The sequence below is a fragment of the Gorilla gorilla genome, chromosome 2 (genome assembly GCF_029281585.2).
Source record: "Gorilla gorilla gorilla isolate KB3781 chromosome 2, NHGRI_mGorGor1-v2.1_pri, whole genome shotgun sequence".
In the NCBI taxonomy this organism is placed as follows: Eukaryota; Metazoa; Chordata; class Mammalia; order Primates; family Hominidae; genus Gorilla; species Gorilla gorilla.
In genome coordinates, this window is record NC_086017.1 from 207,699,654 (window position 1) to 207,970,000 (window position 270,347).

The 270,347-nt window shown below is 47.1% G+C and overlaps 6 protein-coding genes, 3 long non-coding RNA genes and 2 other non-coding genes across 28 annotated transcripts in view; 3 read left to right on the forward strand and 8 right to left on the reverse strand.

Moving 5' to 3' along the window:
- The first annotated feature begins 66,357 nt into the window (after positions 1 to 66,357).
- LOC109026245 (uncharacterized) lies at positions 66,358 to 67,417 on the forward strand. Its single transcript, XR_002005205.4, has 3 exons — positions 66,358 to 66,758; positions 67,055 to 67,221; positions 67,321 to 67,417. It is a non-coding gene; the product is annotated as an uncharacterized lncRNA (long non-coding RNA).
- Positions 67,418 to 71,297: 3,880 nt separating this feature from the next.
- Positions 71,298 to 85,268, reverse strand: ZDHHC19 (zDHHC palmitoyltransferase 19). 4 transcript variants are annotated; one of them, XM_019023968.4, is made up of 8 exons: positions 85,002 to 85,268; positions 84,448 to 84,491; positions 83,225 to 83,364; positions 82,239 to 82,411; positions 81,450 to 81,555; positions 72,848 to 72,933; positions 72,176 to 72,350; positions 71,298 to 71,626 (listed from the first exon to the last, which is right to left on the reverse strand). In XM_019023968.4, the coding sequence occupies exons 1-8, from the start codon at positions 85,145 to 85,147 to the stop codon at positions 71,519 to 71,521; spliced, it is 978 nt and encodes a 325-aa protein (XP_018879513.4). In that variant the 5' UTR covers positions 85,148 to 85,268; the 3' UTR covers positions 71,298 to 71,518. The 4 variants fall into 4 exon arrangements, with proteins under 4 accessions (XP_018879513.4, XP_018879512.4, XP_004038309.5 ...); XM_019023967.4 differs by having other exon boundaries at positions 84,448 to 84,563; XM_004038261.5 differs by having other exon boundaries at positions 84,448 to 84,569; positions 85,002 to 85,267.
- Positions 85,269 to 87,630: 2,362 nt separating this feature from the next.
- Positions 87,631 to 107,302, forward strand: SLC51A (solute carrier family 51 member A). 2 transcript variants are annotated; one of them, XM_031009689.3, is made up of 10 exons: positions 87,631 to 88,370; positions 90,471 to 90,601; positions 91,620 to 91,714; positions 100,780 to 100,934; positions 101,491 to 101,564; positions 101,969 to 102,127; positions 102,663 to 102,774; positions 103,788 to 103,934; positions 106,291 to 106,396; positions 106,935 to 107,302. In XM_031009689.3, exons 1-10 carry the CDS (start codon positions 88,329 to 88,331, stop codon positions 107,069 to 107,071), a joined length of 1,158 nt encoding a protein of 385 aa, XP_030865549.2. In that variant the 5' UTR covers positions 87,631 to 88,328; the 3' UTR covers positions 107,072 to 107,302. The 2 variants fall into 2 exon arrangements, with proteins under 2 accessions (XP_030865549.2, XP_055238713.1); XM_055382738.2 differs by lacking the exon at positions 90,471 to 90,601 and having other exon boundaries at positions 87,631 to 87,755.
- On the reverse strand, positions 87,644 to 101,988 carry LOC115934033 (uncharacterized). The gene is made up of 6 exons (XR_004069883.3): positions 101,616 to 101,988; positions 96,943 to 97,030; positions 93,141 to 93,419; positions 92,442 to 92,537; positions 88,044 to 88,232; positions 87,644 to 87,769 (listed from the first exon to the last, which is right to left on the reverse strand). It is a non-coding gene; the product is annotated as an uncharacterized lncRNA (long non-coding RNA).
- A 942-nt stretch (positions 107,303 to 108,244) lies between the features above and the next one.
- PCYT1A (phosphate cytidylyltransferase 1A, choline) lies at positions 108,245 to 160,759 on the reverse strand. 5 transcript variants are annotated; one of them, XM_063704531.1, is made up of 11 exons: positions 160,093 to 160,228; positions 155,943 to 156,006; positions 149,849 to 149,947; positions 143,044 to 143,170; positions 130,324 to 130,423; positions 121,717 to 121,833; positions 120,877 to 121,028; positions 116,443 to 116,521; positions 115,829 to 115,971; positions 113,428 to 113,616; positions 108,245 to 112,775 (listed from the first exon to the last, which is right to left on the reverse strand). In XM_063704531.1, the coding sequence occupies exons 4-11, from the start codon at positions 143,158 to 143,160 to the stop codon at positions 112,569 to 112,571; spliced, it is 1,104 nt and encodes a 367-aa protein (XP_063560601.1). In that variant the 5' UTR covers positions 143,161 to 143,170; positions 149,849 to 149,947; positions 155,943 to 156,006; positions 160,093 to 160,228; the 3' UTR covers positions 108,245 to 112,568. The 5 variants fall into 5 exon arrangements, with proteins under 5 accessions (XP_063560601.1, XP_030865545.1, XP_030865541.1 ...); XM_031009685.3 differs by lacking the exon at positions 149,849 to 149,947; XM_031009681.3 differs by lacking the exons at positions 149,849 to 149,947; positions 155,943 to 156,006 and having other exon boundaries at positions 160,093 to 160,759.
- A 2,911-nt stretch (positions 160,760 to 163,670) lies between these two features.
- DYNLT2B (dynein light chain Tctex-type 2B) lies at positions 163,671 to 189,750 on the reverse strand. 4 transcript variants are annotated; one of them, XM_004038251.4, is made up of 5 exons: positions 189,618 to 189,750; positions 188,364 to 188,497; positions 179,264 to 179,333; positions 168,484 to 168,547; positions 163,671 to 163,825 (listed from the first exon to the last, which is right to left on the reverse strand). In XM_004038251.4, the coding sequence occupies exons 1-5, from the start codon at positions 189,728 to 189,730 to the stop codon at positions 163,778 to 163,780; spliced, it is 429 nt and encodes a 142-aa protein (XP_004038299.1). In that variant the 5' UTR covers positions 189,731 to 189,750; the 3' UTR covers positions 163,671 to 163,777. The 4 variants fall into 4 exon arrangements, with proteins under 4 accessions (XP_004038299.1, XP_018879517.1, XP_018879518.1 ...); XM_019023972.2 differs by lacking the exon at positions 189,618 to 189,750 and adding an exon at positions 189,196 to 189,542; XM_031009688.3 differs by having other exon boundaries at positions 163,755 to 163,820.
- A 139-nt stretch (positions 189,751 to 189,889) lies between these two features.
- On the forward strand, positions 189,890 to 202,385 carry LOC109026311 (uncharacterized). 3 transcript variants are annotated; one of them, XR_008678406.2, is made up of 3 exons: positions 189,890 to 190,015; positions 195,037 to 196,009; positions 198,250 to 202,385. It is a non-coding gene; the product is annotated as an uncharacterized lncRNA (long non-coding RNA). The 3 variants fall into 3 exon arrangements; XR_002005312.3 differs by having other exon boundaries at positions 195,037 to 195,558; positions 195,859 to 202,385; XR_010133053.1 differs by having other exon boundaries at positions 195,037 to 202,385.
- On the reverse strand, positions 195,394 to 210,427 carry TM4SF19 (transmembrane 4 L six family member 19). Of its 3 annotated transcripts, none has more exons than XM_063704533.1 (4): positions 210,303 to 210,427; positions 198,865 to 199,066; positions 195,848 to 196,017; positions 195,394 to 195,574 (listed from the first exon to the last, which is right to left on the reverse strand). In XM_063704533.1, exons 2-4 carry the CDS (start codon positions 199,063 to 199,065, stop codon positions 195,394 to 195,396), a joined length of 552 nt encoding a protein of 183 aa, XP_063560603.1. In that variant the 5' UTR covers position 199,066; positions 210,303 to 210,427. The 3 variants fall into 3 exon arrangements, with proteins under 3 accessions (XP_063560603.1, XP_063560602.1, XP_018879522.1); XM_063704532.1 differs by lacking the exon at positions 210,303 to 210,427 and adding an exon at positions 209,412 to 209,520; XM_019023977.4 differs by lacking the exon at positions 210,303 to 210,427 and adding an exon at positions 198,427 to 198,504 and having other exon boundaries at positions 198,865 to 199,065.
- Positions 210,428 to 213,620: 3,193 nt separating this feature from the next.
- On the reverse strand, positions 213,621 to 213,727 carry LOC115934138 (U6 spliceosomal RNA). Its single transcript, XR_004069980.1, has one exon. It is a non-coding gene; the product is annotated as a U6 spliceosomal RNA (small nuclear RNA).
- A 5,939-nt stretch (positions 213,728 to 219,666) lies between these two features.
- UBXN7 (UBX domain protein 7) overlaps positions 219,667 to 270,347 on the reverse strand; it is a 104,238-nt gene continuing 53,557 nt past the window's right edge. For all 3 annotated transcript variants that reach the window (XM_019024413.3, XM_019024414.3, XM_019024412.3), the window contains exons 4-11: positions 265,739 to 265,804; positions 263,980 to 264,092; positions 243,922 to 244,068; positions 241,467 to 241,557; positions 240,072 to 240,199; positions 234,327 to 234,720; positions 233,872 to 233,951; positions 219,667 to 228,868 (exon numbers count right to left, since the gene is read on the reverse strand). In XM_019024413.3, coding sequence (XP_018879958.1) covers positions 228,707 to 228,868; positions 233,872 to 233,951; positions 234,327 to 234,720; positions 240,072 to 240,199; positions 241,467 to 241,557; positions 243,922 to 244,068; positions 263,980 to 264,092; positions 265,739 to 265,804 — 1,181 coding nt within the window. In that variant the 3' untranslated portion in view covers positions 219,667 to 228,706. The remainder of the gene's footprint in view (positions 228,869 to 233,871; positions 233,952 to 234,326; positions 234,721 to 240,071; positions 240,200 to 241,466; positions 241,558 to 243,921; positions 244,069 to 263,979; positions 264,093 to 265,738; positions 265,805 to 270,347) is intronic.
- Positions 265,897 to 265,999, reverse strand: LOC115934117 (U6 spliceosomal RNA). The gene has a single exon (XR_004069964.1). It is a non-coding gene; the product is annotated as a U6 spliceosomal RNA (small nuclear RNA).

The following is a 270,347-nucleotide window of genomic DNA, read 5'->3' on the forward strand; positions in this document are numbered from 1 at the left end:
TTGGTATCTATCCCTGTACTTCATTGTTTTAATCAACATATTTATTTATTTATTTGTTTTTGAGACGGAATTTCACTCTTGTTGCCCAGGCTGGAATGCAATGGCGCAATCTTGGCTCACCACAACCTCCACCTCCCAGGTTCAAGTGATTCTCCTAAATCAGCCTCCCGAGTAACTGGGATTACAGACACCTGCCACCACACCCGGCTAATTTTTGTATTTGTAGTAGAGATGGGGTTTCTTCATGTTGGTCAGGCTGGTCTCAAACTCCCGACCTCAGGCGATCCACCCACCTCGGCCTCCCAAAGTGCTGGGATTACAGGTGTGAGCCACTGCGCCTAGCCTATTTATTTTATTGTATTTATTTTATTTTATTTTAATTTTGAGATGGGGTCGCACTCTTTCACCCAGGCTGGAGTGCAAGGGAGTGATCACAGCTCACTGCAGCCTCAACCTCCTGGGCTCAAGCGTTCCTCCTACCTCAGCCTCTGGAGTAGCTGGGACCACAGGTGTGAGCAAACCACATCCAGCTAATTATTTATTTTTAAATTCTTTTTATTTTTTTGTAGAGATGGGGTCTCACTTTCTTGCCCAGGCTCGTCTCAAACTCTTGTGCTCAAGTGATTCTCCCACCCAGGCCTCTCAAAGTGCTGGGATTATGGCGTGAGCCACCGCACCCAGCCTGCCCCTGCACTTTATTAGAGGCTCCAATTTTCTTTCTTTCTTCCTTTTTTTTCAGATGGAGTCTCACTCTGTCACCCAGGCTGGAGTGCAGTGGCACGATCTTGGCTCACCACAACCTCCGCCTCCCGGGTTCACACGATTCTCCTGCCTCAGCCTCCTGAGTAGCTGGAACTACAGGCGCATGCCACCATGCTGGGCTAATTTTTGTATTTTTACTAGAGTCGGGGTTTCACTATGTTGGCCAGGCTGGTCTTGAACTCCCGACCTTGTGATCCGCCTGCCACAGCCTCCCAAAGTGCTGGGATTACAGGCATGAGTCACCGCGCCTGGGCTAGATGCTCCAATTTTCACTTCTTGACCTGACCAGGCACCTTTAAATGTCCACACTCAAGACCTGACTCTCTCAAGTGCCTGAAGTCAAAGACATCTTTTGTCCTTAAAAAACAAAATTCCTCCCATAGTCTGCAGTCATGAAAGGTCCTGGCGGTCTGGACATGTACTCACTGTTGACAGTCCTGTTGTATGTGTAGCTTTTGTTGTGAGCTGCCTCAAATGCTTTTTTGGGAGTAGGTGTGGTATAAATAATAAATAAATGAGTGAATATCTGGAAGTGTGGCTGTTTTTATTTAATCATGGGAGAATGTGGTTACCTCTGCGATAAGTCCCTCTGGCTAAGAGTAAACAGGATGGCCCGGCCCCTGTCTAGAATCTAAAAGCTGCAGGCTGATACAGAGGACGGGTGTGGTAGGAGCTGGTTTGAGACTCGACCTTCCTTTTTGGTGCAGCCTGCTGGTTGTGTAGTAGGTGAGTTTCAGAGAGGAAAAGGTCTGAAGCCTCATCACTGCCAGCAGAGCAACTGTCTGTGTGATGAAAGGATCCCTCTGCCTGGGCCTTATTTTCCCCAAGCGAATAACAAGGAATTTGGGTTAGATTGCCTCAAAAGGCCCTTTGAACTTGGCTGATGTGTGTGTTTTGAGGGAGAGGATCTGTGAGGTGCTTCCCAGAGTGAGGGTGGGGCTGACCGTGCAGGGCAGGGGGGACAGGAAATAGCACCCTGACCGCTTTCCTTCTCAACCACCTGAGGCCGTGGCCGTCTCACCGGAGCTGGGAAGGAGCTGATAAGAGGGCTTACTGGCCACCTGCCATAAAAGGATGCAGTTCCCACTCTTGAGGCTGTTCTCTCCCGGGCAGGAGGCTCAGCAACAGAGAGCCCCTGACACCCCTGCTCTGTGCTTTTGGCTTGGGGGACTGTCCCCTCTGTGCTCCAAGTGGATTCAGTGGCCAGCCTCTTCCCCACCCAGCCTCAACCAGGACAGAGCAGCCAGGACAGGGCAGGCAGAGGGAGGAAAAGGTTGCAAAAGTGGGGTGCTTGGGGCACAGACAACCCTCAGGTGCCTGGGGGATCTGAGGGGACTCCTAAGTGATGAGAAAGCAGCAAGGGAGGCCCCCCCAGTGCCTTGGTCGAGGAGAAGAGGGGCTCACATTTGCTGTGCTGCCCAGGCTGTAGTGCAGTTGTATGACCATGGCTCACTGCAGCCTCCATCTCCCAGACTCAAGTGATCCTCCAGCCACAACCTCCTGAGTAGCTGGGACTACAGGCATGTGCCAAGATGCCTGGTTAATTTTTTATTTTAAATGGAGATGGGGTCTTGCTATCTTGCCCAGGCTGGTCTCAAACTCCTGGGCTCAAGCGATTCCCCAACCTCAGCTTCCCAAAGTGCTGGGATTGCCGGCGTGAGCACCACGCTCACAGCATTGCTGGCTTTGAAGATGAAGAAGGGAGCGACAAGCCAAGGAATGCAGGTGATTGACTACCTGTAATTAGCGCGGCGGCTCACGCCTGCCATTGCCTGTTGTCCCCATCCTCTGTGGCCCTCTTGGCTTCTGTATCACTGTCACGCGTAGCAGGGCCAGGCTTGCTGAACTGAACCGAAGCAAGAAGAGAAGGGAAGGGCTGTGGGAAGCGTCCATCATGAGGCTCTGTGTCCTCCTCCCAGGCCTCGCCTGGCCTCGCTTCAATTCACCTCGGGCAGCAGCTCAACATGTGGGATTTCAAGACTAAGCCTGAAGATCAGCCAGAAGCAAGCTCCTCACCCTTGACCTGGCCGTTCCCTTCCCCGAGGCTTTGTGGCCACAGTCCTAGAAGACGGAGACATGCTTTGGACTAGCCTCTAGGAGTCAGGGCCCTTCAACACCTTTTTTTTTTTTTTTTTTGAGAGAGGATCTCACTATGTTGCCCAGGCTGGCCTTGAACTCCTGCGCTCAAGAGATCCTCCCAGACAGTCTCTCGAATAGTTGGGGCAACAGGTGCCCACGACCATACCAGCTCCGTCGCTCTTCTTGAATGTACCTGGAATCCTGGTCTGAACTGAGCGGTTGGCTGAACTTTCCTCTCTTTTTGCCTCTCTCCAGGCTGAGAGATGAGCCCTGCTAAGGAGCAGATTGCTCAGTTATAGAATATTTACAGTCTTGTGTTGTAGAGAACAGTTCACAAAGCCCCTTCTGCTTATTTCATTTTAGTTGCTGCCAGTCAGCAAGATGGATGCCATAATCATCATCTCCATGTCACAGCTGAGAAAACCAAGGCTCCGAGAGATCTGAGAAAACCAAGGCTCCTGGCTGGGCGCGGTGGCTCACACCTGTAATCCCAGCACTTTGGGAGGCCGAGGCGGGTGGATCACGAGGTCAGATCGAGACCATCCTGGCTAACATGGTGGAACCCTGTCTCTACTAAAAAATACAAAAAATTAGCTGGGCATGGTGGTGGGCGCCTGTAGTCCCAGCTACTTGGGAGGTTGAGGCAGGAGAATGGCGTGAACCTGGGAGGTGGAGCTGGCGGTGAGCTGAGATCACGCCACTGCATTCCAGCCTGGGCGACAGAGCAAGACTCCATCTCAAAAAAAAAAAAAACAAAAAAAAAAAAACAAGAAAACCAAGGCTCTGAGAGATCTCAGAAAACCAAGGCTCAGAAAGATCTGAGAAAACCAAGGCTCTGAGAGATCTATTTTCTGTTGTTGCTGTAACAACACAAATCGAGCATCTTAAAACCACACAAATGGGGTGGGCACAGTGGCTCATGCCTGTAATCCCAGCACTTTGGGAGGCCGAGGCTGGTGGATCACTTGAGGTCAGGAGTTCAAGACCAACCTGGCCAACCTGGAAAAACCCCATCTCTACTAAAAATACAAAGATTAGCCAGGCGTGGTGGTGCACACCTGTAGTGTAGTTACTCGGGAGGCTGAGGCAGGAGAATCACTTGAACCCGGGAGGCAGAGGTTGCAGTGAGTTGAGATCACGCCATTGCACTCCAGCCTGGGTGACAAGAGCAAAACTCCATCTCAAACAAACCAAAACAAAAAACCCCACAAATGTATTAGGTCACAGTTCTGTGGGTGAGAGGTCCAGTCACAGCACGGCTCACTGCTTTACAAGACCAAAATCAAGGTATAGGCCAGGCTGCCTGCCTTTCTGGAGGTTCTGGGCATGAATTCGCTTCCAGTCCTGTGCGGGCTACTGGCAGAATTCAGTTGCGTGTGGTGTGAGACGAAGGGCTTGTTTCCTGCTGGCTGCCACCTGGGGGCCCTTCTCAGCTTCTAGAGGCCACCTGCAGCCCTTGGCTTGTGGCTCTGTTCCTTCCTCTCCAAAGCCAGCGATGGTGGCTGCTGCTCATGCTTCCAAGCTGTCTGGCGTCCTTTGTGTCTTACGTCTCTTCTGCCTTTATCCAGAGCGAGTTTTCCACTTTTGAGGGCTCCCGTGATTGGAGCGGGTCCACTGGGATAACCAAGGATAAAACCTCACTCACATTTGCAAAGTCCACTTTGCCGTGTGGTATAACACAGTCACAAGTTCTGGGAATTAGGGCACGGACATCCCTGGGGACCATGATTCCGCCTACCACAGAGCGGCTTCCAAACCTGTCGCTGAGCTCGTAAGTGGCAGAGGTGGAAGCTGAAGATCCTCCGGCTGCTGAACTCTTTCCACCACATCCCTGCTGCTTTGGGCCATCATTTACATCAACCCAGCTGAGCCCAGGAAGAACACCGTCTCGAGAGAGTATTTCTGCAGGCCCTCAGTCACCCAGACTGGCTCCTCACCCCCTGCGACTGTCCCAGAAGTTCTCTGGAAGTCAAAACTAACTGATACAAGATGGGGCTGAGGCAAGTCGAGGCGCCTCTGCCTGTTTCTATCGTAGAAGCCTCCAGGAAGGCCTCACATCGCCGGTAGATGTCCTGGGTACAGCGGAGTGCACTTCCTTTCCCGTCCAGATTGGGCAGGGTGAAAGAATGAGCTGGAGATTCCGAAATAAACCAGCATCCCTGACTGCGGCAGACACGGCCCCTCCAACGTCTGCCTCTGGTCCGCAGTAAAAGTATATTTATTCCTCCCCATCAGGAATTTCCCCCTATAAGCAGATTGGATGCTACATACCTTTCACTCATTCACGATTCATTCACTCATGATCGTACCCCTGCTTTGTGTGGGGCACATTCTAGACACTCCAGATCTATCAGTGAACAGAAGAGACAGGCCTCATGGAGCCTGCATTCTGGTTGTGGCAGGGAGGGGGTTGACAGTTATAAATAAACACAATATATGAGTTAATGATGTCATATGTTAGAATAAGAGCTATTTAAAAAAAAGAGAGGATGACAGGATACGGGGATCAGGAGTGCTGGTGGGAATGCAGACTGCAGTGTTAAACATGGGGGACAGCCGGGCGTGGTGGCTCAAGCCTGTAGTCCCAGCACTTTGGGAGGCCGAGGCAGGCGGATCGCCTGAGGTCAGGAGTTCAAGACCAGCCTGGCCAACATGGTGAAACCCCATCTCTACTAAAAATACAAAAAATTAGCTGGGTGTGGTGGTGGGCACCTGTAATCCCAGCTACTCAGGAGGCTGAGGCAGGAGAATTGCTTGAACCCGGGAGGTGGAGGTTACAGTGAGCCAATATCACACCATTGCACTCCAGCCTGGGTGACAAAAGCGAGACTCTGTCTCAAAAAATATATATACATATATGGGGGATAAGGTGTGTTTCACTGAGAAGATGAGGTTTGAACAAAAACTTGAAGGAGAGATGTAGCGAAATGGATACCTGAGGTGGGAGCATTCCACGTAGAGGGGGCAGCCATGCAAAGTCCCTGAGGCAGGAGCATGCTTGACATATTGGAGGAACAGCCAGGAGCCCAGTGGATTGGAGAGCACAGCCGCTATAAGGACTTGGTTTGAGTGGAACAGGAAACCCGGGTGGGGCTTTGGATGAAGCAATGACTTGTCAAAAGTTCTTGAGTTTCCACGGAATGCTCACGCAGGGGGCAGGTGGAGCATCCTGGTCCTGCGGACTCTGCTGATAAATCAGAGGCAAGACGGATGGCTGGCTGGGCCGGGTGGAGGCTTTCTGGAATGTAGCCTTGGGAGAATTGTGGACGCTGAGGCAGGTGGGCCCTGGCCTCAGGTCAGCTCAGTAGATGAGGGAGCGGTTGCTGGGCCGTGCAGATTGGCCTGATATTGTAAGCCAACTGGATGAGGACAGAGATTGATGCTCTCCAGGGTCTCACAAGCTGAGCCACAGAAACACCCCGGCATCCAAGCCAGGAGATGGGAACGACCGGCTCCCACATCAGAGAATCAGCAACAAGTCAAGCTTCGTGAGGGGGTATCCAGGTGAAACCGTGTAGGTTTCACTATAAGTTACCAGCTACGAAGCCAAGCAAAATCATGATTGTCCCGGTGGAGCTTTAAGTGAGGGAGACCCTGAGGGGTTTGTGTAGATTACTTTGGACATTAACAGGCCCTGCCGGATGGAAGTGGCACAGGGCCAGCTATGTCCAGTATAAGATGTGGTGGAGGCGTTGCCGTTCCCTTTGTCCCAGGTGCTGTCTTGATTATGTTGATCCACAAAAACCATGATTACAGGGGCTTTCAGAGTTTCTTTTTTTTTTTCTTTTGTAGAGACGGGCTCTTGCCATGTTGCCTAGGCTGGTCTCCAACTCTTGGGCTCAAGAGATCCTCCCACCTTGGCCTCTCAAAGTGCTGGGATTCCAGGCGCGAGCCACCATGTCCAGCTCCGAGTTCCAACCCCAGCTTTCTGTCTTGCCCCTCCAAGCGCCCTTCCCCATGGGAAACTCTTTTTGTGCTCCACGGATAAGAAGCTGTTCTTCCTTGAGGGTTTCAGGGCAGAGCACACTGGGGAGAAGATACCTGTGTCTCTACTGGGCAGCTGCTCCAGTCAGTGGTGTCTGGTGGGGCCAAAGCCCTGCCTGGAGAGCAGGGAGCTGGACCCAACAGATGAACCTCCTAGGAAGCTGCATTCTTGATGGTAAATGAAGAGATCAGAACCTCACAGGGAGGAAACAGGCAATGCCAATGACACCTACATCTATGGCTTGAAGTGCAGAGAGAAAAGCACAGAAGAAAATATACTAAAACATGAGCAAGTTATATTTCCAGGGTGGGGGTTTACTGGTAATATTTTTTCCTTCCTTATAATTCATATGTATTCCAAGTATATATTTTTCATATATCTCAAGTGCTCTGTAATGAGAGGAAAACAATGAAATTATTATATTTATAATTATAGTGGCAGAAAACGTAACTTGGTGTAAAGAAGAACTCCCTGAATGGGGACTGACAAAAAAGGGGTCACCGGCCGGGCACAGTGGCTCACACCTGTGATCCCAGCCCTTTGGGAGGCTGAGATGAGAGGATTGCTTGAGGCCAGGAGTTGGAGACCAGCCGGGACAACACAGTAGACTCTGTCTCTCTCTGTCTCTTTTTTTTTTTTTTTTATGGAGTCTCTCTTTATTACCCAGGCTTGAGGGCAGCGGCACAATCTCGGCCCACTGCAACCTCCATCTACCAGGATCAAGTGATTCTCATGCTTCAGCCTCCCGAGTAGCTGGGATTACAGGCGCACATCACCACATCTGGCTGATTTTTGTATTTTTAGTAGAGATGGGGTTTCACCATGTCGGCCAGGATGGTCTTGAACTTTTGACCTCAAGTGATCTGCCTGCCTTGGCCTCCCAAAGTGCTGGGATTACAGGTGTGAGCCACAGTGCCTGGCCCAGACCATGTCTCTCTAATTTTTTTTTAAATGAGTCTTCAGTGAGGAGGCTCTGCCACCTCTCCATCCTTGAGAGGGACACACACCCCAGTGCCTGGGAGGACTGGCACATGCTTAGAGGCCTGAGGTAGAGTGGTTGATCTCTCTTTAAAATTATTTTACTTTATTTTTTTAGAGACAAGGTCTCACTGTGTTGCCAAGGTTGGTCTCGAACTCCTGGGCTCAAGGGATCCACCCACCTCAGCCTCTCAGAGTGCTGGGATTACAGGCATGAGCCACAGTGCCTGGCCCATTTTTATGTATTTATTTATTTATTTATATTATTTATTTATTTATTTATTTATTGAGACAGACTTTTGCTCTTGTCGCCCAGGCTGGAGTGCAATGGCGCCGACCTCAGCTCACTGCAACCTCCACCTCCTGGGTTCATGGATTCTCCTGCCTCAGCCTGCGGAGTAGTTGGGATTACAGGCGTGCGCCCCCACGCCCAGCTAATTTTTATATTTTTAGTAGAGGCAGGGTTTTACCATATTGGTCAGGCTGGTCTCAAACTCCTGACCTCAGGAGATCCACCTGCCTCAGCCTCCCAAAGTGCTGGGATTACAGGCATGAGCCACTGTGCCCGGCCATTTTTTAATGTTTTTATAGAGTCAGGGTCTCACTATGTTGCCCAAGCTGGTCTCAAACTTCTGGGCTCAAGCGATCCTCCTGCCTTGGCCTCCCAAAGTGTTGGGATTAGAGGCGTGAGCCACCGCCCCCGGCCAAGTATGTCTATAACTGGGGAAGCCTAAACCATGAGCCACTGACTGTCTGTTCCTGGCAAAGTCCAGACGCTGAAGCTGTGAAGAGTCGGCTGGAATGAGCTCGGAGGCCCCTCCAGCGTGGATCCTCTCGTTCCGGGTTCCCTGTGGGGTCAGGGCTGTGGCCAAGATCTCTCACTCCAGATCCTCTGACTGTGTCCCAGTGCCCTGGTCACTGCTCTTTTGGGTTTGAAGGGTCTTGAGTGTTTTCATGGCCTCTTGTCAATAGAAGTATATTTTCTGCCCTTTCCCAGACTGTCCCAGGAGAGACTTCTCTGCCCTCTTCTCCTTCTGAAATAGTCCTGTGCGTCCCTACTCTGCTCAGCTTCATCCCAATAACTCAGGAAACAGGAAACACTCAGGGAGGGCTTACTCGGCACTAAGCCCTGGGAAATAGAGGCGAGCAAGACAAGGTCCCCATCCTTATGGAACTTACTCGTAATGAAGAGAATTTCAAACGGTGAAAAACGTATGCGAAGCACCGGAGAGATAGGACAGTGAGTGGACAGTGAGTGGCTGTGCAGAGATACTCTAAATACATGGCCCAGCTCATCCTCTCTGAGCAGGTGACATTGGAATCAAGAATTTCATTTGCTGAGCACGGTGGCCCACACCTATAATCCCAGCACTTTGGGAGGCTGAGGTGGGAGGATCCCTTGAGCCCAGGAGTTCCAGACGAGCCTGGGCAACATGGAGAAACCTTGTCTGTACAAAAGATACAAAAATTAGGCCGGGCACAGTGGCTCATGCCTGTAATCCCAGCACTTTGTGAGGCCAAGGTGGGTGAATCACCTGAAGTCAGGAGTTTGAGACCAGCCTGGACAACATGGTGAAACCCCGTCTCTACTAAAAATACAAACATTAGTCGGGCGTGGTGGTGGGTGCCTGTAATCCCAGCTACTCGGGAGGCTGAGGCAGGAAAATCGCTTGAATCCAGGAGTCGGAGGTTGCAGTGAGCTGAGATCGCGCCACTGCACTCCAGCCTGGGCAAAGAGCGAGACCCCATCTAAAAAAAAAAAAATTAGCCAGGCGTGGTAGTGTGCACCTGTACTCCCACCTACTCCTGAGGCTGAGGTGGGAGGACCCCCTGAGCCCAGGAGGTTGAGGCTGCAGTGAGCTGTGATCACACCACTGCACTCCAACCTGGGTAACAGTGAGACTGTCTCAAATAAAAAGAAAGGATATTTCATGATACTTCTCTGCTGATGTGTGTCCCTCCCTTCGTCTGATGGGGTCTGTGTCTCAGTACACATAACTCAGAGGTCGCATAGTGCCTGGTACATAGACAGAGCTCGCAGATGTGAATTGAATGCATGGATGGACAGTGAGACCGTGGAGGGGATGGTCCAACCATCCTCTGCACTGTTCAGACCCATGAGGAGCTCTGAGTCCAAGTCCAGGGAGGCAGATTCCTCGCCAGAGCCCCTCGACTTATCACCTAAGAGTGCATAGGAGACCAGAGAGGTTGAAGAGCTTGCCCCACTGCACAGCCAGCTGGGCGGCACAGCTCCCTGGTGAGCTCAGCACAGCAGTGGGAGAGAGAGGTGAAGGGCAGAGCCTTGAACTTGGCTGTGTTCTCTACCCACTGTGTGACCTCAGGCAACTCACCCAGCTCTCCAGCTTTGAGAGTTGGGTAACTTGCCCGACTCTCAATGGGCACCTACCTCATTGAGTTCTGTAAGGATTAAATCGAGATAAAATATGTAAAGAACTCAGCAGGGAGGTGGGCTGAGAAAAAGGGAGCAGCCAGCATGTCTGTTTCTGCAGTGCCTCAGGCACCAGGGCCTGCCAGTGGCCACAGAAATGGAGTTGACCTCACCGGCTCCCTCCCAGTCTCCCAGGCTGCGGGGCAGTGACAGCCCCAAGCAGGAGGCTGGAGGCACAGACTTCCAAGAAGGAGGAGACGAGGCATGCTGGTACATTTTCCACCTTACTCCAACCCTTCACCCACATCCTGGCTTCTTCAAAAGAATTATTGTATAAACAATATAAAGGCATTAAAAAAATCTGCAAAGGAAAAACAAACCGCCTATGATCTCAGCATTCGAGCCCAACAAGGTTGTTTTCCTCCTGTCTAGTTCTTCCAGTTTGTCCAGGCATGTACATATTTTATTTTGCTGTAGTCAGAGTCATTATTTATGTTTTGCTTGTGTAATATTTTTATCACAAATGTTCATTCACAGTCCTGTAGTCTTCATAAGTAGAATTTTTTTTTTCCCCTTCAGGACAGAGTGTTGCTCTCGTCGCCCAGGCTGGAGTGCAATGGCGCCATCTCGGCTCACTGCCACCTCCGCCTCCCGGGTTCAAGGGATTCTCCTGCCTCAGCCTCCCAGTCGCTGGAACTACAGGCGTGCACCACCCCATGCCCATCTAATTTTTGTATTTTTAGTACAGACAGCGTTTCGCCATATTGGCCAGGCTGGTCTGAAACTCCTGGCCTCAGGTGATACACCTGCCTCGGCTTTCCAAAGTGCTGGATGACAGGAGTGAGCCACCGCGCCTGGCCCATAAGTAGAATTTTTAATGGCAGCCTGATATGCCACCAAGCTGATGCTCCATCAGTTATTTCTTCATTATTCTCTTGCTGGATATTTTCTTCTTTTTGCTGTTGAAGAACAACATATTTATACATAATTTTAATTTATTTACTTACTTATTTTTGAGATGGAGTCTCAGTGTATTGCCCAGGCTGATGTGCAGTGGAGTGATCTCGGCTCACTGCAACCTCCACCTCCTGGGTTCAAGCGATTCTCATGCTTCAGCCTCCTGAGTAGCTGGGACCACAGGCATGTGCCTTCACACCCAGCTAATTGTTGTATTTTTACCAGATAAACGGTTTCACCATGTTGGTCAGGCTGGTCTCGAACTCCTGGCCTCAAGCGATCCACCTGTGTTGGCCTCCCAAAGTGCTGGGATTACAGGCGTGAGCCACCGCACCCGGCCTCAGATTCTTTATGGCTACATTGCTTCCCAGAGTGGAATAATTTACACTTTTCTAGCAGCACATGAGTACCCTCCAACCAACTCAGCACGGGCTTTTGTGCTGTTGATATGGTTGCATCTTGTCAGTTTCATCTGGTACAGTGTGGTGTTATTCACTGTTGAACTTCCTCTCGAATAAAATTTAGTCCATATTTTTTGCTCATTATCAGTTTTTGTTTTTGTTTGAGACAGGGTCTGGTTCTGTTGCCAGGACGGAGTGCTACGGTGCGATCTCAGCTCACCGCAGCCTTGATCGCTCAGGCTCAAGTAATCCTCCTACCTTAGCCTCCTGGGTAACTAGGACTACAGGCATGTGTCACCAGGCCTAGCTAATTAAAAAAAAAAAAAAATGTGGCCAGGCATGGTGGCTCACGCCTGTAATCCCAGCACTTTGGGAGGCTGAGGCGGGCAGATCATAAGGTCAGGAGATCGAGACCATCCTGGCCAACATGGTGAAAACCTGTTTCTACTAAAAATACAAAAATTAGCTGAGCATGGTGGCACATGCCTGTAGTCCCAGCTACTTGGGAGGCTGAGGCAGGAGAATTGCTTGAACCCAGGAGGCAGAGGTTGCAGTGAGCCAAGATCACACCACTGCACTCCAGCCTGGGCAACAAGAGCAAAACTCCGTCCCCCCCCAAAAAAAAAAAAATGTTTAGTAGAGACGAGGTCTCATTATGTTGCCCAGTCTGGCCTCAAACTCCTGAGCTCAAGTTGATCCTCCCACTTCAGCCTCCCAAAGTGCTGGGATTACAGGTCTGAGCTACCATACCTGGCCTAGCTTATCAGTCTTATTAGCTATTTATGAACCTTGTCTTTTGTCATTATTTGCTGCAAGCTTTTCCTCCAAATCTTTTTCTTTTTCGAAATTATATTTTTAAAAAGTTATAAAAGCAATACATGTTTATGGTAGAAAATCTGAAAAATAGAGAAAAAGTCATAAAATATATGCCACCACTTAAAATTAACCTTTATTATCCTGTTTGTCTGTCTGTTTTTGAGACAGGGCCTGGCTCCGTCCCCCAAGCTGGAGTGGTGTGACTGTGGTTCCCAGCAGCCTTGATCTCCTGGGCTCAGGCGATCCTCTGGCATGAGCCGCTGTGCCTGGTGTTATTATCCTGTTTCAAAACCAGCTGTGAAAAGATAATTTGACCCTATTGGGAAATGAAGATATGGACTGGTTGTTGGATGATACTGAGGAATTTTTGTTAGTTTTGTTGAGGGCGTAATAGCAGGGTAGATGTATGTTTTCAAAATCCCTTATCAGTTTACATGCTTACTGGAATATTTACAGGAAAATTCATGTGACGTCTTGGCTTTGCTTTTAAAAACTCCAGCACACATACAAAAATAAATAAATGATTGGGGAAAATTAGATAAAACCAAATTGGCAGTATTTGTTGATACTAGATCACGGATATATGAGTATTCATTTCATTGTTCTCTCTACTTTTACATACATTTGAAGTTTTCTGTGACGAACGTTTAAAAGTCATCTTCTCAGGAGGACTCCCAGGCTTAGCTTGCCTAAAATTCCAATCCCATCTCCTTGGATGACTTTCATACTCCTCACTCCTGCTTTGTTTTTCCTCCTTAGCATTTCATCACGACCTGCCATGCTAAACGCGCTCTTAGGTATCTGGTCATCTTGGCTTCTTACCTTTCCCCAACTGGAATGTGAACTCCCTCAGGAAGGAATTTTACTGTTTTCTTCCCACCCTTGCTATCAACAGTGCCTGCGTATTCAAATCATTATCACATGAAAAACAAACTCACTGTTAACATCTTTCTTCGGTTTTTTGTTTTTTTCTGAGACAGGCTCTCACTCTGTCACCCAGGCTGGAGTACAATGGCATGATCTCGGCTCACTGCAGCCTCAACCTCACAGGCTCAAGAGATCCTCCCACCTCAGCCTCCTGAATAGCTGGGATTGTAAGCACGCATCGCAATATTCGGCTAATTGTTATTTTTTGTAAAGACAGGGTGTCACTCTGTTGCCCAGGCAGGAGTGCAGTGGTGCCATCACGGCTCACTGCAGCCTCAACCTCCGAGGCTCAAGCGATCCTCCCACCCCAGCCTCCCACCTCAGACTGTAGTCATGAGCCACCATGCCCAGCCAATAAAAACTTTAAAAGACCTTTCTAAACCATCAAGGTTGGAGGCATTAGGGATTTTTGTTGTTGTTACTGCTTATTTCTTTTTTCTCTTTTTTTTTTTTTTTTGAGACAGAGTCTTACCCTGCCCCCCAGGCTGGAATACAGTAGAGCGATCTCAGCTCACTGCAACCTCTGCCTCCTGGGTTCAAGTGATTCTCCTGCCTCAGCCTCCCAAGTAGCTGGGATCACAGGTGCCCACCACCATCCCCGGCTAATTTTTGTATTTTTAGTAGAGACAGGGTTTCACCATGTTTGCCAGGCTGGTCTCGAACTCCTGACGTCAAGTGATCCACCTACCTCGGCCTCCCAGAGTGCTGGGTTTACAGTCCTGAGCCATGGCGCCCGACCGTCATTTCTTAACGAGCACACATTAAAATTTCCAGGCAGTCAAACTTAGTGACTGCTTCACAAACATGAAATATCACACCAATATTTAAAGAAATGAGCAAAACCTGTTTTTAAAAATGTACACACACCAAAAACGACATGGAAAACCTAGGCCCACTTTTAGGATCGCCCTCTAGACAAAACAAATAAGGAAAGGCTAATCTTTGAGGAAAATATCCTGTAAAATATACTGAGGGGAGAAAGCCCCTATCATGAAGAAATGGTTAGAGCTATTATATTTCCCTTGTGGTAATTTTACCACTTTTTAAGAGAATCCATCACAGGCCTTCAATCTCTAGCCAGCCTAGACACAGATGTGCGTGGGCCGACCCAGCAAGGGGCAGGAGGAAAACCCCTCTGCTTCCTGTCCCCGGCTTCTCCCACTTACTCCCCCGCCCCCAACCTCGGCCTGTCTAATGGTTCCCTGGGCCGACTCGGTCGCCCTGCCAGCCTGTCCTCCTTCACTCAGGCACACACTGTTTCCACGCCCGGGAGCCTGGCTCACTTGCAGAGCTATAAAAACAGACATCCACCGGGCACGGTGGCTCACGCCTATAATCCCAGCACTTTGGGAGGCCAAGATGGGTGGATCACCTGAGGTTAGGGGTTCGAGACCAGCCTGGCCAACATGGTGAAACCCCATTTCTACTAAAAATACAAAAAACTAGCCTGGCATCATGTCATGTGTCTGTAATCCCAGCTACTTGGGAGACTGAGGCAGGGGAATCGCTTGAACCCGGGAGGCAGAGGTTGCAGTGAGCTGAGATCACGCCACTGCACTCCAGCCTGGGCAACAAGAGCAAAACTCCATCTCAAACAAAACAAAACAAAACAAAACAAAAACAAAAACACTTAGACATCAGGCTGGCCGCCGTGGCTCATGCCTACAATCCCAGCACTTTGGGAGGCCGAGGCAGGGAGGATCCCTTAAGCCCAGGAGTTCAAGATCAGCCTGGGCAACATGGCGAGGCCCCGTCTCCACTAAAAATACAATAAAATTAGCTCGGTGCGGCGGTGCCTGTGGTGGTCTCAGCTACTTGGGAGGCTGAGGTGGGAGGATCACTTGAGCCCAGAAGGCAGACAGAGGTTGCAGCGAGCTGAGATCACACCACTGCACTCCAGCCTCGGCGACAGAGTGTGACTCCAAGTCACAGGAAAACCCAACAAAACACAGACGCCGCCCCCACCTGCTTTGCCTGACTCTGCAGAGTCCCGCCCAGATGATCTGGGGGAGGGAAGGAGTTTGTCTTTTTCGAAGCCCTCTGTGGTTTTCGGATGAGCGGATTTAGGGACAGTCTGCACATGTCTTTCACTCCTGCTATGGACCCCAGAACCCACCACAGTGCCTGGCTAAATTGCACGTGCTTAAATAAATATGGAACAAATGAACCAACTGACCTCTTTTGATGTTCCCAGCCATTCTGTGAGGCAGAGGATCAAATGGGTATTATTGTCCCCATTTGACAGAGGCCCGGAGAGGTGACGGGAATTCCCCAGGGTCGCAGATGGAGGGGCCCGAGGCTGCCTCCCACTACCAGGCTGATTTCCAGAGGCTTGAGGTGGGGGCTGAGTTTAAGGAGGGGAGAAAGAAAAACACATCCCCTTACCTAGTGGGTAGAGAGGAGTAGGGGCAAGGGAGAGAAAAGAGGAAAAGAAAGAAGAGGGGAAAGAGGAAAGAAGAAGGGGAAGGTTAGAGATGCCTAAAAGCATGGAACTGGAGGAAGACATCAAAATAACAAAGAGCAAGACTAGCCGCGTGGTGGCTCACGCCCGTAATCCCAGCACTTTGGGAGGCCAAGGTGGGCAGATCATTTGAGGTCATGAGTTCAAGACCAGCCTAGCCAACATGGTGAACCCCTGTTTCTACTAACAATACAAAAAAATTAGCTGGGCGTGGTGGTACATGCCTGTTATCCCAGCTACTCGGGAGGCTGAGGCAGGAGATTCACTTGACCCTGGGAGGCAGAGGTTGCAGTGAGCCGAGATCACGCCGCTGTACTCCAGCCTGGGTGACAGAGTGAGAGTCCTTCGAAAGAGAGAGAGAGGAAAGAAGGAAAGAAGGAAGGAAGGAAGGAAGGAAAGAAAAGAGAGAGAGAGAGGGAGGGAGGGAAGGGAGGGAAATGAGGGAGGCTAAGAGGGCGTTGGGCTGCAAATCCTATCTCTGGGCAGCGGGTCTGGGCCCCTCGTCCCTGCAGCAGGTCTGGGCCCCTTGTCCCTGCGGCGGGTCTGGGCCCCTCGTCCCTGCAGCGGGTCTGGGCCACTCTTCCCTGAGTTTGATGCTTGGTTTGGAGTCAGGGCTCTGAGCCCAGAGTCCCTGTGGAAAACACATCCCTCCACTGACTATGGCCTCTGTCCCACAACCTCCCCCCTCCCCAGGCCTGTGTGTGTTTAGACAGCTTGCCCTGCATTTTTACAACAATTTTTAACTTGTAGGCTGTACCTGCGGAACCAGAATGTCTGGCCAAGACCTGTTACCTAACAGCCTCAGACCATTTGGGTGCCAACAGCAACTGCAGCTCTGGCCCAAGGCAGGTGTGGGCTGACCTAGCCAGGGAGGGGGGAAGCGAAAGGAATGGGTCCCTTCCCATTCAGAGGGCGGAGCCCCCACTTCTGGTGAGAGAAAGCTGAGCAGAGTGGATCTAATCTGATTCCTCCACCCAGAAGCCCTTAAAATGCAGCTTTGTTTTAAGCCTTCTTGAAGATTTGGGCTAGATCTAGAAAAGAACCTCACCACGGAGGATGTGCAAAGTACAACACGTGACCCCGGAGACGGAAGCTCTTCTCTACCTCCGTAAAGATGATCTCTGATGAGCAGAAATGATCATGCCTGGAGAACAGGGATGGACAGTCCCGCTTCTGAAAGACCCTGTCTGGCTGATGATTCACGGTGCGCCGGGCTGACCCCAGGCCAAGAGACCCCACCCACAGTACCTGAGTGCTCAGCTGGGAACCAGACCAGACCTCAAAACAGGTTTGCAGAATTAAGATGAGGAGCTGAGCTCAACACAGCCTCCGCAGCTCCCCAGGGCGGGCCTGAGCCGAGGGAGAGCCCATGGCCATCAGGGTGCTGGAATGCATGTCACACTGCATTACGTGCATTACAATCCACCCTGCAATGACAGCCCAGAGCCTGGAGAACCCAGAGAGCGTGGGGAGATGGAATCCCGGCGAGCCAGCATTGGCAGGGACCACGGGGAGCAGCTGGTCCAGCCGCTGGTTTTCCAAGAGAGAAGACTAAGAAGTGAGTCACTTGCCCACAGTCACAGAGAGAAGGAGGGCAACGAGGCCGGCAGGTCAGCAGCGAGCAGTTAGTTCGAGGCCTTGAGGGCTTCCACAAACTTTGAAGGGCGAGGATGGGCGGAGCTTTGGAGGCCGCCGGGGTAGGTTGGAGGGGAGTGTTCAAGAAGCCTCTTTTTTTTTTTTTTGAGACGGAGTCTTGCTCTGTCACCCAGGCTGGAGTACTGTGGCGTGATATCGGCTCACTGCAACCCCCACCTCCCAGGTTCAAGAAATTCTCTTGCATCAGCCTCCCGAGTAGCTGGGATTACAGACACCTGCCACCACACCCGGCTAATTTTTGTATTTTTAGTAGAGACGGGGTTTCACCATGTTGGATAGGCTGGTCTCAAACTCTTGACCTCAGGTGATCCACCCGCCTTGGCCTCTCAAAGTGTTGGGATTACAGGCCTGAGCCACCACAACAAGCCAAGAAGCCCTTTTTGTAGAGTTCTAATCCTGGGTCTGCGGCTGAGCCATGGTTGTGTTCACAAAGCAGAGCAATCAACTGGGCATAGGGATGGACCTCCTGGGGCCAAAATGGCGGCTGACATCTCCACCCTGACCTTTCTCCTCAGGTTCCCAAGGTTACCACCCAACCCTGCCAACTTTCGCACCCCGCCTGCTCACCATCTGCCTGTGCAGCCGACGGGCCTCGCTGAGCTGCCCTGGGCCGCTCCCTCCATTCACACAGTTGGCCCTTCCTCTCCCTGCCTCCCTTCACCTACCCCACGAACTACTTCATCCCTTTGGGCCGGCGCTGTAGAAGCCCCATTGTTCACACTGACCTCCCAGTTATCTCCTCTTTCCCTCTCCCTCTGCTCCTGCCCCAGACCAGCCCCCCAGCATTGACCTGGATGCCTGCCACAGCCTCCTCCCTGGTCTCCGGCCTCCCACCTCTGCTCCTCGGGCTCCTCTACCCAGCCAGTAACTGCAGAGAGCACTAAAGCACAGTCCTGGCATCTCACTCCCTTAACCCTGGCCACGGCTTCCCAGTGCCTCCAAGATAAAGCACCAACATCTGAGGACAGCAGGTGAGTCCTCCCGGAGCTAGCTCTCCCCCACCCTCCTGTCACCCTCTGCCCCAGGCTCTGCCCGTGCTGCTGCCCCCTGAACCCACACTTATGTCTTTTGCTTTCCCTTTCCCTGGGATGCTCTTATACCCCCTGGCCCACTGGGATATCTTCTCATCTGTTAAGTCTCAACCCAGAGCTTCTTCCTCTGGGAAACCCTCATTGGTCTCCTCGGGCAGAGGCTGGTGTTTCTTCTCTCATGCGTCCTCGGGCAGAGGCTGGTGTTTTTCTCTCATGCGTCCTCAGGCAGAGGCTGGTGTTTTTCTCTCATATGCCTGCAACAGCCTGGGATTTCCTCTCTCAGCGCTTTTTTTTTTTTTTTAATTAAAAAAATTTCGACGGGGAGACAGGATCTCACTATGTTACCCAGGCTGGTTGTGAACTCCTAGCCTCAAGTGATCCTCCTGCCTCGGCCTCCCAAAGTGCTGGGACGACAGGCATGAGCCACCGTGTCTGGCCCTCTCAGCACTCACTACCGAGGGTGCTCTAATACTTCATTCGCCTGCTGTGGGAGGCAGCCTCTAAGATGATGCTCAGTGATCCCTGCCTCTTGGTATTTCCTGTGTAAAACCCTCCCCTTGAATGTGGGCTGGGCTAATTGACTCACTTTTTAATTTATTTTTCAGAGACAGTTTTAAATTTATTTTTCATTCTATTGCCTAGGCTGGAGCACAGTGGCATAATCATAGCTCACTGCAGCCTCAAACTCCTGGGCTCAAGTGATTCTCCCACCTTAGCCTCCCTAGTAGCCAGGAATCCAGGCGCACACCACCATGCCTGGCTCTGATTGACAGATGCACACCACCACACCTGGCTCTGATTGACAGGCACACACCACCACACCTGGCTCTGACTGACAGGCGCACACCACCACGCTTGGCTCTGATTGATTCACTTCAAACCAGGAGAATCTGTAACTGCCCATGTGCTCTTCTTGCCCAATGCCCAGTTAGAGCTGATTTATTACAACAGGGGAATTGCAATAGAGAAAGAGTTTAATACACGTAGAGCCAGCGAAATGGGAGACCAGAGTTTTATTATTACTCAAATCAGCCTGCCCCAAAATTCAGAGGCGAAGGTCTCTTAAGGAGAGTTTGGTGGGCAGGGGGCTATGGGATGTGTGCTGCTGATCGGTTGGGGGGGCAATCACAGGGGTGTGGAAATTGGCCCTTGTGCTCTGAGGCAGCCTCTGGGTAGTGGCCACAGAGGAGCTGCTGGTTTGGGTGGGGCCTTCCGGTCATCAGTAACCTGAAACTCTGAAAAGAGATCTCAAAAGGCCAATCTTAGGTCTTACAATAGTGATGTTATTTACAGGAGTAATTGGGGAAGTTGCAAATCTTGTGACTTCTCATGGGAATCATCTCACGGCACCCACATCTTCGCGGAATTCACGCCCCTTTCCTCCTCTTAACCCGGTGGCCTTTGGAATACTGGCTGGGAATCATCTCACAGCACCTACATCTGCGCGGAATTCATGCCCCTGTCATCCCCCTAACCCGGTGGCCTTTCATTAGTTTTACAAAGGCAATTTAGTTTTGGAAAGGGCTATTATCATTTAAACTATAAACTACATTTCTCCCAAACAGCTTGGCCCACACCTGTGGATGACCAAGGGCACCAGCCTGAACAACACAGTGAAACCCCTCATCTACTAATAATACAAAAATTACCCGGGCGCAGTGGCGCACACCTGTAGTCCCAGCTACTCAGGGGGCTGAGGCAGGAGAATAGCGTGAACCCGGGAGGCGGAGCTGGCAGTGAGCCGAGATCGCACCACCGCACTCCAGCCTGGGCGACAGAGCCAGACTCCGTCTCAAAAAAAAAACAAAAAACAAGCAGTGAATGTGGATCTAAACAAAATCGCAACGTAACTCAATCAGGAGGAAGAGGAGGGCAGAGAGTTTCTGTGTGGTGGGGACAGGGAGAGCAAAAATGAGCTACATCCTCATTATTCACAGTGAAAACTCAATAGATTTATCTCAGGCTAGGCACAGTGGCTCACACCTGTAATCCCAGCACTTCGGGAGGTTGAGGCGGGCTGATCACTGGAGTCCAGGAGTTCAAGACCAGCCTGGGCAACATAGGAAGACCCCTGTCTCTACAAATAATTTTAAAAATTAGCCAGGTGTGGTGGTGCATGCCCACGGTCCCAGCTACTCAGAAGACTGAGTTAGGAGGATACCTGAGCCCCTGGAGGTTGAGGCTGCAGTGAGCTAAGATCACACCACTGCACTCCAGCCTGGGTGACAGAGAGAGACCTGTCTGAAAAAAAAAAAAAAAAAAAAAGAATCATCTGAAAAAATTGACAGTGGTTGAAAATCATTGACATGAGGCCAACTAATTAACAGAAAAAAGGCATAAAACTAATTTACATGCACATAGGGAGAGTCAGGGTGCCCGCGCCCCAGTGGGGTTCAGAAGCTCATACAGCATCCTGGCAACACAGTTTATGGGAGGCAGGAAAAGAGGGGTATAAAGGATTACTAGGGAAAGTAAATGGATCTAGGAACAGAGATCAGTTTACATACTATTTTGTGGAAAGTTCTGTTCAAGTTTGGTTACATTCCTGGCTTTACAAATAATTGCTCCTTGTGGGTCTGGATCTTGACCAATTAAAAAACTTCAACTTCTTTGGGGAAAGGTCAGAGAGACCTCGAGGCTTCTTCGGTCCCATATGTCAAAGCACCATATTCTGGGGTATTGGTTTCTGAGCTCCAGCACCTGTAAGGAGTAGAAAAAGGAGTCTGAGTTGCAAAGGATGGGGGTTTTCACACCAAGTAAACTCATAAAACTATGTTCAAGTATAACTCTATTACAAATTAAAATACAAATCTACCACAGCTGGGCACAGTGGCTCACGCCTGTAATCCCAACACTTCGGGAGGCTGAGGCGGGTAGATCACCTGAGGTCAGGAGTTTGAGACCAGCCTGACCAACATGGAGAAACCCCATCTCTACTAAAAATAGAAAAATTAGTCAGGCACGGTGGTGTGCACCTGTAATCCCAGCTACTCAGGAGGCTGAGGCAGAGGAATTGCTCGAACCCAGGAGGCGGAGGTTGAAGTGAGCCGAGATCGCACCACTGCACTCCAGCCTGGGTGACAGAGTGAGACTCTCTCAAAAAAAAAAAAAATCTACCACAATGTCTACATACGGAAGGTGCTCCAACAGTGTGAACCATTAGAATTCCTATGGAATGACGTTTTCATCAAACAGCTTTTGCTATACTTACAGGTGGATGTGATGGACTAGGACATGTGATTGCAAACAACAAAGGCTGAACTCAGATGGGGAAAGAATCAGTGGGGATCATATTGTGTCATGTCCAAGAGGTTCACAGATCAAATTCAGGCATGGCTGGATCCAGGCATTCACAGCGTGCCAACAGAGATCTTGCTGTCTCCATTTCTTGGCTCCATTCACTGTGTTGACTTTGCTCTCAAACAGGCTCCTCTCAGACCTTAGCACACCGGCCTCCAGCGGTTGCAGGATTCTATACTGCTGGCTTAGTGCTCCCAACAGAAAAAGAGTGTCTCTACCTGGTAGTTGCAACCAAATGCCTCAGATAGACACTGACATGGTTTGGCTCTGTGTCCCCACCCAAATCTCCTGTTGAGTCCTAATCCTCAGTGTTGGAGGTGGGGCCTGGTGGGAGGTGGTTGGATCATGGGGTGGATTTCTCATGAATGGTTTGGCACCATCCTCTCGGTGCTGTTCTCCATAGTGAGTTCTCAAGAGATCTGGCCGTTTGAAAGTGTGTGGCACCACCCCCTCGCTCTCTCTCTTGCTTCTGCTCCTGCCGTGTGAATTGCCTGCTCCCCCTTCGCCTTCTGCCATGATTGGAAGTTTCCTGAGGCCTCCCCAAAAGCCAGGAAGAGGCCAGCGTCATGCTTCCTGTGCAGCCTGCAGAACTGTGAGCCAATTAAACTTCTTCTTTCTTTTTTTTTTTGAAACGGAGTTTCACTCTTGTTGCCCAGGCTGGAGTGCAATAGTGCAATGGTTGGGATTACAGGCATGTACCAACACGCCTGGCTAATTTTTGAATTTTTAGTAGAGACGAGGTTTCACCATATTGGTCAGGCTGGTCTCGAACTCCCAACCTCAGGTGATCTGCCTGCCCCAGCCTCCCAAAGTGTTGAGATTACAGGCGTGAGCCACCACATCTGGCCAATTAAAATTATTTCTTCTTTTCTTTATAAATTACACCGTCTCAGGGTTTTTTTTGTTTTGTTTTTTGTTTTTTGTTTTTAGACGGAGTCTCACTCTGTCTCCCAGGCTGGAGTGCAGTGATGTGATCTCAGCTCACTGCAACCTCCGCCTCCTGGATTCAAGCGATTCTCCTGCCTCGGCCTCCCAAGTAGCTGGGACCACAGTCACACGCCACCACGCCTGGCTAATTCTGTATTTTTAATAGAGACAGGGTCTCACCATGTTGGCCAGGACGGTCTCGAACTCCTGACCTCAGGTGATCCACCTGCCTCAGCCTCCCAAAGTGCTGGGATTACAGGCGTGAGCCTCCGCACTCAGCCAGTCTCAGGTATCTTTTTACACCAGTGTGAGAACAGACTAATACAGACACTCATTGATCTGGCTTGGGTCACATACCCACCCTTGAACAGATTGCCGTGACCGAGGGAATAGAGCACTTGGATTGGCTAAATCCCAGTCCTAAACCGACCCCTGGAACCACGGACAAAGTGGGGGCAGAGTGGTCTCACAAAGAAAAATATGGATGCTTTTGTTAGAAAGAGAGAAGATGCTGCAAAACCAACAGGTCTCCCCTGTGTCTGAAGACTGAGACTAGGCCAGGCACGATGACTCACACCTGTAATCCCAGCACTTTGGTGGGGAGAGGCAGGTGAATCACTCGAGGTCAGGAGTTCAAGACCAGCCTGGCCAACATGGCGAAACCCCATCTATACTAAAAATACAAAAATTAGACAGATGTGCTTGTTTGAACCCAGGGAGTGAAGGTTGCAGTTAGCTGAGAGTGCGCCACTGCACTCCAGCCTGGGCAACAGAGTAAGACTCTGTCTCAAAAAAAAAAAAAAAAAAAAGAGTGAGACTGCTGTTTGCCCTCATCAGCACAGGAGCCGCTAGTTAGGAACCATTCTCCTAGAACACCCATTCCTGGTGCTTCACAAAAGCAGGTCAATGTTTACAGACGTCCCCTCTTCCCACGTCTTCTCATCTTCAGGGGAAACTGTTGCGAGGAACAGAGGACTGGAGAGACCAATACGGGAAACAGGAGGATGTTTATTTAAGGTGCACCAGCTCAGAGGATTCGTATCCAAAAAGCTGAGCATTGAACAAAGTCAGGGTTTAGCTTATATAGGCCAGCACAAAGGCTGTCAATCACACAGTGACAGCTTCTGTCATCTACAGCATAACTACTGACTGGGCACAACCTGTGCCCTTGCATAGCGGGTAACCTTGCAGCTGAGGCAAAAGAAAACAGGAACTTACAAATCTGACTAAGTACAAGCATTGGCAAACATAGTCAGAATTATTAGTTCAGAGAAGGAGAGACAGTCAAGGAATTTGGTTTTGGGGATTTTTTGTTTTTTAACCATGCTCGGGGGTGTCTGGAGCCTATTCCTGCAGCTTTTGCTTCTCAGACTAGGTCACCACGACCTTTTTATAGCCTTGCCTGTTACTATCCTTAAAGTAAATAAATGCAGTACGTATGTTTCTTTAAATTTCTGCCTCAAAACAACACTCATTCTCCTGATTGTCTTTCATGACAGTTTCCAGACCTCTCACTTTTCTGGCTGTTTTTCCTGGATGCTGAGTAATGTCAAATGTGAAACTAAAATTCAGCACCCAGGGCTGAATGAAGCTTCAGGTGTGCCCCGATCAGCCCAGAGGCCAGTGGCATGCTCAGCTCAATTCTGCTTGGCAGCAAAGCCACTTACAGATGCACTGGCTTTTCAAACGACTGAATGCATTGTTGACTCATACTCAGCTTGCAGCCAATAACTTTTTTCACGTGAGCCGTCATCAAGCCAGGGATTCCTCATTCTCCATTGGTGCAACCGGCTCTTGAACCTACATCAAGAACTTTGTCCATGTTGCATTTCACATTGTACGTCTTAGTGCATTTTTGCTGTTCTTTGAGGTGTTTTTGAATATAGATCCCGTCTTCAGTACTAACCATCTCTCCGGGTTTTGCACAATCTACCCATTTGAATGGAGACATTCTCAATTTTCATCCAAGAGGATAATAAAATAAATCAGGGTCAAGCTTAAAACTCACAACCAGGCGTGGTGGCTCATGCCTGTAACCCCAGCACTTTTGGGAGTCCAAGGCGGGCAGATCATTTGAGGTCAGGAGTTTGAAACCAGGCTGGCCAACGTGGTGGAACCCACCCTCCATCTCTACTAAAAATACAAAAATTAGCCGGGTGTGCTGGCATGCACCGGTAGTCCCAGCTACTCAGGAGTCCGAGGCAGGAGAATGGCTTGAACCCGGGAGGCGGAGGTTACAGTGAGCCGAGATTGCGCCACTGCACTCCAGCCTGGGCGACAGATCAAGACTCTGTCTCAAAAAAAAAAAAAAAAAAAGAAAAGGATAAAACTCTGTCCCACCACCCAAGCCCACGTGACATGTGGACAATAATTAGCATATTCTGGATGTGACGCCAAATCCCTATGGAACAACCAAACTATATTCGTTTTCCAGTTTTGCCATAACACGTAATCACAAACTAGATGGCTTAAAACAACAGAAATTCATTCTCTCACAGTTCTGCCATCAGAAGTCCTAAGTCAGCAGGGCCGTGCTCCTTCTGAGGCTCTAGGGAAGAGTCCTTCCTAGCCTCCTTCTAGCTTTTCAGGGTTGCTGTGTATCCTTGATATTCTGTGGGCCATAGCTCATCCCTCCATCCCTACCTCTATCTCCACATAGGGGTCCCTCCTCTTACAAGTCATTGAATATAGGGCCCACCCTAATCCATTATGAGTTTATCTTATTTGATTACATCTGCAAAGACCCCTAGTTCCAAACGAGGTCACATGCCCAGGGACTAAGGGTTAGAACTTGAACATAACTTTTTGGAGAGCACAATTCAACCCACAACACAAGTAGGATCAGTTTCCGTCTTTCTGTCTCCTTGACCTCCAGGCTCTGAAGAGCGTCTCCATCAGAAAACTTGCCGCAGCCTCGACTCCTGAGTTCAAGTGATCCTCCCACCTCAGCCTCCCAAGTAGCTGGGACTATAGGTCTAGGCCACCATATTCAGCTAACTTTTTTATTTTTTGTAGAGATGGGGTCTCTGTTGCCCAGACTGGTCTTGAACTCCTTGTCTCAAGTGATCCTCCTCCTCTGGCTGGGATTACAGGTGTGAGCCACTGTGCCCTGCACTTGCTGACATCCAGATGGCCGTAGGATTCCATGCACCCCTGGCCCCCAGCACCAGTCAACCTGACCCACTAACCCAGTCTAGAGTGGTGGTTGTCAGCGGGAACTCTGTGTGGCTGCCCTCTCCCTTTCCAACTCTTTGAGATTCAGACAAAATCTGCCCTGGGGAAGGAGGCTGGAGACTCCTGGTTGTGGAGGATGCAGGCCATGGAGTGACATGGTGAAGAGAATGGCGTGAGACAGACCTCAGTGACTCTGGGCTTACTCAGCCTCCCTTGCAACTCACTTTCTTCAGCTGTAAAATGTAAATAATAAAACCTATCCAGCTGGGCACGGGGGCTCACGCCTGTAATCCCAACACTTTGGGAGGCTGAGGCAGGCAGATCACAAGGCCAGGAGTTCAAGACCAGCCTGGCCAACATAGTGAAACTCTGTCTCTACAAAAATACAAAAATTAGCCAGGCGTAGTGGTGGGAACCTATAGTCTCAGCTACTTGGGAGGCTAAGGCAGGAGAATTGCTTAAACCCAGGAGGTGGAGGTTGCAGTGAGCTGAGATCCGTCTAAAAAAAACCAAAAAGCAAAAAACCTATCACCTTTATGAGGATTAAATGACATCACATTTGTAAAGTGCTTAGCCCAGGCAGCCGTGAGTAGCAGTGGTCGTTGCCAATTGTTGCCGCTGTTAGCTGCTTGGGAGTCAGATAAAGCTAGATTTGAATCAGATCTTTTCTTTTGTTTTTTTTTTTTGAGGGACGGGGTCTTGCTTTGTTACCCAGGCTACAGTGCAGTGGCACCATCATAGCTTATTGTAGCCTCAAACTCCTGGGCTCAAGTGATCCTCCTGCCTCAGCCTCTCAAGTAGCTGGGACTACGGGCGTGTGCCACTGGCCCACCAACTATGAACCCAGATTTTCTTTTTAAAAATTGTTTTTTAATTTTTTTTTTTGAGACGGAGTTTCGCTTTTGTTGCCAGGCTGGAGTGCAATGGCACAATCTCGGCTCACTGCAACCTCCGCCTCCCAGGTTCAAACGATTCTCCTGCTTCAGCCTCCCGAGTAGCTGGGATTACAGGCAGGCGCCACCACACCCGGCTAATTTTGTATTTTTAGTAGAGACGGGGTTTCTCCATGTTGGTCAGGCTGGTCTCAAACTCCCAACCGCAGGTAATCCGCCCTCCTCAGCCTCCCAAAGTGCTGGGATTCCAGGTGTGAGCCACCGCACCCAGCCTAGATGGCTTCTATTATATTGAAATGTGTCCCTTCTATGCCGATTTTACTGAGAGTTTTAATCATAAAGGGATGCTGGATTTTGTCAAATGCTTTTTCTGCATCTATTGAGATGATCGTGTGATTTTTGTTTTTAATTCTGTTTATGTGGTGTATCACATTTATTGACTTACATATGTTAAACCGTCCCTGCATCCCTGGTATGAAACCCACTTGATCATGGTGGATTATCTTTTTGATATGTTGTTGGATTCGGTTGGCTAACATTTTGTGAAGGATTTTAGCATCTATGTTCATCAGGGATATTGGTCTGTAGTTTTCTTTTTAGGTCAGTTTTCTTTTTGGTTTTCCTGGCTTTGGTATTAGGGTGATGCTGGTTTTAGAGAATGATTTAGGGAGCGTTCCGTCTTTATCTTGTGGAATAGTTTCAGTAGGATTGGTACCAATTCTTCTTTGAATGTTGGATAGAATTCTGCTGTGAATCCATCTGGTCCTGGACTTTTTTTTGTTGGTAATTTTTAAATTACCATTTCAATCTTGCTGCTTGCTGTTGTTCTGTTTGGGGTATCTAATTCTTCCTGATTTAAGCTAGGAGGATTGTATTTTTCCACGAATTTACCCATCTCTTCTTGGTTTTCTAGTTTATGCATGCAAAGGTGTTCACAGTAGTCTTGAATCATCTTTGGCATTTCTGTGGTATCAGTTGTAGTATCTCCTGTTCCATTTCTTAGTGAGATTATTTGGATTTTCTCTCCTCTCTCTTTTTCTTTTTCTTTTCTTTTTCTTTCTTTCTTCCTTTCTTTCTTTCTTTATTATTATTATTTTTTTGAGATAGAATCTCACTATTCTTGGCCAGGCTGGAGTACAATGGCACGATCTCAGCTCACTGCAACCTCTGCTTCCTGGGTTCAAGCGATTCTCCCACCTCAGCTTCCCAAGTAGCTGGGATTACAGGCGCCCACCACCACGCTCATCTAATTTTTGTATTTTGAGTAGAGCTGGGGTTTGGCCATGTTGGCCAGGCTGGTCTCAAACTCCTGACCTCAGGCAACCCACCTGCCTCAGCCTCCCAAAGTGCTGGGATTACAGGAGTGAGCAGCTGTGCCCGGCCCTCTTCTTTTCTTGGTTAATCTTGCTAATGGTCTATCAATTTTATTTATCTTTTCAAAGAAACAGCTTTTGGTTTCATTTATCTTTTGTAATTTTTTGTTTGTTTGTTTCAATTTCATTTAGTTCTGCTCTGATCTTGGTTATTTCCTTTCTTCTGCTGGGTTTGGGTTTGGTTTGTTCTTGTTTCTGTAGTTCCTTGAGGTGTGACCTTAGATTGTCTGTGCTCTTTCAGACATTTTTTTTTTAGACAGAGTCTGGCTCTGTCGCCCAGGCTGGAGTGCAGTGGCGCGATGTTGGCTCACTGCAAGCTCCGCCTCCCGGGTTCACGTCATTCTCCTGCCTCAGCCTCCCGAGTAGCTGGGACTACAGATGCCCGCCACCGCGCCTGGCTAATTTTTTGTATTTTTAGTAGAGAAGGGGTTTCACCATGTTAGCCAGGATGGTCTCAATCTCCTGACCTCATGATCTGCCCCTCTCAGCCTTCCAAAGTGCTGGGATTACAGGTGTGAGCCACTGCGCCCAGCCTCAGACTTTTTGACGTAGGTGTTTAGAGCTATGAACTTTCCTCTTAGCACTGCCTTTGCTGTGTCCCAGAAGTTTTGACAGGTTGTGTCACTATTGTTGTTCAGTTTGAAGAATTTTTTAATTTCCATCTTGAATTAATTTTTGACCCAATGATCATCCAGGAGCAGGTTATTTAATTTCCATGTATTTGCATGGTTTTGAAGGTTCCTTTTGGAGTTGATTTCCAGTTTTATTCCACTGTGGCCGTGAGAGAGTGCTTGACAGAATTTCAATTTTCTTATATTTATTGAGGCTCATTTTGTGGCCTATCATATAGTCTATCTTGGAGAAAGTTCCATGTACTGTTGAATAGAATGTGTATTCTGTGGTTGTTGGGTAGAATGTTCTGTATATATGTTAAGTCCGTTTGTTTCAGGGTATAGTTTTAATCCATTGTTTCTTTGTTGACTTTCTGTCTTGATGACCTGTCTAGTGCTGTCAGTGGAGTATTGAAGTTCCCCACTATTACTGTGTTGCTGTCTATCTCATTTCTTAGGTCTATTAGTCATTGCTTTATAAATTTGGGAGCTCCAGTGTTAGGTGCATATGTGTTTAGGATTGTGGTATTTTCCTGTTGGACAAGGCCTTTCACCATTACATAATGTCCCTCTTTGTCTTTTTTAACTGCTGTTGCTTTAAAGTTTGTTTTGTCTGATGAAAGAATAGCTACCCCTGCTCACTTTTGGTGTCCATTTGCCTGAAATGTCTTTTTCCAGCCCTTTACCTTAAGCTTGTGCGTGTCCTTACGTGTTAGGCGAGCATCCTGAAGGCAGCAGATAGTTGGCTGGCGAATTCTGACCCATTCTGCAATTCTGTGTCTTTTAAATGCAGCATTTAGGCCATTGACATTCAATGTTAGTATTGAGATGTGAGGTAGCATTCCATTCATCGTGCTATTTGTTGTCTATATGGCTCGGTTTTTTGTTTTTATTTTTTAAATTGTGTTTTTGTTTTATACGTCCTGTGAGATTTATGCTTTAAAGAGGTTCTGTTTTGATGTGTTTCCAGGATTTGTTTCAAGGTTTAGAGCTCCTTTTAGCAGTTCTTGTAGTGCTGGCTGGGTAGTGGCAAATTCTCTCAGCATTTGTCTGGAAAACACTGTATCTTTCTTTCATATATGAAGCTTAGTTTCACTGGATACAAAATTCTTGGCTGATAATTGTTTTGTTTGAGGAGGCTGAAGATAGGACCTGAATCCCTTCTAGCTTGCAGGGTTTCTGCTGAGAAATCTGCTGTTAATCTGATAGGTTTCCCTTTAGAGGTTACCTGGTGCTTTTGCCTCACAGCTCTTAGGATTATTTCCTTCGTCTTGACTTTAGATAACCTGATGACTATGTGCCCAGGCGATGATCTTTTTGCAATGAATTTCCCAGATGTTCTTTGAGCTTCTTGTATTTGGATGTCTAGGTCTCTAGCAAGGCCGGGCAAGTTTTCCTCGATTATTTCCTCAAGTATGTTTTCCAAACTGTTAGATTTCTCTTCTTCCTCGGGAACACCAATTATTCTTAGGTTTGGGTGTTTAGCATAATCCCAGACTCCTTGGAGGCTTTGTTCATATTTTCTTGTTCTTTTTTCTTTGTCTTTGTTGGATTGGGTTAATTCAAAGACCTTATCTTTAAGCTCTGAATTTCTTTCTTCTGCTTGTTTGAGTCTATTGCTGAGACTTTCCAGAGCATTTTGCATTTCTATTAGGTGTGTCCAATGTTTCCTGAAGTTTTGATTGTTTTTCATTTATGCTGCCTATTTCCTGGAATATTTCTCCCTTCACTTCTTGTATCATTTTTTTCCTTACATTGGGCTTCGCCTTTCTCTGGTGCCTCCCTAGTTAGCTTAATAACTCACCTCCTGAATTCTTTTTCAGGTAAACCAGGGATTTTTTTCTTGGTTTGGGTCCATTGCTGGTGAGCTAGTGTGATTTTTTGGAGGTGTTAAAGAACCTTGTTTTGTCGTATTACCAGAGTTGGTTTTCTGGTTCCTTCTCATTTTGGTAGTCTCTGTCAGAGGGAAGGTCTAGGGCTCAAGGCTGCTGTTCAGATTCTTTTGTCCCACGGGGTGTTCCCTTGATGTAGCACTCTCCCCCTTTTCCTATGGATGTGGCTTCCTGAGGCCAAGCTATAACGATTGTTATCTCTCTTCTGGATTTAGCCACCCAGCACGTCTACCAGGCTCCAGGCTGGTACTGGGGTTGTCTGCACAGAGTCCTGTGATGTGAACTGTCTGTGTGAGTCTCTCAGCCATGGATACCAGCACAGTATTTGGGGTGTCTCCTGGGTCCTGCAGGAGCGATCTGCTTCCTTCATGGGGTCTGTGGGTGCTCTCCGCTTTCCTGCTTTATTCCTGCAGTCATTCCAGAGCAAAAATTCACTATGTGAGCCTCCACAGCTGCTCTGTCCATCTGAGTCACCGCTGCAATCTAGTCCTGCCTCCCGTCCACCATGATCCCTGTAACTCTCTATTTATTATTATTAATTATTATTATTGAGACAGAGTCTCGCTCTGTTGCCCAGGCTGGGGTGCAGTGGCACAGTCTCAGCTCACTGCAACCTCCGCCTCCTGAATTCAAGGGATTCTCCTGCCTCAGCTTCCCAAGTAGCGGGGATTACAGGTGTGTGCCACCACGCCTGGCTAATTTTTCTACTTTTTGTAGAGACAGGACATTGCTTTGTTGGCCAGGCTGGTCTCGAACTCCTGACCTCAGGTGATCTGCCCACCTCAACCTCCCAAAGTGCTGGGATTACAGGCGTGAGACACGGCACCCGACCTGAACCCAGATTTTCAACTGCCCCCTGAAGCAAATTTCTTTTTTTTTTTTCACTTCACTCATTTTATTTTATTCAATCCTCACAACAACCTAAGAGGTGTATTATAATCAGCACTAGTTTAAAAATATGAAAACTGAGGCTTAGAGACATTAAATAATATGTTTAACGTCCTTGAGCTAATAGGCAGACGAGCTGTGATTAAAAACCAGATTTGATGACATAATGTCTACATTCTTAATCTGTGGTCTTGAATTTCCAAACACATTTAAGTAACTAAGTCCTGTAATGTTTCACACACCACACAACTCTGAGAGGAGTTTCTCACATCACTCACTGCAGCCCTTCAGTTTCGGCATCTGTAAAACGAGACACCTGACTAACCCTTAGGCTGCTGTGAGCACTCAGGTCACCCAGCATGGAGCCTGGAGTGAGAAACCTGTTACAGATGTTTGCTTCTTCCCTTCCCTTCTCCTGTCAATAAAAGGGGCTGTTCACCTGACGTGGCCTACCGTTAGGAAACTCAAGGTGCCTCTTTTTTTTTTTCTGAGACAGAGTCTTGCTCTATTGCCCAGGCTGGAGTGCAGTGGGACGATCTTGGCTCACTACAACCTCTGCCTCCCGGATTCAAGCTATTCTCCTGCCTCAGCCTCCCCAGTAGCCGGAACTACAGGCACAGGCCACCACATCTGGCTAATTTTTGTATTTTTAGTAGAGACAGGGTTTCACCATATTGGCCAGGCTGGTCTCGAACTCCTGACCTCATGATCCGCCTGCCTTGGCCTCCCAAAGTACTGGGATTACAGGCATGAACCATGATGTCCAGCCATGACCACTCTCTTTTCTATGTCCCTGGGGAGAGACCTCAAATTTTATTTGGAGCCTGTCTTTATAAAGACTCTAAATTGTGGCTGGGCACAGTGGCTCATGCCTGTAATCTGAGCACTTTAGGAAGCCGAGGCGGGTGGAGGTCAGGAGTTAGAGACCAGCCTGGCCAACACAGTGAAGCCCCATCTCTACTAAAAATACAAAAAATTAGCTGGGTATGGTGCCACACACCTGTAATCCCAGCTACTTGGGAGGCTGAGGCAGGAGAATCACTTGAATCTGGGAGGTGGAGGTTGCAGTGAGCCAAGATGACACCACTGCACTCCAGCCTGGGCAACAGAGTAAGACTCCATCTCAAAAAAAAAAAAAAGACTCTAAATAGTGTTTATATATGGTGCATATATATATATATATATATATATATATATATATATATATATATATGTATCTTTGATGTATATCTTTGTCCATCAGGTCAGCTTGTTCTTTAGAAACCCTCTCCAGTCACTAGTTTTGTTGTCGTTGTTGTTGTCTGAGACGGAGTTTCGCGCTCGTCACCCAGGCTGGACTGCAGTGGCACGATCTCGGCTCACTGCCACCTCCGCCTCCCAGGTTCTAGCAATTCTTCTGCCTCAGCCTCTCAAGTAGCTGGGATTACAGGTGCGGGCCACCACACCCAGCTAATTTTTTGTATTTTGAGTAGAGACGGCGTTTCACTGGTTCAGTGTTTCTACGTGAGTGCGTTCCCACAAATGGCAGTGTGTGCTGTGCGTGGTTTGGTAACCTTCATTGTTTTACTCCACAGCTTGTTTTGAGAGTCCCCTCCACTGAAACACGCACATCTAATTTGTCCTTCAGTTCGCTGGACTCCACGCTGAACGTGCCATCCTCCATTGCCCCGTGGGTAACTCCATGCTCTTGCCGGTTTCACACGGCCTCTCAGAGCTGGAGCCTTTGTTCAGGAGCCCTGGGCAGCTTTCAGGAAGCTCTTGGGCTCATCAGCTTCCTCTGGCTGAAGCGGCCCCAGTGGAATCATGGGGATTTCTTACTTTGAAGGTGGGGCCACCCGCAGACTGTAACCGGCTGGTTCAAGATCAAGGACTTCCCCAGGCCACCTGCCTCAGGGGCAAGAAAGGCTCAGCTGAGTCCCAGACACTCCTCGCTGTGGCCCCTCCTTCCTCCCTGCTGGGCAGGCCCCCCTCAATTCTGTTTGCCAGCAGGGCCTAGTAACACTGAAAGACGAAAAGGGAAATAAAATAAACACAATTAATAGGCTAAAGGTTACTGAATAAAGTGGCAGCAGTAAACAAATTGACTACTGTGCAAATACAAAGACATGAAGACATGAAACCCCTGCTCTAAATGACCACTCACCAAGAGCAAGGCCTGGGCTGGAGGCAGGGAGCACCTCCCTAAGGAGCACTCCCTCTTTCCCGGAGTGAGTCCTCCTTCTAGATGGAATTCAGTCCGGGTTCCTCTTGAGCCACAGTCCCTGTTGGGGCCTATCTCAGTGGACTCAAGATCCTGAACTTCTTCCAGATTGCTGACTACACATTTGAGTCACCCAGAGATTAAAAGAAAAAACAAATAATTTCCCAGTGATCAGAAGTAAATCAGCTGGGGCAGGGTTGGTGCTATGAATGACCACACTGATTTGTACACTTCACTGATTTGTAGTGTTTGCTATTTCCGTCGTGTAAATACTGCCAACATGGACAATCTTAAGTTGCTAATGGTTTACTAACTGGCTTGTAAATGAATTCATTCAGTATTCAAGAAAATGGCACTACATTTAGAAACATTTTGTAGCATTTCTTACTTTCTAAGAATTTCCAATAGACACCATGATCACTAAAAAATCATAACCAGGCTGGGGGCAGTGGCTCATGCCTATAATTCCAATAATTTGGGAGACCAAGGAGGGAAGATCACTTGAGGCCAGGAGTTTGAGACCAGCCTGGGCAACATAGCAAAGACTCCAGCTCTACAAAAAAAAAAAAAAAAAAAAAGTTAGGCAGCTGGTGGCAGGCACCTGTGGTCCCAGCTACTCAGGAGGCTGAAGCAGGAGGATTACTTGAGCCCAGGAGGTTGAAGTTACACTGAGCCGTGATCACACCACTGCATTCCAAATAAAAACTAAATTAAAAAAAAAATATATATATATATATATATATATTTTTTTTTTTTCTGAGACAGAGTCTAGCTCTGTGGCCAGACTGGAGTGCAGTGGCGTGATCTCGGCAACCTCCACCTCCCAGGTTCAAGTGATTCTCCTGCCTCAGCCTCCCGAGTAGCTGGGATTACAGGCGTCTGCCACCATGCCCAGGTAATTTTTGTATTTTTGGTAGAGATGGGGTTTCACCATGTTGGTCAGGATGGTCTCGATCTCCTGACCTCGTGATCCGCTCACCTGGGCCTCCCAAAGTGCTGGGAATACAGGCGTGAGCTACTGCATCTGGCCTAAAATAAACTTCTAAAAAAGAAAAATTGGCCAGGCACAGTGGCTTATGCCTGTAGTCCCAGCACTTTGGGAGGGCGAGGCAGTTGGATCACCTGAGGTCAGGAGTTCAAGACCAGCCTGACCAACATGGTGAAACCCCGTCTCTACTAAAAATACAAAAATTAGCCAGGCATGGTAGTGGGCACCTGTAATCCCAGCTACTCAGGAGGCTCAGGCAGGAGAATTGGTTGCACCTGGGAGGTGGAGGCTGCAGTCAGCCAAGATCACACCATTGCAGTCCAGCCTGGGCGACAGAGCAAGACTTCGTCTCAAAAAAAAAAAAAGGGAAAGAAAAATTATAACCAATCAACATTCAATAAATTATTTATTGGCTGGGCGCAGTGTCTCATGCCTGTAATCCCAGCACTTTGGGAGGCTGAGGTGGGCAGATCATATGAGGTCAGGAGTTCGAGACCATCCTGGCTAACATGAAGAAACCCCGTCTCTACTAAAAATACAAAAATTAGGTGGGCATGGTAGTGCGAGCCTGTAGTCCCAGCTACTTGGGAGGCTGAGGCTGGAGAATCATTTGAACCCGGGAGGCAGAGGTTGAATGAGCCAAGAATGGCATCACTGCTCTCCAGCCGGGACAACAGAGCAAGATTCTGCCTCAAGGAAAAAAAAATTCAATAAGTTATTTATTTGTCAAATAATTTATAAAGCAGCTTTCTCAAAGCCCTTTCAAAAAGTTTACAGCAGCCAAGAGTGGTGACTCATGTCTGTAATCCCAGCACTTTGGGAGGCCAAAGTGGGCGGATCACCTGAGGTCATGGGTTCGAGACCAGCCTGACCAACATGATGAAACCACATTTCTACTAAAAATACCAGAATTAGCCAGGCATGGTGGCATCAGCCTGTAGTTCCAGTTACTTGGGAAGCTGAGGCAGGAGAATCACTTGGACTCAGGAGGCGGAGGCTGCAGTGAGCCAAGATCATGCCATTGCACTCCAGCCTGGGCAATGGAGCGAGACTCTGTCTCAAAAAAAAAAAAATTACAGCAAAAAATACTTGATGTGGGCCACAGGTGTGTTTTAATATGCTTGATCTGATGTGCAAGAGGCCCTGAGAGGGAGTGTTTCCAGGACCTACAGAGGGAATGAGAGAGGAGAGTCCCCGCTGTCGGGAGGTGGGCGAGAAAAGCTCCTACCACTGCAGAAATCCTCCTGTAAGGCTCCTCGGCGGCTCACCAGGCAATTCCTCAGCGAAGGAAGGTGAGGCAGCTTGCCCAGGGTCACCCGGCCAGTCTCAATTGAGGACTGACAACCAAAATGAGTGACTGAGGCAAGTCTTAATCACTGAGGTTTATTAAGCCACGTTAGGGCGCTTCTGGGAAAAACAAGCCACAGGCACGTCTGTGGCTGTTTTTCCCAAGAAGTTCCAGATTTTGTATTTGTACATTTCTTCCTTTTTTTTTTTTTTTCTTTTTGATACAGAGTTTCACTCTTGTTGCCCAGGCTGGAGTGCAGTGGCGCGATCTCAGCTCACTGCAACCTCCACCTCCCGGGTTCAAGCGATTCTCCTGCCTCAGCCTCCCGAGTAGCTGGGATTACAGGCATGAGCCACCACACCCGACTGATTTTTGTATTCTTAGTAGAGACGGGGTTTCTCCATTTGGTCAGGCTGGTCTCAAACTCCTGACCTCAAGTGATCCACCCACCTCAGCCTCCCAAAGTGCTGGGATGACACCTAGGAAGAGGGGCAGGCGGGCAGTCAGGCTTAGGCAAATACTACATTTTATATAAGATAAGGTGAACATCTGAAGGTGGAAATGAGCGCCACTGCACTCAGCCTGGACAACAGAGCAAGACCCTGTCTCAAAGAGAAAGAGAAGTGTGAGTGGTCCTGGTTTTTAAAATTTTCCTTTACAGGACTTTGGACACTAGAACTAGGCCTCTTTCCAAAACATGCTGATACCGAAGGGGTCACGCTGAAGGCTGAGGGCTGGGGCCTTTAAAGGTGGGGCACCCTCTTCCTTCTCCCCGTCCTTGACCCTCAGCAGACTACAGGTTGATCTCCCCTTTGCCATGAGTGCCCGAGGAGGGAACTTGTGATCTAGCAGTTTCTTGATAATCCCCAAAAGGCTTTAATTACTCCATTTCCCTGACACGCCCAGGGCAGGAGGAGGGTGAGCGGGAAAGCTGTCCACCTTCTGCTAAACGGGTCAGGAGGCATCGGGAGCCACGTGGGGTGTGGTTTAGGAGCCTGAGCTGCTGATCCCCAGGCAGGCCTACACAATGGGAGCTGCTCCCTGCAGCCTCGGGGCCGGCCTGGGTTGCATAACCCATGAGGTCAGCCCGGCCTGTGGCAGTTGCTTTCCCACAATGGAGGGGCCGCTCCCCACCTCCTGCAGGACCCACACTCCGGGGTCTCTTTCCAGCTTTCCTCTTTCACTGGCAAAGCTGCAGGCCCCCTAAACTGGGGAAGGGTTGAGGCCCTGCGTCTCCTGCACTGGTCAAGGGTCGAGGACTTCCCCATGGGTCCGGGCCTTCAGCATTACATCAGGAGGTAGCCTGGGGAGGACAGAGCACTGAATCCCTCTGGCATCAGCTCCTCTGGCCAGCCCTGCACCTGCTCTGTGGGGCTAGGGCCTGGGGAGGTGTCCCAAAATAGCCCGCAGGGGCCCGGGAGCCCTGGCCTTCAAGGTCAGACACTAGCACTGAGAATCCTGGCGAGGCTGTCTTCCCAGACCCCGCCTGGCAGGCCGGCTGGGCACGGCTGCGGAGAGAGACAGGGCAGGCTCCCCAGGCGCTGGCCCCCGCGGCAACCTCTCCTGTCTCTAAAATCGGATGTAGATTAAGAACGCTCCATCTGGCAAGACCAAATGGAATTCGGCAGAAGCATAACCAGGACACTGGGTTTTGGATCTGTGACTCTCCACACATGCAGAGGACAAAAATACAAGAGAAAGGGGTCAGGAGAGAGGCGTATGATTGGGGGGGGAGGGGTTGTGATGTGGGTGTTGTGTGTCTTTATGATATGTGTGTGTACACCTGTGTTGTGTTGTATGTGTATTGTATGTGTTCTGTGTGTCTGTTGTGGTGTGTGTTGTGTGTGTGTGATGTGTCTGTTGTGTGGTGTTTGTATTGGTGTTGCATGGTGTGTGGTGTGTGTGTGTCTGTGTGTGATGTGTCTGTTGTGTAGTGTGTATGTATTGGGTAGTGTGTGGTGTGTGTGATGTGTGTGTCTGTTGTGTGGTGTGTGTATGATGTGTGTCTGTTGTGTGGTGTGTGGTGTGTCTGTTGTGTAGTGTGTGTATATGGGGTGGTGTGTGGGGTGTGTGTGGTGTATGTGTGTTTGTTGTGTGGTGTGTCTGTTGCATGATATGTGTATGGGGTGGTTGTGGTGTGTGTCTGTTGTTTGGTGTGTGTGTGTGTGTCTGGGGGGTTGTGTGCTATATGATGTGGGGAATGAACGCTGACTCAGTGTGTGTGGTGTGTGTCTGTTGTGTATTGTGTGTTGTGGTGTGTGTATCTGTTGTGTGTTGTGTGTTGTGTGTGTGTGTCTGGGGGGTTGTGTGCTATATGATGTGGGGACATTGACTCTGTGTGGTGTTGTCTGTTGTGTGTTGTGTGTGTATCTGTTGTGTGTTGTGTGGTGTGTGTGTGTGTCTGGGGGGTTGTGTGCTATATGATGTGGGGAATGGATGTTGACTCTGTGCGTGTGGTGTGTGTGCCTGTTGTGTGTTGTGTGTTGTGGTGTGGTGTGTGTGTGTGTCTGGGGGGTTGTGTGCTATATGATGTGGGGAATGGACGTTGACTCTGTGCGTGTGGTGTGTGTGCCTGTTGTGTGTTGTGTGTTGTGGTGTGGTGTGTGTGTGTGTCTGGGGGGTTGTGTGCTATATGATGTGGGGAATGGACGTTGACTCTGTGCGTGTGGGGTGTGTGCCTGTTGTGTGTTGTGTGTTGTGGTGTGGTGTGTGTGTGTGGGGGGTTGTGTGCTATATGATGTGGGGAATGAACGTTGACTCAGTGTGTGTGGTGTGTGTCTGTTGTGTATTGTGTGTTGTGGTGTGTGTATCTGTTGTGTGTTGCGTGGTGCGTGTGTGTGTCTGGGGGGTTGTGTGCTATATGATGTGGGGAATGGACATTGACTCAGTGTGTGGTGTTGTCTGTTGTGTGTTGTGTGTGTGTGTCTGGGGGGTTGTGTGCTATATGATGTGGGGACATTGACTCTGTGTGGTGTTGTCTGTTGTGTGTTGTGTGTGTATCTGTTGTGTGTTGTGGTGTGGTGTGTGTGTGTGTCTGGGGGGTTGTGTGCTATATGATGTGGGGAATGGACAGTGACTCAGTGTGTGTGGTGTGTGTCTGTTGTGTGATGTGTGTTGTGTGGTGCGTGTGTGTGTCGGGGGTTGTGTGCTATATGATGTGGGGAATGGACATTGACTCTGTGTGGCTGGAAAGTGATCTTTCAAGAAAGGATTAACCAAAGGAAATGGGAAATTGAGGTCAGGATGGATAAGGAAAACATGGGGCAAACTGGGTGGTCAGAGAAAGACGAGGATGGCCTCTAGGCTCCAAGAGCACCCCAGATAAAAGGCTGGAATAGGGGCAGGAGAGAAGCCCCCTGTACAGAGGGTTATTCCAGGGCCTGGGGGCATCCCCTCCACCCCAGAGGAGTGAAGGTGGGAGGAAGTGTTTTCTGCTTACGCATTGGGAATAAACGTGGCTGCCAACAACAGAAAACTTGACTGGCAGGTGTAAAGAAATAGTGGTTTCTTTGTCTCCCAGAATAAAAAATCTGGAAGTGGGCAGGGCTGGTGCTTAGCAGTGTCAGGGCTGGCATCTGTGGGGTTCACTTGGCCTTTCCCCATGGAAATAAGACTGCAGCAGTTTCCGTATCAGGAGTCTTTTCAAAGCAGGAAGAAGGCGGTCTGTCCTAGGCACCCTCCTTCCACACAGGTCCCTTGGCCAGAACAGGTCACGTGGTTTCTCCCAGTTGCAAGGTAGGCCGGGGAAGCACAGGGCAGTTGCCATGATGCGTGGCTCACCCTGGCTGACCACTCTGTTATGCCCCAAACAAAAGCAGTTTCATTAGTAAGAAAGAAAGGGACATGAATATCGGGAAGCCAGTCATGCCACACGAGACCCTGGGGAGCAAACATTTTTCCTTTTGTTGTTGTTTGTAGAGCTGAGGTCTCACAATATCACCCAGGCTGGTCTCAAACTCCTGGCCTCAAGCGATCCCCCTGACTCTCAAAATGCTGAGATTACAGGCATGAGCCACCACACCTGGCTGATAAACATTTCGGTAAAGGCTAAATTCAGGTAATATAATCTCCTGCCCTGCCCACTGCACAGACAAATCAATCTCGAAGGTTCAGAGGTCTTTCAAGAATAGTTTGGTGGCTGGATGCGGTGGCTCACACCTGTAATCCCAGCACTTTGGGAGGCCGAGGCGGGTGGATCACCTGAGGTCAGGAGTTTGAGACCAGCCTGACCAACATGATGAAACCCCGCCTCTACTAAAAATACAAAATTAGCTGGAGGTGGTAGCGGTGGTGGGCGCCTGTAATCCCAGCTACTCAGGAGGGTGACACAGGAGAATCGCTTGAACCCAGGAGGCGGAGGTTGCAATGAGCCGAGATCGTGCACTCCAGCCTCGGTGACGGAGTAAGACTCAGTCTCAAAAAAAAAAAAAAGAATAGTGAATAGTTTGGTGGACAGGGGCTATAGGAAACGGGGAATGTTGGTTGGTTGGGAATGAAATCATACGGGTGTGGAACCCGGTCCTCTGTATGTGTGTGTGTGTGTGTAGACTGCCTCTGTGTGGGGGCCACAGGACCAACTGAGTCATGAGTCTCAGGTTGAGTGGAGTCAGCCAGTCAGAAATGCGAAAAGTCTGAAAAGACATCTCAAAAGACCAGTCTTAGGTTTTACAATGGTGATGTTAGCTACAGGAACAATTGGGGAAATTGAAAATCTCGTGACCTCCACAACAATGGCTGGTTACCCTTTATGGCTACATCTCAGCAGAATCCGGGCTCTTCTCATAATCCTGATCTTGTGTGCTTTCATTCATTTTATAAGGGTGGTTTAGTTTGGGGAAGGGCTATTATCATCCTTGTTTTAAGGTTAAACAATAAACAAAATTCCTCTCAAAGTTACCTTGGCCTAAACCCAGCAGGAATGACCCAGGTTGGAGATTAGAGGTAAGACAGCCAACTATGTCAAATTTCTCTTACTGTCATTATTTTATTTTATTTTATTTATTTATTTTGAGACAGAGTTTTGCTCTTGTTGCCCAGGCTGGAGTGCAATGGTGCAATCTCAGCTCACCGCAACCTCTGCCTCTCGGGTTCAGGTGATTCTCCTGCCTCAGCCTTCCAAGCAGCTGGGATTACAGGCCCGCGCCACCACGCCTGGCTAATTTTGTATTTTTAGTAGAGATGGGGTTTCTCCATGTTGGTCAGGTCGGTCTCCAACTCCCGACCTCAGGTGATCTGCCCACCTCAGCCTCCCAGAATGCTGGGATTACAGGCATGAGCCACTGCGCCTGGCCTTTATTTATTTATTTATTTATTTTTAATTGAAAGAGACGGGGTCTCACTATGTTACCCAGGCTGGTCTCAAACACCTGGGCTTAATCAATCCTCCTGCCTCAGCCTCTCAAAGTGCTGGGATTACAGGCATGAGCCACCATTCAGCCATTGGTTTCAATAATATTCCAAAGTCGATCTGAAAGAGCCTCCAGAAAGCTGTGAGGTCCCACATTGGGAATGCGACCCAAGACCCCAAGGTTGGGGTCCTGACCCATTTGTGCGATCATCTCAGTCATCATTAATTGTCTTGGTCTTCTTAGCAACCTCACGATGACAGAAATGCTATTATTTCCCTTGCTACAGATGAAAAAGGAGGGGCTCAGACAAGTTCAGAAACTAGGTCAATGGCCGGACGCGGTGGCTCACATCTGTAATCCCAGCACTTTGGGAGGCCAAGGCGGGCAGATCACCTGAGGTCAGGAGTTCGAGACCAGCCTGGCCAACATGGTGAAACCCCATCTCTACTAAAAAGACAAAAACTAGCCAGGCGTGGTGGCACGCACCTGTAATCCCAGCTACTCTGGAGGCTGAGGCAGGAGGATCACTTGAACCCAGGAGGCAGTGGTTGCAGTGAGCTGAGATCACACCACTGCACTCCAGCCTGGGCAACAGAGGGAGATTCCATCTCAAAAAAAAAAAAAAAAAGAAAAGAAAAAGAAAAAAGAAACTAGGCCAAGGTCACACTGGCCGTGAGTGGCAGAGCAAGGGGTGCTGTCCGCAGAATCCTCTCTTTTCACCACGTCACCTTTTGCAGGAGGAGCACATATGGGTCAAGATGTTACGGGCTCAACCAGCGTGGTGGCTCACACCTGGAATCCCAGCACTTTGGGAGGCTGAGGCGGGTGGATCACCTGAGGTCAGGAGTTCAAGACCAGCATGGCCAACATGGTGAAACCCTGTCTCTACAAAAAATACAAAAATTAGCCGGGCAATAATAATAATAATAATAATAATAATGAAGTGATGGGCTCTAATCCAGACCCTCCTCGGGTTTTCAGTCCTAAACTCTTTGGCTACTCCTTACAGGAAGTTGTCCAGTTACTCATCTCTGACCCTTCCCCAGGATCAAAACCCAGGAAGGAGGCCTTGAAGCCAGACAGAACCATGTTCAAATTCCCACTCTACTACTTGGCAGTGTGTGGCCTTGGGCAAGTTACTTGGCTCTGAGCCTCCTAAGCAGGGGTAACGCCTTTGAGAGGTTGTAGGATTCAATGGGAGACCATGGATTAGCGCCAAGAAATAGCAGGTGCTCCATAAATATCCGTGCCTTTCTGGAGATACAGCAAAGTGGAAACTCAGCCATGGACGATACCTGGGCTCCTGGGAGCCAACATCACTTTATTTCCCACATTCTCCTAACAAAATCCAATTCGTTATAATCAGGGGTCATATGTTTTGCTTTCCTTTGCCAATAAAAAATTGACTTGGCATGAAGTCTTCAGTAGTTACTTCAGCTAACATTTGTTGAACACCGTCCAGGAGCCAGGCACCCTGCTGCTCAGAGGCTGGCCCTGGCCCTCTGGGAGTTCAGAGTCTCACTGCAGAATGGCACCTGCAGGCAAAGAACTCTAAAACAAGGCAGGGTAGTGAGAGATGTGAGCCATACGTTCAAAATGCTGGGACTTCAGAGACAGCAAAGGCCACCTGGGTGTGGCATGGGCTTGGCATGCAGTCCTCTGGGGCTACTGTGGAAGGGGTGTCACCAGGACCAGCTACAGAACTTATGGGACCCCTTTTTCAAAAAGTTATTAAGAATCTTGGTAATAGGCCAGGCGCGGTGGCTCACGCCTGTAATCCCAGCACTTTGGGAGGCCGAGGCCGGCCGATCACCTGAGGTCACGAGTTCAAGACCAGCCTGACCAACATGGAGAAACCCCATCTCTACTAAAAATACAAAATTAGCTGGGCATGGTGGTGCATGCCTGTAATCCCAGCACTTTGGGAGGCCGAGGCCGGCCGATCACCTGAGGTCACGAGTTCAAGACCAGCCTGACCAACATGGAGAAACCCCATCTCTACTAAAAATACAAAATTAGCTGGGCATGGTGGTGCATGCCTGTAATCCCAGCTACTCGGGAGGCTGAGGCAGGAGAATTGCTTGAACCCGGGAGGCGCAGGTTGCCATGAGCCAAGATTGCGCCACTGCGCTCCAGCCTGGGCAACGAGAGCGAAACTCCGTATCAAAAAAATAATAATAATAATTTCAGTGATAGCAGGGCACTAAGCCAAATGTAGGGCCCTCTGAGCATGGCGCCCTGTACCACCACACAGGCCACTGACCCATGCAGCTGGCCCTGGGTGCCGCTATTCCATGACCCCAGGAGGTCAGGTGCTGTCCTCTGGGAGAGGCGGGCTCAAGGCAGACCCTGTGGGAGTTGGGCCCTCAGGCCTCATCCAAGCTGCTGACCATGCGTCACGGCTCCCCATTTCTGTGTGAGGAGAATTGTTCCTGTCTGGTGACTGTCATCAGGAGGGTGACTGTGGATTTCCACAAGCCAGGATGGACGGCAACTTCCCCAGCATGAGAAAGAGCCACCCAGGATTGGCTTGGGGCTGTTAACAATGGCCTGTCCCTCGCTATGTCATCTGCCTCACCACAAACCACCAGCAGAAGGTTCAGAGGCCAGGGAAAGAGAGGGGAGCCACTGGGCCAGGCCTGATGGTGCACACCTGTCATCCCAGCACTTTGGGAGGCTGAGGCAGGAGGACGGCTTGGACCCAGGAGTTGGAGACCAGCCAGGGCAATACAATGAGACCCTATCTCTCCAAAAAAAAAAAAAAAAAAAATTAAAAACTTAGCCAGACATAGTGGTGCATGCCTGGAGTCCCAGTTACTCCGAAGGCTGAAGTGGGAGGAAGGTTTGGGCCTGAGAGTTTGAGGCTGCAGTGAGCTCTGATCGCACCACCGCACTCCAGCCTGGGCGACAGAGCAAGACCCTGTCGCAAAATAAATAAATTTTTTTTTTTTTTTTTGAGACAGGGTCTCACGCTGTCACCAAGGCTGGAGTGCAGTGGCGCGATCTCGGCTCACTCCAACCTCCCCCTCCTGGGTTCCAGCGATTCTCCTGCCTCAGCCTCCTGAGTAGCTGGGACTACAGGCACCCGCCACCACCCCCGCTCATTTTTTTGTATTTTTAGTAGAGATGGGGTTTTGCCTTGTTGGTCAGGCTAATCTCAAACTCCTGACCTCAAATGATCCACCCGCCTCGGCCTCCCAAAGTGCTGGGATTAAAGGTGTGAGCCACCGCTCCTGGCCATAAAAATTTTTAAATGACATTTTTTGGCTACTGTTAAAACAGCAACAACAAAAACAGGAACTAAGAAGTATTGGGGAGGATGCGGAGAAACTGTGCCCCGTGCATCGCTGGTGCAGAATCAAATGGCGCAGCCGCTGTGGAAACCAGTGTGGTGGGAGGCTCCTCAAAACATTAAACAGACAATTACCAAACAATCTCGCAATCCCGCTTCCGGGTATATGCCCCAAACAACTGAAAGCAGAGTCTCAGAGCAGTATTTGCACGCCCACACTCACACAGCATTACCACAAGAGCAAAAAGATGGAAGCAACTCAAGCTTCACGGACAGACAAACGGATGAACCAAATGGGTTATATGCACAAAATGGAATATTATGCAGCCTTAAAAAGGAAGGATATTCTGACACATGCTGCAGCGTGGATAAGCCTTGAGAACATTATGCTAAGCGAAATAAGCCAGCTACAAAAAAGACAAATATTGTATGATTCCACTTATACGAGTAATCAAATTCCCACAAACAGAAAGAAAAAAGTGGTTGCCAGGGCTGGGAGGAGAGGGAAACAAGCAGTTATTGTTCAATGGGTGTAACATGGCAGTTTTTTTGTTTTTGGGGGGTGGTTTTGAGACAGAGCCTCCCTCTGTCACCCAGGCTGGAGTGCAGTGGTGCGATCTCAGCTTGCTGAAACCTCTGCCTCACAGGTTGGAGCGATTCTCCTGCCTCAGCCTCCCGAGTAGCTGGAATTACAGGCACGCACCACCATGCCTGGCTAATTTTTGTATTTTTACTAGAGATGGGGTTCCACCATGTTGGCCAGGCTGGTCTCGAACTCCCGACCTCAGATGATCCGCCCGCCTCGGCCTCACAAAGTGCTGGGATTACAGGCGTGAGCCACCGCACCTGGCCCACATTGCAGTTTTGCAAGAGCGAGACTTCTGGAGATGGATGGGGCGATGGTTACACAACAATGTGAATGAGCTTAATGCTACTGATCTGTACACTTAGAAATGACTAAGATAGTACATTTTATGTTATGTGTATTTGACCACAGTTAAAAATGTTTTAAGTTTAATGACTTTTGTTTTCTGTATATAAAAAAATATTTATTAAAAATCGTGAGCCCAGGCACAGTGACTCATGCCTGTAATCTCAGCACTTTAGGAGGCCAAGCGGGGAGGATCACCTGAGGCCAGGAGTTTGAGACCAGCCTAGGCAACATAGCAAGACCCTGCCTCTACAAAAAATAAAAAATAAAAATTAGCTGGGCATGGTAGTGCACGCCTGTAGTCCCAGCTACTAGGGAAGCTGAAGTGGAAGGACCGCCTGAGCCCAGGAGGTCAAGGACGCAGTGAGCTGTAATTGCACCACTGCACTCCAGCCTGGGAAAATAAATAAATATAAATAAATGGGCCAGGCGCAGTAGCTAATGCCTGTAATCCCAACACTGGGAGGCCAAGGCAGGCAGATTCCTTGAGGCCAGGAGTTCGAGACCAACCTGGCCAACATGGTAAAACCCTGTCTCTACTAAAAATACAAAAATTAGACAAGCATGGTGGCACATGCCTGTAATCCCAGCTACTCAGGAGGATGAGGCACGAGAATTGCATGAGCCGGGGAGGCAGAAGTTGCAGTGAGCCAAGATCCTGCCACTGCACTCCAGCCTGGGCAACAGTGGGAACCTGTCTCAAAAAATATGTATATATAATAATAAATAAATAAAAATCTTGAATGTATAGAAAAATCGAAAGAGGGCTGGGTGTGATGGCTCACACCTGTAATCCCAGCACTTTGGGAGGCTGAGGCGGGCGGATCACCTGAGGTCGGGAGTTCGAGACCAGCCTGATTGACATGAGAAACCCTGTCTCTACTAAAAACACAAAATTAGCCAGCTGTATCCCAGCTACTCGGGAGGCTGAGGCAGGAGAATCGCTTGAACTTGGGAGGTGGAGGTTGCGGTGAGCTGAGATCGCGCCACTGCACTCCAACCTGGGCAAGAAGAGCGAAACTCCATCTCAAAAGAAAAGAAAAGAAAAGAAAAAAAAAATCCAAAGAGGCAAAGATGTAATATAATATCTCTCTTACATTACACATAAATACTCATAAAGAAATAAAAGTACCTGTAACTCTACTACCCAGAGACAACTGCTACTAAAGACATGATCTACTTCCTCCTGTATTTGGAACACACACAGATGTGTACCTCTCTCTAGCCATCTATAATTCAGATCAGTTCAACAGCTATAGTTATGTATACTCTATTTCCTCCCGTATTTGGAACACACGCAGGTGTGTACCTATCTCCAGCCATCTATAATTCAGATCAGTTCAATAACTACAGTTATGTACACTACTTTCTCACTTCATGTATTATAAGTATTTCTAAAATCTCCTGTAATATGATTTTTAGTGGCTTCCTGGTATTTGATCATATGGACATAATGTTCAACTAATCTTCTATTTCTGAACATTTAGGTCGTTTAAAGTTTTTCAGTGTTTTAAACAATACTGTGATGTACATCCTTATGTATATACTGTTATCCATATTTCTCGAACTCCTGACCTCAGGTGATTCGCCCGCCTTGGCCTCCAAAAGCGCTGGGGTTACAGGTGTGAGCCACCACACCCCGCCCTGTTATCCATATTTCTGATCATTTCCTTAGGGTGGTTTCCCACAAGACATTTCACCGAGTCATAGACTGAGTGTCTTGAGGCCAGGGGCACGTACAGATCGGGCCCTCCTGATGACAGGGCCGCGTCTGGCCCAGTGCTCTGTGCTCTGTGCTCTGTCCCCTCCAGGCTCCTAAGGCCCCAGACTTTCTCTCCTTTGACTTTGGCTAGATTCGACTCCCGTAAGTGCTGGCGAACGAAAAGTTCTGGAATGTAAGCAAAATGGGGCCCCCGTGTCCATATGGGCTAACTCTGTAGGCTCAAATGAAATCTATTTTTTTATTTTTTTGAGACAGAGTTTCGCCCTTATCACTCAGGATGGAGTGCAATGGCGTGATCTCGGCTCACTGCAACCTCCACCTCCCGTGTTCAAGCAATTCTCCCGCCTCAGCCTCCCAAGTAACTGGGATTACAGACATGCACCACCACATCCGCTAATTTTTGTATTTTTAGTAGACATGGGGTTTCACCATGTTGGCCAGGCTGGTCTCGAACTCCTGACCTCAAGTGATCCACCTGCCTTGGCCTCCCAAAGGGCTGGGATTACAGGCTTGAGCCACCTCGCCCGGCCCTCAAATGACATCTTAAGGCCGGGTATAGCAGCTTACACCTATAATCCCAGAACTCTGGGAGGCTGAGGCAGGTGGATCACTTGAGCCCCAGAGTTCAAGACCAGCCTAGGCAACATGGTGAAATCTTGTCTCTACAAAAAATACAAAAATTCACTGGGCATGGTGGCATGCACCTGTAGTACCATCTACTTGGGAGGCTGAGGTGGGAGGATCACCTGAGCCCGTGAGGTTGAGGCTGCAGTGAGCTGTGATTGCACCACTGCACTCTAGCCTAGGTGACAGAGAGAGACTCTGTTGAAAGGAAGAGAGAGAGAGAGAGAGGCAGAGATAGAGAAAGAAAGAACAAAAAGAAAAGAAAGAGAGAGAAAGAAAATTTACAAAAAAAACTCAGAATTTCTGTTGCAGGAAGAGGCTTAGAGATTCCCTCCTCCAACTCTTTCATTTTATGAAGCAGAAAAATGAGGGCCACACATGGCATCAGCTATTCCCTTTTCTTGATGGACAGACTGAGCTGGAACTGGCTTGGTCCGTCACCCCAGGGAGTAATGGCTGGCTTAACAGCCCACAGCAAATTCTCTGGTTCACTGGACCAAGCAGCAGGTTCCAGGACAGCTGTGGGGTCAGTTGGGGCCATCTTTGGACTCAGCCTGAGTGTCAGCTGTCTCATGCCCACATCCTGGCACTCAGAGGAGCCAGTAAAACTCTCTCCAGAGCAGTGGCTGAGACCCTGTCTCCTAGAGTAAACTCAGAAAACCAGGTCCTAACTTTGGGGACTTGCGGGGAAGGCTGGGAGGGGGTCGGGGGATAAAAGACTACAAATAGAGTGCAGCGTATAGTGCTTGGGTGATGGGTGCACCCAAATCTCACAAATCACCACGAAAGAACTTACTCATGTGACCAAATACCACCCGTACCCCAATAACCTATGGGAACATTCAAAAGAAAAAGAAAACCGTGTCCTAGTCTCCTCAGCCAGTGGGGCGGTGTGTGGTGCGTGGTCTGCACTTGGTCCCAGAGAGGTCAATGAGACCCAGACTTGCCTGTGAAAGAAACGGAGTGGTGGCGGGGCCCGGGAAAAATCCCTGCGTTCACTCGTTCACTCGGCGCCTGCTGTATGGCAGGCAGCCCCCCTGCTGGGCTCGCTCAGTCCTCGGTACCATCCTGGGAACAGGCATTAGCCCCCTTTTGCAGATGAGCCTCCGAAAAGGTGAAGAACTTGACCAAGGGTCAAACTGAGCAAATGGCAGAGTCAGGCCCCTACCCCGGCTGACCACCCAATGCCCAGTGGCTGCGGCGTTCCCGTTACACAGCACGATAGCTCTGCAACACACAAAAGCATGCATTAAACCAGAGATGCGCCATCACTCCCACGTCTGGAAGCTGATCTCATAGCACAGCAAGAGACGAGCAAGAAGGATGTTCTAACAAGTGTGTTGAGGGGTCGCAGGGTGGGCCTTTCTCACTCCAAGGCTCTGGGACTCTTGGAGTTCTGGTAGGAGCAGGGGAGACCAACCCTACCTCGGATGCAGGGGCAGCATCCGAGAACCCTGATAATGACCACAAGAAAGAGGCAGCACCTCTAGGGGAGGAAAGTGCTGGGGGTCGGAGGTATGGGTGCCATTCCAGGCTGAGCCAGGCTGGCTGTGTGAGCCTGCGTGAGTCACTTAACCTCTGAACCTAGTGCTTCACGTGCAAAAGAGGGAAGCTTCCCTCATCCTCCTCCAGCCGTCACCCGCTGCCTTCCTTCTCTCTGCAGCAAAACGGCTCCGAAGTGTTGTCTACACTTCTTTTCTCTGATTCTTTATTTCAATTTGCACTTATTAGGCTGAGCGCAGTGGCTCACGCCTGTAATCCCAGCACTTTGGGAGGCCGAAGCGAGCAGATCATTTGAGGTTAGGAGTTCAAGACCAGCCTGGCCAACGTGGTGAAACCCTGTCTCTACTAAAACACAAAAATTCGCTGGGCTTGGTGGCAGGCACCTGTAATCGCAGCTACTCAGGAGGCTGAGGCAGGAGAATCACTTGAACCCGGGAGGCAGAGGTTGCAGTGAGCCGAGATCGTGCCACTGCACTCCAGCCTGGGCCACAGAGCAAGACTCTGTCTCAAAAATAATAAATAAATAAATAAATAAATAAATCTTCACTTATAAATTACTCCCTAAATACAAATAACACATGTTATATACATATATATGCCCATCTCAGCCTCCCAAAGTGCTGAGATTACAGGTGTGAGCCATCGTGCTTTGCCATAACGTGGTTTTTTTTGTTTTTGTTTTTGTTTTTGTTTTTGTTTTTGTTTTTGTTTTGAGACGGAGTCTCGCTCTGTCGCCCAGGCTGGAGTGCAGTGGTGCAATCTCGGCTCACTGCAAGCTCCGCCTCCCGGGTTCACGCCATTCTCCTGCCTCAGCCTCCCGAGTAGCTGGGACTACAGGCGCCCGCCACTGCGCCCGGCTAATTTTTTGTATTTTTAGTAGAGATGGGGTTTCACCGTGGTCTCGATCTCCTGACCTCGTGATCCGCCCACCTCGGCCTCCCAAAGTGCTGGGATTACAGGCATGAGCCACCGCGCCCGGCCAACGTGGTTTTTTTTAATGTTTTATTTTAAAAATGTTTTTATAACTTTTATCTATTTATTTAGTTTTTGAGATGAAGTCCCGCTCTGTTGCCCAGGCTGGAGTGCAATGGCACCATCTCAGCTCACTGCAACCTCTACCTCCCGGGTTCAAGCGATTCTCCGGCCTCAGCCTCCCAAGTAGCTGGGATTGCAGGCATGTGCCACCGCACCTGGTTGATTTTTCTATTTTTAGTAGAGACAAATTTTCGCCATGTTGGCCAGGCTGGTCTCAAATCCCTGACCTCAGGTGATCCGCCCGCCTCGGCCTCCCAAAGTGCTGGGTTTACAGGCATGAGCCACCGCGCCTGGACAAAATTTTTTTATGCCTTTTAAATTCCAGACTCACCACCAGGTTGAATCCTCCGGGCTGACTGTGCAGAGCCCCCACCATGCCCCCTACTTTCCATTAACTGGTGTGTTTTATGTTATCAACAATATTAAAACAAACCTATGCATCTGCCATTGAGCTTAAGAAATAGATGGCCGGACGCGGTGGCTCATGCCTGTAATCCCAGCACTTTGGGAGGCCGAGGGGGGCGGATCACGAGGTCAGGAGGTGGAGACCATCCTGGCTAACACGGTGAAACCCCGTCTCTACTAAAAATACAAAACATTAGCCGGGCGTGGTGGCGGGTGCCTGTAGTCCCAGCTACTCAGGAGGCTGAGGCAGGAGAATGGCGTGAACCCGGGAAGCGGAACTTGCAGTGAGCCGAGATTGCGCCACTGGACTCCAGCCTGGGCGACAGAGTGAGACTCTGTCTTGGGGAAAAAAAAAAAAGAACTAGACGAATGCCGAGGCATGGGAAGCCCCAGTCACCTTTCCCTCCCTCAACCCGAGAGGAGTCACATTCCAAACCCAGCCTTTATCACTCCCTTCCTTTTCATTAGACGGTTATGTATGTACGTATCCTTACACTTCATGCTAATGGTATCACATTTTGTGTATTCTACTACTTTTAAACATTTATGGATTAAATTCTGTCCCTCCAAAAAAGATATGTTGGAGTCTTAAACCCTAATACTTCAAGCAGACACGGTCTTTACAGAGGTGCTCAAGGTGAGAGGCACTCATTAGAGTGGACCTTCATTCAGTACGACTGGTGTCCTTATAACAAGCAGAACACAGGACAGAGGCAGACCCACCAGCAGGGAGAACACCACGTGAAGCCTGGAGTCAGGCTGCCACACACCAAGAAACTGCCGGAAGCCGGGAGAGAGGCGGGGAACAGGTCCTCCTCCCACGCCTTCCCAGGGAACGTGGCCCTGTCGGCACCCTGATCTCCTCGCCCCTAGAACTGGGAGACAACATGTTTCTGCTGTTAAGCCACCCAGTGTGTGGTACTTTGTTACAGCAGCCCCAAAAAATAAAGACACCATTCCATGTCATGTTCTTGAAATCCATTTGTTAATGAGTGAAGCCGAGGCTCATTCATTTTCTCTGCCATGTTCTATTATATGATATCCCACAATTTATCCATTTTACTTTGAAAAGTTATATGGTTTGCTTACAGGTTTTATTGTTGTTTTGAAATTGCAAACTGTGCTGCCCCGAACCTCCCTGCAAACTGTGCCGTAGGAGTGGAGCTGCCACTTGGGTCAAAGAGGGCAAAGGTAAGTCTTAACTGTGCAGCCCAGATCAGAGCAATAACAACTCATCAAGATAAGTCTAATTGCTACTCAACGGGGTGGAACTTACACGCTTGCCAGTGGGCAGGCAGAGTTCCCTGTGTCCTACATTCTTGTTAACACTTGAAACTGCAGTCTTTTTTTTTTTTTTTGAGACGGAGTCTCACCCTGTTGCCCAGGCTGGGGTGCAGTGGTGTGATCTCGGCTCACTGAAACCTCTGCCTCCCGGGTTCAAGCGATTCTCCTGCCTCAGCCTCCCAAGCAGCTGGGACTACGGGCTCCCGCCACCACGCCCAGCTAATTTTTGTGTTTTTAGTAGAGACGAGGTTTAACCATGTTGGCCAGGATGGTCTCAATCTCTTGACCTCATGATCCGCCCACCTCGGCCTCCCAAAGTGCTGGGATTACAGGCGCAAGCCACTGCACCCCGCCCTGCAGTTTTGTTTTGTTTTTTTAATTTATCACTTTAAAAAAATGTTTTTGAGACAGGATCTCACTCTGCCACCCAGGCTGGATCGTGGTGGCATGATCTTGGCTCACTGCAGCCTCGTCCTCCCAGGCTCAAGTGATCCTCCCACCTCAGCCTCCCAAGTAGCTGGGACCACAGGTATGTGCCACCATGCCTGACTAATTTTTGTGCTTTTTGTAGAGATGAGTTCTCACTGTGTTGCCCAGGGTGGTCTCAAACTCCTGGGCTCAAGCGATCTTCCTGCCTCAGCCTCCCAAATTGCTGGGATTACAGGCATGAGCCAACACACCCAGCCCGAAGGAACTGCCATTCTTTTTATTTTTGCCAATCTGATGGTTATAGAATGGTATTTCCTAGTGGCTTTATTTTGCGTTTTCTTGATTTCTAATAAAGTTAAGCATCTTTCACATGTTGATGGACAATGTATATTTCCTGTTTTGCAAAACACCTGGTCAGGTTTTCCTGGTCTTTTTTCTTATTTACTTCTAGGAGTTCTTTATGTACTCTGGACTCTGATCCTGCATTGGTCTTTCTAAAGCTTTATTCGTCGCGTCCTCTGATGAACAGAGCTTTTCTTTTTTCTTTTCCCTTTTAAAAGTAGTAGAATTTATTCATCTTTTTCTTAACAATTAGTGCTTTCAAGAAATTCTTTGTACCCCCAAGGTCAAGAGATATTATCCTTACTCGCTTTGTAAGGGTTGATATTCTGCCTGTCAAGTTATTAATGGACCTGGCATTGATTTTGGAGCCTGCTGTGTAGTCAGATCTAAACTGGGAAAGGAACAATTGCCTGCTTTTCTCACAGGGGCTGTGCTCAAAGGAGAAAATGCGTGTGAAAGTGTCCAGAACTGTGAAACAATGTACAAGTAAGAGCGTCTGCGATGCTGATTTGCTGGAGGGTGACAAAGCCGTTTAAGAGAAGGCTGCTTTGGCCTTTGATTTGCTAATCAGTTGGTAGCGTCATAGGCTGCCAGTAGGCCAGGCAGAAACCCAACCTCCATTCTGCCTTCGGAGGCTGGAGAACACAGCGAAAAAGACCAGCTGAAGCATGTGGCCTTTGCAGGAAAGTCAGTTCCAGTGGCACTGCTGGGGCTGGCCCCCTGTCCACCCACACTCTTCACTCCATCTGCCACCTGACATTAGCAAATTAGGCTGCAAATACAGCCCTGAGTCATAGAGAAAAGATGAAATTACACTCAGGAAACTCTGCTCACCGAAGTGCATGAGTAACAGGACGCAGAAAGACACCCATTAAAAGCGGCTAAGAACGAGTCAGGTGCTCCAAGGCAGCCTGCTGCACACCCCAACACGCGGGCAGGCTCCGCCCCAGCTCCAACTCCACCCGGAGGGGCAACACGCACCCATTATACGAGCCACACGGGGGCCCCAGCAACTGGCCCAGACAAGACTGCAGAGCCCACGCAGGGTGGAACCCCCTTTAGCGAGCTGGAAGGTTCCATGACGGGGCTGCGGGGAAGGAAGCCGACTCGTGGGGAGTTAGCGGAGCTGCCGGAGGAAACTGACAAAATCAAACGCACCCTTTGGCATGCACAAGGCAATATTGTTGGTTCTCCCTGAAGCACATCCTGGCCAGGAGACAGAGCTTAGGCCAGCCCCCGGGCCAGGTGCCTGCTACCCAGACCTGTGATCCTAGCCAAAAGTCACTGAGTTCTGGATGTCCACGCTGGGAAGGGAGAGCAGCGAGGGAGGGGTTACCAAAGGGGCCTGAGGAGACATTCGGGGGTGACAGATGGTCAGCATCTTTTTGTTTGGTTTTTCTTTTAAGCAATGGGGGCGGGGGGGGGGGGCGTCTCACTATGTTGCTGAGGCTGGTCTCGAACTCCTGGCCTCAAGCAATCCTCCTGCCTCAGCCCCCAAGTAGCTGGAATTATAGACGTCAGCCATGGCCCCCAGCTCAGGTTCAGCATCTTGATTGCAGTGGTGGCTTCACAGATATATACATATGTCAGAACTTATGAAATTGTACATTTTCAATATCTATTTTAGATAATTAGATCTCAATAAGGCTGTTTAAAAATTACAGAATGGTGTGATGGCGACTTTTACTAAATATGCATGTTGATAGCAAGAGGAACGACTAGAAGGAGGTCCCCAGATGTTAACAGTGCTTAGTTCTGGGCTGTGGGATTACAGAGGATTTTACTTTTCCTCTTTGTGTTTTTCTGTACTTTAAAAAATTTCTGAAATATATGTGTTTTACTTTTTTTTTTTTTTTTTTAAGATCGAATCTTGCTCTGTCGCCCAGAGTGGAGTGCAGCGGCGCGATCTCGGCTCATTGCAACATCTGCCTCCTAGGTTCAAGCAATTCTCCTGCCTCAGTCTCTCAGGTAGCTGGGATTACAGGCGTGTGCCACCACATCTAGCTAATTTTTGTATTTTTAATAGAGACAAGGTCTCGCCACATTAGCCAGGCTGGTCTCGAACTCCTCACCTCAGGTGATCCATCCACCTTGGCCTCCCAAAGTGCTGGGATTACAGGCGTGGGCCAATGCGACCAGCCGTGTTTTACTTGTATAAATCAGGAAAAAAAAAAAGTGTCTATTTCAAAATAAAAGCAAACTTTAGGTCGCAGGGGTCTTCTGAAAGTGGGCAGCCATGACCTCACAGGGGCACACGCTGGGCTTAGCACGGTGGAGCTGTGCTCAGGGGAAGCAGCTTGGGCTTTAGAACCAGGTCGCAGCAAACTGCCCCAGGCCAAACCTCAGCTCTGCCGCCCATCTCCTCAGCAGCCTTCAGCTAGTTACTTGAGTGCTTGGTGCCAATTTTAATCCCCAATTATATTTCGGAGACAATTGTCAAAGCCTCTGCAGGTGGCTGAGAGATTCAATGAGCCAATACAGGTGGCTCTTAGCGCCGTTCTCACAGCACAGCACAGACTGGGTGAATTACAGCTACTATTCCCTCCTATTAAAAAGAATAGAAGTGGCCGGACACAGTGGCTCACGCCTGTAATCCCAGCACTTTGGGAGGCCGAGGCAGGTGGATCACCTGAGGCCAGGAGTTCGAGACCAGCCTGGCCAATATGGTGAAACCCCATCTCTACTAAAAATACAAAAATTAGCCGGGCGCGGTGGCGGGTGCCTGTAGTCCCAGCTACTCTGAAGGCTGACATGGGAGAATTGCTTGAACCCAGGAGGCAGTGGTTTCAGCGAGCCGAGATCGCGCCATCGCACTCCAGCCTGGATGACACGGCAAGGCTCTGTCCCCCCAAAAAAAAAGAATAGAATTGACTTGAGAAACTCTTTGCTTCTTTTTCCCCCGTGAGGTTAGAAAAGATAATTGAATCATCTCTAGAACAGGACGCCAGTTTCTGGAACTGAAGGGTTTTGAGGTTTCTCTTAACGAATATCAGAAATCTTTATCTCTCAACCAACTGTAACCACCGTCTGTGGCCTCCTCCAGCCCTCACCAGTGCGGGTACCCCTCCCAGCTTCCTCTCCTTCCCTGAGCCTCTGCTGTGAATTATCTGAGTCCACTTCTTCTGAGGCTGCTTTTATGGGACAGAGACAAGACCCTACTCTTTCCTTCTCTTACTTATTCCTTTTCTGTTGTCTGCCAGAAGTAACCACCCATTGCCCAAACCAATCTTCAGCTTGGCCTCCTTTCGGGGGTCTGGATGCCATCCTTACTGCCTTAGTCTGGTGGCCTGAGCAGCTTACCTGAGCCTCAGCTTCTTTTTTCTTTTTTCTTTTTCTTTCCTTTTCTTTTTTTTTTTTTTGTTTGTTTGTTTCTTGTTTTTTCTGACAGGATTTCACGCCATCGGGCAGGCTGGAGTGCAGTGGTGCAATCACGGCTCACTGTAGCCTCAACTTCCAGAGCTCAGGTGAGCCTCCCACCTCAGCCTCCTGAGTAGCTGGGACTCCAGGCACACACTCCATGCCTGGCTAATTTTTGTGTTTTTGGTAGAGATGGGGTTTCTCCATGTTGTCCAGGCTGGCCTCAAACTCCTGAGCTCAAGTGATCCGCCCACCTTGACTTCTCAACATGCTAAGATTACAGGTGGGATCCTACCAGGTGGGGCAGGAGTAATCAACCCTACTAGACAGATGGGGAAAATGAGAGGCCGGGCGCAGTGGCTCACATCTGTAATCCCAGCACTTTGGGAGGCCAAGGCAGGCAGATCACTTGAGGCCAAGAGTTCGAGACCAGCCTGGCCAACATGGCAAAACCCCATCTCTACTAAAATACAAAAATTAGCTGGGCGTGGTCGTGGGCACCTGTAATCCCAGCTACTCGGGAGGCCGAGGCAGGAGAATTGCTTGAGCCCGGGAGGCAGAGGTTGCAGTGAGCCGAGATCGCACCACTACACACTCTAGTCTGGATGACAGAGCGAGACTTAGCCTCAAAACAAACAAACAAACAAATGCACCTTTGTTAGTTTTATTTGAACCAATGTTTACATCTCTGGCAACCACAGGCTCATATGAAACTTCATGCTATTAAACTTTATGGGTGACATGGCCAGGCACGGTGGCTCACGCCTGTAACCCCAGCACCTTGGGAGGCCGAGGCAGGTGGATCACGAGGTCAGGAGATGAGACCATCCTGGCTAATACGGTGAAACCCCGTCTCTACTAAAAATACAAAAATTAGCTGGGCGTGGTAGCACGTGCCTGTAGTCCCAGCTACTCGGGAGGCTGAGGCAGGAGAATGGCGTGAACCCAGGAGGCGGAGGTTGCAGTGAGCCGAGATCACGCCACTGCACTCCAGCCTGGGTGACAGGGCGAGACTCTGTCTCAAAAAAAAAAAAAAAGAAACTTTATGGGTGACAATAGAACAAAGGCAGAGGGACAGGACAGAACAATGAGTCACTCCAAACGTGAAAAACACACCGTGTGTGTTAAAAGAGGCCCCGGGACAAACACCTGCCTCAGTAGGAAGGTCCGGCATTCGTGGCGGTGTGTGCTGGGCGGTTGTGGTGAGGACTGTGTCTGTGTCTGGATGGGTGTGTAGTTGTGGAGTTTATAGCTTTCCTTTGATTCAAATCCTTCTTCCCTATCACCGGCTTACATGTTAGAGGCCTGTAACAGGAGATCAGTTCCAGGCCAACCTGTGGTTAAAAGAACCTCAGCCTGTGAGCAAATGTTACTCCTCCTCCACACTCGAGGACCCTGTGGCAGCCCAGCCTGTCAGGCCTCTGCAGACATGAGTTGGCCTGGTTCTCCCTCCTGCCATCCCTCACCCGCCAATCCCCAATCAGTCTTCACTGTATAAACAAGTGCTTCACTGAAGAGCCCAGCGCATCTGCGAAAGATCCAACACGCAGCCCTTCTTGTTCCTTTGAGTGGATCCATTTGAAAAGCTCCTGTCTCCTGGCCGGGTGTGGTGGCTCACGCCTGTAATCCCAGCACTTTGGGAGGCCGAGGCGGGTGGATCACAAGGTCAGGAGTTTGAGACCAGCCTGACCAACATGGCGAAACCCCGTCTCTACTAAAAATACAAAAATTAGCCAGGCGTGGTGGTGGGTGCCTGTAATCCCAGCTACTCAGGAGACTGAGGCAAGAAAATGGCTTGAACCCAGGAGGCGGAGGTTGCAGTGAGCCGAGATTGAGCCACTGCACTCCAGCCTGGGCGACAGAGCAAGACACCATCAAAAACAAAACAAAACAAAACAAAAATCTCCTGTCTCTAGGACCAGGCACAATGGCCTAGGCCTGTAATTCCAGCACTTTGGGAGGTCAAAGTGGAAGGATTGCTTGAGGCCAGGAGTTCAAGACCGGCCTGGGCAACATGATGAAAACCCCCTCTCTACAAAAAAATTAAAATTAAACAGATCAGTTGGGCAGGGTGGTGCACCTGTAGTCCTAGTTGCTCTGGAGGCTGAGACAGGAGGATGGCTTGAGCCTGGGAGGTGGAGGCTGCAGTGAGCCATGGTCTCTCTTTCACATTCCAGCCTGGGAGCAAGCCCTTCATCTCTAAAATAATAATAATAAAATAAATAAATAAATAAATAAATAAACTGTCTCCAAATCCTTCCATTCTAGTCCAGGCGTCTTTTGAGTTAGCTCTATTTTTTCCTAATACTCATTAAATAAACGCTTAACTATTAAAATAGAAAGTCCTCTGGGCAGGGAATGGGGTGTGAGGCGGCTGCCAGGCCGTGGCCAGAGGCTATTATGCACTGGAAACCCCGCATAGCAGAGGGGCAGCCCTGCACCTGCTCCTGTCCAAGGTAGGTGGGTGGTGACTGCAGTCCATGGGAAATGTCCCTCCTAGGGGAGTCACCAGCCACCTGGGAAGTCAGGATCAAGGCCCTCCACCCCCAGAGTACAGGAGACAAAGGGAGGAACACCAGGGACAAGGAACCCTAGGGCCCGATGCAAAGTGGCGTTCGCTTACCCGGGAGTGCCACGTTCGTGCCACCGTCACAGCCCTCGCCTCCTGCCCGCCAGCGCCTGAGACCGGAGTGCTGGGGGGCTGGCTGCAGGCGAAGGAGGTGAGGGCGAATTCGTTTCTCGCTGCAACTGCAGCCTCTAGAGCTGGGTGGGCAGGGCCTGGCTCCATGAGCTCAGAGCCGACCCTCTACAAAGATTCCAGGACTTGGGGGCCGGAGACATCTCTCTTCGAAAATAGATTAATCCAGAGGAGCTGTAGGCCCTGTGTTTAGTAAATTGTACTCTGTGTCTTCAGCACAGAAAGTCCTTCCCACTCCCTGCTCAGTATCTCCCAGCCCTCCTAGGAGGCAGGCAAGGCAACTCCAGGACAGTCACCCTAGTTCACGGATGAGGAAACCGGGGTTTCAAGACTGAGACATGAGCGCCCAGCACAGTCCGGGGTGGGGGGCAGCAAGGGGGTATTACTGAGCACCTCTCATGCACTGCCGCAGCCCCACACCTTACCCCACTTCATGCCTGGGACAGCCAGTAAGCTGCGGACTACTGGCCAGGTAAACAAGGGGAAGAATCCCACCCAAGATGTAGCTGATTTGAATTTGTTAAGAATTAAGGCCAGGTGTAGTGGCTCACACCTGTAATCCCAGCACTTTGGGAGGCAGAGGCAGACGGGTCACCTGAGGTCAGGAGTTCGAGACCAGCCTGGCCAACATGGTGAAACCCCATCTCTACTAAAAATACAAGAAATTAGTCGGACGTGGTGGCAGATGCCTGTAATTCCAGCTACTCAGGAGGCTGAGGCAGGAGAATCGCTTGAACCTGGGAGGTGGAGGTTGCAGTGAGCCGAGATCATGCCACTGCACTCCAGCCTGGGCAACAAAGGGAGACTCTATCTCAAAAATATAAAAAAATTTTAAAAATGTAAAAATTATGGCAGCCCCAATTTCCAACTAAGTTATATTCCAAGATATGGTCAAAACACATTTTCCCACTGCAACAATGTTATTTTATTTAGATATTGGGGCTTGTCCGTCAAGGGCCAGTTAACCCACAACACTCCAGAATTTCTGAACAAGTGTAATGAACATCTGACAAGCATTATTACAACATCAATGGTCAAAATAGAAAAGCAATAGCATTTGATAAGAAATTACTTTTTTTTTTTTTTGAGACAGAGTCTTGCTCTGTCACCCAGGCTGGAGCACAGTGGCACGATCTCGGCTCACTGCAACCTCCACCTCCCAGGTTCAAGCGATTCTCCTGCCTCAGCCTCCCAAGCAGCTGGGACTACAAGCACCTGTCACGACGCCCGGCTAATTTTTGTACTTTTAGCAGAGACAGGGTTTCACCATGTTGGCCAAGCTGGTCTCAAGCTCCTGGCCTTAAATGGTCCGCCCGCCTTGGCCTCCCAAAGTGCTGGGATTACAGGTGTGAGCCACTGCATCCGGCCGACTTTTTATTTAATATCTTGAATACCTGCCTGAAAATCTGAGGCCGGATGGAAGAATGGACAGAATTGCCCCCACTCTCCTGTTCTGGAATTTAAAGAAGAAAAAAGAGGGGAGGAGGCATCACCTAGTTGGGACCAGGCTGGGGGAAAAAAGGACCGAATTTGCTGACCAAATAGGGAAGCTGTGAAAGAAAAAAGCAGGTCCCTGGCAAGCAGCTCAGCAGCTGGAAATCCCCATCGGTCCTTGGGAGAGACAATGAGCTCCAGCTGCTTTCAACTCCGATGCAGAGAGAGCTGGTTCCCACCCTGCAGCCGTCCCCGTGTCCTTCTCCTCCCTGAGCCTCACCTCTCCGCCTGCCACAGAGGCGAGCATCCCGCTTCCTGCCCAGGGATGCAGTGGAGAATGAATATCACCTAGGTAACAACTCACAAGCACAGTGTCTGGCTTCGGGGCATAGGGGCGGGGGCACATGTGTAATCAATACAAGCCGCCTGCCTGGATGGCTTCCCCCTTCCCTGATGAAGACCTCCAGGCTGCAGAGACTGCTCTGTTCCTGGTCACAAGGCTGCAGCTGAAGGGCGGGGGAGGCCTCTCAGATTCAAAACAGGGCAGAGATGAGAGGCGTAATTCTAATTTGAGATCAGAGCCTGACAGCTGGGCAGGTGGCAGGCAGCCGCTTCCTCCCCTCCGTGAAGCCTGCCAGGAGAGGGGCTGTGGTCGTATTACGGGTGTGACTGGCAAGGCCCGCAGCGGGATGGGCAGTCCCCGCCATGCCAGTGCAGCTCTGTGTAAATCCTTAGTCCTGAGTATCCTCGTGTAACTCAGAGCTGGAAAGGGCCGTAGATCTTCTGGTTCCATGCTTTCATTTCACACATAAGGAAACAGGCCCACAGAGGAAAAGGGCTTTTTGTAGTCACGTGGCGAGGCAGGGGAAGCTGGGCCCAGAATGCAGGTGTCCTGCCACCCAGACCCACAGCCAGGACCCCCCTAACGGGAAAACACTCGCTCGGCCACCAAGAGCATTTGATGAATTTGCCTCTAGTCTTTTAAAAATACATATATGCAATTTTATTTTAAAATTTTTTATTTTTATTTTATTTTTTTTGAAACAGGGTCTCACTCTGTCAGCCAGGCTGGAGTGCAGTGGCATGATCATGGCTCACTGCAACCTCCACCTCCTGGGCTCAAGCGATTCTCCTGCCTCAGCCTCCCAAGTAGCTGGGACTACTACAGGCAGGCATGTGCCACCATACTTAGCTAATATGATTTTTTGTAGAGATGGGGTCTTGCTCACAACAAAGCCCAGGCTGCTTTAAAATTCCCTTGCTCAAATGATCCTCCCACCTCAGCCTCCCAAACAGTTGGGATTGCAGGTGTGAGCCACTGCACCCAGCCTACATGTAATTTTATTTTTTTTTTTCATTTTATTTTTGAGACAGGGTTTCGTTCTGTTGTCCAGGCTGGAGTGTAGTGGCGAAATTAAAGCTCACTGCAGCCTCTACTTCCTGGGCTCAAGTGATCCTCCCCTCTCAGCCTCCTGAATAGCTGGGACTATAGGTGTGCATCCCCATGCCTGGCTAATTTTTTTCTATTTTTTTGTAGAGATAGGGCGAGCTACGTGTTGCCCAGGCAGGTCTCAAACTCCTGGGCTCAAGCAATCCTTTCATCTCGGCTTCCCAAAGTGCTGGGATCACAGGTGTGAGCCATTGTGCCTGGCTATAATTTTAAATTAATACCTAATTATACTACGCATGAATACATTCTCTTTAAAAAGTTATTTCCTTGCCTCTTGGATATGGTGTGGCTACTCAGTGTTTGTTAAATGTGTGAACAGGTGAATTCTTATTTCTATCGTCCCATTCAGGCCCCAGTCTTATTACCAGCTCCTCCCTGGATGCCAGCACCCCTCAACGCCCCTCCCCCAGGACCCTCCTGCCAGGGCCACTGGATCAGGGCACCCAGGGGCAAGGAGGCCAGTGAGGCTGCTTGAGGGCCCCTCTAATTCCAGCCCCGCTCTTGGTTGGGGCTAGCTTTGGGGCACCCTTTGGACTTTTTTTTTTTTTCCAGATGGAGTCTCACTCTGTCGCCCAGGCTGGAGTACAGTAGCGAAATTTTGGCTCAACCTCTGCCTCCTGGGTTCAAGCGATTCTCCTGCCTCAGCCTCCCAAGTAGCTGGGACTACAGGCACGTGCCACCACGCCCGGCTAATTTTTGTATTTTTAGTAGAGACGGGGTTTCACCATGTTGGCCAGGCTGGTCTCGAACTCCTGACCTCAGGGGATCCGCCCGCCTTGGCCTCCCAAAGTGCTGGGATTACAGGCGTGAGCCACCACGCCCAGCCCTTTGGAATTTTCTGTCCCAGCCCCAAGCTTGGGACGGGTCTGGGGCACCCAGATACCCTCCCCGTGAAGCCAGGCCCCCCCGCCCTGCTCAACTGCCTGCACACAAGCAGCTGCTCCTCTTACTCTGTGGCTCCTCTCACCTTTGCTTCCTCTCTCCAGGTGTTGGGACGTGGAAAGACATTAAACACCTGGGAGCCCCCAGGGAATAATTCAAATTCAATCATAGAAAATGAAGGCACAAGGCCTGGGCTGCTGGGAGGGCCCGAGGGCCTGGAGCTGGAGGCTTGGCAGGCCCAGCACTGCTGAAGCCAAGGGAATGAGTGACTTCTCCAAAAGCAGGTTGAGTCATGCTGAACCTCACTGGTTCCCCAGTAGCAAGAGCATGAGGACCAAGGACGGACCTAGAAGATTCATGGTAGGGGCTGAGGGGAAGAGCAGCCAAGAGTCAGGAGGGTCAGAAGTGTGTCTGATCCCTTGGCAGGGTGCGGTGGCTCACGCCTGTAATCCCAGCACTTTGGAAGGCCGAGGCGGGCGGATCACCTGAGGTCGGGAGTTCAAGAGCAGCCTGGCCAACATGGTGAAAACCCGTCTCTACTTAAAATACAAAAATTAGCCGGGTGTGGTGGTGGGCGCCTGTAATCCCAGCAACTCAGAAAGCTGAGGCAGGAGAATTGCTTGAACCCGGGAGGCAGAGGCTGCAGTGAGCCGAGATCGCGCCACCGCACTCCAGCCAGGGTGACAGAGGGAGACTCTGTCTCAAAAACAGCAAAAACAACAACAAAAGAAGTATGTCTGATTCCTGAGGCCAGGAGTAAAAGAGGTTTCAAGAAAGAGGGTGTGGTCAACAGAGCCAGGTGCAGCTAATATAAAGGAAAAGTGGCCTCCTTTTTCCCTTGACGTGGATGCGTACAAACCCTCCCCTGGGACCAAGCTCAGGGCCGGGCCACGACCAGGGGCCCTCAGGCTAGATCTGGTGCCGAGGAGACCTGCTGCCGAGGCTGGATGGGTGAGCCTGGAAGGGCGTGGACCCTCCACCCAAACTCAGGGACAAGTGCCTGACACCCCCCTGAGCAGAAACAGGGTGGGACGGAAACCAAACAAATTGCTCCTGAAATCCATGTTTTAGGAATGTTTGGTTTTCAGCTTCTCTTTCCTGCAGCAGGATGTTTAAAGAAAACAAATCTTTAAAGTCTTCTACTCCAAAGCAAAGAGCGCTGTGTGTGCCTACTTCTGGTCTCCGCCTCAGGAACAAACCCCCTTTACTCTCTGGCCTGGATTGGGCCCAAGGCAGCCGGAGCCTCCTGGCCAAGCTGGGCCAGCAGCCCAGGCCCCTGCCAAAAGCTCAGAGTGAGCTGGGCACCACCAGGCCTTGAGGCCTTCCAGAGGCTTCTACTCCAGGGCACTCTGAGGCCGGGGGCTGTGGGTGGCTAACAGACTATGCCGCCAGCTGGGAGCAGAGGGGGCCCCATCTCTGCCCCAAATCCAAGTCTGACCAGCTCCTTCCCCTAGGGATAGATACTTGGTGGGGAAGAGAGGGAGCTGAGAAGGTCACCCAAGAAAGGTGAGCCGGGCCGCCTGCCTGGGAGTCAGAATGAGGTGGCCCATCCTCGGACTTGACCATTTCCCAATGCCCTATTTAATTTAATTTTTTATTTTATTATATAGGGACAGGGTCTCAATATATTGCCCAGGCTAGTCTCGAACTCCTGAACTCACATGACCCACTTGCCTCGGCCTCCCAAAGTGCTGGGATTACAGGCAGGAGCCACCACACCCACCCCCCAGATAATCTAAATTCAGAGCCTGCAAAAGGGTCAGGGCCCAAGGAGAGAAAATGGAGACAGAAGAGAAAGGGAATTTCTCCCTCCAGGTCCCCACGCCTGAGTCAGACCCTCTCACTGTTTCCTTTACAACCACCGCACACTCACCTGGACCTGGCCTAAGAAAAGGAATACAAGTCCATGAAGGTTCTCCCTTCTTTTTCTTTGTCTTTTCTTCTTCTTTTTCCTCCTCCTCCTCCTCTTCTTCTTCTTTCTTCTTCTGTCGCCCAGGCTGGAGTGCAATGACGCGATCTCGGCTCACGGCAACCTCCACTTCCGTATCTCAAGGAGTTCTCCTGCCTCAGCCTCTGGGACTACAGGTGCGCGCCACCACACCCGCCTAATTTTTGTATTTTTTGTAGAGACAGGGTTTCGCCACGTTGGCCGGGCTGGTCTTGAACTCCTGACCTCAGGTGATCCGCCCACCTCGGCCTCCCAAAGCGCTGGGATTACAGGCGTGAGCCACCATGCCCGGCCCATCATGTACCCTTCTGATCCTACAAGCGCACTGTGAGGTGGGCCGGGCATGGAGTTTGGTTTCAACTTCGCATTGAGATCGGAGCAGCCAGGTATGGAGTTTAGTTTCAGCTTTGCATTGAGATCAGAGCGGCTCTGAGAGGTCGGGGCTTCATCCAGGGCCACACATCCAGCTGGCAGCAGAGCCACCTGTCCACCCAGCTCTCCGGATGCCCGGCCTGTGCTCCCTACGCAGCCGCTTACTGCCCTGCCAGGAAAAGGCAGGCAGGAGGGATCTTTAAACTCCCATCAGGGGCTGAGGAACAGGCATCTAGGAGCTAAATCTGACTGGGGGAATCTCCCAGCCCAGACAGCCCAGGGCCCTGCCCAGGGGTCAGTGCTTTCACTTGCTGACCTCATGCCTCCACCACTACTCGGGAACAGATGAGGTTCAGCATGACTCAGGTTCAGCCAAATGATACTAATGGGCCATGGAATAAATCTTGCCTGGAGCCCTGTTCACCTCAGGACTTGTCCTCAGACCATGGATCTTCCTCCCTGGTCACTCAGTCAAGGAATCGCAGGAGATCAGTGCAAGAGTAGCTCCGAATGGGCCGGGTGCGGTGGCTCACGCCTGTAATCCCAGCACTTTGGGAGGCCGAGGCGGGTGGATAACGAGGTCAGGAGATCGAGACCATCCTGGCTAACACGGTGAAACCCCGTCTCTACTAAAAATACAAACAATTATCCGGGCATGGTGGCGGGCACCTGTAGTCCCAGCTACTCGGGAGGCCGAGGCAGGAGAATGGTGTGAACCCGGGAGGTGGAGGCCGCAGTGAGCTGAGATCGCGCCACTGCACTCCAGCCTGGGTGACAGAGCGAGACTCCGTCTCAAAAAAATAAAAAAATAAAAATAAAAAACAGTAGCCCTGAAGCCCCCAACCCAGCACACCTGGTCTTTGCAGGCCTGAGACACCCACAAGAGTAACAGCAGCGCCTCATTCAGGAGGCTGAGGACTAAGTGAGCAAACGCAGGCCGAGTGCTTCCCCAGGCCTGGACCTCCGTTAGCATTCGACTGTCTTATCATTGCTGTCATTGCTACACTGGAGTCAGATCACTAGGCCTTTAGGAGGAGGAACGTGCCCTTCCTGTTGACAGGCCGGGCCTCTGACCCAGCCGTCTCCTCTCCGTGGGGTGGCAGGAAGGGCCCAGGACTCAGGTGGCAGATCAGGGACCCCCTGGCCTGGCCTCTGCTCAGCTGTGTGATCCCGGGGAAGCCCCACCTTGCGTCCCCCACCGCCTTGGTTTTCTTCTCGCTGAGAAGTGAGGGAGGTGGCTGGCTGTTCAGCAGGGGAGGTGGCTGGCTGTTCAGTAGGGCCCCTTCCACTTTGGGAATCCCCAGTTTCAGCAGCAGAACTTCCCCAAGCAGAAAGCTGCTGGGAAAGTGGGTGCCCGGGTGGGAGGCGGAAGCCCCAGGGAGAGGCAGACGAAGGTGCCCTGTGCAGGCCCCGCCTCCAGCCTGGCGGACAGTGCCCTGGGTTTCCATGCCCAGACCAGGGCCTTCCCAGAACCGCAGCCAGGACATGAAAAGCTGTCAGACAGTTGCCTCTGTGTTCCTGGAAGCTGTGGCTCAGGAAAAGTGGGAGGGAGAGAAGGAGGGAGAGAGCAATCGAGGGAGAGCAGAAGAGAGTGCGAAGAGAAAGAGAAAGACAGGAGGAGGAGCAAGGGGAAGGGAGGAGGCAAGCGTGGAAAGGTGAGAAGAGGTGAGGCAGAGGCCCACGTGGAGAGGCAGAGCCTGGGACGCTGCCTGCGGGGGAGGTCAGGTGAGGAGCAGGGAGGGCGGAGGCTGTGAGCGGCCACCCTGGAACAGAGCTCGGAACCACCATTGCTTTTGACTTCCTTCAGCCTGAAACACTGCCTGGCCACAAAGCAGAAGTAGCAGTTGCTTTCTTAACAGGAGGCAGAGCTGTTGTTGGGTGACCCTCTTCTCATTCCCTTGAAGAATCTCAGCCCATGCCCCCATCCCTTCTGGCCTGGAGACACCAGTGTTGGGGGGTTTTCTGTAAAACAGTAACAAAGACCTCGTGTCCGAAGCAGCACCCTTTACCTCTGTTTTCAGGGCCACAGGGGAACCCACACCCAGCCGGGCAGGAGTCAGAGGCTGTTGTCATGGTAACTGGCATCCCAAGGCCTGGTCTGCCTCCTGCCTCCTTTGATGGTCACTGCTTCCTCTGCGAAGCACCTGTCGCGTGTGGGGGTTTGTACCAAGCTCTTTCCACGCACTAGGTAAGCCATGTCACAACCACACGATGAGATACGACTTGTGTGTGTGTGTGTGTGTGTGTGTTTTCTTCTAGAGATACAATTATTAATCTTACATTACAGGGGGAGAAACCAGGCAGCCCACCTTCAGAGCCCGCGTCTTAACTGTGACCCCACGTTGAAATAAAATGTGGAAACTGCCCACAGACACACCTCGTGGTGGTTACGAGTCATGGGAGCTGCACTTCTGCCTCTTGGGGAGTTGCTTGTTTGCTCCATGCTGGTTTCCTCACCTCAGAAACTAGAATAACAGTTCCATAGAGCAGTCGTGAGGATTGAAGGAGGTGGCCTGGGCACTGAGCACAGACCCTGGCCCAGGCAGGGCTCCATCGAGGGTTTGTTAGTACAGGAGTTCTGGCGAGCCCTCAGCCCCTGGGCTGCTTCCCTCCAGCCATTCCTCTGCATGCTAAGAACTAAAGAGAAGGGATTCAGACCCAGATGGAGCATGGGTGTCAGGCACTGTGCCCAGCTGCCCATGAGAGCCAGCAAGGTGCCTGTGTCCTTTGAGGTACTAGGATTCTGGGCCCTGGATCCTGCAGTGCGGTGACCTCCCCTTCCCCCATCTGTCCCTGCCCTGCTCCACCCTCAGCCACCTGCAGGGCCCCCACCCAAGGGTCAGGGCAGAGCAGGGCAGAGCAGGGCAGGGCTGAGTGGGAGGCAGCGGAGGGGGTCATTATCGCCGGCAGCACAGGGCTGAAGAGAGTTAAACCTTCTTATCAGTTCCCTGGGCCTGTGCCCAGCCCAGCCCAGCCCAGCTCTGAGGCACAGGGGCTGGAGAGCAGAGCCCTGGGGTTGCCAGCCAAGCCTGTCTCCTCTGGAATGGCCCAGGACCAGGGATGGGGCAGCGGCCTGGGAACCCGAGTCACCAGACTGGCTGCACCGTGTGATCTGATGCAACCACTTCCCTCTCCGGGCCCCAGAGTCCCTGCTTATGAAAGTGGGGGTGGGGGGCAGCTGGATGAGGCAGCCCGGGTCCCTCCCTCTCCTAGAGAGTTAGGATCCTGTGATCCCTGGGAGGTGGCTATGACTGTCAGTCCTACAGACGAGGAAGCTGAGGCTACGCACAGGACAGTGACTTCTCCACAGCACACTAGTTGGGCACAGAGAGGAATGATGGGGCTGAGCCCCACCCCACATGCCCATGAAGCTTGTGAGCCTTCCAGAAGGCCCATGGAGGAAAGGCGTGGAGATGGGAGGGCGCTGCTCTGGGCACCCCATCCCAGGGTCTAACCCCTTTCTTCAGGTCCTAGGGGCCAGCTGGGGACCTCTCAGAGGAGCCCTAGACAGGCACCTGGCGGCTTTGCAGGCCTGGGGTCACTCCTTGGCTCCAGCCCACAGAAGGCAGAGATGGCAGGGCTTCCTGGGCGTGTGGACAGTAGGCCCTGTAACTGGGCTCTGATAACACCCCTCCCCTTATCAGTGGGTCAAGGACTGGGTGGGGTGCATCTGAGAATCAAGGGTACATTCCACAGAAACAAGGAAGGGGCAGAAAGGAAAAGTGGGTGCAGCTGAACCGAGGCCTCCCAGCCCGGCTGCAAAGAATCCCGGAGGGGTCCCCTGGCTTAGGGGGGAGAGTGTGGAGTGGTGGGGAGTCAAAGGAAGGGACAGTCTAAGTCTCACTTAACCCTCCAGGAGCCAAGGGGCCTGATCCAAGAGACTTGCCTGAAGAAACCTTAGAAATCCTAGGCTGGGGCCAGGCGCCCTGGCTTATGCCTGTATTCCCAGCCCTTTGGGAGGCTGAGGTGGGCTTATGACTTGAACCCAGGAGTTTGAGACCAGCTTGGCTAACATGGTGAAACTCTGTCTCTACTACAACTACAAAAATTAGCTGGATATGGTGGTGCACACCTGTAATTCCAGCTACTCAGGAAGCTGAGGCACGAGAATCAATTGAATCCGGGAGGAGGAGGAGGCTGCAGTGAGCCGAGATCGCACCACTGCACTCCAGCCTGGGCGACAGAGCAAGACTCCGTCTCAAAAAAAAAAAAAAAAAAGAAATCCCAGGCTGGAAGGGACAGAGAGACCTAGAATCCACATTTAGAGCAGGAGGCCATTGCCCTCAGAGGGGTCATGGTCTCCTTTGACACTATGAGGAAAATTATGTCTGCCCAGTGGGGAAATTGAGGCCCCGCGTGTGAGGGGAAATGACTCACAGCTGGCTTAGGGCTTGAAAGGCCCTTGCCTGAGGCTGAGTGTGTCCCCTGCATACCTGGAGGCGAGGACCAGTAGGTGCCGTCCTGAACTAAGGGACAGGGTGGCAGAGGAAGGGCAGGGCCTCCCCAGATACTGGGCCTGGGCTTCTTTGCCCGTGGGCTGGGACTCCAGGCAGGCACCACTTGTTCAACCAGCCAGTTCCATAATTCACATCCCGGCCTTGGCCCAGGCTCCTGGACCCCCTCCCCCGTGGCCCATGCCAGGCAGGTGGGTGAGGCTGGGCCTGCACAGGGAAGGGTCTGAAGCCTCCAGGGACAGTTGTGGCAGGACCCATTAGGCTGGAGATCTGGAGGGACGTCCTGCATCACCAGCAGTAGAGAGGACAGGGGCTGGGCCAGCATCCCCCTGAGAATGCGCTCACACCCCAGCACACAGACACACACGCCTCCGCGGCACCTGGGGGTGGCTCATCTGAACCCTTGGGTGACATCCTTCCGCCCCCACCCTCCTCCACACCCTGGTTTCACCCGGATACAAAGGTGGCAGGAAGCAAACAGTGTGGCTTGTGCCCATTTTGACACTCCAGGTGGCAGAATCACTGGGACACTTGATAAAAATTCCCACCCTCCCCTGACACGGAGAGGCTGAGCCAGAGGAGCCTGGCAGAAGGGACTTCCCTGAAGAAAGGGGCCCAGGTCCGTCTCGAAGGTGGTCCTTGGAGAAGCTCTGGGTGGTGTGTCAGCTGCGTGGTGGAGAAAATCATCAGGATGACACTGACCGCGCTCACTGTGTGCCCACCGTGTACCTGTGTCCCGATGTTTTGCGTGAAACACCTCATTCCAGCCTCTGCCAGCCTTCCAGAAAGATGACATTATTCCCAGTCCCACGGTCACATTCTGGCCGCTAGCAGAGCCACAGTTAGATGTGCCCCCCTGACCCCCCCAACCCCAGGGGCCTGAAGACTTGTGGGGCCTGGGACCACCCCAGGGGCAAGACCAGAACCAGCTCCTGACTTCCCACCAGGAAACAGGGACCAGGGTGAGACACAGCTGCAGGAAAGATGCAAGGCTGGGCCGTGGTGGAGAACGCCCCCACCCCTCCACTTCCCCAGGACGCGGCAGGCAGGAGGGGGCCGCTCGCAGCCTCAGGGCCCCAGAAATGATAAGGCCAGCCCTAACCCCACCCCGGAGGCTCCAGAGAGGCAGGGCTGGACCAGGCCAGGCCTGGTGAATCCCTGGGCTGCGAGCGCCCCCTGCAGCCAGACAAAGGTGCAACCGGGCAGAGGCCAGGTCCTCCCCAACCTCGGACACCCCGACATTGGTGGTGTCTTCCATCATCTCCAGCCCTAGCTGGGAGCTAGGCCAGTCAACTGCTGCAATTATTATTATTATTATTGTTGGTTGTTGTTGCCCTTTTTTTTTTGAGACAGAGTCTCACTCTGTCACCCAGGCTGGAGTGCAATGGTGTGGTCTTGGCTCACTGCATCCTCCATCTGCCGGGTTCAAGCGATTCTCCTGCCTCAGCCTCCCTAGTAGCTGGGACTACAGGCACGTACCACCAAGCCCAGCTAGTTTCTGTATTTTTTACTAGAGACAGGGTTTCACTATGTTGGCCAGGCTGGTCTCGAACTCCTGACCTCAGGAGGCCTCGGCCTCCCAAAGTGCTGGGATTACAGGCGTGAGCCACCACGCCCAGCCTATTGTTGCCCAATTTTAAGGAGGAGAGAAATGTTAGGTGTCTTGTCCAAGGTCACAGAGCCAGGTGGTGTTGGGTCCTGAACTCAGGCCTCCACAGATCCTGGCTCCTCCATCCCGGGAGGTCTTTGTCCCGGCCCATTAGAGCCTCCTCCAAGCCCTCAGCCAGGACGGACATGCGCAGCGTGACAGTTGCAAGAGGCAGGCAAGAGTATTTAATGGGCATTGAGGGTCTTGGCAGTCCCACCAGGGGAGTGGGCAAAGGGCAGGGCACAGAAAGGCTTCCACTCAGGGCTCAGGAAGTGGGAGGTAAGGAGGCAGGTTCAGGAGGCGGGTTCAGGAGGCGGGTTCAGGAGGCGGAATCAGAAGGTGGATTCGGGAGGTGGAATCAGGAGGTGGATTCGGAGGTGAGCTCAGGTGCTGGTGCTGTGGGCATCTCCGGGTGCACAGGGGCGAGAGGAAGGCCGAACCTCGCCTGGGGGCTCCTGCAGCAGCAGGGGCAGCACTGGGCCCGTGTGGAACTGAACACAGAACAGGGGCATGAGTGCTCTCAACAAGACCCCGCCCCGCAGCTCGTGCCAGGTCTCCTGCTCCTGGAGGCAAAGGGAGCGGGCTGGCCCCACAGAATGTGCTGCAGAGGCCCCGGGGCGCAGGGGTTGCCCAGCCCCACGGTGGCCTCCTGATGCTCCACCTCCATGTCTCATGGGGCTTCGAGTCAATGTTTCCTTTAAATAAAAGAGTCTCCCGCCACCCCCACCCCCTGGCCAAATTATAAACCACGAGACTCATCTCGGTCCTGCGAGTAGGTGACTGGCCTGAGGCCCATCAGCACATGTAGTGGGGGAGTCATCCTCCATTTGTCTTTGTGACTCCAGGGACTCCTGGGTATATTCTAGAGGCCTGGGCCCTCCTTTCAACGCCCCTCCAGTGTAGAACCCTCCTCCCCCAAGCTCGGAGCGCTCCAGCTTCAGGGTCAGCCAAACCTCAGGGGCCTCCCCCCACACCCTCACAACCTGCAGACACCCCTCTCCCGACACGCACAGACACCCACGCGCACACACGCTTCTTACCTCCTGGAGAGCTGCAGCCTCACCACGCCCCGGGGACCCTTCCCTGCTTTGTAGGGACCCAGAGGTTGGGGCTGGGGGGTTGAGAGCAGAGGGGGACATTGGACGGTGCAGGTTCGGCGTGGATGTCCAGTCAGGCCCCACCACTCTCTGCAGCTGGACAGCTTCAGCCATGTACCTGGGGAGCAGCAGGCCAGATGCAGGGGCCACTGTCCTCTCTGGTCTGACTCCCCTGCCCCCCTCAGCTTGGGAAGCAGCCCAGGGCTTGGCTCTGCAGGAAGCTGAGGCCAGCCTCATCCAGGATGCAGCACCCCTGTATGCCATAGTGGGGCAGGAACACACAGAGCCAAGGACATAGGGAGGCCCCAGAGCTCCCAGTGCCCTGGAGAAAACCCCAGAGGAGCAGGAACAGTGAGTGTAAGGGCCTGGAGCTGTAGTAAGGAGCAGGAACGGTGAGTGTAAGGGCCTGGAGCTGTGGTAAGGAGCAGGAACGGTGAGTGTAAGGGCCTGGGGCTGTGGTAAGGAGCAGGAACGGTGAGTGTAAGGGCCTGGAGCTGTGGTAAGGAGCAGGAACGGTGAGTGTAAGGGCCTGGGGCTGTGGTAAGAAGCCAGGGGGAACCCACCTCTGCCCCACCCCCAGGGTTCACCAGTTGGGCCTCTGGTTTGCCAACTCACTTGGGTCCCAGTGGTGCACAAATTGTTAAATACCAGTTGCTGGCACAGCCCTGGTCGAAGGGGTTGTATCCCTGAAGGTGTCTGCACTGGTGGGGGATGGAAACCGGAAGAGGAGCTCAGAACCAGCAGGAATGGCTGGGCCATCGCCCAGTGGCCCTCCCTGAGCTGGTCAGCTAGCCAGGGCTCAGCCCAGGGCACCAGCAAGCTGGAGGCCAGGAGACTGAGAGAACCTCCCCGCCACTGCCCCATCCTCCTCCTCTTGGTCTCCACTGGCCACACACATCCTCCTGCTACCTCCTTCCAGATACTGAATGTCACTGTCTGGAAGGTCAGCTGAGCAAGGCCCAGTCATATTTCCCTAACCATGATCACATGGCCCAGGAAAATCTGGGCTAAAAGCCTTGAACACGCAATGCGGTAAAGGCCAAGTCCTCCCCTGGGCACTCTTGACCTTGATCAGGTTCTCTCCCTCCTCTCTCCCCTCCGCCCACTCACTCTACCCATCCACCTCACCCCTCCCAAACTCCCTCTCCGCCACAGGGCAGGCTGGGCCTCACCCGACTTCAAGAGCCTTCGCTGTCATGTTTTGTCACTGAAAGTGGCCCAGCAGCATCTCTGCCCACCACCAACTCCCCTGTGTCCCATGCCCCCGCTCCCCGCCACAAAGGCTGAGATTTTCAACACCATCCTCCACCAAAGGAACCAGGACTCCATGCAAGGACAGCTGGCACTCGCTGGAGGGAGGAAAAGTCTGGACAGCTCCATAACAGCTCACTGTCGCCACTCACTGTTGCCATAGGGCAATACGCATCCTTGCACTATTTGAGATTCTGCCTGTTTTAAGGTATTTAAAGCATGTAAAAGAAACGTATTGGCCGGGTGAGATGGCTCATGCCTATAATCCCTGCACTTTGGGAGGCCGAGGCAGGTGGATCACTTGAGGTCAGGAGTTTGAGACCAGCCTGGCCAACATGGTGAAACCCCATCTCTACTAAAAATACAAAAAATTAGCCAGGCGTGGTGGCGGGCACCTGTAATCCCAGCTACTGGGGAGGCTGAAGCAGGAGAATCGCTTGAACCCAGGAGGCGAAGTTTGCAGTGAGCCGAGACCATGCCACTGCACTTCAGCCTGGGCGACAGAGCGACACTCTGGCTCAAAAAAAAGAAACTGGTATTGTATTAGTCATTTAGAAGATTTTGATTAAATTTATGGAATTTGGGCCAGGCATGGTGATTGGTACCTGTAATCTGAGTGTTTTGGGAGGTGGAGAAGGGAGGATCTCTTGAGCCCAGACGTTCAAGACCAGCCTGAGACTTTCATCTCTAAAAAAATAAAAATAGGTGGCTGTGGCATTGTGCACCTGTAGTCTCAGCTTCTTGGGAGGCTGGGATGAGAGGATCCCTTGAGCCTAGGAGTTCGAGGCTGCAGTGAGCTGTGATTATGCCACTGCACTCCAGCCTGAATGACAGAGTGGGACCCTGTCTCTAGAAAAACTAAAATCTAATAAAAATACATTGACAGAATTTTAAAATTTAGGGATATATATAATATATATAAATTTTTTTTTTTTTTGAGATGGAGTCTTGCTCTGTCACCCAGGCTGGAGTGCAGTGGCGAGATCTCAGCTCACTGCAAGCTCCGCCTCCCAGGTTCACCCCATTCTCCTGCCTCAGCCTCCCAAGTAGCTGGGATTACAGGTGCTTGCCACCACGCCCAGCTAATTTTTTGTATTTTTAGTAGAGACGGGGTTTCACCATGTTAGCCAGGATGGTCTCGATCTCCTGACCTCGTGATTCGCCCACCTTGGCCTCCCAAAGTGCTGGGATTACAGGGATGAGCCACCCCGCCCGGCCTTTTTTTTTTTTTTTGAGACGCAGTTTTGCTCTTGTTGCCCAGGCTGGAGTGCAGTGATCATAGGTCCTCACAAATTCAAACTCCTGGGCTCAAGGGATCCTCCCACCTCTATCTCCCAAGTAGCTGAGACTACAGGCATGCACCACTATGCCCAGCCAATTTTTAATTTTTTTTGCAGGAATGGGGTCTGGCTATGTTGCCCAGGCTGGTCTTGAACTCCTGGCCTCAAGCGATCTTCCCACCTCAGCCTTTCAAATGGCTGGGATTACAGGTGGGAGTCACTGTACCCGGCATTAGGGAAATAAATTTTTATTTATTAGATGTATATAAGGTATAGAAAAATGTTGATTGTATATGAGGCATAGAAAAATGCTTAAAGGAATGATGATCTTTAATAAATTCATAAGACTGACCAATACATTTTTCTTTTTTTTGAGACGGAGTCTCACTGTGTCGCCCAGGCTGAAGTGCAGTGGCACGATCTTGGCTCACTGCAACCTCTGCCTCCCGGGTTCAAGTGATTCTTCTGCTTCAGCCTCCCAAGTAGCTGGGATTACAGGCGCCCGCCATCACGCCCAGCTAATTTTTGTATTTTTAGTAGAGACGGGGTTTCACTGTGTTGGCGAGTCTCGAACTCCTGACCTCATGATCCGCCCACCTCGGCCTCCCAAAGTGCTGGGATTACAGGCGTGAGCCACCGCACCGGGCCAAAACTGACCAATACATTTGTACCTGCCTCTCCCACGCAAGATGCTTTCAGATATGAATGAAACCAACAGCTCTTGGCCGGGCACCGTGGCTCACACCTGTAATCCCAGCACTTTGGAAGGCCAAGGCGGGTGGATCACTTGAGGCCAGGAGTTCGAGACCAGCCTGGCCAACATGGAAGAACCCGGTCTACTAAAAATGCAAAAATTAGTCAGGCATGGTGGCATGTGCCTGTAATCCCAACTACTCAGGAGGCTGAGGCAGGAGAATCGCTTGAACCTAGGAGGTGGAGGTTGCAGTGAGCCGAGATAGCACCACTGCACTCCAGCCTGGACGACAGACTGAGACTCTGTCTCAAAAAATAAAAAAAGAAAAAGAAACCAACAGCTCTGAAGCACTCAGACTGTCCACCTCACTGTCTCCAGACCTGGGGCTCCTGCTCCGACTTTGTGTCTGAAACTGCCTGACACTCCACAGGACCAAAGCCAGGGTGGGCTGCTTCTTGCTCCATCTCCCACCCAACCCCCCTCTCCCCATTCCCCGCCAGGGATTAGGGCATCTGGCTTCTCTCTCGTTTTGTCTTTTCGTCCCTCCCAAAGTGCTATGGATTCCTTTGTTGGTTGGTTCACTCACTGTTTCAGGAATATTTTGGAGCCTTAAAAATGTTCCAGGGGCCGGGCGTGGTGGCTCATGCCTGTAATCCCAGCACTTTGGGAGCCCAAGATGGGTGGAGCATTTGAGGTCACAAGTTCAAGGCCAGCCTGGCCAACATAGTGAAATCCCGTCTCTAATAAAATACGAAAATTTTTAGTAGGGTGTGGTGGTGCACGCCCGTAGTTTCAGCTGCTTGGGAGGCTGAGGCGGGAGAATCGCTTGAACCCAGGAGGTGGAGGCTGCGGTCAGCCGAGATGACGCCGTTGCACTCCAGCCGGGACAACAGCGTGAGAGACTCCGTCTCAAAAAGGAAAAAAAAAAAAAAAAAGTTCCAAGGGCTGGTCTGAAAGCAGTGGTTTATCTCGCCTTTTCAGTAAGTTACAGACCCAATTCCTTGTTCTACTCTTTCCTCGCTGCTCACTACTGTCCTTGTCGTCAAGAAAAAAAAAAAAAAGGAAAGTTGCAGTCACTGTGCTGGGGGTTGAGGACGCACTGCACACGACATATCCCGGGCCAGCCTCAACCTTCAGGGTGGCGAGGGCAGCACCGAGGGAAGGAGCAGGAACCCAGGCAGAGGCGCCCAGGCACACGCGGAGGAGCCGCGCAGGAGGCCAGAGGCTGAGCCCTGAGGGGCGGGGACAGGCCGCTTCCCTGCGTGCAGTTTCAGAAGCTGCTGTGTGCGGTCCGGAAAGAGTAGTATGAGGCCTGACCACTGGCTTTGGCCGCCTGGTGAGAGCAGCATCCGTGTGACAGTGAGCGCAGCGGCCAGCTGAAGCCGCCGGGGAAGGGGGAGAGTGGGGCAAGTGAGCACTGCCGGCTCTGTCAGGAGACTTGGCTGCTGGAGAGCAGAGTAGAGCAGGGGGAGTGGAGGCTGGCGATGTTAAGGGAGGGTTTTGCTTTGCTTTTAAGATGAGAGAGACAGGAGCATGTGTAAATGGTGATGAAAATGAATGGTGCCAGGCGCAGTGGCTCATGCCTGTGATCCCAGCACTTTGGGAGGCCGAGGCGAGTGGCTCACCTGAGGTCAGGAGTTCGAGACCAGCCTGGCCAACATGGTGAAACCCCGTCTCTGCTAAAAATACAAAAAATCAGGTGGGCATGGTGACGTGCACCTGTAATTCCAGCTACTCGGGAGGCTGAGGCAGGAGAATCGCTTGAACCCAAGAGGCCAAGATCACACCACTGCACTCCAGCCTGAGTGACAGAGAAATACTCTGTCTCAAAAAAGAAAAAAAAAGAAAGAAAGAAGAAAGAAAGAGAGAGAGAAATTGAATGGTATTAATAGTAGCGACATCTAGAGCACTCACTTGTACCAGCTGCTACTCTATGTCTTAAACTCACCCATGCTGCCCATTTTACAGTTGGGGAAAGTGGACGCCTAGGTGGCTAAGTAATATACCCAGGATCTCTCTGCTGGTATGCTGTGGAGCTGTGATGTGAACATGTGTGAACTGGATCCAGAGACCTTGCTATCAACCACAGGCAGAGCTGCAGCCCGGGGATGGAGGAGGAAGGGAATGAGATTTGGGGCATGTGAAGAAGGCCTGAGGCGGGTGCTGCGGGCTGCGGGAAGGAGCCCTGCCTGGTGAATTGCAGGCCACGTTAGGGTCCCTGGAGGCTGGAGATCCTGGATCAGGAAGGCAGCATTCTGGGCAGGGGAGGGAGGGCAGGAAGAACCACAGGATGTGAGAAGGGCGAAGCCTGCCCAGAAAAGGCTGAAACGATGCACTGAGGCTGGGGAGGGACCACATGCAGACCAGAGCGGGCTGATGAGGAAGGGCGGAGCTGGGGAGTCACAGGTTGGGGAGCCAAATATGGGTGTGGTGGAGTGAATGAAGGGTGACTGGGATGGGAGGTGGTGGGTAGAGAGGGCGCCTCTGTCCTTCCAGCTGTCTGATACCTGCAGCTCCTCCCTCATCAATGCTGCCCATCAGTTTTCCTAGAACAGCCAGTGACCTGCTGAAGGAGTCTCATGGCGCGGATGTCCACCCTCACCACTCCCGCTCCACATTGTGCTAGAGGTCCAAGACAGTGCAATAAGAAGAGAAAAAAATAAAGCCATACAGATTGGAAAAGAAGAAGTGAAACTGTCCTTTTTCACAGACAACAGGATTTCCTACGTAGAATCAACAAAAAAGCTATTGGAACTAATAAATGAGTCTAGCAAAATGGCAGGATTCAACACCAATTCAAAAAAATCCATTGTATTTCCTTATAATAATGAACAAATGGAAATTGAAATTTTAAAAAACATGCTTACAATAGCACACAAAAATGAAATACATATAAATCTAACAAAATGGATACAAAATCTATATGCTGAAAAACACAAAATAAGGATGAAAGACATCGAAGAAGACATAAATAAATGAAGAGGTGTGGCATGTTCATGAATTCACTCAGTCTTGTTAGAATGTCAATTCTCCCCAAACTGATCTGTAGGCTCAATGAAATTCCAGTGAAAATCCTAGTAGATTTTTTTGTAACAAATAATAAGGAAACAATACAATTTTTTAAATGGACAAAAGATTGGAACAGACACTTCACCATAGTTACACAGATGGCAAAGAAGAACATGAAAATATGCTTAAACCATTAGTCATTAGGAAAATACAAACTGAAGCCACACTGAGATGCCACTACACATGTCTTATACCGGCTTAAACAAAAAACAACTGACAACATCAAACGTTCGTAAGGATGCAAAGCAATTGGAATTCTTATATATTATGGGTAGGAATGCAAAATAGTACCACTATTTTGGAAGACAATTTGGCAATTTATTATGAAGTTAAACATTCAGGCCGGACACAGTGGCTCATGCATATAAACCCAGCACTTTGGGAGGCTGAGGCAGGCAGATCACTTGAGGTCAGGAGTTCCAGACCAGCCTAGCCAACATGGTGAAACCCCATCTCTACTAAAAATGCAAAAATTAGCCCAGCGTGGTGGCTCACACCTGTTGTCTTAGCTACTTGGGAGGCTGAGGTGGGAGGATCACTTGAATCTGGGAGGTGGAGGTTGCAGTGAGCCAAGATCGAGCCACTGCACTCCATCCTGGGTGACAGAGTGAGACTCCATCTCAAACGAACAAACAAAAAACCACATTCAATTACCATATGACCCCTTCAAGTATTTACCCCAAAGAAATGAAAACTTATGTTCACATGCCTGTACACCAGTGTTTATAGCAGCTTTATTTATTATAATCTCCCAAACTAGAAATAACACAAACATCTTCAATTGGTAAATGGATAATCTATTGAACATCCATACAATGCAATACCGTACGGCAATCAAAAGGAATAAACGACTGCTATGAGCAACAACATGAATGAATCTCGAATGTATTGTGCTAAGTGAAAGAAGCCAGACTCACAAGCCAACAATTCCAGTTATTCTGGAAAAGGAAAGTGATAAGGACAGAAGACAGATCAGTGGTTGCCAAAAGCCACAGGTAGGGGGAGAAATTGACTACAAAAGACCATGATCTCTGATTTTCGGGGGGGATGGACCTGTTCTAAATATTGATTATGGTGGTGGCTGCAGCACTGTATCCATGTGTCAGAACTCATACTGTACACTAGAAAAGGGTGAGTATTACATAGGTAGATTATTGCTCAATAAACGACTTTTTGTTTTGGTTTTTGTTTGTTTGTTTTGAGACAGAGTCTGGCTCTGTCTCCCAAGCTGGAGTGCAGTGGCGTGATCTCAGCTCACTGCAACTTCTGCCTCCCAGGTTCAAGAGATTCTCTGCCTCAGCCTCCAAGTAGCTGGGATTACAGGCACATGCCACCATGCCTGGCTAATTTTTGCATTTTTTGTAGAGACACGGTTTCGCCATGTTGGCCAGGCTGGTCTCGAACTCCTGACCTGGCCTCAAGTGATCCACCCACCTCGGCCTCCCAAAGTGCTGGGATTGCAGGTGTGGGCCATGCACCCGTCCAGTAAACTTGGCTTTTAAGAAATTCTACCCTGGCTCTCATACCATGATTTCATCATCAAGCCTAAATTCTCCACCTGACTTTCTGGGGTTGTTTTGTTTTGTTTTGTTTTTGAGACAGAGTCTCGATCTGTCACCCAGGCTGGAGTGCAATGACACAATCTCGGCTCACTGCAACTTCTGCTTCCCAGGTTCAAGCGATTCTTGTGCCTCAGCCTCCCGAGTAGCTGGGACTACAGGCGTGCCCCACCACACCTGGCTAATTTTTGTATTTTTAGTAGAAACAGGGTTTCACCTTGTTGGCCAGGCTGGTCTTGAACTCCCAGTCTCAGGTCATCTGCCCACCTTGGCCTCTCAAAGTGCTGGGATTACAGGTGTGAGCCACTGCACCCAGCCTGGGCATTTTTTTTTAAGACGGGGTCTTGCTCTATTGCCCAGGCTGGAGTGCAGTGGTGCAATCACAGCTCTCTGACTGCAGCCTCCATCTCCCGGGCTCAAACAATCCTCCCACCTCAGCCTCTGAAGTAGCTGGGACTAAAGGCACGTGCCACCGTGCCTGGCTAATTTTTTTAATTTTTTGTAGAGATGAAGTCTCGTTCTGTTGCCCAGGCTGGTCTCAAACTCTGGGGCTCAAGTGATCCTCCTGCCTCAGCCTCCCAAAGCACTAGAATTACAGGCATGAGCCACGGGGCCCAGCCTGGAACTTTTTATTTTCTTTTCTTTTCTTTTTTTTTTTTTTTTTTTGGAGGCAGAGTCTCGCTCTCTTGCCCAGGCTGGAGTGCAGTGGTACGATCTGGGCTCACTGCAAGCTCCGCCTCTCCCGTTCACGCCATTCCCCAGCCTGGACTTTTTAATGTGGCCAACAGAAGCAGTCGACTTGGTTGCCCACACCACCTTCTGCCCCAGTTAGAATTGTTTCCTCTTCATCCTATCAACATTCCACAGACTTTCAGGCTTCCCTGAGTTTTTGCAAAGGTGTCCCCTCACCCGCAATGCCCTCCTCTCTGTCTTCTGTCTCTCCCGAACCCCTAAGCTGCACGTCCTACCCTACCATGTGGTCCTCCCTGAATCCTCAATGCCTGAGTCTGCGCCACACAGCTCAGGACCGGCCCCGTCTCTGAGTGTTCGTGGGTATCTGGTGGGTGTTACTCTGATTTCAGGTTCCTCATCAACACGAGTGTGGAATGTAGCCTTACCCACCTCTATTCCCATCGCTCAAAGAATCCAAACCGCCTAGCACACAGTAGGCCCCCAGGAAGGACAGGGACCACTGAGCTCCCGGAGGAGGCGAGATTGGAGCCTCTTAAGAGCTGGGTCTGGAGGGACCTAACGAGGCACCATCGCGGGTGGGGGTCAGGCTATCAGGGCCAAGGGCAGTGGAGAAAGCGCGGGAAGCGCGGAGGTCCCCGAGGTGCAAGCTGACCACCCACGGCCCCGCGTACCTTGCCCTTGTAGGTGCGGTCGGCCGAGCTCACGGACACGGCCTGGATCAGCAGCAGGAGGGACAGCGGCACCAGGAAGCCCGCGGCGGACACAGCCACCACGATGCTGCGCGGGTTAAGGAACCGGGCTGCGGGACCCCCACGCCTGGCCCCGCCCCTCAGGCCCGACTCCGCCCCGAGCCCCGCCCCGCCCCCGGACGCCCACCCACTCACCCAGTCCCCTGGCCCCACCCTCATCCCGCCCACCCCCTTGAAAGCCTCACTCCACCCCGCTGTCCCTGCCCGTCCAGATCTGCGGTCCACCTTTAGCACCTGCTCCACGACCCCGCCAGATTCCTTTTTCTTTTCTTTTCTTTTGAGGCACAATCACCGCTCACTGCAGCCTCGACCTCCCTCCCCGGTTCAAGCCGTCCTCCCACCTCAGCCTCCCGGGTAGCTGGGACTATAGGCGCGTGCCACCACGCCCGGCTAATTTTTCTATTTTTTTGTAGAGACGGGGTCTATGTTGCCCAGGCTGGTCTGGGTCTCGGGCTGAAGTGATCCTCCTGCCTCGGCCTCCCAAAGTGCTGGAATTACAGGCGTGAGCCACCGCGCCGGCCCGCTGGAGGCTTAACGCTCCGCCCCTTCTCCTAGCCCCGCCCATCCCCCGACCCCACCCACCTCACCTCGTCCCAGACTGGTCCTCCCAGGCGGCTTCTCCCTCTAGCCCCGCCCCCATAGCCCCGCCCTCTGCAGCCCCCTCCTTGGCTGTCCCCGCCTCCTCTCCTGCTTCCCCACGTGGGCGGATACGCGATGGCCTTGTCGGTGGAGAAGGGCAGGTGGGTTGTGCGCACCAGGAAGATGAGACAGGTGACCAGCATGGCGCCCGAGTAGAGGCACAGGGACAGGACGAGCAGCATGAAGAAGCGGAAGTTGCGGTGACCGATGCAGTTATTGACCCACTTGCAGTGGTGGTCAAAGTCCTGGGCGACAGGGAGAGGGGCCAGGCTTGAGGACTTCTCCTCTGGCCCAAATTCCATCACCCCAAATCCTGAGGCCCTCCCCCTGCCTTCTAGGCCACCTGCCCTTGGCCCATGCACTGGCTTCCACCCCCAGGGAGAAACTGAGCCACAGAATGCCTCATGCTGGCATTTCCCTCGTTAGAGCACAGTTAGGACTCTGGTATATACGGTCACCTGTCAGAAGACCTTTAGAGAGAAGACTGGCCTGGCCTCTGTGAGACACATCCTACTGTAACTGTGGGCGGAACGTAAACCGTCTCTGGACCTCCACTTTCTCATCCATTCGATGAAGATGACAGTAACAGTAACACCCTTGCCCAGCCAGCCTCCTGCACTTGTAAACCTATGCAAGCCGTGCTCTCGAGAGAGATGGTCACTCAGAGCCAGGAGACCCTCCAACTTGGACACCCAGGCGAGGACAGGCAAGGCCTCCCAGACCAGGCGGGCAGGCAGCCTGAGGGGCTTGGGTATCTCGTGTTAGCGAGCCCAGGGGTGGGACAGAGGGCTGCCTCTCCTCCCCTGGCCTGACCCAGCCCAGGACAGATGCGGATGCCCTGTGCATGTCAGCACCTCTGCAGGCAAGGCCAGCCTCCCAGGACAGGTGCAGGTGGAGAACACATGAGTGACCAAGGGTGGCTGGGAGTTACTGCCACCCTTGGCCTTTAGCAGTCCTGAAAACAGCTTCACACCCAGCCCTGGCCCCTGTATGAGGGAGGCTCCTGGTCCCAGCCAGATGTGGGGCGATGGCTGGTGGACAGGTAGAGGGGCACTCACCTCCACACAGATGTTGCACCAGGGGCAGTGATAAGTCCGGGGCGGGCGGTGGAAGCAGCACTTTGGACACCACTGCAGGCGGAAGGCCCCGTGGTTCACCCACACCACGTGCACCGTCAAGGGGCCCTGCTCAGCGGAGCCTGGCGTGGGAAGAGGATTGGGCACAGCAGAAGGCCCTGCGGTCACCCCGCGGCGGGGGCAGCTCCACGGCATCACAGGGCACAAGGAAGGGTGGGGACAAGGTGGGCAGGGGAACCCCTGTCCCCACTGAGCAAGCTGTCCAAGCTCAGAGAGGATGGCAGTCAAAGGGAAGACGGCTTTCCAGCCAGGAGAGTTTTGTATGAAACTCAGGCGTTTGGAACAGTGAGTGCTGCTTTGAGTGTCATTGTGTAGTGAAGGGAGGAAGTGCATACAGTGGTTTGGAAGAGCCCACTGGCTTCTGGCCCTGGCCTGCCCGGTCCTCCCATCTAAGGCAACTGGGAAACCAACAATTTTGTTTTTCCACACCTTGGTGGCTTAAGAAATGGGGTAGGGCCAGGCACGGTGGCTCACACCTGTAATCCCAGCACTTTGGGAGGCCGAGGTGGGCTGATCATGAGGTCAGGAGTTCGAGACCAGCCTGGCCAATATGGTGAAACCCCATCTCTACTAAAAATACAAAAAATTAGCTGGGCATGGTAGCATGCTCCTGTAGCCCCAGCTACTCGGGAGGCTGAGGCAGACGAATCGCTTGAACCTAGGAGGCGGAGCTTGCAGTGAGCGGAGATCGCGCCACTGCACTCCCGCCTGGGCAGCAAAGCGAGACTCTGTCTCAACAAAAAGAAAAGGAAAGAGAGAAAGAAAGAAGAAAGGAAAGAAGGAAAGAAAGAAAGAAAAAGAAAGAAAAGAGAAAGAAAGAAAGAAAGAAAGAAAGAAAGAAAGAAAGAAAGAAAGAAAGAAGGAAGGAAAGAGAGAGGAAGGAAGGAAAGAGAGAGGAAGGAAGGAAAGAAAGGGAGAGAGGAAGGAAGGAAGGAAAGAAAGAAAGAAAGAAAGAAAGAAAGCAAAGAAAAGAAAGAAAGAAAGAAAAGAAAGAGCGAGCGAGCTAGGGCCAGAGCAATGAAGACGTGGGGTGAAGGGGTCCAGAGGCTGGAGGAGGGTCAGTAGGAAGAGCACTTTAGGAATCCCCCCTGCAGGTTCCCAGCCCTTGAGTGACACCTCCTTTTCCCAGGGGGCTGATGCCTCACCTTGATGTAAGATGCCAGGGTCTGAGAAGTTGAGTGAAACAAGACTGAAGAAGGTAAGGACAAAGAGGCAGCCTGTGATAACAGGAAAGGCCCACTCCCCGTTCTGAGCCAGCCACCTGCAACTGAGACCAGAGGCAGGCTCGGTCCTGAGCAGGGGCAGCCCAAAGCCCCTGGCCCAAGGCCTGTGGCTTACTCAGGTCAGGACCCACAGACCTTCAAGCCAGATCTAAAAATCCAGGCTCCAAATACCCAGGCAGACTCATAATGGCTCCACCAAATGTCACCAGCATGACCAGCCACCCAAAGCTCCCAAAATGCACAGGCACCCTTGACCTCTGCGCCTTTGCACGTCGGTTCCTGGAACAGAATATCCCCTTTTCCCTGCCCGCACCCTTGACCTCTGCGCCTTTGCACATCGGTTCCCTCCAACAGAATATCCCCTTTTCCCTGACCTCTCCCCCGGTCTTCTGCACTCCCCTGCCTCCGTCCTATCATCTTCTGTTTCCCTGGCTGTCTCTTTGTGGGAAACCTAACGGCTTGCCTGGAAAACTCACGGGAATGCGAAGAAGAGGCCACTGAAAAACACCAGCAGCACCACATTGAAGGCAGCAAAGAGGCTAGGGAGGAACCAGGGACGTGGGACCAGAGGCAGGGGATGGGGCTCCTTCACCAGGGGTGTGGCATCCTTTAAGAGTGTCATGGCTGGGCCTCCTTCACCTTCAGGGGAGGTCAGAGCCACCAGGCTTCCTCCCCCAGCCCAGCTTCCAGAGCTCCATGGCCACGGCGGCCTCAGAGCCGCAGCCCAGGGTGAAAGGAAAGAAGGCCCAGTGTGACATCACAGAGGCTGGGGGTCCTCAGCAGAACTGTCTGCAGCCCTGCTCTAGCTGCCTCCGGTGACAGGCACTTCCAACAGCGAACCCCACCCCCACCCCGACACGTGCTGGGGAACCGGAAGTTCCTGCCCCTGAGAGGCTGATGTTGTTGGAGAAAATATGACCTGGAGAAACACATGGGAAGAAAGTTGGTAATTTTCAGCCAGCGCTGTAATCCCTGGAATCCCAGCACTGTGGGAGACCGAGGCAGGCGGATCACTCGAGGTCAGGAGTTTGAGACCAGCCTGGCCAACATGGTGAAACCCCATCTCCACTAAAAATACAAAACTAGCCAGGAGTGGTGGTGCACGCCTGTAGTCCCAGCTACTCAGAAGGCTGAGGCAGGAGAATCACTTGAACCTGGAAGGTGGACGTTGCAGCGAGCCAAGATCCCGCCATTGCACTCCAACCTGGGTGGCAGAGTAAACTCCATCTCAAAAAAAAAAAAAAAAGAAAGAAAGTTGCTGGGTTTTTTTGTTGGTTTGTTTTGTTTGTTTGTTTGTTTTTGAGATAGTTTCGCTCTTGTTGCCCAGGCTGGAGTGTAATGGCGCGATCTCAGCTCACCGCAACCTCTGCCTCCTGGGTTCAAGCGATTCTCCTGCCTCAGCCTCCCAAGTAGCTGGGATTACAGGCATGCATCACCATGCCCAGCTCATTTTGTATTTTGTAGTAGAGACGGGGTTTTGTCATGTTGGCCAGGCTGGTCTCGAACTCCTGACCACAGGTGATCCACCCACCTCAGCCTCCTAAAGTGCTGGGATTACAAGCATGAGCCATATTAAACTTCCTTTATAAAAGGCCTCAAAAAGAAGAAACTGAGGCAGAAATTTAAAAATAAATATGCATTCATTCACTCCAAGACAAGTAACAAGCAAGGAAAAAGTTAAAAAGAAAAGAACAAGTTTTCCTCTGCCCAGCAAGCTCACTTCAAGGACAGTTATAAGATAACGCTGTTTAAGAAGCCAAGGCCAAAAGAATAAGCTCCAGACACCCCTCGCCTCCAGAGCAAAGTTGAAGAAAAAAAAGAAAGACAAATTCTTTGACTGTTACTCCTTTCCCAGGTTTCTTAAGCATGATTATGTTTTACAAATGTCTGTATTTAGCCAGTTCTTGTTTTTCTTTCAATGCAGCTACAAAGTCACAAGCTATGCAAGGCCACAAGTTATGCTATAGATGATGTGACCTGTCATATGATTAAGTACTTTTATTTATTGTAAGTCTGCTTATAAAAACCCCGCTCTGTCTTTGTTCGATGCTCAGCTTTTTAGATGAGAGTCCACTAAGCCAGTGCGTACCTGAAATAAACAGTCCTCTCGTTCTCTGTCTCAGTCTTGCCAGTCCTCAGTTTCCTGCAACATCTCTACTAAAAATACAAAAATTAGCCAGGCGTGGTGGTGCGCACCTGAAATCCCAGCTACTCGGGAGGCTGAGGCACGAGAATCGCTTGAACCTGCGAGGCAGAGGTTGCAGTGAGCCGAGATCTCACCATTGCACTCCAGCCTGGGAAACAAGAGTGAAACTATGTCTCAAAAACACAAAAAAAAAAAAAAAAAAAGAAAAGAAAAGATTATGCGAAATGGAAGAAACTAGGCACAAAAAGCCACATATTGTATGGTTCCACTTCCATGAAATATCCAGAGTAGCCAAATCCATAGAGGTCAAAAGCAGATTCGTAGTTGCCAGGGTGTGGGAGGAGGGGGAACTGGAAGAGATGAGGTTTGTTGTTGTTGTTGTTGTTTTGAGACTGAGTCTCACTCTGTCACCCGGGCTGGAGTGCAATGGCACCATCTCAGCTCACTGCAATCTCTGCCTCCCGGGTTCAAGCAATTCTCTTGCCTCAGCCTCCCAAGTAGCTAGGATTATAGGCACCTGCCACCATGCCCAGCTAATTTTTTTTTTTTTTTTTTTTTTGTAGTTTTAGTAGAGACGGAGTTTCACCATGTTGGCCAGCCTGGTCTCGAACTCCTGACCTCAGGTGATCCACCCACCTCAGCCTCCCAAAGTACTGGCATTACAGGTGTGAGCCACTGCACTCGGCCTAATTTTTGTATTTTTAAGAGATGGGGTTTCACCATGTTGGTCAGGCTGGTCTCGAATTCCTGACCTCAAGTGAGCCACCTGCCTCGGCCTCACAAAGTGCTGGGATTACAGGTGTGAGCCACGGCGCCCAGCCTCTTTTTTGATTTTTCAAAACTGACTCTCATATTAAGGAAGCCAAAACTTAAGTGATAACTGAAGTGATCGTGTTACTGACCACAGGTTCTTTAGGCTCCGATAAAAATTGACACGAGGCCAAGCAAATTTCCCAGACAAGGCTTTATTAGGGGCTTCCGTTCCACCACGGGGGAGACAGCACCGCAGGGAGAGTTCTCCGGCTGGCTCCCCAGGGGAGTGTGTTGTGGCGTCTTGAGGAGGGCGACACGCGTAATTCATGAGGTAGGTGAGCGTTCCTGCAGGAGTGACAGAACACACAGGGATAGTTAGGAATCGCGGTAACACGTACATCGCAGGATCAGAACACGACGAGAAAGCCTCTCCCTGGCAGAGGCTTTTGTTTTGTTTCTGTCTTGTCACCGAGTCTGGAGTGCAGTGACAAGATCTCGGCTCCCTGCAACCTCCGCCTCCCAGGTTCAAGCGATTCTCGTGCCTCAGCCTCCCGAGTAGCTGGGATTACACCACCACACCTGGCTAATTTTTGTATTTTTAGTAGAGACGGGGTTTCACCTTGTTGGCCAGGCTGGTCTCAAACTCCTGACACCTCAGGTGATCCGTCCGCTTCGGCCTTCCAAAGTGCTGGGATTCCAGGTGAGAGTTCCCGCGCCGAGGCAGAGGTTTTGGTCTTGTAATGAGGCCGAGGGTAAAGAGTGGTCGTGCTTCCGGCTTCGTGCACACAAAGGCAATGGAGTTCATTCCCTGAAGTACAAGATTGAAAGTGCGACGCTGCCTATCTTCATTTTTCAAGGTCGTGTGATCAGTGGATGTGGCATTTTGTGTAAGATTTATAGTGGAATGCTGCTTATCTTAATTCTTTCACTGTCCTTCAATGAGCAGGTAAGAAAAAAAAAAGAAGAAAAATGTTGGGGGGGGAATGCACTAGCGAATGCATTAGCGGGGTTGGGAGCCGAGTCCCATCCCTCCTCTGTCTCCATAAGTGTCAGATGATGCTATCATATAATTTTGTGGGAAAAAATAGGCCAAAGAAATGAAATTCAGAAGGACTTATTCTTTTTGGTTCTAAAATCAGTTTCTGAGAGCTGGCAGGCCCCAACTGCCAAGAGGAGACCCTGGCGGCCACAGCTCATCCTCTCTGACCAAGCCTTAGCTGGGGATGGGCCGGCCTCCAGGCAGGGCCTCCCACTGGCTGGATCCCGGGCCACGCTGTACAGAAGACAACCCCCTAGAGACCTTGGGTGGGGCAGAAGCCCCCTTCCCTCACTGACACCCTGCCGGTCTCTCCTGGGGTCTCCTAGTCTCTGCTGCCCAGTGGGGAAGCACCCGTCTCAGCCCAACCGCAGCCCCCTCCAGCTCCCTCCTGCCCTTTCACCTTTCCTGCCATTCCCCACTGTGTCCTGAAGTTTCTAAGAACGTCCCCAGCGCCCTGTTGTCAGCTCTGGGAAGTCTAAAGTTCAGGGCTTTGGGTAATTAAACCCAAGGCCTCTCAGTGGGCTGGGGGTGAATGACCTGGCGAACGTGCCTGCGGAGATGCTGGAAGGAAGCTGAGTCAGTCTGCGTCTTTGTCAGGGTGGGGCTGAGGCCAGTGACCCTCTGGGGGTCAGGGCCCTTGCAGGCCTCTTCCTTCCCTGACCTCCACCTTAGGAGGCAGCTGGCCCCTGAGACGCCTGCCTCACGACATTGTCCTGTCCCAGGAACTGGACTTTAGGAGGAGGGGAAACTGGAGGGGGATGCAGCTTGACTCTTGGGAGAGACTTTGGGGTGTCTGGGCACAGGAGTGGGGAGTCCTCCGGGTACCCCATCAGGTACTGCTTCCACTGCTTGTATGGCCTCACCAGCCCAGCGCAGGAAGCCCCCTCTCCCTTCCCAGAATTGACCCTCTGCACCCTCTCCTGGGCCCTCTTCTCACTACCTCCATCTCCACCATGCCCCAACAGAGCCCCTCCCCTGCTTTGGCCGCTCTCCACACCCCACGGCTTTCTGTCTGACCTGGTTTCTTAGCCTCTCCGGACCTCAGCCTCCTTATCTGTAAAATGGGAATAAGGATACTACTTCCCTTGTCACGCGGTGGTAAAGTTTAAATAAGCTAAGGAACACACTGCATGTCCTGCGGGCCCTGGCACACCGGACATGCTGACAGACGCTGGCTGCTTTCATCAACTATGCAACCAAATTCTAAGGGGCCCTTCGTATGTGTCAGGCTGCGTGCCAGGAACCTAGAGGTACCACCATACCACAGTACAAGATGCTGTGTCTGGCTTCGAAGAGATTTCAGTCTATGTGGAGAGAGAGAAAAGGGAAGCTATCAGCCAATAAAATCGTTTGCAAGCCTATAATTCAGCAGGTTTTCAAGACCTGTCAAATGCCCAGCAATCTCACTCTGCAACTCTGACTCTTAAATACAGCATCTTCCAGCCCAGCGTGGGGCTGGCTAAGCCCGTCATCCAGATGGGATGAACTGGGGTCTGGGAAACCCACACCGGCCTCATCTGGCTTTTCCAGCCTGTCCTCCCTTCCACACGTCAGGCTGACAGCACCAAACACAGCCGAGGCCTCAGCCCTGAGTCTCCCTGCTGCGGAGTGCCCGAGCCTGAGTTCCAGCAGGTTCGCAGGGGCTGCTGACCAGGGAGCACTGCGGTGAGGAGCGAGGACTTCGTCCCCACCCCGGCCCAGGGCAGGGGCTTTGTGGTGAGCCCACCCCACTCCAGAAGCTCCTGGAAGGGCAGGGCAGACTTGCAGCAAAATCCTATAGGATGGGCCGGGCCAGAGGCAAGGGGTGGCCAAAGGCGCCTGTCCAAGAGGTGGGAGGGACCACACCTGGGGGCAGGGACGAGTCAGGCACAGGGAACTCCGCCAGCCTAGAGGATCAAATTCCTCCAGGGTGAACTCTGAGATAGAAAGCTGGCCCTGGAAGCTCAAGGAGGGAGAGCGGCAGAGGGGAAGACTCTGCAATTCTGCTTGCCCCCCACCCCGGCCCAGGCAAGGCCACCCTGCCCCCCGGCCCCCACCTGCCCGCCCCGCCTGCCCTTCCTCACCCCGGGTGCCTGCGGGATTGCTGGAGAGAACGCGGCGATGGAGCCGGGCAGGACCCAGATAAAGCTTGACCCCAGGTAAGTGAGGGCGGCGGGCCCTGGGCCAGTTGCTAAGCAGCGGTGGCCCCTATACCGCGGCCTGTCCTCTCTCCCTCCCAGAGCCCTTTGGCGGCCGCACTCAGAATGAGACAGGACTGAAAATGCTCTAGCTGTTCCTAGGTCCTCAGGGACAACGTGGGTTTGGGCCAGGGTGTGACACTTCAGGGCCTCGGCCTTGCCCCCCAACGTGGGGAGAGAAAGATCCCAGAGCGGGGGCTGTGGAAGGCATTCGCAGAGGAAATGGCAGCATCCCTCAGCAGCAGGGGGCCCGTCCGTCTGTAAGGACTCACCCTTCCTCTGGGATCCTGCTCTTCCTCTCTGGTCAGTCCCTGGGCTGCTGCCCGACCAGCATGGAGAGAATCCACGGTGGGCTCTTCAGGCACGGCAGCCAGGCACACCCTGGCTAGGTGGCAGCTTGTCTTACTCCCCGACCTGGGCCAGTTCTCCACTCCCTCTAAGAAAAGGGCCCTGAGGCCGGGCGCCTGTAATCCCAGCACTTTGGGAGGCTGAGGCGGGAGTCCAGGAGTTTAAGCCCAGTTCCAGTTTGAGTCCTGGAGTTTGAGACCAGTGTCTGAGCAACATGGCGAAATCCTGTCTCTACCAAAAATATAAAAAATTAGCCGGGCCTGGTGGCGTGCACCTGTAGTCCCAGCTTACTCGTGGGGTGGGGGTTGAGTAGATCACTTGAGCCCAGGAGGTCAAGGCTGCTTGTATGAGCCAAGACAGACCACTGCACTCCAGCCTGGACAACAGAGTAAGACCCTGTCTCAAAAAGAAAAAAAAAGGAAGGAAGGAAGGAAAGAGAAGGGGAAGGGAGAGAGAAAGAGAAAGAAAGAGAGTGAAAGGAAGGAAGGAAGGAAAGAAAGAAAGAGAGAGAAAGAGGCCCTGAGGGGAAATGGACAAAGTCCTGCACTCAGGAGTGGTTGAGGGTCCAGTGTGCAACCCTCCCCCTTCCCCCAGCCCCCGTGGTTCTGAGCACAGGCTGGTGTCTCGCCAGGTACACAGCAGATCTTCTGGAGGTGCTGAAGACCAATTACGGCATCCCCTCCGCCTGCTTCTCTCCGCCTCCCACAGCAGCCCAACTCCTGAGAGGTGAGTGGGGACCCTCCTCAGAGGGAACTGAGAGGAGGGAAACCAGGATAGCTGAGTGGAGCTGGGGAGAGGCGGCCCTGAGCTGGTGCACCTGGGCAGCCGGGGAGAATAACTGGCCCGATGTCTGTCATCGTGGTTAAGGCTCTGGAGAAGGGCAATGCCTCAAGGAGTCAGTGGGTCAAAAGGGGAGCATGAGAGCCTGGCTCTGGAGAGCAACCGTCATGTTGGGCCTCCACAAAACTGGCCTCAAAGCTCATTCAAACTGCGGACACTGCGACCTGGGGCGCTTTTTCAGACCCCAGAGCCATCTGGGGACCCAAGATGGTGCCCAAGTGGTCCAAGCGCCATCGGGTCTCCTGGAGGGCCGCACGGCATCCGCCCTGGACCCATGTCACTCTAGAGTGTGGTTACGGTGAGTGACGTGCTTCACACAGGTGAACCAGTTGTATTTGTTTTACGATCCAGCCTTTCTGAAAAACCTTTGTCCTCACTGGAGCATTCTGTTGTCGGGTTTTTGTGTGTGTTTTTGTGGGTATTTGCCTCATTCCACCCCTGAGCTCTCAGGTGGACAGATGGGATTCAAAAACCTGTTCTACAGTGTTTATTGTAGTGGAGTAATTGGTTTGCAATAATAAGTCATAATTTTCCACTGAAGGGGAGGGTGTGGGGATCCCCGAGGCCAGCTCAAGTTCAGCTGTTGGAAGAATTCCTTGACTGGAAATTTTACCTTTGCGTTTTGTCGCTCTGTTTCCTGAAGATAACTTGGGGTGCTCCTGGTCGTCCATCTACTGCTTTGATTCCTTGGATCCCACCCATTCTTTCACTTTAAGAAAAAACAAGTAATTGTTGCAGAGGTCTCTGTTTTGCAGCTTCCCTTTTGCAAGAAGCACTTTTTCCAAATAAAACAGTAATTAAAAAAAAAAAAAAACCATAGGTGAACCTGCAAAAGTCCTCGCAGTGTTGGCCAACAAGATTCTATTACTGAATTACTTTTGAAAGTGAAAGGCATTGGCTGGGAGCGGTGGCTCATGCCTGTAATCCCTGCACTTTGGGAGGCCAAGGCAGGTGGATCACTTGAAGCCAGAAGTTGGAGACCAGCCTGGCCAACATGGTGAAACCCCGTCTCTACTGAAAATACAAAAATTAGCCGGGCGTGGTGGCAGGCACCTGTAATCCCAGCTACTCGGGAGGCTGAGGCAAGAGAATTGCTTGAACTCGGGAGGCAGAGGTTGCAGTGAGCCGAGATCACGCCACTGCACTCCAGCCTGGGCAAGAGAGTGAGTGAGACTCCGTCTCAAAAATAAATGAAAAAAAAAAAGAAAAGAAAAAGAAAGTGAAAGGCATAGGATGGGGCTCAACTTATTCCCCGGACACCAAAAACATTGAGAATCACGGCCCGAGCAAGCTTAGAGAAAATGTGACTCACGCCTGCGTTTTATTTTGTTTTCCTGCTGCATATTGACTATCTCTGAAATGTTGGATACAAGTCTGTGTCTCTGTAGCACATTTAATGCGTTTCCCAAGCAACAGGAAGCTCTCAGTATGCGTTCTGTCGCAGACGTGGGCGTGTCCCTGGGCTGTGTAGGGCTTCATTTCAGATGATCTGAACCAGAGCGGTTGCCAACTGCCAGTGTCCGGAGATGCCTGGTGGCCACTCTGTGGTTAGTGGCAGTAGGTGGCTGCTACATCCAGTTCCAGGAACCTCCTGTTGAGAGAGTGCAGCTGGTGGTACAAGCCTTCCCTTACACAGCAGCTCTCCCCCCAGGGAACATTTGGCAGTGTCGGGAGACTTCCGGTTGCCACACTGGAAGGTGCTACTGGCATCTCGTGGTCAGAGGCCAGGAAAGCTGCTAACCTTCCTACAGTGCACGGGAAGAGCCCCCACAGAAAAGATTATTCAGGCCAAAGTGTCAATAGTGCTCAGGTTGAGAAACCTTGCCTCACGCAGTGAAAACGGTTCTCACGTTGCTTTGCTTCAGAATGTGCAAACGGAAACCCCAAGGCTGTTCAGAACAGGCCATTCTGAGTCTGCTAGTCCAGCAAGCCTCGCTGCAGGCAGAGTGGGGAGGATTTGGCCAGCGGGCCCTCCTGGGACAGGGAAGCTGAGAGGATGAGTTCGGGGGCGCCCCAGGCCCAGGGGAGTGAGGTCTGGCAGGATTCAAGGATCCTGGTGGAAGAGCAGGGGACAATTGAGAGGGCTGGGCAGGTGAGGTGAGGCCTGCTGCGCGCTGGGCTGGCAGAGGAGCTGTACTTTATCCCGCAGAGAGAAGGAGCTGGTGAAGGCTCTGAGACTGGGAGTGGCTGGATGAAAGTAGTGCTTCTCGGCCATTAGTTAGTAAACAGGATGGACTGCAGAGGAAAAGCCTTAAGAAGCAGGGATGCGGCCGGACACCGTGGCTCATGCCTGTAATCCCAGCACTTTGGGAGGCTGAGGCAGGCGGATCATTTGCGGTCAAGAGTTCAAGATCAGCCTGGCCAATGTGGTGAAATCCTGTCTCTACTGAAAATACAAAAATTAGCCAGGTGTGGTGGCGCGTGCCTGTAATCCCAGCTACTCAGGAGGCTGAGGCAGGAGAATCGCTTGAACCCGGGAGGCAGAGGTTGCAGTGAGCCAAGATCGCACCACTGCACTCCAGCTTGGGTGACAGAACAAGACTCCGTCTCAACAACAGCAAAAAATAGGCAGGGATGTAAATGAGAGGTCGTTGCCCCGGCCTGCCATGCGGGAAAAGAGTCCGAGGCAGGGCAGTGGCAGGGAAAGAAGAGGAAGGGTTGGGAAACAGGCAGTTCAAAGAAAGAGCAGGCAATCTAGGAAAGACCTAGGCGTGTAAGTGCTGGTTCTGGGCAATGGTGACGGCACAGACAGAAATAGGAGAAGCAGGAAGAAGTGCCTCTGGGAGGCTGTGGCGAAACTCCTTCCTCGCTTCGTTTGTAAACTCTGTTGTTCCTTAATTTTTTCTTTTTCTTTTTTTTTTTTTTTGAGACAGGGTCTCGCTGTGTCACTCAGGCTGGAGTGCAGTGGTGCGATCTCGGCTCACCCCAACCCTCCACCTGCTGGGCTCAGGTGATCCTCCCACCTCAGCCTCCCTAGTAGCTGGGACCACAGGCACATGCCACCAAGCCCGGCTAATTTTTGTATTTTTTTGTAGAGATGGAGTTTCTCCATGTTGCCCAGGCTAGTCTTGAACTTAAAATTAAATGCTAAGAAAACTATTTCAGGCCAGTCACGGTGGCCCATGCTGCAACCCCAGGAGGTCGAGGTTGCAGTGAGCTATGATTGCACCACCAGCCTCAGCCTGAGCAACAGACCGAAACCCTGTCTCAATTTAAAAAAAAAAGAGAGAGAGAGAAAAAAAAGCTATTATTCTAGAAGAATGATTGAATCAATTTTTTTTTTATTTTAAAATCACAGCTCACAGCAGCTCGAGCTCTGGGCTCAAGTGATCCTCCCACCTCATCCTCTCGAGTAGCTGGGACTGCAGGCACACACCACCATGCCTGGGCTAACTTTTAATTTTTGTAGAGGCAGAGTCTGACTTTGTTGCCCAGGCTGATCTCAAACGCTCCAGCTCAAGCGATCCTCCTGCCTCGGCCTCCTGAAGGGCTGGGATTACAGGCGTGAACCACCGTGCCCGGCCTTAAAGCTACTTTTTATTGAACAAATACTACACGCCAGGTGCTTTGCTAAGAAGCTTAAGGAGAGGATAAGTAACCTGTCTATGGCCATAGAGCTATTAGTAAGTGGCATTTTACTTTGTTTTTGTTTGTTTGTTTGGTTTGGTTTTTGTTTTTTTGTTGTTGTTGCTTTTTTTTTTTTAAGAGACAGAGTCTCGCTCTGTCGCCCAGGCTGGAGTGCAGTGGCGTGATCTCAGCTCACTGCAAGCTCCGCCTCCCAGGTTCACGCTATTCTCCTGCCTCAGCCTCCCGAGTAGTTGGGACTACAGGCGCCCGTCACCACGCCCGGCTAATTTTTTGTATTTTTAGTAGAGACGGGGGTTTCACCATGTTAGTCAGGATGGTCTCGATCTCCTGACCTCGTGATCCACCCGCCTCGGCCTCCCAAAGTGCTGGGATTACAGGCGTGAGCCACCGCGCCCGGCCTGGCATTTTACTTTGAACTGAAGTGTCTGACTCCAATGCTGTATACTGTGCTCCTAACCTACTGGAAGCAAATATGCAATCATGGAAATAATTTTTGGTTAGAAAGCTGGGATTATGGGTGATTACTCTTTTTTCAAATTCTTATTTAATGTTCCTGTTTTCATTATTTTAAAAAGTAATCTTTGCTATTCCAGAGACAGTGGGAAATTTAATAGTTGCTATAAGTATGATTATATTCAAAATGGTCAACTAGACAAGCATTTCCCAAAGTCTCAGACTCTTAATCCCAAGGAGTCCTTCATGGAAACAGAGTTCTGTAGGAAGTTAAGTTTTGTGACCAGGCGCGGTGGCTCACACCTGTAATCCCAGCACTTTGGGAGGCCGAGGCGGGTGGATCACTTGAGGTCAGGAGTTCGAGACCAGCCTGCCCAACGTGGTGAAACCCTATCTCTACTTAAAATACAAAAATTAGCTGGACATGGTGGTGGGTACCTGTAATCCCAGCTACCTGGGAGGCGGAGGCAGAAGAATTGCTTCAATCCACGAGGCGGAGCTTTCAGTAAGCCGAGATCGCGCCACTGCACTCCAGCCTGGTGACAGAGTAAGGCTCCATCTCAAAAAAAAAAAAAAGAAAGTTAAAGCTAAGTTTTGTAAAAGGTGCATTCTAGACCCTCCTTTTGGAAATTTACAATGTAAATTAGCAGATTAAAAATGTCAGTACGCTCTGCAGGAATCATCACATTTAACCTTAATTCATTTCCAAAAATTCTTTAGCTGTGGAATACTTTTGTCCCATAGTGTCTATTTAGATGCCCTTTTGGGGAAATTGAGTTCAACCAGCAAAGAAGAGGCCATCTCCTAAGAAGATAGTTTGATGGACAGCCCCAGTATCGGGCTATGGATGCTAAGGAACTTTTCCTTTCCTAATTAGAGTACCAAAGGCAACAGTTAGAAGACACTGCAAAACCATTTGTGTTGAACAGTCAGAATCTGCCCCACCCTCACCTTCATAAACGGAACGGCCCTCCCAGGGTTGCCTTTGATAATCTCTCCCATATCCACGAGTACACACACCTGGAGTCACTGTGTGTCATGGTTAATAAGAGTGTGGGCTTAGTCACGAATACCTGCGTTTAAATCTCCGCTCCTTCACTTCCAGGCTGTGTGACCCTGGGAGACGTGCTTCCTTCTCTGAGCCTCGTTTCCTGAAAAAGTCTATAAAATGCAGATGATGACAGGAATTCTCATAGGTTATTTCTTTCATTCAACAAATAGTTACAGAGCCGTTACTCCTCCGGGCATTTGAGAACAAAGCACAAGCTTGACAAGGTCCCTGCCTCCGTGGAGTGTGCACCACAAGGTGGAGAGCCGAGAATAAGCGAGTAAACAGCTGTGTAAATACAAATAGCCCTGATGTGGGCGGAAGGAGGACGTAACGTCACCCGGAATGGAGATGTTCACGGAGCAGGGAGCAGTTAGGGAAATGAAGACTGGGAAAGACTGGGTTGGTGGCGTGTGAAAGGGCAGTTTTTACGCTCTCCGAGGGCTGATGAGCACAAGGGGCTGGGGGTAAGAGAGGCTCTAGCAATGGCCCCCGCTTCCCAACCACAGAACATTGGTTTTGGAAAACCACCTGCATTAATGTTGGCTTTTTCCTATCTGTACTTTGCCTATTGTCTGAGTTTTTTTTAATTAAACATTTCTATTATAAAAATCATTCAGGTTTAGTTAAAAAAAAAAAAAAAGAGAGAAAATACAGAACAGTAGAAAGAGAAAAAAATCATCTACAGTCCCACCCAGAGACAGACACAGCAAATATCTTAGTGTAATTTCCTTTTTTTTAATGCCTTTTTTTTTTTTTTTTCAGACAGTCTGGCTCTGTGGCCCAGGCTGGAGTGCAGTGGCGCGATCTCAGCTCACTGCAAGCTCCGCCTCCCAGTTCAAGCAATTCTCCTGCCTCAGCCTCTCCAGTAGGTGGGATTACAGGTGCGCGCCACCTTGTCTGGCTAATTTTTGTATTTTTGGTAGAGATGGGGTTCCACCATGTTGGCCAGGCTGGTCTCAAATTCCTGACCTCAAGTGATCCACCCGCCTCGGCCTCCCAAAGTGCCAGGATTATAGGCATGAGCCACTGTGCCTGGCCCTTTCTCTATGTTTTTATTTAACATTTGTAGAAATCATACTATTCCTAAAATTTTATGTTCTGTTTTTGTAAGCATGATACAAAATAAATTTTTCACATCATTGTATATTTGGAAAAATATGTTCTTTTCTAAAAGAAGGTTTATTTTTGTTATAAATACATATTCATTATAGAATAATTGGAAAAGAAAGACACTAGGGATTTTCACACACAGAGAAAAGGCCATGTGGGGACACAGTAGAAACGCGGTTGTCGGCCGGACCCGGTGGCTCACGCCTGTAATCCCAGCACTTTGGGAGGCCGAGGTGGGCGGGTCAGTTGAAGTCAGTTCAAGACCAGCCTGGCCAATATGGCGAAAACCGTCTCTACTAGCTGGGCGTGGTGGCAGGTGCCTGTAGTCCCAGCTACTTGGGAGGCTGAGGCAGGAGAATCACTTAAACCTGGGAGGTGGAGGCTGCAGTAAGCTAAGATCAGACCAGTGCACTCCAGCCTGGGCGACAAGAGTGAAACTTCGTTGAAAGAAGAGAAGGGGGCGGGGGGGCGCGGGGAGGAGATGGGAGGGGAGGAGAGGGGAGGAGATGGGAGGGGAGGAGAGGGGAGGAGAGGGGAGAGGGGAGGGAAGGGGAGAGGGGAGGGGAGGGTAGGGGAGGGGAGAAGAGTTGTCTGCAAGTGGAGGAGAGAGGCCTCAGGAGAAATCAAACCTGCTGACACCTTGATCTTGAACTAGCCTCCAAAACTATGAGAAAATAAATTTAAGTTGTTTAATTTTTAAAAAAGTGACTACTCAGAAAAGATAGAAAAAAGTAAGTAGAAAAGAAGACACAAATCATCCATAGTCCCATCACCCAAACATAAGCATTGCTAACTTTTTTCAGTATTATAGGTATTTTCCTTTTTTTTTTTTTTTTTTCACCCAGGCTGGAGTGCAGTGGTGTGATCCTGGCTCACTACAGCCTTCACCTCTCCCCGAGTAGCTGGGATCACAGGCAGGCGCCACCACACCCGGCTAATTTCTGTATTTTTAGTAGAGGTGGGGTTTCACTATGTTGGCCAGGCTGGTCTTGGACTCCTGGCCTCAAGTGATCCGCCCACCTCAGCTTCCCAAAGTGCTGGGACTACCAGTGTGAGCCACCATGCCCGGCCGAGGGTCAGCGTATTTTTTGACAGATTCACCCATAGTCCTGGTTGGTCCTGTGGTGCCACCAGGTGCGACTGACTGAGACAAGAGCTCCAGCTCAAGTCTGTACCGTGGCCACCTTTCTCCCTGTTTTGGTTTCAGCAGTCATATTGCTCCCACTGGGCTGCCCTCATGTTCCTTAGTCACCAAAACACAGGGCAGACTAGCTAATCCCTTCCTCGTGCTCACCCCGCAAGGCAACAGCGCAGTGACTGGAGTGTGGCAGTTTTTCCCCTTTCTTCCTCTTATCTAGTCAGGTAGCAGGTGCAAAGGAGGGTCCAATAACTAGAAAAGACACTTAGATAAATGACCACAGGGTCACTAAGGACCTAGAACCCTTTCTTTAAAACTAACGGCTGCATTAATGAATCACGTTTGTTCGGAAACACATATTGTGACTATATTCGTTTTTTTCTGTTAGCAACGGTGAGGCCAGATGAGGTCTACCAGTATTTGTCAGTGTCTGCTATCCTCCGGCCACTATCAGGTGAGCTTGTTAAAAATGCAGATGACTGGGCCCATCTCAGATCTATGGACGCACATGTCTGAAGGTAGGGCCTGGGCAGCTAGCTGCTTTTTAACAACTCCCAAAATGACTGCGATATCCACGAAAGTTTGAAAACCTTGGACTATAGGTCATGTAAGACCAAGCATGAGGCCAGCGTGCGTCAGGTGTCCTTGGGGTTTTTATTTGATCCGTTTCTCTTTTGTTGAAGTTCCCCCCTGGCCGAGTGTGGTGACTCACGTCTGTAATCCCAGCACTTTGGGAGACCAGGGTGGGAGGACTGCTTAAGCCTAGGAGTTTGAGACCAGTCTGGGCAACGTAGTGAGACCCCGTCTCTACAGAAAATTTTAAAAATTAGCCGGCCGTGGTGGGGGTGTGCGCCTGTAGTCCCAGGCTACTTGGGAGGCTGAGGTTGGAGGATGGTTTGAACCCGGAAGGTCAAGGTTGCAGTGAGCCATGATCACACCACTGCCCTCCAGCCTGGGCGACGGAGTGAGACCCTGTCCTCCTCCCCACAAAAAAGTTCTCTGCTAATGTCCTGGTTTCACCATATAATTTTGGTGAAATCAACTTAAACAGATCCAGAATGTCCCATAAATTATATTCGGCTTCAATTATGTTAATTGATCTACATTTGCTAGTGCAGCACCTGGCACTGGAGATAGAAAACTGAAGTGGGGTCGGGCACGGGGGCTGAGGCCTATAATCCCAGCACTTTGCAGGGCCAAGGCGAGTGGATCACTTGAGGTCAGGAGTTCGAGACCATCCTGGCCAACATGGAGGAAACTATCTCTACTAAAAATATAAAAATTAGCCGGGCATAGTGGTGGGCGTCTGTAATCCCAGCTACTTGGGAGGCTGAGGCAGGAGAATCACTTAAACCCGGGAGGTGGAGGTTGCAGTGAGCCAAGTTCACACCACTGCACTCCAGCCTGGGCAACAGAGTGAGGCTCCGTCTTAAAAAAAAAAAAAAAAATGACTATTTCTTAGTCAGGTTGAATACTCTAAGTCTAAAAAATCCTCACTCCTGTGCACGGGTGGGAGCCTAGCTCCAGTAAGGCAATTTCCATCCGAGGAATAAGCCCAGGCCTTCTCCCGCTCAGTCCCGGTCGTCAGCTCTCTGCCTTCTCCTCCTCTAGCCCTGGGCCCTGTGGAACTTGCCCTCACCAGCATCCTGACCTTGCTGGCGCTGGGCTCCATTGCCATCTTCCTGGAGGATGCCGTCTACCTGTACAAGAACACCCTTTGCCCCATCAAGAGGCGGACTCTGCTCTGGAATAGCTCGGCACCCACGGTGAGGCCCCCGGGGCTGCCCTGTGGGGGGAACTGAAAAGAAGGCAGAGACCAAGGTGAGAATTCCTCTAAACTCAGCACGTCACTTCAGCAAAGAGTGTCCTGCCACGACCCGCGGGGGGCGGAGGTTTGCAGTCCGATCTCCCCTTGCAGTTAGGATCCTCTGCTTGGAAGGCTGTGCAGTGTTTGAATTCTAAGGGCTGCGGAGACAGCTGGAGACCTGCTCAGCCCACCAGCCGCCTCACTCCTTGCTCCCCGCTACAGTGTTGCCATTTAAAGAGCTTCCTTCCCGTAGAGGCAGCCGTGGTTCCTCAGAGTGTGGGGAAAGTCTCATTCCACAGGGTCACACTCAGCTCCACCCTTACGCTGAGGCTTTTGAAACACCCTCCCACAGGTCCTTGGTTTGCTTGACTTAATTAGTTCTTTCTCCAGCTGGCAACGTTTAAGGAACGCTGCCTCGAATGTATAGGTTTTGCCTCCTGCGCCCTTGCCGCAAAAGGTTTCCGGAGCCTCAGGTCTCCCTCCCGCCCTCACCTGCTCCTGCCCCTTCTGAGCAGGTGGTGTCTGTGCTGTGCTGCTTTGGTCTCTGGATCCCTCGTTCCCTGGTGCTGGTGGAAATGACCATCACCTCGTGAGTGCCCCGCCTCACCCCACCTCCAAGGGCCCCTCTGCTCCCGCTCACCGGGACTCCAGAGTCCGTGTCCTTGATCCCAGCTGACCATGAATCTGGCCCTTCCCAGCTTGTGCTAGTTCCGGGCTCTCGCGCTCCTGGCTCTGCTCGGGGAATGCCTCATTTTGGCATCTGGCACATTCCTCAGCCAGCCCTCTGTTCCCACGGTCTGAAATTCCCCTTCTCCCAGTCCTGTGGGCCGTCTCCTCTCCCTCGCTCCTCTTGGGTCACACACCCAGAACGCCCAGCCCTAGCTCTTCCCCTCAGTAAGCCCCACCTCTCCCTGCTGTCTTTCTCTCTGGCAGCAAAGGGGTGTCCCTGCAGCGTGCCCCGACCTCGTAGGCCCACTTCTCTCCCCACCCCAGGTTTTATGCCGTGTGCTTTTACCTGCTGATGCTGGTCATGGTGGAAGGCTTTGGGGGGAAGGAGGCAGTGCTGAGGACGCTGAGGGACACCCCGATGATGGTCCACACAGGCCCCTGCTGCTGCTGCTGCCCCTGCTGTCCGCGGCTGCTGCTCACCAGGTGAGGCGGGGCCAAGGTGCCTTCCCCAGGAGCCGGGGAGCCTCTCCTGGACCCCTAGCCCCCTTCAAGGCTCTGGGAATTAGGCGTGAATAGGCCAAAGCCAGTGACGGAAGGGTGGGCATCCCACAGCCAGGACCCACGGGCGTCACCCTCAGGGGACAGGGGAGCAGAGGAAGGACAGCTCCTCAATTCTCATCACTGAACTTCACTGCACCCTGCAAGCCTTAGCCACACAGAGAAAACTGGACTTGGGGCCATTCGCTTGCCCCTTCTGCCCACTTTGGTGAATGAGGTTGAGGTCACACTCCCAGACCTCGCTCCAAAGACGGAATTCTTGTCTGGAGGTGACTGGGAGGCTAAGAGGGTTCCCAGTACTCTCAACATTCTGCTTTTTTCCTCTGTCCCCATCCACTTAACCTGGTTGGTGTTTATGACGGCAGCCGAGCCTCAGCCCAGGAGCCCAGTGAGGAGCCGGGGCGTCTTCCTGGGGCAGGGGGTTTGTGGGCCCATGTTCCTAACCCTCTTCCCCACTCAGGAAGAAGCTTCAGCTGCTGATGTTGGGCCCTTTCCAATACGCCTTCTTGAAGATAACGCTGACCCTGGTGGGCCTGTTTCTCATCCCCGACGGCATCTATGACCCAGCAGACGTAAGCCGGGAGTAAGGGACAGCACAGTCCAAGACTCATTTAGTACCTTTGTGTTCTAAAAGGAATCACCAGAGCCAACACCCCTTGACAGAGGGCCCCAGAAAAGGGTGGCTGTGGGAAAACAGAGGCTCAGGGACTGCCAGGGAGAGAACCGCAATAGGCCAGGCCCCCAGGCTTTTTCATTACCGTTCCTGCCGTGGGAGAGGAGAGCTCAAAGGAAGCACCGGGTGCCATGATGCATGCCTGTGATCCCAATGGCTCACGAGGCCGAGGTGGGAGGATTGCTCAAGAGTGGGAGTTCAAGACCAGCCTGGACAATATAGCGAGATGCCATTTCTAAAAATGTTTTTAAAATTAGGCTGGGCATGGTGGCTCACGCCTGTAATCCCAGCACTCTGGGAGGCTGAGGTGGGAGGATCACTTGAAGCCAGGAGTTTGCGACCAGCTTGGGCAACATAGTGAGATCCCATCTCTTTTTTTTTTTTTTTTTTTTGCGACGGAGTTTCTCTTTTGTCGCCCAGGCTGGAGTGCAATAGCGCATCTTGGCTCACTGCAACCTCCGCCTCCCGGGTTCAAGTGATTCTCCTACCTCAGCCTCCTGAGTAGCTGGGATTACAGGCATGCACCACCACCCCTGGCTAATTTTGTATTTTTCATAGAGATGGGGTTTCTCCATGTTGGTCAGGCTGGTCTTGAACACCTGACCTCAGGTGATCCGCCCGCCTCTGCCTCCCAAAGTGCTGGGATTATAGGCGTGAGCCACCACGCCTGGCCCATCTCTATTATTTAAAAAAAAAAAAAAAAAAAAAAAAGTTAGCTGGGAATGGTGGTGTGCACCTGTAGTCCCAGCTACTCAGGAGCCTGAGGCAAGTGGATCACTGGAGCCAGGAGTGTGATGCTGCAGTGAGCTATGATTGCACCTCTGCACTTTCAGCTGGGTGACAGAGTGACACCATCTCTTGAAAGAGAGAGAGAGCTTGCCTGCCTCACTGACTACTTTCTGTTGCCACCAGATTTCTGAGGGGAGCACAGCTCTATGGATCAACACTTTCCTCGGCGTGTCCACACTGCTGGCTCTCTGGACCCTGGGCATCATTTCCCGTCAAGCCAGGCTACACCTGGGTGAGCAGAACATGGGAGCCAAATTTGCTCTGTTCCAGGTAACTATACCCTGGGAGAGAAAAGATGTTTCATAACCAAGCTACAGATAGTTGGGGTTAGTAAGTGAAGCCAATAAAGGCTAAAGTGGGCTGGGAATCTTTTTCATAAGCCTCACGTCTCTCATGAGATTTGGAAAATGATTCCTGTGCTTCCCGCTTTTGTCTTTCTGTGCTGGAATTGTTTCCCAGGGCTGCCATGACAAAATACCACAAATCAGATGGCTTAAAACAACAGACATGTCTTGTCTCATTGTGCTGGAGGCTAGAAGTCCACAGCGAAGGAGCCAGCAGGGCCGTGCTCCCTTTGAGCCCTGCAGGGAGTCCCAGCCTCTCCCTAGTTTCCTAGTTGCCAGCAGTCCTGGACCATCCTTGACCAGCATTTGCGTCACTCCCATTTCTGCCTCCATTATCTTGTTATATTCTCCCCTTGTGTTTCTGTGTGTCTTCTATTTTTTTTTTTTTTTTTTTTTGAGACGGAGTCTTGCTCTATTGCCCAGGCTGGAGTGCAGTGGTGCCATCTCAGGTTAAGCAATTCTCTTGCCTCAGCCTCCCAAGTAGCTGGGATAACAGGCATGTACCACCACGCCCGGCTAATTTTGCATTTTTAGTAGAGAGGGGGTTTCGCTATGTTGGCCAGGCTGGTCTCAAACTCCTGACCCCAGGTGATCCACCCGCCTCGGCCTCCCAAAGTGTTGGGATTACAGGCGTGAGCCACTGTGCCCCTCCATCTCATCTATTTTTAGGACACCAATCAAACTGGATTAAGGGCCCACCCTATTCCATTATGACCTCATCTTAACTAATTACATTTGTAACAAACTGTTCTTAAATAAGGTCACGAGTACTGTGGGGCAGGACTTCAACATAGCTTTTTGGGGACACAATTTAACCTGTAACACGTGTGTTAACAAACCTTACATTTGTCTCCTTGCTTCTTCCTTTCCTTTTCTACCTCTGACTTCCTAAAATCCTATAACCCATCAACACCAGCAGCAGCATTAGCATTAGCTACAGGACCTACCTACGCCCTGTGCCAGGCACTTTCACACATTACACTTAAATTTTCACAACCCCAGGAGTCATTATTCCCATTTTACAAAGGAAGAAACAGACCCAGAGATGTTCTTGCTCAAAGGCACATAAGGAATGGGGCTAGAATTTCTACCCAGGTATGTCTGACTCCTCCACACACCTGTCTTCTCCTTACCCTGCCCTTCATCTTCACAACGCTTCTGAAAATTCTCTCAAAGGCATGTTGGCCCACCTTCTACACGCTGCATTCTCCAACCTCAAAGATGACTTTTCCACCAAATGCAATGACTTCTAACCTAGTCTTGTTCTCCTTCTCTCTCCATCCTGTCTCCTTGCTGGTCTTCTACTCCCAAGGCATAATGACTGCCCTACAGTTTAACAGAGTGAGTTCACATACATTCTCATTTGATCTACGTACATGCCTCCCAAATGTGAACTTCCAGGCACATAGGAGGTAGAATGAAAGGGGCTATGGGAATAAAGAGAGAAGTCCCCGGAATGAGTCAGGGACTGAAGGGTCAGAAAGGTTCTGGGTCCCAGAAGTACTTGAGACCAGGCCGAAAGATAAAAGCCGTGTGATGGCCGAGCCTGCCCATGGTTAACGTGGGGGAGCCTGGGCGAGCCATGCCAGCCTTGAAGAAGCTGAGGTTTCCACACAATGTACTCAGGGAGGGCAATACTAAGATAAATGGTGCTTCCAGGGCTTCTGGACAGTGATCTTCTTCTTCTCCCCTTTCGCCTTCTTTATTTGGTGAAATATTGATAAAATTTGCCATTAATGATTTTGAAGTGTCAGGTTCTGTGGCATTAAGTACATTCCCATCGTTGCACTACCATTACCACCATCCATCTCCAGGCACCCATTAAACACATTCCCCATTGCCCTCTCCCTGCAGTCTCTGGGATGGCAGAGTTTTCAAAGGGCATTTTAATGGTTAATTGTCCATTATTCTAGGAGCAGGGACCTCAGGCACTTGAGCTAGATGGAATGACTCTTCTCTAATCACCCATCTCTTTATCCATTGAGTGCGCATTGGTAGCCATGGCTGAGAAAGGGAATTAAAAATGAACCCTTTAATCAGTTCTTATATCTTGTCAGAAACTCTAATAAACTACTGGGTAGAAAATAAGAATGTCATTTGCCTAAAGATGAAAATCCCACAGATTTTTAATGAAGTGAGAGCCTCAACCCTCTGTGACTGCACAGATCTGACGGTGGGTGGAACCTGCCCAGCGGAAGGGCAAGGCCCGGCAGGGGGCTGGCTGCGTTCTGTGCCGCGAGGGCAGGCCCAGTCCCCCCTTGCCTCTCTTTTATGTTCCGCAGGTTCTCCTCATCCTGACTGCCCTACAGCCCTCCATCTTCTCAGTCCTGGCCAACGGTGGGCAGATTGCTTGTTCGCCTCCCTATTCCTCTAAAACCAGGTCTCAAGGTGAGCACGTTAAGCCTCCTGTCCCATCGTGGGATGGATGAGACGGGGAGAGTCAGGAAAGAAGGGGCCCCAGAACAGACATTAGGCCAGCCTGACTTCTGCTCAGAGTGTTCAGAAGGGATCTTCGGGAAAGCCCAACAGAGGCTTTAAGGAAACTATGACCTCTCTGATCACACAGAAGAGAAGTGAAACCCCACAGCTTGAGGCCAGCCCTGAGGGCCAACCCAGGAAGCCATGGGTTCAGTCCTCAGCTCCTGGGAGAGGAATGGGAATGGTTAAAAAACAGAAGCCCATGTTGATGGAACACACATAAGAAATGGACTGTATGCCAGCCTCAGAGCACAGAAGTAGACAGCCAAGTTCCGGTTCTGGCTCTACCATTAACCCGCTGTGTTATTTATGACAATTTCGTATCCCTAAGTCCTGATTTGGGGATAAACTGGAGAAAGTGTTGCTCAACTCCTGTGCCCGGGCTGCTAGTAAAATACCACCTCTGTAACTCAGCATAACCTACGCTGTATTTCACCCCACACTGCAGTGATGAATTGCCACCTCCTCATACTGGAGACTTTCCTAATGACTGTGCTGACACGAATGTACTACCGAAGGAAAGACCACAAGGTTGGGTATGAAACTTTCTCTTCTCCAGACCTGGACTTGAACCTCAAAGCCTAAGGTGGATGGCTTGGACAATGAAAGGATGCTGTACTCATTAGAATACAAGATTCCTTTACTGTCCCTCAACCTTGACCAAATGGGAAGCATTCCCCCTTGTCAACACAAGCTGGCAGATACATTTGACTCTACAGATGAAGGTGAACAATGTTAGGATAAAATTGCTTTGGATCTTGCCTGGAAGGTGTTTTAAGTTTTGTAATAAACAAGATGATGTCTGAAAATGTGTAACTGGGCACCTTGCCTCTGTCCATGTCACTATTAACCCTTCAAGGTTGTATATTGCTGGCTGGGTGTGGCAGCTCATGTCTGCTATCCCAGCACTTTGGGAGCCTGAGGCAGGAGGATCACTTGAGCCCAGGAGGTTGAGGCTGCAGTGAGCGATGGTTGTGCCATACACTCCAGCCTGGGTGATAGAGCCAGACCCTGCCTCTGGAAAAAAAATAAAAGAAAGCTTACTGAGCTTTCCTAAAGCAAATGAAAAGAAGAGTATATAGTATTGTGTCTGGCATAAGAAAAGGAGAACTTGGTGAGGTGAAATAGCACCAGCCCAGAGTCTTGAAGAAGCCAGGGGCCCTGGAGAACAGATGGAAGGTGACCTTTCCCTGACAGGTGTGCTACTACGGCACCAACCACACGGGGCCCTGGTGGTCTGGGTCAGCCTCACTTTGTGGGACAATGGCTTTTGAGTCTTCAGTGACAAGCTACAAAAGGAATCTCCTGACGCTGTGGTCATGGAGCTTGATTTCTAAGGAGAGAATCAGCATGTGGACGCAAAGGCACCGAGAGTCCAAGTAAAAGTCCCAAATCCATAAAATGCAGCACACAGGTCAAAACACAGGACACGGCCGGGCGCGGTGGCTCATGCCTGTAATCCCAGCACTTTGGGAGGCCGAGGCAGGTGGCTCACCTGAGGTCAGGAATTCGAGACCAGCCTGCTCAACATGGAGAAACCCCATCTCTACTAAAACCACTAATTAGCTGGGCATGGTGGCGCATGCCTGTAATCCCAGCTACTTGGCAGGCTGAAGCAGGAGAATCGCTTGAACCCGGGAGGCGGAGGCTGCAGTGAGCCGAGATTGCGCCACTGCACTCCAGCCTGGGCAAGAAGAGCAAAACTCCGTCTCAAAAAAAATAAAAATAAAAAATAAAAACACCACTGGACATGGAACATCAGGTAAAACCACATTGCCTTTATTTGGCTAAAGAACAAAATCCAAAATAACTCAGAACAAACTAAGAACAGACAGGAAAATTACAGACTGAACCCCGCTTAAGGAAGACTTCCCCACGGACTCACACTGGTGATGCGGCAAACGTTCAAGACGAAGCCAGCAGTCCTTTCCAAGACTCTTTTGTCTTTTAGGGATCCTCAATACAAAACAACCCAACTAATCCGGGATATGTGTTCAAAACAGTCAGTTTCCCCCTCAAAAGGCGGGAAGGCCCACTTCAAACCTCCAGGAACACAACCCAAGTCATCCCAGTGTTAAACCTGGTGCTTCCGTTTTCTGCCTCAATCCGAGCGCTAACATAAAATCTTGGCAGACAACAATCTTTCTTCTTCAAGAAAATTAACATTGAATGGTATAATCCCAAGAACATGTTCTACTTATTTACTTGGAAAAATAGAAGCTAGGGACCACTCTTTATCCGATGGCAGTCTATTCTATGAGAGAAAACAAGAACAATCATTGTTATGACTTTGAAAAATAGAACCTTTAAAAATGTATTGGTAAGCTTAAAAAAATATCATCAGTTAAAAACATTAAGGGGGCTTTCTTTTTCTACCTGTATTGGTTCAACTTCTGGTGAGAATGTGTGCTGATAGAAAATCTAGAAGCTATGGCTTTTAGGGAATTAAAGAAAAGCAGCAAAATATAATTGATTTGGAAAGGTTTTGGATAAGTGATCTGGAACAGGATTAAAAAGGCAAAGAGCTCTTGAAAATAAGCTACCCATAGTCAAGATAATCCAGGAAGGGGGAATGACGCCCTATGAACCACTGTGGAAAGAACATCTAGAGATGGTCTGACCAGCTGTACAGCCTCCAAAAAAAAATCACTATCGCTCAGGTGCAGCCCCCCAAAAACCACCATCACTCAGGTACAGCCTCCAAAAACACCACCATCACTCAGGTGCAGCCTAAGGAGTCATCAGTGATCAGAAAGTGTCTAAGTTTCCTTAGCCTCCCCCATATTTTTTCTCTTCTTCAGGATTTTCAACCTCCTCACATCCCTAACTTTCTTACCCAAGCCTCAGCAATATAATGGTCTTTGGCTCTAGCTATCAGCAATAGCTGCAAGAGCACAAATGATCCCTTCCTAGTCCTCTAAAGTGTCAACCTCCATTCTTCAGTGCTTCTGAATCTAGCATAAGACCAAGCTTTCCGTCCGGCCCACCGGAAGGCAGTGGCTGCGCCGGCACCTCCCCGGCTCTGGCCTTCTAATGTCTCACACACAGAGGCTCTGCTCTAAGGCCATCATTTCTGGCTCTCTCATCTTGGCCACATTTGGCCCACCCATGTTGACTGCTTTCTCGTGTGTGATTCAGGGAGACAGCTCCACAGCCTCAAACGTCAATATCTGAAGCTTTAGATCCCAGGCATTGCGGTGGCGTGCACACCTCTAACCTCATTTAATTAGGCACAGATGACCACGTTATGCAACTTCCCAACAGCTTTCCCCATCTACCCATGCTAGTCCAGCACCTCAGACCACATTTACCCCAAAGTATCTAACAGGCCACACTATAAAAGATTTTAGCTTTCAGTCAGACAAATAGCTTTCAGTCAAAACGATTAGACTGAGGTGGTAGAAGCTCACCAAAAGGGGAAAGGGAGTTTCCCAAGAACATGTACGTTTGCTGGCCCTAGCAGTCTCAGGGGCCTGTCAGCCTGCAGGTCCCGTTCCAAGCACAGGGCATGCCAAGAGCAGCCCACTGAGAGCAGAGGAAGAGGGCTCAAACATTCGGGACCCAGACAATATATTTAGGAGGTATGGCTCCAATAGGGAGGGAGGAGGAAAACCACATTCTGGGTATCTCCCTGTCTATCCAAATACACTTGCGTAATGTGCACTTGGAGGAACCAAGCAGATGGGCTTCAGCACAGACTTCACTGCCACACCACACCAGGGAGAATAAGTCAGACAGAAACAGGCAGCATTCCCAAAGAGAGAAGGCGGACGCAGAAAAGTTCAAAGATGAGACTATGTAACGCTGGGTAACACAGGAAAACACTAACTTCAACTGTTTCAAAGACAGACAGGATTCCAAGCCAAAGCTTGTATGACTAGATTTAAGAGTAAGAACTGCGCTTCAAAGGAAGAGTTAGAAATGTCATTGTAATAGGCGATCAGGATAACAAGAGGCTTCATTCTCCCTCGCCTCTGTGACGCTCTAACTTTCTGGGTGATCCAAGTTTTGTTTTTTTTCTAATTGATTATTTCTCTTTATTTCTGTATGTGTGTGTGGTTTTTGTTTTGTTTTGTTTTGGAGACAGAGTCTCGCTCTGTCACCCAGGCTGGAGTGCAGTGGCACCATCTCTGCTCACTGCAACCTCCGCCTCCTGGGTTCAAGGGATTCTCCTGCCTCAGCCTCCCAAGTAGCTGGGATTACAGGCGCCCACCACCACGCCTGGCTAATTTTTGTATTTTTAGTAGAGATGGGGTTTCACCATGTTGGCCAGGCTGGTCTCAAACTCTTGGCCTCAAGTGATCCACCAGCCTCAGCCTCCCAAAGTGCTGAGATGACAGGCGTGAGCCACCACGCCTTGCCTGGGTGATCCAAGTTTTAAGAACCAAGGTAGTCCTGCTGTGCAGGCAATGATTCTAGCCTCTGACCCTCAGGCGGAAAACTAGGTGTTACCAGAAAGTGTTTAGGGAGTGGACTATGAGATGCTCACAGTCCTAGCAGAGAGGCAAGAAAAGACAAGATGTGGTTTTCTTAGCTGAAAACACTAAAATTCCACCCCCACAAGGGGTATTTATGAGTGACAGGGGTGGGGCCTGGACAGAAGCAGTTTTCCCCTGGATCTAGCCACAGGATTACTGATGGGTGATGATCTGCTAGGCCACGTAGCTAAGCAGCTAAGGAGACAGGAGGCCAGGGCTTTGAAAGTTAGAGCATGCTCAACAGCAAGTGTAAGCATTAGCATTCTTTGATTTGAAAGTCAAGTGTTGAATCCCCCCGGGCAAGCTAACACGGCAGATGGAACCACAACCACCAGGAGTGTGTGAGAAGTGGGGAGAAAACCTAACACACTCTTGTCACGTGAGGGCATGCTCTGTGGCTTGCTGGAGGGGCAGCAGAGGGAGGTCCCTGCCAGCTGCAGCTCTCAGAGGAAAAGAAAGACGTGGAGCACTGGTTCCAGGGAAGAATGTTCTGAAGAGGGACAGAGGTCAAGGTGATAAGGCTGTTGCTTTAGAAAGAAAGGTGTTTCCTATGCTTTTGCTTCTACATTCTGTGCAAATCTCTCTAATATGGCTATGACCAAAATGGATTAACATCAAGTTCCAACAGCAGACATTTACAAAGTATCCTTTGTAAAAGGCTAGGTAATATTAATAGCATTCGAATAGGAGTAGCAGGGCCAGGCACTTACTCCCAGTAGGAAACTAATCTCAATTGACTTGGTATAGGATTGAGTATTGTCCTGCTCCTCTCCTCATCATTGTAACTCTAAAAGTGTTCCTTCCTTCGAAGGTAGATGGCAGGAAAGAGACTGACAAAAGCTCCCAAAGAACTGGGCCACAGAGTTTTCTGAGAAGATGAACACAGCAGAAACACTGCAGTTGATGCCATGGGTCTGCTTCCATCCCCATCAGTGTCTTCATGGACCCCATTGGGTCCAACAAGAAACTCCTCAGGGAGTAAGAAAAGTTAGGCTCAGATCTCCTTCCCGCAGCCACAATGACACTGGTGACAGCAGTACGTTGAGGGGATTTGTGACTGTAACTCTGCTTTTCTCTTTTCCTTAAGGAAATCAAAATTAAGATATTTCTCCACAAATTACCCATCAGCGTGGCTCATTTCGTGAAGGACTTGGCAAGCCACTTAGCTTCAGAACGGAAGGCAAATGCTATAGTATACCGGGAAGAAAAGGCCTCTGCGTATTACACTACCTCCTTCTTCTGCCCACTCCTCAGGGGCAAAAAATTAGTTCTACATTTGAAAGACGAATTTTTAAAAAAATTAATGAAAATGACGATTTCCCTGTTGAGATCACGTGAACATAAACAGTGAAACAAAGCCCTTGGGGGGGTAAATGGATGCAGAGCAGGCTTCTAAGGTGCAGTCCCCCTCCTTCGTGTGGGTGAGTGATGTCACTTGCAGGACAGGCTGTTTGGGTTCCCCCAGTCCTAGGTCTTCTTGCCCCAGTTGTCTTTCCTTTGTAGCTGTCCTTAGGTTTAGTGTTGGGGTCACAATTTGGAATTCAACAGAGAGCTTCTGAAGGTAATGGGACAGAAAGGGAGGACAGGAAAGGAGGGAGGAAACATTAGTCTTCTTCATCCTCACTGATATCATAGGCTGCAGCCTTGTGCCTGGAGAGATTTGCTGGGGAGCAAGGTGGGGAAGTCTTGCCGGAGAAGGGCCATCGGAAAGAGGGGGAGGGGGAGCGCTCCCGAGTAGGGCTGCTGCTGGGGCTCTGCTTCGGGCTGATGGCCTGCAGCATCCGGCCCTTCCCCTCTTTCAGCATATGTTTCTGCAGAAACCAAAAGGAAGAGTCAGAAAAAAACCGTGGATCCTACTTAATCATCACTGAAGCATCTGGGACTGGGATAGTCTATGCTGTACTATTTATTTAAGGGTTCTCCCCTGCTGTCATCACCCGGGAAATTCCCCATTCTTCCTGAATAATCTAGTCTAGGATTATTCTAATTTATCCAAACACCTTCACAGACAGATCCTTCCTGATATCTAACCTAGGACTCACTTGCTCAATCTTTTATTTGGTTGAAAAGACTGCTACTCCTCAAAGACAGAATTCCCACCTTACCTGGGGTTCCTGCTGCAGCTACTTGTAGTGGAGGCTGCTTTCTTTTTATTGTTCTTTATTCTTTCCTTTCCTTCTATCTAAAATCATACCACAGATAAAAGCTGGGCAAGGCGACTTGCTTATCTTGTTACCAGATTTCAAGGTTGAGAGAGAGCTGGCAGAATTATCTAGGAGAATGTGTAACGTCTTTCTGTAAAGATTTCAAAAACCTTGCTGGGGACAGTTAAAAGATAGTTCTGCCCAGATAAGGGGATAGACTAGATAACTTCTCAGTGTCGATGCCCCTTCCTGCTCGATGATTCTGTCATTCTTTCCACAACATGGAACTCCCTACATTGTCCAGTGGGAAAGAACATACCAGTGCTCCTTCCGGACCAAACATTTCCAGAAAACTTCCAATGAATTCTCGGGACTTCTCCTCCCACTTCTGAATGAGGTCAATGCTTTTTTCCTCCACCTTCTGAACAAATTCTTTTGACTTTTCCTCCACATCTTTCACTTTCTTCTTTACTTTGTCAACCCTCTCCTGCAAGTGGTATTTCTTCTCCTAGATAAAGAAATAACTCTTTTGAGAAATAATGCTCATCCTAAACTTCTCTACCATAAAAGAATGAAAAAACATGGCTCAAGCACTCAATTGACACTGTTTTCAGTCTAGAATTTTGCTTTGCTTTAATCTACCCCACTCATCAGCATAATAACAGATAAGATATGCTGTGGATGCACACACAAGAAGTGGTAATTCTAATATTGTGGGCATTTGGGAATAAACTAAAAATATAGGCTATACCCAGTAACAGGCACGTAGCCAAATAAAGTCAGAGTTTTAAAGATAAAACACAAACTTGGAACATAAACATGCGCAGCATGACCCGAACCTCATTCTAGACGGAGATACAGAGGCAGCTAAAAGATCACTGCACAATACTGCCAAGAATAAACTAATTACAATAGATTGAAAGAGAAAATACTAGATCTTTTACTTAATCTGCTTATTGTACTGGATTTTTCCCCTCTATCACTGGCTTATTCTATTATTTTAAATGAATTGTGTTTTTTGCTTTTTGTTCCTTTAGTATTTTAAGGTCCTTTTACTCATTTGCAAAATGATGATACTCGTTGGTCTTACCAACTTTGCTAAAGATAAGGAAAATGGTATAAACCCTCCGGTGGAAGGGAAGGGAGTATTTAGTCAAATGAAAAGTATCCTTGGCCAGGCACAGTGACTCATGCCTGTAATACCAGCACTTTGGGAAGCCGAAGTGGGAGGACTGCTTGAGGCCAGGAACTCGAGAGCAGCCTGGACAACATAGCAAGACCTCATCTCTTCTAAAAATAAAAATATAAAAAATAAGCTGGGTATGGTGGCCTGTGCCTGTAGTCCCAGCTACTCAGGAGGCTGAGATGGGAGGATCACTTGAGCCCGGAGGTCAAGGCTGCAGTAAGCCAAGATTGCGCCACTGTACTCTGGCCTGGGTGACTGAGTGTGACTCTATCTCAAAAAAAGAAAAAGAAAAGTACTCTCAAAATTTCCAAATGATAAAGAGAAAAGGGATTATGTTTAGAATTTTTAAACACCTGATTTTTATGGGAAAAATAAAGCTATAGTAAGTAAATTAACAAGAGCTAGGGTTTATCTGCCTAGATAAATCATATTTAGATGTAATCATTTTATCCATTCTTATAGCACAATTTACAGAGATGGGAGTAGGTCAGGGAACATGGTAAACTGGTTATGTAGAAGACATTAAAGTTAGCAGCTTTCTTCTTTTTAAATCGATTTTATTGAGGTCTAATTTACATACAAAATGTATAGTGTTGGCTGGATACGGTGGCTCATGCCTGTAATCCCAGCACTTTGGGAGGCCAAGGGGGTCCGATCGCTTGAGGCCAGGAGTTTGAGACCAGCCTGGCAAACATGGCAAAACCCCATCTCTGCTAAAAAAAAAAAAAAAAATACAAAAATTAGCCAGGCCTGGTGGCACATGCCTGTAATCACAGCTATTCAGGAGGCTAAGGCACCAGGAGACAGAGGCTGCAGTGAGCCGAGATCACGCCACTGCACTCCAGCCTGGGTGAGAGAGCGAGACCCTGTCTCAAAAAGAAAGAAACACTACATATATATATATATATATATTTGCATGAGTTTTTTTAGTTTTTTTGTTTGTCTATTTGTTTAGAGATGGGGTCTCGCTATGTTGCCCCCAGACTGGTCTCAAACTCCTGGCCTCAAGCAGTCCTCCCGCCTCAGCCTCCCAAAGTACAGGCATGAACCACCATGCCCAGCAAAATATATAGAGTTTCTAAAAGGCAATATTAAGCTAAGATAAACTTAACTTTCATCAATCCAAATTTAACACTCAGGTCTATGTGGGAAGTGGTGTGTTGGGTGTCACTATCCACACGAGGAGAGGGTTCATAGCCTTTAGCAGGTTTCGAAAAGATCATCCAACCGAAAAAGAAAAAGGAAGTTTAAGAGACACCGTTTTCCATTTATTAACAGAAATACTGCACTATATAAATTACTCATTTATTTAGTTGGCTGTATGGCTTTATACGAATGTGTTGGTACCAGACCATAACGGCAGAAACTGTCTGTTTCATTCTTTTTGTGAACAGTTAACATAGTGGTAATTCATTCACTGAACTTTTGGGAGTGATCATCAAAGCCAACTGCAAAGCCAGTTCAGCTGAGATGGAGTGGGAGGCGATATGTCTCCTACAGAGTCAGGGAACTCTGGGGTAAGGCTGGAACTCACGTTGATAAAGCTGACATTGAGCTCCTTTGCTGTGTAGCCCCTCTGCAGGTTCCGCCTCGCATACACATCATAATCCCGCACAATTCGGGTGATGATGTCTGATGTGGAGATACCTTCTGTCCTCTGTGTTGGAGCAAACATGCCTAACTCAGAAACACATACAGACAAACACTGTGAGGTTCTGGTTAGCTCAGGTATTAAGACTAAATGGAAATTGGGGGCAACATTCCTTTCCTTTCCTCAAAAAGCAGAATCTGTTATTACTAAATGAAACTGAAAGATACTGATATACAGAAGGTAGACTGAATCAAAGGCCAGAGGTAAGGCAAAGAAGAGTTACATAGCCCTAATATTAAGAAAAATACGAGAAAGGGTTTCCTGAAATTAAGAGAGATATCCAAAGTAGATGTTTAGACCAAGAATTGATGGATGTCATGAACAGATGACAAAGAATTGATGGGTGCTACGCTCACCTTTACCTTTTCTCCAAAATGTGGCCTGAAAGAGGATGCTGAATTTCTAATGTACACATTTTCCTCTGTAAAGCAGCAACATGGCTGAACATCTGCAGCTGCCCTGAGATCCCCTACAGTGAGGAAGCACAGCTCACTCACCTGCCTCCTTGATGTGCTTATAAACATCATCACTGCCAGCAGATGAATAAGGAATATCGTCATGGGCTACAAAATCAATCTGAAAATAAGGAAACATCATTAAAACCCATGATAACTGCCATTCAGAAAGACCCAGTCAATGTTCTCAGGCCCAGAAAAAGGACAATAGGCAGAGGCCAGGCCTCAGTGGACTTCATATCTCTCTTTGCTTTGCTCATAAGTTCTACAATCTATTCACAAACCACCCAACCTAATGATTTATGGAGTATACATATGAAGTTAGCCAGCTGCTTTTGTAGCTATTTCTCCTAGTCTGCTAGAACTGTTACCCTCACTCTATACCAGTCATCTTGCTGTGGTCAATAGGGCCAGAGGGTTTGCTGGTGAACTGGTTAGTGGCTGGAGCCTAGGAAAGAAGGAAATCTCCCTGTCCTGGGTCTGGAAGGATTTGGTCAAATAAGGGTTTCTAAAAGTATGAGAAAGGCCAGGCACGGTGGCTCATGCCTGTAATCCCAGCACTTTGGGAGGCCAAGGCGGGCGGATCACGAGGTCAGGAGTTCAAGACTAACCTGGCTAACACGGTGAAACCCTGTCTCTACTAAAAATACAAAAAAATTAGCCAGGCATGGTGGCGGGTGCTTGTAGTCCCAGCTACTTGGGAGGCTGAGGCAGGAGAATTGCTTGAACCCAGGAGGCAGAGGCTACAGTGAGCCAAAATCGCACCACTGTACTCCAGCCTGGGTGACAAAGCAAGACTCTGTCTCCAAAAAAAAAAAAAAGTATGAGAAAGAGGTTACTTCTTTCTTAACTAGTTTCTCTCAGTCCGTAAGAAAAGAGGGAATATAAAAATAGCAACCACGAGCCCTCTGACTGGAATAGATACATCTATTCTCCTGAGAAATACAAACCGAAGGCCATAAAAGAAGTTCCCTCCCTCTCCTTCCCCCTCCCCCTCCCCCTCCCTCTCCCTCTCCCTCTCCACGGTCTCCCTCTGATGCTGAGCCGAAGCTGGACTGTACTGCTGCCATCTCGGCTCACTGCAACCTCCCTGCCTGATTCTCCTGCCTCAGCCTGCCCAGTGCCTGCGATTGCAGGCGCGCGCTGCCACGCCTGACTGGTTTTCGTATTTTTTTGGTGGAGACGGGGTTTTGCTGTGTTGGCCGGGCTGGTCTCCAGCTCCTAACCGCGAGTGATCCACCAGCCTCGGCCTCCCCAGGTGCCGGGATTGCAGACGGAGTCTCATTCACTCAGTGCTCAATGTTGCCCAGGCTGGACTGCAGTGGCGTGATCTCGGCTTGCTACAACCTCCACCTCCCAGCCGCCTGCCTTGGCCTCCCAAAGTGCCGAGATTGCAGCCTCTGCCCCGCCGCCACCCCGTCTGGGAAGTGAGGAGCGTCTCTGCCCGGCCGCCCATCGTCTGAGATGTGGGGAGCGCCACTGCCCCGCCGCCCCGTTTGGGATGTGAGGAGCGCCTCTGCCCGGCCGCGACCCCGTCTGGGAAGTGAGGAGCATCTCTGCCCGGCAGCCGCCCCATCTGAGAAGTGAGGAGCCCCTCCACCCGGCAGCCGCCCCGTCTGGAAAGTGAGGAGCGTCTTGGACCGGCATCCGCCCCGTCCGGGAGGGAGGTGGGGGGCAGCCCCCGGCCGGCCAGCCGCCCCGCCCGGGAGGTGGGGGGCGCCTCTGCCCGGCCGCCCCTTCTGGGAAGTGAGGAACCCCTCTGCCTGGCCGCCACCCTGTCTGGGAGGTGTACCCAACACCTCATTGAGAATGGGCCATGATGACGATGGCGGTTTTGTTGACTAGAAAAGGGGGAAATGTGGGGAAAAGATAGAGAAATCAGATTGTTGCTGTGTCTGTGTAGAAAGAAGTAGACATAGGAGACTCCATTTTGTTCTGTACTAAGAAAAATTCTTCTGCCTTAGGATGCTGTTGATCTATGACCTTACCCCCAACCAGGTGCTCTCTGAAACATGTGCTGTGTCCACTCAGGGTTAAATGGATGAAGGGCGGTACAAGATGTGCTTTGTTAAACAGATGCTTGAAGGCAGCATGCTCGTTAAGAGTCATCACCACTCCCTAATCTCAAGTACCCAGGGACACAAACACTGCGGAAGGCTGCAGGGTCCTCTGCCTAGGAAAACCAGAGACCTTTGTTCACTTGTTTATCTGCTGACCTTCCCTCCACTACTGTCCTATGACCCTGCCACATCCCCCTCTGCGAGAAACACCCAAGAATGATCAATAAAAATAAATAAATAAATAAATAAGTTTTATCCTCAGGATCTATCATTTTACTTTTTTTTTTTTTTTTTTTTTTGAGACCGAGTCTCGCTCTGTCGCCCAGGCTGGAGTGTAGTGGCACAGTCTCGGCTCACTGAAACCTCTGCCTCCTGGATTCAAGCGATTCTCCTGCCTCAGCCTCCCGAGTAGCTGGGACTACAGGCGCATGTCACCCCGCCTGGTTATTCTTTGCATTTTTAGTAGACAGGGTTTCACCATGTTGGCCAGGCTGGTCACGAACTCCTGACCTCAAGTGATCCACCTGACTTGGCCTCCCAAAGTGCTGGGATTACAGGCGTGAGCCACAGTGCCTGGCCATTTTACTGCTATGAATATCCTTTGCAAGGGCAAGAAGAGATGAATGATACTGGGGATCAATAATGTTGTTCGGAGACGTGCTAAACTTCACTTACTCCTTCCTGTATGGGCCACCAGCCTTTGGCTGATAATTACTAAGATCACTATACCATCCCCGAGAGACCACTGTAGTGTGAAGCATGTTCATTGGGACTATGTCAGAGACTCTCAGCCAGCATCTCAATTACTCATGAACAACTTGTCAGGGATCCATAGGCAGCAAAGTAAAGAATAGGAGGCCGGGTGGATCACCTGAGGTCAGGAGTTCAGGACCAGCCTGGCCAAAACGGCGAAACACTGCCTCTACTAAAAATACAAGAAATTAGCCGGGCATGGTGGCGTGCACCTGTAATCCTAGCTACTCGGGAGGCTGAGGTAGGCGAATCACTTGAACCCGGGAGGCGGAGGTTGCAGTGATCCGAGATCGCGCCATTGCACTCCAGCCTGGGCAACAGAGCAAAACTCTGTCTCAAAAAAAAAAAGAATGGGACAAGCAAAACTCAAGGTTGAGTATATATTGTTAACAAAGAGAAAAGGGGAGTCAGAAATTCCTCTAACTTCATACTTCTGTCTGGGCCTGTGGGCTGTGATGCTGAGAATAAACTTGCTTACCACCTTTGGTGCCACTGGCTGCTAAGTGTTGATGTAGAAAAGCCAGAGAATTATAAAAGGTCTGTCCTAATCCTCAATAGTTTTAATAAATATCCCCTCTTCAGGCCTACCCACGTATTGCTTTAGAAGCACTTTGGCTGCCTTCATTCTTTCTGCCTCACTGAACAATTTACCTACAACATTCCACGCGCCCCTGTAGAGAACTGACAACATGCTTGCTATTTCCTCAGGCTTGGGGGCCTCTAACCTGGCCTAATCAATCCTTCTCATCTTTTATACCCACCTTTTGCAGGAAACCTGTGGCTTTTTTTTTTTTTTAAGTAGAGACAGGGTCTCAGTATGTTGCCCAGGTTGGTCTTGAACTCCTGGGCTCAAGTGATCCTCCCACCTTGGCCTCCCAAAGTGCTGGGATTACAGGCGTGAGCCACTGCACCTGGCTGAAATCTGTTACTTTAATGTGGGAGAATTAAAACGAGGTAAGGGGTTGATAATAACTTACTGAGAAACAGTGAGAAATACCCTTGATTTCTGATTCCACCCAATTTCTAGCCTACGATCAAAGTCCTGAAATGAAACTTAAGCCAAGAAAAGTCTATGTTAATCCGTCTTATTTCCTGGTAATGTGACCGTCTTCAGAGTTCACCTGGGGCTACGGATATTCTCAGGAGACTGGCATGTTCTAAGGGTAGACGTGCCTATGGTGTGGGGGGAAGGTCTCGTAAGTGGTGAGTTCAGTTCCCAGCCCTGCCAGTGGTGTAACTTGTGGCGAGTTCAGTTCCCAGCCCTGCCAGTGGTGTAACTTGTGGCGAGTTCAGTTCCCAGCCCTGCCAGTGGTGTAACTTGTGGCGAGTTCAGTTCCCAGCCCTGCCAGTGGTGTAACTTGGAGCAGGTTATTTGGTTTCTCTAGCCCTTGTTACTCATATGTAAAGTGGAAATGACAAACACACCACAGGATTGCTGTGGGCAGAAAATGGAATAGAATGGATGTAAAAGTGCTTGCAAACCATCCAGCCCCATATAAACGTCAGGGATGACTATTATCGCTAGTAATATCACTGTCATCTCCTACGAAACTTAGAGGTAGAAGTAAAACAGGGCTAGTGGAAAACCAGCCTACGTGCCAGCAGCCTTGAGAGTTGAGGGGATTCTGAAACAAGGAATGGGAATATGTGTCCAGTTTCTTACCCGGTGTTCGGCCAGGAACTCGGGTGTCAGCGTCCAGGGCGCATTCCTCACCACCTCATCCACGTAGCGGCAGTGCTGGACTGCGTCATAGCGCTCATTCTCGTTCATCACCGTGAAGCCTTTGAAGTTGTGTGTGAGCTCATCACTGCAAACTGGTTCACCACATCATAAATTGTGTGTTGGAGTCCTCTTTGCTTAGCACCTCCTCAGCCACCGACCTCTCCCATCTTCTCCCACTGCTTAGGACTGCAACCATCTTCCCCAACTGGAAAAAAGTCTTCTAAAGGTGGTTGAACCTGGGTAATAACGCTTTTCCTAATGCAGTGTATACCTTCAGGAGCAACACTTACTAAACAGTATGTTCATACTTTGGAGAAGGGACGGTACAACAGGTGACCAAGATCTTTGACTCTGAAATAAACCTGCTGTGCGTGTCTGCATCAATTAAGTCCTTAAACATGTTTTCCTGTTTTATTCACACTGGACTGGACCACCTAACATTTCCTTGGCAGACTTGTGTACTCCAGTTAATTCAAAATGATAAACTGAAATCTAAAGCAAATGTTTTAAAGTGGACAACGGAAGTCACGGCTGCTCCTGTGACCGCAGAAACTCAGCTACAAGCAGTGAATAAATGCCAGACGGCACAGTCGAGGAGCTTGAAGCTCCTCTCTCCAGGTTTAGTTTGCTGGTACCCATATACTTCATGTGTGTTAGAGAGGCTGTACTACATCCTTCATTTAAAAATGGAAACAAGAGCCAGTGTACTCAGCTGAGAAAGACAGACTGTACTATCATCTTTTTCTGCACAGCACCTGAAGTCACCAAATGTTTTCTTACCTCCCACAATGAGGTACGTATTAGGGAAAAGGTTCTTCGCTTGCATCAGAGCTCGGGCGTGACCAGAGTGAAATAAGTCAAATATTCCATCGGCATAAACTCTCACAGGTCGCTCATCTAAATCCAAATGAAAGAATTGATCACAAAAATACTTTCTTTTTTTCATTTTTATTTTTATTTTTGAGACCGAGTCTCACTCTGTCACCCAGGCTGGAGTGCAGTGGCGTGATCTCGGCTCACTGCAACTTCCGCCTCCTAGGTTCAAGTGATTCTCCTGCCTCAGCCTCCCAAGCAGCTGGGATTACAGGTGCATGTCATCACGCCTGGCTAATTGTTGTGTTTTTAGTAGAGATGGGGTTTTTCCTTGTTGGCCAGGCTGGTCTCGAATTCCTGGTCTCAAATGATCCGCCAGCCTCAGCCTCCCAAAGTGCTGGGATTACAGGTGTGAGCCACCACGCCCAGCCACAAAAATACATTGATTCGGTATCTTGTACTTGGCAAATGGAACTGGCTCTGTGTGACAGTTCCATGACTGTATACTCCTTTCTTTTTTTTTAATTTTTTTCTTGAGACGGAATCTCGCTCCATCACCCAGACTGGAGTGCAGTGGCGCGATCTCGGCTCACTACAACCTGCAACTCCCGGATTCAAGTGACTCTCCTGCCTCCGCCTCCTGAGTAGCTGGAACTACAGGCGCCCACCACCAAGCCCAGCTAATTTTTTGTATTATTTTTTAGTAGAGATGGGATTTCACAGTGTTAGACAGGATGGTCTCGATCTCCTGACCTCGTGATCCACCCGCCTAAGCCTCCCAAAGTGCTGGGATTACAGGTGTGAGCAACCGCGCCCAGCCCGACTGCATACTCCTTTCTTTAGGTGTTCTCTGGGTATTCACCCTGATTTTAGGGGTAGGTTGGGTTATGAAAAATGACTATAAAGACCTTTTCATTTTTTTTTTGAGACAGGGTCTCACTCTGTCATCTAGCCTGGAGTGCACTGATGTGGTCACAGCTCATGGCAGCCTTGACCTCCTGGGCTCAAGTGATCCTCCCATCTCAGCCTACCAAGTAGATGGGACCACAGATGCACACCACCATGCCCAGCTAATTTTTTTTTTTATTTTTTGTAGAGACCATGTTGCCCAGGCTGGTCTCAAACTCCTGGACTCAAGCAATCCCACCTTGGCCTCCCAAAATGCTGGGATTCCAGGTGTAAGCCACCATGCTCAGCCTATAAAGAGATTTTTGACATCATCTGCACTAACTGCCTATGTTAGCCTGGTTGTACCAAACTTTTCAGGCACAACAAATAACAGAGAACTGTCAACTTAGAAGCCAGGAAATGATTTCCCGGGGAACAAGACTAATTCCAAAGCCAAATAAACATTAAAAACAAAATCAGCATAATGGTCCATCATGCTTTAAATAATAAATCTAAGGAGTCCATGTAACTTATTCCCTTTATGTGAATAAAGGAAGAGCTATTTTACTGCAGCAGAAACTGACAGGAGCATTTACATCATTTGGGAAAGACAGGTCAAAGTGTCATCAGATACACCATGCCGAGGCTGAGGACCAGATACACCATGCCGAGGCTGAGGACCAGATACGCCATGCCGAGGCTGAGGACCAGATACGCCATGCCGAGGCTGAGGACCAGATACGCCATGCCGAGGCTGAGGACCAGATACGCCATGCCGAGGCTGAGGACCAGATACGCCATGCTGAGGCTGAGGATCGGATACGCTATGCTGACGCTGAGGATCGGATACACTATGGTGAGGACCAGATACACCATGCTGAGGCTGAGGACCAGATACACTATGCTGAGAGGACCAGATACACCATGCTGAGGCTGAGGACCAGATACACTATGCTGAGAGGACCAGATACACCATGCTGAGGCTGAGGACCAGATACACTATGCTGAGGGTGAGGATCAGATACACTATGCTGAGGCTGAGGACCAGATACACTATGCTGAGGCTGAGGACCAGATACACTATGCTGAGGCTGAGGACCAGATACACTATGCTGAGGTTGAGGATCAGATACACCATGCTGAGGCTGAGGATCAGATACACCATGCTGAGGCTGAGGATCAGATATACCATGCTGAGGTTGAGGATCAGATACATCTCCTTCCTGTCTTCAGGGCAATGAATGAAGGAGAAGGAAAGTAGTTCTCAGGAGGTTTATGAATTTTTGTTTTCAAAAAGCTTTACTTATAAATAAGTAGATTTTAAACCAAGAAATCATACACTGCTGAAAGGAGTATCAGCAACTTTCAAGAAGGGCAATTAGGTCATATCTATCAAAAGACAAACGACAAATGCTTATAGCTTTGGCCCAGCTATTCTAATTCTGGGAATTATCTCACAGTAAATATAGATGTTATTCATTGCAGTACTGTTTATAATAGCAACAGTCAGGAAACGACCTACATTTCAACGGAAGATTGAATATAGCATAATACACCCACTAAAAGGTGGGAGGATATATAAACAATTTACTTAGATATTCACAGAAATGGGTAATATTGGTGGCCTGTTATAGGGATACCAGGTGGCTGTGAGACAGGTCTTGAGAGGGATATATTTTACTTTATGCCCTTTTTGTATTTTATGGATATTAAACTGTGGGAATGTATTGATTTCACTTGATTTGATTTTTTGAGACAGGGTCTGGCTCTGTCACCCTGGCTGGAGTGCAGTGGCATGGTCTCAGATCACTGAAACCTCCACCTCCCAGGCTCAAATGATCCTCCTGCCTCAGCCTCCCGAGAAGCTGGGACTACAGTGCACACCGCCACGCCCAGCTGACTACAGTGCACACCACCACGCCCAGCTGACTACAGTGCACACCGCCACGCCCAGCTGACTACAGTGCACACCACCACGCCCAGCTGACTACAGTGCACACCACCACGCCCAGCTGACTACAGTGCACACCACCACGCCCCGTTGACTACAGTGCACACCGCCACGCCCTGCTGACTACAGTACACACCACTACGCTCAGCTGATTTTTGTATTTTTTGTACAGATGGGGTTTCACATGTTGCCCAAGCTAGTTGTATTTTTATTTATTTATTTATTTGAGATGGAGTCTTGCTCTGTCGCCCAGGCTGGAGTGTGGTGACATGATCTAGGCTCACTGCAACCTCTGCCTCCCAGGTTCAAGTGACTATCCTGCCTCAGCCTCCCAAGTCACTGGGATTACAGGCGAAAGCCACCAAGCCGGCATAATTTTTGTATTTTTATATTCGTATCCCATGTTGGCCAGGCTGGTCTCAATTTCCTGACCTCAAGTGATCTGCCCGCCTTGGCCTCCCGAAGTGCTGGGATTACGGGCGTGAGCCACCATGCCCAGTCCAGGCTGGTTGTATTGATTTTATAATACAGGAAATAAAATTTTTAAATTAAATATACCAATCCAACGAAAAACTAAGAATTAATTAATGGATTTAAGAGTCAGAAAGGTCATAGCTCAAGCTTTGACCAAGCTTTCCAACCAGCTTTCTTCCTCTGTAACCTTAACTTCCTTATGCCTCAGTTTTCTCATCTATGAGAGAAAGCAGGCTGGGTACAGTAGCTCACACCTGTAATTCCAGCACCTTGGGAGGCCAAGGTAGGAGGACTGCTTGAGCCCAGGAGTCTGAAACCAGCCTGGGCAACACAGTGAAACCCTATCTCTATTAAAATTATTTTTTACTGCCAGCATGTGTCAACTAAAAAAAAAGAAGAAAAAAATATTTTTAAAAAGATAATTTTTAATAAGACAAAGCAAAATAAAACAAAATCTGAGCATATAATCCCCCTTCTATATCCCAGAAGTCACTGCATTGGCTCTATGCCTATTAAAAAATAATACATTAAAAAGATTTTTGGGCCGGGCACAGTGGCTCACACCTGTAATCCCAGCACTTACTTTGGGAGGCCAAGGCAGGTGGATCACCTGAGGTCAGCAGTTGAGGCCAACCTGGCCAACATGGTGAAACCCTGTGTCTACTAAAAATACGAAAATTAGCTGGGTGTGGTGGTGGGCGCCTGTAATCCCAGCTACTCGGGAGGCTGAGGCAGGAGAATCTCTTGAACCCAGGAGGCGGAGGTTGCAGTGAGCTGAGATCGCGCCACTGCACTCCAGCCTGGGAGACAGAGCAAAAAAAAAAAAAAAATTGAAGTATCCCAGAAGTCACGTCCATGAAGTAACTAACATAGTTCCATTTTCCCTAAACAAGTCCAGAGAAGCTACAATCTCACACTATTCGATCCTGAAACACAAGGGATAGAATATACAAATGAAGACTATTTTGTTGTTTCTTTGCTACTAGACAGCATACAGCAGGAAATTTTGCTCAAGAAACACATTGCCTGGATGGTGGCAATAGCACGGAATGCTGTTGATCAAGTGGCTGCTTGCAGCACAGCTAATCATCCTATGTTAGGCCAAGTAGATCACTGAACCTTTTCTCAGACCAATCCCAGATGCGCCTCTTGCTCTCTCCAGTGCTTCCCCAGCCTACCAACATCTCAACTGGCCACCATTCCATCCCAAGTCTTTGGCAAACCCAGGCTGATATATTAACCAAACGGCCAGAAGGGGTCACTGTTGAACTAGTCTGGGAAGAAAGCTAGTGTTAGCCATTCTTTTACCAAGTGGCTATTGGCCAGGATAAACACACCCCTGATTTAATGTATGTTATAGTATATATAATCATATTTATATAAATTATATACTTTTAATATAATTTTTCATGTTTCTATTATATAATTTAGTATATAATACATATTTAATATCATTTATAAATTATGCATATATTACATATGTATATATGTTATATAGATATTTTTTTTTTTTTTTGAGACGGAGTCTCACTCTGTCACCCAGGCTAGAGTGCAGTGGCGTGACCTAGGCTCACTGCAACCTCCGCCTCCCAGGCTCAAGTGATTCTCCTGTCTCAGCCTCCTGAATAGCTGGGATTACAGGTGTGTGCCACCACGCCTGGCTAATTTTTTATATTTTTAGTAGAGACGGGGTTTCACCATGTTAGCCAGGATGGTCTCGATCTCCTGACCTTATGATCCACCCACCTCAGCTTTCCAAAGTGCTGGGATTACAGGTGTGAGCCACTGTACCTGGCCTATATATATTTTTTTAACTTTTATTTATTTATTAATTTGTTTTTTAAGATAGGGTCTCTGTCACCCAGGCTGAAGTGCAGTGGTGCAATCATGACTTGCTGTGGTCTAGACCTCCTGGGCTCAAACAATCCTCTCACCTCAGCCTCCTGAGTAGCTGGGACTATAGATGCACACCACCACACCTGGCTAATTATTAAAATTTTTATAGAGATGGGATCTCACTGTATTGCCCAGGCTGGTCTTGAATTCCTAGCCTCAAGCAATCCTTCTGCCTTGGCCTCCCAAAGTGCTGGGATTATAGGCATGAGCCACCACACTCAACCTCTGTATATTATTAACAGCAACTCCCTTTCATGCTCAAAACCGTCCTGACTTGGATGATAAATTATATGGTTTATGTGGGTTATGAATTATACGCTGCACCACTGCTGACTAAGCAACCATATGTCCTCCTTTAGGCAGAAGAAACCTGGGTTTCAATTAATGATCTCTTTTGATAGATTTACTCTCCCAAATACCTACCACCGAAACATTCTGTTCCTAACAGATTTCCATTGCCCTTCACACTCTCCCTTTTCCTTCCTTTCTCTGAGTTAAACATATTGCTGATTTTTTTCATCTCCCAAAAGATTCCCAGAGCTGACCTTCTTGTCTCTCAAATCATATTTGTTTTTCTCTAAGTAGAGAATCTTCTCCTAGATTATACAACCTCCCTCGTAAAAACCTGGGGAGCAGGAGGGAGGTGTTGAAACTTCACTAGAGCAGGTGCATTCTTTATTGCTTTATTCCTTGTCCTGCACTGGCATGAATGCAGTTACCTACTTGGTGATTTAACATAAAACAGTCAGACAGAATGAGATCTAAGAGAAAAACCAGAGTTCAAATTAAGCTGGCAAATTTATAGGCTAATTTGTGGCTGTTTGTTCCACCAAAAATACAATTATTTTGCTGAAGGCCTTCTATTCTAATGCTTACGATGAGTAGCACCATTCCCGGGTGAGGTTTGAGCTGCAGTTCTATCCCACTAATCATCTGTTTTACTGTAGGGGAAGCCTTCACTTCTTGGTTACTATGGACCTTAATTGCTTTATGTACTTAATGAAGAGACTATAAAGTAGATAATCTTGAAAATGACTTATTTGTAAAATCCTATAATTCTAAAATTAAAAACAATTATACCAGTCAGGACTTGTTAATTATAAGCTTTAAAACTTGGAAACAGGCCCGGCACGGTGGCTCACTCCTGTAATCCCAGCTACTTGGGAGGCTGAGATTTGAGAACTGCTTGAACCCAGAAGGGAAATGTTGCAGTGAGCTGAGATCACACCACCGCACTCCAGCCTGGTTGACAAGCGAGACTCTGTCTCAAAAACAAAACAAAACAAAAGATCAACTTGGAAACAGTACACATATTTTCAAATTTTATGTACCACAAATGATATATAAACAAATTAGCAACAAACTGGATAATGCAACCCATCAGATCAAATCTAAATGAATAGCTGATTGTAAATGTGTGTCATTAGAGAGTATGTAAAAAGTTCTTGCTTTCAACAGCTCTACTATCACATCTGAATGTGAACCCTGAACTATCTTCTGGCGTTTTGAAGTTAGACCTGGCTACCATTACACAATCCATAGTCTCTGGTTTTCTTTGTCATTTTACCCTGCCTCCAGGAGCCTACCTATTACCCAAATAAGGGAAGCCAAACTCAAAGATCTTATCATGAATCAGAAGGTTGTGATCAATATGAACTATATCTAAACATTTTTTCAAAAGGAAAGGATTCTCTGGAATTAGCCTCTTTTTTGTTGAGGACCCCAAACCCACAACACATATACCCAAGATAAGGCCAAAGGATAGGTGTTAAAATTCCCAGCGTTGGCCAGGTGCGGTGGCTCACACCTGTAATCCCAGCACTTTGGGAGGCTGAGGCAGGTGGATCACGAGGTCAGGAGTTCAAGACCAGCCTGGCCAACATGGTGAAACCCCGTCTCTACTAAAAATACAAAAATTAGCCAGGCGTGGTGGTGCACACCTGTAATCCCAGCTACTCGGGAGGCTGGGGCAGAAGAATTGCTTGAACCCGGGAGGAGGAGGTTGCACTGAGCCAAGATTGTGCCACTGCATGCCAGCCTGGGCAACAGAGTGAGACTCTGCCTCAAAAGAAAAAAAAAAATTTCCCAGTATGAGACTGTACATCACTTCTATTTGTTTTTTGTTTGTTTGTTTTGAGACAGGGTCTCGCTGTGTCACCCAGGCTGGAGTGCAGTGGCATGATCTCAGCTCACTGCAATCTCTGCCTCCCAGGTTCACATAATTCTCGTGCCTTAGCCTCCCGAGTAGCTGGGACTACAGGTGCCCACCACCACGCCCAGCTAACTTTTGTATTTTTAGTAGAGAAGGGGTTTCACCATGTTAACCAGGCTGGTCTCGAACTCCTGACATCAAGTGATGATCTGCCCGCCTTGGTGTCCAAAGTGCTGGGATTACAGGTGTGAGCCACCACTCCTGGCCCACTTCTATTTGTATTTCACTGTTCTTCAGTTACTACAGAGAGCAAACATACCAACACAATTAAGAAGTAACCACAAATATACTGTATATGCTGCAAATGCACAGATTTGTGGCTATAAATCCCTCTTATTCCCTGGTGTCTGTCTGAGTCTTAGTTCAGTCCTATATTTACAGGGTAGAGAGAACACTTAGTAATCAGAAGAAGTGAAAAAAGATTGGAAAAAAAGGGAGAATTGGGGAATTTACAGAGAAGAAAGAATATTTGCCTATAGGACTTTGTATTCATAACAAATGCTCTTGGAAGTTTCTTTTTATAATGATCTCTAAAACCAATTGCCCCACATAAGAAAAGCATCTCGAATATATATTAGTAATTTATGTGTCAAAAACTGCTAATTAATGATGTAAATTAAGCATGCAAATAAAGAGCAAGGGCTTTGAAAATAAAGTATTTTTTAAAACCTGGAAAATTATAATATCAGTAAAAATAAAATTAAGTGACAAGCATCTCCCAACTTGGGATATTTTTGTCCTCTATCAATCGGCAGCATCATAGCCAGCTGACAGAACGTAGAGAGGTGGTGGGGAATTCTGAAGGCTATGAAGAATGTGACACCCTGACACATGATTTGGACTTTATAGAAATAGATAAGATCATAACTCAGCTCAGGCTAATATAATATCATATTGTTTCTGTTTTACTGTATCTCATAGCTACAACAGCAGCCCAGGAAACAGGTACGTAATAATAAGAAAAAAAATGAAAGTTTATGGAGTGCAGTTACCCTTCTAAATAGAACATCAAGACAGGTGAGAAGAACCCCTTCGCCGCTGGCCTTTGCAAGTAAACAGAGGGCAGTATATAGAGAGCAGGTGTGTATTTGATAAAGACAATGGAATGCTAAAAACAATAGTCAAACAACAAATTAAGAAGGTATTTACTTACAAGGAGTTCCTCTGCTGGCTTCTTCCATAGTTACCCTGACATAGGGCTTACTAAAGTCAACTTCAATTTCATCAGAAAAAGGAGCTGGTTGCCGTAAGCCCTTAAGAAATGGAAAGTGAAGGAAAAGAAAGTTCAACTCAATGGCATACACTGTAATACTAAAAAAAAAAAAGATGAGAGAAAGGAGATTGATCTCTCTATTATAGATGGCTTCGTTTAAGAGATTTCGTTATTCCCGCCTGTAATCCCAGCACTCTGGGAGGCCGAGGTGGGTGGATCATGAGGTCAGGAGATTGAGACAATCCTGGCTAACATGGTGAAACCAGGTCTCTACTAAAGATACAGAAAATTAGCCTGGTGTGGTGGCAGGCACCTGTAATCCCAGCTACTCAGGAGGCTGAGGCAGGAGAATCGCTTGAACCCGGGAGGCAGAGGTTGCAGTGAGCTGAGATCACACCATTGCACTCCAGCCTAGCCCACAGGGCAAGACTCCATCTCAAAAAAAAAAAAAAAAAAAAAGGGGGTTTTGTATTCCTATATATTTTATTCTACTTGATGCTGTTGTGAATGGAATCGTTTTCTGAATTTTATTTTTGGATTGTTCCTCGATATTATGTAACAGTGCAATTGATTTGCATTTGTGTTTGTGTAATTGAAATTTTCTGTATATTGATCTTACGTCCTATAACTTTGCTAAAGTTAATTATCAGTTCTAGTATCCGTTGTTGTTTCATAGATTCCTTAGCATTTTCTACATATAATATCATGTCATCTGTGAATATAGTTTTGCTTATTCTTTTCCAATCTGGATTTTTTTTTTTTTTTGAGAGGGTCCAGCTCTGTTGCCCAGGCTGGAGTGCACTGGCGCCATTTCAGCTCACTGCAACCTCCAGCTCCCTGACTCAAGTGATCCTCCCACCTCAGCCTCCCGAGTAGCTGGGACTACAGGCATACACTACCCGACACCCAGCTAATTTTTTATTCTTGTAGAGACAAGGTCTCACTACGTGCCTAGGCTGGTCTCAAACTCCTGGCCTCAAGCAATCATTCCATCTTGGCCTCCCAAAGTGCTGGGATTACAGGCGTGAGCCACCATGCCCAGCCTCTGGCCTGGGATTTTTAACTATAGTTTGTTTCTTGTGATGTTTATGTCTGGCTTTGATATCTGGACTCAAAAAATAAGTTGTGAAGTGTTCTCTTTACCTTATTTTTGTGTAAGATTCGTATTATTTATTCCTTAAATGTTTTTGTGGTTTTTGTAAAGACACCCTGTCTCCGAGGCTAGAGTGCAGCGGCACGATCATAGCTCTCTGCAGCCTCCAACTCTGGGGCTCAAGCAATTCTCTCACCTCAGCTTCCCTAATAGCTGGGACTGCAGGCATGCACCACCACACCCGGCTAATTTTTTAACTTCGGGCCTGGACCTGTCTTTGTGAGAAGATTTTTAATGACTAATTCCTTTTTTTTTTTTTAACTTGATATAGGTCTATTAAGATTTTCTCCTTTGTCTTGGTTAGTTTTTGCAACTTGTCTCTTTCTAGGAAATTGTCTATTACATTTAAATTGTCAAAATTTTTGGCATGAAATTGCTCCCTTATAATCCTTCTAATTTCTGTCTGGCTGCAGTGATGTTCAGTTCTAAAAAGATCGTATCATGATTGGGCTGAATCCAGAGACTGGGAAGATACTGTTTTGTTTTCAGATAAGTGTAGATTTTCAAAATTGTTTTAACATTAAAACACGTTTTTTTTGTTTGTTTGTTTGTTTTGTTTTGTTTTGGCCAGGTGCAGTAGCTCATGCCTGTAATCCCAGCACTTTGGGAGGCCCAGGCTGGTGGATTGCTTGAGCCCAGGAGTTCAAGACCAGCCTGGGCAACATGACGAAACCCTGTCTCTACAAAAAAATACAAACATTAGCTGGGCGTGGTGACATATGCCTGTAGTCCCAGTTACTTGGGAAGCTGAGATGGGAGGATTGCTTGAGCCAGGGAGGCAGGGGTTACAGTGAGCTGAGATTGCCCCACTGCACTCCAGCCTGGGCAACAGAGCAAGGCCCTGTCTCAAAAACAAAAAAATCACTTATATAAGTTTAGTTTAAGATATACTTAATGATATAAATGGAAACATTCTTTTTTTTTTTTTTTTTTTGAGGCAAAGTCTTGCTCTGTTGCCCAGGCTGGAGTGCAGTGGTGTGAGCTCAGCTCACTGCAACCTCCACCTCTCAGGTTCAAGTGATTCTCATGCCTCAGCCTCCCAACTAGCTGGGATTGCAGGCATGCACCACCACACCTGGCTAATTTTTGTATTTTTAGTAGAGACGGGGTTTTACCATGTCGGCCAGGCTGGTCTTGAACTCCTGGCCTCAAGTGATCCACCCGCTTCAGCCTCCTAAAGTGCTGGAATTACAGGCTTGAGCCACCATGCCCAGCCAAGACATTTATTTTTAGATGTGTGTGTGTGTTATTCTTCTTTGGAATACTTTTAAAAATAGAACCAAGGACCTAGATATTAATCAAAAACATAAGGAAATACTACTTCATATCAACCAGGATGGCTATGAGCAAAAAGACAGGCAATAACAGTCTTGCTAAGGATGTGAAGAAGTTAGAACCATCATACATTGCTACTGTGAATATAAAATAATGTGCAGCTTTGGAAAACAGTTCTTCAAAATGTTAAACATAGAATTACCATATGACCCAGAAATTATACTGCTAGGTATATACCCAAGATAACTGAAAACATATATTAAGAAAAAAACAACTATGTCAGGCACGGTAACTCACGCCTGTAATCCCAGCACTTTGGGAGGCCGAGGCGGGTAGACCACCTAGGTCGGGAGTTCGAGACCAGCCTGGCCAGCATGGTAAAATCCCATCTCTACTAAAAATACAAAACTTAGCCAGGTGGGGTGGTGCATGCCTGCAATCCCAGCTACTTGGGAGGCTGAGGCAGAAGAATCGCTGGAACCCAGGAGGTGGAGGTTGCAGTGAGCTGAGATTGTGCTACCGTGCTCATCTGGAAGATAGAGAAAGACTCTGCCTCAAAAAAACAAAACAAAACAAAAACAAAAACAAAAAACTTATACATGAAAAATGTTCACACTTGCATTACTCGTAATAGCCAAAAAGTAGAAACAACCCAAATGTCCCTCAATGAATGGATAAACAAATGGTATGTCCACACAATGGAATATTATTTACCCATAAAAAGGAATAAAGTACTGATACACGCTACCACTTGGATGGATCTTGAAAACATTATGCCAAAAAAGGAAGTCGGACACAAAAGGCCACAAGCTGTATGATTTCATTTACATTAGATGTTCAGACTAGGCAAAGCTGTAGAGATAGAAAGCAGATTAGTGGTTGCCAGGAGGTAGCTGGAGGGGTAATAGGGAGTGACTGCTAATGAATACAGCGGGTTTCTTTTTGTGGTGATGAAATGTTCTGGAATTAGATGGTTGTGATGGTTGTACAACAGTATGACTAGACTATAAACTACTGACTTATATACTTTAAAATGGTTAAAATAATGAATTTTATGTTACGTGAATTTTACCCAAATTTTAAAAGATACATTGGCCAGGTGTGGTGGCTCACACCTGTAATCCCAGCACTGGGAGGCCGAGGCAGGCAGATCATGAGGTCAGGAGTTCGAGACCATCCTGACTAACACGGTGAAACCCCGTCACTACTAAAAATACAAAAATTAGCCAGGCGCAGTGGTGGGCGCCTGTAATCCCAGCACTTTGGGAGGCCGAGGCGGGTAGACCACCTTAGGTCGGGAGTTCGAGACCAGCCTGGCCAGCATGGTAAAATCCCATCTCTACTAAAAATACAAAACTTAGCCAGGTGGGGTGGTGCATGCCTGCAATCCCAGCTACTGGGGAGGCTGAGGCAGGAGAATTGCTTGAACCCGGGACGCGGAGGTGGCAGTGAGCCGAGATCACGCCACTGCACTCCAGCCTGGGCAGCAGAGCAAAACTCCATCTCAAAAAAAAAAAAGATATTTTAAGTATCTTATCTTTCACAACTGTTTCTTCAGTCTTTCTCACATACTGTGTATATTCCCAGGTAGAAGACAAATACAGCTGTCCTTCCTGGCTGGGGTTTATGCTGAATCCATTTCTCCTAAGTATAGGGAGTGAAACCTAACGTTGTGCAGCTATAACAAAGCAGCAAAATCTTTTTTTCTAGAGTTGTTTCCAGCTAGAAAAGGTAGTATTTTTTTAAAACACTGTGTTATTCTCAAAGAACAGTGTCTCTAGAAGCTGAGGTTTATAAAAGTAGGACTAAATATTTCTATGTTCTCCTAAAACACATCTCCTTCATTTTAACCTCAAGGGAACCCCACAGTATCGCTTTCAAGTCTTAAGACTATCTGGTAGTGAGGTATAAATGAAAGAACATGGGGTTAGGACTTGGAAAATTTAGATCTAAATCCCAACTCTATCATTTAATAGCTGTGAAATCACAGCAAGTTTCTAAAGCTTTCATTTCATCTTCTACAAAATAGAAAACAACAATACCTGCCCTACAAGTTTACTATGAGGATTAAACAAAGTAGCATCCGCAAAGTAATTAGCACAATGTTTCACAAAAGTAGGCACTCAACGAATTTGTCGTTAGCTCATTTCCTCTTGTATTCTATAGAACACAGATTTCAGCATGCTAACAAAATTAACTCCTATTAATCTAAGAGGTTAGCTTCTAAAACGCTATATAAACTTTCCAAATGCATGCAGCTAAAAGTTATAATGGCAATCAACAGTCCCCAAATTATGAATTGTCTCTGAATGCAATATTGCTTCCATAACAACTTTTTCCAGACTATATTCACACACATTATTTCACTATTCCTCAAAATTTCAGTGAAAACAAGAGATTCTGGCATCCACACTAACAGGAAAATGGACATAATTCAAATAATATAGACTAGAACTTGATATTGTCTTCCCAGTACACTTTTTACTTTCTAAGGATTCTTTTTTTTTTTTTTTTTTTTTTTGCTTTTTTTTGTGAGACAGTCTCACCCTGTCGCCCAGGCTGGAGTGCAGTGGCGCGATCTCAGCTCACTGCAACCTCTGCCGCCCAGGATCAAGCGATTCTCCTGCCTCAGCCTCCCGAGTAGCTGGGATTACAGGCGCCCGCCACTGCGCCTGCTTAATTTTTGTAGTTTTAGTAGAGACAGGGTTTCGCCATGTTGGCCAGGCTGGTTTTGAACTCCTGACCTCATGATCCACCCGCCTCGGCCTCCCAAAGTGCTGGGATTACAGACGTGAGCCACCGCATCCAGCTCTAAGGATTCTTAAATATTTTTCAGCAAAAAGTTTCTGAATGCCACAGAAAAACATTTATTTCCTTTTCACCCAAACATTCTGTATTAATGATAACAGGTCCTCCCGAGATCCCAATTGTTTCTATTTTTTTTATTTTTTAAGAGACAGGGTCTCACTGTTGCCCAGGCTGGAATGCAGCAGTGCGATCCATACCTCACTATAACCTTGACCTCCTAGGCTCAAGAGATCCTCCTGCCTCATCTTCCTGAGCAGCTAGGACCACAGGGGCACATCACCATATCCAGTTAATTTTTCCATTTTTTTTTGTAGGGACAGTGTCTCTCTATAATGCATTGCCCAGGCTGGTCTCAAATTCCTGGCCTCAAGGGATCCTTCCACCTCCCAAGGCGCTTGGATTTTAGGCATGAGCCACTGTGCTACAATAATGCCACGGGAAACGCTACAGAGTCAAGAGGAATACCATGTGGTATGAGAAAGAAGGGACAAAGAACAGAGCTGAAAGATTCCACCCCCTGGGGATCTGTTTTTTTGTTTTGTTTTGTTTTGTTTTGAGACAGAGTCTTGCTCTGTCGCCAGGCTGGAGTACAGTGGCGCAATCTCGGCTCACTGCAAGCTCCACCTCCAGGGTTCAAGCAATTCTCCTGCCTCAGCCTCCCGAGTAGCTGGGACTACAGGCACCCACCACTACGCCCGGCTAATTTTTGTATTTTTAGTAGAGACGGGGTTTCACCACGTTGGCCAGGATGGTCTCGATCACTTGACCTCGTGATCCGCCCTCCTTGGCCTCCCAAAGTGTTGGGATTACAGGCATGAGCCACTGCGCCCAGCCAGGATCTGGTTTTAAAAAGAAAAGAAAAGCAATCATTCTCCCTGACTCCTATTGCCATTTCAGTGAATGTAAACAATGAGCTCATCTGTCCAATTACTATTTGGATGTCTTATAGGCCCTGTAAATTGAACCTGTACTAAGTTAAACTCTTTGTCTTCCTCCTAAACCTGCTTTTCCTCCTGGTATTTCTTATCTCAATGGGAAGTACCCCATCTACACAACGTACCTAAGACTGAAACCTAGGAGTCACTCTTAACACCTTTTGTCCTTCATATCTCAGTAATCTCCAAGAACTGTCCATTTTACATCTTTTTTAAAAATTACAATTTTAATTTAAAATAGAGACAGGGTCTCCCTATATTGCCCAGGCTGCTCTCAAACTCCTGGGCTCAAGGGATCCTCCCACCTTGGCCTCCCGAAGGGCTGCGATTACAGGCGTAAAGCCACCATGCCCAGCCGATTTTACCTTCTAGAAATGTGTAAAGTTTATCTCGCACTCTCTGTACCTAATGTCATAGTTTAAGCCCTACTTCATGATTCTGAACTTGTACCCCATCTCTTGTTCATTTCTTGAATTCCTTGTATCCTTCAAAGTTCAGCTCAGAAATAACCCTTTTGATGACGCTTTTCCCAAACCACTGCCCCTACCTCTTGGTCAAAGTCAGTCTCTTGCTTCTCAAGATTATTTTGGTTGAAATGAGATTGGGAGGCCTATACTTAGCCATAAGCAGAACTATGGCCATCCTGACCCACCAACCCAGGCATCTAATACCTGGTATCCTTCCTACTCCTTTTTTCTCAAGAGATTGACTTTGTAACTTCCGTCTATTTGGCACTTTTCATACGTATCTTAATTTCATACTGTATCATAATTATTTGCTGCTGTTTCTTTCCCTTTTTTGTCTGTGAGTTTCCCAAGAACAAGGTCATCTTTTCATCCTTGCATCTCCAATGCAACTGGCAAGTAGAGGTTCTCGAAACATTTTGGTTGAAATGAGATTGTGAGGCCTACTTTGCCATAAGCAGAACTATGGCCAATTTTCCCCACAGTTTAGATACTTCATGACTCATTCATACATATGATATTCTTTGTAAGTTATTTTATTTTATTTATTATTATTTTTATTTATTTATTTATTTTTTTTTTTGAGACGGAGTCTCGCTTTGTTGCCCAGGCTGGAGTGCAGTGGTGTGATCTCAGCTCATTGCAACCTCTGCCTCCTGGGTTCAAGCCATTCTCCTGCCTCAGTCTCCTGAGTAGCTGGGATTACAGGCGCACACCACCATGCCCAGCTAATTTTTTTTGTATTTTTAGTAGAAACGGGGTTTCGCCATGTTGGCCAGGCTGGTCTCAAACTCCTGACCTCGTGATCTGCCCTTCTCGGCCTCCCAAAGTGCTAAGATTACAGGCGTGAGCCACTTGCGCCCAGCCTGATATATATTAAGATAAGCTAAATGTCTTATGTTTTGTAAATACTTCTGTGATCCTTTTGATTGAACCTTTAGAAACATCTGTATCAATAAATGATTTATACTTATCGACAAAATAGCCATAAAGTTTTTCCTTAGTTTTTCCTTCTTAACTCCTTTGTCTCTTTTCTATCCATTTCATCTTGACCCACCAACCCGGGTATCTACTACTTGGTGATCCTTCCTATTCCTTTCTTTACGTGCAAGGAAAGTACTTTTTCTAAAGCTAATGAGCTCCACCGGGTGTGGTGGCTCACGCCCGTCATCTCAGCACTTAGGGAGGCAGAGGTGGGCAGATAGCTTGAGCCCAGGAGTTTAAGACCTGCCTGGGCAACAGAGCAAGTCCCCCTACCCTTTTTTTTTCTTTTTTGAGACGGAGTCTCGCTCTGTCGCCCAGGCTGGAGTGCAGTGGCACAATCTCAGCTCACTGCAAACTCTGCCTCCTGGGTTCACGCCATTCTCCTGCTTCAGCCTCCTGAGTAGCTGGGACTACAGGCGCCCACCACTGCGCCCAGCTAATTTTTGTATTTTTAGTAGAGACGAGGTTTCGTCATGTTGGCCAGGCTGGTCTCGAACTCCTGACCTCAGGTGATCTGCCCACCTCAGCCTCCCGAAGTGCTGGGATGACAGGCGTGAGCCACTGTGCCTGGCCTGCAAGTGCCCATTAAAAAAAATAATAAGTTAATGAGCTCTAGGCTATAGAATTCTACTCTATGCTCACATCTCATAAAAGGAAGGTCTTGTTTATCTTTACACGTCTACCACCTACTGCCATACTAGCGCACTGTAAATATGCAATAAAGGCCAGGTGCAGTGGCTCACGCCTGTAATCCCAGCACTTTGGGAGGTCGAGGCGGGCGGATCACGAGGTCAAGAGATCGAGACCATCCTGGCTAACACGGTGAAACCCCGTCTCTACTAAAAAATACAAAAAATTAGCCAGGCGTGGTGACGGGCGCCTGTAGTCCCAGCCACTCGGGAGGCTGAAGCAGGAAAATGGCGTGAACCCAGGAGGCGGAGCTTGCAGTGAGCCGAGATCAGGCCACTGCACTCCAGCCTGGGCGACAGAGCAAGACTCCATCTCAAAAAAATAAATAAATAAAAATGCAATAAAATCTTGCTTACTCAACCCAAACGTCAACTGGAGAATGAATAACTAAAAAGTAGTATGTAATATATGATGGAATGTTATTTGTCAATAAAAAAAAAAATGAAGTACTGGCCGGACGTGGTGGCCCACACCTGTAATCTCAGCACTTCGGGAGGTTGAGGTGGGCGGATCACCTGAGGTCAGAAGTTTGAAACCAGCCTGAGCAACATGGTAAAACCCCATCTCTACTAAAAATACAAAAATTAGCCAGGCGTGGTGGCGGCGCATGCCTGTAGTCCCAGTTACTCAGGAGGCTAAGGCAGGAGAATCACTTGAACCTGGGAGGCCGAGATCACACCGCTGCATTCCAGCCTGGGCAACAGAGTGAGACTCTGTCTCAAAAAAAAAAATTGCCGGGCACGGTGCCTCACGCCTGTAATCCCAGTACTTTGGGAGGCCGAGGCGGGCGGATTACCTGAGGTCAGGAGATCGAGACCATCTTGGCTAACATGGTGAAACCCCGTCTCTACCAAAAATAAAAATTAAAAAAAATCAGCCAGATGTGGTGGCAGGCGCCTGTAATCCCAGCTACCTGGGAGGGTGAGACAGGAGAATCGCTTGAACCCAGGAGGCGGAGGTTGCAGTGAGCCGAGATTGCGCCACTGCACTCCAGCTTGGGGGACAGAGCGAGACTCAGTCTCAAAAAAAAAAAAAAAATTAAGTACTTGTACATGTTGCAGTACGAATGAATCTTCAAAACAAGCTCAGTGAAAGAAGCCAGCCCCGAAGACCACATACTGTATGATGTCATTTGTATGAATGTCCAGAACAGGCAAATCCACAGAATCAGAAAACAGATTAGTGGCTTCCAGAGGCTGGAGAGACTGGGGAGAAATGGGGAGTGACTGCTAATGAGTACAGGCCTTCTTTCTGGGGTGATAAAAACATCCCAGGCCAGGCATGGTGGCTCACACCTGTAATCCCACACTGTGGCAGGCTGAGGCAGGAGAATCGCTTGATCCAGGAGACTGAGACCAGTCTGGGTAACATAGTGAGACCCCATCCCTACAAAAACAAATTTAAAAATTAGCCAGGCGTGGCGATGTGCACCTATATTCCCAGCTACTTGGGAGGCTGAGGTGAGAGGACTGTTTGAGCCCAGAAAGTTGAGGCTGCAGTGAACTATGATCACACCACTGCACTGCAGCCTGGGTAACAGAACAAGACCCTGTCTCAAAAAAAAAAGAAAAAAATTCTAAAATTGGTCATGGTGATGGTTGCACAACTCTGTGAATAAACTAAAAACCACTGAATTGTATACTGTAAATGATATGTCAATTGTAACTCAATAAAGCTGTTAAAAAAAAGAAAAAAGCCTTGCTTGCTTTTGTTATAGAGTTCAAAGGAGATTCAGAGCTAGAAAGCACAGGTGTACAGTGAGATGGCAGAAAGTTTACTAGCAGACACTCCTCCTCACTAAGGTTGGTCCAGGCTGTTGGGTGGATCTCTGACCATTCACCTATGCCAAATAGTCTGTGTGTTTCAGGGAGGAATGTGGAATAGGTAGCAGCAAGTCACTGAACTGATTTCACATGAATATATGAAGCAAAGTAATTTAAAGCATTAAGACTCCCCAGAAGAATTTAAAAAAAAAAAAAAAGATTCCCAGAATCTAAAGACCAAGAAATTTAAGTTTTCTCAGAGCTCACTCCACTGAAAAGACTGGCTTCCTTTGCTTTATTCCTAGCTACAGTGACTGGCTGATTAGCTGACAGTATGACCTATTTGGTTATAACTTGTTCCTACTCCAAGTGATGTTGCTGAATTGGTACACACCACCATTTCTTTAATCTGAATTCTCTAAGAAATATTCAGAAACTAACAATGCCCTGTTTTGTTGATTGCTGAGTCACTTTCTGAGCTTATTTGCTGTAGTATGCAGAACAATGCCCCCCTGCAGATGGCCACACCCATTCCCTGGAGCCTGTGACTGTTTTACCATACATGGCAAAAGAGACTCTGCAGGCCAGGCACGGTGGCTCACGCCTGGTAATCCTAGCACTCTGGGAGGCCGAGGTAGGAAGACTACTTGAGCTCAGGAGTTCAAGACCAGCCTGGGCAACATAGCAAGACCCTTACTCTAAAAATAAAAATAAAAATAGTAAGCCAGGCATGGTGGTGGGCACCTGCAATCCCAGCCACTTGGGAGGCTGAGGCAGGGAAATCACTTGAACCCAAGAGGCAGACGTTGCAGTGAACCGGGATCGCGCCACTGCACTCCAGCCTGGGTGACAAAGCGAGACTCTGTCTCAAAAATACAAATAAAAATAAATAAAAATAAAAATAGTAAAGAGGCTTTGCAGATATGATTAAATAAAGGAAGATTATTCTGGTTTATCTGGGTATACCGAACGTAATCACAAGAGTCCTTGTAAGTGAAAAGGGGAAGTAGGAGATTCAGAATCAGAGCAGGAGATATGGCAGAAGCAATCGTCAGAGTGATGTGAGCAGTGGCTGGTGCCAAGCGCTAAGCAATGTGGGAACCCTCTAGAAGCTGGAAAAGGCAAGAAGATGGACTTTCCCCTGGCCCCTCCAGCTCTGCCAACACCCTGATTTTAGCCCTCTGAGACCCATTTCAGATTTCTGATATCCAGAACTGTAAGATAATTCATTCGTATATTTGTATTATGGTAATTTGTTACAAATGCAACAGGAAACAAATATATATACTTGCCCTTATGATCAATATCAGCCCTGCAGGCACTTGTCTATTTGTAGGGTATTATTTGCTTTTATTGCTCAAGACAGAGCATTCATTTGGAATAACCATTAATTGTTTCAGAATAGATTTTTCCCTTTGGGCTGGGAAGCTCTAGAACTAAGCAGTGGAAACTGAGTTTGATCAATGGCTAATGGTCAATATAGGTAAAGAAACATACAATTCTGTCACTGGGATTTTGAAACACAGATTTCATAATAATATTAACAACAGTAACTTCAATTGTGTGTAAGTGTTCTCCGACATGTTTTTATTATGGAAAGTTTTAGGAAGGGTAGCAAGCTGAGACAGGATAGGCAGTGTGGAGGAAAGCTTTAGGAAGGGTAGCAAGCTGAGACGGGATAGGCAGTGTGGAGGAAAGCTTTAGGAAGGGTAGCAAGCTGAGATGGGATAGGCAGTGTGGAGGAAAGCTTTAGGAAGGGTAGCAAGCTGAGATGGGATAGGCAGTGTGGAATGAGGTCTTTCATCTAAGGTTTGGCAATAATTAGGAAATACAAAGATAATTTTCCAGAGATAAAGGAGCATAAGGTAGGCATAAACGGAAAAAGGTTCTCATCTAAGATACAACTAGTAACAGGATGGAGGAATGATAGAGGGAGAAAAAACAGCAGAAAAGACGCACTAGACACCATGAGATGATACGAAGATCAAATCACTGCCTAGAGCCCCAATTTTTCTATTTCATTAGTTTTATTTATTTGTTTATTTACTTTTTATTTTTATTTTTGAGATAGGGTCTGTCTCTGTTGCCCAGGCTGGAATGCAATGGTGCAATCTCGGCTCACCGCATCCTCCGCCTCCCGAGTTCAAGCAATTCTCATGCCTCAGCCTCCCAAGCAGCTGAGATTACAGGCATGCGCCACCACGCCCGGCTAATTTTGTATTTTTCGTAAAGACGGGGTTTCACCAGTCTGGTCTCGAACTCCTGACCTCAGGTGATCCGCCCACCTCAGCCTCCCAAAGTGCTGGGATTACAGGTATGAGTCACTGCACCTGGCCATATTTCAATAGTTTCAGCCTAATACACATGCAACTTCCATATTTTCCTAACACTTCTTTTTCTAAACCCAATGTAAAGCTTCTACAACTGAGCTGTGAGTCATAATCCAGTAAAAAGGCAGCAGCTTTCCAGTGACTGTGAAAATACACTTACTATTCCTTCTTTTCATTATTGCAGAAGACATGTAACACTGATATCATCAATGTCATATCGGTTTCTACCCTCCCCCTGCCAGGTTAATCTCCACTTACCACTGCACAGCGCTGCACTTTGGAAGGAACCCCATCTTCTTCTGTTGCCCCGTTGGGTCCGGGCGCCTCTTTTCTCCTCTTCCTTGCATTGACCTTGGCTGAACACTGTGCATCCATCTTCTTTTAACTGGTCATAGAAAGTGAAAACAAAAATTTTCTCATTGGGGTGGGAAAAAGTTTGTCACCAGTATTTCAGAGATGCTGACGTGGATACACGCAGCAAAATACCAATTCTACAGCTGTGCTTCACCAAGATGAGGCAATGGCATCCGGCAAAAACGACGAAGCTCCACCAAACACAGGCTCTAGTAGAAATACTGAAACGCCTCTCTGTGCAACAATGGCCACGGTGAATTGCCTGAAGTCGGAAGTCATTCCCCTTCACAGTGCAGCCTACATACTAACTGCTCATTTTAAATCCTGATTGCATGCAAAAGATTGGAATAATTTGGCTGAGAAAGATAGTTACACAGACTCTCCCACTACCCTCCGCATCATCGATATGACAGGTATAAGGCAATGTGAAGGTATGACTGGTGCAGGTAGAGAAAAGAGCCTTTTGTAAACGGATGGCTCTCACCAAGTCCTGGATTAACAAAACACGGATTTCTTAACTCTAATTTTTTTTTTAAGACGGGGTCTCACTCTGTTGCCCAGACTGGGGTGCAGTGGTATGATCTTGGCTCACGGCAGCTTCAACCTCGTTAGCTCAAGCAATCCTCTTGCCCCAGCCTCCCAAGTAGTTGGGACTACAGGCACATGCTACCACACCTAGTTATTTTTTTTTTTAAGAGACAGGCCTCGCTATGTTGCCCAGGCTGGTCTTGAATTCCTGGCCTCAAGTGATCCTCCCAACTCAAACTCCCAAAGACTTGGGATTACAGGCATGAACCACAGCACTGAGTTAATTTCTTAACTCTAAATGTTCTATAGATTTCAGTGACCACTTCACCAGAGCTACTTGTATGAAAATTGTGGAGTAGCATAATGGTTTTTATTTACTTTTTTATTGTTTTTATTTTTTTAGGGGTCTTGCTAGGTTGTCCAGGCTGGAGCGCAGTGGCTACTCACAGCCATAATCATAGCACACTGTAGCCTCAAACTCCTGAGCTTAAGCAATCCTCCCATCTGAGCCTCCAGAATAGCTAGGACCAGCATAATGTATTTTTTAAATGTCCTTCTCCTTCTTTCCTTTTTTTTTTTTTGAGAAAGAGTCTCACTGTGTCACCCTGGCTAGAGTGCAGTGGCACGATCTCGGCTCTCACAGCCATAATCATAGCACACTGTAGCCTCAAACTCCTGAGCTTAAGCAATCCTCCCATCTGAGCCTCCAGAATAGCTAGGACCAGCATAATGTATTTTTTAAATGTCCTTCTCCTTCTTTCCTTTTTTTTTTTTTGAGAAAGAGTCTCACTGTGTCACCCTGGCTAGAGTGCAGTGGCACGATCTCGGCTCTCACAGCCATAATCATAGCACACTGTAGCCTCAAACTCCTGAGCTTAAGCAATCCTCCCATCTGAGCCTCCAGAATAGCTAGGACCAGCATAATGTATTTTTTAAATGTCCTTCTCCTTCTTTCCTTTTTTTTTTTTTTGAGAAAGAGTCTCACTCTGTCACCCTGGCTAGAGTGCAGTGGCACGATCTCGGCTCACTACAACTCCGCCTCCCAGGTTCAAGCGATTCTCCTGCCTCAGCCTCCTGAGTAGGTGGGATTACAGGCACCCACCACCACGCCTGGCTAATTTTTTGTATTTTTAGTAGAGACAGGGTTTCCCTATGTTGGCCAGGCTGGTCTCAAACACCTGACCTCGTGATCCACCTGCCTCGTCCTCCAAAAGTGCTGAAATTACAGGGGTGAGCCACGGCGCCCAGCCAATTTTTGTATTTGTAGTAGAGACAGGGTTTTGTCATGTTGGCCAGGCTGGTCTTGAACTCCTGACCTCAGGTGATCCACCCACCTCGACCTCCCAAAGTGCTGGAATTACAGGTGTGAACCACTGCACCTGGCCCTTCCCCTTCTTTTCTCAGTACTCATTTCCCTTTCCTCTTTCAGGGTCTTAACACCTCAAGCTTGTTCACAGTTTCCAGCTATTAAAACCCCCTCAGGGATTCTCCTTCCCCCAAAGGAACTTATTTATTATTGTCTCATTTAGCAGAGAGTTTCTAGCAACTAGCTATTACAGCAAAGTTCTGAATATTCTGTATTTCATGTTTAAGTCACAGAATACTTGGGGTGTCACTTCGCTAGCCAGAAACCTCTGTGGCCAGTGGCACCTTTGCCTGAGTTTTGCTCAGGCCCGCTGGGCTCGTTCCGTCCACTCAGCCTGGTAGGCTATGCTCAGCTTGTGTTACCAGCACAGATTCCATGCATGCCAAGGACAAGCCAGGCACGGAGCGGCAAGGGGTGCACAGGCGAGCCAGCACAGGGTCCGGCCACTGCGCACAGCCAGGCAAGCCAGCTGCCAGGGGGTGAGCAGCTCGAGGCGCCAGCTCCCTGAGAGGCTGCAGCTGAACCAGGCCTACTACAAGCAGCTTCCACTGCAGGCACTGGGGAACTTGGTGGTGCCCAGAAGCTTGGAGAGGCCAGGAACCACAGAGCTCCAAAGAGGGTGTCACAGCCCTGGCTCAAGGAGCTCCTAGGTCTGGGCTTCCCAAAGGGCTACAGCTCTTCTCTTTCTCTCTCCTCTCTTCTTTCTCTTGCCCACAGCGTGGCAAGCAGTGGGGGAGGGGAGGACGTGTTTCGGCTCTGTTTGTGTTTCAGCTCTTTCAGTCCCGCCATTTGGCAGATCCCGAGTTCTTGTCCCACGTCCGGGAAGAATGAGGTATATGGACAACTGAAGGATGAGCAAGGTGAAGAGGTGCTTTATTGAGCAACACAACAGCTCTCAGGAGACCCCAAGCGGGTGGCTCCTTTCCTCAGCAGGTCGTCCCAGCATCTGCGCAGCCCTCAGCAGAGAGGAGACCCAGAGTGGATAGCTCCTATCTGCAGGCAGGTCATCCTGATGTCTCTGCAGCCCTCAGTGGAGAGGAGACCTGGAGTGGGAAGCTCCTATCTGCAGGCAGGTCATCCCATCAAGTATGGCTGAGTCCAGGGTTTCTACGGGCTTCAGCGGGGAGGAAGTGCATGCTGATTGGTCCATGGGCAGCCACAGGCAGCCCGGAAAAAGCATCATAAGTTCTCATTCCAGTCCACAGAACTGGCAGCCTGGGCCCCAGGCTTCAGGCCATCCCTGGCTTGAAGGTGGGGCTTCACCAGGGACCCGCCCATTTCCGCCTAGGAGCCTGTCTGCCTCCTGCTGTCATCAACCTGCTGTCCACAGCGCCCAGGCTATTCATGAAGGGGTGCCTGCAGGCCTGAATGGAGCTGCCCTCAGCTCTGCCTTGGCCTCCCCTCCTGTGCTCCTGGACACCCAAAATCCGGAGGGGGCCAAGGCAGAAGGGGGCTGGCATGTCAGCACTGCCCCTAGCACACGCACACCCAGCCAGGTCATGACAGTGCCCAGGCTTGGCCTCAACTTTGCTCCAAAATCAGAGCAGGTACCAGGAGCAAGGAGAGGCCAGGCAGTGGGAGCAGGCACTTCAAGCCTGCAGGGGCAGGGGAGGTTCCTGGGCCCCCAAAAGCACAGGGAAGCCCGGGTATGTAGCCACGGCTGCTCCCGCCCTGCCAACTTGGAAACGGGCAGGGCTTCCACCTACTCCCAGCTCCCAGTGGCTCCATGGAGCGTGCAGCACAGACCATGCCTCCCCGACTGCAGCCGGCATCATGGCAGCAGCCCATCCAGACAGGCCACCGCTGCCATCATTTATATGTTGGCTTTTCAGCCCCCTGCAGGGATAGTTGCGTTTTTCTTAAGTAACACAATTTGTACAAATAAATTACTTTCTTGATACTGATGAAATTTTAGGAATCAGCCAGAAATTGGGGGTAGGGGAAACTCCATGATAAACTGTCATCTCTGCACAAGATACGGTTCAGAGAAAAATCTTCAGAACAGGTGGAAAACCAATGCCAGACAGAATGAGGACAGTCTGCTCTGCCCTACTGCCTCTCATAAGCCTGACTGAGATGTTCGTCTAAACAACTGCAACTGTGCCTTACTTTCTTTCCTCCGGCTAAACTCCGAGTGGCAATATGACAAGATCTACAAGAAACTGGCCTAATTCTTAGAAGCTGAAGGTGACACCCCATGAGTCATGGCCAACATGAAAAAATGTCAGAGTCCAAAGTGAAAGATGAGCACCACCTAGAAACTTCCTTTCATCACAAATGCAAATTAAAATGGAAGAAGGGTTCTATACATTTAACTCCGAGTTCTTTCAGTGATGATGATCAGAGCTTGTCTTCACTATTGTTATTAATGATTCCTTCATAATATTCAGAGGTCAGTACTCTCATCTCAGTGGTCTGAGTGAACTACTCAAAATGCCTAATCCATCCAATTAATGATAGTTTTCTAATTTGCACAGTACTCTTCTGTAAGTATCTGCTCAATTCTTCTAAGTGTAGAGAGACAAAATCCACTATGAGAAATATAATCAGCAATTTGGCATCTGGCAAGTCAATAATATCAGGAAGTCAAAAATATGAGTACTTACTGCTTACAAAGTACTGTATCATAATTTTTAAGTACAAACTGAACCTGGAGGACATTATGCTAAGTGAAATAAGCCAGACGAGAAAGACAAATACCACAAATGACCTCACTTATTTGTGGAATCTAAAAGAGTGGAACTCACAGAAGTACAGAATAGAATGGTGGTTACAAGAGACGGACAGAAGAGGGTGGAGAGCAAAAAGGGAGATGTCGAGTACAAAAATTCAATTTTGAAAGGAGAAATAGGCCGGGCACAGTGGCTCACGCCTGTAATCCCAGCACTTTGGGAGGCTGAGGCGGATGGATCACGAGGTCAAGAGATCGAGACCATCCTGGCCAACATAGTGAAACCCCATCTCTACTAAAAGTACAAAAAATAGCTGAGTGTGGTGGCACATATCTGTAATCCCAGCTACTTGGGAGGCTGAGGCAGGAGAATCGCTTGAACCCAGGAGACAGAGGTTGCAGTGAGCTGAGATCACAGCACTGCACTCCAGCCTGGCAACAGAGTGAGACTCTGTCTCAACAAAAAAGAAAAAAAAAAAAGAATGGAGAAATAAGCTTTAGTGATCTATTGCACAGAATGGTGACTATAATAAATAATAATGCAGCCAGGCGCGGTGGCTCACACCTGTAATCCCAGCACTTTGGGACGCCAAGGCAGGCGGATCACAAGGTCAGGAGATTGAGAACATCCTGGCTAACACAGTGAAACCCTGTCTCTACTAAAAATACAAAAAATTAGCCAGGCGTGGTGGTGGGCACCTGTAGTCCCAGCTGCTGGGGAGGCTGAGGCAGGAGAATGGTGTGAACCCGGGAGGCAGAGCTTGCAGTGAGCCAAGATCGTGCCACTGCACTCCAGTCTGGGCGCCAGCATGAGACTCCGTCTCCAAAAAAAAAACAACAAAACAAAATAAATAATAATGCATTTTATATTTCAAAATTGCTAAAAGAGTAGATTTTAAATGTTTTTACCACAAAAAAATAAGTATATAAGGCAAGGAATTTGTTAATTAGCTTGATTTAATCATTCCACAATGTAAACGTATAACGAAGTATCACATTGTATCCCATAAATATAAACAACTATTATTTATCAATTTAAAAAATTAAAGGCCAGGCACAATGGCTCATGCCTGCAATCCCAGCACTTTGGGAGGCTGAGGTGGGCAGCTCACCTCAGGTCAGGAGTTTGAGACCAGCCTGTGCAACATGGTGAAACTCCATCTTTACAAAAATACAAAAATTAGCCAGACTTGGTGGTGCATTCCTGTAATCCCAGCTCCTCAGGAGACTGAGGCGGGAGGATCGCTTGAATCCGGGAGGCAAAGGTTGCAGTCAGCCGAGATCGCACCACTGCACTCCAGCCTGGGCAACAGAGCAAGACTCCGTCTCAAAAAATGAAAAAAAAAAAAAAAATTAAGTACAAACTATTTTCTCAAGGAAGCTTCAATTAAGGCATGGAAAACACACACAGAGCTCCACCTCAAAAATGTTTATGATACAAAAATGCTCTTCAGGATTCTAAAACCATGGGGTGAAAGTTTGCTGAGGAATAGGATATTTGCAGTTATGAAAAATTGACCAGGTGTAGTGGCACATGCCTGTAGTCCCAGCTACTCGGGAGGCCGAGGTGGGAAGACTACTTGAGAACAGCAAGTCAAGGCTGCACTGAGCCATGATCATGCCACTACACTCCAGCCTGGACAGCAAAGTGAGACCCTTTCTCAAAAAAAAAAAAAAAAAAAGGCCACATGCAGTGGTTCATGCCTGTAATCCTGGCACTTTGAGAGGCCAAGGCAGGCGAATCACCTGAGGTCTGGAGTTCAAGACCAGCCTGGCCAACATGGTGAAACCCTGTTTCTACTAAAAATATAAAAATTAGCCAGGTGTGGTGGCGGGCGCCTGTAATCCCAGCTACTTGGGAGGCTGAGGCAGGAGAATTGCTTAAACCCAGGAGGCAGAGGTTGCAGTGAGCCAAGATCATGCCATTGCACTCCAGCCTGCATGACAAGAGTGAGACTCCATTTCAAAAAATATATATATATATTTTTCTTTACCTGCTTACACTATTATGTGTTTATACTATTCCTTATCTGCTTACATACAGTTCTTCTATTTTCTAAAGATGACTTTTGGGTTTTACATTATATTCTACACTGTTCTTTAAACTGAAGTCTTTAGATCCTTCGGATTTAAAATAAACATACCCACTACTTTTTGGGTTTTAGTGTAAGACACTTCTTTATCTCATCCACTTCTCAGGAGATGGAAAACATCTGGGTCACAGATATTCCATAATGATAACCCTAAAAGAATTTAGAAATTATGCAAAGATTACTCCTCATGACTTTCCTCTAGAACTACTGCTATTTAAACTTTTACTCTGGGCTGGGCGCGGTGGCTCATGCCTGTAATCCCAGCACTTTGGGAGGCCAAGGTGGGTGGATCACATGAGGTCAGGAGTTCGCAACCAGCCTGGCCAACATGGTGAAACCCCATCTCTACTAAAAATACAAAAATTAGCTGAGCGTGGTGGCATGCACCTGTAATCCCAGCTACTTGGGAGGCTAAGGCAGGAGGATCACTTGATCCCTGGAGGTGGAGGTTGCAGTGAGCCTAAATCGCACGCCACTGCACTCCAGCCTGGGCAACAGAGCAAGACTTTGTCTCAAAATAATAATAACAATAATAAACTTTTACTCTGTAGGTCTCACAAGTTTTTTTCATTTTTCCCCAGCCTTCTTACGCCATCCCAATGTTCTCTCACATCTATTAACTTATAACCGCAGCACCAAAGCATACAGAATAATAACTGATGTTTAAAATCATGGAAAAAGTTACCCCCAGTCTCCCTCATGTTCCAATAGATGCTTGCTTGGACACATCACCTTTGTTACTGAGAAAGTATAGAGAAAAGGTATGTGGGAGGATGAGGGCGTACTGAAGACAGTAAATACATCCTAACATCGTGTTGGCTTCTTAATTTGTTACACTGAAACTTAGGTGTACCTAAAGCCACACCACCATTACAACATCGATAACTGCCCAGTAACCATTTGGAATACCTCCAACAATGAGGAACAATATTTCTTGGACTCTCAGTTCATGATAAGTGCGCCTCTGTCATCAACCAATACCATTCAAGTAAGGTACAGTGATGGCTCTGGAAAAGGAGGTGGCTTTAAATATCTACATTCAAAGGGGAAAAAAAATACACACACACACACAGGCTGCCTTAATATCCCTGTTTGTCCAGCGGGCAATGGGACTGGGAAATGATCGCGCCTCCTCAGAGCCAATACAGTAGGAGGCGAACATGGGGCAGTGCATTACTTAATGCCCTGCAGACTGACCCTTAGGAATGAGACAGAAAGAAAAGTATTTGGAGATAGAATAGAGAACCTCCCTCAAGAGCCCTACTAGGATGGGCCAACACTTCCTGTTTGTTTAGTGGTTCATCCTCCAGAATACTTTCTTTGTCAAAAAGGCTATAACAGCCCAGTACAGTGGCTCATGCCTATAATCCCAGCACTTTGGGAGACCAAGGCGGATGGATTGCTTGAGCCCAGGAGTTCAAGACCAGCCTGGCCAACATGGCGAAACCCCATCTCTACTAAAAAGACAAATAATTAGCCAGGAGTGGTGGCACATGCTTGTAGTCCCAGCTACTTGGGAGTCTGTGGTGGCAGAATCGCTTGAACCCAGGATGCAGAGGTTGCAGTGAGCCAAGATCGTTCCACTGTACTCCAGCCTGGGTGACAGAGCAAGACCTCATCTCAAAAAAAAAAAAAAGGTAGGCCAGCTGTGGTGGCTCACACTTGTAATCCCAACACTTTGAGAAGCCAAGGCGGGAGGATCACCTGAGGTCAGGAGTTCGAGACCAGCCTGGCCAACATGGTGAAGCCCGGTCTCTACTAAAACTACAAAAATTAGCTGGGCGTGTTGGCAGGTGCCTGTAATCCCAGCTACCCAGGAGACTGAGGCAGGAGAATCGTTTGAACCCAAGAGACGGAGGCTGCAGTGAGCCATGATCATACCACTGCACTCCAACCTGGGTGACAAGAGTGAAACTCTATCTCAAAAAAAAAAAAAAAAAAAAAAAAAAAAAGGGCTGACAGCCAGAATACAGCATTTGTAAGACCTGATCTTTCCAACTGCTACCTATTCACTCCCTAGGTAAGTCACCTTATCTTAATCACTGAAATTTGAGCACAGACTCTAAATATGGACATCAAAACCCATCCCCCAACACCCTGCCTGCTAAGTACATTAGTGTCTCCAAAGTGCCCTCAAAATACAGAATGCAGTATCTGTGCCTGTGATTTTTACTCCGACTCACAAAGACCTGGCTTGGTTTCTGCTGACTCACCTACCAGTACACACTGCTTGCCTTGTTCCTCCACGTTCCAACACATGCCTGCTGAGGCACATCAACTTTGCTAGACAAGTGAAAGATGTGTTTGTGGAGGGTGGGGTGGCACTGAGGAGACACTAAGGATACAGCTAGTCGTATTTTTCCAACGTGAATGTCCTGAAGGAGACAGAATCTAGGTGCTGGCATGTCTATGCTTGAGTCTGAAAGATGATAGGCTCCTACAAGTAGTTTTAGGGACTCCTATCCAGTCCTTTCTTTTTTTTTTTTTTTTTTTTGAGACAGAATTTCACTCCTGTTGCCAGGCTGGAGTACAATGGCACGATCTCAGCTCACCGCAACCTCCACCTCCCGGGTTCAAGCAATTCTCCTGCCTCAGCCTCCCGAGTAGCTGGGATTACAGGCATGCGCCACCACGCCTGGCTAATTTTGTATTTTTAGTAGAGACAGGGTTTCTCCATGTTGAGGCTGGTCTTGAACTCCTGACCTCAGGTGATCCGCCCGCCTCAGTCTCCCAAAGTGCTGGGATTACAGGCGTGAGCCACCGCACCCGGCCTATCCAATCCTTTCTATTCAACTTCCTTATTGCAAACAGACCTACCAAGCGAAAGTGCTTCTTGAACTATGTAACAATCTAAATATAGCAGAGTCCTCTCTTATCCACAGGGGAAATGTTTCAAGACACCAGCAGATGCCTGAACCCCTAGAGAGTATGGACCCTATATGGACAGTTGTCCCTCGGAATCTGCAGGGCACTGGTTCCAGGATCTCCTGCAGATGCCAAAATCCACAGATGCTCAAAAGTCCCTTATATATATAAAACGGTGTCGAATTTGCATATAATCTATACCCCCTATATACTTTCAATCTTCTCTACATTACTTACAACACCTAATACAATGTAAATACTATGTAACCAGTTATTATACAATATTGGTTTTTTATTTGTACTATTTTTTATTGTTGTATTGGTATTTTTATTGGTTGTTTTTTTTTTTTCTGAATATTTTCGATCCAAGTTTGGCTGAATCTGCGGATGTGGAGCCCATGGCCACGGAGGGCTGACTCTACTTTGTTTTCTCCCTATATACACAGAGCTATGATAAAGTTTTATTTATGAATTAAGCACAGTAAGAGATTAACAGGAATAACTAATAATAAAACAATTATAACAATATACTGTAATAAATGTTATCTGAATGTGGCTGTTCTCTCTCGATCTCAAAATATCTTACTATATCATACTCAACTATTTTCTGACCGTGGCTGACTGTGGGTAACTGAAACCACGGAAAGTAAAACTGCGACTAAGGGTGAGCTCTTGTAGTAGCAAGTTGCAATTACATATGCTATTCCACATTTCAAAAATCTAACTCAAACTTGACCAATTACTACAAGGAACTATTTGCAAAAAGATGAGGCATACTTTTTCCTTTGCATTCTATTCCTGCCTTCCCCATCTCTAGGCCTACATTATCTTCCCCACTAAGACCCAATGCCCAGTATTTTTCTATCAGCATATCAATGCCCAGTTCCAAAGCCGAGTGTGCAAGCAGACTTTACATTTGGGATGTTTCTCTGCTTCTACCGTGGTGGTGCTTCATGAGCTGGCGCTCTAAGAGGCAAGCTCTGGAAACTCAAGGGTTAAAGTGCGTCTAATATTCCTGGCATTCATTAATCATATCATCTTGCTGTACACTCAGGTCTTTCTGGAGATAACAGTGTAAGGACATTGCCCCCTATGTAAAGGCCTTTGAAGCTTGAGGGAGTATATGGCTAAGCCAAAGTAGGGAAAAGAGCTGGACTCAAGAACCAGAAAATCTAGATCAGGGGTCAGCAAACTACAGCCAGCTGGCCAAAGATGGCCCACTACCTGTTTTTGTAATTAAAATTCGATCAGAACACAGCCATGTTCACTCACTGATGTGTTTACTGTCCATGGCTGCTTTTGTGCTACAACAGCAGAGCTAAGTAGTCACAGATACTGTGTGACCTGCAAACCCTAAACTATTTACAATCTGGCCCGTTACTGAAAAAGTTTGCTACCTCTCTTCCTAGATGAAATCAGGACCAGCTTTATTAATAATTTGGCGGCAAATTCTACCTAAATTTACCCAATCGAAAGTGAAAAACAGTGTTAGAAATAGAATGATTTCGAGCGCAGTGGTGCAATCACGGCTCACTGCAGCCTCGAACTGCTGGGCTTAAGTGATCCTCCTGCCTCACCCTCCCAAGTAGCTAGGAGTACAGGCGCATGCCACTACACCCAGCTAATTTTTTGTAGAGATGGGGGTCTCACTTTGCTGCCCAGGTTGGTCTCAAACTCCTGGCCTCAAGCAATCCTCCCACCTCAGCCTCCCAAAGTGCTGGGATTATAGGTATGAACTATCACACCAGGCTGAGAACTTATAAATGTAAAAGTGAATTTCAAAACATGAGCTTCTCTGACAGATTAGTTCTAAACTAAAGTTCAACGTTACTTGTCATGAGCCCTATAAACTGTCACATTTAAGACCTTAGCTTTGAACTGGATCTCTTCCCTCTAATTTCGTCAGAGAAACCCTTATTCAACAAACACTGAGCGGCACTTACTCTGTGCCAGACCCTGGGTTAGCCACTGGCACACATAATAAAGCTTATACTTCTTCGGCCTGGGTTAGCCACTGGCACACATAATAAAGCTTATACTTCTTCGGCCTGGACGTGTAGTAGAATATTTCAGGAAAGAAAAAACCATGAGGGACACATGTAATAGTTCTTACAGTTGAACAATTTTACTCTGCCACTATTCTACCAGAATATTTGGTGAGTAAACTCTTGTGTTTAGAATGTGATCTTCCTAGAGTGGGTTATGGAACTCATATCTCCGAGGCAGGATCTACGATAGAATTCAGGAAGTCTGTGAATTCGGATGAAAAAGACTGTATCTTTATCTTCACTTCAGTATGAACATAAGCTACAGCAGTAATAGCAGACTTGTTAGACAAATGGATTTGTTACCAGTAGAAATCATGGATATTTTCATACCATATCATTCTTCCTAAATTTTGATAACTATATATCAATATAATTCAATATAACTGGTTTTCTTTATAGTTCTATGTATTTTATTTTTGCATATAAAAACATATTCCAAAAAGGAGCTCTAAAAGCTTTCACCATACTGCCAAAGGAGTCCATAACACAAAAAAGATTAAGATTCCTGTTCTATGGTCAAAAAATAAAGAAACATAATCACATTTAGGGTAATTTTCTGTATATAAAAAAACTACCTGTTTTTTATTAAGGGTCATATGCTCATTTTCTATAGAGCAGGGACCATACATCATTATTTTTGGCAGCCTTCACTTCAAAACTGGTTTGCAAGTAGTTGTGAATGTGATATAACAGCCTAGCAGATTCATGGGTTCCCCTGGCTCATTGGCAGTCATCCTAGTCCAAACATAGAAAGCCTCAAACTAATATAACTTTCAACTTGTGGTACAAGAGAATTCCCAAAAGAAAGCGAGGGGCAAGGCACAGTGGCTCATGCCTGTAATCCCAACACTTTGGGAGGCCGAGGCGGATGGATCACTTGAGGTCTGGAGTTTAAGACCAGCCTGGCCCACATGATGAAACCCCGTCTCTACTAAAATACAAAAATTAGCTGGGTGTGGTGGCGGGCGCCTGTAATCCCAGCTGAGGCAGGAGATCGCTTGAACCCAGGAGGCAGAGTTTGCAGTGAGCTAAGATTGCACCACTGCATTCTAGCCTGGGCAACAAGGCAAGACTTGGTCTCAAAAAATAAATAAATAAATAAATAAATAGAAAGGAGGGAAAAGACACACACAGAAAGCCTGCTATTAATATATATCTATTAACCTGGTTTACGAATGGTAAAATACAGGTAATTCAATTATTTACATTAATGAATAAGGTAGGTAACAAACCTAAAAGAATGCCAAATATGAGACTCATTTCTTTTTATCTTCTGAGGTGGCGCTTCGGCACATGCTGCAAATGTAAAAAGGTACATTCCTTGAATTTACTGGCTAAATTGTAGAAAGGAATTAGGATTTAAATTCTGCCACAAATAATCCACAAAGCAATTAACAAAACAAATCACAGATGAAACGTGTTTAAGTACTCATTTGACAGGAATACTGTGAAAAGAGAAGTTTAGGACTAAAAACAGAAAGGTTTACGCTTAGGAAAGAGGTTCAAGGACTTAGGGAAAAGGAGATGCCAGAAGCTGCCAAGCAGATAAGCAGGAGAGTTGACAAGGCCTAAAGTGCTGATCCCCTCACTCTCCCAAGTCACCCCTTTTTCTAATATGCTTGATGTGTGATAATGTCAAAGATGTACAAGCAGCCAGCCACAATCTTGAGCAAAAAAAGGACTCTCACAGTCCTGTGATAATTGGCAAGTACCCTGACTTTAGGGTTTCTCTAACTGGAAACAAACCCAAGAAAAAAATGACTTTTACAAAAATGTATTCTTTCCAATCTATTTCAAGGTAACACAGACTTTGATGTAAGGGAGACCTATTTCTGCTTGATTCAGAAAGGGAAATTTCTATTAGTAGAAAAATCAGAAGGTCTGCTTCAGATCAGTTATGTAAATACTTAGAAAAGCATGATGCTTAAGTAAGAACTCTACTATTATTAGCAGATATTTTGCTATTATCCATCATTAATAACAATGGAAAATTATGCTTGCTTTTTATTTGAGCATTTCAAAAACTAATTCTCATCAGCACTTATAACATCTCTAGGAGAGGTTATTCAGATCCCTAGGGAAATACTGTTTAACTTAAAGGCTAGACAGCTCTGAATTATAAATGGAGTCAGATGGTTTACAAACTCTATGAAATTACATATAAAATTTGGTAAGTTCACATATATTTCAGATTATTAAAGGGCTGTTTAATCATAAGAAGAGTTACCTCTGGCCATGGTTAGAAAATCTAAAACAAGAGAAAGCAATAATGCTTTCCATACATAGTCACAGGGCGAGTAAATGTTAACCTCAGAGAAAGTCACCAGGGACTGCTAAATCCAGGCTCTATCTAACTAGATCATTCTTCTTAAGGGATCACATATCCAAAAAGCAGGTCCCCAAGGAAAATAAAACCCCACTGCTTATGGGAGGAGAATCATAGACTGAGGGGGAATGAAGCTCATTCTTTATCAACCAGGCCATCATGCTAGTTTTCAAAGGGAATTGGCAAAGCAAATCTTTTGTCCTACAAAAAGATTCACTTCATTCAGCAAAGAAAAAAGACCCTAGAGGGAGTACTGCTGAATCCCAAGCTTCTTCCACAGTCTGTTACCTTGAAGCATAGATGCTGTTCTAGAAGAAACCCTTGGGTAGTTCCTTTTAGCTATGTAGAATGTAAGTCAAGTAAACATCTAATGTGCTAGAAAAAGGTGTAACTAACCAATTTATTTATCCAAGAGAAGGCTATCCCCCACCATTCTCAACTCATTCCCATTCAAGAACCTATCTGAACTCTATTCCCCTATTACAGAGTGTAGGGGGCAGGAGTGGTTATCAGATTAATACAGTGTACGATAAATTAAATGACCTCATACTTCTCCTATTATAAAAAGCACTGGTGGCACAATCAATAGCACCTTCTAAAAAGAGCTGTAAGGCCAGGCGTGGTGGTCACACCTGTAATCCCAGCACTTTGGGAGGCTGAGGTTAGTAGATCACCTAAGCTTGGAAGTTTGAGACCAGCCTGGCCAACATGGTGAAACCCTGTCTCTACTAAAAATACAAAAATTAGCCGGGCATGGTGGCACATGCCTGTAGTCCCAGCTATTCAGGAGGCTGAGGTAGGAGAATCGCTTTGAACCAGGAGGCGGAGGTTGCAGCGAGCTGGGATCGTGCCAGCACACTCCAGCCTGGGCAACAGAGTGAGACTCTGTCTCAAAAATAAATAAATAAATAAGTAAATAAAATAAAAAGGGCTGTTAAGAGAGAATGAAGTAGTAACATTCACTTTAATTTCATCTACATCACTCACAGCCCTAAAGAAAGGGAATGTGTAGGAAATAAAGTCAGCAGCTAAAGCTTCATTTACATTACCCATAGTGTGGTATCATTCCTAGCATGCCAGGCTTGGCCTCCAGTGTACAAATCATTGAATTAGAGAGCTAAGTACATTGAAGTCTCTCCCATGTGGCATCCCAATCACCATTATTGACACTGCGAGTGTCACCATTTTGTCCCCCTTTCTTTCTCATCATGGTCATAGTTTACTGCTATTACTGCACTAAATCCCATTCTCAATGTCTTTTTACTAGCAATTCTCTGTACTTGCCAAATCACTAAATATCAAGATAAATAGGCTCTGGAGGTCATATCTTCCTTCCTACTTCCATTTTATTGTTGGCAGATTATTTTCTGCCCCTATCTTGAGTTTCCTTCCCAACCCTTGTTCCTACGCTCAAAGCTTCCCGTTCCTCGTGAGCAGTTTCTCATACCACAAACCCCTAAATCCTCACTGCCTCTATAAATATCACAAATATCACTGTCCCTTTCTTTTTTTTTTTTTTTTTGAGACAGAGTCTCCCTCTGTCACCCGGGCTGGAGTGCAGTCGCACAATCTCAACTCACTGCAACCACCGCCTCCTGGGTTCAAGCAATCCTCCCACCTCAGCCTCCCCAGTAGCTGGGATTCCAGGCATGCGCCACCACACCCGCCCAGTGTTCCTATTTCAATATAATTTCTGGTTCTCCCAACTGAGATGCCGAGTTTCAGCTCTCACAGCTAGTCACCTCAATTACATTCAGGAAGCCTCCTCCAGTTAGGCCAGGCTAATACAGCCTGTTCCCAATTGCATCTTTGTACTTCCAAAGAGTTCCCTATTCATAGAATCATTACATTTTAGAACCAAAAGAAAACTCAGAAATCGTCCGGTCCAATGTTTTTCAAACTTTTAAAGTACATTTTGCTTCTTACACTTTGAGATGTACAAAATCTATTTTACATCATAATCTCATACACACATAACTCAAACAAATCACATGAAACAATACTTACCCTTACTATGTAAACACACTGAAAGTTTCTATTCTATTCCACTTTTTAAAAGAAAAGTACAGGTTCAGGCCAGGCGCGGTGGCTCACACTGTAATCCCAGCATTTTGGGAGGCCTAGGCGGGTGGATCACCTGAGGTCAGCAGTTCAAGACCAGCCTGGCCAACATGGAGAAACCCCGTCTCTACTAAAAATACAAAAATTAGCCGGGCGTGGTGGCGCATGCCTGTAATCCCAGCTACTCAGGAGGCTGAGACAGGAGAATCGCTTGAACCAGGGAGGCAGAGGTTGCGGTGAGCTGAGATCGCGCCACTGCGCTCCAGCCTGGGCAACTAGAGCGAAACTGTCTCAAAAAAAGAAAAAGAAAAAAAGTACAGCTTCCATCCACTAAATTGGTTTCACAGCTCAATACTAGGAAGAAACCCATAGTGTGGGAGGCATTAAACTAGTCCAAACTTCCCATTCACTGATGAAGAAACTGTAACTCAGTGGTGAGGTTTGTCCGTAAAAATTAAACTCAGGCCTGTTAAGTTCCAGACCAGTGTTCTTTCCACTAAAGACCTTCTCTGCCCAGTCACGGCCAATCACACCCCGTGCCCAAACACAACCCTACAGCGCCATCGCCCATCACGGATCCCACCCTCTTCTCCAAGTCAGCCCCTCGAAGTCACTGCTCTGGGTCGGAGTCCCCTCGCGGCCGCTGCTCGTGTTCCCTTAGGTCCGGATCCCCCACAGTCACTACCAATCGATCAGAGTCTCCTTGGAGTCCTTGCCCCTTGATCATAGTCCCTTGCAGTCACCGCCTCATACTTCCTCGGTCCAAGTGCCGTCGCAGCCCCGGCCTCGCGCTCTCCGAGGTCACCGTGTTTCGCATTCACTGCTCCTGGGTCACAGTCCCCTCGCTGTCACTGGCCCTCGGTCACAGTAGCCTCGCAGCCCCTGGCTCCCACTGCCCTCGCTGTCACTTACCACTCTTCCTCAGTCACAGTCACCTCGCGGTCCCAGCCCCACAGTTTGTCCTCTCAAACAGAGACGCAAAGATAGGCACACACCTGCAGCTCACGCTCCCCCGAGCCCGGTCCGGTCGGATTTCTGGCCGGCGCCGCGTCACTGACTAGGGAAGTTGAGGAGGTTGCGGGGAGACGCCCGGGGAAGGCAGCTGATGGAAGAGCCAGCCGGAAGTCCCGCCTACTTCCCCCACCTCTGTCAATCCGACCACGACTTCTCCTTGAAAACCACGACTCCTGACACAGTAGTTCCGCCTCCTCAGAGGCCCCCGGGATGAAGTGACCCAGCAGAAATACCAGAGACCGGAGACGGAATGGCCCAGGGTCAGCCTCCACCCGGAACCGGAGGATGCAGCGAAGACCTCTCCTTGAAGTGGGATACGGATGTGAGCCGGCCCAAGTGCTCGCCGGTCCGTCAAGACGCGCTGCCTGGCTGCTCCCGTGTCCAACTCGGGCTGTGTCCGCGCAGGCGGGCCTATGCGCGGAGGTCCTACCGCTGCACCTCCGCGCCTACCGCAGCCCGCACCCCCGCACCCGGGCAGCCAACGTGCAGGAGGCCCGGGCGCCTTCAGCGGAGACGCCCCGACCGCGGCTGCCTCGCCGCAGCGTTAGCTTTTACCTACGTGGGGATGGAAGGGGAATTTGCGACCGCCAGCCCAGTCCGCTGAAAACCTGTGGCTGACCACCCTCTTCCTTTTTCTGACCCACGTTGGCTCCAAAAAAAAAAAAATCCCTAGGGATCCACTGGGAGCCAGTTGAGCAGGAGTGGATTAAGACACGTGTCGCAGGGTGTATGGTGGAAAGAAACGTTTTCCTTTGCTAGAATGAACCTTGGGAAGGATCCCTTTTGATTCCGTAGATGTAAGAGGCTACACAATATTATGGAAGAAGGATGTAAAAAAAATGTATTATTATTTTTTAGTTACCAACTGGACTGAAGTAAAAGACCTTTTAAACTTATTTACTTATTCTTTTATTTTTTTTAAAAACGGAGCCTCGCTCTGTCGCCCGGGCTGGAGTGCAGTGGCGCGGTCTCGGCTCACTGCAGCCTCCTCCAGGGTTCAAGGGATTCTCGTGCCTCATCCCGAGTAGCAGGGATTACAGGCATGCGCCACCACGCCCGGCTAATTTTTGTATTTTTAGTACAGTCGGGGTTTCACCATGATGGTCAGGCTGGTCTCGAACTCCTGACCTCAAGTTATCTGCCCGCCTCAGCCTCCCGAAGTATTGGGATCACAGGCCACCGCGCCCAGTCAACTTTTTGTTGTTATTGTTGTTGCTTTGCTTTTTTTATTTTGCTTTTATTGTCTACATCAAGGGTATCCAATCTTTTGGCTTCCCTGGGGCACACTGGTAGAAGAGGAATTGTCTTGGGCCACACATAAAGTACACTAACAGTAACAATAGCTGATGACTTAAAAAAAAATCGCAAAAAAAAAACCTCATTTGTTTTAGAAGTTTACAAATGTGTTGGGCCGCATGCAAAGCTGTTCTGGGCCGCGGCTTGGACAAGATTGGTCTACATGCTTAACTTGAAAGTGGCTGAGAAGAAGGAGGATGGGTATAACTGTGCATCTGCTGAGGAGCCTCCAGGGGGAAAAAGGATTTAAACCTGAATTTCAAATATGTCTTTGAACATGGCGGATAGACTAAGGTACCCCAAATAAGGACAGTTAGCTGGAGAAGACACCGGGGCCTCTAGGGGGAACATCACTACAAAAATAGAGTTTAGATAGTAACCAACATCAGAATCTCAGAGTCTTAAGGGAGGATGAATTTCATAAGACCCTGACAGTGTGGACAAAGAAAATGGATGGGTGTTTAGGCTAATAAGCTATGTAAAACATAGGATGGCAAGAGCTGAGCAAAAACACTGTGTGAGAAAGATGAAGGCAACAATTCAAAATGTAGGAAAAAGCAGCCAGGCATGGTGGTTCATGCCTGTACTCCCAGCATATTGGGAGGCTAAAGCAGGAGGATCACTTAAGGCCAGGAGTTCAAGACTAGCCTGGGCAACATAGCAAGGCCTCATCTCTATAAAAAATAAAATTACTGTTGGGAGGGGAACGTGGGCGGATCACAAGGTCAGGAGTTCAAGACCAGCCTGGCCAACATGGTGAAACCCTGCCTCTACTAAAAATACAAAATTAGCCAGGCGTGGGGGCACATGCCTGTAATCCCAGCTACTCGGGAGGCTGAGGCAGGAGAATCTCTTGAACCTGGGAGGCTGAGGTTTCAATGAGCCAAGATGGCGCCACTGCACTCCAGCCTGGGTGACAAAGCAAGACTCTGTCTCAAAAAATAAATAAATAAAATAAAATTACTGGCCAGGTGTGGTGGCTCACACCTGTAATTCCAGCACTTTGGGAGGCCAAGGCAGGCAGATCACTTGAGGCCACAAGTTTGAGATCAGCCTGGCCAATGTGGCAAAACCCCATCTGTACAAAAAAAAAATACAAAAATTAGGTGGGCATGGTGGTGCCTGCTTGTAATCCCAGCTACTCGGGAGGCAGGAGAATCTCTTGAACCCAGAAGGCAGAGGTTAGTGAGCCGAGATCGTACCACTGCACTCCAGCCTGGGCAACAGAGCAACACTCTGTCTCAATTAATACAAAAATAAAAATAAACATTTTTTAAAAATAGCCATGTATGTTGGCATGCCTGTAGTCCCAGCTACTCAGGAGGCTGAGGTGGCAGGATCATTTGAGCCTAAGAGTTCAAGGCTGCAGCAAGTTACAGTCCCGCCACTGTGCCCCAGCCTGGGCAACAGAACAAGGCCCATTCTCTGAAAATAAAAATAAATAAATTCAAAAGTTATTTTAAAGATGTAGGAAAAAGCTTTATGCACAAATAAAGCCATGTCTTTATTTTTTATAATAGTGAAAAATCAGAAATAAGCAGACCCTCAATAAGGAACTGGCAAAAATAACAATATGGTATAACCTATTGAAATAAATGCCGCTATTAAGTCATGCATCTTAAAATCATAATGCAAATAAAATGACATAAAAACTGTTCATAACATCATGAGAAATGAAAAATGAGGGTACAAAATTATATGTTTTTTAAACCTTGGAAATAAAAAACATTGGTAGAAAATATACCAAAATTTTTACCATTGGTTATGTTTGAACAATTGAAATGGCTTTTCCCCTACTTTTTTCTCTGTGTTCCAGTGTAACAAGAATATAGTAGGGCTGGGCGCAGTAGTTCACACCTGTAATCCCAACACTTTGGGAGGCTGAAATGGACGGATCATGAGGTCAGGAGTTTGAGACCAGTCTGGCCAATATGGTGAAACCCCGTCTCTAGTAAAAATACAAAAATTAGCCGAGCGTGGTGGCACTTGTCTGTAGTCCCAGCTACTTGGGAGGCTGAGGCAGAAGAATCACTTGAACCCAAGAGGCGGAGGTTGCAGTGGGCCGAGATTGTGCCACTGCACTCCAGCCTGGGTGACAGAGAGAGACTCTGTCTCAAAAAAAAAAAGAAAGAGAGAAAGAGAGAGAGAGAGAGAGGGAGAGAGAGAAAGGAAAGAAGGAAAGAAAGAAAGAAGGAAAGAAAGAAACAGAACATAGTGTAACAAAATCAAAACATTAAAAATATAAGGCCTAAAACACAACAGATTCAGTTGTCAAACTACTAACATCTTTATTTTGTGAAGATATTTAACAATATTAAAAGTTCAGATTTCTTCATGGTCATGTCTTTTACCAGCTTTTCAAAGATTCATTCAGTAGTAGAAACAGCCAAATGCTGCTACAACGCAGAATAAACTGTCCTAAAAAATAAATACAACACACACACACATCCAGAATGTTAGTAATAAAGAGGGAATGAGAGCAGCACAGGCAATTGAAACTAACACCATCTCAGATCTTTCCAATTTTTTTTTTCTTTTTTGAGACAGGGTGTCACTCTATCACCCAGGCTGGAGTGCAGTGGTATGATCTCAGCTCACTGCAGCCTCGACCTCCTAGACTCAGGCAATCCTTCTACCTCAGCCTCCAGAGTAGCTAGGACCACAGGTGCATGCCACCATACCAGGCTAATTTTGTTTATTTTTTGTAAAGATGAGGTCTCACTATGTTGCCCAGGCTGTTCTTGAACTCCTGGGATCAAGCAATCCACCCACGTTGGTCTCCAAAAGTGCTGGGATCATAGGCGTGAGCCACCTCACCCAGCCACCAATTTTCAATCAGGAAGACTTTTTCCTTCTTCAAGAAGTGAAGGGTTTCCAGAGTATAGCTACACTATTGCTTGCCTGAGGGTGACTACAAAATTGCTTGCTAAAAGGTTAGGATGGGTAAAGAATTAGATTTTCTGAATGTAAAAATAAAATGTGAACTAATGAACTTTAGGTAATACATATTCATAAAATAATTATTCACATATTTCCTGATTTATCACAGAAATAATGTATGAAATGCTTTGAGTTTCTTGGAGTAAACTCCATTACTCATCCCAAGAAACCATATTATAAGTATCACTGATAATAAGAACAACAGGACCTTGTCATAAATTCTGGATAAGAGAAATAGTCTCTGGGTGTTTGTTCTTAATTGATAAAATTTACTTGTCCGTCTTTTAGTTCAGAATCACAAAATGCTTTCCAGAGCCCAAATTGCTTAAAACACTTTTTAGGCATTTATTACAAGATTTCCACCTGCCTCAGCAACTCCTGAACCACTAACCTCACCTCCAGCCTGGTAATGATGGGAGTAAAACAATTCCAACTCAAGTACCTGATGATTAACCAAAAGCAAAATTCTTTGGTTTAGCCCAGCTCCCTGGCTCCTTGGGCGGATAACTCTGAACTGTGTTCTACGACAGTGCTGTGATAAAGGACCTGCTTTGTTTTTAACTTCTGGTCCTTCATGGAAGGATATGCTTTTGTAAAATGCAATAAAAATAGGTAACTCAGAACATGAAATGAAAAAAAGGAACATACAAAATACAGCCCCAATTTTTTTCTTAGATTCATTGCACAAAAGATTACTTTGTCAAATTGCTGTAAGAGTTTCTAAACCAACCCTTATACTCAGTGTACTGTTTACCTCATCATGGACCTATAACAAACAGGTCACAGAGCGGTGCTGGTCTGTGCACCCCACTGTGAGTGGCCCTGTTCTACAGCACCACCCAGAGTTCTCCAACAGGACTGAGCCCTGTCATCCAGCAGTTTTCTGCTCAACACCACATGATTTTCCCTCCTCTCTCATTTCCTCTGCCTCTACTAATGTTTCCTGGAATCTCCCAAATAAAGTGCTTTTTTTTTTTTTTTTTTTGAGACAGAGTCCTGCCCTCTCGCCCAGGCTGGAGTGCAGTGGCGCAATCTTGGCTCACTGCAACCTCCGCCCTCTGGGTTCAAGCAATTCTCCTGCCTCTACCTCCCAAGTAGCTGGGACTACAGGCGCCCACCACCTTGCCCGGCTAGTTTTTGTGTTTTTAGTAGAGATGGGGTTTCACCATGTTGGCCAGGCTGGTCTTGAACTCCTGACCTCAGGTGATCCACCCGCCTCGGCCTCCCAGAGTGCTGGGATTACAGGCGTGAGCCACCACACCCAGCCTAAAGTTTTTTATTACATATTTGTTCATTTGAGTATTGAGTGGCCCCCACTGGATGTTAATAGGCAGAAACGATGCCTGTCTTATTCATCATTTTGTCCCTAGCCCCTCGAGTGCAGAAGCTGACACATAATAGGAGCTCAGAACTATTTGTTGAATGAATGAATTGTATCATCTAAAGATGCATTTTTTGGCCAGGCCCAGTGGCTCATGCCTGTAATCCCAGCACTTTGGGAGGCCAAAGCAGGCAGATCACCTGAGGTCAGGAGTTGGAGACCAGCCTGACCAAATAGTGAAACCTTGTCTCTACTAAAAAATACAAAAATTAGCCGAGCGTGGTGGCATGCACCTGTAGTCCCAGCTACTCGGGAGGCTGGGGCAGAAGAATTACTTGAACCTGGGAGGCAGAGGTTGCAGTGAGCTGTGATGGCACCACCACTCTCCAGCCTAGGTGACAGAGTGAGACTCCGTCTCAAAACAAACAAACAAACAAGATGCATTTTTTTTTTTTTTTGAGACGGAGTCTCGCTCTGTCTCCAGGCTGGAGTACAGTGGTACAGTGGCACAATCTCGCCTCACTGCAACCTCTGCCTCCCAGGTTCAAGCAATTCTCCTGCCTCAGCCTCCCGAGTAGCTGGGATTACAGGCACCCACCACCACACCCGGCTAATTTTTGTATTTTTAGTACAGATGGGGTTTCAGCATGTTGGCCAGGATGGTCTCAATCTCTTGACCTCATGATCCGCCCGCCTCGGCCTCCCAGAGTGCTGGGATTACAGGCATGAGCCACCGTGCCTGGCAAAAAAAACCATCTTCTTAGCTTGACTTTTCCCCCAAAGATAGCTGATAAATTAAGATTTTACATAGTACTTCCCACTGTCCAGCCCCTGATCCCTAGGGTAGTTAAGCATAAAATAAAACTTTGGTGGGGCTGGGCGCAGTGGCTCACACCTATAATCCCAGAACTCTGGGAGGCCGAGGCGGGCCGATCACCTGAGGTCGGGAGCTCCAGACCAACCTAACCAACATGGAGAAACCCTGTCTCTACTAAAATTACAAAATTAGCCAGGTGCGGTGGTGCATGCCTGTAATCCCAGCTACTCGGAAGGCTGAGGCAGGACGCTTCAACCCGGGAGGTGGAGGTTGTGGTGAGCTGAGATTGTGCCATTGCACTCCATCCTGGGCAACAAGAGCAAAATTCTGTCTCAAAAAATAATAAAAATAAAAATAAAACCTTGGTGAGACCATAGAATTTTAGAGCTAAAAGCTACCTTAAAATCATCTACATAAGCAGTGTCCGTATCTGGCAGTCAGCAGAATCATGGGGAACTTTTTAAATATTCTGATTCACTGATCTGACCCCTGGCCTATTTGATCAGAATCTATTTGAATAGGGACCCAGCGTCTATATTTTAAACAACTTCCCAGATGATCCTTAGGCAGTCACAGCCAGTCTTTGGGAAAATGTACTTCAGCTTCCTAATGTCACTGATACAATGTGAGAAAAATCCAATGACTTACCTGAAGTCATTCAATTAGAAAGTGACAGAACTGGAGATGGAATCCCCCTATTTCTTTTTACTTTTTTCTTTTTTTTTTTTTTTTTTTTTTAATTTTTGAGACAGAGTCTTGCTCTGCTGCCCAGGCTGGAATGCAGTGGTGCGATCTCGGCTCACTGGAACCTCCGCCACCAGGTTCAAGCAATTCTCCTGCCTCAGCCTCCCAAGTAGCTGGGATTACAGGCGTGCACCACCATACCCGGCTAATTTTTTGTGTGTGTGTTTTTAGCAGAGAAGAGGTTTCACAATGTTGGCCAGGCTGCTCTCAAACTCTTGACCTCAAGTGATCCACATGCCTCGGCCTCCCAAAGTGCTGGGATTACAAGCGTGAGCCACCCCACCTGGCCTCACTCTCTTAATTTACTCAATCTAGTTTCTGTTCTACTCTAACTCTGACTCTATGTATTCACAACCTGGGAGTAGATGAATAGAGGATGCGATCATTTCTGGAGTAAATATAAAATAATAACTTCAATGAAACCTCTTTTGTGTATGTGTGTGTGTCACCTAGGCTGGAATACAGTGGCACAATCTCAGCTCACTGCAACCTCTGCCTCCAGGGTTCAAGCGATTCTCCTGCCTCAGCCTGAGTAGCTGGGATTACAGGTGCCCACCACCATGCTCGGCTAATTTTTATATTTTTAGTAGAGACAGGCTTTCACCATGTTGGCCAGGCTGGTCTTGAACTCCTGACCTCAGGTGATCTGCCCTCCTTGGCCTCCCAAAGTGCTGGGATTATAGGCATGAGCCACCGCGCCTGGCCTGAAACCTCTTTTTAAAGATTCTTCTTTATTTTTGCTTAATTTTAATAAATGGCTTTAAGATAAAGTAATAAATTTTACTACTAAAAAAAAAAATGACCTTTGCTCATGGAATCCCTGCCATCCACATTTGTTTGCAACTTAGCAAAGTGTGATTGGTTCAAATGAACAAATAAGTGATTTTAAAATTTTAGTTATAAATTATTACTTTAATAAGGATTATCAGGATTGAGTTTTAGAACACAGTGATTTATGGAGGAAGTGGCTAAAAATAATGTTTAAATAATATGCTAACTAAATAATATGCTATTCAGAAATTCAAACCCATGAAAAATTATGTCATATGTAAACATGTAAGTTTCCTTGCCTATAAGCAGCACTCTAGGTTTCTGCTTTAGTAACACAAAAACTAACAGTAAAATCATTTCATTCACAAGTCAAAGATGAATGACTAAGACAGCAGTGTCTTTCCATCCCAATCAATAGTAAGTAGTTTGATTTGCGGTGCCCACGTCCTTAGAAAGGGAGAAGAGGTTTCCAAATACACTTACATTCATGAAAACATCATGAGTATAGTTGTCAGTGTCAGCATCCCAGAAACAGCGAGAAGCCATGCTAAAAAATCCAAGAATGAAGAATTATCAACAATCTAACAAGGACCTAAACGAAACATATCTGCCACGAGAAAAAGTGTTCCTTAATACATTCTCATAGATCTGTACTTCCAAACCTTTCACAGGTAGGTACCCACAGAGTACTGTATTTGTACCAGAGAGTATACTGGGTAAACCAGAGAAACTAGAGTCAGATGAAGCTGCTTGCAACTAGAGGTGACCAGCCAGGTACTCTGACAGCCTCAGACCCTACCTGATGGCTACAGGGATCAATACTAGAGATTTGTGTGTGACTTTTAATGAGCTCAGCTCCTGCACAATAACAGGACGAGGAAGGCACAGAAAGAGCCCAACAGATTTAGTCCAACCTGATCATTTTATAGAGTCCCAGAAAAAGGAGCAAACTCTGAACTAGAATTCAGTCTTCTAACGAATTATAACTCCAGAAATATCTCTACAGAATGCTAAACTACCTTGAAATTGGCTATTCTCCTCTCTGCAATTCTTGGATAAGAAAAAAATATTAGTCAAAATAAAAGCCAATTAAAAATGGAAACAACTTAAATGCCCAATAGGACTGGATTGGTAAATGAAATTATGGTATTTCTCAGGATCTGGGAGAATTTTTTAAAAAAAGAAAAAAGAAATAATGATGTTTTCTGGCAATGAAATTCTATGTAGACCTTAAAGAAAAGTTTTGCAAGACACAGTGACGTGTCCCTGTAGTCCCAGCAACTCAGGAGGCTGAGACAGGGAGTATCATTTGAGCCCAGGAGTTCAGGGCTGTAGTATGTGAAGATCACACCTGTGAACAGCCACTGCACTCCAGCCTGGGAGACACAGCAGGACCCTGGCTCTTAAAAAAAAAATTCCAAGAACATGAAAAGCTATTCACAATATAATGTTGAGTGAAAAAAATAGGCTGGGCACGGTGGCTCACACCTGTAATCCCAGCACTTTGGGAGGCTGAGGTGGGCGAATCACCTGAGGTCAGGAGTTCGAGACCAGCCTGCCCAACATGGTGAAACCCCATCTCTACTAAAAATACAAAAATTGGCTGGGCACCGTGGCACACGCCTGTAATCCCAGCTACTTGGGAGGCTGAGGCAGGAGAATCACTTGAACCCAGGAGGTGGAGGCTGCAGTGAGCCAAGATTGTGCCACTGCACTCCAGCCTTGGCGACAGAGTGAGACTCTGTCTCAAAAAATAATAATAAATAATAATAATAAGTGAAAAAAATTACAAATGTTTTACATTTCTATTAAACGTATGTGTATGATTTATCATGCAAACACTTATTGAGCACTTACTTTGTGCCATTCACTAGTCTAAGTGTTTTACGTGTATTAACTCACTGAATCCTATGAGGTACTATGATTTTACCCATTTAGTGAATGTGACAACTGAGGATTAGAGAAATTAAGTGTACAAGGTCATACAACTAGGTAACAAAGCTTGGCTTTGAACCCAGGCAGTTCATAACCCATACCCACAGAGAAACATACACATATACCTTATATTATATTGGTTCTTTCTTTTCCTAAAACAAAAGGTCTCACATATTTATTACTGAACCCAGCCTACTATCGCAGGGCATATAAACAAAGAGAAAAAATATATTCCCAATAAAACACGTCCAACTGTTCAGACAGTGGTGACGTTTTCAGCTTGCTATAGTAAGATGGCCGTGACCTTGATACAGCGTGAATATGTGTGCCAGCTCACGTGCAGTTCCTTATAGACCCAGCTTGGCTGGTCTGCAATGTCTCCTTTCCAGTTGTGCCTGATTTTATTACCAGTTTTCAACCAGATCCACTGGAGAATGGGACGATTTGGCTTTTGTTTCTTGGCCAGGAATCGCTTACTCTTAAAAGACTTGTGAGAAGACATGACAAGAAGCAGAATCAAGCACACACCACAAGAGAAAGAGAGTTGTTTGTTTTTTGAGACAAAAATATAAAATAGTGAGACCCCAATTGTTTTATTTATTTATATTTTATTTTTATTTTTTGAGAGGGAGTCTCACTCTGTCAACCAGGCTGGAGTGCAGTGGCACAATCTCAGCTCACTACAACCTCCACCTCCCGGGTTCAATGATTCTCCTGCCTCAGCCTTCCGAGTAGCTGGCACTACACACGTGCATTACCACGCCTGGCTAATTTTTATATTTTTTGTAGAGACAAGGTTTCACCATGTGGGCCAGGCTGGTCTCAAACTCCTGAGCTCAAGCAGTTGGCCCACCTCAGCCTCCCAAAGTGCTGGGATTACAGGTGTGACTTGGAAGAAGTGTAATGGTACAGTTTGTAGCAGGCTAATAATGCTCCCACCAAGAACAGTAAGAAAAGCTGGATAAAATGAATCAGGGAGCTGCCAAAGCAAACAGGCCTACAGGAGCCAAAATTCCAGAAAGAGGTGAACTCTAGGAGGTAAGCTGATATTCTGCAGCAGATTCTTTTCCTGGAGGATTTGCCAATTCAAGGCACAGGGCTAGATGCTGAGAATCTGGGCCTTGCTCAGGTAAAGAACAAATTACTGAGGGAAAATTTAACTAGTAGGAGAGTTGGCAGTCTTTACTTTTTAAAATTTTTTTATTTATTAATTTTACTTTGAGACAGAGTCTTGCTCTGTCACCCAGGCTGGAGTGCAGTGGCACGATCTCAGCTCACTGCAACCTCTGCCTCCCCAGTCCAAGCACTTCTCATGTCTCAGCCTCCCGAGTAGCTGGGATGACAGGCATGCACCACCATGCCTGGCTAATTTTTTTTTCTTTTTTTTTTTTTGAGATGGAGTTTAACTCTGTTGCCCAGGCTGGAGTGCAGTGGCACAATCTTGGCTCACTGCAACCACAACCTCCCGGGTTGAAGCAATTATCCTACCTCGGCCTCCCAAGTAGCTGGAATTACAGGTGCCCGCCACCACGCCTGGCTAATTTTTGTATCTTTAGTAGAGACGGGGTTTCACCATGTTGGGCAGGCTGGTCTCGAATTCTTGACCTCAAGTGATCCGCCAGCCTCGGCCTCCCAAAGTGCTGGGATTACAGGCATGAGCCACTGTGCTTGGCCCTAATTTTTTGTATTTTTGGTAGAGACGGGGTTTCACCATATTGCCCAGGTTGGTCTCGAACTCCTGAGCTCAGGCAATCTGCCCGCCTTGGCCTTCGAAAGTGGTAGGATTACAGGAGTGAGCCACTGTGCCCAGCAGAGTCGGCAGTCTTAACAAAGCTAAGGAGGTAAAATCAGATTCTGGAGGGAAGATCCCATAAAAAAGGAGAAAGTAGAACTGAGCGTATCACATGGTAGGTTTTCTTTTCAAGACATGCTGAATTCAGGCCGGGCACAGTGGCTCACACCTGTAATCCCAGCACTTTGGGAGGCTGAGGCAGGCGGATCACGCAGTCAGGAGATCGAGACCATCCTGGCTAACGTGGTGAAACCCCGTCTCTACTAAAAATACAAAAAATTAGCCGGGTGTGGTGGCGGGCGCCTGTAGTCCCAGCTATTCGGGAGGCTGAGGCAGGAGAATGGTGTGAACCCAGGAGGCGGAGCTTGCAGTGAGCTGAGATGGCACCACTGCACTCCAGCCTGGGCAACAGAGTGAGACTCTGTCTCAAAAATAGAATAAAATAAAATAAAGTAACTAGTATGACTAAATCACAAGGGTCCTTACAAAAGAAAGAGGGAGTAGGTGGGTCAGAGTCAGAGAGTTGAAGATGCTGTGCTGCTGGCTTTGAAATTGGAGGAAACGGCTTATGGGCTAAGGAGTTCAGGGGCCTCTAACTGGAACAGACGAGGAAATGGATTCTCTCTTAGAGCCTCCAGAAGGAATGCAGCCCTGCTGACATCTTCATTTTAGTTCAATGAAACCCATTTTGGATTTCTGATCTCCAGAACTGTAAAGTAATATATTTGTGCCATTTTCAGCACTGAGTTTGTGATAATTTGTTATGGCAGCAACAGGAAACTAGTACACTAAGGAAAAAGCCTCTGACATGAAGAGCAAAGTTTTATGCTGAGGAGACAAGATCTGAAAGTCAGCACCTGTTGGAGGTAGAGGCCTGCAGAGGCCTAATGAACACTCGAGGTTCTTGGTTGAAAGACTTGGAGGGCTACGATTAAGAAACAAGGGGGCCAGGCACAGTGGCTCACGCCTGTAATCCCAGCAGTTTGGGAGGCCGAAGTGGGTGGATCACCTGAGGTCAGGAGTTTGAGACCAGCCTGGCCAACATGGTGAAACCCTGTCTCTACTGAAATACAGAAATTAGCCGGGCGTGGTGGCGTGCGTCTGTAATCCCGGTTACTCAGGAGGCTGAGGCAGGAGAATCACTTGAACCCGGGAGGCTGAGGTTGTGGTGAGCCAAGATCATGCCATTGCACTCCAGCCTGGGCAACAAGAACGAAACTCTGTCTCCAAAAAAAAAAATAAATAAATAGAAACAAGGGTGAGGCTGGGTGCGGTGGCTCACACCTATAATCCTAGCACTTGGGGAGGCCAAGGCAGGAGAATCACTTGAGCCAAGGACTTCAAGACCAGCCTGGGCAACATGGTGAAACCCCATCTCAACAAAAACATACAAAAATTAGTCGGGCGTGGTGGCTCATGCCTACAGTCCCAGCTACTTGGGAGGCTGAAGCAGGAGGATCACTTGAGCCCAGGAGCCAGAGGTTGCAGTGAGCTGAGATCGCACCACTGCACTCCAGCCTGGGCAACAGAGTTGAGACTGTCTCAAAAAAGAAAAAAAAAAAGGGATGAATTTAAGATACGGCCTTTTTAAAACCACAACTCTCAGATGAGTTGGCACAAGAAAAGAAAATTTTTTAAAAAGATAAAACTGTAACCCAACCTCAATTCAGCTCAGTACCTGAAGCTAAGTGGCCAATACTCTTCCTGCACAGCAGAAGAGAGAGTTAAGTCCTTTCTGGAAGAAAATAATATCATCTGGAGGTCTATAATTCTTTTAAGCAATATCTAAGATTCGAACTAGGCATGCCAAGAGACAAAGCCATGTACATGATTATCAAGAAAAATACAATGGAAACAAACTCACACATGACCCAGATACCAGAGTAAGCATATAACAACATGAAAATAACTACTGTGGCCAGGTGCAGTGGCTCACGCCTGTAATCCCAACACTCTGGGAGGCTGAGCGGGGCGGATCACTTGAGATCAGGAGTTCCAGATAAGCCTGGTCAACATGGTGAAATCCTGTCACTACTAAAAATACAAAAATTAGGCGGGTGTGGTGGTGGGCACCAGTAATCCCAATTACTCGGGAGGCTGAGGCAGGAGAATTGCTTGAACCCGGAAGGTGGAGGCTGCAGTGAGCAGAGATGGCGCCACTGCACTCCAGCCTGGGTGACAGAGTGAGACTCTGTCTCAAAAATAAAATAAAATAAAATAAAATAATTAGTACGACTAAAATGTAAAAAGAGAGTGGGGAGGGTTAAAAAAGATTGAAGGATAAAGCCTTTTACTAGATAACTGAAATCTATAAAAACTAAATGTAAATTCCCAAACTGAAAAATACAATAACTGAAATTAAGAACTCAGGTTATGGGTTTAACTGCAGATCAGATGCAACAGAAAAGAGGATTATTGACCTAAAAGGTCAATAGAAAAATATACAAATTGGCCAGGCACGGTGGCTCACGCCTGTAATCCCAACACTTTGGGAGGCCGAGCCTGGCCAACACGGTCAAACCCCATCTCTACTAAAAGTACAAAAATTAGCTGGGCGTGGTGTCACACGCCTGTAGTCTCTGCTACTTGGGAGGCTGAAGCACGAGAATCGCTTAAACCCAGGAGGTGAAGGTTGCGATGAGTCGAGATCGCACCACTGCACTCCAGCCTGGGTGACAGAGCGAGACTCCGTCTGAAAAAAGAAAAATATATAAACTGAAGCACAGAGAGGAAATAGAAAAATCAGAAAAAAGCATAAGAGACATGTGGAATACTGAGAAAAGACCAAACATACATGTAACCTAAATCCTAAAAAGAGAGCGGAGTGGAAGGGGCAGCAGCAGTGTTTTAAAAGAGAACGGCCACCTCTAGGGCCCCAAGCTTAGTTTCTAATGCCATTCTCCAACACATTGAACAGGGGCTCCTTGGAGAAATGGCTGAATTGTAGGGCTGGGGTAGGGAATGAACACAGTGGAGCTTCTGATAGTGCTGGAAAGTAAGGAAGTGCTCAAAGAAACCCACAATAGTAGAGTCAGTGGGACACAGGTATCCACTGAAAGCTCTCAATGGCCAAGCTGGAACAATTAGAACTACAAAATAAATAAAGTAGTATTGAATAATCATCCAAAGTATAAAATATCCATGAGTCCATGTTGAAATAAATGACAGAATACATAAATAAATGGGAGAGGAGAGACAAATTTCCTGTGCTGAAAATTCCAAAGAATTTACGCAGATGCGATGCCCTTGAGGAGGTGGGTCATAACTCCCTGCTCGTTCAGTGTGGGCTGCACACAATGATTTCCTCCTAACGAGTACAGGATGAACACGGAGGAAATGAAACCGCCTTTGCAAAATGATGACAGACAGTGAAAGAGATCCAACCTAACCGACTCCATCTTGCGTCTAACCTCCAAGCTGCCCTTGTTCATTCCTGGGCGTAGGCTGAACTAACTTTGGGAGAAACTTTGTTTATAATTTATAGTTTAAGCAAAGACGGTAACAGCCCTTTCCCAAAGCAGACCTCCTTCTTGCCGGGGGGACTAGACTAACATTAGTCACAAGATTAGAAATTATGCAGCTGGAGGCTACAAGATTCTGACCCTCCCTACACTGCTCCTAAGATCAGGGCTTGAGACATGTTGCAGACCCTGCACTTGATGGATCAGCTGGCACCACCCAGATGGATAAACTGGCTCATCTGATCTTGTGGCCCCGACCCGGGAGCTGACTCAGCACAAGAAGACAGCTGACTCCCTGTGATTTCATCCCCGACCAATCAGCACTCCCGGCTCACTGGCTCTCCACACCCACCAAGCTGTGCTTAAAAACTCTGCTCCTCGAATGCTCAGGGAGGCTGATTTGAATAATAATAAAACTCCGGTCTCCCGCACAGCCGGCTCTGAGTGAATTACTTTTTCTCTATGGCAATTCCCCTGTCATGATGAATCGGCTCTGTCTAGGCAGCGGGCAAGTGAACCCACTGAGCAGTTATAGAAAGAGTAAGTTTATAGTAAAGAAACCTGAGAAGCATTAGCTCAGGCAGGGAGGCAAAGTTCATATGAACAGTAACATGTCATGTTGACAGTATGTACCATTGATATGATATGACGAGAATGGCGTCTTACCTCTGTGATCTTCCTTCCAAAAACCTGTAACCTCAGACTAATCATTAGCAGAAAAATCCCAGTGAAGGAACATTCTACAAAACACCTAACCAGTACTCCTCAAAAATGTCAAGGTGATGAAAAACAAGAAAGCCTGAGAAACTGTTACCGCCAAGAAGAGCCCAAAGAGACATTTAATGTGGTATCCTAGATAGAATCCTAAAGCAGAAAAAGGACGTTAGGAACAAACTAGAGAAATCAGAACACAGCTTTATTTGATAACACTGTATCGATATTGTTTCATTAATTATAATAAATGTTCCATACTATGTAGATGTTAACCATAGGGAGTCCGGGTGCGGTAGATGATGCCTGTAACCCCAGTGTTTTGGGAAGCCGAGGCAGGAGGACTGGTTAAGCCCAAGAGGTCAAAGCTGCAGTGAGCCACGGTTGCACCACTGCACTCCAGCGTGGGCGACAGAGCAAGAACGGTCTCAATAGCATAATTACTATTCTTACAGTAACAGGGAAACTGGGTGTGGAGTATATGCTAACTCTGCAACTTTTCTATAAATCTAAAACTATTTTAAAATAAAAACTTGTTTTTTTTATTTTTTTATTTTTTGAGATAGAGTTTCACTCTGTTCCCCAGGCTGGAGTGCAGTGGTGTGATCTCAGCTCACTGCAACCTCCACCTCCCAGGTTCAAGCAATTCTCCTGCTTCAGCCTCCAAGTGGCTGGGGTTACAGGTGTGCACCACAATGCCCGGCTAATTTTTTGTAATTTTAGTAGAGACAGGTTTCGCCAGGTTGGCCAGGCTGGTCTCGAACTCCTGACCTCAAGTGATCCACCCACCTCGGTCCCCCAAAGGGCTGGGATTACAGGTGGGAGCCACTGCACCTGGCCAAAAACTGTTTTTTTTAAACAAAGGTAATGGCTAAGAATTTTCCCAAACTGATAAAAAAAAAATCAACCTGGCTAGGTGCAGTGGCTCACACTTGTAATCCCAGGACTTTAGAAGGCCGAGCATGGTGTTGGCACCTATACTCCCAGCTACTCGGGAGGCTGAGGCAGGAGAATCTCTTGAACCTGGGAGGCAGAGCTTGCAGTGAGCCAAGATCGCACCATTGCACTACAGCCTGGGAGACAAAAGCGAAACTCCATCTCAAAAAAAAACAACAAAAAAATCAACCCATAGATTCAAGAGACTCTGAGTGCTCTAAGCAGAATAAATATAAAGAAAGTAATAGTGGCTAGAGAGGACATATCATCTTAAATTGAATAATAAAACTTACAGCTGACTTCTCAACAGAAACAATGGAAACTAGAAGACAATGTAATCACTTATCTACCTACCTACCTACCTATCTGAGGCAGGGTCTCACTCTGTCACCCAGGCTGGAGTACAGTGGCACAATCACGGCTTACTGCAGTCTCAACCTTCCTGGGCTCAAGAGGTCCTCCCACCTCAGTCTCTCAAGTAGCTGGGACCACAGGCATGTGCCACCATGCCCAGCTAATTTTTGTATTTTTTTGTAGAGACAGAGTTTTGCTGTGTTGCCCAGGCTGGTCTGGAACTCCTGGGCTCAAGTGATCCTCCTGCCTCAGCTTCCCAAAGTGCTGGGATTACAGGTGTGAGCCACCACGCCCGGCCCTGATGGGAAACTTTATAATAGATGGATCCATCTGTCAATATCTGAACTCCATGATCAACCTTAACAAAGCAAAAAGAGATGACCAGCTATTTTGTACCTTCTGAGAAGATGCAATAGGATGTATAGAAAACAATCTTTCCCCAACCTCAAACCTATGGCTAATTAAGACTAGATCTAACTACTTATTTTCAAGAAGTACAGGAAATAGAAGACATATTAAACAATACCATAGGTATATAATCAGCAACTGCCAGAATATAGGAAACTCTACAGGACAAACAAACCAATTTCTTCAACAAATAAATGGCAGGAAAAAATAAATAAATAAATGACTGACTGGGCACAGTGGCTCACGCCTGCAATCCCAGCACTTTGGGAGGCCAAGGTGGGTGGATCACCTGAGGTCAGGAGTTCGAGACCAACCTGGCCAACATGGTGAAACCCCATCTCTACTAAAAATACAAAAATTACCTGGGCATGGTGGTGAGCGCCTGTAATCCCAGCTACTCAGGAGGCTGAGGCAGGAGAATCACTTGAACCCGGCAGGCAGAGGTTGCAGTGAGCCGAGATCACGCCACTGCACTCCAGCCTGGGTGAGGAAGCAAGACTGTCATAAAAATAAAATCAAATGGCAGGATTAAAAGAGGAAAGAGAGAAATGAGGCAGCAAAAATGACAGATTGAAGTAAATTTAAAGCCAGATGCTGTGGTGTGCACCTATAGTCCCAGCTACCTGGCAGGCTGAGGTGGGAGGATCACTTGAGCCCAGGAGTTCTAGTCTGTAGTGTGTTATGATCACATCTGTGAATAGCCACTGCACTCCAGCCTGGGCAAGATAGCAAGATCTTACGTCTTAAAAAAAAATCCTAATTTACATATTAACCAAATGCAATGTGTGGACCTTGTTTGAATCTTAATTTGAAAAAACTGTAAAAAGAAAATAATAGGTCTGGCATGGTGGTTCAAACCTATAAGTCCACCACTTTAGGAGGCCAAGGCTGGTGAATTGCCTGAGCCCAGGAGTTTAAGACCAGACTGGCCAACAGAGTGTGACCCATCTCTGCAAAAAAAAAAAAAAAAGAAAAAAAAAAGAAAGAAAATTAGCCAGGTGTGGTGGTGCACACCTGCAGTCCCAGCTACTCAGGAGGCTGAAGCAGGAGGATCACTTGAGCCCAGGAGGCCAAGGCTGCAGTGAGTTGCGACAGTGCCATTGCACACCAACCTGGGTGACAAAATGAGACCCTGTCTCTTTAAACAAAAAAAAAGAAAGAAAACACATACATACATATATGAGGCAATCTAGGATATCTGAACAATAACAGCATATTTTATGATATTAAGGACTGACAATATTTTAGAGATAATAAAGATATTTTATTTATTTATTTTTGAGACAGAGTCTTGCTCTGTCACCCAGGCTGGAGTGCAATGACACGATCTTGGCTCACTGCAACCTCCACCTCCTGGGTTCAAGCGATTCTCCTGCCTCAGCCTCCTGAGTAGCTGGGACTACAGGCGCACGCCATCACACCCGGCTAATTTTTGTATTTTTAGTAGAGACGGGGTTTCACCATGTTGGCCAGGCTGGTCTTGAACTCCTGACCTCAGGTGATCTGCCCGCCTCAGCCTCCCAAAGTGCTGGGATTACAGGTGTGACCCATCACACCCGGCCCCTCTCACTCTTGTAAAGGCACTCTTACTCCTAATTGTCCAAAGGACAGATACCTCATAAGAAATATAGATGAATAAAACAAGAAGGAAAATCCAGCTACTCACAATACTCCTTCACCTCTTTGTTCTCCAATCACTACTTGCACCACCATTTTGTATCGGTCAAATCCCATTTCTAGAAAGAAAAAATAAGAAGGTTATTTATAAGCAAATACGTAGTAAAATTACTTATTGAAGACAAATTTGCCCAGAAATGGACATAAACATTCAATCCACAAGTACTTAATGAATATGGTGGTAAGCTTGGGGGTCAGGAGGACGTGAAGACAGATCCCAACTATACCTCAGCAAGTGTATAACCTCAGAAAGCAATTTAACTTTTCAGTTTCGGTCTCCCCTATTAAACAGGAATATCAGTACCTACCTCCCAAGGTTGTTATAAGGTTAGATAAGATATAGTAGTATCTTTTTTTTGTTTTGTTTTTGAGATGGATTCTCACTCTGTTGCCCAGGCTGGAGTGCAGTGGCATGATCTCAGCTCACCGCAACCTCTGCCTCCAGGGTTCAAGTGATTCTCCTACCTCAGCCTCCTCAGTAGCTGGGACTACAGGTATGCGCCACCACACCTGGCTAATTTTTGTATTTTTAGTAGAAAAGGTGTTTCACCATGTTGCCCAGGCTGGTCTCGAACTCCTGACCTCAGGTGATCCACTCACCTTGGCCTCCCAAAGTGCTGGGATTACAGGCGTGAGCCACCGCGCCTGGTCAGATATAGTAATATCTAAAGCATCTAAACAGTGCTGTTAAATACTAGTCCTTCAATAAACCTTAGCTTCCTTCCTTTTTGCCCTACTATAAGTCAGCTAGTGAGCTGAACCTTCAAGATAGAGAAATAAATAAGACGTTTTTCTTGCCTTAAAGAACTCACAGTAATAAAGAACTCAAAGGAAAATAGAAAAATAGGCCGGGCACGGTGGCTCACGCCTGTAATCCCAGCACTCTCAGAGGCTGAGGCCAGTGGATCACCTGAGGTCAGGAGTTTGAGACGAGCCTGGCCAACATGGTTAAGCCCCGTCTCTACTAAAAAATATAAAAATTAGCCAGGCATGGTGGCAGGTCCCTGTAACCCCAGCTACTCGGGAGGCTGAGGCAGGAGAATTGCTTGAACCTGGGAGGCGGAGGTTGCAGTGAGCTGAGATCGCACCATTGCACACTAGCCTGGGTGACAAGAGCAAAACTCCATCTCGAAAAAAAAAAAAAAAGAAAGAAAATAGAAAAATAAATTGAGTATGCTTATAATTCAAGGAATGGCATGTATGATGTACATCAGGAACACAGAGCCAGTGGGGGCAGTTCCTCTGTTTGTCTGGGCAGTGGCAAGAAATCACTGGAAAAGACTTCTTGGAAGATGTGGCCGGCCAATAAACTGAGTCTTGAGGGCTGAGTGAGAGGGGACCAGGTCAGCCCCATCTCCCCACACGTCCGAGAAGGAGGGGCATATGCACAGCAGGAGAGCATGGGATCTCCAAGAAACTGTAAGCTGTTCAGTAAGACAGACAAGAAAAAAAATGAAGATTCCAGAGCAAAACGAGGTGATCCAGCACCATTTAGCTGTTTACCCCAGAAACTACGTTGCTAAAGCAGCAAAATCCTGAAAATTCTCACTAACACCAAGTCTGAAGAGAAAAAAATGGAATGGGCATTTTTTAATCTTTCTACTTTTTTGACCAAGGAATAGTGGAAAGAGTTTTAAAAAAACAAAAGAAGTGAAATAAGCGAAGCTGAAACAGAGCCAGCTCTCTCTGATGAACGTGCAGGTTCCAAGATTACACTGTAAATGGGACAATCTGAAGACTACAGGCAATCTCCCATGTGGGGCATGAAACTGATTCAGAGTGTGTAAAGACAGACTCCAAGTTATTTTTAAAAAACACTGCACACAACTCAGCTGAGCTTCCTCCTTTCTCTAACCAATCCCAAATTCTACAGAAATGTGTCTAGAATAATAAATACTCAGCCCTTAAATCACAGTTCTGAGGGGAAAATAAAATAGTCTCAGATATGGTGGGGAGGGGAACTTAAAAAAAAAAACCCACACCATATCAGAGCAATTAAAAATCCCCCACATCATATCAGAGCAATTATGATGTATGGGCACAACAAAATAAAATGCAGCCAAATGGCAATAAACAAAGATGCAATAGCAAAAACAAAAGAGTAACAAAGAAGAACAAAGCTTCTGCTGGGTGCCATGGCTCACGCCTGTAATCCCAGCAATTTTGGAGGCTGAGGCGGGAGGATCTCTTAAGGCCAGAAGTTCAAGACCAGCCTAGGCAGCATGACAAGACCACCATCTCCACAAAACAATTTTTCATTTTTTTTTTTTTTTGAGATGGAGTTTCACTCTTGTTGCCCAGGCTGAAGTGCAGTGGCGTGATCTCAGTTCACCACAAACTCTGCCTCCTGGGTTCAAGCAATCTTCCTGCCTCAGACTCCCGAGTAGCTGGGATTACAGGCATGAACCACCACACTTGGCTACTTTTGTATTTTTAGTAGAGATGGGGTTTCTCCATGTTGGTCAGGTTGTTCTCGAACTCCTGACCTCAGGTGATCCATCTGCCTCGGCCTCCCAAAGTGCTGGGATTACAGACGTGAGCCACCACACCTGGTCCACAAAACAATTTTTCAAAAAATATTGAAGAAAAGAAAGAAACTTCCAGTGGAAGGAAGGAAAGAAGGAAGGAAGGAAGGAGCTGTGTAAGAGAAAAAATTTGGCTGGGCACGGTGGCCCACACCTGTAACCCCACTTTGGGAGGCTGAGGCGGGTGGATCACTTGAGGTGAGGAGTTTGAGACCAGCCTGACCAACATGGAGAAATCCTATCTCTACTAAAAATACATTAGCAGGGCGTGGTGGTGCACGCCTGTAATCCCAGCTACTTGGGAGGCAGAGCAGGAGAATCGCTTGAACCTGGGAGGTGGAGGTTAAGGTGAGCCAAGATTGCACCATTGTACTCCAGCTTGTGCAACAAGACTGAAACTCAGTCCAAAAAAAAAAGAAAAGAAAAGAAAGAAAAAAATCAACCTAGGAAGTAATACAAATCAAGGAACGAAGAGTTATTCCTCACAATTAATTCACAATACTAGAACAACGTAAGCTTATAAACTCAATGAAATAAGTACTCAATCAGGTTATCAAATTTTTTAATTTTTTTTTTTGGAGACAGAGTTTCGCTCTTCTGCCCAGGCTGGAGTGCAATGGTGAGATCTAGGCTCACTGCAACCTCCACCTCCCAGATTCAAGTGATTCTCGTGCTTCAGCCTCCCAAGTAGTTGGGATTATAGGCATGTGCCATCACACTCGGCTAAATTTTTTTTTTTTTTTTTTTTTGCATTTTTAGTAGAGACGGGATTTCACCATCTTGGTCAGGCTGGTCTCGAACTCCTGACCTCAGGTGATCCACCTACCTCGGCCTCCCAAAGTGCTGGGATTACAGGCGTGAGCCACCGCACCTGGCCAGGTTATGATTTTGTTTGATTTGGTTTGGTTTTTTGAGAGGGAATCTCGCTCTGTCGCTCAGGCTGGAGTGCAGTGGGATGATCTCAGCTCACTGCAACCTCCACCTCCTGGGTTCAAGCGATTCTCCCACCTGAGCCTTCTGAGTAGCTGGGATTACAGGCGCGCACCACCATGCCTGGCTAAATTTTATATTTTAGTAGAGACACGGTTTCACCATGTTGCCCAGGCTGGTCTGGAACTCCTGACCTCAAGTGATCCACCTGCTTCTGCCTCCCAAAGTTCTGGGATTACAGGAGTGAGCCACCTCACCTGGCCTGTTTTGTTTTGTTTTTGTTTTTTTGGAGATAGGGTCTCCCTCTGTCACCCAGGCTGGAATGCAGTGGCGCAATCTCGGCTCACTGCAACCTCCGCCTTCTGGGTTCAAGTGATTCTCCTGCCTCAGCCTCCCAAGTAGCTGGAACTATAGGCGTGCACCACCACACCTGGCTAATTCTTTGTATTTCAGTAGAGACGAGGTTTCACCATGTTGCCCAGGGTGGTCATGAACTCCTGAGCTCAGGCAATCCACCCGCCTCCGCCTCCCAAAGTGCTAGGATTACAGGTGTGAGCCACGGCACCCGGCCTCAATCAGGTTATTAAGCAACATAAAGAGATGAAAAGAAAGACCACGGCCCTAGGGAACAAACAGAATACCCAGAAAAGATCATTCCAGAACTAATAAATTCAAAATGGCAAGAAAAAAGACACAAATGAAAACAATTACTGGTTTAAGAAAATCACAAGTAAATGGCAATAAAAAAGGAAGAAGCCTGGGCAAAATGGCAAAACCCCGTCTCCACAAAAAATACAAAAATTAGCCGGGTGTGGTGGCAGGCGCCTGTAGTCCCAGCTACTTGGGAGGCGGAGATGGGAGGATTGCTTGAGGCTGCAGTGAGCCAAGACTGCGCCACTGCATTCCAGCCTGGCCGACAGAGTGAGACCCTGTCTCAAAAAAAAAAAAAGAAGAAAAAAGAAATTATGGCAAAGAAAAACTAATAAATATAGAAGACAAAGATGGCTCAACATAACAATATTTGGTGTCCTGAAGAAAAGGAAGTAACAAATGGAATAGGAAACATATTCAGAGATATAAGGAAATTTCCTTTATATGGAAAGAATAAAGTCTGCAGATTGAAAGCTATAAAATGCTCATTAGAAAGTCAGAGTCTTTAGAAAAGCTACTGAGCATAAAGGTGAAGATGAGGATTATTTATTTTATTTATTTATTTATTTATTTATTTTGAGACAGAGTCTCGCTCTGTTGCCCAGGCTGGAGTGCACTGGCACGATCCCAGCTCACTGCAACCTCCTTCACCCCCCAGGTTCAAGCAATTCTCCTGTCTCAGCCTCCCAAGAAATCCCAGCACTTTGGGAGGCCAAGACGGGTGGGTCACCTGAGGTCAGGAGTTTGGGACTAGCAAGCCCGGCTAATTTTTGTTTTGTTTTTTTGAGACAGAGTTTCGCCCTTGTTGGCCAGGCTTGAGTGCAATGGCGCAATCTTGGCTCACTGCAACCTCTGCCTCCTGGGTTCAAGCTATTCTCCTGTCTCAGCCTGGGATTACAGGCATGCGCCACCACGCCTGGCTAATTTTGTATCTTTAGTAGAGACAGGGTTTCTCCATGTTGATCAGGCTGGTTTCGAACTCACGACCTCAAGTGATCCGCCCGCCTCGGCCTCCCTAAGTGCTGGGATTACAGGCGTGAGCCACCATGCCCAGCCCCTAAATTTTGTATTTTTAGTAGAGACGGGGTTTCAGCATATTGTTCAGGGTGGTCTCAAACTCCTGACCTCAGGTGACCCACCTGTCTCGGCCTCCCAAAGTGCTGGGAATACAGGCGTGAGCCACCACGTCCAGCCAAAGGTGAGGATTCCTTAAGCAGAGAACATCAAGCTGGGCTCAGATTCCTTGACAACAAGTTACCATTGAATGTCAGAGGGCAATGAAGCACAAGGGTCAAGAAAATAAATTATTACCTCAAAAATATGTATATTCTACCTTTGGGGGGGGAGGGGCGGGGGATGGAGTCTCACTCTGTCGCCCAGGCTGGAGTGCAGTGGCACTATCTCGGCTCACTGCAGACTCTGCCTCCTGGGTTCAAGTGATTCTCCTGCCTCAGCCTCCCAAGTAGCTGGGATTACAGACGCCCACTACCACGCCCGGCTAATTTTTGTATTTTTCGTAGAGACGGGGTTTCACCATGTTGGCAAGGCTGGTCTCGAACTTCTGACCTCGGGTGACCCACCCGGCTCCGCCTCCCACAGTGCCGGGATTGCAGGCGTGAGCCACCGCACCCGGCCCATAGTATATTCTACTTTAAAGGCAAAAGGCAGGCATTCTCGAACACAAAAGAATCCAGGGAATACGGCATTTCTGAGTCCTTTCTGAAGACAACTTACAACAAAATCTCATCATCTAGGAGTTGAAATAAGGAACTCTTCCCTCCCAGCTAATTGAGAGGCTGAGGCAGGAGAATCGCTTGAGCCCGGGAGGTTGAGGCTGCAGTGATCTGAAATCACACCACTGCACTCCAGCCTGGGTGACAAAGACCCTGTCTCAAAAAAAGAAAAGAAATAAGGAACTCAACAATGAAAATGACGTGGTCAAGGAACTAAACAGGAGGCAACTGATCCAGTTACAGAATGAATATGACATGACTATGGGAAACAGGTCTACAATATCCCATTGTCATTTGTCCATGTATATATATATATATGTAGAAGTCTGTTGTAATGTTTGCCTAGTATTAATGATTTTTTTTTTTTTTTTTTTTTGAGACAGAGTCTCACTCTGTTGCCCAGGTTGCAGCACAGTGGCATAATCTTGGCTCACTGCAATCTCCGTCCCTGGGCTCAGGTGATCCTCCCGCCTCAGCCACCCAAATAGCTGGGACTACAGATGCACACGACCAGCCCGGCTAATTTTTGTATTTTTCTAAGAGACAGGGTTTTGCCATGTTGGCCAGGATGGTCTCGAACTCCTGGGCTCAAGAGATCCGCCCGCCTAGGCCTCCAAAAGTGCTGGAATTACAGGCGTGAGCCACTGTGCCCGGCCAATATTAATGATTGTTTATTGGTGGTGGCATTCAGGTGATTTTTCTCATTTTATTTTTCTAGTGTTTAAATTTTGTATAATGAATGTGTACCATTTTTTACAAAAAATCTTAACAATGAACCTTCATTAAAGTCTAAAAACAAAAATGCTAATATACTAACAGCAGTTAATTCTGGGTGATGGAAATACACAGGATTGCTATTCTTTGTACTTTTCTGTATTTTTTAATTTCTAAAACTAAAAACAAATTCAGAAAAAAAAATAAACACAAATATTAAATAGTAACTGCCTTTGGTTAATATTTTAAAACTTTAAGGGGCCAGGCACAGTGGCTCACGCCTGTAATCCCACCACTTTGGGAGGCCGAGGCGGACGGATCACCTGAAGTCAGGAGTTCGAGATCAGCCTGACCAACATGGAGAAACCCCGTCTCTACTAAAAGCACAAAAATTAGCCGGGCATGGTGGCACATGCCTGTAATCCCAGCTAATCGGGAGGCTGAGGCAGGAGAATCGCTTGAACCCAGGAGGCAGAGGTTGCAGTGAGCCAAGATCATGCCATTGGACTCCAGCCTGGGCAACAAGAGCAAAACTCCATCTCAAAAAAAAACCTTATGGATACTTTTTTGTATTGTCTAGGTTTATTACAATGAGCATGTATTACTTTTATGAAGATATTCCTTCTCTTCAAAAAATGATGTCTTCTAAGAAGAGCAGATGGAAATAGGCCGGGCGCGGTGGCTCACGCCTGTAATCCCAGCACGTTGGGAGGCCAAGGCTTGCGGATCTCTTGAGGGTCAGGAGTTCAAGACAAAATTAGCCACGTGTGGTGGCGCATGCTTGAAATTCCAGCTGCTTGGGAGGCTGAGGCGGGAGGATCACTTGAGCCCAGGAGGAGGAGGTTGCAGTGAGCTGAGATCACACCACTGCACTCCAGCCTGGGAAACAGAGCGAGACTCTGTCTCAAAAAGAAAAAAAAAAAAAAAGAACTTTTCAGATCAGATGGTATAACATTATTAACAAAAGAGAGAGACCAGGCGCAGTGGCTCACACCTGCAATCCCAGCACTTTGCGAGGCCTAGGTGGGAGAATCACTTGAGGCCAGGAGCTCAAGATCAGCCAGGGCAACATGGCAAGACACCATCTCTACAGAAAAATTTAAAAATTAAAAAATTAGCCAAGCACGGTGGCACAAGCCTGTAGACCCAGCTACTTGGGAGGCTGAGATGGGAGGATCGCTTGAGCCAAGAGGTCAAGGCTGCAGTGAGCCATGTTCACACCACTGCACTCCACCCTGGACAAAACAGCAAGACCCTATTTCAAAAACAAAACAAAACAAAAAAAACAAAACAATCAGAGAGACAAAGAGAACAGGGTAGGAAAAGCACAAAATATGCTCTACAGATGTAGTTTGGTAGGGGTCGAGGGTTGAGTAAGGGAAGTAGCTAAGGATTAGGGAGGAGAGATGGACTGCAGGTACTAAATGCCAGGCTGAGGACTTGACAGCTTGGGGGAAGAAACAACCAAGAAATACAGGGGAAAGGAGTCCCTGTACTTTCTGGCCTTTCTGAATACTAAGATTTTTTGGACAGTGTTTTATTTCACATCTTCACTCTTTTCCACCATCTGCAAAAACTTACATGAGTAAAAGTCACCAAATAATTAGAGAAGACAAGACACTGAAGAAAAAGTTTTCTTTAATAGAATCCACAGCTAACATTCTATTTATGTTTTTTTTAATAGAGATGTTTTATTTTTTTATTTTGCTTTTTTTTTGAGACAGAGTCTCGCTCTGTCACCCAGGCTGGAGTGCAGTGACGCGATCTCAGCTCACTGCAACCTCCACCTCCTGGGTTCAAGTGATTCTCCTGCCTCAGCCTCCCAAGCAGCTGGGACTGCAGGCGTGTGCCACCACACCCAGCTATTTTTTGTATTTTTAGTAGAGACAGGGTTTCATCGTGTTAGCCAGGATGGTCTCGATCTCCTGACCTCGTGATCCACCCACCTCTGCCTCCCAAAGTGCTGGGATTACAGGCGTGAGCCACCGCGCCCAGCCTTTATTTTGCTTTTTAATACACATGGGGTCGGCCGGGCGCAGTGGCTCATGTCTGTAATCCCAGCACCTTGAGAGGCCATGGCGGGTGGATCACCTGAGGTCAGGAGTTTGAGACCAGCCTGACCAACACTGAGAAACCCCGTCTCTACCAAAAATACAAAATTAGCCAGGCGTGGTGGTGCATGCCTGTAATCCCAGCTACTCAGGAGGCTGAGGCAGAAGAATCACTTGAACCCGGGAGGCGGAGTTTGCAGTGAGCCAAGATCATGCCATTGCACTCCAGCCTGGGCAACAAGAGTGAAACTCCATCTCAAAAAAAAAAAAAAAATAGACATGAGGCCTCAGCATGTTGCCCAGGCTGGTACTGAACTCCAGAGCTCAAGCAATCTCCCTGCCTTGGCATGCTAAAGTGTTGGGATTGTAGGCGTGAGCCCCCATACCTGGCCCCAATGTCCTTTGTTTAAAGATGGAGAGGGGGCAAATGGGTAATACTGAGTCTGTGAAGAGAATGAGTCATTTCCAGTTATCACCATGATTACCTTTTAATTTATCTTTAATGTTTTCTGATAAATGTTTTGTAAGCTGAGGCATTTCTTCTGGAGAATATTCAGCATTTGCCAGTTCCTCCTTGAGCACAGCATGGATACAGTCTTTAACCACAGAGGGCCTGAACCTGAATGGAACAATTTGTGAACATCCAGTCGGTGACTCCACAACCCCAGCTTACCTTCATACCGCAACTTCTCCCATCTTTTTGTCATTAGGACCACTTAATCCTTCTTTTTCATATTTTTTATTATAAAATATAAACAAATTAAGACAAATCATAGGCCACATGTGTATCTTCAACCTGGACCTGCACTGAACTTCAACACATTCCAACTCATGCTCCATATGAATGTTTATTAGGCAACTCAACACATCCAATAATGAGCTTCTCATACTCCCCTCTCCCCCAAAACAAAATATATACTTCTTGTTAATTTTGTTCTGCACGCTTTCACACAATAAAATAAAATAAAATAAAAAAATACGGCTGAAAGGCATTCTGGGCATTCAGAACCTTTTACCAAGATAACTGAGGGTATCTTTCTCTGTGTTCATTCTACCCAAGGGAAAAATCCTGTATGAAATTTGTATCACTTTTTCTGTGAGTTACCAAGAGAATAAAAATAAACAAAGAAATTTGTATCACATTATCATCAAAATTCCTGTTTTCCATATTTGCCAAGCAAATATGGGTGTGTGTGTGTGTGTGTGTGTGTAAAGTTAGTGATCTTACAAACCTAGCTGAGTACCCTCTGCTCTGGCCCGTGAGCCTTAATCCTAGCGAGGGCTCGGTGCGGGGGTCTAAGGGCCTCCAGATCCTACCTGGGTAGGACTTTGCACAGATGCAGCTCCCGCGCCGGGAGGGAGCCCATCCTGGCACCCGTGTGCACAGTCACCCTCGAATCACGGCTGAACGGCATCCGACGCGAGTGGCTTCCTGCCTCTATTCTACCCATCTCCTTACTCACGACGCCATCGCGGGTTTCCCAGGGCCAACCATGCCCGCCGCGCCAGCCTAAGACGCGCCCGGCGCCCAAACACTGAGGAAGCGGGTGGGGTCCCCTGCGGCCCCTGCAGCGGGAGGGGCGCCCGGACGTCACAGCAGGGCCGCCCTCCCGCCTCGCGGCCTCCCGCCTCCCGCCCCGCGGACCCCGCGCTCCTTCCGTGGCCCAGGTCCCAGGCGAGCTCCGCCCCTCAGACCAGCGCGCTCGAGGTCGCCCCGCCACACCCCGTCCTCTACCCGCCTCTGCTGGAAAACAGGCCGCAGAATATAGGTGTTCTCGGGCTCCCCTGCGTTCTTCTCAGCCTCAGGCGCCCCGTCGCCCACCGAGAAGGACACTCCGATGGACGTGGCCATGCCGGGGCTTCTCGGTCCGGGCGTAGCTCGCGTCGAAGGCCTAGCGGGTTGCGGTCGCCGCCGGCAGCAGGGAAAGCGTCTCCAGGGCAACAGGGCCGCCCTCCCGCCTCGCTGAAGCCCGCGAGCGCCCCGCACAGCCGCCCTCCCTGCCCGCGCCTGCGCACCGGCTGCTGGGCGGGAACTGGTCGCGTCCGGACGCGCGACAGCTTCCGCCCGCCTTAGGCAGTATCAGCCGCGCCGCAGTCGGAGGAAATAGATGCGGGGCCTGAGGCTCATGGACTTGAGGTATTGGGCTGGTGCAGAAGTAATTGCGGCGGCCGGGTGCGGGGGCTCACGCCTGTCATCCCAGCACTTTGGGAGGCCGAGGCGGGCGGATCACCTGAGTCAGGAAGAGTTCAAGACCATCCTGGCCAACATGGTGAAACCGCATCTCTACTGAAAATACAAAAATTAGCCGGGCGTGGTGGCGCGCGCCTGTAACCCCAGCTGCTCTGGAGGCTGAGGCAGGAGAATCTATTGAACCCGGGAGGCGGAGGTTGCAGTGAGCCGAGATCGCGCCACTGCACTCCAGCCTGGCGACAGAGCGAGACTGCGTCTCAAAAAAAAAAGGGAAGGAAGGAAAGAGACTTAGGGTGCATCCCCTGCTTTTAAAAATATATATTTATTTTTATTTTTTTAAACGAAGTCTCGCTCTGTCACCCAGGCTGGAGTGCAGTGGCGCGATCTCGGCTCACTGCAACCTCCACCTCCCAGGTTCAAGCGATTCTCCTGCCTCAGCCTCCCGAGCAGCTGGGATTACAGGCGCCCGCCACCACGCCCGGCTAATTTTTTTTGTATTTTTATTAGAGGCGGGGTTTCACCATATTGGCCAGGCTGGTCTCCAACTCCTGACCTCAGGTGATCCGCCCACCTCGGTCTCCCGAAGTGCTGGGATGACAGGCGTGAGCCATCGTACTCTGCCGCATTCCCTGCTTATAAGCAGCAGTCCCTGGTCCTGTTTTAGAAGGCTGTTGTATCTTGGCCTCTGCTAGCTTCAAAAACTAAGGCCCGATGAGGTAGCTCGTGCCTGTAATCCCTGTTTACTGGAGAGGCTGAAAGGGCAGGGATTTCTTTTCTTTTTTTTTTTTTTTTTTTTTTCACTTGAGACAGGGTCTTGCTCTGTCGCTCAGGCTGGAGTGCAGTGGCGCACTCACCGCTCACTTCAGCCTCGACCTCTTGGACTCAAGCAGTCCTCCCACCTCAGCCTCTGGAGTACCTGGGACTACAGGCGAATGCCACCGCGAGTGGCTAATCTTTTTAATTTTTGTAGATAGGATCTGGCTATGCTGCCCAGGCTACTATTGAACTCTTGGGCTCAAGTGATTATCCCACCTCAGCCTTCCAAAGTGCTGGGATTACAGGCATGAGCCATCACAGCCAGCTGGGATATTGTTTTTCGAATCGCTGTCATGTTCTGTACTATAACTATGCAGTTCCTGAAAGAATGGAGGCAAGAATGAGTCAGCTAACCACTGTGAACTGTCTTAGTGCCAAGGACCGACCCTTCTCTCCTTGGGGTCCTGCTGACCCATCAGAATAGGGCTGAGCCAGGATGGGGCTTGTGGAGATGATGTGTATGAGTGTGCATGCACTTGTGTGCGCATGCCTAACATCCAAAACTAGATATAAATTCTTTAAACTTTTCATTAGTTGGCCGGGCACGGTGACTCGCACCTGTGATCCCAGCACTTTGGGAGGCCGAGGCGGGCGGATCATGAGGTTAGGAGATCAAGACCATCCTGGCTAACATTGTGAAACCCGGTCTCTACTAAAAATACAAAAATTAGCTGGGTGTGGTGGCACGTGCCTGTAATCCCAGCTACTTGGGAGGCTGAGGCAGGAGAATTGCTTGAACCAGGGAGTCGGAGCTTGCAGTGAGCCGAGATCGTGCCATTACACTCCAGCAAGAGACTCTGTATCAAAAAAAAAAAAAAAAATTTCTGCGTGAGTTGTGTGGAGGTGTCAGTACCTTTCCCCAGCAAGAGAAGCTTCTCCATATCAGGCATATCCTAGCCATGACCCTGAAACTAACCAGCCAAGAGGGAAATGTGAGACAAGCCCAGGCAAGCTTCCTGGATGTTGTATGCAGGAATAGGATGTGCTCTCTGGACTTGGAGACTTCCTGCCTGCTCAAGAGGCTGTGCCTCCTTGTGTCTCCCACAGGCCTGTGTGTCCACCTTCCCCACCCTGGCAGGCCCGCTAGGCCAGCAGCCCTGGAGAGGAAAGGGTGAGGTGGTGTTTGAAGGGACCTGCCTCCTACGAGCTCTGCTGGTTGGACTGTCGGATGACAGAACCGTGCCTCTGAGCCTGGGAGAGGGAGGCACCCCTGTGTTCTGGAAGCCCCCAGTGCTTCAGCAACTCCTCACTGAGGCAGAATAGTGGAGGAATCAAGCTGGGATCCAGGGGACTGAGGAGGGGATAGAGCAGCACCTGGGCCCCACATTCCCTTCCAACAGAGCCTGGGGTGCTGTGTTTCCGGGAGTTTTTTTTTTGTTTTTTGTTTTCCTGAGACAGAATCTAGCTCTGACCCCCAGCCTGGAGTGCAGTGGCATGATCTCGGCTCACTGCAACCTCCGCCTCTCGGGTTCAAGCAATTCTCCTGCCTCAGCCTCCCGAGTAGCTGGGATTACAGGTGCACACCACCACACCTGGCTAATTTTTGTATTTTTTATAGAGACGGGGTTTCACCATGTTGGCCAGGCTGGTCGTGAACTTCTGACCTCACAGTCTGCCTGCCTCGGACTCCTAAAGTGCTGGGATTACAGGCGTGAGCCACTGCACCCGGCCTCTTTTTTTTTTTTTTTTTTTTTTTGTGAGAGAGAGTCTCTGTCCCCCAGGCTGGAGTGCAGTGGTGCAATCTCGGCTCACTGCAACCTCTGTCTCCTGGTTTCAAGCAATTCTCCTGCTTCAGCCTCTGAATAGCTGGGATTACCGACATGCACCACCACACCCATATAATTTTTGTATTTTTTGTAGAGCTGAAGTTTCACTATGTTGGCCAGGCTGGTCTCAAACTCCTGACTTCTGGTGATCCACCCACCGTGGCCTCCCAAAGTGCTGGGATTGCAGGTGTGAGCCACCGTGCCCGGCCAGAGCCTGGGGTTCTCAAACTCGTTTCTGGAGCCCGCCCACCACTTTTCTTGCCAGTGCCCATCTTCCAGGTTCCTCCCAGGCTGCTTCTGCCTGCCTTGTCCTCTTCCTGCCCGTCATACTACACTCTCCCACCAGCATCTTCTTCATTCCGCTCTGACTCTTCTCACCACCCAGCCCGACCTGACTGAAAACCCCGCAGTGGGAGAGCAGGAGGCCCCTGCTTCTAGGTGCCGTGTGAGAAGCAGCTGTGAGGTCGGGTTGGGTGGCTCACGCCTGTAATCCCAGCACTTTGGGAGGCTGAGGTGGGCGGGTCACAAGGTCAGGAGTTCGAGACCAGCCTGGCCAATATGGTGAAACCCCATCTCTACTAAAAGTACCAAAAAAATAGCCAGGTGTGGTGGCGGGTGCCTGTAATCCCAGCCACTCAGGAGGCTGAGGCAGGAGAATCGCTTGAACTTGGGAGGCAGAGGTTGCAGTGAGCCGAGATCATGCCACTGCACTCCAGCCTGGGCAACAGAGCGAGACTCCATAAAAAAGAAAAAGAGATTTAATTGGCTCACAGTTCTGCAGGTGTTACAGGAAGCATAGCACCCACATCACTCAGCTTCTGGGGAGGCCTCAGAGAGCTTTTACTCATGGCAGCAGGTGAAGAGGGAGCAGGCGAGTCACATAGTGAGAGCAGGAGCAGGCGAGAGAGAGGCCAGAGGTGCCACACGCTTCTAAATGACCAGATCTCGTGGGAACCCACTATCACAAAGACAGCTCTGAGCCGTGAGGGATCCGCCTCATGATCCACACACCTTCTGCCAGGCCCCACCTCTAGCACTGGGGCTCACAATTCAACATGAGATTTGGGTGAGGACAGATATCCAAACTGTGTGGACAGAGGTGGTGCTCCTCTACTTGTTGAACTCGTGAACACTAGTGAAGAGAACGCTGGTGTATTAGTCTGCCAGGCTGCTGTTGCAGAATACCATGAACTGGGCACTTAAGCAACTGAAATAGATTTTCTCACAGTGCTGGAGGCTAGAAGTCCAAGATCCAGGTGCCAGCAGGTTTGGTGTCTCCTGAGGCCTCGCCCCTGCGCTTGCAGACAGCCACCTTCTCACTGGGTCCTCACAGGGCCTTTTTCTTTGAGCCAGTGTAGAGAGCTCTGTTCTTTCTTCCTCTTTTTATAAGCACACCAGTCCTATTTAATTAGGGTCCCACCCTATGGCCTCATTTAATCATTTGTTGTTGTTGTTGTTGTTTGAGACGAGGTCTCACTGTGTTGCCCAGGTTAGTCTCAAACCCCTGGTCACAAGTGATCTTCCCACATTGGCCTCCCAAAGTGCTCAGATTACAGGTGTGAGCCATTGCGCCCAGTCTCATTTAACCTTAATTACTAATTTAAAGGTGCCATCATGGCCAGGCGTGGTGGCTCCCACCTGTAATCCCAGCACTTTTGGAGGCCAAGGTGGGTGGATCACTTGCAGCCAGGGGTTCGAGACCAGCCTGGCCAACATGGTGAAACCCCCGTCTCTACTAAAAATACAAAAATTAGCTGGGCGTGGTGGCACATGCCTGTAATCCCAGCTACTCAGGAGGCTGAGGCAGGAGAATCACTTGAACCTGGGAGGTGGAGGTTGCAGTGAGCCGAGATCACGCCACTGCACTCCAGCCTGGGTGACAGAGCGAGACTGTCTCAAAAAAAAAAAAAAAAAAAAGGTGCCACCACCAAAGACTGTCACATTGGGGGTTAGGGCTTCAACCTACAGATTTGGAGGAAACACTGTTTAGTCCACAGTAACTGGAGAAGTTGAATTTAGAAGATGGGGGTTGGGGCCAGGCACAGTGACTCATGCCTATAATCCAGCGCTTTGGGAGACCAAGGTGGGAGGATCACTTGAGCTCAGGAGTTCAAGACCAGACTGGGCAATATAGCAAGACTCCCTCTCCACAGAAAATTAAAAAATTAGCCAGGTGTAGTGGTGTGTGCCTGTAGTCCCAGCTACTCGGAGGCTGAGGCAGAAGGATCGCTTGAGTGCACGGGTTGTAGGTTACACTAAGCTATGATTGTGCCACTGTACTCCAGACGGGAACAGAGCAAGACCCTGTCTCAGCAACAACAAAACAACAGGGAGATAGGGGGTCAGGTGCTGACTTCACCTTAACTTCCCTGTGTGCTTTTACAGCAAGCCTGTTACCCTCTGCGAGCCTCAACTTCTCTATGTGTAACAAATGGCCAACTTTATGGGATTGTCAAGAAGCTGAAATGAGACCCTGGCTGGAGGATATTTTATGGACTATAAATTCCTAAACAATTATAATAACTTAGTTATTTATCCTATCCATGGATCACCTGGAAGTTTACAATGTGATTTAAAATGCATTCTATCATTCCACCGACCTGCAGTGAATTTTGTTGTCGTTATTACTCCAGGGACACCTAAAGGGGAAGTTTGTTTATAATTCATACCCACTCCTTGTAGAAAGGATTCAAGGCAGCCGATGATGAAAACACCCATGCTTGCAAGTGAAGGTTCTGCCTGTCACTTCTCGCAGAGGCTGCAGAAAAGGCCCAGGAGGCTGTTGATGACATGAACGACCACCAGGAGAAGCTGGAGCAGGCTGATGCACAGAAGGGTGGAGAAGAGGGACACGTGCCAGACAACAGCTGCAGAGGGCTCCAGGCAGACGGAGTTCCAGAGCGAACGGTCATACAGATAATTCCTATCCCAAAAAATAAGGAGACCAGGGGTCAGGCGATAAGTAAGGAAAGCCAAACAGGCAACCCCAGTAGAAAACTGGGGTCTCCCCTGACCAGGTCATGGGACTGGGCTCATGAGGGTGACCATTACTGCTCCATTTGCAATTTTCTGAGTATCAGAGGAGCAAGATGCTAGGATGTGTGACCCAAAGGAGCTTGTAGTTCGTCTGTGTGTCTTTTTGTCTCTCTCTCTCTCTCTGTCTGAAAAGACCAAGCCCAAGCCTCCACCCATTTACCTACTATGCAGGTCTTTGAATGGGTAACCATATTTCCAAGCTTGTGTCTGATTGAAGGACGAAACATCAAACATGCAAAAAGGACCATCTTTCAGAGCAACTCCAGAAGTGACAAAGCAAATCAGGGCTCCAAGTAAAGCCAGGCCACCTGACAACAGAGCAGTAAGCACCTGCGGAGGGAGGAGAAACGCTGAGCTAAGACGGGGTCGTGGCTGGGGAGCCTGTGGGGCGGTCTGTACAGGTCTGACTTCTCTGGTCTCGGTGTTCTTCCGTCCTGTCATGGGGGAGAATTCTGTCCATGGCACCCCCTTTGAAGCATAACCCATGGTGGGGAGGCCGTGAGGGGTTTCTAGGAGAGAAAGGACCAAGAAGCAGAATCGCAGGCCCCGGATCTCCCTGACTCCGTGAGTTCGCCTGAGCTGCTCAGCAGCTTGGCATCACAAACCTTTTGCACATTACAGCCATTCAGCCTCTGAGCTAAAGAGGAAGCTACCACAGGCCCACCACTGACTCTTCTAAGGAAAAGCTGCATTTTCAAAAGTTCCAGGTTCCCAACTCTGATTCTTCTCTATTTCAAATCAAGGATAAAAAAAAGGAAGGGAGGGAAGGAAGGAAAGAAAGAAGCAGGAAAGAAGGGAAGGAGAGAAGTGGGAGGGAGGGAAAGAAGGGAGAGAAACAGCGAGAGAGAAGCTGCAGCCAAGCTCTGAAATGACTCCACTTGTCGCTGCGTTTCTCCAGCCAAGAGCTTTCTTGGCCATCAGTCTGTGCTCCCACTGCCCTCCCAGAAAATAACTGGGTTTCCTTCCTTGACAGGTTTCTAGGCTGCTTCTATATTGGCTTCTTTCTCGTTCCTTCCTTCCTTCTTTCTCTCTCTCTCTTTCTTTTTGAGACAGAGTCTCGCTCTGTCGCCCAGGCTGGAGTGCAGTGGCACAATCTCAGCTCACTGCAACCTCCACCTCTGAGTTCAAGCGATTCTCCTGCCTCAGCCTCCCAAGTAGCTGGGACTACAAGCATGCGCCACCACACCCAGCTAATTTTTGTATTTTTAGTAGAAATGGGGTTTCACTGTGTTGGTCAGGCTGGTCTCAATCTCCTGACCTTGTGATCCACCTGCTTCAGCCTCCCAAAGTGCTGGGATTACAGGCGTGAGCCACCGTGCCCGGCCCATATTGGATTCTTTCTTAGGGTTCTAGATTTTTTTCTCCCTCCCCCAAAAATGCCTGTTTTAAAAATGTGAATAACATCTACATAGCGTTTTTCTGCAGAGTCATGGAGTCATTCTCCCACTGAGGTCAAGCTGGTTTGGAGTTGGGGAGGGATCAGAGAAAGGTGCATAGTAAGTTTTGACTCTGAGTTAAAGGATTCAAGATGAATCAGTAAGCCTAGGGCAGTGGTTCCCAAAATGGGGTCCCTGCCCAGCCGCATCACATCACCTGAGAACCTGTTAGAAATGCAAAACATCCCCCTCATCCTGAATCAGAAACTCTGGGGAGGGAGCCCAGCAATCCGTGTTCCGGCAAAAGCCCTCCAGGTGATTCTCATGCACATTCAAGTGTCAGAACTACGTGCCTCAGGGAAAACCAGAATGAGAACAGACAGTGAATGAAATGTGCAAGTGTTTATTTATTTATCTATTTACTTATTTATTTATTTATTTTGAAACGGAGTCTCGCTCTGTCCCCCAGGCTGGAGTGCAGTGGCGCCATCTCGGCTCACTGCAACCTCCGCCTCCCAGGTTCAGGAGATTTTCCTGCCTCAGCCTCCTGAGTTGCTGGGATTACAGGCGCCCACCACCACGCCCAGCTAATTTTTGTATTTTTGGTAGAGACGGGGTTTCCCCATGTTGGCCAGGCTGGTCTCAAACTCCTGACCTCAGGTGATCCACCCATCTTGGCCTCCCAAAGTGCTAGGATTACAGGCGTAAGCCACCGCGCCTGGCCTATATTTGATTTTTTAACATGTAACTGAGTCAGTGGGCTTCCCAACATGTGGGCTGCAGATATCAGAGCAGGCTGTGGAGTTACCATAAGGCCACAGATTCATGTCTGAGAACGAGTGTGTGTGTGTGTGTGTGTTACACATATACTGAGATCTTTCAAGTTTATACAGTTGCTGCTGTAATTAATAAGGTAGAAATTTATTCTGGGCCTCAGTTTATCTGTAAAATGGAGGGGTTAGATTAGAATCTAGTGATTAGATGATCTCTGGAAAACTTTCCTGTTCTAAGAAAACATTAGTTAAAATAACTAGGAAAATTTCCATCAATGACACATGATTACAGTGTCACAACTCATGTCCATATTGTCCAACACCCTAAGAGAGTAACAGTTTCTCACACTGGTACAGACGTCTGGGCTTCACTAAGCACTACTCCCTTGACTTGATCAGCTCCCATTTTACAGATGAAAGCCTGAAACTGGAAAGATGAAGCAACTTGCCCAAGAACTTAGCGTTACTGAGGGTCACAGTGAGGACCTGACTTCAGGCCCCAAGACCAAAATTGCCTCTTTACCACCTGCCTCTAGAGTAATAGAGGTGGAGACACTCTGGGTGTTAGAAGAGTGGAATCTGGTGCTTACGCTTCGACAGAGCCCACTCTTACTGAAGCAGCCGTATCTCCAGCCCATCAAGGAGATGAGGATAGCTGCAGTGAGTACCTGCAGGAGAGAGAAGAATGTTGAGATGGGGAAATTGACTTTGCCAGCTGTTTCTAGGTGCTGCCCACAGCTGTTAGAGTGGCTGGCACCTCACATGAACTCAGTCGTCCTGTTGACTCTGACTCTGGGGACCCACATGTGTATGACGAGCCTGATTTAACGCTGTGGATGTTAACTTTCACACCCGACCTGCCTGGTCCCAAGCTAGGTTTCCTGTCTCTTAGAGCTTCTACAGATCCAAGACCAGCTTGTTAGAATAAACTTTTCTGCAAGGAATCAAAACACTCTTCCCATGCCACCTTCCTGCTCCCCGCTGGGGTCTCTTTGAGAGTTCATGTTCAGGGAACCCCGGACACTTACCATGAGGCCTCCTCCCCAGAGCCCAGTTCCCAGCATGGCATGCCTGCCAAGGAGGCCCCTCAACAGGTAGGTGACATCCCAGTTAGGAAGGAGGAGTGCCACGTTGGCCCCAGCAGCAAACAGGGCTGCAGTCCCAAGGCTCAGTCCCAGGATACGGGAGCAAGTCCGTGAGCTTGCCGGCGTGCAGGGAGAGGACACCATCCTGGAACAGATAGAAAGGGAGTCGCGGCAGCTCTGCTGTGGGGGGATGGGGAAGGGAACTCCAGCAGCATATCATGGGTGAGGGAAACAGACTACAGAAACCGCCACCTTCCAGGGTCAGACCAATGAGAGCCAAGCAACCTGCTTAAAAACTCTGCTCCTTAGGAATCTTCCCCAGTGACTAGGATTTAATTGTTTCCTTTTCTGCTAACCCCTGTTCACACATACATAGTTTGCATTCCATCATATTTTGTTTATGCCTCTATTACAGCCAGTGATTATTTCTGACAAAAAGAAATGTTTAAAGGTGTCTTCATGATGTCCATTGTCTCCACTTCTATTCAACGTTGTACTGGTCCTAGCCAGTGCAATACAAAAATAAAAGGAAGCAAACGCCATACAGATAGGTAAGAAAGAAGTAATATTGTCGGCCGGGTATGGTGGCTCACGCCTGTAATCCCAGCACTTTGGGAGGCTGAGGCGGGCGGATCACGAGGTCAGGAGTTCAAGACCAGCCTGGCCAACATGGTGAAACCCCGTCACTACTAAAAATACAAAAATTAGCTGGGCACGGTGGTGGGCGCCTGTAATCCCAGCTACTGGGGAGACTGAGGCAGGAGAATTGCTTGAACCCGGGAGGCAGAGGTTGCAGTGAGCTGAGATCATGCCACTGCACTCCAGCCTGGATGACACAGCAAGACTCCATCTTAAAAAAAAAAAAAAAGTAACATTGTTATTATTCACAGATAATGTGATCACATTATGTAGAAAATCCTAAAGATTATTAGAATTAACAGGTGAGTTTAGCAAGGTCATAGAATAAAAGATTAATATACAAAAATTCTATTGTATATACAAGCAATGACAAATTGAGGATTGAAATTAAAATATATCATTTACAATAGCATAAAAATATAATACATATGGATGAATTTAACAAAATATTTGCAAGACCTATATAGTAAGAATTGCAAACCACTGCTGAGAAAATTAATGGAGACCTAAATAAATGGAGATATGTACCATGTTCCTGAACCAGAAGACTCAAAATAGTTAACATGTTCTCCCTAAATTGATGCAAAGATTTAAAGCAATATCAGTCAAAATCCTAGGAGAGTTTTGTTATAGAAATTGACAAACTGAATCTAAATTTATATGGAAATGCAAAGCAATTGTGAAGATTAGCCAAAGCAATTCTGAAAAACAAACAAAGCTGGAGAACTTACGCCATGTGATTTCAAGACTTACAAAGCTACAGTAATTGAAGACACTGAAGCCACGCGTAAGGAAACACATATGGACTACTGGAACAGGCTGGAGCTCAGAAACAGACCCTGTCCAGGAAAAAATGATTTTCTTTTTTTCTTGAGACGGAGTCTCGCTCTGTTGCCCAGGCTAGAGTGCAGTGGCGCGATCTCAGCTCACTGCAACCTCTGCCTCCCAGGTTCAAGCGATTCTCCTGCCTCAGCCTCCCGAGTAGCTGGGACTACAGGTGCCCGCCACCATGCCCGGCTAATTTTTTGTATTTTTAGTAGAGACGGGGTTTCACCGTGTTAGCCAGGACGGTCTTGATCTCCTGACCTCGTGATCCGCCTGTCTCGGGCTCCCAAAGTGCTGGGATTACAGGCGTGAGCCACCGCGCCCGGCCGATAAATGATTTTTTAAGAAGATGACAATTCAGCGGGAAAAAGTCTCTTCCACAAATGGTGCCGGAACAACGCATATGCAAAACAAAACTGCCTTCACTATTACTTCACAACATATTCAAAAATTCACTTGAAATGGAGCATGAGTCTAAAAGCGTTATAAAATTTCTAGAATAAAACACAGGAGAAAAACACTGGGACCTTGGGTTAGATAAAGGTTTCTTACTAAAATGCAAAAAGTACAATCCACAAAACATGATTAATCAGACTGCTTAAAAATTTAAATGTCGGCTGGGTGCTTGCCTATAATCCCAGCTACTCGGAGGCTGAGGCAGGAAAATCGCTTGAACCCAGGAGGCAGAGGCTGCAGTGAGCTGAGATCGCGCCACTGCACTTCAGCCTGGGTGACAAGAGCAAGCGACTCCATCTAAAAAAAAAAAATCATGCTAAAAGAAATAAGCCAGACACTAAAGGACAAATATTGTATGATTCCACTTATATGAAATATTCAAAATAACAACTTTATAGAGAAAGAAAGTAGACTGGAGGTTATCAGGGACTGTGGGGAGGGAGGAGAGAATGGGGAGTTATTGTTTAATGGTTACAGAGGTTTTCGGGTTTGTTTTGTGTTGTTTTGGTTTTTTTTGAGACAGAGTCTTGCTCTGTCAGCCAGGCTGGAGTGCAGTGGCACAATCTCAGCTCACTGCAACCTCTGCCTCCTGGGCTCAAGCAATTCTCCTGCCTCAGCCTCCCAAGTAGCTGGGACTACAGGCATGTGCCACCACGCCTGGCTAATTTTTGTATTTTTAGTAGAGACAGGGTTTCACTATGTTGGCCAGGCTGGTCTTGAACTCCTGACCTCAGGTGATCTGCCCGCCTCGGCCTCCCACCGCGCGCGGTGGTTTTGGGGTTTTTTTTAGAGATGCAGTCTCACTATGTTACCCGAGCTGGTCTTCAACTCCTGGACTCAAATGATCCTCCAGCCTGTGCCTCCAGAGTAGCTATGACCAGATCTGGGCCACTGCCCACGGTTTAAGGGTTACAGACTTTCTGTTTCGGGTGAAGAAAAGTTTTGGAAATAGATAATGGTAATGGTTGCACATCATTGCAAATGTAATTAATGTCACTGAATTGTACACTTTAAAATGGTTAAAATGACAAATCTGATGTTACATACTTTACCACAATAAAAAATCAATTAAAAAATTTGTGATTACTCAAATACTTATCAGTAATCAATAGGTGAATCAAGACAAATTGTGTTATCCATACAAATGAGTTCTATTAGGTAATAAAATGCGTAAATTTCTGCTACATATAACATGGATGAATCTCAAAAGCGTTGTGTTAAGTGGAAGAAGCCAGAAACAAAAGACTACTCACATGTTTCTATATATACGAAATTCTAGAAAAGGCAAAACTTTTAACAGAGAGCAGATGAGCGGTTGCCATGGGCTGAGAATGGGAAAGAGGATTAGTTAGCATGGGGCATGGGAAGCTTTCTGAAGGGGTGGAAGCATTCTGTGTCTAGATTCTGGTGGTGAATACATAACTGTATGTATTGACAAAACTCATTAAACTTTGCACTTAAAATAGGTGAATTTTATTGAATTTTAACTGTATATCAATAAAGCTAATTACAATTAAAATGTCATATCTAGATAAATTATAAAATGCCTCTTCCACTCCTTATATTCCTCTCTCTCTTTCTCTCTTTTATATTTTCATTGATATGTGAACTTCTTGTTTTTTAGAAAAATATGAATTAAGGCCGGGCACGGTGACTTACACCTGTAATCCCAGCACTTTGGGAGGCCAAGGCAGGTGGATCGCCTGATGTCAGGAGTTTGAGATAAGCCTGGTCAACATGGTGAAACCGTGTCTCTATTAAAAAATACAAAAAATTTGCTGGACGTGGTGGCAGGCACCTGTAATCCCAGCTACTCGGGTGGCTGAGGCAGCAGAATCGCTTGAGCCCAGGAGGCAGAGGTTACAGTAAGCAAAGATCGTGCCATTGCACTCCAGCCCAGGAAACAAGAGTGAAGCTCTATCTAAAAAAAAAAAAAAAAAAAAAAAAAAAAAAAATATATATATATATATATATATATATATATATATATATATACATATGAATTAAAATAGGACTAGTAATGTTTGGGCAGACTCATGTCAATGTGGATCTGAAAAAAGTCAGCATCATGACATCCCCAGGAAGTGGCCTGTTCCCACTGTGCAGTTCAGTTACACGTCTGTCTCCCCTTAAGGCTCTTTATTTATTTATTTATTTATTTATTTTTTATTGAAAAAAATTATTTTTAGCTGGGTGCAGTGGCTCACGCCTGTAATCCCAGCACTTTGGGAGGCCAAGGCGGGCAGATCACCTGAGGTCAGGAGTTCGAGACCAGCCTGGCCGTCATGACAAAACCCCATCTCTACTAAAAATACAAAACTAGCCAGGTGTGATGGCGCATGCCTGTAATCCCAGCTACTCGGAAGGCTGAGGCAGGAGAATCACTTCAACCTGGGAGGTGGAGATTGCAGTGAGCCGAGATTACACCACTGCACTCCAGCCTGGACAACAAGAGTGAAACTCCGTCTCAGAAGAAAAAAAAAATGTAATAGAGGTGAGGTCTCCTTATGTGGCCCAGGCTGGTCTCAAACTCCTTGGCTCAAGGGCCCTCCCACCTCAGACACCTAAAGTGCTGGGAGGACAGGCGTGAGCCACGGCACTTGGCCCCTTGAGGCTCTTGACACGCCTATAACACACTGCTTTGCACCTAATCAGAAAATATGTGTATAGAGGCCAGGCGCGGTGGCTCACGCCTGTAACCCCAGCACTTTCGGAGGCTGAGGTGGGTGGATCACGAGGTCAAGAGTTTCCGACCAGCCTAGCCAACATGGTGTAACCCCGTCTCTACTAAAAATACAAAAAAATTAGCTGGGCATGATGGCGGGTGCCTGTGGTCCCAGCTACTCGGGAGGCTGAGGCAGTAGAATGGCGTGAACCTGGGGGGCCGAGATCACACCAGTGCACTCCAGCCTGGGCAAGAGAGTGAGATTCGGTCTCAAAAAAAAAAAATTAACGGCGTGGTGGTATGCGCCTGTAATCCAAGCTACTCAGGAGCTTGAGGCAGGAGAATCGCTTGAGCCCGAGAGGCAGAGGTGGCAGTGAGCCCAGATCACACCACTGCACTCCAGCCTGGGTGACAGAGCAAAAGAGAGAGAGAGAGAGAGAGAGAGAGAGAGAGGAGGGAGAGAGGGAGGGAGGGAGGAAGGAAGAAAGGAAAGGAAGGAAGGAAAGAGGAAGGGGAAGGGGAAGGGAAGAAAACATATATATATATGATATGGATCAGAGGCTCTATATATATGCACACACACATATATATCATATACATATAATGTATAATGTGTGTATATATGTGTGTACGTACACACACACACACACAATAGTCCCCCATATCTGCAGGGGATATGTTCCAAGAGCTTCAGCGGATACCTGAAACCACAGATCATACCAAACTCTGTATATTCAGATGCTTCTCCACTTATGATGGGGTCGAACTCCTATAAACCCGTTGTAAGTCAAAATATCCTAAGTTCAAAAGGCATTTAATGCTGGCAACACAGTAGACAGTCCCTGACTCACAATGGTTCAACTTACAATTTTTTTTTTTTTTTTTTTTTTGAGACAGGGTCTTGCTCTGTCACCCAGGCTGGAGTGCAGTAGCACAATCATTGTTCACTGCAGCCCTGATCTGGGCTCAAGTGATCCTCCCACCTCAGTCTCTCGGATAGCTGAGACCGCAGGCATGCGCCACCATACCTGGCTAATGTTTTAGTTCTATAGAGACAGGGTCTCACTATGTGGCCCAAGCTGATCTCAAACTCCTGGCCTCAAGTGATCCTCTCACCTCCACCTCCCAAAATGTTGGGATTACAGGCGTAAGCCACTACACCCGGTCCCAATTTACTTTTGACTTTGTGATGGTGCAAAAGCAATGAGTATTCAGTAGAAACCGTAATCCCATCATAAAGTGTAAGGAGATAACTGATGATGGAGTTAGGTCCCTAGAAACCTGTCGTAAAGTTGGAAACTTAGAAGTCAAACCACCATAAGTAGATGACTGTCTGTACTATGCTTTTTCCTATACACACATATCTGTAATAAAGTTTAATTTATAAATCAGGCATAGTAAGAAGTTCGCAACAATAATAATAAAATAGAACAGTTATAACAACATACTGTAATGAAAGTTATGTGAATGTGGTCTTTCTCATTGAAAATATTTTACGTAAGTTTTTTGAACTGCAGTTGATCACAGATAGCTAAAACTTTGGAAAGCAAAGCTTCAGTTAAGGGGGGATTACTTTACATCACACATAAATAATGAAATATTTCACAGCATAAAGAATTAAACATTGGGGGAGGGCCAGGGCTGAAAAACTATCTGTAGGTACCGTGCTCACTACCTGAGTGACGGGAATCACTCATACCCTAACCTCAACATCACGCAATAGACACATGGAACAAACCTGCATATGTATCCCCAGATCTAAAATAAAAGTTGAAATTATATTTTTAAAATCTGCATTAAAGGCCAGGCACAGTAGTTCACGCCTATAATCCCAGCACTGTGGGAGGCCGAGGCGGGTGGATCACTTGAGGTCAGGAGTTCAAGACAGCCTGGCCAACATGGCGAAACCCCATCTCTACTGAAAATACAAAACTTAGCTGGGAATGGTGGTGTGCACCTGTAATCCCAGCTACTCAGGAGGCTGAGGCAGGAGAATCACTTGAACCTGGGAGGCAGAGGTTGCAGTGAGCCAAGATCGCACCACTGTACTCCAGCCTGGACCACAGATCGAGACTCCGTCTCAAAAAAAAATTGCATTAAAAAAGAATTAAACATAATGTGTAAAATATATTTGTAACTTGTGTGATATAATTAACACCCATGTAAACACAACCAATGTCAAACATACGTCATTACCCATCACATCACTGACACTCAGGTGTGCCCTCTCCAATCCTGCCTTCTTTCTGGATTCCTTCCTAGGAACTACTATCCTATATTTCATCTTCAACATATCCTTTTAAAAACAGTTTTATGACTTAGGAACTCAGAATTGTTTTAGAAACTTGGTTAGTCGGGTGTTTTCCATTTTTCAAGACTGTAGCTTTGCTTTTCTTTTTCTTTTTTTTTTTTTGAGACGGAGTCTTGCTCTGTCTCCCAGGCTGGAGCTCAGAAACAGACCCGGTCCAGGATAAATAATTTTTTTTTTTCTTGAGACGGAGTCTCGCTCTGTCGCTCGGGCTGGAGTGCAGTGGCGCGATCTCAGCTCACTGCAACCTCTGCCTCCCCGGTTCAAGCGATTGTTCTGCCTCAGCCTCCCCAGTAGCTGGGACTACAGCTGCACACCACCATGCCCGGCTAATTTTTGTATTTTTAGTAGAGACAGGGTTTCACCATGTTGGCCAGGCTGGTCTTGAACTCCTGGTCTCAAGTGATCCTCCTGCCTCGGTTTCCCAAAGTGCTGGAATTACAGGTGTGAGCCGCCGAGCCCGGCCAGACTGTAGCTTATGGTAAAGAAGACAAGGGGAGGGGTGCACTAGGAGGGTAGGGTTAGGAGAGAGGAAGGGTGCCCTGGGAGGGTGGGTGTAGGAGAGGGAAGGGATGCCCTGAGAAGGTGGGGGTTGGAGAGGGGAGGGGTGCCCTGGGAGGGTGGCCAGAGGACAGGGGAGGGGTGCACAGGGAGAGTGAGGGTAGGAGAGGCGAGGGATGCACGGGGAGGGTGGAGGTAGCAGAGGGGAGGGGTGCATGGGGAGGGTGGGGGCAGGAGAGGGCAGGGGTGCTTGGGGAGGGGTTGTAGGAAAGAGGAGGGGTGCACTGGGAGGGTGGGGGTAGGAGAGAGGAGAAGTGCCCTGGGAGGTTGGGGGTAGGAGAGGGGAGGGGTGCACTAGGAGGGTGGGGTTAGGAGAAGGGAGGGGTGCAGTGGGAGGGTGGGGTTAGGAGAGGGGAGGGGTGCACTGGGAGGGTGTGGGTAGGAGAGGGGAGGGGTGCCCTGGGAGGGTGTGGGTAGGAGAGGGGAGGGGGGGCACTGTGAGGGTGTGGGTCGGAGAGGGGAGGGGTGCACTGGGAGGGTGTGGGTAGAAGGGGGGAGGGGGGCACTGGGAGGGTGTGGGTAGGAGAGGGGAGGGGTGCCTGGGGAGGGTGGGGATAGGAGGGGGAGGGGTGCCCTGGAGGGTGGATGTAGGAGAGTGGAGGGGTGCCCTGGTAGGGTGGGGGTAGGAGAGGGTAGAGGTGCACGGGGAGGGTGTGGGTAGGAGAGGGGAGGGGTGCACGGGGAGGGTGTGGGTAGAAGGGAGGGGTGCACTGGGACCATGTGGGTAGGAGAGGGGAGGGGGGCACTGTGAGGGTGTGGGTAGGAGACGGGAGGGGTGCATGGGGAGGGTGGGGGCAGGAGAGGACAGGGGTGCACGGGGAGGGGGTGTAGGAAAGAGGAGGGGTGCACTGGGAGGGTGTGGGTAGGAGAGGGAAAGGGTGCATGGGGAGGGTGGAGCTAGGAGAGGGAAGGGGTGCATGGGGAGCGTGAGGGCAGGACAGGGCAGGGGTGCACGGGGAGGGGCTGTAGGAAAGAGGAGGGGTGCCCTGGGAGGGTGTGGGTAGGAGAGGGGAGGGGTGCACTGGGAGGGTGGGGATAGGAGATGGGAGGGGTGCCCTGGGACGGTGGGGATAGGAGATGGGAGGGGTGCCCTGGGACGGTGGGGGTAGGAGAGAGGTGGGGTGCCCTGAGAGGGTGGGTGTAGGATATGAAGCAACAGTGACTCTTACCCCGGGGGCCCAAGGGTCCTGGGGCAGGGTGGGGTCAGGAATCTGGAGGGATGGGGTGTCTCTTCCCCCATCAACCCTCTGGCTGACAGGCCGCTGGACTCCTCAGTCACAGCAAGGAACCTGTCCTGCTCCTGGGAGCAGGGCGCCTGTGGAGAACGGCCCCCCTCACAGCCTGCCCACACTGCTGCGATGTCCCCGCATGTCTGCACATCCTCCCTCCGAGACGGTCCCATCGTGCAGTGCGGGGCTTGCAGTGTGTAATTCTGTGTTGAGGCAAATTAACCACCCAGGGTGTTAACAACTCACAACTTTAATCCACTGCCCACCCAGATGCTGACCGGGGCCCAAGGAAAGATGGGTGTGTGGTTGGCCTTTCAAGCGGGTGCCCTAGATCATGGGGCCAGGAGAGGCCGTTGTGCAGGAATGCACTTAGTGCCTTCAAATCACAGCACCTCTGAGAAAGCACCGTCTACACACTTCAGCAACATCAACCCCCCTGACAATCTCTTCTACAGAAAACTTTCCCATCAGAAAAGTCTTTTCTCTTTTTTTTTTTTTGAGATAGAGTTTCACTCTTGTTGCCCAGGCTGGAGTGCAATGGCGTGGCCTCAGCTCACTGCTACCTCCGCCTCCTGGGTTCAAGTGATTCTCCTGCCTCAGACTCCTGAGTAGCTGGGATTACAGGTGCACACCACTACGCCCGGCTAATTTTGTATTTTTAGTAGAGATGGGGTTTCTCCAGGTTAGCCACGCTGGTCTTGAACTCCTGACCTCAGGTGATTCACCTACCTTGGCCTCCCAAAGTGCTGGGATTACAGGTGTGAGCCACCGCGCCCAGCCCAGAAAACTCTTAAAGGGGAAACTAAAAATGATGGACAGCGAGGGAAAACTACCAGCTGGAGCATGGCTTTTGGATGAGTGGAATTCAGAGCCCTGGCTGTCCATCAATCAAACACTAAAAGCACTTGCCGCACTGCAGCTTCGTGTGAATTTCACCCCTCCTCCTGACTTTATTCCCCTAGAAATTATAACATTTGGAGAAACGCTTCCAAAAATGTGAACCAGGAGGTTAGCAAAGAGGTGGCCTAATTTGATATCTGAAGAGACAAGCAAGATCAGAAGGTAAAACCTTAAAACCAGGCTGTTGGGGAGTTCCTTGTTCTGTCCTGAGGTCCTAGCTAGGTGAGCACGTCATCGGCTAGATGTCCGGGCAACAACAGAAGTGATCGGCTCAATTCCATGGAGGAAGAGACCACACATTCTCTACATCTGTGTCTCTCCCTCGCCACCCAGCAAGGCTTTTCTTTCATTCTTCCTTCAGTCGGATATTTATTAAGTGATCATTACCTGACAGACACTTGGAGGGCTAGGGATATAATGATGAAAAAGATGTAATCCCTTTTCTTGAGGAGCTTAAAGTCTAGTGGGGACACTGCTGACGCAAAAAGCAATTCTTTTTTCTTTCTTTTTTTTTTTTTTTTTTGAGACACAGTTTCGCTCTTGTTGCCCAGGCTGGAGTGCAGTGGCATGCTCTTGACTCACTGCAACCTCTGCCTCTCGGGTTCAAGTTATTCTCCTGCCTCAACCTCCCAAGTAGCTGGAATTACAGGCATGCACCACGCCCGGCTAATTTTGTATTTTTAGTAGTGATGGGTTTTTGCCATGTGGGTCAGGCTGGCCAAAAAGCAATTCTAATGAAGTGTGGTAAGAAATAGAGCAGACATGAGCAGGGCGGGAGAGGGCCTCTACCCCAGTAATGTCAGGTGACTATCAGGTGATGGCCAGGCGGTTGTTACACTGTCTTTCTAAAATAATATTGGTCACAGCCAGCGTTGGGAAAGACAGTCTCCCAATAGATAGAAAATACCTGAACCTGGTGATCAGCAGCTTCCTGATAAGAGCTCAGGAATTGGGCGAGTGGGCTCATGCGTCTACACTAAGAAGCAAAATGGCGGAGTTCAGCTGGTGTGTGTGACCTTCCTCTAGTGCTGCTCCGCGGGTAAGGGAAAAACGCCTCAAGTGAGCATGCGCACGACTTCAGTAAACACACTGCGCATGCGGCCCCTCCCAAGTGCCTGTGCGGCAGGCAGGCACCGGGGCTTGCAGCCACTTGCGGACAGCCCAACCCAAGGGAAGATCAGGGGAGAAGAGACGGAGACCCCGGAACCATCCCAATGTTGAAAACCCAAGTCAAGGGTCGAACAGCACACTTGGGTGTCTCAAGTCGCGCACTTGGCCCTTTTCCAAGTGTACTTTACTTCCTTTCATTCCTGCTCAAAAACTTTAATAAACCTTCACTCCTGCTCTAAAACTTGCTTCAGCCTCTCCCTCTGCCTTAAACCCACTTCTGCCCCTCAGCCGAACCTCTCCCCCGAGAAGGCAAGGATTGAGTTTGCTGCAGACTCGCTGGATTCACAGCTGGTAACAGTAAGTACCAGGCAGGGGCATCCAACTTAAGGTGTCATGGAAGCACATGGAGGAACCTAATCCTATCTGGCAGAAGCAAAACGAAGCCTCCCGGAGGAAGGGCTGCCCATGCCCAAACTTGATGGACAATGAGATACTAGGCAGGAAGAGTATCCTAGGTGCAAAGGCCAGAAGTTGACAGACTGAGGCAACAGGAGAAGGTAAGTGAATTGCGCAAAGTCACACAGACGCCAAGCTGCAGAGCCAGGCTCACTGGAGTGGAAGCGTGCACTCCCATCTGTGAGGCTAGGCTGTTCCCTGGCCGTCACCTCACCCTTTCATCTCTGCTTACCTGCATCTGGTGTCAAGAATCAGAATGGGAGAGACAGAACCTGGAGAAAGGCTGCGTCTTCAGAGTGGGGCTCCACTCCTGCAGCTCCAGGGCTGGACCTGAAGGTTGTCTTTCCGGGACTCTTTCCAGGAGGACCAGGGAGGCTCTGTATATACGTAGAGGTCACCCAGGCGTGTGTGTGTGCGCGCCCCCACGCCCCTGCCCACAGGCCTGCATTGAAGGCGCTTCCGCTCCCCGGAGAGCCCTGTCCTGATGACCCACCCTCTGCTCATTTTCATGTGATTCTAAGGCAGGAAACGGGAGACATGGCCTCATGAGCTCCGCTGTCCTGATGAGTCACTGGATGCACCCGTGAGAAACACCTCACCCTCCGCTCTCCCCAGGCAGCAACACTTGCCACACCCCAGCTGTTCCTGTCCTCATCTGCCACCCTGCGAAGAATTTCGGCTCTTTGGCAGAACAGCACCGAGCAGGGCAGCCAACCCTTTTTCCTCATCACTCTCCTTACCTTGCCCTTGGCTGACTCGATGTGTTGCATGGTTCCTGTACTAGACGTCTAACTTTTTTTTTTTTTTTTTTTGAGACAGGGTCTCACTCTGTCACCCAGGCTGGAGTGCAGTGGCACGATCTCGGCTCACTGCAACCTCCGCCTCCCACACTCAAGCAATCCTCCCACCTCAGCCTCCTGAGTAGCTGGGATTACAGGCACCTGCCACCATGCCCGGCTAATCTTTGTATTTTTAATAGAGACGGGGTTTTGCCATTTTGGCCAGGCTGGTCTTGAACTTCTGACCTCAGGTGTTCGCCTCAGCCTCCCAAAGTGCTGAGATTACAGGTGTGAGCCACTGCACTCAGCCTCTTGTTTTGTTCAAGCCCCAGGCCACTATCATCTTGTACCATATTCTCACCAAATTGCTGAGGATTTTGTGGTGCTCTCTGTGTGGGAGATCCGTGACCCTCTATGGACAAGCTCCTATTCAAGATTCAGTTCAAACATTCCCAGTGAAGTCTGCCAGGATTTCTTTACTCCGAGTTAGGTACTTCTTTCTCTATGCTCCCATTGCATTTTAAACATCTAGATATTATATACAGTAAAGTGCACAAATCTTTTCTTTTTTTTTTTTTTTTTTGAGACAGAGTTTCACTCTTGTTCCCAGGCTGGAGTGCAGTGGCACAATCTCAGCTCACTGCAACCTCTGCCTCCTGGCTTCAAGCAATTCTCCTGCCTCAGCCTCCCGAGTAGCTGGGATTACAGGCACGTGCCACCACGCCTGGCTTATTTTGTATTTTTAGTAGAAACACGGTTTCTCCATGTTGGTCAGGCTGGTCTCAAACTCCCGACCTCAGGCGATCCACCCGCCTCGGCCTCCCAAAGTGCTGGGATTACAGGTGTGAGCCAGCACGCCCAGCCTAAAGTGCACAAATCTTAATGATAAAATCTGATGAATTTTTACATGTATACCCTGGTGAACCAGCACAGAAATCAAGATACAGGACATTCCAAATCCCCAGAGGTTTCATTGTGTCGCCTGTCATTCGTATCCCTTGTCCCCAGTGTTAACTTTCATTTTGGCTCTTATAATAATTGATTAGGTTTTAGTTCTTCTTGAATTTCACATAAATGGAATCAAACAGTTTTCTTTAAAAAAAAAAAAAAAGGGTTTTGCTGTGTCATCCAGGCGGGAGTGCAGTGGCACAATCATGACTCACTGCAGCCTTTTGCCTTCACAGGCTCAAGTGATCCTCACACTTCAGCCTCCTGAGTAGCTGGGACCACAGGCAAGCGCCACCACACCAGCTGATTTTTTAATTTTGTGTACAGATGGGGTCTCGCCATGTAGCCCAGTCTGGTCTCGAACTCCTAGGCTCAAGTGATCCTCCTGCCTCGGCCTCCCAAAGTGCTGGATTACAAGCGTGCGCCACCGCGCCCAGCCCAGTATGGCTTTTGTGTGTGGCTTTCTTCACTCAATATTCTATATGTAAGATTCATCCATCATGTAATTTATTCTTCTTTTATTGCTGAGTATTATTACATTGGATATTACAACTTTTTCTCCTCTTAATGGACATTTATATTTTCAACTTTTGCCTGTTATAAATGATGCTGCTATGGATACTCTTCTGCGTGTCTTTTGAAGGAACTGTGCGCTAATTTTTCCAGGGAATAGTCTTAGGAGTGGGATTGCTATCATAGGGCAGGTGAATATTTAATTTTGGCAGATATTGCCAAACAGATTCCCAAAGTACTCCTAATTTACACACCCACCAGCAGTGTGTGACAGTTCCAGTTTCTACACATTCTCACAAACATTTTTAATTTTAGGCATTGTGGTGGGTGTTTAGTGTAATCTCCTTGTGTTTGAATTTGCATCTCCTTGATGAGTAAGCACCTTTTCATATACGTATTAGCCATTTGAAGATCCTCTTTGAGAAGTTCCCGTCCATGGTTTTTGCCCATTTGTTATGGGTTATCTTTTTTTCTGTTTTCTGGTTCATTATAATTCCAGGTATGAGACCTTTATCGGGTAAATTTATTGTGACTGTTTTCCCCCAGTTTGTGGTTTGACTTTTTACTCTCTTTATTACGTCTTATTTTATTTTATTTTATTTTATTTTATTTTATTTTATTTTATTTTATTTTTTGAGACAGAGTCTAGCTCTGTTGCCAGGCTAGAGTGCAGTGCCACGACGATCTTGGCTCACTGCAACCACCATCTCCCGGGTTCAAGAGATTCTCCTGCCTCAGCCTGCCGAGTAGCTGGGATTACAGGCATGGGCTGCCACACTCAGCTAATTTTTGTATTTCTAGTAGAGATGAGGTTTCACCATGTTGGCCAGGATGGTCTCAATTTCCTGACCTCGTGATCCACCCGCCTCGGCTTCCCAAAGTGCTGGGATTACAGGCGTGAGCCACCGCGCCCGGCCTTACTTGAAGAGAAAGTACTGATTTTAATTAAGCTCCATTGATCCATCTTCTTTTACGGTCAATATTTTTGTGTCTGCTTAGGAAATCTTTGCCCACTTCCCACTGGAGTGTGACTCACTTCTTACTCCACCGCTGTGAGGTCCTTGCAGGCAGGGACTAACTCTTACTCTCCTCTGTATATTCTGAGCCTCACACAGAGCTTGGAACATGGTAGAAGCTCAAGAATGACTTGATGAATGAATTAATTCATGCAATGCATAATTCATGCAACACAGTCTCTGCACAGAGATTTTACTTCCAGTGATGAAAACAAACGATTACTGAGGAAACCCCTGATGCACATACATGAGAAGGGATCGTTACGACTGGCTATCACAGTTCCATTTTTTAAAATAAAATTGGAACTCTTCATTAATTTTCGTGTCATCCTTGCACGGGAACCACGTTAAACTAATCTGCATCGTCCCAATTTTAGTATATGTGTTGCCAAAGCAAGCACAGTTTAAGTCTTCTAAACTGTTTATGAGCTGCTTTTTATGTAAGCATTTCTGTTGTTTTTTTTTTTTTGAGACGGAATCTTGCTCTATTGCCCAGGCTGGAGTGCAGTGGCGCAATCTTGGCTCACTGCAACCTCCACCCCCAGGTTCTAAGCGATTCTCCTGCCTCAGCCTCCTGAGTAGCTGGGATTACAGGTGCCCACCACCATGCCTGGCTAATTTTTGTATTTTTAGTAGAGACGGGGTTTTGCCGTGTTGGCCAGGCTGGTCTTGAACTCCTGACCTCAAGTGATCCACCCGCCTTGGCCTACCAAAGTGCTGGGATTACAGGCGTGATCCACTGCACCTGGCCAGCAAAAGAGATTTCACATGCAGTGTCTGTTAGAACATCTCATATTTAGGCTATCGGAATAACTGAATGGCTGATTGCCGTAAATCACTCACATTTTTTTTTCCTCTCGATATGGGGTCTCGTACTGTCACCCGGGCTGGAGTGCAATGGCACAGTCTTGGCTCACTGAAACCTCTGCCTCCTGGGTTCACTCGATTCTCCTGCCTCAGCCTCCCCAGTAGCTGGGATTACAGGCGCACACTGCCACACCCAGCTAATTTAATTTTTTAATTTTTTAATTTTTAGTAGAGACGGGGTTTCACTATGTTGGCCAGGCTGCTCTCGAACTCCTGACCTTGTGTTCCGCCTGCCTCGGCCTCCCAAAGTGCTAGGATTACAGGCGTGAGCCACCACGCCTGGCCTAGCACTCAGATTTTTAGATGATATCTCCATGTCCAACCCAATGGCTTATGTAGATATCGTTAAGATGTTGCTTGTGGGACAAAGGAAAGTGCTGGAATTTGTTTTTAATCCCTTAAAGCGTCAAACTTAGTGTGGGGCTGGTGATGGCAGCTGTGGGTTTTTGCTCCTTCGGGTAAACTTGTGATGATTAATTCAATGATTATCTTATGGACAAGACACTTCTTTCTTTTTTTTTTTTTTTTTTTTGAGATGGAGTCTCGTTCTGTTGCCCAGGCTGGAGTGCAGTGGTGTGATCTCGACTCACTGCAAGCTCCGCCTCCCGGGTTCACACCATTCTCCGGCCTCAGCCTCCCGAGTAGCTGGGACCACAGGCGCGTGCCACCACGCCCGGCTACTTTTTTTTGTATTTTTAGTAGAGACGGGGTTTCACCGTGTTAGCCAGGATGGTCTCGATCCCCTGACCTCATGATCCGCCCGCCTCGGCCTCCCAAAGTGCTGGGATTACAGGCGTGAGACACCGCGCCCGGCTGAACAAGACACTTCTTTAAGAAATCACGTACTTGAGGTAAACGGGTCTACTAAGGCTAGCGTTGGGACTGTTTCTTCATTTCCGTGTGGCGAGCCTCCTAGGGCAACAGAGGCATGGTCGCTGCCATGAAAGCACTAAAGCTTCACCTTTTCGCAGACGTGTTAATAACCGTGGAGTGTGGCTCTACTGGAGATCCAGCTACTTGCTGTTACTTTGTCGGTGATGCTCCTAGGCAGGAGCAAATGGGAGTCTGAGGACATAAATGACGAACAGGGCCTGGGCTGAGAAAATCAGTCATGCCACAAAAGGCTTCCTGAGGCTGAAAGATTTGGGAGACGGCCGGGTGCCAGTGACCCACACCTGTAATCCCAGCACTCCGGGAGGCAGAGGCCGGTGGATCACTTGAGGCTGTAACCGCCCAAGGGGTTCACTTGCCCGCTGCCTAGACAGAGCCGATTCACCATGACAGGGGAATTGCCATAGAGAAAAAGTAATTCACTCAGAGCCGGCTGTGCGGGAGACCGGAGTTTTATTATTATTCAAATCAGCCTCCCTGAGCATTCGAGGAGCAGAGTTTTTAAGCACAGCTTGGTGGGTGTGGAGAGCCAGTGAGCCGGGAGTGCTGATTGGTCGGGGATGAAATCACAGGGAGTCAGCTGTCTTCTTGTGCTGAGTCAGCTCCCGGGTCGGGGCCACAAGATCAGATGAGCCAGTTTATCCATCTGGGTGGTGCCAGCTGATCCATCAAGTGCAGGGTCTGCAACATGTCTCAAGCCCTGATCTTAGGAGCAGTGTAGGGAGGGTCAGAATCTTGTAGCCTCCAGCTGCATAATTTCTAATCTTGTGACTAATGTTAGTCTAGTCCCCCCGGCAAGAAGGAGGTCTGCTTTGGGAAAGGGCTGTTACCGTCTTTGCTTAAACTATAAATTATAAACAAAGTTTCTCCCAAAGTTAGTTCAGCCTACGCCCAGGAATGAACAAGGGCAGCTTGGAGGTTAGACGCAAGATGGAGTCGGTTAGGTTGGATCTCTTTCACTGTCTGTCATCATTTTGCAAAGGCGGTTTCAAGGCCAGGAATTTGAGACCAGCATGACCAACAGGGTGAAACCGTCTTTACTAAAGATACAGAAATTAGCTGGGCGTGGTGTGCACAACTGTAGTCCCAGCTACCGGGGAGGCTGAGGTGGGAGGACTGTTTGAGTACGAGAGGCGGAGGTTGCAGTGAGCCGAGATCGCGCCACTGCACTCCAGTCTCGGCAACAGAGTGAGACTCTGTTTAAAACAAAAAACAAAAACAAACAAAAAAATCCTGGCGCGGTGGCTCACGCCTGTAATCCCAGCACTTTGGAGGTGGAAGCAGGCGGATCACGAGGTCAGGAGATCGAGACCATCCTGGCTAACACGGCGAAACCCCGTCTCCACTAAAAATACAAAAAATTAGCCGGGCGTGGTGGCGGCGCCTGTTGTCCCAGCTACTCGGGAGGGTCAGGCAGGAGAATTGCTTGAACCCGGGAGGCGGAGGTTGCAGTGAGCCGAGATCGCACCACTGCACTCCAGCCTGGGCGACAGAGCGAGACGCCGTCTCAAGGAAAAAAAAACAAAAACAAAAAATAAAGACTTAGGAGAACAGGCTAGACAGATGTTCCATTCTGGGGTATATTGTGGGATCTGGAGGTGGTATTTGAGCAAGAAATAGAGGAAGTTGATGAAATAGAATTCACTGGCAGAAGAAAGAGAAGATGATACAGCTAGACAACCAGGCCAGCTGTTTTCTAGTGTTCCCCAGATAAGAGGGACAGCACTAATCAGCCTCCTGTGGATGGGCTCCAAACTCAACTGAAAGCTGACAAGAGAGCACATTCCCTTAATTGGAGGGAGAAAAAAAGGGAAGATATTGAAAGTGCTGCCTTTTATACCAGACCACTGAAGAGGAAGTTAGGTTTTCTCATTAGTATATAAATATCGTAAACTTCCACCCACCCAAAGTAGATTTCTGCCTCCAACATTGCACTGAAACTGTTCTTGGTCTCCAGTGATTTCGTGTCTCTGATGAACGCTACACTGTCCTCTTTACTTGACTGTAGACATAGTTAGCCACAGGATCCTTCTTGAACATTCTTACTCTTGGCTCCCTTGACACCCCACTCTGGTGTTTATTTTTTTGTGTTTTTTTTGTTTTTTTTTTGAGACAGAGTTTTGCTCTTGTCCCTCAGGCTGGAGTCTGGAGTCCAGTGGCACCATCTTGGCTCACTGCAACCTCCACCTCCCGGGTTCAAGCAATTCTCCTGCCTCAGCCTCCCGAGTACCTGGAATTACAAGCAACCGTGCCACCACACCCGGCTAATTTTTGTGTTTTTAGTAGACACGGGGTTTCACCATATTGGCCAGGCTGGTCTAGAACTCCTGAGCTCAAGTGATCTGCCCACCTTGGCCTCCCAAGGTGCTGGGATTACAGGCGTGAGCCACTGCGCCCAGCTGAGAATTCTCCTTTAAATAGAATGTTGTGGAGTTTACTTTTAGGCTGAGACCTAAAGGATAAAAGAAAGTGATCCATGCTAAGACGAGAACTCAAGCAGAAGAAATGCCTCGGCTGTGGAGCAGGAAGGTGTTTGATGTTGGGGTTTGAGAGAAGGCTAGTCAGCTGGCAGGCAGGGGGCAAAGGGGGTGGCATGAAGCAAGGAGCTTGGGCACTCTGAGTGGAAGGAGAAGCCAGTATGCGGAGAATGGGTCGGAAGAGAGTAAGAGCAGAGACTACTGCAGTGGTCACGATAAAAAGCAGGTCACTTGGACCAGAGTAATGGCAATAGACTGAAAAGTAGGGCTACATTTTATGCATTTTGGAAGCAGAAGTTAAAGGACTTGCTGTTGGATTGGAGATGTGGGAATAAGCAAAAGAAAATGACTTAAGTTTCTGGCAGGTTCATAGGTCGTGGTGTCACTGCAGGTCTGGGTGGGGAGGCGTCATTTTAGATGTAAGTGTGATACTTCCAACTGTAGGCGCAGTGTAAAAAGTCAGACATGTGAGTCTGAAGCTTGGAGGAGAGACGGGCTGGAGTTGGAGATGTGAGAAATCATTGGCATTATACACGGCGGTTGGTACTATCAGAATGAGATCACGGAGGGAGAGTTAGAGGGCCAGGTCCTGGGGATCACCACCATAAAGACCCAACCAAGGAGGTGCGGGCAGTGAGAAGAAACACCAGGCAGGGCGCAGTGGCTCACATCTGTGATCCCAGCACTGTGGGAGGCCGAGGCAGGTGAATCACTTGAGGTCAGGAGTTCGAGACCAGCCTGGCCAACATGGTGAAACCCCGTCTCTACTAAAAACACAAAAATTAGCCGGGCGTGGTGGCGGGCACCTGTAGTCCCAGCTACTTGGGAGGCTGAGGCAGGAGAATTGCTTGAACCTGGGAGGCGGAGCTTCCAGTGAGCTGTGATCAAACCACCACACTCCAGCCTGGGCAACAGAGCAAGACTCTGTCTCAAAATTAAAAAAATAAAGAATTCTCTACTGGCTCCTTTTCTATTTTTTTTTCATTCTATTAGAATCAAATCTGTTTTTCCATGTATGTTTATCGTCTGTGTTTCCAACTAGAAAGTAAGTTCCTTGAGGGCAGAGGCTGTATCTGTTTTGCTCCCCGTCACATACATCCCTATTATTTGGCACATGAGGCTGGAGCATGGGGATGAGAAATGGTTCCACAAGAAAAGGGGGGGCACAAACCCATCACTGTAGAACTGTGAGCTAAGCAGAAATCCTTTTTTTTTTTCTTTTTTTTTTTTTTGAGATGGAGTCACTCTGTCACCCAGGCTGGATGCTATCTCGGCTCACTGCACCCTCCACTTCCCAGGTTCAAGCAAGTCTCCTGCCTCAGCCTCCCGAGTAGATGGGATTATAGGCACTGCCACCACGCCTGGCTTTTTTTTTTTTTTTGAGACAGTTTCACTCTTGTCACCCAGGCTGCAGTGCAGTGGCATGATCTCGGCTCACTGCAACCTCTGCCTCCTGGGTTCAAGCGATTCTCCTGTCTCAGCCTCCCAAGTAGCTGGGATTACAGGCGGCCGCCACCACACCCAGCTAATGTTTGTATTTTTAGTAGAGATGGGGTTTCACCATGTTGGCCAGGCTGGTCTCGAACTCCTGACCTCAGGTGATCCGCCCATCTCAGCCTCCCAAAGGGCTGGGATTACAGGCATGAGCCACTGCATCCAGCAGCAATAACAATTTCTGTCATACCATATAATCGTATCTCCTTTTTGCCCATTAATTTAGTAATTATCTTTCCTTCAATTAAGCTAAGTCCTTAATTAACCATTAGTAATTACTGCTGGTCTGAAAGAATAGACACTTGAATATTCGCCCAAGTATGTCAAACACAGAATCATACTTACCTAACAAGCCTAGCTTACCCAATGTTTCTGTAACAACTGGACTAATATTTACAGAGTGTTTACCATAAATGTTTGACATACCACAAAGAGCAGAAAAAAGGCTAGCAAACGTTACACGTAACAACGGGACTACAAAGTAACCTTTGTCAATCAATAGTAACTGACCTAAATGAGAACGTGAGGGGGCGAGCTTTTGGAATCTAAATTGTATTACTGAAAGTAATATCCAGAGTCTTATCTTGTAAAAACAACAACACAAAAAAAACTAATACTGAAAAGTTTTTGTTTTTATTTCCAAGATCAAATATTACAACAGGACATTTACATGTATTTATAAAAAAATGCAGCAGTTGAATGTATAGATCAGAGGTTTCCTTGAGTTTGGTCCCTCTCTCAGCACAGTGAGCTGATGTCTTCAAAAGACTTATCGTCCCACTCCCTTCCCTCCCCCACCCCGTTGTCCCCCCCACCCTCCCCGTTTCAAGTTGCAGTATTAATATAAAGCAACTGGGTACAACACAGCAAGAGTATTCACAATTTGGTACAGACCAAACCAGAGGATCCCCAACTGACAGCAAGATCCTCCTTCTGGAAATTATTACCTATAGACTAGGCAGATCTATAGGTAGATCACACCCAGTTATCTAAGATTTCCCTGGTTTTAGAGCAAGTGGAAGTTCCATTGAGTCTTAGCCAGTAGTTACAGCTCTGCGTTACCTAATGGCATGTTTTTCTCCTCTTACAAGTTTAATTTTCTACCGCCTCCATGTGTCTTCAAATTTAAGGCTTTCCCAAGCACCTTTATTATGACTTACTAGATATACAGGAGGGTCTCTAATGTGTCTTGAACAAAAAAATTTAGTGGATGGTCCAGCTGCCCCTTGCTCAACAATCCCAAAGACTTCTTCCCACCACTGAGAAGAGCTGCAGAAATCAATGGTATCTCCTAGCACCATGGGAGAAAAGGCCCAGAAAACAGAATTCGATGGCATTTTAGGGAGCACTTGCCAGAAACATTACAACAGGAGCACTGTCTCTGTTATCTTCTTGGATTCAATCACAAATTTAGAGTACAGATGAAATTTAGAGCCTGTCCTGCATTAAGAATGCAAATCTCAGTAAGACCACCCCCACACACACTTTGTCCAGAATAAGTTGAGCACACAAACATCCCAGGGAATCTCTAAATACTGTTAGGAACTGCTTTAGAAAACACTTTAAAGCAAATACCCCCAGTTGACTTCACTCAAGCCCCCAACCCACCCTCATCATCCCTATCCCCCTAGAAATTTCATTCCTTGATTAACTTCTCTGAGTAAGATGTAAAGTGAGGTTTGGAAAATGACATGAAACATGAAACATGTTTAAAAACACAATCAATGAAGACATGCCAGAATTGGACATCCCAGGTGATTTCAAATGCATTGTTCAAACTGAACTCACACAAAGCATGCACAGAGCCTGCACAGACACTGCTGAGAGTTTCCATGGAAGAACAATCAATACCTACTCAAAAAAGGACTTTCCTGAAGGGCAAACAAAACAAAACAAAACAACACTGGATGTTTAGAATCTGTTAACAACAACAACAACAACAACAACAAAAAACCATTCTGGAAAAAAAGATTATCAGAGGAGTGAAGAAAACCGTGTCTAACAGATTCATGCCAAAGCTTGGATGGAAGCCCCTCAAAGTCTAAGTATCATGTTAGCATCAACTGGTACTCATTTCTCTGTATCTAAGACTAGAAGATTCTCTCACAGCTTTACTGTTTCCTGGCAAGTGTTTTCAACAGCCTTTCCAGCTGAAGGGAGGAACCCAGGAAAGTAACAAGGCCCAAGACCCCAAATGGGTCAGATAAGCAGCCCTTACTAGAAGCTTGCTACTCGTTAACTGAAAAGTGGAGGCCACGTACTACTTTCACTCTCACTAGCAGGTGAAAGGGGATTTTCTGATGGCAACAGTCACTCCGTGTAAGGTTTAACTTACAGGGCAATACGTTATCAAAAAGTTATTGTTAAAAGCATATGATTAGTGTCATAAACATATTTATATTTGGAATTACACCATTTGATATCTCCATTAAGAATGCAAAGCTTTGAGAAAAGCATACTGTAAAATCATGTTGCTGCAAACAGCAAGGTATCACAACTGAGTGTAAACGGTCTAATGTCATCAAACTGAAATGGACCCTAGTGACAGGCACTATGGAACCAGCTACCTAGATAGAGAGAAAAAAGCAGAATGGCAGGGAATGGTTCCAGATCAAGAATCTCTCCCCTATCAGTTAAGAGTTCCATACTGAGTCTATGAAAAAAGCAAATTAAAAAGATTTTAAGAAAGGGGGAATTCAATTCCAGGTTAGAATTTATCTAATGATTTGAAATGTTTCCCACTTATCATGTCTAAAAAATGAGTGACTCATGCTAACCCAGTTAGATTAATAACTTCTTTTGATGAGATAAAATATTACTTAGGTTTAGTCCAGCTTAGCTTGACTATTCTTCCCATTTGAAAACCCAAATGACCTTTAGAAGGGATATAAAATACCCAAAGTATTGTGATCTCTAGAGAGGAAATACAATTAAACAATAAAAACTTGCTGTTTGTTGCCAAAGAATTAAGTACAATAATGCGACTTCTCATATTTATAGATTAATATGTGATTGCTCTTGGGAAAAATACTATCATCGGTATTTGCCATCTCTAATCCTAGACATAAATCTGGTTATCTTTTGAAAATACTTTCTCATTACAGGAATGCTAAAGTATGTTTATTAAAGTAGTTCAAATTGGATTGCCCAACTTTATTTTGAAATCAATATGGCAAAGAAAGGCCTGTGCCAAAAATCATCATGTTTATGAGAATATCTGCAATTTTAAGCAACACAACAGCAACTGGTAGGCCACAAAGAGGGTGGGGTATCACAGAGCTAGCCATTCTCTATATGAAACCAGAGAATTCTCCTTAACTAGAGAGAAAATGAGCTATAAAAGTAAGTTTGCCTCAAAAATGTCCTTCAATTTTATAAAAAATGAAGATTGTTACATATTAAGACTTTGAAATGGAATTTCTTAAACATAGCCAATTACACTAAAAATCATAACTATTTTCAGAGAATGAATGTTAAAAATAAATGGTGGAGAAGTAAAATGGAAAGCAGGATTAAAAGATTTCTAATTAAGGGTCTGTCACATTCAATAATCCAGCCATGTAAGTTCACTTCACAGGAAAACTAGCAAGGCCATTGTAATCTCTATTTTTAAAAAGACATCAAGAAATTCTTGATTCTATACTGTCTCTCTAGCAGGACTGACACACAGGTGAGTCAAAAATCATAATAACCATCACTGAAATACCAAATCTCTATGTAACAGGAGAAACCGATATATTGGTATGGTATTCTCTGTTGGGTTATCTGCAGTTCTAAAGAACATTCTTGCCACTATTCTAAAATGTGTACAGTGCAACACCATGTTTCACGGCAAGACAATAACTGAAACGCTAAGCCAGAGAATCCAGTGAAGTTGAATGTCTATAGTACAAAGCTGTCTTTAGCCTATTCATCAAGGCTGGTATTACCGGAAAACTGCCATGTTCACCAGAAGAGCTGTCTCTTCCTATGCTCATTACATTTTAGTTTTACAAAGACTACTAATTCATCAGCCTGCACCCCATGATTTACCACTGCGTAGTTAAATGATGGTCAAAAAAGGCAGAGAGACGGTAAGAATGACATAATAAAGATACATTCTGTGGGATAAAAAACATTTTTAAAAGTTAGCCTAATTGTATCTTTAAAAAGCTGTTTCTGCCAAAACCAGGTGTGAATCTTATACAAATCAATTGCCCAACAGGCCAGTAAAGTACTTTAAGTACACAAGTAAAAATACAATTTAGTGCCAGCGTTAGTGTCATATTTGGGTCTCATTTACATTTTAGTCACACTCAACACTGATTAGGCACACAGCATTAAGTTTTAAAAAATAATGAATTGTTTACAAGATTATTACTACCAGACCTATAACTATTAGACTCTCCTCTTTGGAGATTTCAGCCATCACAGTAAGATTAAGAGCAAGTTGTTGGTCAAATGATACCTGAACACAGAATTAAAAAAAAGCAAAAAAAAAAAAGCAAAGAACCTGATTAACCAGCACACTTTTAATTAGCCTAGGGATAATATGCAATCACGGGGAGAGACTGGAAGCATGAAATTTTGGAAAAGGACTTCAGAGATAATCTAATTTGTTGTTCTAGAAAAGGCTGAGAACTATTAATCTAGTCCAATTATCTCATTTTTCAGACGAGAAACCAGAGATTAAGAAGAAAGAGAAGTGTGAAGGTAACAACTAGCAGAGCTGTTACCCAAAGGGCTCTCACATCTCCAGTGCCCTTTCTGCATATAATAGATACTATACTATGCATTGGATTTGTACCTGGGTAGAGAAATTAAATCTTTCCTTCATTTTTCGGTTGCTAGTGGCTCCCTCTGGTATTTTCCCTAAGTGTGCAAGTAAGATTCCTGCGAGCTAGGAATCTTTACTCCGGGGGATCAATAGTGAGATCCCCGCAAGCTAGGAATCTTTACTCCGGGGATCAATAATCCTTTCCTACTTGGGTACTGGTTATGCCTTACTGGCAGAACTTCATGCCCCAAATCTAGAAGTTACAAAAGGTGGAGCTAAAGAAAAAGGTGAGTCAAAAGAAAACGTGAGCTACAGTGCTTGCCACTTTTCAGTCTTGTTTAAGACTTTGCTAACTAAAACATATTCTTCCCTTTTTCTAAGTTTGAACTAATAGGTAAACATTTACATGCTCTCCAATTTCATGTGTAGTGTGTCTCTCTAACTGGATAAAACAGGCAGGAATCATATCTTATTTATTATTTTTTGAGACAGAGTCTTGCTCCATTGCCCAGGATGGAGTGCAGTGGTGTGATCTCGGCTCACTGCAACCTCCGCCTCCCAGGTTCAAGAGATTCTTGTGCCTCAGCCTCCCCATTAGCTGGGATTACAGACAGCCACCATGCCTGGCTAATTTTTGTATTTTTTAGTAGAGACGGGGTTTCAGCATGTTGGCCAGGCTGATCTCGAACTCCCAACCTCAGGTGATCCACCCACCTCGGCCTCCCAAAATATTGGGATTACAGGCATGAGCCACCACACCTGGCCAGGAATTAGATCTCAGATTTCAAAATATTTCCAACTTCTATAAAGAACTCAATAGCTAATTGTTGACTTGTAAGTCAAGGAAGTAGAATTATATACAAGATTTAAAAACATACACACAGAGGGTTCAATAATCTGGTATGGATGGGACACAGAAAACAGAATTGTAGATCGGGCGCAGTGGCTCATGCCTGTAATCCCAGCACTTTAGGAGGCCGAGGTGGGCGGAACACGAGATCAAGAGATCGAGACCATCCTGGCCAACATGGTGAAAACCTGTCTCTACGAAAAATGCAAAAATTAGCCGGGCGTGGTGGCGCTCGCCTATTAAAAAGGATAATTGTATCTTTTCTGAAAAATGTTTAAAAAAAGAAAAAATTGTTTTTTTACCCTTTTCATTTATTCTTGGCAAATAATGCCACGTGGCAATTTTACTTTCACATCTTCACCAGTGCATCATTTTAAAAAAGCAATAATCAGCCTCTCAAAATAATGGCATAAATAAAAATGTATAGGCATAGTGCAAATGCCACAACTTTAACCCAACTACTTCCTCTATATTTATGGGAACAAAACTAAGGGACACTTTACAAAGCCAAACAATGAGAAGAGAATCATCTGGGTAGCTTGATTCTCTTGCTGAAAGAGAACACAGCGTGGACTCTGGATTCCAATTCTGATTTGCCACTCACTAGCTATGACATCCTGAATAAGTTCTCTATACCTGTTTTCTTAACATGGGAAGAAAGTATACATTTTGCACGATTCTTAGGGAGATTGAAGAGGAAAATGTACACAAAAGTATCTGGTGCATGCCAGTTAGTATTAAGTTTCCTGTTCTTTTCTCATTTGGCACTGTTCTTTTCTCTTCTCCAGTTCCTTCCGATACCAATTTCAAAAAAGTATTCCTCTCACTTTTTTCCCACTAGTTTTCTTCTTCTTCTTTTTTTTTTTTAATCTGAGATGGAGTGTCGCTCTGTTGCCCAGGCTGGAGTGTAATGGTGCGATCTCGGCTCACTGCAACCTCTGCCTCCCAGGTTCAAGCCATTCCCCTGCCTCAGCCTCTGAGTAGCTGGGATTACAGGTGCACGCCACCACACCCAGGTAATTTTTGTATTTTTAGTAGAGATGGGGTTTCACCATGTTACTCAGGCTGGCCTCGATCTCCTGACCTCAGGTGATCTGCCCACCTCGGCCTCCCAAAATGTTGGGATTACAGTCATGAGCCACCGCGCCCGGCCTTCCTGGTAGTTTCCATTCCATCTCCGTGTATTTTTCTCTTATCACTCTCGAAGTCTATCTTTCTTGTTCTTTTCCTCCCTAGCTTTTTTTTTTAAACACTCCTTTCAAGCTGTGTCCAACACCCACAAGGAATGACTATTTTTAACTAATCTTACTGACCTCATTTAATCTATTCAATAAAACCTCTGCCCTAAGGAGCAAAGAAGCTTGCAGAGGAAGTAAGGCAAACTGGAAGAAGCATACTCTGTCAGTGGATTAAATTCTTGAGCAAGGCAATACTCCTCATGGACTCTTCCCATGTACAATCCATAACTCTTCCCATGGGCCTTTATATCAACCCTAAGATAATTACACTCCTGCCTCAAAATAAAATAAAATGAAACCCACACATCTTGTATTGTAGACATCCCAGCTGCATGTTAAGCTGGGTGAAAGTACCATGCTGTCTTTTAAATCACTTTATATCTACTTAATTATCCCACGGTAACCCAAGTTGAAGAAGTTACTTTGGTTTCTCATAAATGAATATGCACGTGCTGAACATATCAGAAAGAACCACACCCTCTCACTGATGAACACGTTGGCAGTTCTCCCAACTTTTATCAAGAGAAGCTAGAAGGTAAAGAGAAGGAAACAGAGCCCTATAGGAAAAATGATTGACTTCACATGTTTGAGCAATTTGGGCTTCAGCTATGGCTTTGCTGGAGTACAGATGGGTGCCATCAGAGCACAAAGCTGAGCAAACCTCTCTTCTTACCCTGTGCCCTCCCTGAATTTTTGGATTTCTGAGCTTGTCTACTACCAACAAATGTTTTACCCTCCAGTGCACCTTTGACAGTATACAGCTCTATTCTTCAAACGGCAAGTATGTTATGCAAGTTCAGAGATACAACTGAGGAATTAACATGAAAACCATCTTTCACTCAATAAATCAGAAGCTGCTAGTTAAGTAAGCCTCAAGAACCTAAGAAAAAACACCAAAGTGTAAGTATTACTCAGTCACCAATCTAAAGAGAGAACTTTGACTCAAGGTAGAAATGAAACCGTAATTATATAAATATATTTATAAATATTTATACAATTATATACTTATACATAAGCACTTACACAGACTTAGAAAAAAATGTAAGAACATTAATTCAAAAGGACTCACTGAAGAATAAACAGATTTTTCCATGATTTCCTTGAGGAGATACAAAACTCATTCTTTAGGGAGAGTTCCTCATAATTCAACCATTAGAAACCATATCCTATAGCTGTGTACTAGCAACACATAGCATCTTTTTTTCTTCTTTTCCCAAATCCCCTAATTGCCAAGAGAGCAATCTTAAAGTAGATGAAAACCTAAAGGTCTCTACGCAACATCTGAGGAACATACGCTCCTCAGATAAAAGAATCAATCTAAATCCTCAACTGACAAAAAGGTCCATTTAATATTTTTCATTTTACAAGTTAAAAGTTCTAGTTTTGCCACCAGAATCACGACTACCCCTTCAGAGGACTCCATTTAAGCTCAAAATACGAAATGAGCATAGGGTGAAGTTGATGTGTAAATGGTATTCTACAGATTCAGGATGGCCTCTTCTAAAAACACTGAAGAAAGCTTTCACCAACTCTAATTTGATTTTGGGTTTTGTTGGCAGAAAAAACCCACGACATCTGAAAATTACTAGTAACCTCCGCCATCCTCCTTACTAAATGTTGTCTTCTGAATGGAGCTGAAAGGTCTTCCCCTTAGAGAGGCTTTCCGTTTTGATACCTTTTGAAAGAAAACAGCATGCGGACTCATGTTCAATTCAGTCACCAGAGCCTTTTAGAGACTATTCCAACCAGGGGCAAAAAATGAATCATTATTTCTAACCAAAAGAACATGGTTAGCAACTCTCAGCTGAATGGTTTTCTTTTTCCCCAGGGACATACCTAAGTATGCCTGAAACAACACAGGACAATCAATAACCATAGTGGTTACAATTCCAAGCCATTGTACTACATGATTATTGACCTGCTGCCTTCCTACAGATCACTGCAGACTCAGACAATGGAGGGCTCCAAAGGAACTAATATGCTGTGCTGGCAAAAATAGCAAGCACCTTCCTATCCAGTCACCACGATAGGTTCACTTCATGTCCATTCTTGGACTAGCAGGATCAATACAGAGTAATAAGGAAAACTGTCTCAGGTTAGGACAATGAAAGTCACCCCATGCTATAGGCTCCATATTTAACACTCATTCTGCCAATAACACATGTCATGGAAATAGTCCTTATAGCTGGGAACATGAAAATCCTTTGAAAAAGGTTTTTAAGTATGATGAGCAATCATTACAAGGGATGCTTTTTCCATGTAAACAAAAGCCTGGATATTTTGTTAAGCGACATTTCCACATGAAGAACACAACAAACCAAACCCATGTTAGAGAATTTCTTCTCCCTGCTAAACACGGGGACTTACAAAAAAGGGAGGGTTGTTCTTACTCTGAATCTAGCCATTCTTTTGCCTGAAGAGTCTGGGGAGTAACGTTAACATTTGATCCCAAAAAAGTGCCGTGCAAGAGACCACTTACTGGAACACACAATTCCTGCTGCTAGTACTAGGAGAGGTCTTATCCTTACACTTCAGTTTGGTCACCAGATTAGGTAAGAAAGAAAAGTGTGGGGGGAGGGGGAGGCGGAAGGGTACGGAGAGGGGAGAGAGAAAACAGAAGAGGAGAAAGAAACAAAGGGGGAGAAAGAGACTGATTATAGGAGAGATCAAGAAATAAGAGAAGGAAGGTGACTTGCTTGCCCAACTTTGGCTCTGTGGTCGTATGAGCCAAAATGCATACTTAGTGACATGGTATCTCACAGGAAAAGGGAAAAAAGGGGTAAGCTGAGAGAGGTCAAGCCATGGTGTTAATTTCTTTCCTGTACAAAGACAGTCTCTTGAGGACAAAGGCCTGCCTCTTGCAATGTAATATCATAGTCCAGATGAGATAATTTCCTTCGAGGAAAGTTGGTGAGAAGTTCAAAACGTTCATTTGGGTATCCTTTAGACTGGACGTGCTTCACCAAAGCCTATAAAAACAAGAGAAAGACAAAGCCATTAGACGGAAAAAGAGGAAAGAGCATATTAGTGAATTAAATATAAAACATTCTCTTTTTAATCATATTAGATCAGCTATTAAATGTAAGTTCTTCTTTCATATAACCAAAGCTTGCCCTTGGGGAAGGGCCAATATAAACCTTTGGACAGGGAGATAAATCTGACCCCAATTACTTACAGCCATTAAGTGATACTGAAATACACAGTTATTATTGGGCTCCCCAATAAATATACCCAGTCACTATTTATAAAATTAAATTATTGTTCTCATTTTAAAACATTTTATCCGTTTTCCTTTCTTCCTTTTATCAAGGAAGATATGTCCTTCATTCTACCTACACCCAATCTTGCCACCTGTGCACCGAATCTCTTCTTGCCTTCTCAGAAACTGGACCATTCCCATCTTTTGCAGGTTTCTTCAACATCTCCCTCTCTGCTTCCCATCAAACTTCAACACTGCTTGCATTTCAGTAACACAGTCTTCAAGAATCAGCCTAATTATCTCCAGCCACAGCAAATGGCCAGCAATGCCTGACCCAAGGGATTCATTCACAGGCTAAGCAAAGCTAAGCTAGTCAGACTCAAGATTCTGTTTCCAGCAGTTAAAAACAGAGGGTGTCGGGGCACGGTTGCTCACATCTGTAATCCCTGCACTTTGGGAGGCCAAGGAGGGGGACAGCTTGAGCACAGGAGTTGGAGACCAGCTGGGGCAACATGGCAAAATCCCATCTCATCAAAAAATATGGGCCAGGCATGGTGGCTCGCTTGAGGTCAGAAGTTCGAGACCAGTCGGGCCAACATGGTGAAATCCCGTCTCTACTAAAAATACAAAAAAATTAGCTGGGCATGGTGGTGCACACCTGTAATCCCAACTACTTGGGAGGCTGAGGCAGAATTGCTTGAACCCGGGAGGCTGAGCTTGCAGTGAGCCAAGATCATGCCACCGCACTCCAGCCTGGGTAACAGAGCCAATCTTCGTCTCAAAAAAAGTAAAAATAAAAATAAAAACTAGCTGGGCATGGTGGTGTGTGCCTGTAGTCCCAGCTACCGGGAAGGTCAAGGTGGGAGGAGAATGGCTTAAGCCTGGGAGGCAGAGGTTGCAGTGAGCCAAGGTCGTGCCCCACAGCACTCCAGCCTGGGCAGAGCCAGATCGTGTCTACAAGAAAAGGAAGAAAAAAACAAAAACAACACAAACCAAAAAACACAGAAAGCTCATCAGCTGTGTTACATGAAACTGCCCGCAGCATCACCATGATGAACCACGTGCGAGCTGAGGAATAAACAAAAGCCACCAGTATGCAGAGAATGGTGTGAAGCAGAGAATCCCAAGAGAAAACCTACAGACCCCAGAAGAGAAACATAGAGAAAAACAGACACAGTTCTTAAACACTTTGCAGTTCCAGCTGCTGGAAAACCACTATCCTCTTCAAATAACCCCAGTCGTCCTTTTCCAGAAGTAATCATTTCAGTTGGGTTTCTATTCCATGCAGGCATGAAACAGAAAAATCTTCACTGGAACATACCTTATGTGGCTTACCTAATTTAATCTGGGAAGGAAATAAACTAATTAGAATTAAGATTCACAACCAGGTGCTCCCACCTGTAATCCCCGCACTTTGGGAGGCTGGGGCAGGAGGATGACTTGAGCTCAGGAGTTCAAGACCAGCCTGGGTAACATAGTGAGAACCCTTCTCTACAAAAAAGAATTTTAAAAAATTAGCTGGGTGTGGTGGCACACACCTGTAGTCCCAGCTACCTGGGAGGTTGAGGTGGGAGGCTCGCTTGAGCCCAGGAGGCAGAGGTTGCAGTGAGCTGAGATTGCGCCACTGCACTCCAGCCTGAGCGACAGAGCGACCCTGTCTCAAAACAACCAACCAACCAACAACAACAAGATGACTCACCACAGTTTGCAGTTAGAGATCAGACTAAACATCTAACACCTCTTTCTGTCTTTCTTTTTTTTTTTTTTTTTTTAAATAGAGACAGGGTCTCGCTTTGTTGCCCAGGCTGGTCTCAAACTCCTGGACTCAAGTGTTCCTCCCACCTTGGCCTCCCAAAGTGCTGGGATTACAGGAGTGAGCCACTGCACCTGGCCTCCCACACCTATTTCAAAGAATTATCAAGCAAAGCTCACTGAACTTACTCCAATGAATTAGCTTCTCTGCTTCGAGAAAATGCTTCCAACGCCCTGTTTCATTGTGCTTCAAGTTACTGAAGGTCTGCGGCAACCTTGTGTCAAGTGCCTCTACTGGCTCCATTTTTCAAACAGCACGTGCTCACTGCACGTCTCTGTGTCACCTTTTGGTAATGCTTGCAGTTCATTATTTTATCTATTATAATGATCTGTGAGCGTTACCTTTGATGTTACTATTCTGCTTTTGGGCACCACAAACCATGCCCACACAAGACCGCAAACTTAATAAAGAGGTATGTTCTGACTGCTCCACCTACTGGGAGTTTTCCCGTCTTTCTCCCTCTATTCAGGCCTCCTTATTCCCTGAGACATGACAGTATTGAAAGTAGGCCAATTAATAACCTACCATTGTAGGCCTCTAAGTACCCAAGTGAAAGGAAGTGTTGTCCATCCTCAAAATCAATCAATTGCTAAAAATGATGAAGCTTAGTGAGAAAGGCATGTGGAAAGCTGAGACAGACACAAAGCTAGGCCTCTGGCACCAAGCAGCCAAGCTGTGAATGCAAGGAAAAGTTCTGGAAGGAAATTAAAAGTGCTACTCCAGTGAACACACAAATGATAACAAAGCAAAACAGGCCGGGAGCAGTGGCTCACACCTACACTTTCGGAGGCTGAGGTGGGTGGATCACCCGAGGTCAGGAGTTCGAGACCAGCCTGGCCAACATGGTGAAACCCCATCTCCACTAAAAATACAAAAGTTAGCTGGGCGTGGTGGTGGGCGCCTGTAATCCCAGCTACTCGGGAGGCTGAGGCAAGGAGAACTGCTTGAACCCGGGAGGCAGAGGCTGCAGTGAGCTGAGATCGCACCATTGCACTCTAGCCTGGGTGACAAGAGCAAGACTCTGTCTCAAAAAAAAAAAAAAAAAGGAAAGAAAGCAAAACAGCCTTACTGCTGTGCTGCTGAAAAGGAGAAAGTTTTAGTGGTCTGTACAGAAAAATCAAACCAGTCACACATTCCCTTAAGCCAAAGCCTAATCCAAAGCAAGGTTCTAACTCTTTTCAATCCTGTGAAGGCTAAGGGAGTTAACGAAGCTACGGAAGAAAAGCTGGAAGCTAGCAGAGGTTGGTTCATGAGGTTGAAGGAAAGAAGCCATTTCCATAACATCAAAGTGCGAGGTGAAGCAGCAAGTGCTGATGCAGAAGGTGCAGGAACTTATCTAGAAGATGTAGTGAAGACAGTTCATGAAGGTAACGACACTAAATAACAGATTTAAGTTTGATAAAACAGCCTTCTATTGGAAGAAGATGCCATCAAGGACTTTCACAGCTAGAGAGAAGTCAGTGCCTGCACTCAAAGGTTCAAACAGGCTGACTTTCTTGTTAGGGGGTAATGCAGCTGGTGACTTCCAGTTGAAGCCAATGCTCATTTAACATTCCAAAATCCCAGGTCCCTTAAAAATTATGTTAAATCTACTCTGTCTGTGTCCTGTAACTGCAACAACAAAACCTGGAAAGACAGCACATCAATTTACAGCATAACTTACTAAATATTTTAAGCCCACTGTTCAGATCTACTGCCCAGAAAAAAGATTCAACATGTTACTGCTCATTGACAATGCACCTAGTCACGTAAGAGCTCTGACGAAAATGCAAATAAAAATGAATGTTGTTTCCAGTCTGCTAACCCAACATCCATTCTGCAGCCCATGGATCAAGGAGTCATTTCAACTTTTAAATCTTATTTAAGAAACACATTTTGGCCAGGCATGGAGCCAAATCTCAACACTTTGGGAGGCTGAGGTGAGAGGATTACTTGAGTCCAAGAGTTTGAGACGAGACCTGGCAACACAGCAAGAAACCATCTCTACAAAAAAGCAAATTAATTGGGTGTGGTGATCTACTTAGGAGGGTGAGGCAGGAGGATCACTTGAGCCGGGGCGGGGAGTCAAGGTTACAGTGAGCTATGACCACTGCACGCCAGCCTGGGCATACAGATTCCTTTGATGAATCTGGGCAAAGTAAACTGAAAACCTTCTGGAAAGGATTCAGCAGTCTAAATACCATTAAGAACATTCGCAACTCATAGGAAGTCAAAATATCAACATGAACAGGGCTTTGGAAGAGGTTGATTCCAACCCTCATGGATGACTTTGAGGGGTTTAAGAATTCACTGGAGGAAGTCACTGCAAGTGGGGTAAAAACTGCAAGAGAACTAGAATTAGGAGGATGGCGATATGACTGAATTGCTGCAATCTCATGATCAAACATTAAAGGGGGGGGTTGCTTCTTATGGATGAGCAAAGAAAGTGATTTCTTGAGATGGAATCTACTTCTGCTGAAGATGCTTTTAACACTGTTGAAATGACAACAAAGGATTTAGAATATTGCATAAATTTGGTGGATAAAATTGCGGCAAATTCTGAGAAGACTGACTCCAGTTTTGAAAGAAGTTCTACTGTGGGTAAAATACTATCAAACGGCAACACATGCTACAGAGAAATTTTTTGTCGAAGGAAGCAATTGATGCAGCAACTTCACTGCTGTCACATTTTCAGAAACTGCCACAGTACCCACCACCCCGATCAGTCAGTAGCCATCAATATGAAGACCCTCCACCAACAAAAAGATGACTCACTGAAGATTCAGGGGATCATTAGCACTTTTTAGCAAAAGCTTTTTTTAATTAAGTTATGTGCTTTTTTTTTAGATATAAAGCTACTGCACACTTAATAGACTACGGAATAACGTAAACGTAACTTTTATATGCACCAGGAAACCAAACAATTTGGGACTCGTCTTATTGCAGTGCTCAGAACTGAACCAAAGCAAGCCTGTACTTACTAGCAGTTTAGCTTGCTCTGGAAGAGTGATCTGTTCCCTTTTTCCATCTGGATACCGCAACATCAGCTGTGCTTTTGGTCCTAAAGGAAGGGTTTAAAAAAAAAAAAAAAAAAAAACGGGATACAGGAGTTTAAGACAGAATATTAGTTTAAATAAACATGTAAATAAATACAGCCATTCAGCAATTATTCAAGTGTTTTGCTGGAGTGCAGTGGCGTGATCTCAGCTCACTGCAACCTCCGCCTCCCTGGTTCAAGCCACTCTCCTGCCTCAGCCTCCCAAGTAGCTGGGACTATAGGCACGTGCCACCACACCTAGCTAAGTTTTGTATTTTTAGTAGAGACAGGGTTTTGCCATGTTGGCGAGGCTGGTCTTGGAACTCCTAACCTCAGTGATCCACCACGCCCGGCCCCAATATCTAAGTTTGAAGTAAAGTATGTCTAAATGTAACTTACCATTTACATCTATCCCCTCCACTACTCCATCTGCTTTTTCAGGTGGCATCTCCAGTATCTCTGAATCCACGGCTGGCAGCCCTTGGTGGTTTGTGGCTGTTCCAGGATCAGTTCTGACTGGTGGCTCAGTCAGCGGCCTTCTATTCTCCTCTTTTCTATGCCCCAAATCTTTGTGGGGAGACTTTCTGGACTTGGCAAGATTCTCTACCTCTTCTTCTTCATCAGAGCCACAAACGGATATGAACTCCTCACTGCCAGAAAAAAGTTCAGATTCAGATTCTTCATCTGAGCGGCTATCCTGTTTTGTCTGTGTTGAATCAAAATGTGTTTCTTGTAAGGAGGCTCTGATGGCGGCTTCTAGCTGGCTGTCTTCACTTGCATCTATAAGGCTCTCCTGTGAGATGGAGTCATAAAACACAGGAAAAAGAACAAGTTAAACCAAAAAACAAGTCAAACAGCATAAGAAATATAATAGCTTGCCATTCATTATTATGTTCTGCTGACTGTATCCCTTCTACTTTAAGAGCAAGGACTGTGTCTTACACAGCCAAATTGGAATGGAGATATATATATGTGTGTGTATACACACACACACACGTTTTTGTTTTGTTTTGTTTTGTTTTTGAGATGGAGTCTCACTCTTGTTGCCCAGGCTGGAGTGCAGTGGCGCGAACTCGGCTCACTGCAACCTCAGCCTTCCCAGGTTCAAGCGATTCTCCTGCCTCAGCCTCCCAAGTAGCTGGCATTATAAGCGCCCGCCACCACGCCCAGCTAATTTTTATTTATTTATTTTTTTGTATTTTTAATAGAGATGGGGTTTCACCACGTTGGCCAGGCTGGTCTCAAACTTCTGACCTCGGCCTCCCAAAGTGCTGGGATTACAGGCATGAGCCACCGCACCTGGCACATACATACATACATATATATATATATATTTCTTTCTTTTTTTAAGAGACAGGGTCTATGTTCCCCAGGCTGGTCTTGCACTTCTGGATTCAAGTGAGCATAGGCATTTTTTAAAATATCAAAATGAAGGCCAGGCCGGGTGGCTCATGCCTGTAATCCCAGCACTTTGGGAGGCCCAGGTGGGTGGATCAAGAGGTCAAAAGATCGAGACCATCCTGGCCAACATGGTGAAACCCCGTCTCTACTAAAAATGATTAAGCTTAGTGAGAAAGGCATGTGGAAAGCTGAGACAGACACAAAGCTAGGCCTCTTGCACCAAACAGCCAAGCTATGAATGCAAGGAAAAGTTCTTGAAGGAAATTAAAAGTGCTACTCCAGTGAACACACAAATGGTAACAAAGCAAAACAGGCCAGGCACAGTGGCTCACACCTGCACTTTGGGAGGCTTGAGGCGGGCAGATCACCTGAGGTCAGGAGTTCGAGACCAGCCTGGCCAACATGGCAAAACCCCATCTCCACTAAAAATGCAAACATTAGCTGGGCATGGTGGTGTGCGCCTGTAGTCGCAGCTACTCAGGAGGCTGAGGCAGGAAAATCACTTGAACCCGGGAGGCAGAAGTTGCCAGAGATTGCGCCACTGCACCCCAGCCTGGTGACAGAGCGAGACTCCATCTCAAAAAAAAAAAAACAAAACGTACAAAATCAAGAAAAGTTTATGTATTACCTGCCTAGAGAAAGACAAGAATTAAAAGTTTTAACTATAAAGTCAAAACACCATTCTTTAAAATGACTAAAACATAGAGACAAATGTTTTGCTTTGTTCACCACTGCATTCTTCAACTAGTAATTCCATTAATTACAATGAAGGTTTTCATTATGATAACGAGAAATGCAAACTTCTACAGTTTTTCCCTTGGTAAAGTTCTAATGCCACAGATTGTACTAAACTTAATGAATCACAAAATACGTTGTTTGAGTGGAACTTACTTAGCTCCTGACTCAAACATACTATAGAGGAAAAAAATCGTAAGATAATCTAAAATTGAACACTGGATATTTCGCGATATTACAGAATTACTGCTCATTTTTAAGGGTATAATAATGACATTGTGATAGTATTTTTAAAAATAAAAAAGGCTTATCTTTTAAATATATATGCCAGAGTATTAATTAATGAAACAATGAATTCTGAGATTTGCTTCAAAATAATTCAGATGTGATGGGATACAGAGGAAAGAAGACTGGCCATCTGTTGATAATTACCGAAATTAGCTAACAAAGAGGCTCAATAAACTACTTCAACTTTTGAATATGCTTAAAATTTTCCACAATAAATAGGTTAAAAAAAAAAAGTGTGAGTTGCTAATAAAAAACTAAAGAAACCACATTTTGGCTTTTACTTTCAGGCAATCATGCAGCAAAAAATTAAAGCGAAAAACATTTTTTTGCTGGTTGTTTTTTTTTTTTTGAGAGAGGTTCTACTCTGTCACCCAGGCTGAAGTGCAGTGGCACAATCTCAGCTCACTACTATCTCCACCTGCCAGGCTCAAGCAATCCTCCCACCTCAGCCTCCCAAGTAGCTGGGATTACAGGCACACACCACCACACCCGGCCAAAGGAAAATTTTAAAGTAAACTTCAGGCGAACTTACCACCCCTAAAAAGCAAGTAGAGGTGTCTATGTGACATGCAATGGCTTAGGTGGATTGTAAATTTATAGCAATGACATTGCACATACAGCATGTAGCTCGATTTTGAAAATTGTGGCCATGGCAGACACTGTCAGGCTCCTACTGAATTTCATTCTCCTCTGATTTCCTTACTTATATAACCCTATTTAAGTTTATAAAACATGTTCAACTAAAAAATTCATTTTACTAATTTCTCTTGTAGCTAGAAAATAGTATTGAGCAATAGCAATTCTTATCGAAAAATTATAGAATTAAATGCTTATATTAGAAGACAGAAAGGTATCAAATTAATGACCTAAGCTTCCCCATCTTAAAAAAAAAAAAAAAGAGTATACATCCAGGAAAAGAAAATAAAATTAAGCCCAAAGAAAACATAAATTAATAAATGACCTAGAAAGCAAATACAATAGAGAAAAACAAAAAAAAAAAAAAAACAAAAAAAACCCACCAAAATCCCAAAAGCAGTTTTTTGTTTTGTTTTGTTTTTTGTTTTTTAAGAGACAGAGTCTTACTGTTGCCCAAAGACTGGAGTGCAGTGACTACTCACAGGCATGATCATAGCACACTACATTCCTGAACTCCTGGGCTCAAGCAATATTCCTGCCAAGCAGATGGGACTATAGGCACATGCCACACCCCAGCTGGTTCCGTAAGATCAATAAAACTACTAAGCCTCTGGCCAGACTGTCAGGGGGAAAAAAGGGAAGCCACAAATTCCCAAAAACAGAATTAAGAGAGGGGACAACTACAATCTCTACAGTCATTCATGGCATCACGAGGGACTATAATGAACTCTGTCAATATAGTAAAATGAACAAATCCCTAGAAAGATACAACTTGCTAAAGCTTATCCAAGAAGAAACAGATAACCAAGTAGTCATGTATCTACCGATAAGATTGAATTTGTAGTTTAAAATTTTCCACCAAAAAAAAACTCTAGGCCCATGTAGCTTCACTGGTAAATGTCATCAAACATTAAGGAAGAAATAATAACAATTCTACAGACACTACTGCAGAAAACAGAAGAGGAAGAAATACTTCTCAATTCATTGTGAGGTCAGCATTAACATGCTACCAAAAGCAGAAAACGACATTATAAAGCATTACATGGAAGAAAGGAAACAACAACAACAAAAAGCTCTCAAAAAAAACTATAAATCAAGCAGGAGAACTGCTTGAGGCCAGGAGTTCGAGACCATCCTGGCCAACAAGATTTCTATACTATCCCTTAGGGCTTTTCCTTAAATAGGCACTTTATTATAGGTGATAACTGAAGGAAGTGTTCCTCACATCTTCTAAAACTATTTTTAGGCTGGGCTTGGTATGGTGGTTCATGCTTATAATCCCAGCACTTTGGGAGGCCAAGGGAGGAGAATTGCTTGAGCTTAGGAGTTTGAGATCAGGCTGAGTAACATATTGAGACCCTGCCTCCACAAAAAATAAAAAATTAGCCAGGCATGATGGTGCACACCTGTAGTCCTAGCTACTCAGGAGGCTGAAGCAAGAAGATCGACTGAGCCCAGGAGTTCAAGGCTAGCAAGTTTTCTTTCTTTTTTTTTTTTTTTTAAAGTTCTCTCAAGGCTGCAAGGACTACAGTGAGTTAATATCATGCCACTGCAGTCCAGCCTGGGCAACAGTGTGAGACCACATCTCAAAAAATACAATACAATACAATACAATACAATACAATACAATACAATACAATAAATACAATACAATACAATAAAAATTTTGCTGGGTGTGGTGCTCACACCCAGAATCCCAACATTTTGGGAGGCTGAGGCGGGAGGATTGCTTGAGGCCAGTTTGAGACCAGCCTAGACAACATATGGAGACCTCCATCTCTACAAAACTTTAACAACTTAGCTGGCATGGTGATGCACATCTGTGGTCCCAGCTACTTAGGAGGCTGAGGTGGAAGGATCGCTTGAGCCCAAGAGGTGGAGGCTGTAGCGAGCCATGATCACACCACTGCACTGCAGCCTGAGAAATGGAACAAGATCCTGTCTAAAGAAAAAAACAGGACGGGTGCATTAGCTCACGCCTGTAATCCCAGCACTTTGGGAGGCCGAGGAGGGCGGATCACTTGAAGTCAGCAGTTTGAAACCAGCCTGCCCAACAAGGCGAAACCCCATCTCTACTAAAACTACAAAAATTAGCCAGATGCGGTGGTGTACATCTGTAATCCCAGCTACTTGGGAGGCCAAGGCAGGAGAATCGCTTGAACCCAGGAGGCGAAGGTTGCAGTGAGCCAAGATCACACCACTGCCCTCTAGCCCTAGCAACAGAACAAGACTCTGGCTCAAAAAAAGGAAAAAAAAAAACCAACAAAACAAAACTATTTTTATCCCTACTGCTATCAAAGCCAAACAGCCATGAAAACCTATGTGAGACTGCTGTATCTTTGCAAGTTCAGTCTCTTATTTGCAACCAATCTTGATACCAATTATCAAACATGTCTACCTAGTAATAGTATATTCTAGAAATTAAGTATAGAAGTAAATTCTAGGAGGGCCAGAGAGCCAGGCCCTAACGCTATATTAACCAATAAAAATGCTCAACTATACCACGACAGTTGTTTCAGCAAAAACAAAAAACACCACTTCCAGCCGGCTGTGGTGGCATGTACCTGTAGTCCTAGCTACTCGGGCAGTTGAGGTGAGAAGCCTGCTTCAGCCCAGGAGTTCTAGGACAGCCTGGGCAAAACAGCAAGATCCCACTCCAAAACAAAAAACAAAACACACAAAAAAACCAACCACTTTCACTGCTATTTAGACCTGGATATCAGAAGCCCTCCCAGAGCTGCCCCTCAGGAAGTAGACACCTTTACCACTAGGCTTGCCAGGTCAGTCCTCCTGCCCAACCTATTCACATTGCTTCCTTCTAAATCCAGATCCTGGGGCATCTGCCTGCACTCTAGCTGCAAGACAGACTGGCAGGAGTATGAGTATCATGATTTCACCAAGAAGATGGAACTCTCATGTGGGAAATTATCAAAATATGAGGAGGATATCTAAGATGCTATAGCCACAAGTGATAGTTGTCCACTAGTTAGATTATCTTTACCATCTTAACATCGAACATTTTATATAAGATGCTTATGACCAATTACATTTATTTTCCCATCACCACCTCCTAATTATACTTACTGAACGGGCACATTTTTTGGGGGGACTGCTAGAAAGTCCATCCAGTTGTCCATGTTCACCCAGAAATCCCGTCACTTGGTCCAAGAAAGAAGATACATCTAACTGGTGCCATTCTACTAGCTTCTGACCTAAGGATTAAAAACCAAGATCTATAAATATAATATCTAGAATCCTTCTGAACATTCTCCAGGATCTATAAATATAATACCTAGAATCCTTCTGAATACTCTCATTAAGTATCTCTTTCAGCATATGCATAGATTAAAAACCAGGATCTATAAAGGTAATATCTAGAATCTTTCTGAACATTCTTATTAAGTATCTCTTTCAGCATATGCATAGATTAAAAACCAGGATCTATAAAGGTAATATCTAGAATCTTTCTTAACATTCTCATTACCTCTTTCAGCATATGCATAGATTAAAAACCAGGATCTGTAAATATAATATCTAGAATCTTTCTGAACATTCTCATTAAGTATCTCTTTCAGCATATGCATAACTAAAGTGTACTGTAAAGACATATCCTCTCCACCAGCTTATGCTATATAGTGTCTTCATAACCTAGAAGTCACATCAATTATACTCACCTAACAGATTCCCACCCGTAATGATAGGGCAACTATCTTATCTGCGGCTATCACTTACTGCCATTTAGGAAGAAGAGATTCAGACAAAGCAATATCTATATAAAACACCATCAATTAATAAAACCAGCTCCACCCTCTGCTTCTCGGGTGGGATCACAACTAGTATCTGGGCAATCTTAATATTTTAATGATAAAAAAAAGCTTTTGTTTTGTTTTGTTTTTTTTGAGACGGAGTCTCACTCTGTTGCCCAGGCTGGAGTGCAGTGGCGCGATCTCGGCTCACTGCAACCTCCGCCTCCCGGGTTCAGGCCATTCTCCTGCCTCAGCCTCCCAAGCAGCTGGGACTACAGGCGCCCGCTACCACGCCCGGCTAATTTTTTTTTGTATTTTTAGTGGAGATGGGGTTTCACCGTGTTAGCCAGGATGGTCTGGATCGCCTGACCTCGTGATCCGCCCACCTCGGCCTCCCAAAGTGCTGGGATTACAGGCATGAGCCACCACGCCCAGCTGGTAAAAAAACTTTTAAAAATCCCTTAAAAAAGGTAAGATGAACATATCAGTTATTCTTCAAAAGAACAGAACTGCACAAACATAAAATACTACCATCTCCCAATGTTGCCAGAAAAAGATGTCCTAAATACATACATCAATAGATGTTTAAATAATTATAAAGGGAAAAAAACGAAACCTTCACCTAAATTACTGCAATTCTGAAAACAGATCCAGTCAAATATTAAAGATCAATCATTTAGGTAACTGAAAGACAAGTAATAGGTTAAAAGCTGCGTGCTGATATAAATCTTACCTGTCCGTGGGTCCAATATGGAAACATAGGGGAAATCCCCTAACTTATAAAACTGTATGTATCTCTGACCTTCCTCACTGTCATGATAAACCTGTTAAATCATTGATATAAAAAAAAAAGTCAGCCTCTAAGAAAAGAACCAACTATAACCTTCTTATATACCAACATCAATTAGCTCTCCAAATATACCTCCGGCCTACGTATTAAGATCTCACTCCTACACTAAAAAGAAAATGAATCTGGTTTGAACTCCTTCAACTTCCCACTTCCAGCACTCTCTGGAAATTTACCATAAACATATTGACCCATTCCTCCTCCTTTCCCAGTTCAGATGAGGTATTATTCTTCCTGCTCAAGTTATCTGTCAACTATGTCATTCGTAACTCTCAACCATATACATCTTAATAAATCACAATATATTAAGATTATGGGCCAGGCATGGTGGCTCACGCCTGTAATCCCAGCACTTTGGGAGGCCGAGGTGAGTGGATCACAAGGTCAGGAGATTGAGACCATCCTGGCCAACAGGGTGAAACCCTGTCTCAACTAAAATACAAAAATTAGCCGGGCCTGGTGACAGGCGCTTGTAGTCCCAGCTACTCGGGAGACTGAGGCAGGGGAATCGCTTGAACCCAGGAGGCAGAGACTGCAGTGAGCTGAGATCGTGCCACTGCACTCCAGCCCAGCGACAATGCAAGACTTGTCTCAAAAAAAAAAAAAAAAAGATTATGGCTCCGCATGGTGGCTCGCACCTATAACCCTAGCACTTTGTAGGGCAGAGGCAGAGGACAGCTTGAGGCCAGGAGTTTGAGACCAGCCTGGGCATCTCCACGAGAAGTTTTTTTGTTTTTTTTTGTTTGTTTTTAAATTAGCCAGGTTTAATGGTGTGCACCTATAATCCCAGCAACTCAGGAGACTGAGGTGGGAAGATCCCTTGAGCCTATAGGGGTTAGAGCCTGCAGTGAGCTATGACTGCACCACTGTGTTCCGGCCTGGGTGACAGAGCAAGACCCTGTCCATTTATTAAAAAAAAAAAAAAAAGAAAGAAAAGAAAAGAAAGAAAGAAAAAAAGATTATAAGCTCAAGAGTCCAGCATAGTGCTAAGCAAAGAGCTACTCGATCAATATTTGTTGAATAAAATACAAGGAATTTTACCATTAAAGTTACATTAAATTTAGGGGCCTGTAAAATATAAACAGGCAAATTAATAACATTAATAGCATATCTTACAGTAGGGGAAACAAATAAGCTCCTTCATAAGTTTTTATTTTCTATAACTTTTCACAAAATAAAAAAAAAATTGAGCCGGCATGGTGATTCATGCCTATAATCCCAGCACTTTGGGAAGCCAAGGGAAGCAGATGGCTTGGGCCCAGGAGTTCGAGACGAGCCTGGGCAATATGGCAGGACCCCATCTCTACCAAAAAAAAAAAAAAAAATTATATGGGCATAGTGGTGCATGTTTGTGGTCCCAACTACTCAAGAAACTGAGGTGGAAGGATCATTTGAGCCCAGGAGGTCAAGGCTGAGCCATGTTCATGCCACTGCATTGCAGCCTGGGTGACAGAGCAAAACCCTGTCTCACAGTGGGGGAAAAATGATACAAGGTCTGTAACCTTATCTCATTAGCTGGGAAGACTAAAGTGACATGTCTAAGAACACAGAGTTAAAAAGTATCAAACTCAAGCTAAAATCTAAGTCTTAGCCAAATGCTTCCAATTACTTCAAGATCTTCTATACCTGCACTGTCTAATACAGCAACCACTACCCACAAGTGGCTACTGAAGCACCTGAAATCTTGCTACTCCAAATGGAGAAGGGGTGTAAGTATAAAATACAAACAATATCTTGAAAACTCAACACCAAATAAATGCAGATCATCTCATTATTTTTGTATTAGTTATATAGATATATTGATTTAACCAAATACATTATTAAAGTTAATTTCATCTATTTTGATTAATCTTTTTTAATGTGGCTACTGGAAAAATGTAAATTATGTGTACAGCTTACAATATATTTCTACTGAACAGTACAGTTTGTTTGTTTTGTTTTGTTTGAGACAGAGTCTAGCTCTATTGTTCAGGCTGGAGTGTAATGGTGCGATCTTGGCTCACTGCAATCTCCGCTACCCGGGTTCAAGTGATTCTCCTGCCTCAGCCTCCCGAGTAAGCTGGGATTACAGGTGCCCGCTGCCACACCTGGCTAATTTTTTTATTTTTAGGAGAGACAGGGTTTCACCATGTTGGCCAGGCTGGTCTCAAACTCCTGACCTCAGGTGATCCGCCGGCCTCAGCCTCCCAAAGTGCTGGGATTATAGGCGTGAGCTACTGCCCCCAGCCGGTTTTACCTTTTTTTAAATGTCTTAATTCATTATAACCCAATTCCTTTCCCTCAACAACCCACACTACAAAAGTAAAATTCTACAAAACTTCTGATTAACTCTCCTTCTCACCTGCCAGAAAATGAAATGTTCCCGGATAATATTCTTCACAGCTTCGTTGCTCCACACATCGCGGTTGAGGCACTGACATGCAAAGTCTTGAACATTTTGAATGTTTATCATCAGCCACTTATTTTGCATCTGGCCACACTCTTTGGCCTGCAAGAGTAAAGTTACACATTTATTAGAAATAATTTCTACTTGGTGACAGATGTTTCCGTAGTTGTTCAGAGGTTGTTGTCTTTCATTAAAAATACTGTTTTTGCCAGATATGACATCTAGAGTTTTCAGCATTTACACATTCTATATATTTACTTCGCATATGCATGTATAGCTATACTGTCCATTTCAAGCACTTCTCAAATTTAAATGAACTCATTTCTCTTTTATCCAGTTATTTGTTATAATGGCTGATTTTTTCTTTCTTTCTTTCTTTTTTTTTTTTTTGAGACAGAGTCTAACTCTATCGCCCAGGGTAGAGTGCAGTGGGGCAGTCTCGGCTCACTGCAACCTCCACCTCCTGAGTTCAAGTGATTCTCCCGCCGCAGCCTCCCAAGTAGTTGGGATTAAAGGCGTGCCCCAACACGTCTGGCTAATTTTTGTATTTTTAGTAGAGAGGGGTATCAACATGTTGGCCAGGCTGGTCTCGAACTTCTGACCTCAAATGACCCGTCCACCTTGGCCTCCCAAAGTGCTGGAATTACAGGTGTGACTCGTCATGACCGGTAATGGCTGAATTTTTAAGGTATGTTTAAACATCTTTACCTGAAAAGGATTCAACAAACTTAAGATCAACAAGTCACATAATTTTATTCTCTTGCAACCTCCATCAACAATTTTTTTTTTTTTTTTTGAGATGAGTTTTGCTCTTGTTGCCTAAGTCAGAGCACAATGGCACGATCTCGGCTCACTACAACCTCCACCTACTAGGTTCAAGTGATTCTTCTGCCTTAGCCTACCGAGTAGCTGGGATTACAGGTGTGTGCCACCATGCCTGACTAATTTTTTATATATTTTTAGTAAAGAGACGGGGTTTCACCATGTTGGCCAGGCTGGTCTCGAACTCCTGACCTCAGGTGACGCACCCATCTCAGCCTCCCAAAGTGCTGGGATTATAGGCATGAGCCACCGCGCCCAGCGAATTATACTTCTTTTTAATGAATGCAATTGGTGTGTATATTTTACTTTGTTTTCTTCAACATCATTTCTGGAACATTTTTAAACATCATATTAATCCCAGTTATTAGGCATATATGCTGTTTTGGAGAATCACCCTAAACATTTTAGTAAAAACTGCTGAGAGTTTTTTCTCTTAAGAGTTGTCTTCCTAGGAGTAGATTCCAAAAATTGGGATTACAAGGTCCAAGTATGTTTGAGAATGATCCCCAAACAACTCTACGATTCGTACAACAGATGTCGATACATCAATCGTTAGTGTGTACTTTTTGCCTGTCAGTCCCTTGTCAGCATAAAGACCCATGAAATGCTGCTGAGTGGAAAACAATGGCAGAAAAGCAAATAAGCAGATGCTGCCTCAAATCTTTGCCTAGGAAAGAACAGTGACACGAAACCATAGTTTTGGAATAAATTTATCCTAGAACAGTATTCTTTTCCAAATCAGTGTGACATGGGAAAATCTTAAGAATCAATGAATTTGGTGTAATAACAATCCAAGAACATACTGGACATCATTTTGTGGGTACTGAAAAATGTGAGACTGAGAATATCTTCTGTTTTAAGAAGGTCTACATCATCTCACAAATAGCTTTTTTTCTGTATGAATCCCCCAGAATAAATTATTTTTTTTGTTGTTGTTTATATTTTTTGTAGAGACAGGGGTTTCACTATGTTAGCCAGGCTGGTTTGGAACACCTAGCCTCAAATGATCCTCCTGCCCTGGCCTCCAAAAGTCCTGGGATTACAGGTGTCAGTCACCCCACTCAGCCCCAGAATAAATTATCTTCTAATATTTGCTTACTGATTCCATGGGTGAAAACCCAAGGTCTAAAAAGAAATATCCTTATATTGAGCGAGGAAGCTGCATTTAACTGGTCAAAGGCTTATTTTAAAATATACAAATATAATAATTCCTTGCTTATAGGAAGTAATATTTCCATTTACTTCCTTATAGGACAAAGATTTAAAAAGTGAATGATAAATGAATAATTAAGCTGCTTTAACTACAGAACCAGTATTTGAAAATAAACGGAAAAATGACCATACATTCTAGAGACAGACTAGAGAGCACGTATTCCTATAACAGGGTAAATTTACATAAGTCTGCCCCAAAAACAATGACAAGAAAAAAATGTACAAAACTGAAAATGAATAAAAGTCCAGAGTTTAAAATGGAAGAGTCACTTTTTTTTTTCGCTTTTAAAAATTTGTTTACTCACATTCATGCTTTCATTATCTCAGATTTATTCATTCAACAAATACTGAGTACCTATCATGTTTCAGGTACAGTTACAGATATTAAAGTTATAGCAGTTCTAAAATATAAAAATCCTTGCCTTCATGAAGCTTCCAATGGGGGAGAAACCTAATACTAGCAAAAGAAACTTGGAAATGATACTAACCACATTGAAGATATTGTTAAAAAATTGTTACTGCTAAAAGGAAGGGTGCGAAGACACAATTTTCAAACAAAACAACAATATTGGGAGGGAATAAAAGAGTCTTGAATAGGCCAGGTGCAGTGGCTCACACCTGTAATCCCAGCACTTTGGGAGGCCGAGGTGGGTGGATCACCCGAGGTCAGGAGTTCAAAACCAGCCTGGTCAACACGGTGAAACCCCATCTCTACTAAAAACACAAAATTAGCCAGGCATGGTGGTGGGCGCCTGTAATCCCAGCTACTCAGGAGGCTGAGGCAGGAGAATTGCTTGAACCTGGGCGGCAGAGGTTGCAGTGAGCCAAGATCGTGCCATTGCACTCCAGCCTGGGCAACAGAGTGAGACTCTGCCAGAAAGAAAAGAAAAGAAAAGAAAAGAAGAGAAAAGGAAAGGAAAGGAAAGGAAAGGAAAAAGGAAAGGAAAAAGGAAAGGAAAAGAAAGAAAAGACAGAAAGAAAGGAAAGGAAAGAAAGAAAGAAGAAAAGAAAGGAAGGAAGGAAAGAAGGGAAGAAGGGAGGGAGGGAGGGAGGGAGGAAGGGAAAGGAAAGGAAGAAGAGTCTTGAATAAGTCTAGAGATCTCATGTACAACATGAGGACTATACTTAATAATATCGTATTATACATTGAAAATGTGCTGAGAGCAGATTATTAGGTGCTCTTACCACACACACACACACACGTAAAAAGACAATTATGGAAGGTAAGGACAGGTTAATTTGCTTGACTGTAGTAATCATTTTACTATGTATATCCAATCTTCATGTTATACATCTTAAATATGTACAGTAGTCTGGAGCAGTGGCTCACACCTATAATCCCACTGCCTTGGGAGGCCAAGACAGGAGGATTGCTTAAGGCAAGGAGTTCGAGACCACCCTGGGCAACACAGCAAGACTCTATCTCTAAAAAGATTTAAAATAATTGAATATATGCAATTTAAAAAGAGAGAGTCTTAAAAATAATCTAAGTATACCAATTATGTGAATCAAGGACTGGAGGTGAGAGTGGGCCGTGAGAAAAATAATCTCCTCATGGAAGAAGATTACTGGAATCCTTGGAATCTATTAGGTTGTTCTGAATCAACATTTCAAAGCCATTATAATGGAGACCCCAGAGTAAAACAGCGGGAGACTAACGTCTCTCCAGTACCAGCCACATCAGGAAGGCATGATAAAAAAGGATTTAGGCCTGGCATGGTGGCTCATGCCTGTAATCCCAGCACTTTAGGAGGCCGATGTGGGCTGATCGTTTGAGCCCAAGAGTTCAAGACCAGCCTGGTCAACATGGCGAAACCCCATCTCTACTAACGATACTAAAATTAGACGAGCGTGGTGGCGCATGCCTGTAATCCCATCTACTTGGGTAGCTGAGGTGCAAGTATTGCTTGAATCTGGGAGGCAGAGGTTGCAGTGAGCTGGGATCATGCCACTGCACTCCAGCCTAGGCAACAGGGCAAGACTGCCTCAAAAAAAGAAAGAAAAAGAAAATTAAGGATTTGAACAAATTTAATATGTTTCAGTAAGTATATATGCATAAAGTCGAGAAGAAAATATATTAAAATATACACAGTACTTTTTTATGGAAATGGAAATTACAATTTTATTTTTCCTTGTTCGTTTTCTAAATTTCAATGATTTGCCTAATTTGAATAAAACTAAATGTAAACAATATAAAGTTTAATCAGAAAAATGTTATATATTGCCAGGGGCAGTGGCTCTTGCCTGTAATCACAGCACTTTGGGAGGCCGAGGTGGGTGGATCACCTGAGGTCAGGAGTTCGAGACCAGCTTGACCAATATGGTGGTGAAACCTCGTCTCTACTAAAATTAAAAAAATTAGCCAGGTGTGGTGGTGTGTGCCTATAGTCCCAGCTACTCGGGAGGGTGAGACAGGAGAATCGCTTGAACCCAGGAGGCGGAGGTTGCAGTGAGCTGAGATCGCGCCACTGCACTCTGGCCTGGGCGACAGAGCGAGACTCTGTCTCAAAAAAAAAAAAAAAAAGAAAAGAAAAGAAAAGAAAAAGAAAAAATTAATTACTAAGTAGGCTCTTCTTCACATTTTCGGCTACATATTTTCACTTGCATTTATACTAAATACTTACGAAATTAACAAAATATCCTTAGTAATTAGAGCTAGGTGCATGTGTAATGGGATACCAATTTAAAATGTGGGGTTTTTTTTCTCATGAAATAAGAAATATTGGCCGGGTCCAGTGGCTCACACTGGTAATCTCAGAACTCTGGGAGGCCAAGGCTGGTTGATCACTGGAGCTCAGGAGTTCAAGACCAACCTGGGCAACGTGGCAAAACCTCATCTCCACAAAAAATACAAAATTTAGCCAGGCATGGTGGCACACGCCCATAATCCCAGCTACCTGGGGGACTAAGTTGGGCAGATCACTTGAACCCAGGAAGTTGGGGCTGCAGTGAGCCGAGATCGTGCCACTGCACTCCAGCCTGGGTGACAGAGTGAGACTCTGTCTCAAAAAAAAAAAAAGAAGAAATATTACTGAAATTGTTCTGATTCTTTCTGCACAATATTCCTTCTGGCATAATCATGATTTTATGAAGGCTCATTAAACTGCTTTAGACCCTGTGGACACACAACAGTCAAGAAAACGAAGTCCCTGTGTTCATACAGCTTACAGCATGGTGGGGAAAGAGGAAAACGTAGGAAACATTCCCTTGCCCAGGTCAGACCATTTGGCCTCAGTGCTCTGCTCACTCAGCTGGTCTTCTTGACGGTACCAGCTCTTTCCAACATCAGTATGCTCACACTGTATTTTCCCACAGACCTCCCCATCGTTCACATTCCCTCGCTTCACTAACGTTTCTATTCATATCTCATCCTTTCAGAAATCTTCCCTAATCTTCCTAATACAGTCCTTTCTCTTCACAATTATAAACATACGTGGAACCTACGAAATCAGCCTGGCTTTCAATTTGGCTGTAAGAAGAAACTGAATTTGGCAACACGGACACATCTACTTGCAAAGGACACTAGAAATTTCCAGATGCTTAACTCAATTCAGACCACACACATCAAATGGCCCTGAACAAAATACAGCCCCCCTCTCTCCTTCCCTTATTGTATTTTATTCTCCTTTTTTTTTCTTTTGAGACAGGGTCTCACTGTGTTGCTCAGGGTGGAGGGCAATGGCACCACCACAGCTCACTGCAGCCTCAACCTCCTGGGCTCAAGCGATCCTCCTACCCCAGCCTCCTGAGTAGCTGGGACCACAGGTGTGCACCACCACGTCCAGCTAATTTTTTCAACTTTTTGTAGAGACAGGGTTCCACCATATTGCCCAGGCTGGTCTCAAACTCCTGGGCTCAAGTGATCTACTCCCTTCAGCCTCCCACCAAAGTGCTGGGATTACAGGCATGAGCCACTGCATCCAGCTACATTTTATTCTTTCTCCAAGCAACTACTATAACTTGAAATGAATGTCACACTCTCTCTCTCCATCAAAGACAAACATATGTATTATATTCACTGTTATTATATATATGTGTTTGTGTGTATGTGTTTTACATTATTTGTTTATAGTCTGTTTCTCCTACTAGATTATAAATGCTACAATGGCAAGGATTTTATATAATTTACCACTATCTCCCTGTGGCAGAAACTGCTTATAGGTACCAAATAACCCATTCTCCCCTTGTCCCTCTTATAGAACCTCCAATTTTTAACTAAGCATCTGGATTTCCTAGTGTCCCTTGCAAATGGGTGTAGCCATGCTGCCAAGTAATAGTAGATGGAATGTAGACAGAAGTGCTGGGTACAACTTCTAGGTTGTTCCCTTGAAGGGAAATGTGTACCCTTATCAGCTCTTCCCTCTTCCATGCTGTTTATTTTTTTTCAAGTGAAAGCAAGTTTATTAAGAAAGTAAAGGAATAAAGTATGGCTATTCCATAGGCAGAGCAGCCCAAGGGCTGCTGGTTGCCAATTTTTATGTTTATTTCTTGCTTATATGCTAATCAAGGAGTGGATTACTTATGAGTTTTCCAGGAAAAGGTTGGGCAGTTCCGAGAACTGAGGGCTCCTCCCTCTTTTTAGAGGATACAGGGCAACTTCCTGATGTTGCCATGGCATTTGTAAACTGCCATAGCGCTGGTGGGAGTGGAGCGGTGAGGATGGCCAGGTCACTGTCATCACCATGTTGCTTTTGGGGGATTTTAGCCGGCTTCTTTCCATGTTGCTTTTGGGGGATTTTAGCCGGCTTCTTTCCATGTTGGTTTTGGGGGATCTTAGCCGGCTTCTTTCCATGTTGGTTTTGGGGGATCTTAGCCGGCTTCTTTCCATGTTGCTTTTGGGGGATCTTAGCCGGCTTCTTTCCATGTTGGTTTTGGGGGATCTTAGCCGGCTTCTTTCCATGTTGCTTTTGGGGGATCTTAGCCGGCTTCTTTCCATGTTGGTTTTGGGGGATCTTAGCCGGCTTCTTTCCATGTTGGTTTTGGGGGATTTTAGCCACAGCTTCTTTCCATGTTGGTTTTGGGGGATCTTAGCCGGCTTCTTTCCATGTTGGTTTTGGGGGATTTTAGCCGGCTTCTTTCCATGTTGCTTTTGGGGGATCTTAGCCACAGCTTCTTTCCATGTTGGTTTTGGGGGATTTTAGCCACAGCTTCTTTCCATGTTGGTTTTGGGGGATTTTAGCCACAGCTTCTTTCCATGTTGGTTTTGGGGGATTTTAGCCACAGCTTCTTTCCATGTTGGTTTTGGGGGATTTTAGCTGGCTTCTTTCCATGTTGGTTTTGGGGGATTTTAGCCACAGCTTCTTTCCATGTTGGTTTTGGGGGAATCTTAGCCGGCTTCTTTCCATGTTGGTTTTGGGGGATTTTAGCCACAGCTTCTTTCCATGTTGGTTTTGGGGGATCTTAGCCGGCTTCTTTCCATGTTGGTTTTGGGGGATTTTAGCCGGCTTCTTTCCATGTTGCTTTTGGGGGATTTTAGCCACAGCTTCTTTCCATGTTGGTTTTGGGGGATTTTAGCCGGCTTCTTTCCATGTTGCTTTTGGGGGATTTTAGCCGGCTTCTTTACTGCAGCATGTTTCATCAGCAAGGCCTGCATGACCAGTTTCTTGTGCCGACCTCCTATCTCATCCCATGACTTAGAATGTCTAACCTTCTGGGAATGCAGCCCACTAGGTCTCAGCCTTATTTTACCGAGCCCCCATTCAAAATGGAGTTGCTCTGTTTTAAATGCTTCTGACATTTCCTCCCTCCCTTTTACAAGAAAACCCTTAATCCTAAGGGTTGTAGAGGGAATAAGATTCAACTTCCGTAACTTCTTCATGCTTAATAGGGACGATGATATTCCTGTCTATTAGATCTCTTGCATTCAGAGTAGAGAGGACCTCAGTCTGAAAGCATCTGTATGGCGAGCGCCATTCCTAACTCTTGAGTCCCAACAGAAGGTGGTATCCTTCAGCCAACTGGTGCTCACAGATGATTTTCCTTTGGGTCGGGGGTATCTTCAGTATCATCCCTTCTGTGATTCGCCAGAAAGATGTTACTGGGCCCCACCACTTAACCAAAGTTAGCCTTTGGGTTGGGGGTTTCCTCAGTATTGTCCCTTCTGTGGTCGCCAGAATGATGTTACCAGAAAGGGGTCCGGATCCAGATCCCAAGAGAGGGTTCTTGGATCTAGTGCAGGAAAGAATTCAGGGCGAGCCTATAGAGTAAAGTGAAAGCAGGTTTATCAAGAATGTGAAGGTCATGCCTGTAATCCCAGCACTTTGGGAGGCCAAGGCGGGTGGATCACGAGGTCAGGAGATCGAGACCATCCTGGCTACCATGGTGAAACCACATCTCTATTAAAAAATACAAAAAATCAGCTGAGCGTGTGGCGGGCGCCTGTGGTCCCAGCTACTCAGGAGGCTGAGGAAGGAGAATGGAGTGAACCTGGGAGGTGGAGCGTGCAGTGAGGTGAGATAGCACCACTGCAGTCCAGCCTAGGCGAAAGAGCGAGATTTCATCTCAAAAAATAAAAAATAAAAAATAGAATGTGAAGGAATGAAGAACAGCCACTCCATAGGCAGAGGAGCCTTCCATGCTGTTTAGTAAGCAAACATGGTGGTAAGCCAACTTGAATCATGTAGACAAGGGCAAGCAAGACCTAGGGGATGGCAGAACAAGACAGAAAAAAATTCTGCAACTCTAATAACTTTACAGAGCTAATCATCCTAATAACCTGGACTTCCATCTTGCTTAAGCTACTGTTTGTTTGTGGTGGGCTGTTCCAAGATGGCCAAATAGGAGCAGCTCCAGTCTGCAGCTCCCAGCATGATCAATGCAGAAAACGGACGATTTCTGCATTTCCAACTGAGGTACCTGGTTCATCTCACTGGAACTGGGTGGAGAGCGGGTGCAGCCCACGGAGGGCGAGCTGAAGCAGGGCAGCGTGCCACCTCACCTGGGAAGTGCAAGGGGTCGGGGAAATCATTTCCCTTTCCTAGCCAAGGGAAGCCGTGACAGACTACCTGGAAAAATGGGGCACTCCCACCCAAATACCGCATTTTTCCCAAGGTCTTAGCAACTGGCAGGCAAGGTGATTCTCTCTCGTACCTGGCTTGGCAGTTCCCACGCCCATGGAGCCTTGCTCACTGCCAGTGCAGCAGTCAGCGATTGATCTGTGAGGTGGCAGCCTGGCTGAGGGAGGGGTGTCCGCCATTGCTGAGGCTTGAATAGGTAAACAAAGCGGCTGGGAAGCTTGAACTGGGCAGAGCCCACCACAGCTCAACAAGGCCTACTGCCCCTAAACTCCACCTCTGTTGGCAGGGCATAGCTGAACAAAAGGCAGCGGACAACTTCTGCAGACTTAAACGTCCCTGTCTAACAGCTCTGAAGAGAGCAGTGGTTCTCCCAGCATGGTGTTTGAGCTCTGAGAACAGACAGATGGCCTCCTCAAGTGGGTCCCTGACTCCCGTGTAGCCTAACTGGGAGACACCTCCCAGTAGGGGCCGACAGACACCTCATACAGGCGGCTGCCCCTCTGGGACGAAGCTTCCAGAGGAAGGCTCAGGCAGCAATATTTGCAGTTCTGCAGCTTCTGCTGGTGATACCCAGGCAAACAGGGTCTGGAGTGAAACTCCTGCAAACTCCAACAGACCAACAGCTGAGGGACCTGACTGTTAGAAGGAAAACTAACAAACAAAAAGGAATAGCATCTACATCAACAAAAAGGTCATCTACACCAAAATCCCATCTGTAGGTCACCAACATCAAAGACCAAAGGTAGATAAAACCACAAAGATGGGGAGAAACCAGAGCAGAAAAGATGAAAATTCTAAAAATCAGAGCGCCTCTTCTCCTCCAAAGGATCGCAGCTCCTTGCCAGCAACGGAACAAAGCTGGATGAAGAATGACTTTGACAAGTTGACAGAAGTAGTCTTCAGAAGGTCGGTAATAACAAACTTCTCCGAGCTAAAGGAGGATGTTTGAACCCATTGCAAGAAAGCTAAACACCTTGAAAAAAGATTAGACGAATGGTTAACTAGAATAAACAGTGTAGAGAAGAACTTAAATGACCTGATGGAGCTGAAAACCACAGCACGAGAACTTCGTGATGCTTGCATAAGCTTCAATAGCTGATTTGATCAAGTGGAAGAAAGGGTATCAGTGATTGAAGATCAAATTAATGAAATAAAGTGAGAAGACAAGGTTAGAGAAAAAAGTAAAAAGAAACAAACAAAGCCTCCAAGAAATATGAGACTATGTGAAAAGACCAAATCTATGTTTGATTGGTGTACCTGAAAGTGATGGGGAGAATGGAACCAAGTTGGAAAACACTCTTCAGGACATTATCCAGGAGAACCTCCCCAACCTACAAGGCAGGCCAACATTCAAATTCAGGAAATACAGAGAACACCACAAAGATACTCCTCAAGAAAAGCAACCCCAAGACACATAATTGTCAGATTCACCAAGGTTGAAATGAAGGGAAAAGTGTTAAGAGCAGCCAGAGAGAAAGGTCGAGTTACCCACAAAGGGAAGCCCATCAGACTAACAGCAGATATCTCTGCAGAAACCCTACAAGCCAGAAGAGTGGGGGCCAATATTCGACATTCTTAAAGAAAAGAATTTTCAACCCAGAATTTCATATCCAGCCAAACTAAGCTTCATAAGTGAAGGAGAAATAAAATACTTTACAGACAAGAAAATGCTGAGACATTTTGTCACCACCAGGCCTGCCTTACAAGAGCTCCTGAAGGAAGCACTAAACATGGAAAGAAACAACCGGTGCCAGCCACTGCAAAAACATGCCAAATTGTAAAGACCATCGATGCTAGGAAGAAACTGCATCAACTAATGGGCAAAATAACCAGCTAACATCATAATGACAGGATCAAATTCACACACAATAATATTAACCTTAAATATAAATGGGCTAAATGCCCCAATTAAAAGACACAGACTGGCAAATTGGATAAAGAGTTAAGACCCATCAGTGTGCTGTATTCAGGAGACCCATCTCACATGCAAAGACACACATAGGCCCAAAATAAAGGGATGGAGGAAGATCTACCAAGCAAACGGAAAGCAAAAAAAACGCAGGGGTTGGCCGGGCACGATGGCTCGTGCCTGTAATCCCAGCACTTTGGGAGGCCAAGGCAGGCAGATCACAAGGTCAGGAGATCGAGACCATCCTGGCTAACACGGTGAAACCCCGTCTCTACTAAAAATACAAAAAAATTAGCAGGGTGTGGTGGCAGGCGCCTATAGTCCCAGCTACTCGGGAGGCTGAGGCGGGAGAATGGCATGAACCCAGGAGGCAGAGCTTGCAGTGAGCCCAGATCGCGCCACTGCACTCCAGCCTGGGCCACAAAGCGAGACTCCATCTCCAAAAAAAAAAGAAAAAAAAAAAAAAGAAAAAAACACAGGGGTTGCAATCCTAGTCTCTGATAAAACAGACTCTAAACCAACAAAAATCAAAAGAGACAAAGAAGGCCATTACATATTGGTAAAGGGGTCAATTCAACAAGAAGAGCTAACTATCCCAAATATATATGCATCCAGATTCAAAAAGCAAGTCCTTAGAGACCTACAAAGAAGAGACTTAGACTCTCACACAATAATAATGGGAGAATTTAACACCCCACTGTCAATATTAGACAGATCAATGAGACAAAAAGTTAACAAGGATATCCAGGACCTGAACTCAGCTCTGCAACAAGCAGACCTAATAGACATCTACAGAACTCTCCACCCCAAATCAACAGAATATACATTTCTTCTCAGCACCACTTCACACTTATTCCAAAACTGACCACATAGTTGGAAGTAAAGCACTCCTCAGCAAATGCAAAAGAACAGAAATCACAACAAACTGTCTCTCAGACCACAGTGCAATCAAATTAGAACTCAGGATTAAGAAACTCATTCAAAACTGCACAACTACATGGAAACTGAACAACCTGCTCCTGAATGACTACCGGGCACATAACGAAATGAAGGCAGAAATAATGATGTTCTTTGAAACCAATGAGAACAAAGACACAATGTAACAGAATCTCTGGAACACACTTAAAGCAGTGTGTAGAGGGAAATTCATAGCACTAAATGCCCACAAGAGAAAGCAGGAAAGATCTAAAATTGACACCCTAACATCACAATTAAAAGAACTAGAGAAGCAAGAGCAAACACATTCAAAAGCTAGCAGAAGGCAAGAAATAACTAAGATCAAGCAGAACTGAAGGAGATAGAGACATAAAAAACCCTTCAAAAAATTAATGAATCCAAGAGCTGGTTTTTTGAAAAGATCAACAAAATTGATAGACCACTAGCAAGACTAATAAAGAAGAAAAGAGAGAAGAATCAAATAGACGCAATAAAAAATGATCAAGGTGATATCACCACTGATCCCAAAGAAATACAAACTACCACCAGAGAATACCATAGACACCGCTATGCAAATAAACTAGAAAATCTAGAAGAAATGGGCAAATTCCTGGACACATACACCCTCCTAAGACTAAACCAGGAAGAAGTTGAATCTCTGAACAGACCAATAACAGGCTCTGAAATTGAGGCAATAATTAACAGCCTAACAACCAAAAAAAGTCCAGGACCAGACGGATTCACAGCCAAATTCTACCAGAGGTACAAAGAGGAGCTGGTACCATTCCTTCTGAAACTATTCCAATCAATAGAAAAAAAGGGAGTCCTCCCTAACTCATTTTATGAGGCCAACATCATCCTGATACCAAAGCCTGGCAGAGACACAACAAAAAAGGAGAATTTTAGACCAATATCCCTGATGAACATCGATGCGAAAATCCTCAATAAAATACTGGCAAACCGAATCCAGCAGCACATGAAAAAGCTTATCCACCATGATCAAGTCAGCTTCATCCCTGGGATGCAAGGCTGGTTCAACATATGCAAATCAATAAACATAATCCATCATATAAACAGAACCAACGACAAAAACCACATGATTATCTCAACAGATGCAGAAAAGACCGTCGACAAAATTCAACAGCCCTTCATGCTAAAAATTCTCAATAAACTAGGTATTGATGGAACGTATCTCAAAATAATGAGATATTTATGACAAACCCACAGCCAATATCATACTGAATGGGCAAAAACTGGAAGCATTCCCTTTGAAAACCAGCACAAGACAAGGATGCCCTCTCTCACCACTCCTATTCAACATAGTGTTGGAAGTTCTGGCCAGGGCAATCAGGCAAGAGAAATAAATAAAGGGTATTCAATTAGGAAATGAGGAAGTCGCTCTCCCTCTCCCTCTCCCTCTCCCCTTTGCACGGTCCCCTCTGATGCCGAGCCGAGGCTGGACTGTACTGCTGCCATCTCGACTCACTGCAACCTCCCTGCCTGATTCTCCTGACTCAGCCTGCCAAGTGCCTGGGATTGCAGGTGCACGCCACCACGCCTGACTGGTTTTCGTATTTTTTGGTGGAGACGGGGTTTCGCCGTGTTGGCTGGGCTGGTCTCCAGCTCCTGACCGTGAGTGATCTGCCAGCCTCGGCCTCCCGAGGTGCCGGGATTGCAGGCGGAGTCTCGCTCAGTCAGTGCTCAATGTTGCCCAGGCTGGAGTGCAGTGGCGTGATCTCGGCTCGCTACAACCTCCACCTCCCAGCCGCCTGCCTTGGCCTCCCAAAGTGCCAAGATTGCAGCCTCTGCCCGGCCGCCACCCCATCTGGGAAGTGAGGAGCGCCTCTTAACGGCCGTCATCCCGTCTAGGAAGTGAGGAGCGTCTCTGCCCGGCCGCCCATCGTCTGGGATGTGGGGAGCGCCTCTGCCCCGCCGCCCTGTCTGAGATGTGAAGAGCGCCTCTGCCCGGCGGCGACCCCGTCTGGGAACTGAGAAGTGTCTCTGCCCCGCCGCCACCCCGTCTGGGAGGTGAGGAGCCTCTCTGACCGGCTGCCCCATCTGGGAAGTGAGGAGCCCCTCCGCCCGGCCAGCCGCCCCGTCTGGGAAGTGAGGAGCCCCTCCGCCCGGCCAGCCGCCCCGTCTGGGAAGTGGGGGGGGCGCCTCTGTGCAGCCGCCACCCCGTCTGGGAGGTGTACCCAATAGCTCATTGAGAACAGGCCATGATGACGATCGCGGTTTTGTCGAATAGAAGGGGGGGAAATGTGAGGAAAGGAAGGAGAGATCGGATTGTTACTGTGTCTGCGTAGAAACAGGTGGACATAGGAGACTCCATTTTGTTCTGTACTAAGAGAAATTCTTCTGCCTTGGGATGCTGTTTATCTATGACCTTACCCCCAACCCCATGCTCTCTGAAACATGTGCTGTGTCCACTCAGGGTTAAATGGATTAAGGGCGGTGCAAGATGTGCTTTGTTAAACAGATGCTTGAAGGCAGCATACTCGTTAAGAGTCATCACCACTCCCTAATCTCAAGTACCCAGGGACACAAACACTGTGGAAGGCAGCAGGGCCCTCTGCCTAGGAAAACCAGAGACCTTTGTTCACGTTTATCTGCTGACCTTCCCTCCACTATTGTCCTATGACCCTGCCACATCCCCCTCTCTGAGAAACACCCAAGAATTATTAATACTAAAAAAAAAAAAAAAAAAAAAAAGGAAATGAGGAAGTCAAATTGTCCCTGTTTGCAGATCACATGATTGTATATTTAGAAAACCCCATCGTCTCAGCCCAAAATCTCCTTAAGCTGATAAGCAACTTCAGCAAAGTCTTAGGATACAAAATCAATGTGCAAAAATCACAAGCATTCCTATACACCATTAACAGACAAAGAGCCAAATCATGAGTGAACTCCCATTCACAATTGCTACAAAGAGAATAAAATACCTAGAAATCCAACTTACAAGGGATGTGAAGGACCTCTTTAAGGAGAACTACTAACCACTGCTCAACAAAATAAAAGAGGACACAAACAAATGGAAGAACATTCCATGCTCATGGATAGGAAGAATCAATACCTGAAAATGGCCATATTGCCCAAAGTAATTTATAGATTCAATGCCAACCCCATCAAGTTACCAATGACTTTCTTCACAGAACTGGAAAAAAACTACTTTAAAGTTCGTATGGAACCTAAAAAGAGCCCACATTGCCAAGACAATCCTAAGCAAAAAGAACAAAGCTGGAGGCATCACGCTACCTGACTTCAAACTATACTACAAGGCTACAGTAACCAAAACAGCATGGTACTGGTACCAAAACAGATATATACTATATCTGTTTCAAACTATACTACAAGGCTACAGTAACCAAAACAGCATGGTGTTGGTACCAAAACAGATATACAGACCAATGGAACAGAACAGAGGCCTCAGAAATAACACCACACATCTATAACCATCTGATCTTTGACAAACCTGACAAAAACAAGAAATGGGGAAAGGATTCCCTATTTAATAAATGGTGCTGGGAAAACTGGCTAGCCATAGGTAGAAAGCTGAAACTGGATCCCTTCCTTACACCTTATACAAAAATTAATTCAAGATGGATTAAAGACTTAAATGTTAGACCTAAAACCATAAAAACCCTAGAAGAAAACCTAGGCAATACCATTCAGGACATAGGCATGGGCAAAGACTTCACAACTAAAACACCAATAGCAATGGCAACAAAAGCCAAAATAGACAAATGGGATCTAATTAAACTAAAGAGCTTTTGCATGGCAAAAGAAACTACCATTAGAGTGAACAGGCAACCTACAGAATGGGAAAAAATTTTTGCAATCTACCCATCTGACAAAAGGCTAATATCCAGAATCTACAAAGAACTCAAACAAATTTACAAGAAAAAAACAAACAACCCCATCGAAAAGTGGGCAAAGGATATGAACAGACACTTCTCAAAAGAAGACATCTATCTATGCAGCCAACAGACACATGAAAAAATGCTCATCATCACTGGTCATCAGAGAAATGCAAATCAAAACCACAATGAGATACCATCTCATGCCAGTTAGAATGGCAATCATTAAAAAGTCAGGGAACAACAGATGCTGGAGAGGATGTAGAGAAATAGGGATGCTTTTACACTGTTGGTGGGAGTGTAAATTAGTTCAACCATTGTGGAAGACAGTGTGGCGATTCCTCAAGGATCTAGAACTAGAAATACCATTTGACCCAGCAATCCTATTACTGGGTATATACCCAAAGGATTATAAATCGTGCTACTATAAAGACACATGCACACGTATGTTTATTGCAGCACTATTCACAACAGCAAAGACTTGGAACCAACCCAAATGTCCATCAATGATAGACTGCATTAAGAAAATGTGGCACATATACACCATGGAATACTATGCAGCCATAAAAAAGGATGAGTTCATGTCCTTTGCAGGGACATGGATGAAGCTGGAAACCATCATTCTCAGCCAACTATCACAAGAACAGAAAACCAAACACCACATGATCTCACTCATAGGTGGGTATTGAACAATGAGATCACTTGGATACAGGGCAGGGAACGTCACACACTGGGGCCTGTCGGGGGCTGGGGGGCTGGGGGAGGGATAGCATTAGGAGAAATACCTAATGTAAATGAGTTGATGGGTGCAGCAAACCAACATGGCACATGTATACCTATGTATCAAACCTGCACATTGTGCGCATGTACCCTAGAACTTAAAGTATAATAAGATAAATAAATAAATAAGCTACTGTTTGTTTTTTTTTTCCCAGTCTCTCTCACATGCAGTCAAACCTTTACTCTTGATCACCTAGAACTAGGTCCTGCAACACAAGGCCTCAATAAATATGTATTGAGTGAACAAGTGAATTAATCAGTCTCTCTCATCTGGTTAGCATGAGCCAGAAAGAATCCTTGAACATGACCTACCTCTAGTTACACTAGCTTCTAAACCTGTAAAACTGTGGCTCACATTTACATCTAATATGAGGAACAAACCTATGGGCCCTCCTTGGTCAGCCAAAGAGTATCCCTCTAATTTTTAACATTTATCTTTCTAAACTTCAATGACTTAATTTTGCATGTTATCTCCCTAATTGTTATAAAACTAATACATGTATCATTAACCATAATGAAATACCTGCTTTTGGAATGGAATATTTATTTCATTTAAAGTCTTGCAGATGGTTAAGTATAATATTATCAGTAAAAAAAAAAAAAAAAAAATGGACTGCTGTAAACACAGGCCATGAAATACAAGGCAAAAAAGGTGATATCACTTAAATTTCAGGGGACAACATCAAAACAGATTCGTATTTTCCCTTAATGACCAAGCAGAAAAGTAACTGCTTTTTCACTCCAAAGTGACCAAACTAAATCAAGCTTAGTTACTGCATTACGTCCTAGAGCAACTCATAAGCTAATAAAAATAGAACACATGCCAAAACAAACTAAGATCCTTTTCTGCCTTTCATATTGCTGCTATTCTCTCTCTCAATGGCTGTAGTATCACCAGAATACTAGAAAGGATAGGCAGCTGCCATGTTGAGACTATGAAGGAAAGATGAAGAAAACTGAGGAGACATCTAACCTGACATCTTTGAGCTTATGAATGAACACCGATAATTTCTTCAACTCTAGGCTTATTACTGACAAAAATAAAGCATTGTTTGGTCAAATTATCATCATTTGGGTTTTCTGTTACATGCAGCCAAACCACTTTCAAGGTTTTCTGATTCAGAAAATTGAAACTGGAGAGCACGCTGATATGGTTTGGAAATTTGTCCCCTCCAAATCTCACACTGAAATGTAATCCCCAGTGTTGGGGGTGGGGCCTCGTAGGTGGTGTTTGGGTCATGGGGGCAGACCCCTAGTGAATGGCTTGACCCCTTGTTCCTCGCACCATGTGCTACACCGGCTTCCCCTTTGCCTTCTGCCATGACTGCAAGCTTCCTGAGGCCTCACCAGAAGCAGATGTCAGCACGATGCTTTCTATACAGCCTGTAGAAATGTGAGTCAAAATATACCTTTTTCTTTATAAATTGCCCAGTCTCAGGGATTCCTTTCTAGCAATGCAAGCAAACTAACACACAAGCTTACATTGAAATTCCTTCTCCTAAATACTTCATGTATGACAGTGTAAAAGTATATCAAAGGACACATTTTTTAAAAAATAATCGTAACATGTTCAAATATGCAGCTGATACACATCGGTTGTTTATTTTAAGAAATGGGGTTTCAGCTCATGCCTGTAATCCCAGCACTTTGGGAACCAAGGCAGAAGGATCACTTGACACCAGGAATTTGAGACCAGCCTGGGGAACACAGCAAGACCCCCACTCCACAAAATATTTTTAAAATTGGCCAGGTGTGGTAGTGGGTGTCTGTAGCCCTACTTATTTGGGAGGTTAAGACCAGGGGATCAATTGAGACCATGAGTTGGAGGCTGCAGTGAGCCATGATTTTGCCACTGCACTCCATCCCAGGTGACAGAATGAGAACCTGTCTCAAAAAAAGAGAGAAAGAAAAGGGAAAGATAGGGTCTCACTATGTTGCCCAGGCTGGAGTACAGTGGTTTTCATAGGCATGATCATCACACACCACAGCCTCAAACTCCTGAACTCAAGGGATCCTCCCACCTCAGCCTCCCAAGTAGTAGTTAGTTTGAGGCACGTGTTGGGCTTGATACACATCATTCTTGCAGTTATTCTTTGGCCTACAGGGTCCTAACAGGTAAGACTTAACTGAAGGCTGGGCGCGGTGGCTCAAGCCTGTAATGCCAGCACTGTGGGAGGCTGAGGTGGGCAGATCACGAGGTCAGGAGTTTGAGACCAGCCTGGCCAATATGGTGAAACCCCGTCTCTACTAAAAATACAAAAAATTAGCCAGGCGTGGTGGTGCGCACCTGTTTTCCCAGCTACTCAGGAGGCTGAGGCAGGAGAATTACTTGAACCCGGGAGGCGGAGGTTGCAGTGAGCTGAGATCGTGCCACTGCACTCCGGCGAGACTCCATCTCAAGGAAAAAAAAAAAAAGACTCAACTGAAATGTAACTGATTTACATCTATGGAAATACTATTGTAATTCAAAAGAGGATTAACATGTTAACACAAAAAGGCAAGCTGTTTGAACACCTCAACAGAAGAGTATCTAAAATCTTTACTAAACTCCTTCATTTAACATATGTGTTCCTCCTAATGCAAGAGAATGGGTCCCAAGGATTATTAAAAAGAATGATCTTTCCTCTGCCCTAAGTAAGTCTGTAAGTTAGCAGACAACCAAGTAAACATACTCTGGTAAGTTTTTGTTTGGGTTTAGTCATGATAAAACCAAGAAGAACTGAGGGTGAATGTGTTCTCCAATTAGAGATATTCTTTTCAAACACACTACGATCCGCACAGAAATATAGACAAAAGACACCTATCAACAATTTACAAATGGCTAACAAACCACACACACTGTTCTCAGTAGTAGTCAAAGATATATGAACAAGTGAGATATTTTAAAAAGCTATCAAAATGGCAAAGATTCTAAAATGACACCGCACAAGGCTAATAAAAGGATTTCATCAAACAATCTCATATACTGCTGGTAGAAATATATTTCATATATTGCTGGTAGAAATATAAATCAATGTAACCTTTAGGCATATCATGTAGATATACTTATTATAATGCCAATTCCCTATACACTGACAATGGTTTTTTGTTCTTATAAAAATAAAAAATGCCACTGAAGGCCAGGTGCAGTGGCTCACACCTATAATCCAAGCAGTTTGGGAGGCTGAGGCAAGAGGATTGCTTGAACCTAGGCATTCGAGACCAGCCTGGGCGACACCGTGAGACCCTGTCTCTACCAAAAAAAAATTTTTAATTAGCTGAGTGTGGTGGCACATGCCTATAGCCCTAGCTACTCGGGAGGCTGAGGTGGGAGGATCCCTTGAGCCCAAGAGTTCAAGGCTGCAGTGAGCTATGATTGTGTCACTGCAGTCCAGCCTGGACAACAGAGCAAGACCTGCCTCTAAAACAAGTAATTTTTTTAAAAAGGCATTGAAAATGCAAAAGGATTCATAGTTAAGGCACTGACTCTCCAACAACTTACTGTTTCAAAGCTGCCTTTATGCATCAAATCAATGGGTGGCCGGAATAGATCTGCAAGGGTAGTTAATTTCTTATCGATAGCTCCTCCATTTCTTAATTCTTGTTCTTGCCGAACTATAATACAGAAGGATGAAAGTTTCAGTTAGCCATAATCATGAATCACACTAAAAAAAAAAAAAAAAAAAAAAACTTCTGTCAATTGAAGGAATTGCTGTCAATATGCTTGACCTCAAATACAAAGATCTAATGTTGACTCTGAAAAAAAAAATGCAAAGGGAGATAAGAGGAATCTTAAGACTTGGTGGTATTCTCTATCCCAAGGATACAAAGAAAATTAACTGAAAATATTCACATAATCAAAGTAACCTCTTCACCTCTAACTGTAACATGGGAGAGGCTGAGTGTGGTGGCTCATGTCTATAATTCTAGCACTTTGGATGGCCGAGGTCAGCAGATCACCTGAGGTCAGCAGTTTGAGATCAGCCTGGCCAAGATGGTGAAACCCTGTTTCAACTAAAAATACAAAAAAAAAAAGCTGGGCATGGTGGAGCATGCCTGTAATCCCAGCTACTCGGGAGGCTGAGGCAGGAGAATAGCCTGAACCCTGGAGGCAAAGGTTGCAGTGAGCAGAGATCGCGCCACTGCACTCCAGCCTGGGCAACAGAGTGAGACTCCATCTCAAAAAAAAAAAATTAGCCAGGTGTAGTGGCGCATGCCTGTAGTCCCAGCACCATGGGAGGCTGAGATGTGCGGAACACCTGAGGTCAGGAGTTCAAGGCCAGCCTGGGCAACATGGTGAAACCTCATCTCTACTAAAAATACAAAACTTAGCCGGGTGTGGTGGCACAAGCCTGTAGTCCCAGCTACTCGGGAGGCTGAGGCAGGAGAATCGTTTGAACCTGGGAGGTGAAGGTTGCAGTAAGCTGAGATCATGCCACTGCACTCCAGCCTGGGTGACAGAGTGAGACTCCATCTCAAAAATAAATAGTAATAATAAAAAAAAGATTATGACAGTAGAGATGATGACCACTGTTGTCACCTTCCACTGGAAGGACACAGGATTCCCTAGATGACTTGAGTCAGTTTAGGTTCCCCATCAATTCTCTCCAAAGTTACAAGACCTATCTGTGCCTCAATGAACTCATTATAAATAAACTACAAAATCAAGCATGGTCCAAGGGTTTCTCATATATCCTAACATAACTGTCCTTTCTTTAGGATTCCATTACTAAATCAATACTAAATCCTCTAAAAGCATAAGACCAAGATTCTCATTCTAATTTATTACACAAAAATATTTCAAATAACTGTAGCCAAAATATTAATAGTGGCTGCTTTGGGTGGCGTGGCTTTTCCTCCTATTTTTCAATCTCTTACAATAACCATTTTCATTATATATTCCCTTCATTGACAGAAGTCAGGATCCTGAGGGAAATCAGTTTATTTTATTATAGTAAGCATTTTAAGTGTTTATTCACAAGCAAATTAAGTTTATTAATTACCATATTTCCTACATTATCTCCATCTCCTTTACTATTTTTCTATAACCAAATAGGTTAGAATTTAGAACAATTTAGCTCAGGGGAGAATTAATCACATTCTGGATCCATAATTTCACTTTTTAAAGAAGGTGAAAATTTTAAAATCACTTTAAAAGAAGGTGATTACTTTAAAAAAGTAATTGGGCCTAATAGTAACCATCTTTGTCTTTTTAATAGGAAGAGAAGAGGGAGATGATAAACTGGTCCATAGATACCTACTAGTTTCAGTCTGAAAATCCCGGAAACCATCAAAAATTGAACGTGCAGGCCGTCGTCTTTTAGGAGCTTTGGGGAGAAAAAATAGAATTGAAAAATTTTTAAATTAATTTTGAAACTTAATTCTAAAAATGTCCTTACCTAAAAGTATTTTTTTAATAAAACATATGAAACCCTTCACAAACTGCACGTCACCCTTGCGCAGGGGCCGTGCTAATCTCTGTCTCGTTCCAATTTTAGTAAATGTGCTGCCGAAGCGAGCACAGTATTTCTTGTTTTAAAACACTCAAGATTCATATGGTGCCTTCCCTCAAAAAATAAAAAAGTTTAAAAACTTTCAAATCATTCATGTATAATTAATCCAAACATCTTCCATCCAGTCATCTTATATTACAAATGAGAAAATTCAGGCCCAGTTACAACAGACTTAATCAAACTTGTGTAAAAAGTTTACTATCGGCTGGGCATGGTGGCTCATGCCTGTAATCCCAGCACTTTGGGAGGCCAAGGCGGGTGGATCACCTGAGGTCAGGAGTTTGAGACCAGCCTGACCAACATGGTGAGCCCGTCTCTACTAAATACAAAAAATTAGCCAGGCATGGTCGTGCATGCCTGTAATCCCAGCTACTTGGGAGGCTGAGGCAGGAGAATCACTTGAACCTAGGAGACAGAGGTTGCAGTAAGCCAAGACTGCCATTGCACTCCAGCCTGGGCAACAAGAGTGAAACTCCATCTCAAAAAAAAAAAGTTTACTATCCTGGCCAGGCACTGTAGCTCACGCCTCCTGTAATCCAGCATTTTGGGAAGCCAAGGCAGGTGGATCACCTGAAGTCGAGTTCAAGACCAGCCTGATTAACATAATGAAACCCTGTCTCTAATAAAAATACAAAAAAAACTAGCCAGGTGTGGTGGCACGCACCTGTAATCCTAGCTACTTGGAAGGCTGAGGCAGGAGAATCACTTGAACCTGGGAGGTGGAGGTTGCAGCGAGCCAAGATCACGCCACTGCACTCCAGCCTGGGCAAGAAGAGTGAAACTCCGTCTCAAAAAAAAAAAAAAAAAGTTTACTATCTTAATATCCAAGTGGTGATATCAGGAAGAAAGAAGATTTTGAGGATGATGCCACGTAGAGATGAAGCCACACACATGCTGCAGATATCCAATTCAGGTTAGCCTTCGGGATCTGACTGCCCTGTTGTATAGAGTAACTCTACATTCTAAACCATAAGACTTAAGGACTATTTCTTAGGGATTGGATTGGACCCACGTGCAGAACTATAAAGACAAAAAACATCTTTAATTTTGGAAACTTTTTTCACAGTTACACAATGGTTAAATGACAGAAAAGTAAACAGATCCACCTAAGGTATTCCACTACCCCTGTAGAGTGTCTATTACCCAGTCTTTAAGTATTTTACAGATAAGGTGTAGAATGCTAGAATCAAAATGTTATCTTCCTATATCTATGTGTTCTTAAACCTAAACAAATTACCAGATCATTTATGTACATTACAATAAATAAAGGCTTTTCATGATTCCCTCAATATGGGTAAGTAACTAAGTTGGCTTATGGTAAGGCTGGCCAGCATGTAACCAGAATAATTATCTGTTAATAAATGATTAGTATCAAGATTAGACAGAGACTACAGAATCCCCTTAACCCGTGTCAAAACATCTTTCCCAATAACTCGTGTTTGTGATTACATAGGATAATTATTTATATCCAGAACTACCGAGTAAAAGGCAAAACAAAGCAACAAAAAAATGCACAACATATTAAAAACTTCATTTTTGCTTAAAACATATATTCATATGCATATCATTCCTGTGTATATGTGTATGTTTTTATGTTAAACAATCACACTATCATCTCTGGGAAAAGAGATTTTGTAATACACTGTCATGTTTTATTTCATTTTTTTTTGAGACAGTGTCTCACTCTGTTGCCCAGCTGGAGTGCAGTGGTGTGATCATGGCTCACTGCAGACTCCATCCTCCTAGGCTCAAGCCATCCTCCTGCCTTAGCCTCCCAAGCAGCTGGGACTACAAGTGTGCAGCACCATGTTCAGTTTTTTTGTTTTTTGTTTTTTTTTAAGAGACGGGCATGTCACTATATTGCCCAGGCTAGTTTGGAACTCCTGGGCTCAAGGAATCCTCCCACCTCATCCTCCCAAAGTGCTGGGATTACAGGCACCAGCCACCATGCCCAGCCTGAATTAATTAATTTATTTATTGCGACAGGGTCTCACTCTGTTGCCCAGGCTGGAGTACAGTGGCATGATCTCAGCTCACTGTGACCTCCGCCTCCCAGGTTCAAGGCATTCTCCTGCCTCAGCCTCCCTAGTACGTGGGACAACAGGCATGTGCCACCACGCCCAGCTAATTTTTGTATTTTTAGTAGGGAGGGGGTTTCACCATGTTGGCCAGGCTGGTCTCAAACTCCTGACCTCAAGTGATCCACCCGCCTCGGCTACCAAAAGTGCTGGAATTACAGGAGTGAGCTACTGAGCCTGGCCTGAATTTTATTTTTAATTTAAATATTGCACCCTGTGTCCCTCTCTACCTTCCTCCCTCCCTCCTTTCTTCATTTCTATTCAAGAAAAAGCAAGAAATGTCATACTTTTCAATCTTGGAACTATTTTTGATCAAGAGCTCCTATTTCAAATGTACATGGCCTCTAGCAGGAATAATATAGCCTGCCAAAGAATGCCTCTAAAACTAGTTATCTGGCCCTGGTGCAGTGATGTGCGCCTATAGTCCCAGCTGCCCAGATGGCTGATGTGAAAGGATCGCTTGAGCCAAGGAGTTCGAGTAGTCTGTGCAACATACTGACACCCTGTCTCTTTAAAAAAAAAAAAAAAATTAACTTTTTAAAAATAACTAGATATCTGATACTTTTTAACTGTTAACAATTAAGAAACTGGCTGGAGGCTGGGCATGGTGGCTCACGCCTGTAATCCCAGCACTTTGGGAGACCGAGGTGGGCGGATCATGAGGTCGGGAGATTGAGACCATCCTGGCTAAGACGGTGAAACCCCACCTCTACTAAAAAATAGAAACAATTAGTCAGGCGTGGTGGCGGGTACCTGTAGTCCCAGCTATTCGGGAGGCTGAGGCAGGAGAACAGTGTGAACCCAGGAGGTGGAGCTTGCAGTGAGCTGAGATCGCACCACTGTACTCCAGCCTGGGCCACAAAGTGAGACTCCATCTCAAAAAAAAAAAAAAAAAAAAAAAAGAAACCAAGGATGTCTTAGAATAAGAATAGCTGCCTAAGAAAGTATATTATTTTAGGAAGATAGCACATAAAAGGTAATTTTCTTCTACTTTTAAACTGCCAAAGATAGGTTAGTCAATATTCCACGTCACCTTTCCAACCTCCCCCTTCTCTATAAGGGACCGATCTCGGTATACTCACTAGTTCCTCTTATTGCTATCCTTCTACCCAATTCCTTTTACTTCTTGGGCTAATAACCCTATTCCCATTTGTCTTCCCTTCGTTTACCCTATTTCTAAGCAAAAACCTCTCCTCAGACCACACCACCTCTAGCCCTAGGACTATTACTGCTACCTGCCTTTTCAATATGGTCTCCTGGCTCTTCCAAGCCGTCTGCCACAAGCAAACATCAGTCCTCTGTCCTCACTCTACTGCCCACATAATAGAAGTACTGGTCACTGAAGCCAAAGAGACTAAGCTATAAAGAGCTAAAAGAGATTCAGGAGCTTCAAAGTCAGCACAGGGGAGGGACAGGTGGAGAAAAAACGTGGTGAGAAGAGTGGCACTGTTTTACATGTCCACATATCTGTTCGTATTTGGCTTCAGAGAAGACATCTGGATCTTCAGATCTGCTTCTGCATTCCTTTAGATCTGCTGCTATTCTTTTAGTTCAAGTATAGAAAGAAAACTAAAATTTACTCTCACGCAGACACGCAGTTGTAAAAGGGAGGAGTGGGCTTTTTGTTTTAAAAGATGGGGGTCTCACTATGTTGCCCAGGCTGAAGGGCAGTGGCTATTCACAGGCACAATCCCACTACTGATCTGCACCTGCTCCGTTTCCTCTTCCTTAGGTCATCTGGTGGTCCTCCACTGCCGGCAGGTCACCATGTTGATTCCGAACTTAGTGCAGACACCCAATCAGCACAGGGCCCTACAGCCAAGAACTCCTGGGGCTCAAGCCATACTCCTGCCTCAGCCTCCAGAGTAGCTGAGACTACATGCCTGTGCCACCATACCCAGCAGGGAGGAGTGTTTTAAAGTCTTAGATGATTGTGGATATTCCTCTTTAATAGTACACCAATACTTAACCAATGGTAGTTTCTTAGAGGACAGCTGCAAAGTGGAATCTGAAATCTTATCAATGAGTTTTTCATACTGTTTCATTAAAACCCACTACACTATGTGGTAGGCAGTGTCTAAGACAGCCCCCAATTTTCCCTGTCTCCCAGTATTGACAACCTGTGGGTGAATACCTTGAGTACAGGCAGGATTGAACAGAATGTGGCAGACATGATGGGATTTCACTTCCAGATTATGTTACAAAAAGACAGTGGCTTCCATTTTGGGCTGCCCTCTCTGGCTCTCTCATTTGCTCTGTGTTAAGAATGGATGCCCCCA

What these genes read in the sequence shown, in the direction of transcription:
- ZDHHC19 (XM_004038261.5), bottom strand. Translation starts at nt 85,147, where the DNA reads ATGACACTCTTAAAGGATGCCACACCCCTGGTGAAGGAGCCCCATCCC. An exon ending in CCCTGGCATCTTACATCAAG is followed by an intron (nt 83,365 to 84,447) that starts GTGAGGCATCAG and finishes TTCCCACGCCAG; the next exon opens with GCTCCGCTGAGCAGGGCCCC. An exon ending in ACCGCACCTACAAGGGCAAG is followed by an intron (nt 72,934 to 81,449) that starts GTACGCGGGGCC and finishes ATCCCCCACCAG; the next exon opens with TGCAGACACCTTCAGGGATA.
- DYNLT2B (XM_019023972.2), bottom strand. Translation starts at nt 189,329, where the DNA reads ATGGGTAGAATAGAGGCAGGAAGCCACTCGCGTCGGATGCCGTTCAGC. An exon ending in CATTAAAGATAAATTAAAAG is followed by an intron (nt 179,334 to 188,363) that starts GTAATCATGGTG and finishes TTTTCTTTCTAG; the next exon opens with AAATGGGATTTGACCGATAC. An exon ending in CTCATGATGTTTTCATGAAT is followed by an intron (nt 163,826 to 168,483) that starts GTAAGTGTATTT and finishes TTTATTTTTTAG; the next exon opens with GACAGTTTATTCTGCGTTGT.
- PCYT1A (XM_031009681.3), bottom strand. Translation starts at nt 143,160, where the DNA reads ATGGATGCACAGTGTTCAGCCAAGGTCAATGCAAGGAAGAGGAGAAAA. An exon ending in AGCCAGCAGAGGAACTCCTT is followed by an intron (nt 121,834 to 130,323) that starts GTAAGTAAATAC and finishes ATTTGGATTTAG; the next exon opens with ATGAGCGACCTGTGAGAGTT. An exon ending in TAAGCACATCAAGGAGGCAG is followed by an intron (nt 115,972 to 116,442) that starts GTGAGTGAGCTG and finishes TTTCTGAGTTAG; the next exon opens with GCATGTTTGCTCCAACACAG.
- TM4SF19 (XM_019023977.4), bottom strand. Translation starts at nt 199,065, where the DNA reads ATGGTGTCCTCTCCCTGCACGCCGGCAAGCTCACGGACTTGCTCCCGT. An exon ending in AGAGTGGGCTCTGTCGAAGC is followed by an intron (nt 196,018 to 198,426) that starts GTAAGCACCAGA and finishes CTCCCTCCGCAG; the next exon opens with GTGCTTACTGCTCTGTTGTC. An exon ending in TTCAAAGACCTGCATAGTAG is followed by an intron (nt 195,575 to 195,847) that starts GTAAATGGGTGG and finishes TTTTTGGGATAG; the next exon opens with GAATTATCTGTATGACCGTT.
- SLC51A (XM_031009689.3), top strand. Translation starts at nt 88,329, where the DNA reads ATGCTGCTTATCTTAATTCTTTCACTGTCCTTCAATGAGCAG. An exon ending in GTGGAAATGACCATCACCTC is followed by an intron (nt 101,565 to 101,968) that starts GTGAGTGCCCCG and finishes TCCCCACCCCAG; the next exon opens with GTTTTATGCCGTGTGCTTTT. An exon ending in CCAAATTTGCTCTGTTCCAG is followed by an intron (nt 103,935 to 106,290) that starts GTAACTATACCC and finishes TATGTTCCGCAG; the next exon opens with GTTCTCCTCATCCTGACTGC.